Genomic DNA, 286911 nt, shown 5'->3' on the forward strand with positions numbered 1-286911 from the left:
CTGGAGCGTAAGAGCTGTAGCTAATTCCACTAACTGAAAGTTTCCCCAGAAAAACAAATGGATCAGAATACTGGAAGAGATGGTCTGGGATAGTGTTAACTTATTTAATGAAGGAGAAGGTCCAGATAGTATGCAACTGTAGTGAATAGTGTGGTGTGCATCCAGGTCTCCTGCAGGCCGAGGTACCAGCTGCCAGGAATCTTGCCCTCTCATGATGGGGCTGTCTTGTCTAAGGTTAGGACCCCTCCTTAGGGACAGCCCCAGCCAGTCAGCCAGGGAGTAGCCAAATCGGGGGGTGGGGTGGGGTTGGTGGTGGTGATGGTTTAGTCGCTCAGTCATGTCTGACTGTTTTTGCAACCCCATGAACTACAGCCCGCCAGGCTCCGTCCATAGGATTTCCTAGGCAAGAATACTGGAGTGGGTTCCATTCCCTTCTCCAGGGGATCTTCCCGACCCAGGGATTGAACCTGTCTCTCCTGCATTGCAGGCAGCCTCCTGCATTGCAGGTGGATTCTTTACCACTGAGCCACCAGGGAAGCCCCAAATCGAGGGTACAGGGCTCAACCCCCCACCTTGTCAGTTCAGGACAGCTCTGAAGGTGTCTTCTACTCCCTTGCATGTGGTGTTGCTGACAGCACTTTCAGTGAAGCTCCTGCACGCAGTCCTCCTCTGAGTCTGTTTCCTGGGGCACCTGTCTCAACACACAGTGCTCATCCTCAGCCACACCAGTTAATATCAAACCAAGATACCAAGAAGATTGTACCAACTTACATCCCTACCAGCAATGCCTGCGAGTTCTGTTTGTTCAGCATCCTTGCCAAATCCTGGTATTGTCTGGCTTTTTATTTATAGCCAGTTGGGTGGGTGTGAAATGGAATTTCATTGTGGTTTGAATTTGCATTTCCCTGATGACTAACGGTTGAGCACTTCTTCATGGGTTTACCGGCCATTTGGATTTTCACTGTTTGGGAACAGTCCCAGTTCCTTTGCCAGGTCTGGTTTCACAGACTCGTGCCTTTAATGCTACCTACGAAGGGAAGAAGTACAGGACTAAGCCCAAGAAGAACTTCTTACAAATAATTTTATTTATTTGTTTATTGTTGGCTGTGCTGGGTCTTCGGAGCTGCATGGCTTTTTCTCTAATTGCCATGAGCAGGGGCTACTCTCTACTTGTGGGGCAAGGGCTTCTCACTGCGGTGGCTTCTCTTGTTGCAGCGGAGCATGAGCTTTCAGCCGTGCGGGCTTCGGTAGTTGTGGCTCCCCGGCTCTAGAGCACAGACTCAGTCGTTGTGGCGCACGGGCTTTGCTGCTCCACAGCATGTGAGATCTTCCCGGATCAGGGATCAAACCCATGTCTCCTGCGTTGGCAGCCAGATTCTTTAGCACAGAGCCACTGGGGGAGCCCCAAGGAGAACTTAAATAGCTTTCATGAGGGCCAGCAGTCTTGATGAATCTTTCGTCCTCCTCTCACCTGACATCCGAGCAGTGTGAGAGTTGATGGACTGCTCCTTCCTCCCGTCATCTTCTGCTCTTGGCTTCCCCGACAGTGCACAGACCTAGTATTCTCTGCCTCTCCGGCTGCCCGCTCTCTGTCCCATCTGCAGGCTTGACCTCCTGCAAAGGCTCTACTGTGAACTGTTGGGGTTCCTCAGGGAGTAGCCCTTGGCCCTGTTTCCATCTTACTCTGACCTTCTCTGTCTCTTCCACATCCACTCTCCCCCTTTCACTCGGTTCTCTGCCTCCAGAAGCTGATTATATGGGCACCTTGAGTGGGCTTGCCTGTTCTTCACTTTCGGATTGGATTTTAGTTACTGCTGCATAACAAGATACCTCACAATTTAGAGGCTTAAGAATGCTACCATTTTATTGTCTCTCATGATTCCTTGGGTTGACTGGGCTCATCTGGGGTCACTTCTGCTCTATCTGATGTCATGCCGCGGTAGTCCACTGGGGACTCAACTGGAACATCCAAGATGGCACTCTCATGTCTCATGGTGCTTGGTGGGGATGGCTAGAAGTTTGGCCACAGCAAGACAGGGAAGCCTGAAGCTCTCTTTCCAAGCCATTTCAGGGCCTCTCCATCTCCTTGAGCCCTTTCTCTCCCGTGGTCTTTCCGGTACAAGGGAGTCAGACTTCTTACATGGTAGTTCAGGGCTTCTCAAACTGCAGAAGCTGAAACTGCCTGGGCCCCTTGAACTGTGAGCCCCGAGCTGGCGCTGCATCACTCTGGCGTCTCTGTTGGTTACAGCAGGTCCCTGGACCAGCCCAAATATGACATGGGAGGAGACTGCACAAAGGCATGCACACCGGGCACCATGATTCCTTCGGGACCACCTTTGGAGGCTAGCCTCTTTGGAGACAATCTCCCACCTCATCTCCAAGCTCCCCCTCTCGTGCAGAATGAATGTTTTCCCCCATTTCCCATGACCCCCAGACTCTCACACCCCATTTCAGCCTCAAGGGCAGGGTGGAAGTCTGGCTTCTCAACCAGTTGTTGATGAGGCACTTGGGCCAGGCTCCTCTTGATCTGAAGACCTGGGGACTAGAGAGAAGTCATCTGCCCCCACGTACCTGGCATATAAATGAGACAGAAACTGCAGCACCACAATATACACTCCATTCAGAAGGGGAGATAGCGCAGTCCCAGGTCCATCACAATTCTGAAATTCTGCTGGTTACAGTTCGTGCTCCAGAGCTGAGGAATGTGTGTTGACTGGGGCTCAGGTCTGCTCCCTGGAAATGGTTCTACTAGGCTCCACCCTCTGAGTCAGCCTTCTTTTCCTTAAGAAATGGTTCATGTTTGCCTGATTCTTGCCCTTAGGCACTTGGGAGTCACAAAGGCCACACTGTTTTATCATGTTTCTTTTTAAAATTTTAATCATTTTTTTTAACTCTTTGACCCCCTTCACCCATAAAATTACATAGAATGTGTGTCTATATATATATGTATACACACAGTATGTATTTTTATTTTACATATAGTTGGCCCTCCATATGCAGATTCAACCATCCGTGGGTCGAAAATATTTGGGAAGAAAATTCCAGGAAGTTTCAAAAAGCGAAACCTGAATTTGTTGCACTCCAGTGACATTTTTTTTCCCTGCAAAAAGCTTTCTTGTTTCCATTTGGCCCGTGGTTTGGGAGAGGGCGCCAGGGCGGTTAAAAAGCTGCCTAGTGGCTGCAGGCAGAAGCCCTGACACTAGGAGTTTGCCCGAGAGGCTCCTAGCTGTTCTGGAGGGTGATCCTTGCAGAGGTTAGGCAGGTGGTCGCCCTTCTTCTTAGTGAGTTTCACCTCCTCATCCAGGAAGAGGCTCTCCAGGAAGTCGCGGAGGTGGGGTCTGTGCAGACAGAACTCAGAACTTTTGCAGATCCCAAAGGGCCCAGTTCAGGTTCTTCTCTAGTACCCTAATGGCTTGCAGAGCATCCAGGTTTTATTGATACCTCACTCATCTCGGGACGGCTCCTGCGTGTCCTGGAAGTGTGGGCAGCAGCCATGTGCATCTGCAAAAGACACTCTGCAGCATTATGTTTCTCTTCCTCTAACTCGCCCAAGAAGTGGTCCACGCCCTCAGAAGCCATGCGGTCACTGGTGGAAATAGACGCCCAGAGAGACGTGGGTGTGGGAGGCCCGAAGATGCATGTTGACCAGGCGGTTGATAGTGGCCTCCACAACTGTGGAGTAATTCTGAGGAATGCTGGAGCTCCATTGATCTGCAATAAGGAGCTAAGATCAGAGCTTGGCGTTGGCTGGTCCTGGAGGCCGAGGATGGCTGAGAGATTGGTGCCAAAGGTTGTGGCTGGGAAAGAGGTTGGAGGGTGGTCTGAGGCTGGAAAAACAGGTGTCCCTGGTTCTGTTCTGTCCAATCAGTGTAGATGTCAGAGACAGATTCCAGAGACTGAGGTGCACGCCCCACCCCCACTAAAAACTATTTACTGTTGTATTTGCAACTATTTATATAGCATTTACATTTTATTAGGTATCATAAGCAATCCAGAGAGAATTTAAATTGTGTGGGAGGATGTGTGTAGGTTATATGCAAATACTAGGCCATTGAGACTTCCATGAGGTTAAGACTTCTCTCTCCAATTCAGGGGGTGAGGGTTCGATCCTTGATTGAGTAGCTAAGATCCCACATGTCTCAGGGCCAAAACCCCAAAACAAAAGACTGAAGCAATATTTACCAAACTCAATAAAGACTTCTAAAAAAAATGGTCCACATAAAAAAATAATCTAAAAAAAAACCCCAAACATTGAAAATACCTGACCATCGTATATAAGAGATTTACGTATCAGTGGATTTTGATATCCAGGGGGGGGTCCTAGAATGAATCCCCCATGGATCCTTAGGGACAACTGTATAAATATAATATCTCTGTTCCTCTCAGTCCAAATTAGTAAAATGAAAGCTTTTGAGCGTTTCCTGTGTAGTAAATGATCTACTCCGTTAGGCAAAAGCCACACCTTTCCCAAACATTTCTTCCCAAAACACAGACCCTTTGGTCCACGTGCAAGTTGCTAAGGGGCACACCTTCTGAGATTCCTAGAAGCATGTTGTTTGGCCAAGAGGCCCTATCTATGTACCCTGAAATGCATCTAAGTTCTTAAGAAAGGGTCTTGTGTCTGCATTTCTGATCTGATCATGACCTGAAGGCCACATCTCACAGGCAGCACCCTGGATTTGATCTTTGCCACCAGGTTCCTTCCCTCCCCCAGGTTGTTTCCCTTGAGAATTTTTTGGGGGCCGTAGAGGTTGGAAAATGAGAAACAGTCTCATTTTCCAACCTAACAAGTTTGAGATAAGAAGCATTTCCTTTGGATTCCAGAGGAATACAGAAAAGCTCTCTCTCGATCTCATCCTCTATCCATCCCTCAGCATCCATCCCTCAGCTGAAATGAACCAGTTGGTTCTTTCAGCATTTCACCTTGACATCTCCTCAGCCAGAGCAACGAGTCTGTGGACTATATTTTATGTTTTCCGTGTTATTACAGGGAATACTGAATTCTTCTGTCAATACATAAGTTGAGTCCCGTTTCCTCAGGCTCCCATAACAATTTCTTCAGTCTTGTAGATTCCACTACAGTCTCTTCAAGGCTGCCCATACTCTGCCCCCTGCCCTGTTCCTAAGCCAGTGTCCCACGTTTTCAGTGGTAGGAATGGGAATCCCACGTAGATAGCAATTCCTGTATTGACTATGGCTGAATAGCAATCCCTGCCAAGTTGAAAACAGCAGCAATTTATAATCTTGCAGTTCTGTGGATTGGCCAGCTCAGGTCTCCATGGTGTTGGCTGGGCCAGCCATCTTTTGCGGCTCCGTGGACTGTAGCCCACCAGGCTCCTCTGTCCATGGAATTTTCCAGGCAAGAATACTGGAGTGGGTTGCCATTTCCTACTCCAGGGGATCTTCCCGACCCAGGGATTGAACCTGTGTCTCTTTCATCTCCTGCATTGCAGATTCTTTACCCCTGAGCCACCAGAGAAGCTGAAAAAAGGTGCTACGTAGAACAACAACAAAAAAATAACTTTAGGCAGGAATAGTGGCTCTCAACCCCGGCTGTGTACTCAAATCACATGGGGAAACTTTTTTAACATATCAGTGGCCAGACCTACCCCCAGAGGTTCTGATGTAATTCATCTGGGTTAGTGAGTAGGCTCTTGTTTTTCTCATAACTCCCCAGGTGATTTGAAGGTGCATCTAGGGCTGAGAACAAGTCTGCAAAAGGAAATGCCTGTGTTTGAGGGGCTGGGAAGAGGGATACGGTGACCAGCCACCCCAGTTTGCCCAGAACTGGCCTAAGTTTTAGTCCTGAAAGTCCAGCATCCCAAGAAACTCCCTCAGTCCTGGGTAAACTGGGCCACCTGTCAGGGAAATGATATGCAAATATTGATTCGTGGTACTTACAGTTAGGATTTTCTTCAAAGTGCCAGGTTTGAAGCCAAAGTACTTTTGAATTTGGGGAATAAAGAGCAGAAAGCTGCCTACTGTGGCCAACAGAGTCTGAAATGCACAGGAGACCGAGGGCAGGGATGCGGTTAGTTAGGGCAGCATCTCTCAAACCTTGGTGTGCTTGAGACTCACTGCAGCGTCCTGTAAAATGCTACCTCTGACCAGCAGGTCTGAGGTGGGTCTGAAACTGTGTGTTTCTAACAGGCTCCCAGGTGATTCCGATGCTGCTGGTCAGGGACAATGTATGGAGGAGCGAGAGTCTAGAGAGATGTAACTTCTCTCTTTCTCTTTAATAGAAAACCACAATCACAGAAAAATAACCAAACTGATCACATGGATCACAGCCTTGTCTAAGTCAATGAAACTATGAGCCACGCTGTGTAAGACACCCAAGACGGACGGGTCACGGTGGAGAGTTCTGACAAAATGTGGTCCACTGGAGAAGGGAATGGCAAACCACTTCAGTATTCTTGCCTTGAGAACCCCATGAACAGTATGAAAAGGCAAAAAGATAGGACACTGAAAGATGAACTCCCCAGATCGGTAGGTACTACTACTGGATCAGTATGTATGCTACTGGAGAAGAGTGGAGAAATAACTCCAGAAAGAATGAAGAAATGGAGCCAAAGTGAAAACAATGCCCAGGTGTGGATGTGACTGCTGACAGAAGTAAAGCCAAGGAGATCAAACCAGTCCATCCTAAAGGAGATCAGTCCTGAATATTTATTGGAAGAACTGATACTGAAGCTGAGGCTCTAATACTTTGGCCACCTGATACAAAGAGCCAACTTGTTGGAAAAGACCCTGATGCTGGGAACGATTGAAGGCAGGAGGAGAAGGAGATGACAGGATGAGATGGTTGGATGGCATCACTGACGCGATGGACATGAATTTGAATAAGCTCCGGGAGTTGGTGATGGACAGGGAAGCCTGGCGTGCTGCAGTCCATGGGGTTGCAAAGAGTTGGACACGACTGAGTGGCTGAACTGAACTGATATATAATTTTACTTATTTTTGGCCGTGCTGGGTCTTTGCTGCTGGGCGGGCTTTTCTCTGGTTATGGTGAGCCAGGTCTACTCTCGAATTGAGGTATGCGGCTTCTCTGGCTGTGGCAGCTTCTCTTGTTGCGGAGCACAGACTCTAGGTGTGTGGGCTTCACTAGTTTTGTAGCAGGTGGGCTTCAGAGCACAGGCTCAGTAGTTGTGGTACACGGGCTCAAGTTGCTGCACGTGGGATCTTCTCTGATCAGGGATCGAACCCGTGCCTCCTGCATTGGCAGGCAGAATCTTTACCACTGAGGCACCAGAGAAGCTCTGTAACTTCTCTCTTACAACACACATAACCTTGAGGGACTTCTTTCTTCTTTCAGACCTTTTGATTTATCAGGTGTACATTGGGGATATTAATCCCCCCATCACAGGGTAACACCCAGGAATTTTCTCGCTAGAAGTGGACTGTTGTGAAGATTCAGTGTGCCTGGCATGTTGTGGGGGGCTGCCTGGATGTAAGCCATCTTTCCAACATCATCATCACCCAACTTTAGCCTCTCGTGCATGCAGGGCTCTGATTGGTTTCTTAACAGTTGGCAGAATCCTTCATGGGGAGCAGGCACTTCAAGGGCAGTTGCTGACGTGTTCAGAGGGATGCTGAGTGGAGGCAGATGACTGCAAGCCAGTGCCAGGGCATGAGGCCAGCTGCACCTGTGATCTAACCATCTGTGTACCCTGCGGAGAAAAACCTCATTTCATTTAGAGATGATGTTGGGAGTCAACATTTTTTATTTCAAGGCAAAAAAAAGAAAGAGAAATGCTACAGGGAGAAAATTTTTCTCTTAATCACTATTGTCAGAAAGTTCAGGTTGGAGGAAATGTTAAAGAAGGAAAGTATGAAACATAAATAGCCTCAGAAGCACTGTCTTTGGAATCAGAAATTCTGGTTCCATCACACACCATGCTGTATGACCTTGGGTAAATTTCTCCCGCTCTCTGAGCCTCGGTGACGCCTCTGTAAAATGAAGACGAGAATCCCTATCTAGTTAGCTGGTGCCACCTCCCTTCCAACATGGGTATCTGTGACTCATCCTGCCTCTCACTGCCAGCTGCTGGGAGTCAGGGCCCCTCTGGGGAGGCAGGACCATTGAAGCTGCAGGCTGGCCTCCTAGGGCCCAAGGGCTCTGCAGACCCTTCTTGTCATTGTTCAATTTGTTGTTCTTGTTGTTCAGTTGGTAAGTCATGTCCAGCTCTTTGCAACCCCATGGACTGCAGCACGACAGGCTGCCCTGTCCTTCACCATCTCTTGGAGTTTGCTCAAACTCATATCCATCGAGTCAGTGATGCCATCCAACCATCTCATCCATGGTCACCCCCTTCTCTTCCTGTCTTCAGTCTTCCCCAGCATCTGGGTCTCTTCCAATGAGTTGCCTCTTTGTAACAAGTGGCCAAAGTATTGGAGCTTCAGTTTCAGCATCAGTTTCATGAGCCAACATTAAACTTTAAGAGACTTGCAATAAAATCCTGGAGTTACAACTCTTTCAGAAAATGCTTTGGATCTTAAAACACTGCAGCCTGGACTTCCCTGGTGGTCCAGTGGTTAGGAATCGCCTGCCCAGGCAGGCAAGGGTTCAATCCCTAGTCTGGGAAGATCCCAAATTCCAAGGAGCAACTAAGCCCACATACTGGAACTACTGAAGCCCTCGTGCCCTAGAGCCTGTCCTCTGTAACATGAGAAGCCACCGCAGTGAGAAGCCCATGTACCGCAACTAGAAAAAGTGCGCAGCAACCAAGGCCCAGCACAGCCAAAAAAAACAACCTTCTGCAGCCCCTTCCTGCCACAATTTTGTACTCTCCTGATTGTCACAAGCCTTACCCCTTGGAGTACTGACAGCTGCTAACCCCTTACACTTGCTGGGCCCCTCACGCTTTGCTTTTGCATCTCTTTTCCTTTCCTCTGTGCTCTGAGGTGTCGGATACTGGCAGGCTCCTCTGGAGACCTTACAGTGAGCCAGACGCCGCCTCAAGCACTTTTAACACGTTCATCCTCCTGCTCGGCCTATGAGATAGATGCTATTATTAGCCTCCAATTCCATAAGTGAGGAAACACACAGAGATGCTAGGGGAGCTACCCAAGGTCACACAGCTGGGAAGTGGCAGTGCTAGGGGCCCTGGCTCCTGAGTGTGTGTGCTGTCAGCCTCGATACACGCTACCTCTGCCAGAGACACTGAGCCCTTGCTCCTCTTTATTTTTCTCAAACTATTGTTTGTTTTTCTGATGATAATAAAATGCATGCTCATAAAAAAACACAAACGGGAACATGTAAAGAAACAAGTAAAAAAAAATGTCTCAAACTTTCACTCCCGGCCCCTCCCTAGAAGTAGCATTTGAGGGTCACGTTAGCAGATGGTCACAAGTATGTGTTATACAAGATGGGATACTATCATCTGTATGTACTGAAAAGCTACAACGATGAGAAAATGATCTAGAACTCACACTGGGAGCCATTCAGCTGGGTTCAGATCTCCCAGCCTGTGTCCTCTGCCTGGGTGACCCTGGGCAGTTCACTGACATTTCAGTTTTCTGCAAAATGGGAACCTCATAGAACAGGCTTAAAAACTTCAGTGAGGTAACAGAGGAGAAATGCTTAGCATGGTTCCTGGCAGCCAGTGAGCACTCCCTAAAAATCTAGCTGTGATTATGATTCATGGCTGATAGGTGCTCTTTAGGTTGGAAGCCACAGGGGCACGGAAAATTCATTCTCTGTCCATGAGAGAAGCAAAGAGTGAAGGTTGCAGATGGTCTGACGGCTGAAGGGAGACACCCAGCATGAAAGCCGGGCCTGCCGTCATGACCTGGGGGCCCAGAAGCAGCTTAGAAAGTGAGGTGTGTGTTGCAGGGGAGGGGACAGGACATGGATTGGGTACTGGGGTGGGGCAGGGGCTGGAGGAGTCCCTGGGGTAAAGACCTAGGACCCCGCCCTTGATGCGGAGCCGTCTCCGGCCGAATGCACTGGGTCCCCCGGTCTGGATAATCACCAGGGCGCTGCAACTCGCCCAGCAGTCTCCTCCCTCCGAGTAAATAGGTGTTGCTATTCTAAGCCGGCCTGAGAGAAAAATACTTGCTTTGCTTTGGAAGGATTTTTTTTTTTTTTTAAAGCCATGAAAATAACAGGGCAGTAGGCTGACTATTTTAGGTTGGGGCCTTTGGCTGGCTTTCAAAGGCCCGGCCCAAATGAGATCTATTTAGAAACAGGTCGCGCTGCACACTCCGCACGCGTTGATCGTCCGGTAGAACAAGCCTGGATGGAGGCGTCTAAGAGACTATGGGGCGCGGACCCGGGCAGCAGCGTTGGAGGGAATTGCGGGCCACTGTTTATCCGGGGACTGTAAACGCGAGGCCGACCTCTGTCTCTCTGAACCTCTGAGCTCTCCCCACACCTGCTCCGCCCCGGCCGCCCCGCCGCCACCCCTACGAGTTCTCAGGGGGCGAGGCCGCAGGCGCCTGTTTCTCCACTTTAGGAATCCCGGGTCGGGGTGAGATTTGAATATGGGGAATGCTCCCCACCTTCTCTATAAATCAGCGGGGTAGGCGGAAGCGTCGGGGCCAAGGAGGAGCCTGCCATCCGGTTGGGGCCTGCCCTCTGGAACAGGGCTGAAATTTTCCACTCCCAGTGGGTCACAGGGTGCCTCTGGGGACTGAGAAAGACACTCCGGAGGTGACGGCCTGAGATGGAGTAGAAATAACCTGAGCCGACGAGACTGGAATCTTAACCCTGACCCTTACAAGCTTTGTGACCTTGGAGAGGTAACTTAACCTCTCTGATTCTTTGTTTTCTTTCTAGTGAAATGGAGATTCTAAAGCAAACCTAGGGCTTCCCTCATAGTTCAGTTGGTAAAGAATCCACTTGCAAAGCAGAAGACCCCGGTTCGATTCCTGGGTCAGGAAGATCCCCTGGAGAAGGGATAGGCTACCCACTCCAGTATTCTTGGGCTTCCCTTATGGCTCAGCTGGTGCTGAGTGACTTTCACTTTCAAAGCAAACCTTACAGAACTACAGGAAAGATTTAGCACATATAGAGTGGCCACCAAATCTGGAAACACAGAGGAGTTCTTAAGAATAAGTGGTTTTTTTGTTGATTATACATAAAAAATTTTCTTCCACTCAGAGTGATGGGAAGATAGGGACGTAAAAAAAAAAAAAAAATTTTTTTCTTCCAAATGTTAGGGTCACCCTGTGGTGGTAATAATTGCTAGCACTTATATGGTTCTTACCATGTGCCAGGCACTGTTCTAAATGTTTTACATATATAAACTCATTAAGTAAGTAAATGTTAGTCGCTGAGTCATGTCTGACTCTTTGCGACACCATGGACTGCAGCCCACCAGGATCCTCTGTCCATGAGATTTTTTCCAGGCAAGGATACTGGAGTCGGTTGCCATTTCCTTCTCCAGGGGATCTTCCCAACCCAGGGATCAAACCCAGGTCTCCTGCACTGCAGGCAGATTCTTTACCGACTGAGCTACAAGGGAAGCCCTATAAACTCATTAAGTCTTCATAACAACCTATGAAGTAGGTGCTACATTATCCCCATTTTATAGATGAGGAAACTGAGGCTCAAGATTAAACGACTTACCCAGGATTATACAGCTAGCAAATGGCAGAACCAAGAATCAAACTCAGATTGTTAACCATTACTTTAGTTAACCATTTGCTATAATCCCTTTTTCAAATACAACTGATGGCTTGACCCTCAGATAATGCTAACAGGTAAAAATATGACCGGGACAATTATGATGGTCACAGCCACCCAACACTGCAAAGAATCTTAAGAGGTAACCCAGCAACTGTGGTCTTAACCTTCTGCCTTTGTCAGTCAAGAATAGACTGAAAATGTTTGGGAGGTAATTGGCAAATTTTTTTTTTTTCCTTTGGTCCAAGCTGTTAGGTGAGAGGTGGTCTCTCAGTGTAGTTTCTCTTATTAGGGTGGTGGCTATATTTTTATATGTTTCATTTATTTGCATGTTCCCTCCTGTGAATTGTCTGTTCACATCTTTTGACTGTTTTTCTGCCTGGTCTTTTCTTGCTGATTTTTAGAGCTCTCTTTATTAAAAGAAACAAATCCTTTGTCTGTGAATTGAGTTGCAAATATTGTTTCCCAGTGTGCCATTTGACCTTTGATTTTGCTGAAAGTATTTATTATGGTGCTGAAAGTTGACTTTTACAGTGGTTCAGTGTATCAATTTTTTATAGCTTCTGGCATTTGTATATAATGCTTAGAAATGCCTTCCCTGCAAATTGGAGAAGGCAATGGCATCCCACTCCAGTACTCTTGCCTGGAGAATCCCATGGATGGAGGAGCCTGGTGGGCTGCAGTCCATGGGGTCGCTAGGAGTCAGAGATGACTGAGCAACTTCACTTTCACTTTTCCCTTTCATGCATTGGAGAAGGAAATGGCAACCCACTCCAGTGTTCTTGCCTGGAGAATCCCAGGGACGGCGGAGCCTGGTGGGCTGCTGTCTATGGGGTCGCACAGAGTCGGACATGACTGAAGCGACTTAGCAGCAGCAGCACTGAGAAAAATTTGTTTCCATGCTTATCTTTAGTATTCTTAGGGTTTCTCTTGTTAATATTTAAATCTTTCAGTCATTTGGGTTTATTTCAGTGTAATTTGCAAGCTAGAGATCAAACTTTCCCCCCTTTTTTTCTAGATGGTAGGAAAACAGCACTTTTCTTCTACATGCTTGGCATGTCCACATGTATCATTGGGACCATTTCTGCCCCATTCTCCTTGAGTCCAAATTTAATAGGAAAATTCGGCCTTAGTTTGGCATATTCATTTCCTGAGCTAACATAGCAAAGTACCACAAACTGGGGTTGGAGGGGGACAAGTGGCGTAAAGCAACAGAAATGTACTCTCAGTTCTGGAGGCCAGAAGTGTGAAATCAGAGTATCAGTGGGGCTATGCTCCCTCTGAGACTCTGGGTCACATCCTTCCTTGCCTTTCTCTTAGCTTCTGGTGGTGGTCTCAATCCTTGATTAGTAGCTGCATCACCCCAGCCTCTGCTCCTATTGTCACACGACCTTCTAGGAACAAACACTTGCAGGAAATGTATAAGAAGTTAATTTATTTATTGTAAAAAATAATTCACACATATTAATTTAAAAAATGCCAATTCTCCAGTAGTCAAAGGTCATGAACAAGCAAGCCAGGAAACAGGGAATGTAGATGTGGGGAAATACTCACTTGCTGATTAATGAAAAATATACAACTTAACACAGTGATATGATACTTTTCTAATACCCAAAAGGAAAAAAAAAACCAAAACTTAGACTGGCAAAGAGATGGTGAAACTGGCAATCTCAGGTACCACCAATTGCTGGAACCTTCTGGAAAACTAGTTGGCAATATAGATCGAGGGTCATTTAAATTTTCCTTCCAGTTGACCCAGTAATTCTACTTCTGGGGCTGTATTCTAGAGGAATCATCCTAAGTAGGGAAAAAGCTATTTGAAAAAGTAGAGGGACTTCCCTGGCAGTCCAGTGGTTAGGACTCCACACTTCCATTGCATGAGGCACAGATTCAGCCCCTGAAAGGGGAACTAAGATCCAGGAAACCAGAATCCACAAGCCATTTATAGGGGCCAAAAAAAAAAAAAGTAGAAAAAAGGGACATTTATTGGATCCATGCTAAATGCCAAGCTCTTTGCAAGCTTTTCTCATTTAATTCTCTCCAAATTCAGACTTAAATTGAAGAAAGTAGGGAAAACCACTAGACCATTCAGGTATGACCTAAATCAAATCCCTTATGATTATACAGTGGAAGTGACAAATAGATTTAAGGGACTAGACCTGATAGAGTGCCTAATGAACTATGGACAGAGGTTCGTGACATTGTACAGGAGACAGGGATCAAGACCATCCCCATGGAAAAGAAACACAAAAAAGCAAAATGGCTGTCTGAGGAGGCCTTACAAATAGCTGTGAAAAGAAGAGAAGCAAAAAGCAAAGGAGAAAAGGAAAGATATTCCCATCTGAATGCAGAGTTCCAAAGAATAGCAAGGAGAGATAAGAAAGTCTTACTCAGCGATCGATGCAAAGAAATAGAGGAAAACAACAGAATAGGAAAGACTAGAGATCTCTTCAAGAAAATTAGAGATACCAAGGGAACATTTCATGCAAAGATGGGCTCAATAAAGGACAGAAATGGTATGGACCTAACAGAAGCAGAAGATACTAAGAAGAGGTGGCAAGAATACACAGAAGAACTGTACAAAAAAGATTTTCACGACCCAGATAATCACGATGGTGTGATCACTCACCTAGAGCCAGACATCCTGGAATGTGAAGTCAAGTCGGCCTTAGAAAGCATCACTACGAACAAAGCTAGTGGAGGTGATGGAATTCCAGTTGAGCTATTTCAAATCCTGAAAGATGATGCTGTGAAAGTGCTGCACTCAATATGCCAGCAAATCTGGAAAACTCAGCAGTGGCCACAGGACTGGAAAAGGTCAGTTTTCGTTCCAATCCCTAAGAAAAGCAATGCCAAAGAATGCTCAAACTACCACACAATTGCATTCATCTCACACGCTAGTAAAGTAATGCTCAAAATTCTCCAAGCCAGGCTTCAGCAATACATGAACCGTGAACTTCCAGATGTTCAAGCTGGTTTTAGAAAAGGCAGAGGAACCAGAGATCAAATTGCCAACATCCGCTGAATCATCAAAAAAAGCAAGAGTGTTCCAGAAAAACATCTAATTCTGCTTTATTGACTATGCCAAAGCCTTTGACTGTGTGGATCACAATAAACTGTGGAAAATTCTGAAAGAGATGGGAATACCAGACCACCTGACCTGTCTCTTGAGAAACCTGTATGCAGGTCAGAAAGCAACAGTTAGAACTGGACATGGAACAACAGACTGGTTCCAAATAGGAAAAGGAGTACGTCAAGGCTGTATATTGTTACCCTGCTTATTTAACTTATATGCAGAGTACATTATGAGAAATGCTGGGCTGGAAGAAACACAAGCTGGAATCAAGATTGCCGGGAGAAATATCAATAACCTCAGATATGCAGATGACACCACCCTTATGGCAGAAAGTGAAGAAGAACTAAAGAGCCTCTTGATCAAAGTGAAAGAAGAGAGTGAAAAAGTTGGCTTAAAGCTCAACGTTCAGAAAACTAAGATCATGACATCTGGTCCCATCACTTCATGGGAAATAGATGGGGAAACAGTGGAAACAGTGTCAGACTTTATTTTTTTGGGCTCCAAAATCACTGCTGATGGTGATTGCAGCCATGAAGTTAAAATCGCTTACTCCTTGGAAGGAAGGTTATGACCAACCTAGATAGCATATTTAAAAGCAGAGACATTACTTTGCCAACAAAAGTCCGTCTAGTCAAGGCTGTGGTTTTTCCAGTGGTCATGTATGGATGTGAGAGTTGGACGGTGAAGAAAGCTGAGTGCCGAAGAATTGATGCTTTTGAACTGTGGTGTTGGAGAAGACTCTTGAGAGTCCCTTGGACTGCAAGGAGATCCAACCAGTCCATCCTAAAGGAGATCAGTCCTGGGTGTTCATTGGAAGGACTGATGTTGAAGCTGAAACTCCAGTATTTGGCCACCTCATGCGAAGAGTTGACTCATTGGAAAAGACCCTAATGCTGGGAAGAATTGGGGGCAGTAGGAGAAGGGGACGACAGAGGATGAGATGGCTGGATGGCATCACCGACTCGATGGACATGGGTTTGGGTAAACTCCGGGAGTTGATGATGGACAAGGAGGCCTGGCATGCTGCGATTCATGGGGTCGCAAAGAGTCGGACACGACTGAACGACTGAATTGAACTGAACTGAACTGATAAGTGGCGCTACTGATAAAGAACCCACCTGCCAATGCAGGAGACGTAAGAGACTTGGGTTTGATCCCTGGTTGGGAAGATCCCCTGGAGGAGGGCACAGCAACCCACTCCAGTGTCCTTGCCTGGAGAATCCCATGGAAGAGGAGCCTGGCGGCTACAGTCCATAGAATTCCAAAGAGTCAGACTGAAGCGACTTAGCACGCGGCACACACAACCTCCTGAGGTCAGCATTCTTAGCTCCATTTACTGACAAGGAAACCAAGGTTCTGTGAGGTTAGGCCTTGTCCAAGGTCACACAGCCTCTAAGTGACAGGGCTGGGCTTCTAGTTCTAAGGCCCCTGGGTCCCCAGCTCCCCATGGCTGCTTGGGAGGCAGAGTACCCCAGCCGCTCACCCATCAGCTACACATGGGAGATGGGGCCAGGGGTTGCGCTGAAGGGTCTCTTACGATTTCTCCGCGCTTTTATGAATCTATTTATTGCTGTAAGTAAACCTCAGGAAGGATAAATACAGAAGTGAGTAAGAATTGTGCAAAAAATATTAGACACCCTTCACTTCCCTCTTCAGCTTTGGAACTTTCAGCCAAGATTAATCTTTGTTTTGGATTTTCGTTTGGGTATATTGGTGCTTTCTGAATTAAGATGAGCTATTTGCTGTGTTTGAGTACCTATTTATTCCCTGGACAAATATATTGTGATGATTAAAAATGCAGGTTCTATATATGGGAGTTCCTTTTCTCTTTGTTTAAAATTATATCAAAGCAGGTTTTTTTCCCTTAAAAGTAGAGGTGGGTGGAGTTGGACTGCTTCAATTTCTCCCAGAGCTCACCTGCTATTAGCAGTGTGTTCTTGTCTAAGTTCCCTCGTGCGTGAAACAGAATGATACTGGTGCCCATCTCATTGAGTTGTTACAAGATTCAGTATGATTTACTACCCTATGCCTTATGGCATCATCATAGCGTTCAATCACTGTTAGTATTAATTCCCTTCTATGTCAACCAACTTGCTTAGGAGTTGTCTGCCTTCTGAAATTGTTTCTAAAGAAAAGCACTGACTTTCCTGATAGAGCAAATGTGGACAGGACACCAACATTACTAGAAAGAGTCCTAAGAGGAAGATACAACCAAAGTGGCCCAGAACCACGATGAGGAAATGAACCAAGAGAAAACAGCCTCTAGAATTTTAAGTGTGCAAACCATATTTGAGGCTGAGAAAAAGAGCTGTCTTCTCAGGCCTGATTTCTACGAATCTGGTGTCAGAAGCTCCTAGCTAAGGTTGCCCTCTTGTACCACCTCTAGGTCTTGCCCTTCTGGAGAGGTAGGTGAAGGGGTACAGATGATCACCTATTGAACAAATAGAGCCCCCCAGTTCCCACTTACTCAAAGTTATGAGGCCAAAGTCTACTTGGAAAAGGATGCAGATATTGCTACTAATGATTGGGTGTAGCGTCTGTATCGTTTGCTGGCAGCCTGAGCCACCATGTAGCAGCTCCAACTACCCTCAGGCCACCATGCTGGAAAGGCCAGGAAGTGCTCAGGCAGACAGTGCCCTCTCCCACCCCCCACCCACCCTTCCAGCCTTCCCCCTGGATGTACCAGAGGTAGGAGGAGTAAGGAAACCGACTTGGAAGTGGACCCTCCAGTCCCAGACCTCGTGGGACAAGCCATTCCTGCTTGGCTCTGTCTGCATTCCTCACCCACAGAATCTGTAGGCATAACAAAGTAGTTCATGTTTACACCGCTAAATTCACAATGGCTCCTTACACCACGATGGGCGACTGGAAAGATCGTCTGCCACAGAAGGTGCCATCTGGTGACCGGGCTTCAGGTTAAAACTGCGCAATGAGTGGTTCCTCGTTTTATTCCCATCAGTGTGCCTCTTCAACCTTGTCTGGGGAGAACTGGCAGTTTTTAAGACCCCTCCAGGGCCATATAACCCTGCTGGTCTCTCTCCAGGGTCATCTACTTAATTTCTGGGGCGCAGTGCAAGGTGAAACTGTGGGGCCTCTTGTTCGTGAAGCCGGGAAAGTTGTCATTAGAGGTACAAAGATGTAAAACTTTTTCTTTTCTCTGGACCCGTCATGGCGTTCTGTACCTGCTGTTTAATGTCAGGCTCCTTGAGGTGCAAGGATGCTGGTGGCCTGAGCGCAGACCCCAGTAGGGGCCCAGGGGTGCCTCCTGGCTTCTGGAGTCCCCCCCACCTCCCCCGGGGGGCTGGAGGACAAGGATGGCAAATAATCACTTGATTATTGTGGGGGAGACTGGGAGGCCGGGGAGGAGGGAAGTGCCAGAAAGGAAGGGGAGCAGGCAACCGAGAACCCCTGGGAGCTGGGAGACAGCACCACGTGTGAGCAGAGATGCCAAGCCCCTCGGGGCAGGCTCCATTGTCCCATTACATCCACAGACCAAAACACATTCAAAGATGAAATTATCAATAATTTTGAGGTTTAAAAAAAAAAGAATTTCAAGATAGAGACCACAGAGCATCGAACCCCAAGTGCTGGGCCTCCTGAGTGTCTGCCCTGTGTGACTGCCCTGATCTCACATCCACACTGCCCACCCTGCCCCTGATGAACACAAGATAAGATGCTTTAGTCAGGATGTCAGCCCCACCCCAGTCCCGTGAAAGCGAAGTCGCTCAGACGTGTCTGACTCTTTGTGACCCCTTGGACTGTAGCCCACCAGGCTCCTCTGACCATGGAATTCTCCAGGCAAGGATACTGGAGTGGGTTGCCATTCCCTTCTCCAGGGGATCTTCCCAACCCAGGGATCGAATCCAGGTCTCCTGCACTGTGGGCAGATTCTTTACCATTTGAGCCACCAAGGAAGCCCAGTCCTGTGAGATCCACATGCACAAGATAAGAAGACCTCTCAGACAGGTGTGTTGGCTTGTCTGCCTGGCCCAGAGTCACACAACTGACAGGAAGAAGAGATGGAAATTCAGTGTCTGGTTCCAGACTGTTGAAGCTGTCTGAACTCGGGTTGGAGAAGAATTTCCAGACACAGAGTATTGCAGAAAAGAGTGTGTTTATTAGGATCGAAGAGCAGAGATAACGTGGGCACTGCAAGGGCAGCAGGCCGACACCTCCTGACAGGCCAGGGAGAGTCCACAGTTTTTGTGTGTTAGTAGCCAATTTGTTATAGCCTCAAGGCAAAGAAAATTCCTGCTGCAAGGTGGCATTAGGTGATAGGTTAGGGAGCTATAGGGTAACTACCAGAGTGAGCATTTTTGCCTAATTTAGGGTCAGGAAGTCAGCTGGTGATGATCGGGGGTGGGGGGTGGGGTTGGCAATGGTGACAAAGGGGCTCAGCCAGCTTCAGAAGTGACTTTGGTTCTGGACTCTGCTTCTGCAGCCTTGGGGGCAGGACTCAACACAGACCTTGTGTGTCTTCCGCCAGCTGAAGCTGTGAGAGCCTGAGAGAAGGCAGCCCCGTGAGGTGTGAGCTGAAGCAGGAAATGCAGGAAAATGCCAAGGAAGGGCAGAACACTGAAGGCACGAGGTGGAGACGGAGCCCTGGAGCTGGGGTGGAGAGGAGAGAGGAGCATTTCCCTCCAGCAGGGAAAATAGCAGGAGCCGCTTGGGCGGGTGCTCTGGTTCCGCAGGCCTGAGAGGAGAACGGGCACTGTTGCTGAGATGGGAGGTGTCGGGCAGAGGCAGAATTAAACAGAAAGAGGGTGCCCTTTACCAAACGTCAGGAAAAGGCACTGAGGCCTGGGCTTGGCAAATTCCCCTAATGGGAGATCTCAGTGAGCAGGAGACTGACTGCGCTTAGTGGAGGATGGATGAGAAAAGGGCTTCCTAGGTGGCTCAGTGGTAGAGAATCCACCTGCCAGTTCAGGAGATGTGGGTTCGATCCCTGGGTCAGGAAGATGCCCTGGAGAAAGGAATGGCCACCCACTCCAGTATTCTTGCCTGGGAAATCCCATGGACAGAGGAGCCTGGTGGGCTACAGTCCATAGAGTTGCAAAGAGTTGGACTTGACAGAGTGACTGAGTATGTACACAAGCACAGGTGACAAAATTGAGCCTGAGTATCGACCAATTTTGGATAACTTTGACCCTAAAACGGAGGAAAGAATTAGGGTGGTAACTGAAAGTGCAAAAGAGACATTTGAAAATGTGTGGGTTTTTGTCTTTTCTTTTGCTTTTTCAAGACCTGGCAGACTTGTCCTTTTAGGGCAGAAAGTGGGAAGTCAGGAAGAACTGGGGAGGAGGGGATGAGGAGTAGTGCTCCCTGAGCACCCATCGTGTGCCTGGGCACCTCTTAAGTACCAGGGCCTGCACCTCCCCATTTCCTTTCTTCCCAATCACCCTTGAAGGCAAGTGTTTCTGCTCCTCCATCACCTGAGGGAGAGGCCAAGAATCCCGGCGGGGAGGGCAGGGCTAGGATTTGATCTCCTATTTGCCTGGTTGCACAACGCATGCTTACTCTTCTGTGCACAGAGAGCAGCACTGGGTTGACCCTGAGGGATGGGATGGGGAGGCAGGTGGGAGGGAGAGTCAGGATGGGGAACATATGTGCACCCATGGCTGATTTATGTGAATGTATGGCAAAACCCACCACAATATAGTAAAGTAATTAGCCTCCAATTAAAATAAACTAAAAAAAGGGGGGGGGGGAGTTGGGTTTACCAGGGAGAAATTATGCGTTTTTCTCATCAGCTGCTGAAATAGGAATATGCTGGAAAGGGGGTGGTGACCAGGGGCTCCTTGTGGAGCCCAGTCTTCAGCCCCAGGTATGGTCCAGGGCTGGGGGGAAGCAGGCAGAGGTGAGCCTCAGAGGTGGTGGGAGAGGCCCTGGGAAGCTGTGTGTTGGCCACCCCCATAAGGCAGGTGGACACTGCACCCCCCCCCCGCCCACCCAAAGAGGCTGTAGGTGAGGTTGTGTAGTCAGGGTATCTTTCATCTCCAGACCCTGTGGCCGAGGAGCTAGAGTAGAAATGGATGTGGTCCTGGGAAGTGTGGAGAAGCTGGTCGGGCATCCAGGGGCCCAGGCATCCCAGAGGGCACGGCCTGAGGCCTAGCCCTGGAGTCCTAGGTGATCAGTGTCCTGGTGAGGGTCACATTGAGTTTGTGGGTGGAGGGAGTGTGGACTGCAGAGGAGGTGGTGGGGCTGGCAGACACACTGTTGACCCGCTCCATAGCTTATTCCCCCATTCCCAATCTCCATTTCCAGTGTGGACTGTTCTATTTAACCTCCAGGCCTTCTCCCTTTCCAGTGTGGACCATTCTGGTTGACTTCCAGGCCTTCTTTTTTTTTTTTTAATTAAATTTTGGAGTGGGTAACAGGCTCACATGGTTCAACAACTTAAAATTATAAAAGGTATAAGAAAAAAGTAAGAAAAATAAATAAAAATAAGACACACAAAAGAAACCAAAATATAATTAAAAAGAAAAACCCTTTTATAATTTTAAAATAAAAATTATAAAAAGTTAGGCAGTGAAAACTATTTTTTCCACTCTGGTACTTCATCTACCAAGATCCTACCCTCCCCCTAGTCTGTGATCACCATTGGTAGCATTCTGTGTGTTTTTCACAGTTAATTTTAAGCCTTTACCAGCAGATGTTCTCCTTCCTTTTCACAAAAAGTGGCATATACAGTTCGAACTGTTTTGTCCCTTTGTTCCTTTTTTTTTCTTTCATTCAACAGTATTTCTTAGACATCTTTCCATATACACATCATATTCACACTTTTACAAGGCCATCTGTAGGATAAATTCCCAAAAGGAGATTTTCTGGGGCCAAAAAGTTTATGCATTCATAATTTTGATATTGCCAAATTGACTTCTCTTTTTAAAAAAAAATATTTATTTATGTATTTGGCTGTGTTGGGTCTTAGTTGCGACAGGTGAGATCTTTAGTTGCAGCATGAGCACTCTTAGTTGTGGCATATGGGATCTAGCCCCGACAGGGGATCGAACCCAGGCCCCTTGCATGGGGAACAGGTAGTCTTAGCCCCTGGACTACCAGGGAAGTCTCTCAAACTGACTTAGAGATTGTTACAGGTTATAAGCCCCAAGTAATTTCTGAGAGTGTATAGGCCTTAATAGTTACTGGTTTCCAAGATCACTGAACTAGGCTTTCCTGCATGTGACTCCACAGCGTGCACTGTGGACCCCCCAGGAGGCAGCCCTGCACCCCTCATTACAGGCTGCCCCAATTTGGCTTGAGGGAGGTTTGGCCCTCCAGGCCTCCGCTTCACCATTCTCTGCAGCACTCTGCCCCAGGGAGGTCGTCTCCCACCCCAGAGCTGCTTGCTGGTCCCCAGACACAAGTCACACCCCTACGCTTTTGCCCACACTGTTCCCACCTCCTGCCCTGCCCTGCCCGCCCACCCTTCTCAGCCTGGAAAATTCTGACTCTTCCTTTAAGCCTCTGCTGAAAGGTTGTCTCTGCCGAGGTTTCCCTGACCCTCCCAGGCAGGACCGAACATTCCCCTACCTCCCCAGGGTGCCCTCCCACAGAAAGAGACCAGCTCCTGCCATTAGAGAACGCTGGAACCAGGTGGTGGGGTAACTGTTTACATGGCTCTGTCTCTCCAGCACCCAGCCCAGGCTGGGCCCACACTTCAAAAGCATCTGGGACTAAAATTAAACTCACTGGAGAGGCAGGATGGCATGGAGAGGGCACGGGCCTGGGAGTCAGGCTGGCGTGACTCCATCCTCAGTCCTCTCCCCACCGTGCCAGCCCCAGCTCCCTGCTTCCCACCTTCTCTGAGCTCTGACCACACCGGTCTGCACACCTTTCCCACTCATGGCCCTCAAGCGCAGTTCCAACTGCCTGGAGCTCTTGTTTCTTCTCTGCCCAGCTAAACAAGCACCTCCTGAGAGAGGCCTTCCTTGGCTCCTGAGTCTAAAGACACCTAGCCCCTCATTCCTTTGTTCTCTGGTCATTCCTTTCATGTGTTTACCGCAATCCTGAGTCTCACGTTGATGTGCTGGTTTGTCTGTTTGCTGCTTGTCTCCCCCGCTGTGACCCCAAAGTCCTTGAGGGTAGAGACCATGGTTTGTTGGCTCCTGCGGACCCAGGGCTAACACGGGGCCTGGCACACAGTAGGCACAGCAGAAGTCTTTGGCGACTGGATGAGCAATGAACAGAGGAAATGGTCCAGACCCAGCTTCACCATGGCCCCTCTTTGTCCCTGTATTAATTACCCTTTCTGAGGAGCTCCTCATTTGAAGAGCAGGTTTCTCAAGCTGTGATGTGTTATTTTTTTTTAAGATTTTTTTTTTTTTGATGTGGACCACTTTTGAAGTCTTTATTGAATTTGTTACAATATTGTTTCTGTTTTATATTTTGGTTTTTTGGGTGCCACATGTGGGATCTTAGCTCTGGGACCAGGGATAGATCCCAATCTCTCTGCATTGGAAGGTGAAATCCTAACCACCAGACTGCCAGGGAAGTCCTTGTGATGTGTATTGAAGATTGTGAAAATGCCTAATTATGAGAGTTGCCATAAATGGTAGCTATTATTTGTGAAATCTTTCTTTCATCTGAAAAATGCACCCTTTTTGGCCAGGTTTAAAGATCTTATGTGGCTCAGATGGTAAAGAATCTGCCTGTGGTATGGGAGATCCAGGTTCAATCCCTGGGCCGGAAAGGACAAGATGGTTGGATGGCATCACCGACTCACTGGACATGAGTTTGAGCAAGCTCCGGGAGACAGTGAAGGACAGGGAAGTCTGGCATGCTGCAGTCCATGGGGTCACAGAGAGTTGGTCATGACCAAGAACAAGAACAGGCCATGTCCGGGCTTCCCAGGTGGCACTGGTGGTCAAGAACCTGCTTGCCAATGCAGGAGACATAAAACTCAGGTTGGATCCCTAGTATTGTGAAGATCTCCTGGAGAAGGGCATGGCAACTCACTCCAGTATTCCTACCTGGAGAATCCCATGGACAGAGGGGCCTGGAGGGCTACCATCCATATGGTTGCAAAGAGTCAGAAGCGACTGAGCGCAGCATATGGCATGACCATTTTTCCTTCAAGCCATTTCTGACTCATTCCTTTCCCCACTTCTGTTCCTCTTCTGAGACCTTTCCTAATTCTAGCTCTCCTGCCTTCTCCTACCATCAAACCAGAGGTCTCCAAAGTAGGTATGTGCAACCCAGTGGAGTGCAAGATGGTCCAGCAATTCCGCTCCTCGGTATATGCCCGAAAACAAGCCAACCAACCTGAAAACAGATACTCAGACAAGTACATGTACATGCATGCTCATAGCAGCACTTTGCACAACAGCCAAAAGATAGACCAAATATCCATTGATGGATGATGGATAAACAAATTGTGGTATATACCTAATATTTGTTGTTGTTCAGTCACTAGGTCGTGTCCAACTCTTTTCGACCCCATGGACTGCAGCCTTCCAGGTTCCTGTGTCCTCCACTGTTTCCTGGAGTTTGCTCAAATTCAGAAAAAGACCCTGATGCTGGGAAAGATTGAAGGCAGGAGGAGAAGGGGACGACAGAGGATGAGATGGTTGGATGCCATCACCAACTCAATGAACATGAGTTTGAGTAAACTCCAGGAGTTGGTGGTGGACAGGGAGGCCTGGCATGTTGCAGTCCACAGGGTTGCAAAGAGTCAGACACGACTGAACAACTGAACTGAACTGAGTCGGTGACACTTATATACTCAGCCATGAAAAGGAATGAAGTACTGCTGCATGCAACCAGGAGGGTGAACTTTGAAAATATTATGCTAAGTGAAAGAAGTCAGAACAAAAGGTCGCATGTTACATGATTCCATTTATATGAAATGTCCAGAATAGATAAATCCATAGTGATAAATCCATATACTGGTGATTGTCAGGGGCTGAGTGAGGACAGGACGGGGAGAAACTGCTTAAAGGGTGAAGTCTTTACTTTGCAGTGATGGAAATGTTTTGGAAGTAGAAGTGGTGGTCGTATAATAGAGAGAATGCACTAAGTGCCACTTTAAAGTGAACTTTAAGTTGTTCACTTTAAAATGGCTAATTTCATGTTATGTGTACTTCACCTCAATAAATTATTTTTATAATTTAAGCTGATACATCATATTTTCATTTTTATTTAGTCCAAGAAATTTTTTTTTTCTTCTCTCTTTTTTTTTTGACTTGGGCTCTTAGTTCCCTGACCAGGGTTCAAACCTGTGCCCCCTGCAGTGGAAGCATGGATTCAAGCCCCTCAATAAATTACTTTTGGAACAATGAAGTAGCCACTTTAGCTAGTCAGCTGAGAGGTTTGAATGAGGTACAGGTTCCTTCAACTTTCATGCTGGGCAAATACCAGCTAAGGGTGGTTGAAGAAAGGAATGGCCTAGGGGTCAGCAAGTGCGGCTTTGCTGCTGTGCCCTACTCAGTAATGATAGGATGATAAGAGATAACTATAATGATTACAGTTAACACTTCTACAATGTTTAATGTGAGCCTGGCACTGTTCCAAGTGCTTTACATACTAAACTCACTAAATCCTTACAACTCTGAGGTAGGTACTATCACTTTTTTGTTACAGATGAGACACTGAGTAACTGAGGTTTAAATGACTTGTCCAAGTCACAGATGAGGAAGTGGCAGAGTTCAAATTTGAACCTTGGTGGTCAGCCTCAACCCCCAGGCTCTGTGCTGTTTTCCGTGTTTTATCTCATTTAATTATGTGAGTCACCTATTATTGACTCAGCCTGGGACCTGGGACCCTTCACTGCAATCCTTATACCTCATCTGTCCTTTGATCAATTTCTATTGAATAAGGAGGCTAAGAACCCTCACAGTAAATGACATTGTGAAATTCGCTCAGTAGTGTCCGACTCTTTGCAACTCCATGGACTATACAGTCCATGGAATTCTCCAGCCCAGAATACTGGAGTGGATCCCCTTTCCCTTCTCCAGAGGATCTTCCCAACCCAGGGATTGAACCTAGGTCTCCTGCATTGCAGGCGGATTCTTTACCAGCTGAGCCACAGGGGAAGCCCAAGATTACTGGAGTGGGTGGCCTATCCCTTCTCCAGCAGATCTTCCCAACCCAGGAATCAAACCAGGGTCTCCTGCATTACAGGTGGATTCTTTACCAACTGAGCTATCAGGGAAGCCCAAACATCATTATTATAGGAAATGTCATTATTCCTAATTAAAAAAAAATCCCCTCATGGTCCTCCATATTCGACGCCTTCCAGTCTTTCCCCTGCATGGATCCCCTTTCCATACTTATGCATATTTGTATACTTTATATATTTGTTTTTACATATTATTTTATATTTATATATAGGTCCACATACTCTTTAAAAAAATAATTTTATTTATTTAGGCTCTTCTCTAGTTGCAGCAAGTGGAGGGGGTACTCTAGTTGAGATGTGCGGGCTTCTGTCGAGCACGGCTCTAGGGCTTGCAGGCTTCACCAGTTGTAGTACATGGGCCCGGTAGTTGTGGATCCTGGGTTCTAGAGCACAGGCTCAATAGTTAAGGCACATGAGCTTAGCTGCTCCTCGGTGTGTGGGATCTTCCCGGATCAGGAATGGAACCCCTGTCTCTTGCATGGGCAGGTGGATTCTTTTCCACTGAGCCACTGAGGAAGCCGGGTCCACGTAGTCTTGTCCTTATCTCTTCTTGCTCCATCTTCATTTCCCTTTATACTGTACATAGGACTAACTATATTTTCTTTGGCTTTCTCTCGCAAGACAGAGCCTTTGATTATTGCTGACTTCCCAATACGGAAAACAACGTGTGATGCTAACAGGCTTTCAATAAAAATTAAAAAAATGTACATGGTATTGGGTAGTATTGTGTGCCCGTGTTAGAATGGTCATTCTGTACATGTTCTACTTTTTAAAATGTAATGTCTTCGATGAAAAAAAATCAGTATAGAGAACTAGCTCATTCTTTTTAACAGATGGATATCCTGTACTGTGGAGACAGGACCCTTTATTTGAACAGTTTCCTTTTTAACTAAGTCACATTTTTTTTCCAGTGTCATCTCTAATGCAAACATCATGGCAATGAACATTTTAGCGAGTGCCTTTTTGTGCTTACGTGTACCTATTCCTCTAGAATTAGTGTCCAGAAGTGGACTTACTGGGGCGATGGGTATATGCATTAAAATATCCACTTGTTGTTATTGTTCAGTAGCTACATTGTGTCTCTTTTGCAACCCTATGGACTGTAGCCGCCAGGCTCCTCCGTCCATGGGATTTCCCAAGCAAGAATACTGGAATGGGTAGCCATTCCCTTCTTCAGCGGTCTTTCCGACTCAGGGATCCAACCTGGGTCTCCTGCACTGCAGGCAGATTCTTTCCCGTCTTTCCCATCTGAGTCACCAAGGAACTGAGACTCAAGAGTTTACGGACTTTCCCACATGATGGGTAAACGACAGAGTCGCGATGTGTCACCTGATGCGTCGGACTCCAGGGAGGACACGCCAAAGCTGGACACTGTTCTCTACACTGAGTTTTCGGGCTTATTTGGTTATCTCTGGGCCTTGAGATATCACCAGGCTGGTCTTCTTCTCCCTTTTAAGTCTCAGACCCCCTCGGGGCAGCGAAACTCTGACCCCCCTCGACTGCCACTCCGTTGGCCAGTCAGCACCCGCCCTAGAGCCTTCACGGCTCCGAAATGGCGACCAGCGCGGTCTCCAGGCCACGCCCACTAAAAGGCGGGGTCAGAGTTCAGGCCAGAGCGATGGACGCCCGAGCCAAGTTTGAAGTCGGCTCCTAGGCGGGCTCGCGCAGAAGCAGAGAGCTGGTGGCGGCGCAGGTCGGGAGGAGGAGTACCGAGTGCAGGGCTCGCCTGCCGGGGCCGCCCGAGAATCTCTAAATTGCGGGCGCTGGGGCCGCCATCTTAGATGGCGGGATTAAGACAAGAACGAGAGTGAGACGGGAAGGCTTTCCTGCCGCTCTTGGGCCCCGGAGAGGGCCAGGTGGCCGGGCTTTGGGGTGTGTGCCCTGAGGCCGCGGAGCGCGAGTGGGACAATGCGAGAGCTGCCCGGGGCCCCGTCCCCTGGGCTGGGGACGCGCCGAATGTGATCTCCTCCCGCTCCCTCACCCGCCGCGGGGAGGAGGAGCGGACCAGACGCCGGCGCCGGACGACTGGACGCGGAGGCGGCCGGGCTCCCTCAGGTAGGCTGCAGGGCCGGGCCCTGGGAGCGGGGCGGCGGGGCTGAGTAGGCCGGGTTCCTGGGCGGCCCGGCTAGGGCGTCGCTGACGGAGCGGCCCCACGGCGGTCAGGCGGAGGGCCAGGCCAGGCCAGGCCGCTGTCACCCCGGGTGGCACTGGGCGGGCGGGGGCCCCGGGGCTCGGTGTTATGGCCGGCGAACCGAGTGCCTACATTACCCACTCAAGATTTCCTTGTGTTTCGGGGAAACGTGCGGGCGCCACCCCAGTTCCTGGTGCACAGTCCTTGTATTTCGGCCACTGGAAAATCCGCCCAGAGACGCCTCGAATCCGTGTTGTCACTGAGGTGGAACACCGTCGTTTCTTTCTGGCCGCGGAGTGGGGGCCCAGGCTTGCATCTTCTCTCAAGTGACACCCTTTTCGGGAAGCTGAGAGCAGTCGGGGACAAGAGGAGAAAATAGGTCGGTGTCCCACCACAAAGGAAAGCATCGGGGCCTCCCCTTGGGTCTCAGGACTCTGCGGGTTACTGATGATAGGATTGGGATGCTTTTACTGACGGTCGGCCCCAGGATGCTTGGGAATAAAGATCCAGGGCTCCTTTGTGTGAAGTGAGAGCCGCCTGGACGCTTCAGCGCTGCAGCTGCAGAGGCTCTGCAGAGCTAGTCGATGCCCCGAGAGAGGCGTTTGGACATGAGAGGCGAGGCGGCTGTGTTCATTCATTGTTCTCTCTCAGGGGCCCAGGGTGTGCCCCTTTCTCTGGTGGGAGGAAGGTTAGGGTCTTCTCTGCCTCCTCTAGGTGTGACGGGGTTTTGAAAAGTCTTAAGGAGGGAGTGGATTCAGCCTGCGTTCATTATTTCTGCCTGCTTTGTCCTCTCGGGTCTGGGAGGTAGGCGGCCGCTCTGTTCGCTCCCAAATGTGAAAACAATACGCTGTGATTAGGATGGGTTTACCCAGGGTCGTGGTAGTTTGGAACAACTCGCTTTGCCTGGGGGAGTTGAGGGAGCTCGTAGACTGGTGGGGACTTTTGTGCTGAGGTTTGGACTCTTGAGCAAATGCTCTTCAGGTGGTGAGAGCGGAGCAGGCTAAGTTGAGGAAACAGCTGGTACAGAGGCCCCGAGATATGCAGGAGTTGGGATGAATTTGGGGAGCAGCAAGCCGTCTGGGGTGCAGGAAGGAAGTGGTGAGAGATGAGGGTCTGAAACAAAGGTTGCCTAGCTTGCGAAGGATCTTTGTTGAAGATAGTGAACTAGTTGGTTTAATTGGAGTTATTTTCGACGAGTGTTGCTAATTTTCTTGCTGATAATCGATTTTCCCCCTTGATGATGTTAAAGCTGTTAGTAATTGCACAGATTTACTTTGTTAAGCTCCGTCAAGAACATTTTGATAAATGCTTTATGTCAAATATTTTGCTCTTACACTGTGGTGAATGAACAGAATTCATATTTCTCGGGATTCTTGCGAAAGGTTCTTCTGAAGTACTTGCTCACAAAATGTTGACTTTATAAATGTAAGACAGTCTACTAATACCGCATTTTAAATGGTTGTTGACAAGATAAATTGTGCTCCCGAATCGCTTAGAAATTGGCAGATTATATGAAACATTTGAAAAATTGTAGAATGCGAGTATTTTTAGTTTAGTAAATGTTTTATATAGTAAAATGTTTGCATTGCTTCTGTGAATTCCAATTCTGTTTTAAAGTCTTTAGCTCTATGAACACAATTTTCCCCAAAGAGCTGTACTGTTGTGGTTAATGTTTGTCCTAAAGTGATTATTATGATATTAACAGACTTCATCTAGAAGTTCCTGAATCTTTCTTGGGTTGTGATGATTATATACCACTGAAGAACATTAAGATTAAAATTCTTTTGGCTTGTTTCACCCTTATCACTTGAAGGGCTGTGCTGTTTGAAATGCAACAGAAACATTTGACCCAGTTGAATTAAGGATACTTAGGAAAATTAACCTGTTAACTCTTTCTGTGTAAAAGCTTATTATCTTTTAGGTATGCGGTGTTTGTGATTATAAGTTGTAGTGAAATTGCTTATTTTTTTAAACTCTTAAAGATGTGTATGCCTTCAAAGGGGAAGGCTTGAGTGAAATACAGGAGAACATATTCTGTGGGTTTTGGTTTTGCAGGAGAAAACAGTGAGATGCAGATTAAGCTGGTCATTTATGATGAAAAGTATCTAAAAGATGAAATGGAGAATGGTTAAACATTAAGTATTATATTACAACTGCTCTGAGACTAGTTGCTTTTAGTTTAAAACATGCCATTTGTGAAATCCAAAGTAGAAGTTTGCTCTGAGGATTAAACAACAACTTCTTGGAAGTTAAATTTGACTTCTTGAGAAGCACTAGGTTACTTATTAAATGGAAAATATAATTAATAACTTCAAATTACTGTTTCAAGTAACCTGTTAGTAGTAGGTGCATGATTCTATCGCATTTTAATTCCAGATAAAGCTTTGTTAATAACCTGTTGCCTAAAAATAGAAAAATGTTACATGGGGAGTGCTTTTGTTTGCATGTTAACATAATAGCCCATACATAATAATCCTGGTCTTGGGAGGAGCTTGTTAGATGAACAGCATGCCTTAATGTTGACTTGCAGAAGAGAATTTTAACTATTGCCTTTGAAAGGCAGTGGACTATGTGACAGTGGGGGGTTTATGAAACCATAAAGTCAAGCTTTGACTTAAAAAGATCTTTTGTTTTTTAAATCATGTGTGTTGTGAAAGTCAGTTCTCCGAAAGAAATGACTGTAGTTGGAAAATTGTTCACCTTTACTAAATTAATTGGGAAATCAAGGAACACTTGGGTTCATTTAGGATGAGGTTGTTTAGGGTTTTGGTTGATGTGTGTGTGTTTATCTTTGTGTATGGATATCTAAGAACTCTTTATTTGCTAAACTGCCCAGATTGCAAATTTGATACTAGTTATTTGTGTTATAATTCAGTTAGTATTTTTGGTACAGGGCTTAACTCCCTTGCCTATAATCCTTAGGATAGTAATGGCTGTTTTTTTTCTTTCTTGCCTTAAAGTTGTGAGTAAAAATTCCTTAATTACATATCATAGTTTTCATCTTTAATTTTATAGTGGTTGAGTCATTGTGTTCCTCCTTTTCTGCCAGGATACTTGTGAAGCTCACAATGATTTTAGTAGTCAACTTCAGATCTGTTAGCCTTTCTTCTAAAATTACTCCTAGAATGTCAGTTTAACCAAGGAAAATGTCAAGTGGGTGGTGTTCCTTTGTTACTGGTTTTGGCCCAGGCTATCTCAAGTCTCTTTGGCAACTCACTCAAGAAGTGTGTTAATTGCTTCACATTCCAATCAGTGTAGATAGTTTTTCTTAAGGAACACTTGACACATAGTTTTATTTTTAGATCAGATTGTAAGGGATTTTACTGGGTGGGGATTAACAATCCTAAAACTGATTTGAAATTAAAACCTTTGTGATTTAGAAATTGTTTACATTTTTGGTTAATGAATGGGAAATCACAGGCAGTGAAAATGTTTTAGGGGAACCAGATATGTCTAATTGCTTCTGAGGATCCTGGTGGACTATATGGGTGACATCGTCTTTCTGCCTGTTGGGTTTCATGTACTGTCATCCAGTAGCAAGAGTAAATAATACATCTTTACTGTTTTAGTCAAGACTTATCTCCTGTTTATTTTCTTCCAACCTGCTGGGGAAGGGAAAAGTGGTCTGATTTCTTTGAAGCTACTTAATACTAGGCATCACATTTGGACAGAGTATGTACTTTCTTCATCCGTAAACATTTCTGATGGAAGAGTCTGGCTAGTAATGGTTACCTATGTTACTGTGTCTTTAAAATTACGAGTTTTCATTCTTAATCTGGGTTTTATGGAGACATACTTTTTTTGTCTTTCCAAATTTTTTAAAAAAAAATTATAGTGTAATTGCTTTACAATGTTATGTTACTTTCTGCTGTACAACAGTGGGAAACAGCTATACGTATACATATATCCCCTCCTTCTTAAGGCTCCCCCAACCCGCGCCCCACCTCTTTAGGTCATCACAGAGCACCCAGCTGAGCTCCCTGTGTTATACAGCAGCTTCCTTACAGCTATCTGTTCCACACTTGGTAGTGTACATATGTCAATGCTTATTCTCCGAATTCACCCCATCCCATACTTTTCCATGTTAGATGGCGTTTAACGTCTGTCCTTTACCTAGGTTTAGGGTAGATGAAATCCTGAGTTCTCCTTAGAAGAACATGACTTGTTCTCTGTGGCAGATCTCATTAGGAAGCTCAGTTTCTGGGAGAGGCATTTCCCTGGATCTAGATAGATTATTTTGAAAGCTCCCATTTGCATTTAAAAAAGTTTGTTTATAGTAGAAAAAACTGGAAAAACTTCAGATGTTCAAGAATAAGTAAACTGTGGTACAGCCACTTATGGGACACAGTGCTTTTCTTGAACTATGGCATATATGAAGCGTTTATGACAAAAGAAATGCCGTATCTGAATGATTGTAGTTCTGTTAAAAAAAAAAAAACATTTAGTACAATGGAATATTATTCAGGAGTGAAAAGGAATTAATCTGAGCAGCAAACTCCAGGAGATAGTAAAGAACAGGGAAGCCTGGCATGCTGCAGTCTGTGGGAGTATCAGAGTTGGACATGACTTAGCGACATAATAGAACAACAAAACTGATACATTCTCCAGTATGTATAAAGCTTGCAAACATCATGTTAAATAAAAGAAGTCAGTCAGAAAACCCTACATAATCTGTGATTCTTTTTTCATGAAGTGCCCAGAACAGGCAAATCTGCAGAGACAGAAAGTAGATTTGTGGTTGCCAGTGGCTGGAGGGAGAGGGGAATGGCAGTGAACAGTGATAGGGGTTTCTTTTTGAAGTATTGAAAATGTTCTAAAATTGATTGTGGAGGTAAATGCACAACTCTTATGAGTCTAATAAAAGCTATTGAGTTGTACACTTTAGATGGGTGACTTGTATGGGATGTAAATTATATCTCAAGCTTTAAACTCAAAAGCTACACATAGGAAGAAAGCACATGTAGATGTTACCAGTGGTTGTTAAACAGAAATTATTTATTACTACTTTATATTACTTTTCATCATCTCTGAATATATTGTTTTATAAATAAATAAAGTTAAATTCTATTCATGTTGTGGGCTCTTATATCCCTCCAGTCAATCAGTAACTCTCAGTTGTCACTGACGACTATATTTTTGAGCTTCTTTCAACTGTTTTCTACTTCCTCCAGGTTACTTCAGGATTTTATTACTGAATTTGTCTTAACTATAGTTAGAACCTCTAAAGTGAACTCCTTTTTCTTGTTTCTTCCAGTTGCATTTTTCACATTACTGCCAGATTCATTTTTTAAATGTGCATTGTTCAGTTGTGAAGTCGTGTCCGACTCTTAATGACCCCATAGACTGCAGCATGCCAGGCTTCCCTGTCCCTCACCAGAATCTTAAAAATTAGGTTTTATTAATCTTTTGTGTAGATTATACAGTCACATGCTCCAGAATTCAAAGGATACAGAAAGTGACGCTGTTGAGAGTAACTCTGCTTTCTCCTTTGTCTCCCATACCCAGCTTTCTTTCGTGGAGGGAAGTGTGTTATGAGGTTCTTAGGTATCTGCCTGTTTTGTGATGATATAAGAATATTCATGTGTAGATGTGCTGCCCTTACTTCCTTTGGCAGATTGTCCAAGAGTCTCCTTTGCTTTTCAGACTAAGCATACAGTTCTTGCTTTTATATCTTGGTAGTGTGGACTTCTCTTACTATCTTCGGTGGAATTCAGAAGTCTTTTTTTTTTTTTTTTTTTAAAGCACCTAAGTAAGTGCAGCTAGTGTGGTGGAGGGTGAATTAGGCAAGTTCCTGCCTCAGTGACCTTATCTACTGAGGAGAGATTCACACGATTTCCTCACTTTTATCGGTTCCTCTTTTAAGAGCCATTTTGAACACCATCTTCTAAATACCATTTCCTGATCTTTTTCTCATTATGTTTTCTTCCTTGAACCCTACCTTAAAACCCTTGTATTTATTTTTCTTACGGCCTTTATCATATAATCATTCGTGAGTTTATCATCCCATTAGATTATAAACTCAAGTTAATGCTTTCTACTCAGTGTGCGAGTCCTTCTTTGTTGACATTTCTGAAAAAATTGGAGAAATTGAGGGACCAGGTCTGTGCACTTTTGTGAAACTATTAAATCTAAATCACTACATTTAATGCTAGATTTTTGTAATAAGACCTTTTGTTTAAACTTACATGGTTTATGTACTTTTTTGGTACAGTACACTGTAGACTTTATATGTATTTATTGTGACATGTATTTTATTAAAATATTTGTTTACCTCTCATCTTTTCTCACAGAACTGTATCTTAATTACCTTTGAATACCCAGAGTTTAGCACAGTGTTTGGTGCCCTGATTTCAGTTCAATTTGTTGAGTGTAAGGTGCTAAATGATGTTTATTGAACTGAATTTTTTATATAGATGTCTTACATCTCTGGCTAGATTTAAGCTCCTTAGAGCTGAGGCATGTCTAATTTATAAGTCTCTAGTTCTTAAAACTTTGTCTTGATTATGTAGTAAACATTATTTGCATAAGTAGAGATTCTCAGGTTAATCACCTGTGGATTTAGTTCCTTCCTACTGCCCATCACACACTAATGCTTACAGTTAAAATGATATACTACTTACTAAACTCATACTCAGCACTTTGTAACTTAGGATTTCTGTGGGAGGCATTAACCTTGCTTAGCTTCCCCTTCTATTTGCATTATCAGTAGAGCGCTCTGGGTTCTCAGTGCCAGCTCCCTGAGGATGTTTGCCTGCTTTAGCAGCTCACTGACTCATTGGTTCAAGCTGCTCTTGCCACACTGGCTGTTTCCTTCTGCATTCATAGGCTTTCTACATGGAGGGTATAAATCATACTCTTCTACCTTCCTTGGTCTTAGTCTGGACTGGAATTGGAGAAATGTGAATGTGAGAATAACCATCATACATACTCCGTGCCTAGTATTTATCTAGCTGTCTGACAATTCAAAATGGGCCCCTTAGGCTTTTTTTGGGGGGAGTGGTGGTGGTAAACTATACATAACATAAAATTTACTATTTTAACCACATTTGAGTGTATTATTCAGTGGCATTAAGTGCATTCATAGTGTTGTGCAAACATGACCGCTATCTGTTTCTAGAAATTTTTCATCATACCAGATAGAACCCTGTAACAATATATTGATACAATAACTCCCAATTCCTCCTCACCTCCAGCCTCTGATAAACTCTGCTTTCTCTCTGTGAGTTTGCTAGTCCAAGTATCTCATATAAAGGGAATCACTGTTACTCAGTCCGTTGTGTCCCACTGTTTGCAACCCCCTGGACTGCAGCGCGCCAGGCTTCCCTGTCCTTCACCATCTCCCAGAGCTTGCTCAAACTCCTTTCCATTGAATCGGTGATGCCATCCAACCCTCTCATTCTCTGTCATCCCCTTCTCCTCCTGCCTTCAGTCTTTCCCAGCATCAGGGTCTTTTTCAATGAGTCAGCTCTTCGCATCAGCTGGCCAGAATATTGGAGCTTCAGCTTTAGCATCAGTCCTTCCAATGAATATTCAGGGTTGATCTCCTTGCAGCCCAAAGGACTCTCAAGAGTCTTCTCCAGCACCATAGTTCAAAAGCATCAATTCTTTGGCTCTCAGCCTTCTTTATGGTCTGACTCTCACATCCATACGTGACAACTGGAAAAACCATAGCTTTGATTTTTGGACCTTTGGGGAATCATACAGTATTTATAATTTTGTATCTGGCTTATTGCACTTACTGTGTTTTCAGGATTCATCCGTATTATACTGTGTGTCAGAATTTTATTCCTTTTCATGGTTGAATAATATTCTTCTCTGTGTGTGTGTGTATGCGTGTGCACACACACACATTTTATTTATCCTTTCAACAGTTGATGGGCTCTTAGGTTCCACATTTTGGCTTTTGTGAATAATGATGCTATGAACACTGATTTGTAAGTGTCTGTTTGTGTCTCTGCTTTCGTTTGTTTTTAGTATAAATACCCAGGAGTGGAATTGCTGGAACTGATGGTAATTCTGTTTAACTTTTGAGGAATTGCCAGATTATTTTCCACAGCAGCTGCATCATTTTATACTCCCATCAGCAATGCGTGAGAGTTCCAGTTTATCTGCATCCTTGCTAATACTTATTATATTCTGTTTTTTGATAATAACTGTCCTAATGGATGTGAAGTGGCTCTAGGCTTTTTTCTTAACTGCTAATTAGATTGACTGAGGAAACCAGAAGTTTAGGAAGTTGGCTGTATTTGCATCTATGGACTTTTCCTCCTTTATAAATGTATTTGTATATAATGTTCTTCAAAGAGATAAATTAATGACATAATTATGATTCCTTTTTTGAAAAAAAGTTTTCTATTAAGTTGGTACATGTAGTTGTTGCTGTTACCTTCCTTATCCCCTTTTAATCTAAAATATATTCAGTTAACTTGTAAATAATTATTTCAATTAATCTTGAGTGCTAAGATATACTAAGTGAAAAAAGTAGGATACTAAAATATGTACATTAAAATTTCATTTTTTATAAAGAAAAACATTTACATGCACCTATTAAAATGCTTCCCCTTCAATTTCAAATACTACAGTGAAATCATCCTTCATTGTCTACCTCTTCCTCCGCTCAGGCTAGAAGTGACCGTTCCATGCTCCACATTCTTATAGCTTTCTTAAGAAGTTACTCCTTTTTCCTCCATCACCACACACACACACACAAAGCTGTCAGTTCTTGTTGTTGTAGGCCTCTTTGTCATCCTGAAAGCTCTTTAGCACATAGTCTTTGGTAAATCATGATTTTTTGTTTTTTCTACTTTAAGAAGACAAGGACTATTTTTCTGAACTTTATATTCTTCAAAGCCATTGGCAGTTGAAATAGATGATTAGAAATTGTCAAATGATGTGCTCCTTACACTTTTCCACTCAGTTCTGTGCCAAGTTGCAGTATATAGAGAGGCATTCTGGTTTTTTGGATTCTATATATCAGTGCTTTCATGTGGTAGGTAGTGATTCAATATCCATGAGAAAGGTTTAGGATAAATAGTGTAATTACATCATTTCTCCATTAATATTTTATTCAGATATTTAAACATTAATTTTGTGCAAGGTCCTGTACTGGCATGTGTGCTAAGTCACTTCAGTCGTGTCTGACCCTTTACCACCCTATGGACTGTAGCCCACCAGGCTCCTCTATCCATGCGGATTCTCCAGGAAAGAGTACTGGAGTGGGTTGCCATGCCCTCCTCCAGGGGATCTTCCCAACCCAGGGATCGAACTTGCATCTCCTTTGACTCCTGCAGTGCAGGTGGATTCTTTACCGCTGAGCCACCAGGGAAGCCCTCCCATAGAGGATGATGGAGTATATAACAAGATGTAGGAAATACATACAGTTCTTTTCCTTAAGGCATTCAGACTTTGATGTGTAATTACATAGGTTCAGTTCAGTTCAGTGACTCAGTCGTGTCCGACTCTTTGCGACCCCATGAATTGCAGCACGCCAGGCCTCTCTGTCCATCACCAACGCCCGGAGTCTACCCAAACCCATGTCCATCAAGTTGGTGATGCCATCCAACCATCTCATCCTCTTGTCGTCCCCTTCTCCTCCTGCCCCCAATCCTGCCCAGCATTAGGGTCTTTTCCAATGAGTCAACTCTTCGCATGAGGTGGCCAAAGTATTGGAGTTTCAGCTTCCAACATCAGTCTTTCCAATGAACACCCAGGATTGATCTCCTTTAGGATGGATTGATTGGATCTCCTTGCAGTCCAAGGGACTCTCAAGAGTCTTCTCCAACACCACAGTTCAAAAGCATCAATTCTGCGGCGCTCAGCTTTCTTCACCGTCCAACTCGCACATCCATACATGACCACTGGAAAAACCATAGCCTTGACTAGATGGACTTTTGTTGGCAAAGTAATGTCTCTGCTTTTAAATATGCTATCTAGGTTGGCCATAACCTTCCTTCCAAGGAGTAAGCGTCTTTTAATTTCATGGCTGCAGTCACCATCAGCAGTGATTTTGGAGCCCAAAAATATAAAGCCTGACACTGTTTCCACTGTTTCCCCATCTATTTGCCATGAAGTGATGGGACCAGATGCCATGATCTTAGTTTTCTGAACGTTGAGCTTTAAGCCAACTTTTTCACTCTCATCTTTCACTTTCATCAAGAGGCTTTTTAGTTCTTCACTTTCTGCCATAAGGGCGGTGTCATCTGCATATCTGAGGTTATTGATATTTCTCCCGGCAATCTTGATTCCAGCTTGTGTTTCTTCCAGCCCAGCGTTTCTCATGATGTACTCTGCATATAAGTTAAATAAGCAGGGTGACAATATACAGCCTTGACGTACTCCTTTTCCTATTTGGAACCAGTCTGTTGTTCCATGTCCAGTTCTAACCGTTGCTTCCTGACCTGCATACAGGTTTCTTAAGAGTCAGCAAAAACAAGACCGGGAGCAGACTGGCTCAGATCATGAACTGCTTATTGCCAAATTCAGACTTAAATTGAAGAAAGTAGGGAAAACCACTAGTCCATTCAGGTATGACCTAGATCAAATCCCTTATGAGTATACAGTATAGGTGACAAATAGATTTAAGGGACTAGATCTGATAGAATGCCTGATGAACTATGGACAGAGGTTCGTGATATTGTACAGGAGACAGAGATCAAGACAATCCCCATGGAAAAGAAATGCAAGAAAGCAAAATGGCTGTCTGAGAAGGCCTTACAGATAGCTGGGAAGAGAAGAGAAGTGAAAGGCAAAGGAGAAAAGGAAAGATATTCCCATCTGAATGCAGAGTTCCAAAGAATAGCAAGGAGAGATAAGAAAGCCTTCCTCAGCGATCAGTGCAAAGAAATAGAGGAAAACAACAGATTGGGAAAGACTAGAGATCTCTTCAAGAAAATTAGAGATACCAAAGGAACATTTCATGCAAAGATAGGCTCGATAAAGGACAGAATTGGTATGGACCTAACAGAAGCAGAAGATATTAAGAAGAGGTGGCAAGAATACACAGAAGAACTGTACAAAAAAGATCTTCACGACCCAGATAATCACAATGGTGTGATCACTCACCTAGAGCCAGACATCCTGGAATGTGAAGTCAAGTGGGCCTTAGAAAGCGTCACTACGAACAAAGCTAGTGGAGGTGATGAAATTCCAGTTGAGCTATTTCAAATCCTCAAAAGTGATGCTGTGAAAGTGCTGCACTCAAGATGCCAGCAAATCTGGAAAACTCAGCAGTGGCCACAGGACTGGAAAAGGTCAGTTTTCGTTCCAATCCCAAAGAAAGGCAATGCCAAAGAATGCTCAAACTACCGCACAATTGCACTCATCTCATATGCTAGTAAAGTAATGCTCAAAATTCTCCAAGCCAGGCTTCAGCAATACGTGAACCGTGAACTTCCAGATGTTCAAGCTGGTTTTAGAAAAGGCAGAGGAACCAGAGATCAAATTGCCAACATCCGCTGGATCATCGAAAAAGCAAAAGTGTTCCAGAAAAACATCTAATTCTGCTTTATTGACTATGCCAAAGCCTTTGACTGTGTGGATCACAATAAACTGTGGAAAATTCTGAAAGAGATGGGAATATTACATAGGTTACATTTTCATATTTAGTTTTTTTTTACTCCTGTGGCAAAGTAGCTAGGTATAACTTTAGAGTTTTAATGAATTAATGGTCCAATTTACAGAGGAAACCTTTGAACATGGCCTTGGTTTAAGAAAAATATTCTTGAAAAGTTGATTTAAAGTATTTTCTGGGAAACAAGTGGTGCTCAGTTTTGCAGGTATACCTTATTGTAATTCTTACAAGTTCTCAAAACAAGCAAGATGCTTACCTTTGGTGGTATCGTTGAAGACCAGGGAATTTTTCTGTATGAAAGCCATTGACTCTACAAGGAATCATTGGAGAAATGACTGAATCAGATAGTTACTCCTTGAAATAGCTTTGGCAAGGTTGTAAACCTGGAGGAGTACTTATCTTGAGGATAAATCTCAATGTCTGCCTAAGTGAGAGATGCCAGTGTGCAGAATAGTGGATTCACTTATTTTATATTTCATGTCTTTATTTTATTAAATTTTTTTTCATGTCTTTATTTTTGAAGAAAGCTCATGCTATTTTTTAAATCACTTGTTGATTATGCAGGACTTGCCACTAAAATTTATGCCTTTTATGTGGAACAGAAATTATTGGTATGGTTAAGTCAGTGTTTCCAGGCATTAGCTTAGCAGGATGAGATGTCTGGATGGTTTTTATTTCCTCTCCTTCCCCTTCCACTCTGTAGCTGTTTTTTACTTCATTATTACCGGACCATCAGAGTGAGCATGCTTCAACCACATTTCATTTGTGCGTTGCGTATTTTTCTACTTGCGTTTAAGGATATACTTTGTAAATAGCTCCATTCATTTAAAAATGAACAGTTGCTGCTTAAATGAAGAAGCAATGATTTGGAGATGAAAAGTAAAATGAGTTAAAGAGTTTAGACAAAGTGACTTAAAATGAAAATAATGAAAAACTAAGAGTTAAAAATAAAATAGGCTCCATATGTCTTTCACTGTGGAACTGATGTTTTAATGTAATTGTTTGAACTAGCTGATGAACTTTTTAAAAATTAATTATCCTTTAAAAAGGTTAGGTTCTTTTCTAAACTTGGGCAGCCCAGCTTCCTAACTAAGAAGGGTAGAGTATCACATTTCTTCATGTGCGTTTATGCTGGCCAGTCATCTGATGAAGTTACCAGTTTGTGGTCAGAAATTGAGAAAGAAGGATGAGGAAACTCAAAATATTGACACACACACCACCTTGCAGTGCATCTGAGTTGCCCTTTTGGACTGGTTGGGAAACTGTAGCTAAGCCATTTCCAAACCAGACTTATTATTGTTTCCTAGCTTGGATGAGATGACATTTTATTTTTAAGTGTTTGAGTGTGTCTGTTTCAGCAGAAACTTTTTATGTGTGAGGGTGGGTTTTTTCCAGTGTTGTGTGACCAATTGAATGAGAAAAAGGAAAAAGAAAATAGAAAAACACTTACTCCTTAAAGGAAGCTTGGAGTAATCTTGAAAAATGGATCACCCAGTCCCTCAGATGGAACAAGGCTAGACTGAGCAAAGAAATGAGCTTAAAGGAGAAATGAAGAGTGAAACTGCATTGTAAGTATATTAAAATGAGTAGGGAATTTCCTGGCAGTCCAGTGGTTAGCGTTCTGCGCTCTCACTGAGGGGAACCTGGGTTCAAGTCGTGTCTTGTGGCAAAAAAAAACACAAAAGCCAAAAAACAAAAACAAAGAAGAAATGCGTATTCAACTATGTTTTTGTCCTGCCAAAAAAGTATTTTAATAGTGCAGGCAGTTTCAGCCATCACTCACTCCTCATGGTACTAAGCATATGTTCCTGGGAGCTTTTGATTGCAGTTGAAGAAAGTGAATCTATTCTTTGTCATTCTCAATTCTCCCAAGCCTTATAATTTGACCATCTCATAATTGAGTGTGATTTTTTTTTTTGTCTAAAGATACATTTTTTTAAAAAGACGTCCTAAAGATAATAGCTTACCTTTATCTTAACTACTGCATACCAGATTCTTTTAAGAGTTTACCTTAATTCGTTTAATCTTCCCGTAAGCCAGATGATGTAGGTACATTGTGATCCTTACTTTAAAGAGGAAGAAGCACCGAGAAAGAGGGAGTAAATACCCTGAATATAGGCCATCGACTTGAGAGATGAAAGGGATTTTCTAGGTTAGTTTTTGACTGCATCCTACACCCTCTCTGCACCTCAGAATGTAACCCGAAGATGTGATGCAAACTTAAGGTTTTTGTTAGGTTTCTGGAAATGCTGTTTTATAATTTTCTTTATGACTTAGAGTAGATTCATTTCCTTTTCACAGGCCTTGTATGATTAACCCCACCTTGTCCTTGTGTTACTTCTTCATCTAAATTGTAAGTTTATTGAGGGCCAGGATCAAGGCTACTCTAATTTGCCTCTCCAAGTACTTACTTTTCATAGGGCTCTCAGAGATCACCCCCCCCCCTTTTTTTTTTGACTGCGCCATGCAGGATCTTAGTTCCACACCAGGGATCAAACCCCCACCCTCTGCCGTGGAAGCGAGGAGTCTTAACCACTGGACCACCAGGGGAGTCCTGAGATACCTCTGTTGAAGAGTTGTCTTTTCTAAACCTTTTTGACTTGAGTAGAAATAATTAGTTCCATTACCTTTTTTCTATAAGATGATAATCACTGTGCTATGACTTTGTATGTGAAAACTTTTCTTTTAATCTTACGTATTTAATTTAGGGAATTAGCTTAAAATAGCACTTTAAGAAGTATTCTTTCCAAAATGTATTTCTCTTCACCACTAATCAATATTTCATAAACTTCTAGGAACACTTAATCACTTGCATATGTATAAAGCGATTGTGGGCTCACCTTGAAGCCCACAAAGTTTAGAGTGGTTGGGGGTACCCACCTAATTTTGCCAGTTCTAATGAGAATATTTAAGCTGTTTAGACTTTTATGTGATAGTAGTACTCTGAAAAGTGAGCTTAGTGTAGAGATTTCTAAAATGGTGTATTGGTTTTTGTAATTTTAGAAGTTCACTATACAGTTAAGTAATGAAAACTGAGTTGACACAAGGCTTTGGAGTAGTGTTAGTGTTGTGATCAAATGGCTGTTGGCATTACTGAAAGTGAATGGACTAAGTTTATTTCATTGCTACCATTTCCCCTACGTTGTGCTCTCAACCTATTTTCTAATTTTCCGATTTACCAGGAGGATATGGAGTTAGAATATTTTAATTAGTTAACTGAATAAAATTGACGTATACTTCACGTATACCCTCTGTAGTTAATAGAGCTTCTTTTAACTGTATTTTACTTTTTAGAATAGTGAACTAGGATATTTTACATTTCTTCTAAGGCTTGTCATAAGTTGTACATAGCATTAGGTTTACTTCTCTTTGATAGTAAATCTTGTCTAATTTCTCCTATCATGGAGAAATATAAAAATAAGCTTTTTGAGGAAATGATAAATCTAAGCCGAGAAGGAGGTATTTTCCAGAAAGTTATCTTGGTTGTTAATTGCAGGTAATTTAGGCATGTGTTGATGTGTAGATAATTTAGGAATGTGTTTACAGATTCCAAGATGTAGACTGATGGTAAAGCATCTAGAATTATTACTCCATGCAGGCTCTGCAGAAGATCTCTGGGAATATGGAGACCATTTGCAGAGATCAAATGAACTAGATAGCATATTAGCTGTGTTATTCCCCCAGCTGGGCTTCCCAGGTGGTTCAGTGATAAAGAATCTGCCTGCCAGTGCAGGAGACGTAAGACATGTGGGTTTGATCCCTGGGTCAGGAAGATTCCCTGGAGGAGAAAATGTCAACCTGCTCCAGTAGTCTTGCCTAGAAAATTCCATTGACAGAGGAGCCTGGTGGGCTACAGTCCAAAATGGTGTCAAAAAGAGTCAGATACGATTGAGCTCACAGCACACATTAACCCAAGTGATCAAGTGATGTGAGAACTAACCAGTTGATCTGTATTTTGGAAGCTAGGACTTAATTTTGGAATACAGTAACCGTAGTAGTGAAGAGTGTTAGGCTTTGAACTCAGAAAAACCCAGGCTGGAGGTTTATGGCTATCTAGAAGAATTCCTGACTGTTTCATCATGATAATAGGGAACATTTACTGTGTCAGGCCAACACTCTGTGCTTCACATACATTGTTTAATTTTCACATTTTGTAAAACATGCTGAGTAGAGGGGAGTTAGCTCCAAGTCCATCTTAAGTCTAGATGTCGTGAATAAAAGGCTGTTTAAAGCTGTGGGCGTCTTAGTGTGTTCAGGTCATTTATTCCAGCAATAGTCTTTTCAAGCCCTTGCTACCCATTTCTCCTCCTCATTTCTCTCCTTTTGAATCAAGGAGAAACTCACAGCAGCTACAAAATATTACAACAGAATTTTAACTCTAGGGCAGTGCTCAGGTTATTTTGATGTATAGGAGTTCTTTTGTATTGACTAATATTCAGAATTAGTGAGTCATGGTTTGTAGTTTAGCAGTCTTCTGATTACATGGAGATTTTATTTTATCTAACTTCTGTTTGTTACCAACTCTGGGGAGAAAAATTTTGGAGTGAAGATAGAAAAAGAATGACTTAAAAACAGTTTACGAGACCAGTGCTCTAATCCCTGAGCTACAGAGCCATTAAACACAATTTAGACTTCATTATGTTTGTTTTAAATCATTATTCATTTGCTGCAGATTATAAGAGTTAGCTTCCTAAGTAAAAGATTATATATATGTATTTTGAAATATTTATTTGGCCGTGCCAGGTCTTAGATGAGGCAGGCAGGTCTTTAGTTGTGGCGTTCGAACCCTTAGTTGTGGCATGTGAGTGCTAGTTCCCCGACCAGGAATTGAACCCTGGCCTCCCTGAATTGAGAGTGTGGGGTATTAGCCTCTGGACCACCCATGAAGTCCCAGGGTTATATTTTTGATACTCTTCTGTTCTGTATTATTTAATGGATAAGAAGAAAGAAAGGCTATGTGAGAAAAAACATTGGGAAAACAACTGCTCTAAGATAATGGATTTGAACTAAATCATTGTTTAGAAAGGAAGTAAAGATCTCTTAAATATGAAGGAAATTTAAATTGCTTATGTTATATAAAACAAATATTTTCCTTTTTTCCATATACCGCATTACCTATAAACAATATTTATTTCAAAGTAGTAATAGTACCAATGTTAAACAATTATTTTTGTTTCTTAATGTGTTAAAACAGACCTGTAATTTAGAGTCTGAGAACCTGAATTTTTTGTTTTGCTTCCCTTATTGTCACTAAACCTTTTGAACTTCATGTTTTCTTTGTCTACAGGAGAACTAGGACTAATACCTGGTTTTAGCCTGTTTAATTTTAATAGCACTGTGAGATAGTGGAGAGGAATAAACTGTAAAGTTATGTAAAATTTTAAGTTCTCTTGATTGAAGTAAACTTTCTGCAATGCATCTCAACCACAGAGTGCATTGCTGTGTTCTTAGAAACTCGATGTCAGGTAGTTCAAGAATGTCTTTAAAATCTAGTTTAACACCAAAGTGCTGGTTGCCTTAGGTATTTGTGCTCTACCACTTTAATATTTTTAAGTGAAATAAAAGAGTAGTATTTGAATAAAAGCTCAAAAGTGAGGTTTTAAGACAGATTTTATATACTGATTCGCTGAGGCATTTTTGAAGAAAAATGCCGTCCATCTGTTTCTGAGATATTTACGTGTGTGTGTGTTTCCCTACTCAGGAAGCAAGAGTAAAATTTATTTTTTTTTAAATTTTATTAATATTTATTGCTGCAGCTGTGCCGGGTCTTAGCTGCAACACGCAGGATCTTTAGTTGTGGCACACAACCGCTTAGTTGTGGCATGTGGGTTCTAGTTCCCTGACTAGGGGTTGAACCTGGGCCCCCTGTGTTGGGAGCTCGGGGTCTTAACCACAGGACCACCAGGGAAGTCCCGCAATAGTAAAATTTATTTGGCTGCTTGGTTTGGCTGAGGTTAGGGAGGGGTAAAACAAAGTCAACCTTAACCCCAAGTTGGCGCAGCTGCTTCTTGACTCTTTTAGGCTGAAGTCTTAGGACATTTTGGTTCTTGTACGCTGAACTCCTGAAGAGCTTCCTGGATTAATCGGATTGTTATAATTTGTTTTTACTTACCATGGTCCAAAGGTGTCTAACCCTTCAGGAGAGTAACTGACAAGACAATCGATGAGGAATGTTTGAGTGAGTGCTCGGCTGAGGTCTGTATCTCCAGATGTTGATAGGATAGTGTTTCTAGTCAAACATTTATCAGTCAAATTAGGCCCTGAGTTAGATGATTAAACATAGGACTCAAATCACTGAGAAGTGTACACTACGTACCGGCAGTTACATTTTCATAGTTGTACTCTTATCACATCTGACTTGTCCTGGGGCTGTTTGTTAGTACTTTGTACGTGCGCTGCTCCCTAATAACCTTGTACCTGAAACAGTCTTGCTTTCTAAACACTGTTTTTATAGCACATGGTAAAACTAAACAACAAAAAAACAAGACTCTCCCAGAGTAATTAATTTATTACTGTTTTATTAATCTGGTGCTATTTATTCATTTTTAGAAATGCTTCTGAATGAAGCAGTTCTTTGAAATTATTGCTAGAGCTGAGCCACAGGGTGAGAAGGCTGAAATGAATGTGTTGAGTTTAAAATGCCTGTATCACAACCTGTGTATTCTGAATTCTGAGTTTCAGAATAAAGTATCCCAGTGTCCTTTGTAATATCAGTTTCTTAACAGCTTGTTAGGAATTGACTAGGAAATAACTTGATTTCTCTAAAAAATTTTAAGCAAGTCAGTTTTCACAGACACAGTATGGCCCCTGTATTTACTCCCTTTTACTTTGTTTGCATACCCAAGTGTTCCTTCCTGCTCTAACCGGCTTCTTAGTCACGTGGTGGTTTGTGTAGTTTGGGGCGTGAGGATTGTGGGAAGAGTGCTCAAAACTCTGCAGACTGTGGAAATACAGCCTGCAGAGTTCTGTAAAGCCCTTTGCCGTAACCGAGAGAACGTTTGTGACTTCTCTACTAATGCCTGGGAGCTGAGTGGTAGGTACTGTGCTCTTATGGGCCATTTGATTTGTTACCTGAGTGCAGAAGTGCAGTATTTTGGTGAGGATTTGTACCTTGCTTTACCAGTGTTTAGACTTTCATAAAGATTATCTTATTTCTTGAAAGTGTAAGATGAAAATCACTGGCACCCTGCTACTGTTCCTTTTCTTCAGTTTTCCGCTTGACTGTCCTGGTGCATGTTGTTCATGGAAACTCCCAGGAATGGGGTCTTGATTGTGAAAAAAAAAAAAAAAAGAATTTGCTATAAAAGTTGAGTTCTTAAAAAAAAATGTTGAGCTTTTCTTAACGTTCCTATATTTGAACTATTTTAAAAAGAGCTTGAGAAATTTATCATTTTAATCATCTAATTAGCTGTGGCCTGTAAAACGTGCTGACATTCAGCAGTTCCTTTTTTTTATTCACTGAGATACTGGTTTCATCATTTTACTAAAATGGAGACTTATTTTTAGAGGTTACAACATACGGTATTAGGCCCATAGCGAATATAGAGAAAGTGATGACTAGTAACTGATTCTAGAATCATTTGTAAACCTGATGTGAAAATATATCAGTTTTCTCAAATTTTAGCTTTTGTATGTTCTGAAATTGCTGAAAACTGTAACAAAACTTTGATTTTCTCTTTAATTTTGCTGATTAGTTTCATGGTTCACAACTTACGTATATGAAGAATATTTTAGATCAGCATCCAAAAATTTAAACTGGAACTGCCATTGTTTGGTTATGCTTAAGAAAACATTCTTGTTTTGGGACATGTACCCCAAATATTTGTTAATTATTGTATTTCTGTTAGGCTGAACTACCCCTCCTCCTATCTGATATCCTACTCTTTCTACTCATTCTTTTGTATTCGACATGATCTTAGGCATGTTTAAAAACACATTTCTACATTTCTTTAGTAGGGACACTGTGGCTTAAAACCACTTTTTATTTTCAGCAGTGTAAATTTAGGACAAATGGCTGTGTGTGTAGGTGGAACATGTTTACAGTTTAGTGTGGCAGAGCAGGTGAACAAGAATGGTGCTTGGTTTTATTTTTAAAATAAAACAACTGTGAAGAAAAATGCCAAACAACACTAGTAAATCAAACTTTGGAAATAGCTCAAGCATGGTAGAATTCCATAATGGCTTCAACTGGCTATTACCAGCTAGCTTTTGTCTGTTTGGGATCTGTCCGATAGAGCTGTTACAACGATTAGCTGTCTGCCAGCCAACGGTTATACTGTGCCGATTCTAGAGTTGCAGAATTCCACAATTGTCAGTGTTCTAGTCCTGGAGTGTAGCCCCTCAGCATTGTGTGGTTCATAAATAACTGGACTGATGCTTTCTAGTAGAACTCAGCACTCACTGGACCTAGATGCCGCCTTTATTATTCATTCAGGAAGTGTCTTAATGGACAGTTGTATGTTAGACACTGTGAAAGGTGATGAGGTTTTTAGGGTAAACTGAACGTAGCTTCTTGGAACATACTGTCTAGGGTAGACAATCACTCGGTAGGCAGATATCTAATATAATTTCAAAGTATTATAAAAATGGTATAAAGGATGGTGAAAACAGTAAAGCTCAGTAAAGAGAGAAAAAGGATGGGGAGAGACAGGATACACTGAAACAGGGTGGTCAAGGAGGTCCCCTTTGAGGAGTGGAAGCGTGACTGACAAGCTTGCAGCAAGAGGGTCACCATGACGGAAATAAATGAGCTAAGAGAGAGGATAGGAGATAAGGTGTAGAACAGAGAGAGAGGCCAGGCCGTCATGGAAGGCCTTGTAGCTCATAGTTTTAAAGAATTTGGGTTTTATTTTGAGTGTAATAGGGAACCAGTCACACTCAAAATAAGGACTTTAGCGGAGCAATCGTGACCAGATTTGTGCCTTAAGGTAGTAGGTAGAGAATAGATTTGCAAGTTTTGAGAGTGGACATAGTGATATCTGGTGTGATCTAGGCTAGACATGATGGTGCTTTAGGTTGGAATGGTTGGGTTGGGTTAAAGTGGTGGAGTTTGGAGGGTCTGACAGTATGTGTTGGATGATTAAATGTGGTGGGTGAGGAAAATGCTAAAGGAATCAAGGGTCTTATCTAGTTTACTCTGTTGTGTGGGTAAACACTATTATTACCAATAATATCATGTAGTAATAGCTCTTTTGGATTAAGTCCCCACAGTGTACCAGTCAGTGAATTTTGCATTCTTTATAGTTTTTCATTTATTTCTCATAACCATTCCACCTCTTAAAATATATTCTTATTTTACAGATGAAGAAATTAAGGCGTAGATGTTTTTTGCCCAGGTCCACATAGCCAAGAAGGTTATTCATCAGCAAGTCTCTTTGACTTCAAAGTGCAAGCTCAGTTTATTTGGTCATTCAGCAAGTACTCTTCTAGGAATTTAGTATATAGAGGTTGTCAAAGCTCAGTCTTTATTCTCATGGAGTTTAATAATTTGGGTGTTAAAAATTTTACCATAAGAATCTATATAGTTTTCTGGACCAAGTGTGTAGGAGGACCTTGCTTAGCTGAATGTTGGATTTTTGGTACACTTAATCTTCTGGAATGTAGGTTTGACCTTGCATAAGCCTACACTGAAGCCTTTTTATTACTCAGTAGGTTAGGCCTCCTCTGGGCTTCCCTGGTGGCTCAGATGGTAAAGAATCTGCCTGCAGTGCAGGAGACCCAGGTTCAGTCCCTGGGTTGGAAACATCCCTGGAGAAGGGAACCCACTTCTGCATTCTTGCCTGGAGAATTCCATGGACAGAGGAGCCTGATGAGCTACAGTTCATGGGGTCACAAAGAGTCAGACACAACTGAGCAACTTTCCCTCTCTAGCCTAGTAGACTAGGTTCTTTCTTTTCCTGTTGTTCTTAATATACAGGCTTGATTCTCTTTCTCAAATCAGGTTGTCAAGAGCAAATGCTGAGGAGAAGGGAAGTCAGCAGAAGTAAATACTGTCAAGTCAGAAGTGGTTCTGGCAACCAGAGTGCCGGAAGCATGTGAGAAGTAGAAAGAAGACACAGAACTCTGTTGTCTGTTATATTGATTATTTCCATCAAACTACCACTAATATTAGATTAAATGACTACTCTTTAAACCTGTAAGTTTTTTGAAGTCACATTTCATCTTAAATCTTTGATTTTTGACTTTTACTTCATAATGGATACGTTATAAAAATATTTAAAACTGTGTGTGTGTTAGTTGCTCAGTTGTGTCCAACTCTTTGCCACCCCATGAACTGTAGCTTGCCAAGCTCCTCTGTCCGTGGAATTCTCCAGGCAAGAAATACTGGAATGGGTAGCCGTACCCTTCTCCAGGAGATCTTCCCAACCCAGGGACTGAACTCTGGTCTCCCGCATTGCAGGCAGATTCTTTAATGTCTGAACCACCAGGGAAGCCCATATTTAAAACTGTAATTACCTTATTAATCTCCCCAACTCAAATCTGAGTAAAATTATTGTTTAGGAAAATCTGCTGTATTTACATTCTATAGATAACCAGAGGTTACTCATTACAGTAACTTATGAATTGTTAAGAGAACGTTGCCATATAGTCTATTTGGAAGCTAGGGAAGGATATTCTGTATCAGAAAATTGTAATATTTGTTAGATTTTCATGGCAGTAGAATCATTACAAGGTGTTAGAGCTAGAAGGGTCAGTATATCAGTATAGGTCATCTCTTCCAACTCCTTTTCTTTGTTGGGGGGGGCGCAGAAGAGGCAAGTAACTTGAAGTTATGTGGATTAAATGAAATAGCATTTGAATACCTATATGCTTAGGACCTAGCTCGTAGTAGATGCTTAAAAGATGCTGTGTTTTTTTTTTTAAATCTGTCAAGTATGTTCCTTTTATATTTTCTCATATTTCACTTTCTGGAAATTTCGTTTTCCTGATCCTAGTGATAGATGTGTTCCAAAGAACCGATTGAACAAGAAAACATGTGGTATTTTGACCCCTGCCTGCTCAAGGATCTTCCCCTAAGATTTGCTGAAGAACAGAGCGACAAGGGCTTAAGAAGACCCATGTCGCTTGCCTGATTTGTCATGTGTGTGTGTGTTTACAAATAGTGGCAATATTTGAGAAGCTTGAAGTTAAAGGTATTGCCTGAGTTTTGATTCTACATTTAAGAGTATGCACAGTAGGTCAATTTAAGGATATATCTCTAAGCTCCTTCAACAAACCCTGAATCTTGGTGATTGTCACCTGAAAACTGGTGAAGTGGACACCTGTTGCTTATTTGTTACCCCCTTTCATTGTAACTGTACCCATATTTTTCTCTGAGGAACTGTCAGCCCTTATTCCCTATTATGTAGCCATTCGGTTTTAATGAGACTGACCTCATCTTTAACTCTAGTGGAGAGCCTGTTTCGCTTCAGTCAGTCTGTAAAGGCCAGCCATTTGGACATACTGATTTGTTCACAGTGACTTACTGGAGGCCAGTGAAATCTGAACTCATGTGTGGAGCTCCTTACTCTGAAGAGCTTCCCTGGGAAATGCTGTTTACCCGAAGGCATTACCAGAAAGTTCCAAAAAGCAGAACTTGAATTTGTTCCCTTGTCAACTTATATGCAGAGTACATCATGAGAAACGCTGGGCTGGAAGAAACACAAGCTGGAATCAAGATTTCCGGGAGGAATATCAATAGCCTCAGATATGTGGATGACACCACCCTTATGGCAGAAAGTGAAGAAGAACTAAAGAGCCTCTTGATGAAGGTGAAAGAGGAGAGTGAAAAAGTTGGCTTAAAGCTCAACGTTCAGAAAACTAAGATCATGGCATCTGGTCCCATCACTTCATGGGAAATAGATGGGGAAACAGTGGAAACAGTGTCAGACTTTATTTTTTTGGGCTCCAAAATCACTGCTGATGGTGATTGCAGCCATGAAGTTAAAATCGCTTACTCCTTGGAAGGAAGGTTATGGCGAACCTAGATAGCATATTTAAAAGCAGAGACATTACTTTGCCAACAAAAGTACGTCTAGTCAAGGCTATGGTTTTTCCAGTGGTCATATATGGATGTGCGAGTTGGACGGTGAAGAAAGCTGAGCGCCGCAGAATTGATGCTTTTGAACTGTGGTGTTGGAGAAGACTCTTGAGAGTCCCTTGGACTGCAAGGAGATCCAATCAATCCATCCTAAAAGAGATCAATCCTGGATGTTCATTGGAAGGTCTGATGTTGAAGCTGAAACTCCAATACTTTGGCCACCTCATGCGAAGAGTTGACTCATTGGAAACGACCCTAATGCTGGGTAGGATTGGGGGCGGGAGGAGAAGGGGACGACAGAGGATGAGATGGTTGGATGGCATCACCAACTCGATGGACATGGGTTTGGGTAGACTCCGGGAGTTGGTGATGAACAGAGAGGCCTGGCGTGCTGCAATTCATGGGGTCGCAAAGAGTCGGACACGACTGAGCGACTGAACTGAACTGAACAAGGCAACTATATACATATCATTTACATTGCCTTAGGTATTATAGGTAATCTTGTTGTTCAGTCACTTGTAAGTAATTTAGAGATGATTTAAAGTTTAGAAGGATCTGTGCAGTTTTTATGCAAATAGGACACCATTTAATATAAGGTACTTGAGTGTCCTTGGACTTTGTTATCTGCAGGGAATCTTGGAACAAATCCCTTGCGGATACCTAAGGGCGACAGTACCACATTTTATTTATTCATTCATCACTGGATGGGTATTTCTGCTGTTTCTGCCTTTTGGCTGGTAGGCATAATGCTCCTGTGAACTTTCTAATGTCCTAAAGTTCTAATGGACTTCCCAAGTGGCTGAGTGGTAAAGAATCCTCCTGCCAAGCAGGAGGCTCAGGTTTGATCTCTGGGTTGGGAGGATCCTTGGAGTAGGAAATGGCAACCCACTCCAGTGTTCTTGCCTGGAGAATCCCATGGAAAGAGGAACCTGGCAGGCTACAACTCATAGGGTTGCGAAGAGTCATACATAACTGAGTGACTTCATAACAGCAGCAACATCAAAGGTTCTAATAACCTGTGAGTCTGCCCCAAAGTCCTATAGCTCCAGTCTGCAGTAGATAGAGAAGCCTGATGATTTTTGTTGCTCCGAGTGGACTTTCGGAAAGTAAAAGAATAGATTATATTGGTTTTAGTTTGGAAATATTGCAAGTGACCAGAATGTTTTATTTTTATGGCCACACGGTTTTTAGAACCTTAGTTCCTTGACCAGGGATTGAAAGTAGTGAAAGTATGAAGTCCTAACCACTGGACCGCCAGGGAAGTCCCGGAGGAGTTTTTCTTTTCTTTAATTGGTTTGGCCAAAAAGTTCATCTGGGTTTTCCTGTAACATATTATGAGAAAACCCCAGTGAACTTTTTGGCCACCCCAATTTTGTGACATTTGGGGTTCACTGGGGTCCTGAGACTCCCAAGTTAGAGGTAGGTCTGATTTAGTCCTTTGCACCTGATTTTCAAGATGAAGCCATGAGGTCCAGGGAGGTGCGTGGGCTTTCCCAGAGCCTCCAGATTTATATCAGTGACTTTAATGGTGTTTTGACATGCTATCTTAAAAAAGGTAGGTTTAGGCAACTATAAACATTTTTTGTAAAAGCATTTATTGTGGTAAAATATAACAAATTTACCACCATGTACCATATACATGATATAAATTTCTACACAGTTCAGTGGCATTTAGTACCTTTACAGTGTGTTGCAACCATCACCACCATCCATCTTCAGAACTTTTCCATCATCCCATACTGAAACTCTGTACCCTTAACCTCCCCGCCTGACTCCCCACTCCTGTCCCTGCGAACTACCATCCTACTTCCTTTATGAATTTGACTACTCTCCGTATGCCATGTAAATGGAATCATACAATATTTGTCCCTTTATGACTGACTTAGTTCACTTAGCATAATGTCCTCAAGGTTCATCCATGCTGTAGCATGTGTCAAAATCCTCTTGCTTTTAAAGGCCGAATGATACTTCCTTGTATGTGTATAGCATATTTTGTTATCATTTCACTGGTCAGTGGACGCTTGGCTTGTGTCCACCTTTTGGCACTGTGAACATGGGTGTGCAAATATTTTGAGTTCTGCTTTCAGTTCTTTTGGGTCTGTATCTGATGTGGACTTGCTGGGTTGGATAGTAACTCTGAGTTTTGAGGCAGTCCCATGCTGTTTCTGTAGAGGCCATACACCATTTTACATTTCCCACCAGCAGCGCACAGGACTTTCACTTCCTCTGCATCCTTGCCAACACTTTGCTCCCTCCCTTCCTTTCTCCCTTTTCCTTTCTCTCTCTTTGATAATAGTCATGTAAAGTGCTGTCCCATTATGTTTTTGATTTTTCGTTTCCTTAAAGATTAGTAATGTTGATCACCTTTTCATGTTCTTGACTGTTTCTGGGTCTTTTTTGGAAAAATGTCTATGCAGATTCTTGGCCTGTCTTGACATTGGGTTGTCTTTTTACTATTGGATTCTAACAATTCGTTAGCTTGTATTCTATAGAATATTTATATTCTAGATGCAGATCCCTATGAGATACATGATTTGCAGATTCCCTCCCTTTTTTCAATTAATTAATTAATTTTTTAATTGAAGGTTAAATGCTTTACAGAATTGCGTTGGTTTCTGCCAAACTTAGGTTATCTTTTTATTTTCTTGATTGTATTCTTTGAAGCAAGAAGTTTTTAATTTTGATAAAGTCCAGTTTATTTGTTTTTCTTTTGTTGCTTGTGTCTGTAGTGTTATATCTTAAAAACCACTGCCAAATTCAAGGTCATCCAGATTTACTCTTTTGTTTTCCTTTAAGCGTCTTCATTGGTTTAATTTTTGCATATTCTCTGAAGTAGGGGTCCAACTCCATTCTTCTGCATGTGAATATCTGAATTGTTTGGTGCCCTTCTTAGTTCTGTTCTGTTGCTCTATATGACTCTCCTTATGCCAGTACCACACTGATTACTGTAGCTTTGGGTAGTAAGTTTTGAAATTGGTAAGTATGATTCCTCGAACTTTGTTCTTTTTCAAGATTATTTTGGCTATTCTGGGTCCCTTGAATTTTCATATGCATTTTAGAGTCAGCTTGGCAATACATACTAAGAAGCTGGCAAAGAAGCCTATTCTGTTAGAGACTGTGTTGAATCGGTAGGTCAGTTTGCAGAATATTGTTCTCTTAATAGCAAACTTGCTTTGACTGCTTTGACCATACATGGACCAACATTTTCATAGCTCTCGAGTTTCTATTTTCTCAGTTCAAAGGATCATTCTTTATAGTCTCTCAGTTTCAAATCAAGTTTCTGCTTGTTCCCTTGTTCCATTCAGTTGTAGTGGGGCCTCAGTGGGCGGGGTCATGAATATAAACAGATAAACTGCTTGGGGCTTATTCCTGTGGATGAAGGAAGGAAGTTCTCAAAAGAGGAATGTGGGATTGAGAGACAACACAGAGTTGTTCCCCACGCTTTTCACTGATGGAGGCAGTGTATGTAGGCCAGGTTGGAAAGGTTATGGAACACTTGGAAAGTTTAGAAGTCTTGAGGTGCGTCCATGGTTTTGAGGCAGGAGGAAGAATAGAGGCCAGCAAAGCAGGTGGAGGAGATACAGAAGAAACCCCTCCCTGTAAGTGCAGTATAATGAAAGTCTCTTAGGAGGAAGAGAGGATCATTAGGCTGAGAAACCCTCTAGATTTGATTACTAGGATTTTACTGATCAGACTTGCTTAAAAGCCTGATGGATAAGTAATGGCAGAGTACAAGGGCATTTATTTAAAGAATGTATTGCCTCTGCTAGACTAGTGTTTCACCAGTTTCAGTCATTGAAGTGCTATCTTGCTGACTTTTACCAGAGCAGAGAACCACCTATAGTAGTGCTTATTTAATATATTCTCTTAAAATAGCTCACCGTTTTTGTTTTTTTTTTGGCGGTGCCCTGAGGTTCATGGGATCTTAAGTTCCCCGACCAGGGATTGAACTTGTGCCTCATGTGGAGTCTTAACCACTGGACTGACTGCCTGGGTATTCCTAGAACTTTAACTTTAAAAATAGTAAAGTAGTTTGAGGCTGTAGAGTTACAGAGATAAGGGCTGGGTGCTAGCATCACCTGAAATTGCAGGAGCAAAGCATCAAGGATGGATGGTGATTACTTACTCCCTTGCGTTGACTTCTTTTGTGCAAAAATGGAGGGAACTATGTTATGTGCACTTTCAAAATACACAAAATGAATCCAGAAGAAGCTGCCAGGAGAATAAGGATCACATATAGTACTGTATGCCTTTGCTGCTATTTTAATATAATAAAAACAGTATTTATTTTTAGTTAGTGGCTTTTTTTTCTTTTAATGGAGATTAAGAAGTGTTAAAGAGGTATTAAAGATACCAAACTGGTAGTTCTTCTTTATCATAATCTTTATTTGATTGATTCAGTGTTATTTTATGTCACGTCCACAAATCCTGTAAAATCATCTTTGTAAACAATGAATAATGTATGGCCCATGCTTTGGGAAACCTTGTATTGCTAGACCGACTATTCTGTTCATGTTGATCAACCACCCAGCATATCTCAAGGTGCAGCCCAGCTCGCACTAGCTCCTGTGTAAGGAAGAGTATACTGAAAGGGATATGGGATCATGTCATACATTGTACTGATGTTTTCTTAGGTCAGTCTCCCAAGGTAGTAGAAATAAATACAGTCCATGGAATTCTCCAGCCCAGAATACTGGAGTGAGTGGCCTTTTCCTTCTCCAGAGGATCTTCCCAACCCAGGGATCGAACCCAGGTCCTCCTGCATTGCAGGCAGACTCTTTACCAGCTGAGCCACAAGAGAAGCCCTTTGTACAGCAAAGAAAACCACAAATAAAATGAAAATACAACCTACAGAATTAAGAGAAAGTATTTGCAAATAATGAGACCAACAAGGGCTTAATTTCTAAACTATACAAACATCTCATACAATTCAAGAATAAAAAACAACCCAATCAAAAAATGGGCATAAGAAACCTAAATAGACATTTCTCCAAAGAAGACAGACAGATGGCCTTCAGGCACATGAAAAGATGCTCAACATCGCTAATTTTTAGAAAAAGGCAAATCAGAACTACAATAAGATATCACTCCACATCAGAATGCTCATCGTTAAAAAGTCTAGAATTAACAAATGTTGGAGAGGGTATGGAGAAAAGGGAACCCACCTACAATGTTTGTGGGAATGTGAGTTGATGCAGCCAAAACAGTATGGAGGTTCCTCAAAAAACTAAAACTAGAGTTGCCATATGACCCAGCAGGACTTCCCAGGTGGCTCCATGGGTAAAAGAATCTGCCTGCTTTGCAGGAGACATAGGAGACTGGTTCAATCCCTGGAGCCTATTGGCAGGGCATGGCAACCCTCTCCAGTATTCTTGCCTGGAGAATCCCATGCCAGAGGAGCCTGGCAGCCTCTGGTCCATGGTGTCACAAAGAGTCAGACATGACTGAAGCGAATGCATGCATGCATGCACATGGCCCTGCAATCCCACTCCTGGGCAGATACGTGCACCCCTTTCTTCATAGCAGCACTGTTCACAAAAGCCAAGGCATGGAAATAACCTAAATGTCCATTGACAGATGAATAGACAATGAAGATGTGCACACAGACACACACACACTGGAATACTGTGCAGCAGTAAAAAAGAATAATGCCATTGGCGGCAACATGGATGGTGTTAGATATTATCATACTAAGAGAAGTAAGTTGGAAGAAGACTGCTACTATATGATGTCACCTATTTGTGGACTCTAAAATATGGCACAAATGAACTTACCTGCAAAACAGAAACAGACTCACAGACATAGAGAACAGACCTGTGGTTGCCAAGGGGAGAGGGGTTTGGGGGAGGGATGGAGTGGAGGTTTGGGCTTAGCAGATGCAAACTAATTATATATAGACTGGATAAACAGGGTCATATTATATAGCATAGGAACTATAGTATCTTGTGATAAACCGTAATGGAAATGAATATAAAAAAGAATATACATATGTATAACAATCACTGTTGTGCAGCAGAAATTAACTGAACATTGTAAATCAGCTATACTTCAGTTAAAAAAAATATGGAGAGTATAGGATCATGTAAAACTGATGCCTATGTAAAAATGTGGGCTGTTTCCTTCCATCTCTTCTCTCCCCACCTTCCCTCCCTTACCGCTTTCCCCCTCCCCTCTCTCTTCTCTGTCTCTGAAGCAAAGAAAAGGCCATCGTGCAGGTGAGTGTTGTTGGTGACAGTTCAGGGTGCTACAGAGGGTCACACAGTTATGGGTTCTTGTCCCTGATGCACAGGTGTGATTCAGAGATTTCCCTCCACTGGCCTCCTGGGGATTTTGTTTTGCTTCTTTCTTGTGTTAGATGCCCCTTTTCCTATATCTCACCTCTTTCTTGATTTATACTTAATCATGTAACAAATCCCTTGAGACATGGATCGTGAAGGGTAAAATATTTTTTGTAATAAATGTCAGAAGATACCTCTTTTCTACAGTAGTTTTGGTGATTATTCTAAATTGGAAGTAATTTCCCTTTAGAATTTAGAAGTCTTTTCTTCATTATTTTTCTATCTTCCAGCGTTGGTAAGTTTGAAACCATTCCGATTCCTGATCCCTTGTATTTTTTTTTCCTCTAGAAGTTTGTGGAATTTTCTGTTACCCCATTACTGTAAAATATAATGAGCATTTGATGGGCTCTGTTCTGATAATTTCAGTTAATCTGAAAGCTCAAGTCATGCAGGGGTGTATGTGTTTCCTCGTGTGTTTTGGTCTTTATCATCCATGTGAAAGTGTCTGGCAATCCTTGATAGTCTTATTTCTAAAAGGATTGGATTAAATACCTGATTGGAATCTTTGAATGCTTGTGTTAGGCTTGTTGTCTTTGAGCTTCATTGTAAGGTAGGGGAGCTAATGTCGTCGGTTTGTTTTTGAGCCTGGTTGCCCAGCTATGGAGAAGCTCTTTGGTCTCTGCTTTCAGGCATTCAGTTAGCGTGGTTTTCAGAATAGCACCCATGCTCTCAACTGGACCTGAAACCTCCCAGTGGTGTAGAGACCCTCCGTTTTACCTTTTCCGGGAATAAAGACCTGAGCCATGTTATTAGAAGAGTTTAAAAGACCTCTTTGGGAATTAGGCTGTTGAGTGCTGCTTTTCTTCCATGGAGTATAAAAAACACAAAATAATCTTACTCAACACCCAGCCTGCTGATGGAAAGCTGACCTAATGTGAAATTCTTAAGAAAGTACACCACTGGTGTTGCCTTTATCAGTCTGTATCTTTACCCTCTCTAAACTTTCAGAAGTCTTTGTCACTTCTAAGAAAATGAAACAGCACAACCCTCCTTTTCCGGGTTAAACCTACCCTACCCGCCACCCCCGCGGTAAAAAAGATCAGAGAAAATAGCCACCAGTTACTTCAGAAAATAAGCTTATCTTAAAGACAAAAATTCATCCCAGACCAATATTAAAATATTAAAATTGTGACAGTAGCAGCATTCATCCATAATTCTTACCTTTTGACCTAGTATCTCATACCTAGGTTATGAAGCAAAATACTTACTTACCTGATGGTATTCTTTTCAGGTTCTCTGTTGGGACAGGTAAGGCACAGCATTGTCTGTATCATATGTTCTGATTTCAGAGACTTTTAGCTCTGAAAAAAATATGTGACTTAAGAATAGGTTAAGGATGAATAACATGCAACACAATGGGGTATGATTAGACAAAGAATTATCAAATATTTAAAGTTGGAAGGAGAATAATGTAACAGTGTTTGGATTGAGACTGCAATTGTGCATATGTACACATATGGGTAAGGATTGAGGCCACAATTAGCCCCAAAGACAGCATTGCTAAGTAGTGAAAGCCCGTAGCTCAGCTCCCAGGACTGCCCACTTCACGGGATTTAGGAGAACCCCTTCCTTCAGCCTGGTTTGTCTGTGTACACAGCACACCGAGGCACAGGCTCATTTTCCGCCACTCTCCGTGCTGAGTGGCCTTGGTAAGGCAGAAGCTACGGCAATATCAGCGTCAGGCACAGCCGTTTACAAACATTGAACCATTTTCATGACAACTCAGTATTATTACCCCTTTTTACGGTTAATCCTTCAGCACAGACATCTTCTGAACTTCATAGTTGGATGTCTACTGTGTGTGTAGTTTATTTACAGTGTAGCAACTGGACTAGTCCTTTTAAGACCTTAGGTTGTGTGTCTTCTCTGCTCGAAACTTTTCAGTGGCTTCCCATTTCCCTCAGTAAAAGGCCGAGTCCTTCCAGTGGTGACCTAGGTTGACCGCATCACCCCCTCCCCCCAGCTGCACTCTCACTTCACTGAGCTCCATGATCTTCGCTATTCCTTGTGCAAGGGACACTCCCCTAGGGTTTTCACTGGCTGCTCCTTCTGCCTTCACTGTCCCCCCAGCTGCTTGCAGGTCAAACTTCTGACTTCCTCACTCAACTCGTCACCTCCTCAGTGAGACCAACTCTGACCTCATTATATAAATTGCAACTTGTCTCCCTTCCCCCAGCATTTATCACCTGCTATCATGTTATATAATTTACTTTGTTTTGTATGTGTCCTCTAGAAGATCCGCTTCTCTGGAGATCAGGGGTCTTTGTCTCTAATTCACTGAGTTAACTCAGGCATCTAGAGTAAAACAGTGTCTGGTACATAATAGTTGCTCCGTAATATGACTGAATGAGAAAATTGGTATGGGGGAGATTAAGTAATTTGGCAAAAGGCCACACAGCTATAAAAGGTGGAAGTTGATTCCGAACAGATATCCATGTACCGTGCTTCTAATATTAGGAGATGGTATCTAAAAATGTTTTGTTAGGATGAATAAGGTTGTGGGTAACTTTCCTCTTTTATGCCCCTCCCCAAATTTAATTATATCATATTTTAAATGAAAGTGTAATAAAAACAAATGATCAGAGTAGAAGGAAGGAGCCGGTAGCAGGGAGCTGGAGCGGGCAGCCGCGGGGGTGAGATTGGGCCCCTCATCTGAGCGACAGCCTGCGGCACAAACGCACTGATCTTATCTGCCTGAAGAAGAGAGTGATGGTGTGAGTGCCTTTGACCTTAGCTATTCTGTCAGTAACCTTGGGCTCTCTCTCTCTCTCTCTCTGTGTGACCTTGGACAGTTTTATTTACCTTTCTTGGTCTTAAGTTTCCTTGTCTCCAAAATCAGGATAGTAGGATCTCTCATAGAATTCTTGGGAGGCTTAAATGAGAGATTGTAGTTAAAGAACTGATACTTACATACAAATGTGAAAAATTCAGTATTACTCTGCGTGTTGTAGTCTGTACTCAGTATTGTACATACTGAAATGTCAAGAACTAAGTAGTCATTAGCTAATGTTATCATTCTTGCTGTATAGTTGGTACAGAATTTTAAGAAATTCATTTTTGGTGAATATATCTCATTTCTTAGTCAGTTTTGGCAGGTGTCAAAATAGAAAACAAACCAATATTGTTACTGTTCAGATAACTAGTCTTTGTTAAGTGTTTGTATTTTTCATGGATACTTGCTTGTGGTTATAATCTTATATTACATATTAAAAATAGCCCTTTCCCTTAATAATTTACATAAATCTAAATGTTTAATATGTTGTGGATTCTGCAACAACCATCACATTGATTGGAAGTCTTGGTTGAATAGCTTCTTTAAGTCACGGTTTTGCTAATAGTCAGTTCTGGGGAAATGAAGACAAAGAGGCGTGTGTGTACTCTGTCCTCAAGGAGCTTATAGTCAGATGGGGACGAAAACATGTAAGTAATTAGGGAAGGGCTACTGATAGCTTACATGTGAGTGATATCAGTATAAAAAAACAGGAGAGAGTGGTAAATTCTTTATGAATAGGAAGCAAAGAAAGGTTTTATGGGAAGAGTTTTACCTGAAGGACATCACAAAGAACCCAAAGCTCAGTAGAGGCACGTAGAATTTTTCTACATAGCGGCTGCCTTCAAAGACTTCCGGAAGCCTACTTTGTATGTTTTGAGGTTCTCGTGCGTGCCATCCAGAGACTTGATCTCTGGAACTCTCCAGAAGGAAAGGTTAAAAAAAAAATTACGAGACTCTGAGTGAGGATAATCGTTCTCATGTCCTCTTTGGAGAAGGATTTAAATTGGGAGTGGAATCTGCATTCAGTTCGGTGAAATAGATGTAACCCCACACTCTTATTTGGTATTTCCTTTAAAAGCAGAAAAGAATAGGAAACAAAGCCTTACAGCAACAACGATCATTATAAGAAGCGATAAATGTTGAAATATTACAACTTCAACATGGAGTAAACTAATTTAGTAAATGAAACTTCACAGGGACTTCCCTGGTGGTCCAGTGGTTAAGACATCACACTCAAAATGCAAGGGACCAGAGTTCGATTCCTGGTCAGGGAACTAAGATACCACATGCTGCAACTGGGGGGAAAAAAGATTTGGCATGCTGAAAACTAAGACTTGGCACAACCAAACAGATAAATATATATACATATATATTTAAGTGAGACTTCATTATGTGAGACCCATGGGTGTATAAGTTCCATGCCTTAAAAATGTCACAGTATTTAAAAGTTAGTGGGCCATGTAGCCTAATCAGTGTTAGAGAATGGGCTCAAGTTACTGTCAGTGAATCCACTACAGTAGATAATGTCACAGTAAATTTGAATGATAAATGTTCCTTGTTCAGTTGCTTAGTTGTGTCCGGCTCAAACTCTTGTCCATTGACTCAATGATGCTGTCCAAACCAACCATCTCATCCTCTGTCGCCCGCTTTTCCTCCTGCCTTCAGTCTTTCCCAGCATCATTGTCTTTTTCCAGTGAGTCAGCTCTTCACATCAAGTGGCCAAAGTATTGAAGCTTCAGCTTCAGCATCAGTCCTTCCAGCAAATATTCAGGGTTGATTTCCTTTAGGATGGATTGGTTGGATCTCCTTGCTGTCCAAGGAACTCTCAAGAGTCTTCTCCAGCACCATAGTTCGAAAGCATCAATTCTGTGGTACTTGGTCTTCTTTATGGTCCAACTCTCACATTCGTACATGACTACTGGAAAAACCATAGCTTTGATTCTGTGGGCCTTTGTCGGCAAAGTAATGTCTCTGCTTTTTAATATGCTGTCTAGGTTGGTCATAGCTTTTCTTCCAAGGAGCAAGCATCTTTTAATTTCATGGCTGCAGTCACCGTCCTCAGTGATTTTGGAGCCCAATAAAATAGTCTGTCATTGTTCCCATTTTTTCCCCATCTATTTGCCATGAAGTGATGGGACTGGATGCCATGATCTTGGTTTTTTTGAATGTTGAATTTTAAGCCAGCTTTTTCACTCTCCTCTTTCACCTTCATCAGGAGGCTCTTTAGTTTCTCTTTGCTGTCTGCTATAAGGGTGGTACCATCTGCATATCTGAGGTTATTGATATTTCTCTCAGCAGTGTTGATTCCAGCTTGTGCTTCAGCCAGCCTGGCATTTCCCATGATGTACTCTGCATTTAAGTTAAATAAGCAGGGTGACAATGTACAGCCTTGACGTTCTCCTTCCCAATTTGGAACCAGTCCGTTGTTCCATGTCTGGTTCTAACTGTTCCTTCTTGACCTGCATACAGATTTCTAAGGAGGCAGGTTGGGTGGTCTGGTATTCCCATCTCTTGAAGAATTTTCCACAGTTTGTTGTGATCCACACAGTCGGAGGCTTTAGCAAAGTCAATGAAACAGAAGTAGATGTTTTCCTGGAATTTCCTTGCTTTTTCTATGATCCAGCAGATGTTGGCAATTTGATCTCTGGTTCCTCTGCCTTTTCTAAATACAGTTTGTACATCTGGAAGTTTTTGGTTCATGTACTGTTGGAGCCTAGCTTGGAGGATTTTTAGCATTACCTTGCTAGCATGTGAAATGAGTGCAATTGTGCTGAAGTTTGAATATTCTTTGGCATTGCTCTTCTTTGGGATTAGGATGAAACTGACCTTTTCCAGTCCTGTGGCCACTGCTGAGTTTTCCAAATTTGCTGGCATATTGAGTGCAGCACTTTCACAGCATCATCTTTTAGGATTTGAAATAGCTCAGCTGGAATTACATCACCTCCACTAGGTTTGTTTGTAGTGATGCGTCCTAAGGCTCACTTGACTTCACACTCCAGGATGTCTGGCTCTAGTGATCACATCATCGTGGTTATCCAGGTCATTAAAACGTTTTTTTGTACAGTTTCTCTGTGTATTCTTGCCACCTCTTCTTAATATCTTCTGCTTCTGTTAGGTCCATACCGTTTCTGTCCTTTATTGTGCTCATCTTTGCATGAAATATTCCCCTGGTATCTCTTATTTTCTTGCAGAGATCTCTAGTCTTTCCCTTTCTATTGTTTTTCTCTATTTCTTTGCATTGTTCACTTTAGAAGGCTTTCTTATCTCTCCTTGCTATTCTGTGGAACTCTGCATTCAGATAGGTATAGCTATCCTTTTCTCCTTTGCCTTCCACCTCTCTTCTTTTCTCAGCTATTTATAAGGCCTCAGACAACCATTTTGCCTTCTTGCATTTCTTTTTCTTGGGGATGGTCTGATCACTGCCTCCTGTACAGTTTTACAAACCTCCACCCGTAGTTCTTCAGCACCTCTGTCAGATCTAATCCCTTGATTCTGTTTGTCACCTGCACTGTATAATCATAAGGGATTTGATTCGGGTCATCCCTGAATGACCTAGTGGATTTTCCCTACTTTCTTTAAGTCGGAATTTTGCAGTGGCATGTTCATGATCTGAGCCACGGTCAGCTCCTGGTCTTCTTTTTGCTGACTTTGCTCCATCTTACATTGCAAAGAATATAATCAATCTGATTTCAGTATTGACGATCTGGTGATGTCCATGTGTAGAGTCTTCTCTTGTGTTGTTGGAAGAAGGTGTTTGCTGTAATCAGTGTGCTCTCTTGGCAAAACTCTATTAGCCTTTGCCCTGCTTCATTTTGTACTCCAAGGCCAAATTTGCTGTTACTCCAGGTATCTCTTGTCTTCCTACTTTTGCATTCCAGTCCCCTATAATGAAAAGGACATCTTTATTTGGTGTTAGTTCTAGTAGATCTTGTAGGTCTTTGTAGAACCAACCGGTCAGCTTCAGCTTCTTCAGCATTAGTGGTTGGGGCATAGACTTGGATTACTGTCATATTGAATGGTTTGCCTTGGAAACGAACAGAGATTGTTCTGTCATTTATGAAAATGATAAATAAGCTCACAAAATAACTAATGGAACCTGAGAAAAGAATGAAAGCTTAGTATACTGAGTTTCTTTGAGTCTGCTTGGCAGTGAAATACATGAAAACTGGAAGAATCACATGAATTAGCAGAAATGACTATTTTAGTATATAACATAAGGTGGAATTAGCAGACTCATGGAGAAAGGTCATTGGTAAAACTAAGACAGACAATCTAAGACTACTTGGATCCTTAAAAAAATTGATCATTCACGTGCAAGAAGATATATTCTGTATGGATAAATGCACTTGAGAACTCAATGAATGCTCTGGTAGGGATTCTGAGCTTTATAATTACACCAGTAGTTTTCAGACTTAGTAGTGATCTATACTAAGGAATACTTTTTATGATGTGTGTGTGTACCTGAGTCAGAGATTTCTCAAAATAGTGCTTAACTCTGCTATGTGGATATACTTTGCTCTACCTTACTTGAGAAAGCTGATCATAACTCATGAAAATGATATTCTGAACTCTTATGGGTCACACTCCACAGTGTGGGAAAGTGCTGAGTTACAGTCTAGGAGAGAAAGAGACTTGAGTTTTGGAAGTCTTCCTTGAAGAAGCTGGCTATTAAGAAGGTACTTATTCTGTCCTTGTTTGAAGCGTACTGGATACTATTTTAATTATATAATAGTCCCCTCTTGCCTGTGAAGGATACTTTCTTAAGTGTCTGCCCCTTACTCCTCCATGGGTGTCTGAAACTAAAGATAGTTTGGAACTCTTGTACAATTTTATCCTATACATACATACGTATGATAAAGTTTAATTTATAAATTAGGCACAGTAAGAGAATATTCGAATCGCCAGCATCACCGCTCTTGCACTGTCTGCCATTGTTAAGTAAAATATCATGCACTGTCATGCCGCGACAGCCCACCTGGTCACCCAGAAGACTCCTGAAGGCCTGCAGAACAGGTAGAATATGTAGTGTGGGTGTGCTGGACAGAGGGGTGGCTGACATCTGGCAGGAGGGAGCGAATGGGTGTGAGATTTCATCACACTACTCAGAAATCAAAAAGCTTTGAAAGGTGTGCAGTTTAAAGCTTAGGAGTTATTCATTCTGGACTTTTCTATTTAGTATTTTCAGATGGGTAACTCAAACTGCAGAAAGCGAAGCTTTCTAAGATGGGGCATTACTTACTGTACAAACCAGAAGGTCCCAGAGAAGGCAGCTGAAATGGATCTCAAGATAGAACTTAGCAGATTATTCAGGGGTTTGGTCTTCCACTCTTCCTTGAGTCCCCTTGCTGCATAATTCAGGGCTATGTGCTTTCTAGCGTGATTCTTTTGTTTTCTCCTGAACTCCCTGGTGGCTCAGATGGTAAAGAATCTGCCTGAAATGCAGGAGACCTGAGTTCAGTCCTTGGATCGGGAAAATCCCCTAGAGAAGGAAATGGCTACCCAGTCCAGTATTCTTGCCTGGAGAATTCCATGGACAGAGGAGCCTGGAATGGAGGGCTGCAGTCCATGGGGTCAAAAGAGTTGAACATGATTTAGCGACTAAACCATTACCCACAAAACTCAGTACTATTAGAATTTATAAATTACTTTTTAACTTAGATATAGGATACATATCATTCTCTAACTTTCTAAAAGAATATTCATGCAGAGAATAAATGAGGTTGAATGATGATGACAAGTGAACTATGATAGTAAAAGCAAACATTTTGAAATAGAAAGATTCAGCTTTAAAAAGTTTAGACTACAAAACCTTCAAATTCCAGTGTGACAGATGAAACATGAAGTCAATAAAAGGCAAACTTTTTGGTGAACCTATGGAGGCTGTGAGTCTCAGAAATTATGCTAGAAGTAATAGATGTAGGGAAATTTTGATCAACTAATGATTGACAGATACAGAGTAAGTGACTCAGGAAAGCTATGATACCTACTAATTAATGAATTGTCCCCCCCCTTTTCCATAAAATGTCCACCCCTGTGGTGTCTTTCAGAGACTGAATTTGGGGGTAAGCCGATTTTGGCAAATCTTTAATGGAAGAGTCACAGAGGAAGCAAAGTAGAGTAGGATCTAGGTTTTTTGATTTCTGTGGTGCTCTGTAATGGGGATGACTGGAGGAGAAGGGGTATGAATGTAGAAGGAAGCAGCTTGAAACCAGTTGAGCCTAGCCTGTTCTAGAATGTTCTATTCTAGAATAGGCTAGAAGAATTCATGTTAAGTAAATTGTAGGCTTCCTAAATTTATAGCATTTTGCTATCATAGTAAGTGAGATTGTGAATATGCTGTGTCCTTTCCGGTAAAAGGTCGGTGTTCAGCTTGTCAAATACAAATTCTTAGGCTGTCTCACTATATATATAAACACATAAGTGTTTACAATTGGGTATTTTGTCATAATAAAGCTACTACTTTGTATTTGTGAAGAGAGTTATCTAAAGTTATTTTTCAGTCATGGGACAGAAAGGAGCTTTTAAAATTAGGTTCCATATAAACTTTTTGTTTCCGAAGTTATCTTCAAGTGGCTTACTGAACAATCCTCTTTTACACAATACACTTTTATGTAAGGTTTGAAAAGGTTGGATAAATACCAAGAAATACTTTGTGAACATTTTAAACTTTTTTTTTAAAATGTTTGATTTACTTTTGATATTACACAGCACATATAGTCCTTTGAAGTATTTTTTAAAAGATGATGTTGTTGGCCCCATCTAGAGAAGTGTGAAAGTGTTAGCCACTCAGTCCTGTCTGACTTTTTGCGACCCCATGAACTGTAGCCCACCAGGCTCCTCTGTCCATGGGATTTCCCACGCAGGAATACTGAAGTGGGTTACTATGCCCTCCTCCAGGGGATCTTCTCGACGACCCAGTTATTAAACCCGGGTCTCTTCCCTGGTGGCTCAGACGATGAAGAATCTGCCTGCAATGCAGGAGATCTGGGTTCGATCCCTGGATGGGAAAGTTCCCCTGGAGAAGGAAATAGCAACTCACTCCAGTATTCTTGCCTGAAGAATCCCATGGACAGAGGAGCTTGGTGGGCTACTATCCATGGGGTCGTACACGACTGAGCGACTAACACTTTCTCTGCATTGCAAGCAGATTCTTTGCCATTTGAACCACTAGGGAAGCCCTGGACCCATCTTATGGATGAATAATTTACAATTTTAGCAATAATGTCCAGTAATTTTTCTACTTAAATATGAAAATATGAAATACTCCATAATTAAAGTTTGAAAATTTTCTTACTAGTTTTCAGGAGTTCTTTGTATGTTAGGATTGATAATCCTCTTATATTCTTGTATTGTATGGCAGTATGTATGTCTTGTTTTAAATTATTTCTTCTGATATAATGAATTTCTCTGTTCGTAAGAGAATGTGTTTGTTTTGAAACTTTTCTTGGGAACTGTGAAAGACCTTTTACTATCAGAAGTAGATTTCTACTTTGGACTAATTTTATTATGTCTTTAGGAGGATATGTGTGGGTGTGTGTATATATATTTTAACTTAGAGCATTTGGTCAACAGATCAGAGGGAGAGATCACAATATTAGAAACTAGATTTATTTTTACATTATGCATACTTTTACATTTGGGAGTAATATCAGTGGGGTTTCTGAATGTCTCCGTTTAACATTGAAGTATGTTGGCTGCTATATGGTTTTTTAAAGAAGATTCTTTGTTCTTGTTTTTAGATGTGTATCCTTTCTTGTTAATTGATTATGGAATACTTTGGCTTACAGCTTCCTGTGAAACAGAGGTCAGCACTGGGGCAACTGGTAGGGCCCTTGGCTTTTCTGGGCTTGTCTGCTTATCTTAGCATGGCTTACAGTTAGGATTCATCATTTTCTGTGAGTGGCATGAAAAAGGCACTGCTTTAGCATGCTTCTTAGCCTGTAAGTGGTCTTGATATAGACATGGAAACTTCAAAGTTATGAATGATAAATAATCAAAAACTTGAGAATTAGAGGGGATTTGCTTTTGTCAGTTTTTATTAACAGTTATTGTAATGTGTTCCTACTAAGTACCAGCACTGTTATTTTCTAAGTGCCTACAGTAGGACACAGAATTTGTCATAAAATAACTATGATCTTGAATTTAGGCTGCAGTTAAGTCTTGTAAGTGGGTTCTTTAGCCAATAGATCATAATACAGAATGCAGTTGATTGCAGTTTGTCTTTTGCTGAATAATTGGTATTTTTTTTTTTTAAGATGTACTACCAGATGGAGATTTAATTCACATTTACTAGTTCTTGACACGTCTTTTCTTTTAAAATATGTTTTTCGCAGCATTATGCTGGTTCCTAACTGAATTCATTTAATAAATATTTGAGTGCTTTTGTGATCCAGGTACTGTATTACGGACTAAGAATACAGCAGTGAATAAGATTGGCAGGAGGTACTGGCAAGATTGGCATGGAGCAGAAAGGGAGTGGGAGGTACTGACCAAAATCTGTAAACAGTTAACATAAGTGGTAAGTGGCATGAAGAAAGTAAGACTGGGTTATTTGATTGTGATAGTGCGGTGGAGTCTTCTGGTTAGGGTGGAGAAGGTGTCTCTAAATGATGTTTTAAGTAAAGACCTTAATGATCTGAAAAGGACAGCTTGGTTGTTTCTGGAGGTTTTGGCTTTCCAGGTGAAGGGAACAGAAAGTTCGAAAGTACTGAGATGTGAAGCTGGGCATGGTAGTTTAGCTTTTATTCTGAGTCTTAAACAGGGGAGGGAAATGATGAGTTGCATTTTTCAGATTAATCTGGCTGCCCTGTATCTGTCGATTATATGAGCCACACCTTTTCAGGCTACTGAGATGCTCAGATAAGTCTTCCTCTTTAGTTGGGAAAAAAGGTCTAGGGAAAAGAAGCTGTAGATGCCCCTAAAAAGTGACCTCATGGTAATAGAATTAGGAATGTGTTGGAGCTTGGGTGGTGTCAGAAAGAAACGGGAGGCAGTGCGTCATGGTCCTGCCCCTCGAAGGCTGTAGGATCTTGTCCTGCCCTTCCCCCTTACACAAATAAAATAGGCTTCTAGTGTAGTAGTACAATATAAAAAGCAAAAAAGTAGATGTATATAAAGTAAAAATTTCCTAACCCTCCTGTTGAAATAGTTATTGGCACATTATTTATTACTCTAGATTTTCTCACCTTTAAAAAAATGATTTTAGATTTTTCTCCTTTCTAGATTAGTATGAAAGAGGTTCAGACTACATTTTTCATTTTGTCTTGGGTAGCTTTTTCTATCTCTGCACATACAGATCAACTTTATTTGTCACATGGGAATTAACATGATTTGTTTATTCTCTGTTGTTAAGTATTAGGTCTTTTCCCCAGTTTTTCAAGGAAATGAACAACACTGTAGTGAAGATGCTTATACATATATCTTTTTTTTTTTTCTGGCTGTGCCATGCGACATGTGAGATCTTAGTTCCCCAACCAGAGATCAAACCCATGCCCCCTGCATTGGCAGTGCAGAGTCTTAACCACAGGAGCATCAGGGAAGGCCTTGCCTTATACTTGTGTAGGATAAATTCCAAGAGCAATATTAAATTACCAAGTTAGTCTTTAAGAACATTTCAAATTTTTAATAGTTTTTTTTTTTTTAACCATATTCTCCTCCAAAAAGTTGTGCCAAGACTTTGTGAGAGTGATGCCAGATAGTGATCCTGTCTCTAAACTTCTTTAGTTTCCTCAGCTGTCAGCTCAGAATAGTTAGTATCTATCGTCCCCTCTGGATGCAGGCATGTGAGGCGAGAAAGAGCTTACTGCATAGTGGGTGTGCAGACAGAAGCTTCTGGTTCAGAGCAGGACATTTGGATTAAATGATCTTTAACTCTGGGCCATTTTAGCTCTGACTAAATGATTTCAAGTGTCAGTGTTATGTATGACAAGGTAAGGACTCTGGATGGAGTCAGATAGAGCTGCCCAGTTGTGAATCCCATCTCTGCCAGGTAGAATGAAATGGATGTCATTTCCACCTAGGGTATCCCCTAAGGATCAGGGTGGATAATATGAATGGGGTGTATGCAGCGTGTACTCATTCTCATGATAGATAGTAGGCATCTAGTAAATGGTTACTGCTGACAATGCTGATAATAAGATAAAACAACTTTGTGAAGGAGGAAGGGTTGAGAAGGATGGGTTCCCTGTCGACCTCACTGTTCTGTAAAGGTGGAAGCACCTCTCACTTCTGCTAAGATCGATTGCCTTCAGGGTGGTGTGGCTGTGGACCACCTGTCACTTTTGCATGGTTACTGACTGCCAGTCGGTGCCAGGGCATTGCACATCCTCACTGCAGAGTATCTCTGCCTTACTCTCATTGTGTGACTGTCTGTGGACTTCAACTGCGGTTTTCTTGTTGCCCTATTAAAACATTTGATTATTGTTAGGTTACTATCTCTGTTTGCATCTGTTTGTAAGCCTTGTTTCTGCACTAAAACTGAACTCCAACAAATGTTATGTTGGAAAGTTCATGTTCTTTCAATATAAACAGATATAGAATCTGGTTATTTTACCTATCAACCTGGATGTTCTTGGGCAAGTAGCATGGTTTTGCTCTGCCTCATTTGTTTAAAAATTAAAGCGTGGTTGGAGGAAGGTATTTAAAGTCTTTCTGGGTCCGTATTATAGATTAAACGAGATAATTTATATATAAAGTATCTAACACACATCTTACAAAAACTAGTTTCTTTTTCTTCTTCAAAGGCAGAAAATTATGGCTTACACTTTTTTTTTGTATTTCTCATAATACTAATGTGTTACTAATATTCAAGGGGAGTTGTTCGTGCTTAATATACAATAATAAAAGAAAAAGTGAAATTGAAAAAGCATTAGACTGGAAGTCAGGAGACCTGGGCTCATGGTCCAGGTTGGCTTTTACCTGGTTGTATAACCCTTGATGAGTCCTTTGGTCTCTAGTCCCCATCTTGTTCATTTTTGAGTTGTCTATGAAATATTCTATGGAAATATACTATAATAGAAGTTTTCTGAATAATGTATTTAAGCAGAATATGTCACCTACAAGAAAACCCACATACTACTGTTTTCACAGTTACTCTGTATATTGTATTGCTGAGGTAATTAATTTTACTCAAGAATTATAATTTTTTTTTTTACTAGGTTGCAGTGTTGTGTAAGCTGCATCAATGGAGCACATACAGGGGGCCTGGAAGACGCTCAGCAATGGTTTTGGATTCAAAGACACGGTGTTTGATGGCACCAGCTGCATCTCCCCTACGATAGTTCAGCAGTTTGGCTATCAGCGTCGGGCGTCAGATGATGGCAAACTTACGGACCCTTCTAAGACAAGCAACACTATCCGTGTGTTTTTGCCAAACAAGCAAAGAACAGTGGTACGTGAACATTCCTCTCCGAAATTGTAGCTGTCCATCACCTATAAAAACATTACAGATCATGTTGCCCATCCTATAGATAGCAAAAATCTTCACTGTCGCTTAGAGTCTTTATTTTTAAATTTTATTTTAGTGTTTTGTAGTTGCACCTTTTTTTTTTTTTTTTAAATTGAGGTATTGTTGATTTACACTGTTGTGTTAGTTCCAGGCATGCAGCAAAGTGATTCTGGCATGTATATATGCTTCAGATAACTTTCCACTATAGGTTATTACAAGATATTGAATAGTTCTCCATGTTACATAGTAAATCCTTGTTTCTAATCTATGTAATGTACCCTAGTTTGTTTCTGGTTTTCCACACTCCTGACTTACCCACCTTTCCCCGCTCCTTTGCTAATAAGCTTAGTTTCTGTGTCCGTGGTCTGTTTTGATTTTGTATGTAGATTCATCTATTATTTTTACATTACACATTTAAATGATAATTGCATAATATTTGTTTTTCTGACTGACTTCACTTAGTATGATAATCTTAAATGGCAGTAGTTCATTCTTCTTTATGGCTAATACATGGGTGGACACTGGGGTCGTTTCCATGTCTGGGGTATTGCAAATAGTGCTGTGAACACTGGAGTTCACATACCTTTTTGAATTAGAGTTTTTGTCTTTTTCTGGATATATGCCCAGGAGTGGGATTGGCGGATCATATAGTAACTCTGGTTTTTGTGTTTTTCATTCCCACCAACAGTGTAAGAGGGTTCTACTTAGAGTCTTTGTTAATTGACTTTCTAGTTGTAGATTTTATTGCTTTATATTCTCTTTACACCCCCTTGCTTTTTTCTAACTCGTGGCCTTCCTTCGACTTAGTCTTGCCTAGAAGGTCGTCTTTTCTGGCAATTCACCTAAACAAATAGTACATTTTAAAGAAAATATTTACTGGAATATAGTTGATTTACAATATTGTGTTTCAGGTATATTACATAGTGAATCATTTATACATACACATAGATCCTTTTTTTTTTTAATTTTCTTTTCCCATATAGGCCATTGTCAAGTATTGAGGAGAGTTCCCTGTGCTAGCAGTAGGTCCTTACTAGTTATCAGTTTTGTATATAGTAGCGTGTATATGTCTGTCCCAATCTCCCAGTTTATCTCTCCTCCTCTCTACCTTCTAGTGACCGTAGATTTGTTTTTTATATCTGTAACTTGCTGTTTTGTAGATAAGCTCATTTATACCCTGTTTTTAGATTACACGTGAAAGTGATACCATCATGTTCATGGTTTGTCTTTCTCTGTCTTCACTCAATATGACAATCTCTAGGGCCATCCATGTTGCTGCAGATGGCAGTGTTTCATTCTTTTTTATGGCTGAGTAATAGTCCATTGTGTATATATGTACCACATCTATATCCATTCCTCTGTTGGTGGACATTTAGATTTCTTCCATGCCCTGGTTATTGTAAGTAGTGCTGCAGTGAATATTGAGGTGTCTGTATATTATAATTTTCTCCAGATATGCCCAGGAGTGGGATTGCTGAATCATAATGGTAGCTCTGTTTTTAGTTTTTTAAGGAACTTCCATTCTCTTCTTCTCAGTGGCTGTATCAATTTATGTTCCCCCCAGCAGTGTAGGAGGGTTCCCTTTTCTCCACACCCTCTGTGGCATTTATTATTTGTATTAGATTTTTTTGATAATGGCCATTCTGACTGGTGTCAGGTGAATATAGTACATTCTTAATAGGGATATATTTCAAAGGGTTCTTTAAAAAATCCCCTTAGACGTTTCTGGCTAATTACAAACTTTGTTCAGTGTATTAAAGCAAACTGTTCTTTTAAATTTTTTTGATATTACAGTCAAGTATATAGAAGAAAATAAAATTACCTGGAAAAAAATTATTTTAGTACATTTCCTAGGTTCTGGGGCAAAGCTGGAGGTAGCCTAGAAACCAAGCTTTTTTCCAAGGCCCTGGACTAGCCAGTTATTCCTATGTAGCTTCTGACACAAAATCTCAACTTTTCTAAGAAATTACTGCTCAGAAAGCTTCCTCCTATTCTGGGGGTGGGGTGGGGGGTGGGGGGGACACCACTTGGTTGAGACCGAAAAGTGAAGCTGTGCTAGTTGTGCTTGGTGTGTGACTATCGTGCACCGACACGGTGCAAGACGACCTTCATTCAAAACGTCCAGGCGTCATCCTCTCCCCCACTCTGTTCTTTGTGTAAAATCGGTGCCTTGTGTTTATTCTGTGTACCTAGGTGAGGAAAAGTTCCAAGGTTGGGAAGTGCAGTCCAGAGTTTTCTTTCTAACAGTTCCCCTCTCTCCTCTTTACTAAAACTTCCTTTTGCTTTTGTGAAACCTAAAGAGCCTCCCAATTACAGTGTTGTACATTAAGGTACATTTTTAAACTGAAGGCAAAACTCAAAGGCATTTAAAGTTTGAGTAAATTTATTTTTGTTCCCTTTCCTGGAAATGAAACTTTAATGACTGGCAAAATAATCATCTCCTTATTTCAGTAGTAATCTTTTGTTTGCAAAGTGAGTTTTCTCATTAATTTTCTGACTTTAAGAAAGTGGGAAGTGTGACCATGACGGGGAGCTGAAGACCCTCCGGTGCTGCTTCTGGGCGTTTCTGCCCGTCTCCTCCACCCCCGTCTACCCGTTTGCCTGCAGACTAGGAACCGTAGTTTGGCGCAATAGTTTAAGCGTATAGGCCTTTAAGACAATGAGGCCCACATTTAAATCCCTGTATTGCCTTTTATAAGCTGTATCATGACAAGTTACATAATATTTTGAGCCTCTGTTCCTGACCTTTATGAAATGAGGCTGATGCTAGCTACAGTGACTAGTTTCACAAGGAAAATGGTAGTTCATGATAGTTGCTCAGTGTTTTCTACATCAGCGTATCCTTGATCGCCTTCAGTTGAGCACAGCTGGTGGCTGGGGACCACTGATTTGAAAAGCATGACACTTGTAGCAGCTTTTGAGAAGGATCTATCAGAGAAAGTTAGTTTCTTTTGTTTCTTTGACCAGAGGTGGACTGTGTGCCTCTGATAGAAACACTCACGCAGTAAGAGAGCCAGGACCTGTATCAAATGCTGTGTAGTAGTACTTTGAAAACTGAAAAGTGATATCTGTGATATTTAATCTTCCTTAGAAGCCAGAGCTCCAAGAGCGAGACAGTTCTTTAAATATCCTCTAATCCAACGGGGTTCCCAAACATGGCTGGTATCAGAGCACCCAGCTCAGGGCTGCCTTGAAGGAGGGAGGTGTCATGTGCTGGCCGGCACGGTCAGTCAGCTGTTTCTAGTCATCCCCAGGTTGCTTCACTGCTGGAGCCCAGAATGACTGGCACAGTCACTTAGTAGTGGGCTCCAGAGATGAGTCAGACCATAACTCATCACAGCGTGTATCCATGGGGAGTCCAGAGAGAAGAGGAGCAGAGAGGTTGTATATCTGATAAGTAATTTTTAGAATAATTAGTAGTGCTTGGTTTTTAAATTTTTCTTGTCATTTGTTTTGTAAACATGTGTCTCTCTGACTTACTGCTGCTGCTTTTTATTAGATGAGTGATTGGATCAGAGCTCAGGCTCTTTAATTACCATTGGAATCACCTCAGAAGCAGCTTAAGCTACAGATTCCTGAGCTTCATTCGGAATGAACTGAATCAGATTGAGTGTGTTAGAGGAGGCAGGCTGGGAAAATACATTTTCCCAGGCTCCTCGGATGACTCTTAATACCAGCCACGTTTGGGAACCCCGCTGGATTAGAGGATATTTAAAGAACTGTCTCGCTCTTGGAGCTCTGGCTTCTAATGAAGATTAAATATCACAGATATCACTTTTCAGTTTTCAAAGTACTGCTGCACAGCATTTGATACAGGTCCTGGCTCTCTTACTGCGTGAGTGTTTATTACTTTTCATTGTCCTCATTCTTGGTATCTTCACAGTTCAGATCAGTCTCGCTTCCTTTGCTGAGTTGTTTTGTTTCTGAAGAGCTGGAAGTTGGTGGGCTATTTCTATGGGTATCACTGCTTCAAGAAACCTTCAAAATAAATTTGTTGTGAAACATTGAAGAGGAACAGTTGAAAATATTCTAAACCTTTAAAATGAAAAATCACTTACCTCTCTCTGGGAAGGGGCTGGATTGGCCACTGTCAGCTGTCACATTTTCAGCAGAAGGACTCCACTGTGGGCAGTTTGCAAGCACTGCAGATCTCATTCTGCCCTCCCTGCTGCCCATTCTGAGTCTAGTTGCCTTACTTTTAATGAAGTTGATTGGTTTTAAAAATACTGTATAGGGCTCTTACTGAAATGCTTAAAATCTTAGTTGAAATGTATATATAGCTGCTGACTTTAGCACACTGGGTGCTCACACTTTCTGTTAGTCTCTGAAGTGCCTACCGAGCTCCTGAGGACTGGGTACATGGGGGTATGAAGGGGTCTATACTGCTGAGACTACCTGCATGGGTGTGCACACATATTTAAACCAGCAGTGCTGTTTGCCCTGACAACAGGGCAGAGACTTTATTTTTTCCACTTCCTGCTTGCCCCCCTGTACTGTGCAGTGTATGTAAGATGGCTTTTTGGTTAGGAAGATGAACCATTTTGTTGAAAATAAGTTGAAATACAAGTTTTTGATCCAAAGAACTCATGTTACAGATTGGATTGGTTAATTTTTGTTTCTGATGGATATTTATGTTTGCATGAATATTTCATTGAGTCAAACAAATTAGAGATGTAGAAAGGGAAAATTGATCATTTTCTCTCTCCCAACTACTGTCTTTTGGGGCTTCCCTGGTGGCTCAGTGGTAAAGAATCTGCTTGCCAATGCAGGAGATGTGGGTTTGATTTCTGGGATGGGAAGATCCTCTGGAGAAGGAAATGGCTACGCACTCCAGTATTCTTGCTTGGAAATCCCATGTAGGCTGGTGGGCTACGGTCCATAGGGTCAAAAAGAGTCAGACACAACTTAGCGACTACACAACAAGAAACCAGTTTCTCATAGGGGTAAGAGCTATTTTTTCACAGGTATATGACATATATAAACATATATAGATTCCCCACCCTTTAAATAATCTTCTTGTTGTTCAGTTGCTAAGTCATGTGTGACTCTTTGCAACTCCATGGACTGCAGTACACCAGGCTCTCCTGTGTTTCATTATATCCTGGAGCTTGCTCAATCTTATGTCCATTGAGTTGGTGATATTATCTAAACATTTCATCCTCTGTCACTGTGTTCTCCTTTTGCCTTCAATCTTTCCCAGCATCAGGGTCTTTTCTGATGAATTGGCTCTTTGCATCAGATGGCCAAAGTACTGGAGCTTCAGTCTTTCCACTGAATATGGGGAGTTGATTTCCTTTAGAATTGATTGGTTTGATCTCCTTGCAGCCAAGGGACCCTCAAGAGTCTTCTCCAGTACCGCAGTTCAAAAGCTTCAATTCTTCAGCGCTCAGCCTTCTTTATGGTCCAACTCTCACATCCATACATGACTACTGGAAAAACTTTGACTATTCGGACCTTTATCGGCAAAGTGATGTCTCAGCTTTGTAATGCACTGTCTAGATTTGTCATAGCTTTCCTTCCAAGAAGCAAGCGTCTTTTAATTTCATGGCTGCAGTCACTGTCTGCCCAAGGAAATAAAATCTGCCACTGTTTCCACTTTTCCCCCTTGTATTAGCAATGAAGTGATGAGACCAGATGCCATGATCTTTGTTTTTTGAATGTTGAGTTTCAAGCCAGCTTTTTCACTCCTCTTTTATCCTCATCAAGAGACTCTAGTTCCTCTTCACTTTCTGCCATTAGTGTGGTATCATCTACATATCTGAGGTTATTGCTATTTCTCCCGGCACTCTTGATTCCAGCTTGTGATTCATCCAGCCCAGCATTTCGCATGATATACTCTGCATATAAGTTAAATAAGCAGGGTGACAATATACAGCCTTGATGTATGCCTTTCCTAATTTGGAATCAGTCCATTGTTCTGTGTCCGGTTCTAACTGTTGCTTCTTGACCTGCATATAGTTTTTGCAGGAGACAGGTAAAGTGGTCTGGTGTTCCCATCTCTTTAAGAATTTTTCATAGTTCGTTGTGATCCACCCAAAGGCTTTCGCATAGCCAGTGAAGTGGAAGTAGGTGTTTTCCTGGAATTCCTGTGCTTTCTCTGTAATCCAGCGAATGTTGTCAGTTTGATCTCGGGTTCCTTTGCCTTCTCTGAACTCAGCTTGTACATCTGAAAGTTCTTGGTTCACGGATTGCTGAAGCCTAACTTGAAGGATTTTGAGCATAACTTTGCTAGCATGTGAAATGAGTGCAGTTGTGTGGTAGTTTGAACATTCTTTAACATTGCGTTTCTTTGGTATTGGAATGAAAACTGACCTTTTTCCAGATGAAAACTGACCTTTTCCAGTCCTGTAGCCACTGCTGAGTTTTCCAAATTTGGTGACATATTGAGTGCAGCACTTTAACAACATCATGTTTTGGATTTTATTTATTTACTTTAAAAATGTATTTATTTATTTTTTGGCCACACCATGTGGTGTGTGGGATCTTAGTTCCTAGTTCCCTGGCCAGGGATCCAACCTGTGGCCCTTGTGGTGGAAGTGGAGAGTCCTGAGGTGGAGAGTCCTAACCACTGGACCACCAGGGAAGTCCCCCTTTAAGGATTTTAAAGAGCCCAGCTGGAATTCCATCACTTCTACTAGCTTTGTTTGTAGTAATGCTTTCTAAGGCTCACTTCACTTTACATTCCAGGATATCTGGCTTTAGGTGAGTGACCAGACCATCACAATTATCTGGGTCATTAAGACTTTTTTTTTTTTTTAAAATAGTTCTGTGTATTCTTGTCACTTCTTCTTAATCTCGTCTGCTTCTGTCAGGTCCTTCCCCGTTCTGTCCTTTATCTTGCCAATCCTTTCGTGAAATGTTCCCTTGATATCTCCAGTTTTCTTGAAGAGGTTTCTAGTCTTTTCCGTTCAGTTGTTTTCCTCTGTTTCTTTGCATTGTTCGCTTAAGGCCTTTTTATCTCTCTTTGCTATTCTCTGAAACTGCATTCAGTTGGGTATATGTTTCCCTTTCTCTTCTTCATCTCTTCTTTTCTCAGCTATTTGTAATGCTCCTCAGAGAGCCACTTCGCCTTCTTGCATTTCTTTTTCTTTGGGATGGTTTTGGTCACTGCCTCGTGTACAGTGTTATGAACTTCTGTCCACAGTTCTTCAGGCACTCTATCAGATCTAATCTTTTGAATCTAATATTACTCTTTGTGTTATTCTGAAAAATATTTTCCCCCAATAAAGATGACCCCTTCTGACAGGTCATTAGAAGTAATGTAGTAACAGCAGAGCGTGACGCATGCTGATGTTCAGTGCTTTATCCCAGCGCTCGCCCTTGCTGGGCATTCTGGGGGTTTCCTCTGTGTGTGTATTTGCCATTATAGTTGACTCTTGAACAGCTCGAGGGTTATGGGTGCCCTCCCTGTGTGCAGGTGAGAATTCAAATATATTTACAGTCAGCCCCTGGGTATGTGGTTGCTATGTATTTCCTGTTGTGCAGCCTTTGGATCAAACGACCACAACTCATGTAGCACTGTAGTATTTATTACTGAAAAAAGTCCACATGTAAATGGACCTGTGCAGTTTAGAGCCGTGTTGTTCAAGGGTCAGCTGTCCGAGCAATGCTGTCTTACATTTTCTACATACACCTTTGCAGACCGATGCCTTTATTCTATGCTTGCTTTCCAAGGAGTATGCTGGCACAGCCCGTGTTTGTTCTAATGGTGGTCCTTCATTTGTAGGTCAATGTGCGGAATGGAATGAGCTTGCATGACTGCCTTATGAAAGCTCTCAAGGTGAGAGGCCTGCAACCAGAGTGCTGTGCAGTGTTCAGACTTCTCCACGAACACAAGGGGTAAGAACTTGAAAGTCAGCCAAATCTTCCTTCATACTAGTAAGGATCTCCTAGCTTCAGATAATAACTGTTTCTATTAAACAAAAAAATATGTACTTGCTTCCTATTGAATAGTGAATATTTGAATATCTTGTTTATAAAGAGCTTAGAAAAGTAAGATACCAAGAACTTGAACATTTTGCTTAAATATCACATTGGAAAATAAAGTACATGTTAGGTGTTGGATACTGTTTCCACAGAAGGAAGCAGTAATGTCAGATGGTATGTTCTTGAGGGCAAGGCTTTTGTGTTTGCTGTAAGGCAGTTAACCGAATGGGTACTCAGAAAGTGTTTGCCTTATTATTTATAGTTAAAGAATGTTGTCTGTAAGAGATAAACTTTTACAGTTCACTCATTTTTATTCAGTTTTGCTGAATCCCAGCAGTTTGACAGACACAGGGCTAAAAGATGCAGGAGAATTTGCTTCAGGGACTATCCATAGGACATCCTCTTTCTAATGGTGGTGGAAAGATAGAGACATCACCTCACAGTCTAGGAGTAATATTAATAAATACCCTGAAGCATCAGAGCTGTCTGTGACCATCCGTTACCTGTTATCATCCCCCCAGAAATCTGGGATGATACCTTAACTCGCCCTTCTTTGTTCGCTTGCATGTTTTATTTTTCAAGGGACTCCCTAGTTTGAGAGACGAGCCTAGGGAATGAGTCTGCTCAGAAGGGTGAGCATAAAGTCATCTGTTGATGGCGCTCCTTTCAGCATCGGAGGCTTTTTGCTGAAGTGCAGATCTTTGAAGCAGATGCCAGCTCTGTCTGGGTACAGTTGCAGGTTGGTCCCCAAGCTCGTGCATAGAGCTCCTTAGAGACGAGGGGCGCTGAGATGGGGGGCTCGAGCCCCTCTCATCCAGGCGCGTTTGTTTGGAGCCACCCTCAGTCTCCCTTGGGTGGAGAGCACCTGAGGACCGATCAGAAAACAGCACTGACCCTCACCTTCTCCACTAGGGCGGAACGGGACTTACAGTCATGTTGGGTTTCCCGTACCCTGCTCAGGGAATATTAAGGAATGGATTGTTTCCTGTTAGATAATCGGAGAATGGCTCTGTAGGCTTCTTGGAGGGAAAGGGAGAGGTTTGAATGGTGCTGTGTATGCGGTGTTCTCTCCCCGTCCGAGGGTCTTCTTCCTTCGGGAGATGGGCCTGGTGGACTGCACAGGACCCAGGAAAGGAGTTGGACATTCATTTTTACTTAAATGACCCTGCTTTTATTTGTCATGTAGGCACAGAAAGAAGAGTTTCAGAGTAAATACTAAGACACTTAAGTCTTTCCTCAGTTTATTATATTTATAGACTATAAACAGTTCTACAGAGTTGAGCCTATTAAAGATGTCCAATTTATTGCAGATTTCCTTTATTATGAGATTGTTTTATTGCATTGTTTAAAGAAAACTTTATTCTAAGAGTACCCGTTTGGAGTCTGACTGACCTAGATTCCAAATAGGCCCTTAAACTCTGTGTAGCTTTGAGCCAAGTTATGTTCTTAGAGCCCCAGTTCTCTTATTTTTAAGATGGAGGTAAGAATGCATGCTTTATGGATTTATTGTATGAATTAAATGTTAGTCTTGTATGGGACTTTTAAGTTTCATGTTTATGTAGCATGAGCTAAGTGGTATTATTTATTGGTATTCAACTCTTTTACCTAGTTTAAATATTTCCCTTTTGTGTTATGCTTTTTAAAATCCTCTTTAGTAAAAAAGCACGGTTAGATTGGAATACTGATGCTGCCTCGTTGATCGGAGAGGAACTTCAAGTGGATTTCCTGGATCATGTTCCCCTCACAACACACAACTTTGTAAGTGGCGAATCTCTTCTCTCTTTGTGGTATGTTGGGTGCTTTGGCTGGCACAATAGGAATTTCTCAGAGATAATAAGCATATAAGTTGTTGGATTGTTTAAAGCCAATGCATTGTTTACAGTAAAGCAGTTTAGGTTTCACTAGATCACAGATGTACTTCAGTTTCTGTGTATGAATTTTATTACAAATGTTGAAAGTATGATGCTCCATTGTAATAAAACCTCATGGGGGCCAAGGAGGAAATTATTTTGTCTTTTATCCAGCATAATTTACACACCTGTGTTCTTGTTCCAGGCTCGGAAAACCTTCCTGAAGCTTGCCTTCTGTGACATCTGTCAGAAGTTCTTGCTAAATGGATTTAGATGTCAGACTTGTGGCTACAAGTTTCACGAGCATTGTAGCACCAAAGTACCCACTATGTGTGTGGACTGGAGTAATATCAGACAGCTCTTGTAAGGCATTGTTCTTTTTTCAAAGAATATAAGGGGACAGGGAGGTATAAACCCCCTTGGAGGGTGCATATTGTACATTTGACTGACAGGTCTGGGTTTTAGACTTTCTAAGTGAATTATCATGATCTGGAAATGATCTACTTTAGAAATATGACAGTTCTGAAATTAGTAAGTTTTAGTGTGGCTTGTATATAACTTTCTAAAACGAGCTGGGAGGACTGTCAAATAGAGATTGATATACTGTGATTCTGTAAGACAAAAGAGCACGGGGACGTGAAGAGTCCCCAGGGTTTTTACTAGATTGCTAGTAGACACTACTCTGTATTGTATTAAATAATGCTGAAGAGACCTCTCCTCCTGAAGAGAAGGATTAGTAAGGATGGTTGGTGCTGTTTTCTTCACCTCAAACTAGGGAAAACATTAGTCTTGAAATGATTTTACAGTAAACCTTAAACACATATATCCCTCTGGAGACAAGCAAGTTACTCAAATATATTCCATATAGACAAACTATTTTTTTTAGTAAAGTTTAAAGAAATATTCCAGAGCACCTCTTAAAACCTGTGAACAGGGATAGGAAACGTCGGAGTTGCACCTTACCCCTTTTTGAGGGCGCTAGAAAAATTAGGGGCGTGTTATCATTAAGCCACCATGGGAGCATCTGTTTTGCTTTCATGGTAGTCCCATGTAGCTTTTGCAGAGAGAACTTCTCTCTTTTGCAGAGCAAACTTTGTAAGTAGCACAAACTTTGGAGTCCAGCAGACAGTGGTCAGAATCTCACTGTTTTCATTAACTAACTGTCATTACTTCTGAGCCTCGGCTCACTCGTCTGTGACGGGGGCATCCCCTGGCTGCAGCGTTCTTGTGAGTCTTATCTGAGATAACACGTGAGCTTTCCAGGCGCTGAGTGCTCATCCCATGGAGGGAAGATGCCCGATTGATGCGAATATCACTTTTTCTCTATGTATGACTTTTTCTGCTGAAGGTGATCTGTCCTTCATACTTCAGTCTTAACCATTTGTGCATTTCTGAGACAGAATGTTTCCAGAAGAGCTATATGATTTAGGTTACAAAGTGCCCTACTATATATAGATTTTTTTAAAAAAACATTATTTTGATGTAGCTGGACATTGGGCCAGTATTTCTTAGAAATGCACACTAGAGACTCTGTGTTCATTGGCAGGTCAAGGTTCATGTTCTGTAGTCGTTTAAGCCCAATCGCTTAGGTCGGTAGTCCACTGGTGGGCTCCCCAGGTGGCTCAGTGGTAAAGAATCCGTCTGCAATGCAGGAGACCCAGGTTTGATCCCTGGAGAAGGGGATGGCTACCCACTCCATTATTGCCTGGAGAACTCCATGGATAGAGGAGCCTGGCGGGCCACAGTCCGTAGGGCTGCCAAGAGTTGGATGTGACTTGAGTTACTTACACAGCTTACTCTGGATAGCCTAAAATGGTCCAGGCAAATGTGACTAGGAGAAGCTGAGTTTGGAAGGCCAAGCAGGCTGACTGTAAAATCACTACCACAAGTCTGTAAACCAGCCTTTCTCTGATTTCATTTAGATTGTTCCCAAATTCCACTGTTGGTGATGGCGGGGTCCCAGCGCTGCCTTCTTTGACGATGCGTCGGATGCGAGAGTCTGTTTCCCGGATACCTCCTGGGTACTTTGCACCTACTGCTTTTCTTATGGGAAGTTGTACTGGGGCAGATGGGATTGAAAGTGTGAACACAGAGGACAGGAGTTCCCTTGGGTTCCCTTCTGTTTCCATGTAAACTGTGTGCGGCTTCTGTGGAACTCAGCATTGGTGTTAGAGCAAAATGTAGATCTTTCTCTTTGTAGTCCTTTAGTTCTTAAGTTCAGGAGAGTGACTGAATACAGTTAATTCTGGTATCCTGGTGTGCTCCTTATATCTCATTTGTGTGTTTTTGTATTTCTTATTGGAATGTAATTGCTTTCCAATGTTGTGTCACTTTCTCCTCTTCAGTGAAGTAAACCAGCTGTATGTACACATGTATCCCCTCCCTCTCCCATCCCGTCCCTCTGGGTTATCATCTCACTGAGCTGAGCTCCCTGTTTTACACACGCGAGTGCATATATGTCAGTCCTGCTCTCCCAGTTCATCACGCCCTCCCCTTCGCCCACTGTGTCCACAAGCTTGTTCTCTACTTCTGTCTCTAGTGCTGCCCTGCAAATAGGCTCATTGGCGCCATGATTCAAGAGTCCACATATATGCGTCAGTATTTGACATTTGTTTTTCTCTTTCTGACTTACTCACTGTATGACAGACTCGAGATCCATCCACATCTCTACAAATGATCCTGTTTCTTTCCTTTTATGTCTGAGTAATATTCTCTTGTATATATGTACCAAATCTTCTTTATCCATTCATTACATTTTAAAGACTTTGAGATTTGCCTTTGTCAGTATGCAGTGAGCCTCAGGGAAAGGGTCCCAAAATGATATACAGTGATTTGATAAAAATAAAACCCTTGACTTTGAAATGCTTATTATGGCCTTGCATTGCTAAAAAAACCATGATGTTTAATAAACTGATATCTTGAAAAAAATTAATTAGATTTTTAATATAAATAATCCATTTTAATGTGCCTGTGAGTTTGCACATAATCTGTCTTTATTCTGTTTTTCCAACTTTAAAATCAGAGTTTTGTTGAGTTCACGTCTCACTCAGTTTTACACATGAATTTGGAACCTAAAATAATTCTACATCTTTGCCCAAAATATCTGACTTTAACTTATATGTAGTCATATAATATTTAATGGCCTTTGTAAAACTAACATGGAAATTATTCAAGGCAGCATATCTTAGAATAAGGAATTTGTATTGAAATGATACTTGGATGTATTAGTGTATGACTTTTATTTTTCTTGTCAATTTGGAAAGGATATCTGACTGAAAAACTGTACTTGCTTCTGAATATTTAGATAGAAGAAACCAGGCCTCTGAGGCCATTCATGTTGAATTGCCTGGAAAGGCAATTTTTCAAGGCCGTAGGACAGTTTCTCTTAGAAAAAGTCTTTCATCCCTTGAATTCACGCATGATGCTAACCTTGTCCGAACAAAACCCAGAGTAATCTTTTGAGCAATAATGACAGTGTTATGCTGAATGCATGTTCCCAGTTTGGCTGGCAGGAGAGTGGCACTGGGTAAAAGAAGCCAGTGATAAATGTCAGAGGTATGCAGATCTAGAAACCAAAATCATTGTAATTGATTTTGTGAGCTGTTTGTGGGGAGAGGATGCCCATGAGGAAAGCGCTCCCTGTGTGCAGGCACACTGGGCAGGTCTAAGATGGTTAGAAATCTTCCTTCAGGTTTTCTAATTTAGTCTCGAAATGAACCTGGGAAAGTTCCAGCTGGCTTAATCGTAGAGGGTAGTGTTGAGATGGTCTTAAATTTTGCAGTATTCTGTAGACGTGATTTATTGAAGTATCATTTCTTTTTACGTGAATTCTGAGCACATACATGATTTCCTTTTTAAAAATTTGCATGTAGAGGCACCTCAACAGAAGAAAAATTTTAAATGGTGCACATTTAGATTGACGAAAGAAAGGAATACTTTTGTTGAAGGTCATAGTGTAAGTAGGGTTTGCCCCGAGTATGTTAATGAAGTAAGTAGTTCAAAGATTTTTCTATTCCAGAGACTTGAGTGTCAACCATGGGCTTTCTTTCTCCTTGTTGCCTAGTTCCCAGCACAGATACTCCACACCCCACGCTTTCACATTCAACACCTCCAGCCCCTCCTCTGAAGGTTCCCTCTCCCAGAGGCAGAGGTCGACGTCCACACCTAACGTCCACATGGTCAGCACCACTCTGCCTGTGGACAACAGGATGATTGAGGTAAAAGGGCCCCTTGCGGGTGGTGGAGAGCATCCGTCAGTCGTTCGGGTGGGTTGACAGTTGTGTCAGAGAGTTTTGGGTTTCTAACCTGGTAAGGAATGTTGCAGCAGTTTCTCAGGCCCCTGGACTTTCTGAATTTCTTATTCAGTATATCCTCAGACTAGCTTAATAATCCTGTTGGTATACCATTCAAATGAAGACCTGAAATTTCCTGAAGAGATGTTAATATTTGAGCTCATTCTTTCCAGGTTAGCTATGAAGAGAATTTCAGTGAACTAGTGGATAAGTTACAGTAAAGAGTAGTGGTTTTTTGGAGAGGGAGTGGGGAAAAGAAAATATAGTGATAGAGGACTATGAACTCTCTGAAAGACTTTGTGATTTCATTTAGAAATAAAAGGGTGGAGTCCTAAGATTTTAATAAGCAGGTATTTAGGGATATATGCAGTGCCCAGAGCTAGTGTTTTCAAACTGCTTTTTCTTTGCTTTGCTTTATGGTATGTTCTATTTGTTTGGTTTGCTTTCTGGTTCATCTTTATTAACAACTGAATACACTTAAAATACTTCCTTTGTTCTTTATTCTTCTTATTTCTCATTGCTTTGGACTAGAATAACAGCCTGAATGCTTCTCCCAGGGCGTGGTCCAGACGATTTTGTGTGAGGGGAAGAGTAGGTATTCTTCTTCATGCCTTTGCTTTCTTGTAAACTAACAGGATTTCTTAGACTGTCAGACAGTAGACTATCAAAAATGAAACAATCACTGCATTTTATATTTCTCATCAGACTTGCTTTCATGTTTTCTTGTTTGGCAGTAGCATATTTAGGAGTTTAGAAAAAATCCTGTATGTGGTATTGTTGATAGGTGAAATCAGTTTCTCAGGTGGGATTTTGAGTCTAAGGGTATTAAAAATTGTTCATTAAAAATAATTTTCAACCAGAGACTAATGCTAGTTTATTGACTTCGTACTGAACACCATCACTATTCTATTTACATTTCATTTAGAAACAAAGTGTGTCAGTTTCGTTGGTATACCTGAAAATCCTTTGATAAGAGATTTTTTTTTTTTAAATCAGAGACAGCTGTGCTCTGTCTGCATCCTGAATTGGTCCTTGAAAAACCTCAGGGCCACCTGCGACCTCAGACACAGCTCACCGTACTCAGACCTCAAGTCATTTCTGACATACTTGTCCTTTGAACATGGGGTCTAAATTGGTCGTTTAGGGGCACTTTGGTTATCACACGATTATTGTGAGGTTGTGTGTATGCAGACTATGAATCTTAACTATTTTATTGTGATAAGCCTCAATAATAATACAGCAATATACCACTTTTCTTCTGATATATAATCTATTCTTGTATAAACACTCTATTATAGTTAGAGGGTACATTAAAAGTGAAAATTCTTGAATTGTAGAATAACTGGCACATCTGTTGTGCTTAATCCTGTCTGTACTTTAGAAGCAGAGCAAATTTTTGACTCCTGTGGTTTAAAAATTTGATTCAGCATTTTAAAAGTACACTTTCTTGCTTTGTATGAACCATCTTAGTTCTCTTTTAATGTTTAGATTTCAAGATGACAAGTCAATCCAGCTGTAGAAATTAGCACAGAAAAAACAGGGAAGAAAATCACTATGGCATTAAGAAAAAATCCTGATGCACAGGGTATATAATTCTGGTCAATAAAAATACATTGTGCCATGCTTTGACTGAAAACAATAGATTAGTTGAATAATAAAACTACAGCTGCTAAATATTCTACTGAAATTCAGGTTATTTTTGGACAAAGGATTGTCCATCTGGCAGTCATCTTGTCATTCTTAAAAGCATGCAGATTCCTAGATTTCCCACTTTTTCTCCCAGACATTTTTAGACCAGTCCTTCTGGTAGAGGGGCTTGGGAATCTGTGTTCTTACATACCTCTCCAGGTAATTCTGAAGACTGACCAGTTTTGGGAACCCTAGAACCAGGCTTTATTGGTAAACTCTGAAGATGTGGCTGCCAAAGTGGGGGGGCTTGGCCTGTGATTTCTCTCATCTCTTGTAAAGATACCACAGAGTGCAAGCATTCTGGTAGTAATTCTGTGAAAAAGTATCTTGTGGTTACACAAGGAAAACAGAGTAGGACTTCTGAGAAAAATATCCTTTTCGAGGATATGGGATGAAGTGGTTTTATATTGTTGTTATTTATATACTCCCAAGTGAGCATTTTATAAAATGAGGATTTAGGCCTCATGGGAGGCCCCTGTGATTTAAACTGTTCCAACTAAACGGTTTCTAATAAATTCTAAAGGTAACCTTTGACCTCTCACCTGAGTAGAATGTAACTCATTTCTTAGCTTACCCACAAGATCTGAGGAACATTTTGTGATGAATGAGCTCCTGGCTGAGGTCCTTGGATGGTTATTTTTAGTTCTGTTTCTGCCACCTGCTGGTTGTGTGACCCTTGCCAAGTCCCTTTGCCTGTTCACATGTTTTCTTATATGTAAAATGTAGGTTTCAGACTAGAGGATTTACGGTTCTTCCAGCTTTCCATGATTTTGGCCTGGATAAAGTACGTAGTCTTGGTGCTGACCCTTTGCAGATCTAACGTAAGGGTGAACTGGGCACTGAATCCCTTGCTAAAAAATATTATTATTTTTTTGAGCTTCAGTGGAGCAAGATCCCCAACCATTGGAAAACTCTCAGCTTGATAGTAACTTTGTTAGCCTTCCTTTAAAGAGTATCAGTCTGCTGTGTGCATTGCTTTCTTCAGAGAAAAAAGAATGTCCTGTCCATCCTGTATGAGAAACTAGCATCAGTCCTCCTAACATGTGATGATAATACTGGCCACAGACATTTGATGAATTGAATCAAAGAAAAGTTAATGGATGTAATTAGACCTTTTGTGATTTAGAGATTTTATAATCTCTTTTGCTCTTGTAAATCTTTATCTTCCCTCTCCCTCCCCCAGAGAACATCTTTTCTAGGGCAGAAATTGACCAGCTTTCCTTTTCTGTTTCAGGATGCAATTCGAAGTCACAGTGAATCAGGTACTTGTTTAAGTCATTTAGCAGATAGTAATGGGCTCTTTCTCTTTATGCTGTTGTATCTTCTGTTGGCTTATCCATGAGTGGATCCTATTTGTCTTGTCTATTAAGGCTCCCCTTCAGCCTTGTCCAGCAGCCCCAACAATCTGAGCCCGACAGGCTGGTCACAGCCCAAAACCCCTGTGCCGGCACAGAGAGAGCGGGCGCCGGGCTCCAGCACCCAGGAGAAGAACAAAATTGTGAGTGTGACTAGCACCCCCTGCATGTCCGGATTCAACAAGAAAAGCCTAGTCAGAAATGAGGATGCCTTTAATTTTAGGGGTGGGGAAGGCTAATTAAATGAATGTTGTTATACATGTCATTGCTGTTTTTGGCACGCTTGCACTGGAAAACTTGCTGGTTTGTTGCAAGGCAGGGCACAACTAAAATGGCATTTTCACAAATGACAAAAACTAGACTTATAGTTAATATGTATTTTTAAAAGATCTGGGAATGGATGGAGTTGGGTTGATCCTTTCTTTGACACTCTCATTAAACAGAGTTTTAAACGTTCATGGAATATATTAATGATCTGTGCTTGCTTTAGAGGCCTCGTGGACAGAGAGATTCGAGCTATTACTGGGAGATAGAAGCCAGTGAAGTGATGCTGTCCACTCGGATTGGGTCAGGTTCCTTCGGGACTGTTTATAAGGGCAAGTGGCATGGTAAGTTTGGTAACCACCCCCCCACCCCCCCTGCCCCGGCCCCAGCCCCCGTCAACTACCAGAGTGAAGTCCTGTTTTGGTCCAGAGAGGGCCAGGCGGGCTCACAGCAACACTGACCAAGAGTACCTGTTCTGTCTCAGTGACATTTCATACTGTTCTTTGTAAGACTCAACAATCTATAATTGGTACAAAAAAGTTTTCACGATAACTTGAAACTGGTGAACAAGAGTTGAGCACTATAGTCAAATGTCACAGTCTCTTCTTCCTTATAAATTGACTAGATAGTGTGAACCTGGGAGGGATATGCTTTGAAGCTCCTTAAATGTGTTTAAGAGTCTGTTATTAGGAAGGTCATGCATTCTAGCAAGTTAAAACTGGCAAGGCCCTTAGAGATTTGACATGCAGAAAACCGAGGTCTCAAGAAGGGGAACTGACACAGCCATAGTCAGATAGCCAGCACGGTAAAGCCTGGAGCCTCCTAAGGCCGACTTTCTTTGCTCTGCCCTAGAATTGGTTGTGGGAACCTCTGTCAGACAGGAATGCACAGTCTGTATTCTTGAATCTGTATGGAGTTGATGTTCCTATTTGAATGGAAACACTTTGTCACTTGGAAGAAACTTTCTATTTTAAGGTCTGTAGCCACAGCTTCTTTATTTTGGCAACACACTTAACATTTCTCTGTCAGGCTTTTAATGCCTCTGCCTTTAGGATGTCAGCAGAGAGAGTATTTTCTTGAAAATGCTACATGTTCCCCAAAAGACAGCTCTTCTAAATTCGGATTTTAATAAAACAAAAAAGCAAGCAAGGAGACCAACAAAAGCCCCACAAAACCACACAGAATCTAGAGTGCCTGCATTTCTACTTTGGATGCCACCGTGTTTATCTTTACACATAAATGGACAAAGGCTGAGAGAAGTCATGAGCATAAAATGCGTTGGAGCATTAAGATTCAACTTTAACAACTGATTAACACTTGGAGCGTTGCGAGTAGCTTATGTTCATTAACATACGGGTTTTCCCCTTCTAACTAATCATCTGACGAGTCTCTGGTTCTTTGTAAGAACTGGGAAAGGACTGAATATTTGTAAATTACATGAAGGGGGATTCCTTTCCTTTTGAAAATTGCATGTAATATACTACTGGCCTGCCTCCCAGGTCACTGAGAAATTATGCTATTGCTGAATATTTTGTAAATAGACGTCATAAATGTCTTGGTGATCCCTTAGAAAAGAAAAGCACAATTTTGTGAGATAGAGTGCTTATATCTGAGACAGCAAGCCTGTAAGTAATTGCAAGAAGTGGAGCAGAAAATAACTTCTTTTAATGCTTCCATTAGGAGCGTTTTATCCTTTTTATACATTTTAAAGCCTCCGCCAAAAGCCAGTACATGCAGTTTTAAGTGTTGCCCAAATTTAAACCTCCTCCGACTGAACGCTTTTATTGGGGGTTCATAATTTTTTAGAGCATTAGATTTGCCACAGTACTGCCTTTGAAAGTGTAGATTTTCTCTCAATTGTGAGCTTGTAGATTACTGTAAGGAGGCATATGGCTCTAGTGTCACATCTAATGCCTTTAAGATTCTCGTTTTTGAGTTAAGAGTCTCAAAAGTCAGAGGGGTGAGGAAGCGTGGGCTTTTAGGTCCGCCTCTCAGAAAGCAAGCTGTGGTCTGCAAATGAGACGAAGGGAGAGGGTCAAGGAACCATGATTTCTTGAGTGGATGTTTTATGTTCTGCTTGCTTCCTTTTTCTTCCCCCCCTAATGCTTTTCTGATTCCTATATATAATATAATGTTTTATTCAGTTCCTTAAAAATTACAGCTGTTTTGGTGATTTTTAAATGCTTTTTATTTTGCCCAGCTGCAGAACAAAAAAATAAAAACAGAAAAGGTCTTAAAGCAGCCAAGGTGAAGGCCTCAGATCTGTGAACGGAGCCCACTGACTTCACGTACAGAAGAGACCCTTTGGGCCTGAGAGCCGAGTCTCCTTTTGAGCGTGAATTTGGAGTCTCCTAATTGCAAAGATGCATTAAAAGTGATGAAGACAGCAGCTGAAGCTGTCAGACTGTTAGCAGCAGGGTCAGTCTCTCAGAGTGAGAAGAGGCAGCAGATCCCCAGACCCGAGGACACTCAGGGGTCGCGTGTGAGGTCTGCAGCTGGAGGAGCCATGTGTGGGGACCTCCAGCCCCGCCTCTAGCTGAGGCTCATCTTGACTGAGTCAGAACGAAGAGGAGGAATGGAGTTCAGTCTGTTTCTGTTCTGGAAGGCAGGGCTGTGTATAGTAAGTTTTAGACAATCCCAGATGATTAAAACAGGGAAGTTCATTGAAGTATTAAAAGGTAAAAATAAAAAGGAAAAAGAAAAACCCCACTTCAGATTTATCAGTGATGGCAGCTCTTTCTTCTTCAGTGGTGGATGAATCATACCAGCTTAGTGTCTAAAACCATGATAACCAGTAGCAATGTATCTTAGAGCTTGTACCACATTTGCCTCTGACATTACTGTGGAGGGAAAGGGAGACGTTCTGGTTGGATGACCAGCACCCGCGTCACGCACGCGCTCAGCAGTGGCACTGAGCCTGCTGCACGAAGTGCTCAGAGAGGGGCCTGGGCCTGGCGCGCTCGGCCCCGAGGACCATCTAAGTGCCTGGTGTTCCCTGTCAGAGGCTGTGCCCACTTCCAGCTCCAGAGCTTCAGACAGACAGCTTTTCAGTTCATGACTTGGCTTGCTGACCGGTGCCTCTTAGAATCCACTCATTTCTTCAGCCACTGTTTCCTGAGCATTCTTCTAATACCGAGCATTTCTCTAAGGGCTGGGACTGAAGCCCTAAGCAAAATGGATACAAATTCTTTCTCTTATGGAGTTAATATTCTTGTGGGGATAATGACCAAGGAAAGCCCAGTAGATGGTGTGTCCTGAGTGCTCAGAAGGGCCATGGAGGAAGGCAGGTAAGGGGTGGCAGGAGGGAAGCAGCAGCAGAGGTGGAGTGGGCTCTGAGGGGCTGGAGAGACTCTGGGTCTCACTGGGTGCAGCGGGCATCCCGGCCTGTGCACAGCCTTCAGGAGGCTTGGCCAGCCTTGGCCTGAAGACCAGTGATGGGAGCTTCTGAGTGACCTGAAAACTCGGCCTTGCTCTGGTGGGAGAACCGTTCTGTATGGGAGTTGAAATCAGTTTTATGGTCTTGTTTGTCCACTGTTCCCAGCAAACTGGATTCCTGTGATGGCCTCCTTGGGGGTGCACATACAAATGAGGGGCTGCCGTGACATAAGACTGTAGCCTTAACGTGTAATCTGTTGGCAGAACTGTTTGGCTCCCATCTTCCCGTCAGCGACGTGCACGACGCGGAAGTGTGGGTGACTTCCACAGCGCTGTCACACAGACCCGGGGAGTAGGGTTTGGACTTAGATGGGAGGATTTCAGGTGGCCGTGATGGTGGAACACAGAACAGATGAATGTTTAGCAGGAGTCAGTCTTGTTCCCCGTTCCAGAAAGTAGAGGCTAGAGGTGGAGGGTGCCCAGCTGAGTGCAGGTCAGGGTGCGTTGCTGGGGGTGGCTTTGGCTGCTGCTGACGGCTCTGAGGTTGCCTTGCTGATCAGTCCACAATGGGACTGCGTGTGCCCGGAGGAGAGCCGTGAGAGAGGGCAGGGCTTGCACGACTAGGCTCGGGTGCAAGGAAGCGGTTCCCCTTGAGGACAGCCAGCCTCGCCTGGGCCTTCCGCTCGCATCCTTCCCCAGCCTGTCCCTCTGCGCCCCCGGCCCTGCCTCTCTGTTGACGGCCGCGTTGAGCCAGCTCATCTTCACAAGAGTCTCGCCTCTGTACGTTCTTCCGCCCTCCTGTCATCTCTGCCTGCACTGAGCCTGGGCCTGTGCTGCAGATGACTCCCCCCCACCCCCCTCCTGTCCTGCAGGTGTCGCAGCGCACGCTAGGGTTTCCCAGACACAACTGGCATTTCTCTCCTCCCCCTTACCTCACTGTGTTCCTGGGGTTCCTCGTCTAGAACTGCCTCTTCCCCTTGGCTGACGTCCCATCTCCCTCCGAAGACCTCCATCCTCTCTGCCAACATACTTACTCCCCTCTTCTCCCACCGCCCTCACCCCCATGCTGTCTTGGCTCAGATGCTCCAGAATGGGTAGTTACCCAGAAGACTCTTGTCCCTCTGTCCATCATCAGGAGCTTGGGGTCGGGGCTGCACGGTTTAGCAGCTCTGTCTGCCCAGGGAGAAGGCAGCTCTGAACATAGAGTGCATCTCCGCTGTCCACAGGCAGCCTGGGCCCTCTGCAAATTCATGTGGCAGGAAATTGGTTAAGAACCAGCGTGGAAGCTGCTGTTAGGTGATTTTATTTTCAGATGATGCAGAGATCGCAGGGCAGCGATCTGTCCTGAGAACCATCTCTCTACCATTTGGTGCCCCCAAAAGTGAAATGAGAGCCCCAGCGGAGGTGCCAGGATGCTGCCGAGGGCACGGGCTCAGGGTGTGGAGGGACTCGGTCACGTCCAAGGTGCCGCTGAACTGGACACTCCTCCTTTGATCACTTGTCCTGAAAGCTGAGGTCCTCACAGGGCTTCAGGCAGTTTGTCATCATCACTATTATAAGGATGACATAACTCTTCTGAAAGTGGCTTCTACATCAGTCGTACCTATAAAGTAGAATTGTTACGTGGATATTTCTGAAGTTATGTGCAGAGTGATTGACAGCACTTTAGTTAGAAGTACAGCTGTCGGACTGGGGTTCTAACCCTGGCTCTGGCTGTTTTGGGCAATACTACCTTGGCCAACTGACAAAACCTCTGTGTGTTGCTTGTAAGGTGAGGACAACAGTGTTAACGTCATAGAGCAGCTGTGAGGATTGAAGGAGGTGACAACTTGTGAAAGCAGACATGTCAGGGTGTAGTGAGCAGTCAGGAGTCATTGTTAGGATTGGTTTCTAAAGGCAGAAGAGCTTCATTACAATACAGATCTTTGAGTCTGTGCAAGGGAGCATCTGGGCTGTCACTGGCCTGCTTCTGGGCGCCAGCCTCTGGCCCCGGAGACTCAGCATCTGCCAGGCGGTTCACATCCCGCTGCTGTTGTCCTGACGGGCCCAGGTTGTGACCGTCACCTCACCACCGGGGATGCCAGGCTTGACAGGGACCATTGAAACCAAGCTGGTTCAAGGCCTGTGGGGCGGAATTTTAAGGATAGTCGTATAACCTATTTTTTCCCAGCCACTTGAATAATTCAGAAATTGGCATAGTATTTGTTCTGTGTAGGTCTGTGATTTTTGAATAGGTGATTCACTACCTCTTTCTCAGACGTGTGTACATGAAAAATGAAATTAAGATCGCTCAGCTGCACTGACTATAAACTCCTTTGCAGGAGACGTTGCGGTAAAGATTCTGAAGGTTGTTGACCCCACCCCAGAGCAGTTCCAGGCCTTCAGGAACGAGGTGGCTGTCCTCCGGTGAGTGGAGAGCGGGCGGGGTGGGCGGCACGGTGGGACAGACGCTGCGGAGGAAGCGGGGCGGGCGTGCTCCGGTGGAGCTCCCTTTCTTCCAGCCCGTGTGCTCGTTAGGCCTTGAGCAGCACCGTCCCACCACCTCAGCCTCTGCACTCACCACCTCAGCAGCTCAGGTTGTTTCTGGGGTTTGGTTTGACATAGGGAGAAACAGGTTCTATTTTCACATGTATTTCCAAGAACTCTTTATAGCCAAATGGCCTTAATTTGGACTTCAAAACCATCAGCTTTTAAATCTTTGTGGAGTCACTATTTAGACTTGGAGGAGGAAGGCTGAGTGGATGGACTCCATAGAGGAGGGGTCCTTGTGACCTCTGTGGGGAGCTTGGTGAGTCTGTGCTGCTGGAAGGGGACGTCCGCTCTGCCAGCCCAGAGCAGAAGCTGTGGGGGAGCAGTCTGCCGTGCTTGCTTTGCAAGCCCAGGGATTGTAAGCACGGCGGCGTCCGGGGCACACAGGATGCGCTCAGAGGCAGGATGGCTGTCCTGCAGAAGCAGAAGCTCAGAGCCTTTTGTTCCTCCCCTCTCCAGCAAAACCCGGCACGTGAACATCCTGCTCTTCATGGGGTACATGACAAAGGACAACCTGGCAATAGTGACCCAGTGGTGCGAGGGCAGCAGCCTCTACAAACACCTGCACGTCCAGGAGACCAAGTTCCAGATGTTCCAGCTGATTGACATTGCCCGGCAGACGGCTCAGGGAATGGAGTGAGTGAATGCCTTGATGAGTAGGAGGTCTGGGGTCCGTGCACCAGCTTGTCCCTAAATCAAAACCAAGATCAGGGAAAGCCAAGTCTGAAGTGGTTTCTGTGATATTTTTTGCACAGCTGGAAGTGAACCTGGGGGGTGGACTGAAGGAACGAGAAAGCCAGGTTTCTTGCCTGAGCTGAGTCTACCTGCTTGGGGCTCAGATTCAGGTTCCAGCTGCTGCCCTCAGAGTTCAGCCAGACACCTCAAAACACAGAGCGAGCCGGCAGCTTCTGGGGGGCACCTTGCCTCTGAGGTGTAGCTGTCCAGTGTGGTTTATCCACCGGAGGGTTTATCAGATGTCACTTTTCCGATCATTTGTTTTTCCTCTGAAGTTCCCTGCACTAAAGTTGTGCTTGCAAGTGGTTTATAAAATCTCATGTTGTGCTTGTAAAATTCATACGGAATTTGCATGGTGTACGTTTTCAGAAATGACTAGTGACTCGTTTTTTAGAGATGAAATTCACCCCTTTAAAGTGTATGGTTCAGGTTTTCTTTTTTTGTTTAGTATATTCAGAGTTGGGCAGCCATTACCACTATCTAATTTTAGAACATTTTCGAGATTAATTAGAAGTCTTTAGTGTCTGGCTTCTTTCCCTGGGCATGTTTTTGAGAGCGTCATCTATGTTGCAGCGTGTTAGTACTGCAGTCCTTTCTGTGGCTGAAGAACAGCCTGTTATACAGATATGGTTTTACTTGTCCATCAGCTGATGGACATCTGGGTTGTCAGAATTACCTTTGGAATAAAACTGATGCTAAAAGACGACCCTCCCTGTTTGTGCTGTGGCCTCACTTTGAGGTCTGAGTCCTAACGGGGACCATGCTGAACCAGGGCAGGACTAGTACCCAAAAGTACTGGGGTGGCCAAAAAGTTCAGTTAGGCTTTTCTGTAAGGGGCAGCCAAATCACCAAACTAACATTTTGGCCCCATAACTCCTCCCCTAGGAGTCAGGCCTTCCAAGTGGTTTGCTTCTTTGATGTAATTTGAAGGAAGCTGCTTTTTACCAGTGTCTCTCAAACTGATAGATTTATTTTCCCTTCACAGCTATTTGCATGCAAAGAACATCATCCACAGAGACATGAAATCCAACAGTATCCTTTGGCGGTGGTTTCATCAGACTGCTCAGTTCTAAATTTAGAGGACTTTTCAAGTTTACCTCAGCAACAGTGACTTTGGAAAGAGTTCCACCAAAGTTGAGATCCTTGTTTTGGTTATGCTTGAAACAGGCCTAATTTAGAATGCTATTTAACTAAATTTAACTTGGGCCTTTTGTCTCTCATGTTTATTTCTGCTTCGTGGATTATATATCTGGTCAGAAAGTAGATGCAAGCCGGAAGTTGCAAGATTTTTAAAATTATTACTTGAAATTGTCTTTCTTGAATGTACAGAAATGGTTTCCTTAGAGACGACCGTTGGAATCAACCCTTTTCCAGACTTGAGTGTGCCTTTGCAGAAGGGGAGTGAATAAAGGCAGTTTTTGTGCTGTAGGAAGGAAGTAGACAAGTGCACACCTGCCTCCCTTCCCCAGCCTCTCAGAGGAGCGGGGTTTACAGCCCAGCTTTGCTTGCTGGCCAGTGCGAGGCACAGCAGTTGTGCTGGGTTGAAATTTGGGATGTGATCTACTTGGGGCATGTGTCTGAGGCAGGAAATACCTTTTAGTGGTGGGTTTTGGGGGCCAACACATCATACCACGAAAGCAGACACCAGATTCTAAGGAGGTATGAATTACTGGGCATCAGCAGATCGCACAAGTCGGCCTTAAACCACCTGACTACCCGGGGTGGAGGCAAGTTTGGTTCTGATTTTGAAGTCACCACGGTACCTGTTCTCATGAGAGATGTCTGGAGGCAGACAGCACTCAGGACTGAGGTGTTTCTGTTGGTCACGGGAGGGTGGGCCGCAGGCCGAAACGGGTGTCAGCAGTCCGCGGGCTGTGCTCGCAGTCTTAGGGTGTAAGGCCCCTGCAAGCTGTGGGGAACCCTGGCTGCTCATGTGCAGGGGCTGGCTGGGCCCCTCGGTCTGCTCCCCTGGGCTCCCCTCCGGAAGTGCCAGGTCCAGCACAGGGAAAGCTGGGCAGATGGGAGGCCGAGAGGCGGTGCCACTGAGAACTTGGGCCAGGTTTTCAGGAGTAACAGGATTGTCCTTCTAAACTAGTGTCCTTAACAAGCATCGAGATATATTTCTCCACGAAGGCCTGACGGTGAAAATTGGCGATTTTGGATTGGCAACAGTGAAGTCGCGCTGGAGTGGTTCTCAGCAGGTCGAACAGCCCACCGGCTCCATCCTGTGGATGGTGAGGCAGCTCCGTGCCCCTGGCGGGTGGGGGTCCCTGTGCGAACTCCCGGCCGAGCCCAGAGCACCTCCGTGCCATGTCCTGTGCCTTCAGCTCCTGGGCACACAGGCTTCCTGGAGGAGCTGGTGGCACAGCGCGGCGTGGAGTTGGGTGGCGACGGTGCTGGGTTCACGTCGGGTTCTGAGCTTATGGATCCTGAGTGTGGGAGCCCTTGGGGATAAGCTGCTGCGGGGCTTTCCCCTGGCACGTCCGATAGTGACAGAGGCACTTCGTTCCATAGGCCCCCGAGGTGATCCGGATGCAGGATAATAACCCGTTCAGCTTCCAGTCCGACGTCTACTCCTACGGCATCGTGCTGTACGAGCTCATGACGGGGGAGCTCCCTTACTCCCACATCAACAACCGAGACCAGGTGCGTGCCCAGCGCGCCCCCCACTGGCTCTGGGAAGCGCGGGCCGCCGTCTGAGCGGCAGGGTTAGGCGGTGCTCTGCTCACTGCCTGCTTGCTTCCTCAGATCATCTTCATGGTGGGCCGCGGGTACGCCTCCCCAGACCTCAGCAAGCTCTACAAGAACTGCCCCAAAGCCATGAAGAGGCTGGTAGCCGACTGCGTGAAGAAAGTGAAGGAAGAGAGGCCTCTCTTTCCCCAGGTAAGGCTGGCTCCAGGCGCTCGAGCGGGTTAGAGCAGGTCTAGTGACGTGGAGGCGGCCAGACGCGCGTCCTGCACATGCCGTGCGGGGGGTGGGAAGGGCCTGTGTCTTCAGCCCGAGGGAGAGTTGCCGCAGGGACCCCTGGCGCACCCCCAGAGACTGCCCTGGCGCCTCTTTCAGATCCTGTCTTCCATCGAGCTGCTCCAGCACTCTCTGCCTAAGATCAACCGGAGCGCCTCGGAGCCCTCCCTGCACCGGGCGGCCCACACCGAGGACATCAACGCCTGCACGCTGACCACGTCCCCTCGGCTGCCCGTCTTCTAGCGGCTCCGCGCCTGCACGTGGGCTGCCGGCAGGAAGGGCAGTCAGCAGGCCCCACCGTCTGTTCCCTTTCTGTGGGGACACAGCTGGTCTTCCGAGAAGCTGCTGCTAAGGACCTTCTACACCACTCAACAGGGCCTTAACTTCACGTTGCCTTTTCTGCCCCGGGAGGACGAAGCCATTCGCCAGCTGGTGTGTCCTGCTCCCCCGGTGGCCCCCAAGCTCATGAGCCGACCTCCTCCAGGCACACCCGTGGCTGCTGATGGCAACACACTGGGCCCAGCTGTCAGCTGCAGGAGTGTCTTTGGGGCAACAAACGCGCTCAGAGGGGAAATGAAGGTAGCAGGCAAACTAGCCGTGACGTGGGACGTGTGGATTCTCTAAGTCAGCTCCTAGGAGGGATGCTATCACAGAAGGACTTCTCTGCAGATACCTGGTGTGGCACCAAACAGGTAGTTTTGCACATAACGCACCAAACAGCCCAGGGCTGTCAAGAGCGCAGCAGCCTGGACGAGCCTGCTTTGGTACTAGGGACTTGACTCGGGGACACGTACTTTTCCTGACGGTCTCCAGTGCTGGGGGTTGGTTCCCACCAGAGGCGCTGGGCCTGTCCCCCCGGGGAGCAGTCTTCAGCGGCCGAGTCGTCTTCCAGGGGCGGCCCCCGTGGGGCGGGGCCTGGCCAGCCTTGTCTCTGCATCACATCATGTGTGCAAGGAAGCCAGGAACACAAGTTTCTTGATAATTTGGGTTTAATTCTGTTTTTATTGCGCCTGACAAAACAGTTATTCAATTATGTTATTTTAATAAAATAAATTAAATGTAGGTTTAATGGCTGTTTCCTCCTTTTAAAGTAATCCTGAGCTCACAGATCGAATTCGAATTCCATTTGTTCACCCTTCCGGAGCAGAACTCCAGAAGCAGGAAATGGGCCAGAGCCTCTGTTCACCCTCAACTGAAGCATTAACTATAGAAATTATGCAGAAAAGCACTCAGGTAAAGAGTAGACTTTCTTCTACCCATACTTTAATACATTTTATAAAATATTTGGTATCTACAGATGTCTATAAAAATAGATAATTCAGGCTTGGAGTGAGTTCTGGGATTCACAATTAGCTCTTAAAATCACAACTGATAAGCGATGTATTCGGTTTGGGTCAGAACTAGACACTGTTCTTAGCTGCTGTTAACCTTGTATGAAACTTCAACCTTGTATGAAACTTCAAATCAAAAGCCAGTTTACAGAGGAGAGAGGGCACAGAGACCCTTGGGTCACAAGCCAGGAGGTCAGAGCCAGGGGTGTGTGGGCAAGATTACCCTAAAACAAACGCTAAACGAGGGGCCGTATCTGCTCTGCCCCTTGGTACTTGAGGAGCCCCCCCCTTAGAGGAACATCCAGCCACAACACTCCTGCCCTGCCTGGGGGCACTGGAGAGCCCGAAGCCAAGCTGTGAGCCAAGTAAGTAAGGTGTGTGGCACCCACGTTGTTCTGTTAAAGCAAGGTACAAATCCATTGTTGACCACATGTTATTTCAGCACACTAGGGACACTCGCCACACAGGGTCCCTCTGCAGGGGGAAGACTCCTACCTGAAGCTGTGGGGGCAGCCGCACGCTGACTGTTCATGGAGCCCCCAGACAGGGCCAGGCTGGTCTCAGTCGCTCCGTGAGCACTCTGCCCGGCTGGTCCCCTGAGAAGCTTGAGGTGCAACTAAAATAGCAACTAGAGAAGCAGAATCCCATCTATGTGTTAGGTTATTTTATATCCTTCACTCTTCCCCTGGCTGTAATGAGTGGCTAAGACCTGGAGGAAGACAGCCCCACTCAAACTCGCACCCGCCGCCCCGGGCTGCCGCGGACGGAGCTTGGCACAGCTGGCGGCAGGAGGCTGGGCCGCAGAGCCCAAGAGGAGGCCGCGCGGCCACTCTTCAGGTCTCCGATGGCTCCACTCCGGACAGGTGCATGAAGAGGTCCCCGAGCTCCGTCATGTCCACGTCATCAGTGTTGGAGACGTGCCGGCTCTCCCGGTTTTCGATGAAATCCCAGAGCCGCACAGAGTTGAAGAACTGCAAAAACAGTCAGCAAACACGCCTGGTTATTGCGGAGTCGCTTCGATTTCGTTGGCTTCCCTGTGGCCAAAGCCTCGGAAGAGGCCAAGAGTGGCCCTGGCAATACCCGCAGGTGGGAAGTCCTCACCCGCACGGTGCCTTCGGAGCTGAGCTGTTTCCGAGGTTTCTCAGGCTCTGCCAGCCGCCCGTCAGGGTAAGCGTGACGGTAAAGGCATTTGCTTCCAAATGGACAGGTCCCTTTGCCTTGCTCGAAGTATTTACAAGCTTTTTTCCTGAAAAGCATTAGAGGATAATGTGAAAACCTGGGTGCAGATGAACCACTCCCCTGCCATCCCTGCCGGAGTGGGTCAGCCTCCCAGCAGAGCCGCTGGACGCCAATCTCCACGCTGGACGGTAGTGCACCAAGGAGCGCGACTGCACGCAGCCTCCTGTGCACACGGGGAAGCCCAGTGTTTCGAGCCTGCGGTGCCCCAGTGGCCTCCGAGCCAGCTGCCTGGGCTCCAAGATTCCGAAGCCGGGCAACTCGTCTCAGCCCCGAGTCCCAATAGTGGCTCCACCCGGACAAGCTTCCTGTCCCCCCGGCAGCAGTGATGTCAAGGTGACCACAGCCTTGGTCCCCACCCTCCAGAGCAGGGCTTCTTCACTCTGTGCCACAGACCCCTGCTCAGAACAGTGTTTGTCTACAAAACGCAGTCGGAAAGTTAAAACTTTCCCCCATCTTCCGTTTCTAGCTACAGATCTCTGTTAAAAATCCCTGCTCCTGAAACTCAAAACCAGGCAATTCACATTCCTTCCTGAAATGAAATCTGACTTATATGTGGTCCAAAGTTATCGCAAGCTGAAGAGGTGCCCAAGAAGCCGGAAGGTGTCTGGAGGAGGTGGAGAGATGAAGCCCGACCCCAGCAGACAGACGCAGAGGGTGAGGCAGGCCAAAGCCCAGCTCCCCACAGCCGCTCTCCCACAGGTCTGACCCACACAGGGGACGGGCCGTGGAGGCCGGCAGAGAGCCGTGGCCCCGTTCCCGAGCTTTTGAGCAGATCTTCAAATGACCGCCTAAGTGGGGGGTTCTTACCAGGGTCTGTGGGCCACTGGCTTTTTAAAACTTGTCAAGTTCTAGATATTGTCCACTAGTCCCCACCCCAAAATGATTTTTCCCCAACCTTATCAAGGATTGCTATCTACAGAGCACCCCCAGGCGCCCCTCCTCTTGGGTCCCATGCTGCCAAAGCATTTGGGGTGCCCCTCTGGGGCGGCACCTGGTGTGTGTGAGAAGGGCAGAACCTGGCAGAGGGAGGCCGGCAGAGACAGGACTGTGAGCAGTGTGTCCCTGTTGTCCTCTTCCTGAAGACCACGGTCAGGTGGAGGCCCTTCAGGACTTGGGTCTGTGTTGCTGTAAATCCCACATCTTCCCACATTTCTTTTAACGAGGGACTGCTCCCCAAACCTAACATCTGCACCCCTGTCATTCCACCTGCCCCCACAACCCCAACACACACAGGCTGTTCACGCATCGGGGCTCGAGGTCCCCTCCCCATCAGACGCTGCCAGGTGCCATGAGGAATACGTCACCAGAAAACCTGTATCATAACTGTCCTTTCGTAACTTCCCATGAAATTTCTTACCAGCTCTCCCACACTGGCATTTAGCTTGAAGGGGCTGGGCCCACAGCTCAGTAAAATTTGTGCAATGCACAGAAACACTGTCATCAACAGAAAGCAAGACCATGAAGCCCAACGGCTGGCTATACTGTGATTGTTTTCAGTCAACTGCAGCAGAGCTTTCTACGGCTGGACCCCTCTGCCCTGCTGCTCCTGCCCTCTGGTGGACACACAAGAACACTACAGGAGGTAAAAAAAGATAAAACAAGATCTCAAGCCTTTAGTAACTTGAACTAGTTTTGCTTTTAGTACTATTTTTTGCAGATAAACTAGAAATACAGATACGATTAAAAGACCTGATGGCACTAAAGAATGAACAAAAGCAGGGCTTTTCAAGAGATGACAGACACCTGGAAGAATGGAATGGTAAGAGGTTGAGTTACCTTTTGAAGAAATAATAGTGCTCAACCTAGAACAGGCCCCAGTCAAATACCTTGGCAAGGGAGCTAAAACTCCAGTGGAGAAACCACGTCTTTGTGGCTTGAAGAACATAAAGATAAAGTTGGTGGAAATCCACTACTGGAGGTGAGGAAAGATTTGTCATTGGGTCTTTGTCATTCCCCACCATACTGGGTGCTAACAATACAAAATGACAGAATAAGAGACACAGATGCATAGAACAGTCTTATGGACTCTGAGGGAGAAGGTGAGGGCGGGACGTTCTGGGAGAACAGCATTGAAACATGTTTATTATCACATGTGAAACAGAACACCATTCCAGGTTCAATGCATGAGACGAATGCTCAGGGCCGGGGCAATGGGATGGCCCAGAGGGATGGGATGGGGAGGGAGGTGGGAGGGGGGTTCAGGATGGGGAACACATGTAAACCCATGGCTGATTCATGTCAATGTATGGCAAAAACTATTACAATATTGTAAAGTAATTAGCCCCCAACTAAAATAAATAAATTTATTAAAAAAAAAAAAAAAGAATCAGTAAAAGGTAACCCAATCTTAAAGAGGAAAGATACCAGAGGCTAACTTCAAGATGACAAGGATTTCAAAGCAGTGACTATAAAGGTGTTCAAGATGAACAGAGAGGGGAAAAGATCAGGGGGACAAAAAAGAAAAAGAACCTAAAACTTGTGGGCAATATAAAAAAGTTTATCACCTGCAGAAGAAATATGTGATGAAACAATGGTCAAAATTTAGTCTATCAGTTCCTGACAATAGTACTTCTTACATGTGAGAATAAAACCCTCTAGCATTTTTTGTCTGTGTCACAATATTTGCCCTTAATTTGAAGATTGTCTGAGATTATTTTCTGTTTCATAGATTTTCCTAAATCAAATTATATGGTCATGGAGGATAAGATCTAACACACAATGGTGTAAGTTAATGGGAGCATGCTGATCTCCTGCGGTAATTCTCCCGAGGTTAGACACTGGAAGCTGTTTAGTGTGTGCTGAATAATATTCTAAAATTGATGCTAATGCAAACAAAACATACTTATGTGCTAAAAGCCAGTTAAAAAATTCTGGACTACCTATTACCTAGAGTTAACCTGCACCACGGTCTTCCATGGGTTTGAATATGATTAGCTGAATATCATCTGAATATGATAAGTTTATAAATCATCCAAATGCCTGGCTTCTATTACAAGTCTGCCTACCTCTTGACACTGCCAGTGTTCCTCTGAACTTCAGGAGGCTTATTTGCTAGCAGAGAAGCACCTTACTTGGTTAAGTAAGTAATATCCCACATATAAACGCCCTTAGAGCACTGTCCGCTATGTCATCAGTGTCCAGCAGATAGTTCTGTCTTCTCATCTTTAAAATGGAAGTTAACCACTTTGGGATAATAAAGGTTTACATTATCCATACTACCAAAAGTTGTCCATTTCCGTAAATTCCTTCACATGTTCTGGACATGTAAACACAATGGCCCCCTTATTTCTGTTGGAGAAAGTTAAATACTCACTCTTCATATTCTTTTGCTTTGCATTAGCAAATAAATATTTTTAATGTAAGATACTGTTTTGTCTTACACTTTAAAGACCTATTAGGTAGACTGGGCAACTCTGCTTAATTAGCTGATTAAAATAATGCTAGTAAGATCCTAAGGTATGTGTTGGTTGGTTGGTTTAGTTGCTAAGTCGCGTCTGACTCTTGCGACCCCAGGGACTGTAGCCTGCCAGGCTCCTCTGTCCAGAGATTCTCCAGCCAAGAATAGTGGAGTGGGTTGCCATTTCCTTCTCCAGGGGGTCTTCCTGACCCAGGCATCGAACCCAGGTCTTCTGCACTGCAGGCAGATTCACTACCAACTAAGCTACAAGGGAAGACCAATATTAACATACTGAGAAAGAAAAATGGAAAAGACAGGGTAAAGTTTTGAGCAGAAAACACTGTATAAAATACAATGACACTTCAAAGAAGCAAGTCTCATAGACTGCTGATGTAAAGATAGTTCAGCGATTAGCATAAAATTGGTAACGTGAATGTAACTAACTGATGTATTTCAATAAAGATGTCTCAAGAGACACCTCAAGTACATTAACTTTCCCACACAGGACTCCCATTAGGTCCTGGAGAAAAATATCCTAGGGACCTACAGCAAAACAGAACAAAGTCCTGAGTCACCTTTTCCTAACTCTTCAATACCTTCGGTCATTTAGGATGGGATTACAGTCTATAGACCCAGGAGGGCCATGCCTACAACTCCAGCAAGCCGAGTGAACCCAAAGCTCAGCGCACCCTGTGGGCTGTAAGGAGTTCTGAAATTCCTCCGCTCTGCAAGGGTCCTGGGGGTGATGTCCTTCCTCTTCCCAGAGCGACCCTTCCCTGCACTAATATACGCAGACCCCCAGAAAGACCTAGTGTGCCCCTCCAGTTTTGTGAAGGGGGAGGGGGAGGCAGGAACGAGACACGAGCCCTTGCGCTTTCCTCTGGCACAGAGGAACCCCGGAACACGCCTTTCTCCAGGGCTCTGGCCGCCCCGGCACCCAGGGAGAAAATGCAGGCGTGCTGCCGCCTTGTGGACGCTCCCTGCCACAGCACCTTGACATCCCGGCTCACGGGCCCTTCTAAGTCGCAAGGCCAGAGGAGCTGACAGTGACAGCTGCCACAGAGGAACGTCCGGGATAGGTCATCAAGAACAGTTCAAAACAGAACTGCCTGTCAAGAAGCAAATTCAAGACATTCATTTCACAAAAACAACTCCCCCCCGCCTTTCCAAGCACGTGACAGGATGCCACCTCGCTGATTATTAGACAAGGCTAAATAAACGTCACAACGAGGTGTCTATCACCTCATTGCTGACAGAGTGGCCGTCCTCAGATCTCTACAAACAGTACCCCAGCACAGAGGGCACTGAGCAAACGGAACCCTCCTGGGCTGTCTCTGGGAATGAATGTTTGTAAAAGGCCCCATCCACAAGGGGCCAGAGCTTTCTAAAAGAGCTACATGTACACATACCAGGTGATCCGGCAATGACAGACCTGCGCCTACAGGCGAGGGAACGCCATGATTCCAAACGAGCCAGGCACCCCACCTTCCAGTGCTCCATTCCTAGCAACAGACCAGAGCCGGAAGGCACAACACACGCATCAACAAGTGAGAGGGCTAGGAAGGCGGGGTACTTGTACAGAAGGCACTCTTGATTACTCAGCCACAAAGAAAGAATGAAATGATATCTTTTCCAACAACCTGGATAGCCTTGGACTTGGCATACAGAGTGAAGGACCTTAGACATAGAAGTTCTGAAAAGTATATACGCTATTAGTTATAGGTGGACTCTACAACACGAGACAACTGAACCCACGTCAAAAACAAAAACCAACTGCCAGGCCCACAGCACCGCCTGACAGCTGCCCAAGAACCAGCTGGTGCGGTTGAGCAGGGAGAGGCTGATCACCATGAACATCACCATCCGTGTGTAGAGCAGGTGGTCCAGAAAGACCTAGTGTTCAGCACACACAAGTCTAGACCCCACTCTGTAATAAACTAAGGCACAAAGAAAGTGAAACAAAAATATATATGTGCACACACACACATATGTGCATACATACATACATGTATATATATAAAATGAATCAAGTGGCTGGACACCCAGGAGAAACACCACACAGAAAATGAACCCTATTCCAACGGAAAACACAACCTGAAGGTAAAAGCCGACATTGCCCTGAGGTCTCTGGCCCCTGGGCTGTGTCCCATCCCCTGAAGCCTGAGCAGTCCTGGGTCCCAACGCTGGGAGCTGCGGGAGCTGCTCAGGATGAGACCGCACACGGCACCGCTGGGCCCTGCACGGCCTGGCCCCAGGAGGCTGGGGCCACATTCTGCAGAGCCGGGAGGGCCCGCCGACAGCTCAAGCAAGCCGGGCGGACCCAAGGGTGGTGCACCCTCTGGTCGGCAAGGGCTCCGAAAAGGTACCGCGTCTGCCAGGGTCCTGGTGCTGGACTCTGCCCGCTCTCCACGAGAAGCCCCTCCCAACCGGGACAGCACCCTCAGCCCAGCTGTTTTCCAGCGGTGGAGATCTGCCTGCTGGGGTGTGTGGCTAAGGGGGAGGTGGGAAGGAGTCGCAAGTCCTTGGCTGTGCCCTCTGGCACACGCCACTCTCACCTAGCACCTAGCAACTGGACTTGCGCTAGCCTCTCGCAGCCCTAGCAACCAGAACAGAAACTGCAGGAATGTTGCCTTCTTTGTGGTAAATGTCTGTGCCAACAACTTAAACTATGGTGCGTTCGGGCTCTTCCCTTTCCACAGATTTGGAGAATGTAAATACCCTGTCTTCGAGCTCAGTTCCTACGTTTTGTCTAAGTCTTAGTGACTGCATGCATTGTTGCCTGCCTGTCTGTGCATGGAATTTTGTACACAAGAAGATTTGAGTGGGTTTCCATTTCCTTCTCCAATGTATATTCCAGATCCCTACACTGAACTGGTGTTTGCTGCATTTGCAGGCGGGTTTTTTACCACTCAGCACTTTGGGCACGCATGCTCAGTTGCCTCAGCCGTGTCAGAATCTTTTCGATTGTAGGACTCCTGCCTGCCAGGCTCCTCTGTCCATGGGATTCTCCAGGCAAGAATACTGGAGTGGGTTGCCATGCCCTCCTCCAGGGGATCTTCCCCACCCAGGGATCGAACCTGCATCTCTTGTATCTCCTATGTTGGCAGAAGTTATTTTTACTAATAGTGCCACCTAGGAATCCCCGAGCCACCAGGCAAACCCCAAAAGACACCTTCCAGGAGTCAAGGAAACCCTGCCACTTGTGACAGCCTGGATCATCCTGGAGGGCATTGTGCTAAGTGAAGACAGGAAAGACCAACAGTGCGTGCAGGGCCTCACATCCATGTGGGGTTCTCAGGGGAAAAGTTAGAGAAACGGAGTAGAAACATGGTTGTCAGGAACACAGTGCTAAAAAACAGGGAAAGCTTCTAGGTAACTTTCACCTATAAGATGAATAAGTATTTAATGTAAAACATAGTGACTGATTGAGAACACTGTAGTGTATAATGGAAATTGCTATGACAGTAGACTCTACACGTGGACATCACCAGATGGTCAACACCAAAATCAGATTGATTATATTCTTTGCAGCCAAAGATGGAGAAGCTCTATACAGTCAGCAAAAACAAGACCAGGAGTTGGCTGTGGCTCAGATCATGAACTTATTACCAAATTCAAGCTTAAATTGAAGAAAGTAGGAAAAACCACTAGAACATTCAGGTATGACCTAAATCGAATCCCTTACGATTATACAGTGTAAATGACAAATAGAGTGCCTGAAGAACTATGGATGGAGGTTTGTGACACTGTACAGGAGGCAGTGATCAAGACCATCCCCAAAAAAGAAATGCCAAAAGGCAAAATGGTTGTCTGAGGAGGCCTTACAAATAGCTGAGAAAAGAAGAGAAGCTAAAGGCAAAGGAGAAAAGGAAAGATATTCCCATCTGAATGCAGAGTTCCAAAGAATAGCAAAGAGAGATAAGAAAGCCTTCCTCAGCGATCAATGCAAAGAAATAGAGGAAAACAATAGAATGGGAAAGACTAGAGGTCTCTTCAAGAAAACTAGAGATACCAAGGGAACATTTCATGCAAAGATGGGCTTGATAAAGGACAGAAATGGTATGGACCTAACAGAAGCAGAAGATATTAAGAAGAGGTGGCAAGAATACACAGAACTGTAGAAAAAAGGTCTTCATGACCCAGATAATCACGATGATGTGATCACTCACCTAGAGCCAGACATCCTGGAATGTGAAGTCAAGTGGGTCTTAGGAAGCATCACTACGAACAAAACTAGTAGAAGTGATGGAATTCCACTTGAGCTATTTCAAACCCTAAAAGATGATGCTGTGAAAGTGCTGCACTCAATATGCCAGCAAATTTGGAAAACTCAGCAGTGGCCACAGGACTGGAAAAGAAATTGGAAATTTCTTTTGAAATTTCAGTGAAATCGAAAATAAAAAATTGGAAATTTCATTTCCAATGAAATTCATTTCATTGGAATTTTCATTCCAATCCCAAAGAAAGGAAATGCCAAACAATGCTCAAACTACCGCACAATTGCACTCATCTCACACACTAGTAAGTTAATGCTCAACATTCTCCAAGCCAGGCTTCAGCAATACATGAACTGTGAACTACCAGATGTTCAAGCTGGTTTTAGAAAAGGCAGAGGAACCAGAGATCAAAGACAAAAGAATTCCAGAAAACCATCTACTTCTGCTTCATTGACTACCCTAAAGCTTTTTACTGTGGAGATCACTACAAACTGTGGAAAATTCTTAAAGAGATGGCAATACCAGACCACCTGACCTGCCTCTTGAGAAATCTGTATGCAGGTCAAAAAGGAACAGCTAGAACTAGACATGGAACAACAGACTGGTTCCACACTGGGAAGGGAGAACATCAAGGCTGTATATTGTCACCCTGCTTATTTAACTTACATGCAGAATACATCATGAAAAATGCCAGGCTGGATGAACCACAAGCTGGAACCCAGGTTGTCGGCAGAAATATCAATAATTCGATATTATGTAGATGATACCACCCTAATGGCAGAAAGTGAAGAGGAACTATAGAGTCTCTTGATGAGGGTAGAAAGAGGAGAGTGGAAAAACTGGCTTAAAACTCAACATCAAAAAACTAAGATCATGGCTTCCAGTCCCATTACCTCAGGGCAAACAGATGGGGAAAAAATGAAAATGGTGACAGACTTTATTTCCCTCTCTCCAAAATCACTCTGGGTTGTGACTGTAGTCATGAAATTAAAAGACACTTGGCTCCTTGAAAGAGAAACTATAACAAACCTAAACCTAGACAGTCTATTAAAAAGCAGAGACATCACCTTGCCAACAAAGGTCTGTATACTCAAAGCTGTGGTTTTTCCAGTAGTCATGGATGGATGTGGGAGTTGGACCATACAGAAGGCTTTGTGCCAAAGAACTGATGCTTTCTAACTGTGCTGGAGAAGATTCCCGAGAGTCCCCTGGACTGCAAGATCCTACTAGTCAATCCTAAAGGAAATCAGTCCTGAATGTTCATTGGAAGGACTGATGCTGAAGTTGAGCCTCCAATGCTTTGGCCACCTGATGTGAAGAACTGACCCACTGGAAAAGACCCTGATGCTGGGAAAGATTGAAGGCAGCAGAAGGAGATGACAGAGGGTGAGATGGTTGGATGGTATCAGCGACTCAATGGATGTGAACTGGAGGAAGCTTCAGACAGTGATAGTCAGGGAAGCCTGCCTGGCATGCTGTGGTACATGGTGTCGCAAAGAGCTGGAGACAACTTAGTGACTGAACAATAAACTGTAGCTGTCAATTATACCTCAGTCAAACTGAGTTTTTAAAATTGTCATCACCACCTTGTGTAGCCTTATGTATGTAAATATAATGCATATGTATTACATCTGTACTACAAAAATGCTAATGAGGAGGTAACTGCATTTTACGTATGGCAGCATGAGTATTAACTGCCTGAAAAATTAGGAATACATTGTAATCCCAAGGAAAAATAAACAGTTAAGAAAAAAGAGAAGCTAGAAGATGTCAGTTAAAATGGAATTCTAAAAAAAATATTCAAAATAGCTCTTAGTTGTCAATAGCAGGGGTGTCCTTCAGCAGAGGAAGAGATCAATGATTAAACAGGCAGAGAAGATTAAACAGGAAGAGATCAATGATTAAACAGGCAGCCCCTGCTCTGCGTGGCTTTGGTATGTATGCATTTCAGCTGTCACGTGTCACGGTCTGAATGTGTTAGTTCCCTGCAGTCCTCACATCCAGCGGGAGGGGATCAGCAGACAGGTGATGAAGTCATAAGGTGGGCACTCCTGTAAGGGGACCCCGTGAGCTCCTTCACCCTCCCAGCACGTGAAGACGCGGTGAGGGGGTGCATGCCCTCACTGATCTCGGACTTCCCGGCCTCCAGAACTGCAACAATAGAAACGCCTGTTGTTTTTAAGTCCCCCGGTCTGTGCTATTTTGTTACAGCATCCGAAACAGGCTGAGAAACCATGTATAGTGAGATGAATCGTGGGCACATCCTAGTCCCTGGTTCTGGGGACCATGACCTCCTCTGGAGAAACCATGTCTGCTGATGCAGCAAGGGATCTCGAGGGGCTCATCCTGGGTTAATGAGAGGGTCTTATAGAAGAGCCTCACAGGAGCCAGAAGGAGAGAACCAGGGGAGAAGACAGAGGTGGAGGTGGAGGGATGCTGCCACCCGAAGCCGGGAGAGGGGCCTGGGACCAGTGCTCCTTCGGAGCCCCCAGGAGAAGCCCTGCCTGCTCACACCTGGTTTCGGGCTTCCAGCCTGCAAACCGGGAGAGCGCCAACGTCTGTTGTTTCTAGCCACCCAGTCTGTGTAATGTTACAGTGTTACAGTGGCCGCAGGAAACAAATCCCCATGGTTTTGTTAACCATCACTGGTCCCCCCGCAACAGGGTTCAAATTCCATCCTCACAACACAGAGCTGAGTGACCGCATGAGGCACAACCGGCTCTTCGGTTCAGTCCAGACCACCACGCAAACCACCCGCGAGCGTGGTCATGACCGACCGTCCGTAACTCTCCAGTCTGGCAGTGACGAGTCACTCGGGCACCTGTCATTCAGTGGCGCTCTGCTGCCGCCTCGTTTCCAGAGCTAAATCCTCAGAAGATTTTACGAAAACTGGTAACTGAAAGAAGAAACTGGCCAACAAAGACAGACGTGCAGCCAAAAAAACGGGGAGTGGTGACACTGGTGGTGACACGTGACTTCTCAACCCTCCACCACACTCAGTGCACCAGCAAACTCATCCTGATTCTCCCGAACAGAGGCAGAATCCAGATCTGTTTCAGAAACCCCCACGCCTCCTGGCCCGGCCCCCACCCCTGCCATATCGCGCCTGGCTTGCTGTAACAGGCCAACCGGTCTCCCCATTTCCCCTTTGTCTTCTCTTTCAATATATTCACAGTGGTTCAGCCACAGTGATCCCTTCAAAATACACATCAGGTCACGTCACTCCTCTGGTCAAATCCTATGAAGGCTGCCCACCTCAGCCAGAATACAAGCGGGCTCCACCCGGCGCCCCCGCCCTCCCTTCTCACCCAGCTCCGCCCTGCTGCTCCCAGCACAGCAGACACGCTCCGGCTGCAGTCCTTCTCGGCAGTGACCGGCCCCTCCCTTGGATGGCCTTCTCAACCACGTGGACATGGTCACTGCCTCACCTCCTCGAGGTCTCTGCTTGCTTTGCTGAGGTTCTCTAGGCTCCAACACGGACACCGCAACCCCCTCATTTCCTGTCCCCATTCCTAGGCTTATTTCTCTCCTTAGTCCCACTGTCTAAGAAATACTTTCTTATTTACCTCATTTGCTTATTACTTCTTTCAGTGGAATGTGAACGGTGCACAGCCTGGGATGTTGGTGATTTGTTTAAAGCTGTATCCCCAGCAACTAGAAAAGGTCTGTCATACAGATCCTCATTGCCATTTGCTGAATGATCAGGCATGATAGGTCAACCTCAGCATTACAAGCAGGATTTCAGGGGCATACTGCTCAGCTTAAGAACCAAAAGGCAAGCCCACTTCATCCCGGCCGCGCTCATCTCTGCGCCCCCAGAGCCCAGCCCGCCGCCCGAGAGAGCAGACACTGAGTGGCCTCGAGGCCCCGCACGCCGCACGCCGGAACGAGAGCCAGGCCGGCACCAGACCACGCGCGAGCTCACGGCACTTACCCCATTCCCTGTTTGAAAGCTTCAATCAGCTCGTTCTTTTTGTTCTGATCCTCTACCCAGTACACACTTGGAATTACAAACTCTGATATCACGCGGCATTCTGGACAAGACCTGCAACAAGAAGCACGTTAGGAAGGGAGAGACTCAGTCATAGACCCTGTGCCCACTCCACCACTAAACCTCGTGCCCAAGTGTGTGACCAGCCCGGTGCCTCTCACCACTGAATTCTGAAAGGTACGAACACAATCCTCTAAGCCTAATTTACAGTTAAAACACGTTCTTATTAACAGTAAACAGACAACCTAATTTTAAAATGGGCAAAGGATTTGAGTAGGCATTTCTCCACAATGGCCAACAAGCACAGAAAACGATGTTTAGTATGATTAGCTTTCAGGGAAATGCAAATTAAAACCATACTAAGGTATCATTTCACACCTGCTAGGATGGCTAATATCAGAAATCAAGACAATTTCAAAATAAGTGTTGGCAAGAATGTGGAGAAACTGGAATCCTCCTACATTGCTGAAAGTGAAAAGTTGCTCAGTTGTGTCCGACTCTGTGACCCCAGGGACTATACAGTCCACGGAATTCTCCAGGCCAGAACACTGGACTGGGTGCCTTTCCCTTCTCCAGGGCATTGTCCCAACCCAGGGATCGAACCCAGGTCTCTCGCATTGCAAGCAGATTCTTTACCAGCTGAGCTATCAGGGAAGCCCCTGGGGATGTAGAATGGTTCACCCACTTTTTTTTTTTTTGACCGACTAAGAGCTTCGGGGTTTCTTTATTTGGCTGTGTTGGTCTTAGCTGCAGCGCATGGATTCTAGGGGCGCACAGGGTCGGGAGCCGTGGTGTGCTGACTCGGTTGCTCCAAGGCATATGGGATCTCAGCTCCCTGACGAGGAACTAAACCCACATCCCTTGCATTGCAAGGTGGGTTGTTCACCACTGGATCACCAGGGACATCCCTGGTTCAGCCACTTTGGATAGCAGTCTGGCAGATTCTCAAAATGTTAAACACCGAGTTTCCAGATGCTCAGCAACTGTGCTCCTAAGTGTACACCCAGAAGTACTGAAAACAGGCAGGCAGACAGATACACAAATATTCTCAAGCACACTAGCTGTAATAGCCAAAAGATGGAAACAACCCAGATGTTCATACTGATGAACACATAACCAAAATGTGGTCTAGGCATATAATGGAATATTACTCAGTCACTAAAGGGAACAGTATATTGATTCATGCTACAATATAGGTGAACTCTGCAAACATGCTGAGTTAAGAAGCCAGACATAAAGGCCTGCTTATTGTATGATTCCATTTCATGTGTCCAGAACAGGCAAATTCAGAGACACTGATTTACCGATTGAAATCAACCTCGAATATTTATTGGAAAGACTGATGCTGAAGCTGATGCTCCAATACTTTGGCCACCTGCTGGGATGAATGGACTCATTGGAAAAAACCCTGATGCTGGGAAAGATTGAAAGCAGGAGGAGGGGATGACAGAAGATGAGATGGTTGGATGGCATCACTGACTCAAAGGACATGAGTCCGATCAAGTTTTGGGAGATGGTGCAGGACAGGGAAGCCTGGCGTGCTGCAGTCCATGGAGTCGCAAAGAATCGGACACAGCTGAGCGACTGAACAACAACAAAGTAGTTGCCAGGGGCTGGAAGGAGTGAATAGGCAGTGACTCAAAGCAGAATTTTTGTCTTTTTAAGATGATAAAAATGTTCTAAAATTAGACTATACTGATAGCTGTACTACTCTGAATATAATAAAAATCCTCTGAACTGTACATTTTATCTCAATAAAGCTGTTCTCTCACCACACAAATATGTGACTTTAGGCAAGTCACCTGACCTCGCCATGCCTGAGTTTCCCTACACAAAACGGGGGTGATGATCACAGGATCACTGAGAGAATTATGACTTAATGTGTGTGAAGTTTCTCACAATACACAATATGTGTGACTTCTCACTGTGGGTGAGCTCTCCTCCCTCCCCGCTGAGGGATTTAAGACTCCTATGTTGTTATGAGTCAGTTATTTCTCAATAAAGATGGGGACAAAGCCCTGTGCTGGCTCACTGAGGACACTTCCAGTATCTGAGACTGTGAAACGTGTTACATGCACTACTTCATTCAGGCTTCAAATAACCCCTACTTAACTGTCCTGAGGGCGGACCACCAGTAACTGTGAGCACCCGAGTCCAGCAGGCCTTCTCACACAGGGGTGCCTGCTGAGGCTCTCCCTGACACCTCAGATGCCTGCAGGAACTGACACCCACATTTAAAAGGAGAAGGCATCTGGGCTCAGGGGGGCTCTGCAACTTACTCAGGCCCTGCAGCCTTGAGGACAAGGGAAGGCTTCAGAGCGGATGGAAGAAGGTCCCAGGTCAAACCTCCCCCCAGTGTCTACAGCTCAGACCCCGGCCGCGCTTACTTGATGATGGGGTTCTCAAACTGCTTGGCACACCGCCACTGCCGGATGCAGGACAGGCAGTACGTGTGGTTGCAGTTGGAGAGGATCCCGAACCTCCGCTCCGAGGCCGACGCCTTCTCCAGGATCACCTCCATGCAGATGCTGCACACTTTGTCCTGACTCGCCTGGAAGGCGAAGGCCTTCTCCATCTCATGTTCGAACGTTGACATGCAGACCTGAGTACAGCAAGGGAGGAGGGAAGCCTGAGGTCCGGGAGCGAGGAGAGGCGCGAGGGGAGCAGCTGGCGGCCACGCGGCCCAGCTTGGGCGGGAGGGATGGGGACCGAGGCTGCGGAGGCAGGCCCTGTGTCCGGGCCACAACGCGCTCTCGGGCCACCACTGGCGCAGCCTCCTGCCCGGCACACTGCTCCAGGGCCGCCTCCAACGGAAACCCGAAATCAGAGGCCCGAGAAGGTTACAGGGCCGATGTGGGGCCACAGAGGTCGCCAGGACTGGGACCCTCGTCTCCCAGCCCATCGGGCACTGCCTCTCCCCACACCAACACCAGACACGCTAAACAACTCTTAATCTAAACCACCGGGCTGACAGGCCAGGGTCAGAGGTCGGCGGCATCACTTCCTCCCAGGAGAAGCAGTTACCGGACGCACCCCTCCACTCAGGAAGCAGGTGAACGCGTCCCCGTGCGGCACCACGTATCGGGCACTAGAGTCAACGTGAAGGATACGCACACCAGGCCCTGCATCCTTGGGGAGGAGGACAGCTCCAATCGGGGTTCACCTCCACGCTCCCTGGAGACGGCAGAGGGTGCAGACCACCTCCACAGCCTGTGCTGAGCAGAGGCCTCCATAAAACACTGGAGCCTCCGGCCCTGCAAGGTCCCTTCCAGCACCGGGCGCCTCAAACTCTCCGGGGCTCGGCCTGGCTGGCCAGGCCCAGGATGCAGGTATCACTGGACAAAGCCGCTGACAGAGCTACCAAGGATTGCATCCCTCAGTGAGCGCCACGCTCCTTCAGACGCGTTCACGCAAAGCCGGGCACTGTACCTTCTCGTGAGCTTTCCTCTGCTCTGGGTCGAAGGGGTGCAGGACGCGTAACCTACAGATCTCGCACACCTCCCCGTGCAGGTAGACACACGTGTCCCCAAAGCGGCACTCCCCGGCAGCCGCGTAGGGGCACAGCTGCTGCCCGCCGCTGTAGGAGCTGCTGGCCTCCAAGTCGTCCAGGCCGCTCCTGATGGCGTCGAGGTAGGAATGCGGCCTCAGCTCCGGGCCGCTCTGCGCATCGCTGCAGCCTCCTGGACCACTCCCCACGCCCAGGCAGGTCTTGTCTTCAGCCATGCCGGAGAGATCTGAAGAGAAAATACACAGCGCACAGACCCGTGAACACCGGCCCAACCTTTCTGGGAAGCCATCAGTCAAAACCTGACAAATTAACCCTGACTTTGGGAATTTCACTCTTGGAAAAAAACAAAGGCCGGAGGGGAAAAATGTTCAGAGTGACATTACTTAGAACTGTAATAAAAACCAAAAAGCCATAATTGGCAACATAGGGAAGCAGACGGTGATATATTTATATAAAAGAATGTGAAAGTTGCTTTTTAAAAACAGCAAGTATGGAAATGGCAACACATGGACCAGTTACACTTAAAAAAAAAAAAGTCAAATGGAATCCAGAATGCTGTCAACAGAATTACAGAGACTTCCTTTTTACCAGTCACTTTACGGTGAGGAGACCAAAGATCCAGGGCAGATTTCTGGTCCTTCAGCCACCATCCCCCTCTCACACAGGAGCTGCCACTGCCCCATCACACGCTCCTAACCTCCTCAGAGGGGGGACATCTATGGGATGGACCTGTTGTTTGCTCAGTAGGGTATCTGCCTATCTTATGCTGAACAATTTCCAGAAGTAGAAACTCCTTCACCTGGTAAGAACCAGCCAATAAAAACAACAATTTGTAGTCTCCGACCCAGGCAGACCCTGCTCCAGGGCACAGACTACTCCCCACACCCTGAAAGGCTGCTCCATTTCTGAAATGCAACCGGCTCAGCGCGAGAACTAAGACTGTGAACTGACAGAGACAAACAGCGAAACACGCGCTTCCTCAAAATGCGGGGCTTGGTGATGAGCAGCCTGCGGCCTCTCAGAGCTGGGCCAGCACCCCATGGGGTGCCAGCACGTGGTGCCAACAGCGTCCCTTTCAGGCTCTGCCCGCAGACCCGGGCTCTGCCCCACCTCGGGCACGAGGCCAGACATGTGGCCCGAGCGCGCTGCAGCCAGAGGAGGCCGTCCTCGGGGCGGCTCTGGGTACGCGCTGAGGAGCCCCTGACAGGGAAGGCCTCTCTCAAAGGGAGACGGGGGGCTGTGCTCACTCACTCCGGTCTCTCAGCACCAATGTCCTCTTTTCACGTTTCCCAGGCTCGTGTAAGCTAGTTTTCATGACTGATGCGGTAAGTTCAGGAGGAGGGTGAGGGCTGTGGAAGCCCGGGGAGGGCAGCCCATGGGGCACGGTGCCCACGGCCCCACCAGCCGCAGCAGACGGCCTCGTGTGATCATACCTGAACAAAACACACGGCAGAGGCATCAGGACACCCCACACGTACACGCTTCCCGCCGCCCAGACCCGCAACAGCTCCCCTTCTGCTCCATCTGCAGACGTGGACAGGGAGACAATCTTTCCCAGTATTTTAACTGATCAAACTCTTACCAATTAGTAAGAACTGCCTGGACAGGGAGACAATCTTTCCCAGTATTTTAACTGATCAAACTCTTACCAGTTAGTGAGAACTGCCTGGACAGGGAGACAATCTTTCCCAGTATTTTAACTGATCAAACTCTTACCAATTAGTGAGAACTGCCTGGCAACAGAGCGGGCAGCACCCTGCTGTCTATTACTTCCACTAAGTGCCCTCGTGGACTGGAGTGGGACAGACGTGCTGCCCAGACCGCACAGAGCCTGACCTGCCAGGAGATGCTGGCTGTCTCCTGGCCTCCTGGGGGGGCCCACTGGCAGGAGCAGGGCAGGGCGGGCCAAGTGCCCGCGTCCAGGCAACACAGCGAGGGACAGAGGCCGCTCTGCGGTCCAGGAAGCAGACCGGCCGCTCACTGTGAGAGCGCAGGGACAGGCTTTGGAACGCGCTCCTGTCTAAAAGGTACAAAACTTGCCTACAGATGTCGGTTACAAATGAAGATTCTATGTGCACATAAATGTTTGCTACATGGGTACTCACAACAAGAAGCTGGAAGCCACTTAAGTCTCTAAAAGTAGCTAACATAGGAATAGTTAAATGATGGTACATCAACATTATGGAAAGTTATAAAATTACAGTTAGTACATAACAGTAGCAGCACTGGGAAGAGCTTGTGACGTGTTATTAAACAAAAAAGGGCAAGATGTAAAGTCTTGTGTATACTGTGAATGCAAATTTGTAATTACAGACTCATAAGAATGGGCCTGAAAGTGACTTTGGAAAGTTAAAATTGTTTTTAGGGCACTAAGTTTGAGGTTTCCGAATTATTTTTGTACACTCCTTTTGAAGTTCTCCCCTCATCAAGACCCAAGCTCCAAATGAAGGATTTAAAGCCCCGAGAGCAGTCAGCTCAGTGTAACAGCCGGCGCAGAAGCAGTCTCTTGCCTGCAACGAGTCCCATAGGCGCAGCAGCCCTTCTGGTAGTATTTGCAGATGGTGGATGGCTTGCTGTTTGCCAAGTCATGTGAGAACAGGCACTGGTTTCCTTCCCGACACACCCCGTGCATAAAATACCTGGTGACAAAGCAGAGGCACAGAGCTTTTAGAAGCACACTTTACCTTCTAAAATCACCATATTCCTGAACCAAGTACACAAACACACACTCTCCATATACTATGTGTTAAGTGGGCACTGCAGATACCCTGGGTGTCCTTGACTTGAAAACACAGTGATTTTAGACACACCACAGCTATTTCCACGGCAGCATTTCTAGAAGAAAAATGATCCCATGTATTTCTACCTTACAATACATCCTCTTGATTTAAGATACGTTACACGTGTGAAATGTGAGCCTAACTGAGAAAGCACACACTGAAGAACCCCTCTGTCCCCATGGAGTTAAAGGGTCTGCTTGTAGGGAAGTCCGAGATCGGGGCTCAAGCCCCAGCTGTGTCAGCTGTCAGCACGTCACAAAGCCACCTTTGGTGGACCCTGCTACCTTCACCTATAGAACGAAAATTATACTACCTACCCTACTAAACCGTGGTGAGGAGCAGACAAAACAGTGTAGCACCAAGAGATTGACAAATAAGAACGTTCCACTAACTTGTCCGATTCTGGCCCTGAAGGAACCACGGGCAGGCATTCTAGCTCTGTCCAGCCGGAGCAGAGAGACCTCACTGAATACCCGAGAGTGAATCAGAGCGGGAGGTGCTTCGGCATTAAGGGTAACCACGTTCTCAAATAAAGAGATTTTAGATCTGCCTAAATGATGTTTAGAAAAAGAGAGAAAAGCTTCAAAACAAGCTAAATGATAGCAAATAACTTACTGGCAGTTAAAACAAACTTTAACATTCTGTGAGGGAGGACAATAAAATCTAAATGCTCAAAAACACAACATTTGGCATTCAATCGAAAATTACTAGGTACACCAAAAAGCAGGAAAATGTGACCCATAACCAGGAGAACAATCAGTTAGTAACAGGAATGGCAGGTGATAAGACTCAGGAGACAAGGACTTTAATTACAGCTATTACAGGTTATGTTCAATATGCTGAAGGTTTTAAGGGAAACACAAAAATAACATGAGGAGAAACAGATAATACAACAAAGAACCAAATGGAACTTCTACAATATATGAACCAAATGAAAGCTATAATATATGAAATGACAATTACACCATGACAGCAAATTAGCACTACTTAAGAAAATCTCAGAAAACTTGAAGACAAAGAAACAAGAACTATCCAAACTGAAGTACAAGAAGAGAAAAGAGGTTTTTGCTTCCAGCTAGGAGGAGCATGGAACTTGCCCTTCCACTGTGAAAAACTAGGAAACAGAACAAAACATATCAAACAACTGCTTTCATACGTGGACAAAAGGCAACACCAGACTGGCCCTTGAAGGGAAGGCAAACAAAGGAGCCAAGCTGCCCTGAGGCACATTTGGGCCTTGGAGCAGTGAGGGCGAGCCCAAGAAGAGCCCCGCTGCCTTGCTGAGATGAAGACAAAAACTGCAGTTCAAGGAGGCAGAGAGAGGCTCTTTTAAAAGCCTATAAATAGAATCGCACGTGCACAGTGGCTGACTTTTGATAAAGGTGTCAAGGTAATTCAACAAATGATGTTGGACCCAGTATATACATGAAAAAAACAAAAAACATTATGTCTGCTGATGCTACCCAATGTGAGTGAAGTATACAACAAAATTGCCACATATCCTAGCCCAAAACACTTAAACGTGAATCCAACAAAACTGATTTACACATCAAAAAAGAATAAAACACCTAGGAATAAACCTATCTAAGGAGACAAAAGAACTGTACTCCAAAAACCGTAAGAAGACATAAACAGATGGAAAGATATACCATGCCTGTGCACTGGAAGAATCAATATTGTCAAAATGACTATACTACCCAAGGCAATCTACAGATTCAATGCAATCCCTATCAAATTTCCAATGGCGTTTTTCACAGAAATAGAACAAAAATCTCAAAATCTGTATGTAGACACAAAAGACCCCGAATAGCCAAAGCATCTTGCGAAAGAAAAACAGAGCTGGAGGAATCAGGTGCCCAGACTTCAGACTATACTGCAAAGCTACAGTCATCAAAACAGTATGGTATGGTACAAAAACAAATATACATCAATGGAACAGGACAGAACACCCAGAAATAAGCCCATGCACCTATGGTCAGCTGATCTATGACAAGGGAGGTAAGACTACACAATGTTGGAAAGACAGGCTCTTCAACAAACGGTGCTGGGGAAACTGCACAGCCACCTGCAAAAAATTGAGAATAGATCATTCTTTAACTCCATATACAATAATAAGCTCAAACAGGATTAAAGATCTAAATGAGAGACCGGATACTATAAAACTCCAAGAGGAAAACACAGGCAGAATAGTCTCTGCAATAAATCACAGCAACATCTTTTTCTGATCCATCTCCCAGAATAATTGAAATAAAAACAAAAATAAACAAATGGGACCAACTCAAACTCAAAAGCTTTGCCACAGCAAAGGAAACTATAAACAAAACAAAAAGACAACTCACAGATTAGGAGAAATATTTGCAAATGATGTGACAGATAAGGGATTAATCATGATCAAATTATATACAAACAGCTCATGATGCTTAAGAGTATCAGAACAATCAACTCACTCAAAAAATGGGAAGAACACCTAAACAGACATTTTCCCAAAGACATACAGACGGCCAATATCTGTATATTCAGTATATGTTCAATATCACTAATCATTCAAGAAATGCAAGTCAAAACTACAATGAGATATCACGTCACATCCGCCAGAATGGCTATCATAAAAAAAATCCACAAACAATAAATGCTGGAGAGGGTATGAAGAGAAGGGAACCCTCCTACCCTGTTGGTGGGAACGTAAACTGGTAGAGCCATTATAGAGAACAGTATAGAGGTTCCTTAAAACACTAAAAATAGAGCTACCATATGACCCTGCAATCCCACTCCTGGGCATATACAGACGGATAAAAACATGACCCAAAAGGATACGTGCCCCCAGTGCTCACTGCAGCACTGTTTACAACAGCCAAGACATGGAAGCAACCTGAATGTCCATCAACAGAGGAGCGGATAAAGGAGATGTGGTACATACAATACAAGGGAGTGTTACTCAGCCATGAAAAAAGAATGAAATAATACAATTTACAGCAACCATGGATGGACCTAGAGAGTAGCATACTGAGTGAAGTAAGTCAGACAGAGAAGGAGAAATATCATGTGACATCCCTTATATGTGAAATCTAAAAAGAAATTATACAAATGAACTTACAAAACAGAAACTCACAGACTTAGAAAATGAACTTATGGTTGCTGAGGGGAAGGAATAGTTATGGAGTTTGGGATGGCTATGTACACACTGCTGTATCTTAAATGGATAACCAACAAGGACTGTATAGCGCATGGAACTCTTCAATGCTATGTGACAGCATGGATAGGAGGGAGGTCTGGGGGAGAATGGATACATATATATGCATGACTGAGTCCCTTCCCTGTTCACCTGAAACTGTTACAACATTGTTAATCGGTTATACCAAAATACAAAATAAAAAGTTCAAGAAAACCCATAACTGCAGATCTTTTGAGTTTATAGATAATTTAGGATTGGGAACAACTAAAAGACTTCATGATGAAGCAACCAGATAAATACAAAAGAAGAGGCAGTATGTGGGTAAGGTCTCTTTACCAAGCAAATGCCATGGGAAAAGAGTAAGGGGAGAGGGCCTTGGTTTGGAAAACAGTTTGGCAGTTTCTTAAAACTTAAACATAAATTTACCACAGGACTCAGCAATTCCATTCCTAGGTGTCGACCCTGTCTACCCAAGAAAAATGAAAGCATGTTCAAACAAACACTTGGACAGGAATGTTCATAGCAACGTTATTCATAACAGTCAAAGAGTGAGAACTCTGACAATTCCATCAAGTGGTGAATGGATAAACAAACTGTAAAACATCCATACAGTGGGGTATTAATCTGGCAATAAAAACGAATAAATAATGATGCATGCTACAAGGATAAGTGCAAACACATTATAGTAAGTGAAATAAGAGGCACATCTATAGGGACAGAATGGTCCTTATACAGACTATTATACAGCTTATATAAGCTACATACAGACGTAGTCCCTATAAATGATATGAAAATTATACTTCAATAAAGCTATCAAAAGAAGAAAATTTAAAAAGGAGTAGATTGCACTAGATTAGTAGACAGAATATTAGGTATGCAATAACCAGTGCAATATTTGGTCCTGGATTATATTCTGGTTTGGACAAAGCAGCTCCAAAAATCATCTGTGGCCCCGGAGAAAGAAATGGCAACCCGCTTCAGTATTCTTGCCCGGGAGATCCCACAGACAGAGGAGCCTGGTGGGCTATAGTCCATGTGGTCGCAAAAAGCTCAGACATGACTTAGTGACTAAACAACAACAAGGTGGAATAAAACAGTGAATACACTGTTTAATAACGTTCTCGGTGAAAATGGAAAAAAAAAAAAATCTGTGGGACAAATGAGGAAATCTGAGTACAGACACGTACAGACTAGATATTAGATAATTTATTGACATGGAAAACTGAAGAGTATTAACTGAAAAAAGCGTATTACAAAACAGAATATACAGTAAAATGGTGCAGTCATCACTATGTAAAACAGTACAGTGATTCCTCAAAAAATTAAAAATAGAATTGCCATATGATTCAGCAATTCCACTCCTGGGTATATACACAGATGAACTGGAAACAAGAACTCGAGTATTTGTACATCCCACATGATTCACAACGGACAACAGGTGAAAACAATCCAAGTGTTCACTCATGGATGAATGGATAAAAACAATATGTGGTCTGCACATACAAGGAAGGAAAGCCTGACAGTTGCTACAACATGGAAGACCTTTGAGGATGTTATGCTAAGTGATGAAATCAGACACAAAAAGACAAGCACTATAGAATTCCACTTCTACGAGGTGCTTAGAACAGTCAAACTCACAGAGAGGAAGCAGAATGGCTGTTGCCAGGGGCTGGGGAGGCAGATGCAGGAGTTTTAAGTGTTTAAAGGGGATAGTTTCGGTTTGGGAATTGGAAGAGTTCTGGAGGTGGATGTTGAAGATGGGTGCACAAGAGTGTGAATGTACTTACTACTGAACTGCACAATGAAATATGGTTAAGACAGTAAATTTTTATTATGTACATTTTACCACAAATTTTAAAACAGCACATACAGTATGCTCTTACACGCAAACCTATTTGCATTTCAAAAATGCAGAAAGGTATTTCTACCATGAATATATACTGCTTCTGTAAGAGTAAATGATGGTTGTTTTAGTTTTTAAAAATTATAAAAAGTATTGAATACTGGGGAGAGTGTGTTTAAAAAAAACAAACATAAATGCTCAGTATAATACCTATCTCACCTAACCCCCAAAATTCAGCTCTTATTCAGTTCAGTCGCTCAGTTGTGTCTGATTCTTTTTGACCCCATGGACAGCAGCACGCCAGGCCTCCCTGTCCATCACCAACTCCCGGAGCTTGCTCAAACTCATGTCCATCGAGTTGGTGATGCCATCCAACCATCTCATCCTCTGTCATCCCCTTCTCCTCCTGCCTTCAATCTTCCCCAGCATCAGGGTCTTTTCCAACAAGTCAGTTCTTCCAAGCAGGTGGCCAAAATTTTGGAGTTTCAGCTTCAGCATCAGTCCTTCCAATGAATATTCAGGACTGATCTCCTTTAGGATGGACTGGTTGAATCTCCTTGCAGTCCAAGGGACTCTCATGAGTCTTCTCCAACACCACAGTTCAAAAGCATCAATTCTTCTGCACTCAGCTTTCTTTATAGTCCAACGCTCACATCCATACATGACTACTGGAAAAACCATAGCCTTGACTAGACAGACCTTTGTTGGCAAAGTAATGTCTCTGCTTTTTAATATGGTTGGTTACAGCTTTTCTTCCAAGCAGCAAGCGTCTTTTAATCTCACGGCTGCAGTCACTCACCTCTTTAATGAGTCAGCTCTTATTAAAGTTTAGTAAAAAAACACTGACGATTAAGCCGACACTTACAAGACGGACCTGTGCCTTACCACAGTGCATGCACAGGGCTGAGGAGACACAGGACCGAGGTGGGGAAGGGGCAGCCCAGGGGGCTGTGCCGAGCAGTGTGCAGAGTGCAGGGTTGCCCATGGGCGGGAGGAGTACGTGTCTCTTCTGAGAAGAGACAGAAAGGCAGAGAGGGGAGGCCTCCTGAGGGCGCAGCAGGCCTGCTGAGACAGACGGGAGGGTCACGGCCAGACTGTGGCAGCTGTACTGACCAGTGTGACCCCAGTAAGGGACAAGGGGCTGAAAGACACAACCCCTTCCCAGGCCTCTTCCAGAAGGGCTACGGAGCTGCAGGGGGGACACAGACTGGAGAGGCTGAAGAAGTCAGTGAGGATCTCATCAGGAAGGTGCTCTGTAAAGGGGCTTCATCTGTGAACCCATGTTTTAACTTACTTAAAAAACATACTTTGGAAAATTTCAAAACACACAAAGGCAGATGGAGTGGCAGGATAACTCCCAAGATGTTCCATACCAGCTCTCATCTTATCAGCTCTAGAGCACTCTGGTTTTACCCATTTCTCCCCTCTCCTGTAAGGCTGTGACAAAGTATCTTTTTGAAAGAGCAATACTTCTTGACTTTGTGGCAAAGAGGGCCTTCCCGCTCTCTGAACAATTTTTCAGAAATACAACAAGTAAGGAAAAATACAACAGATTCAACGAGCAGTACCATCAATAAGACTCTGTCTAGCACTTTCGCTTCTATGTCTCACTTAATCCTGACACTACTCTGAGGAGTATCAGCTCTATTATACCCATGACGCAGACAGGAAAGCTGAGGCTCAGAGAGATGTGAGACTTAGAGAAGATCAAATTGCTGGGCAGGGGACCCCAGCTCTGGTCTTCCCAGGGAGCTCGGACCTTTTCCTACCGAAACTGATTTTCCTGTCACTCTGCCTCTGTCCAAACCATGGCCCTTGTCTACAACACTGCACCCCATCTTTCACTGCACCGAACTGTGATAACCCACCCTCCTTCATGACCAGTATGAGTCCTGGCTGGACCAAGAAACCATCCCACCCCTCCAACCCAGCACTTGCTTTCCTGACAGCTTCACTGTGCGCTGCTTCCCATCATGGGGGCCCTGACCTGAGAGAACTGCTGCTCTTGAAAACGTGCCTGGGGCCATCTGGTTAACACCATACACAAAAATAAACTCAAGATGGATTAAAGACCTAAATGTAAGACTGGAAACCATAAAACTCCTAGAGGAAAACATAGGCTGAACACTCTTTGACATAAACCATAGCAATATTTTTTGGGATCTGTCTCCTAAAGCAAAGGAAACAAAAACAAAAACAAACAAACGGGACCTAATTAAACATTAAGTTTTTGCACAGCAAAAGAAAACAGCAACAAAATGGAAAGACAACCTACTGAATGGGGGAAAATATTTGTAAATGATTGGACTGATAAGAGGTAATTATCCAAAATATATACACAGCTCATATAACTCAACATCAAACAAGCATGATTTTAAAAAGATGGGCAGAAAACCTGAATAGACATTTTTTCCAAAGAGGACATGCAGATAGCCAAGAGGCATGTGAAAAGATGCTCAACATGACTACTCATCAGGGAAATCAAAACCACAAGATCACTTCACACCACTCAGAACAGGTATCATAAAAAAGGACACAAATAAGAAATGCTGGCGAGGATGTGGAGAAGAGGGAACGCTCCCACCCCGCAGGTAAGGATGTAAACTGGTGCAGCCACTGTGGAGAACAGTGTGGAGAGTTCCCAAATAACTAGAAATAGAACCAGCAATTCCACTCCTGGGTATATTTAAAAACAAAATTTTTTTTTAAATCCAAAACACTAATTTGAAAAGGTACATGCACCCCAATATTCATATCAGCACTATTTAAAGAGCAACACATGGCAGCAACGTAGATGTCCATCAACAAATGGATAAAGGTGTAATACACACGCACATCAGAATATTACTCAGCCATACAAAGGAACAAAACTATACCATTGGCAGAGAAGTGGCAGAGAAGTGGAGGACCCAGAGATAGTCATACAGAAAGAAGTCAAACAGGGAAAAATAAATTTCATATATTAATACATATATGTGGAATCTAGAAAAAAATGGTACAGCCGAACCTATTTACAAAGCAGAAATAGAGACAGATATGTAGAGAACAATCGTATGAACACCAAGAGGGGAGAGGGGTTAAATCAGGAGACTGGGACTGACATATCTGCACTGCTACATGTAAAGCAGATAACTAATGAGAACCTAAAACTGTTTTCAAGATGGCAGAGTAGAAGGACATGTGCTCATCTTCTCCTGAAAGAACTCCAAAACTGCAACATGCTGCTGAACAAGCATCGACAGGAGAATGTTGGATCCCAACAAAAAAAGATACCCACGTCCAAGGTCAAAGGCGAAGCCCCATTAAGATGGTAGAAGGGGCAAAATTGCGTTTAGAATCAAACCCCATACCCGCCAGAGATGCTCGGAGGGCTCAAACAAAACTGTGTGCGCACCAGGACCCAGAGGCCCCAAAGAGACTAGGCCATACCTACCTTTGAGTGTCTGAGTGTCTCCTGCGGAGGGACGGGTCAGCAGTGTCCTGCCGCGGGCACAGCCGCCTGCAGGAGACCTGGGTCACGCAGCATGTGGCATAAGCCCTCTTGGAGGAGATCACCATTATATTAGCCCCACCACAGAGCACCTGAGCAGACTAGAACCCCCAGGGAATGTGACTTTGGAGGCCAGTGGGACTTGATTACAGAACTTCCACAGGACTGAGGAAACAGACTCTCGGAGGGCACAAAGAAGACCATGTGTGCACCAGGAACCAGGAGAAAGAAGCAGTGTCCCCACAAGAGACTGAGCCAGACTTGCCTGTGAGTGTCCATGAGTGGAGGTGTGGGTTGACAGTTTGACCTTAGGTCAAATGACAGGGAGGGAACACAGCCCTGCCCGCCAACAGAAAATTGGATTAAAGAGTTACTGAGCATGGCCCCTTATTAAAAAGCAGAGACATCACCTTGCTGACATAGTCAAAGCGACAATTTTTCCAGTAGTCATGTATGGATGTGAGAGTTGGATTATAAAGAAAGCTGAGTGCAGAAGAATTGATGCTTTTGAACTGTGGTGTTGGAGAAGACTTTTGAGAGTCCCTTGGACTGCAAGGAGATCCAACCAGTCCATCCTAAAGGAAATCAGTCCTGAATATTCATTGGAAGGACTGATGCTGAAGCTGAAACTCCAATACGCTGGCCACCTGATGTGAAGACCTGACTCACTGGAAAAGACCCTGATGCTGGGAAAGATTGAAGGCAGAAGAAGGTGACAACAGAGGATGAGATGGTTGGATGGCATCACCGACTCAATGGACATGAGTTTGAGCAAGTTCTGGTAGTTGGTGATGGACAGGGAAGCCTGGTGTGCAGCAATCCATGGGGTCACAAAGTGTTGGACACGACTGAGCAACTGAACTGAGCTGAATGAGAACCTACTGTATAGCACTGGGTGGGGGGGTGGGGGGAGGAAATTACAATCTGTTTGTAGGACGTACATCAACTTAACCTTAAAAATGCATCCCAATTTACAGTGCCGACAACTACTGTTTGATTCCCACGTATATGAGGTACCGAGACTACCTAGTTAAATTCAGAGAGTCAGAAAGTAGTGATAAATTGGTAGATGCCAGGGGCCGGAGGGGAGGGGCGTGCGGAGTTAGTGTTTAATGAGGACAGAGTTTCAGTCTAGAAAAGTGAAAAACATTCAAGAAATAGATGATGGTGAGCCACATGGTGGCTCAGTGGTCAAGAATCCACCTGCAATTCAGGAGCCGTGGATACTTGGTTCTATTCTTGGGTTGGGAAGAGCCCCTGGAAGAGGAAATGGCCACCCACTCCAGTATTCTTGCCTGGAAAATCTCACGGACAGAGGAGCCTGGCGGGCTACAGACCCTAGGGCCACAAAATGTCAGACACAACTGAGCATGCATGCACACACGAAAGTTGCACAACATGAAGGTACTTAGTGCCACTAAAATGTACAGTTAAATACGGTTAAATCAGTATGTTTTACATTATCTGAATTTTACCACCACCACCACCAAAAAAGGCGAGGAAGAGTGCCAGAGAACACCTCAGCCCCACAGAGGACTGGGGAGGCTGCTCAGCTGGACGCCACAGTTCTGAAGCCCCTCCACCCCGCCCTGCTCTGCACACACACTTCCACGCCTCTCCACCTGTCCCTCTCCCCACCGGCAGACTGCTGACCAGGCCCCCTGGACAGCTTCTCTTCTCCCGGAAGTGTGAAAGGGGTACTCTGCTTTGTATCTCAGTGCCTGCTGAGTCTGGGCAGCATGTGCTTAGTCGCTCAGCTGTCGCTCACAAAAGAGCAGAGTCGTTACCACCGAGTCACCTGGAAAGCCCCTGGGTAGCGTGTGTCGCTTCTAACACCCCACCAGAATCGAGTTTCTGAGCCTACAAAGATGACTGGACCTGTGACGCAAGCGACTACACTGAGGCGGTGTCCTGCAGGGTCTTTTCTAGGTGGTCAGCTAGGCTCTTCTCAGGCGACATCCCCTGGGGGTCTGCCACCAGCTCAGAGATTTGTGTAGTAACTTGCTACAAGGCTGCGGTAGTTTTATGTAAAAAAAAGAAAAAAGGCTCAGAACTTGGCAAACTAAGGGTATTCTTGTTAGAAATATTAAAAAGAAAAAGAAAGGGCCTAAATAAACCTTGGTATTCACAATACTGGCTTTCAAAGTGTGCAGATGCATTGTGAATGCAGCAGGCCTGAGCCCGCTCAGAAGGCAGGCCCCGGGGAATCGGCTGGTAGACGGCCCCCACACCGATAGAGACGGGCTCTGAGTGACGAGACGCTCGCTGCGCCTCTCCTGTGTAGGATCTGGCTGGTGCTGCGCATCTGCTTTCCTGGGAGTCTGGTTTGGGGACATGCTGGGCAGAGGGAGAAGGGCCTGGGCACGGAGTCTCTGATGGGCTTCCCTGGGCACAGGGTGCTGCGTTTCCGCTGCGGGAGGAAAAGGGTGCTGTGACCCTTTACAGGAGGAAGTGAGGGCAGGAAGCCTGCACTCCGTTCCCCAGATGCCCCTGGAGTCTGTCTCCCTTAGGGTCCAGCTATGACTCCTCACCACTCACTGCGATCAACCTCAGTCTTGAGTACAAGGATACCTTGAGTTCCATGGGTCATTCTAGCCAATCACCAGCTGTAGCGGTGATTCTGGATCCCCGACATGAAAGTGTATCACACTGCTCAACAGTTTGGTAACTCTTCTGGAGAAACGCTACTCAACATCGTGACGTAATTCCAGGACTTCCCTGGTGGCCCAGCAGTTAGGAATCCGCCCTGTAGTACCGGGGACACAGATCTGACCCCTGGTCGGGGCACCGAGCTCCCACATGCTGCGGAGCAACTAAAGCCGGTGTGCCACAGCGACTGAGCCCACACGCTCCAGCTGAAGAGCCCGCGTGCCACCACCGAGACCCGACTCGGCCGAACAAATAAAGAGAAAGGGAACAAACGCTGTGACGGAGTCCAGCCATCCTCAGGTACGGTCATTTCTGAAGGGGTTAAAAAAAAATGTCAGTGACAAGTCCGGTTATCAGAATTAGTAAACTCCTAAAGAGTGGCCACCTCATGCGAAGGGTTGACTCATTGGAAAAGACCCTGACGCTGGGTAGGATTGGGGGCGGGAGGAGAAGGGGACGACAGAGGATGAGATGGTTGGATGGCATCACCGACTCGATGGACATGGGTTTGGGTGGACTCCGGGAGTTGGTGATGGACAGGGAGGCCTGGCGTGCTGCAATTCATGGGGTCGCAAAGAGTCAGACACGACTGAGCGACTGAACTGAAAGAGTGGAAGAGAACAGGTTCCAGTTGGCTACAAAAATAGTTCCACACAAGTGAGATCTAACAATGCTTCATTAATGGTTTCTTTCAGAGAAACTAGACAAAATTTCCTCAAAGAACCAGGGCAAGACTGCTAGATACCATCTACTAACCAGGCAAGAAGAGGAAAGATACTCAGTGGGGGACCTGCAGATGTCTTTTATATTGAGTAATTCTACCACCACCTCCTGCAAGTCCTATTTAGATAACACACCTTTCAAACTTCACTCATTATATTCCCCACCAAAAATTCAAAATATTTAACCACCACCCCAGCTCCCAGTTTTCTCACTTAGAAGCTGGTGACTCCATGCAAGGCAGTTCACCTCTGTGACTAAACTGAAATTTAGTTTCAAATATAACTTCTAAGCCCCCATCATCGCCTCAAGCAAGGCAAGTGTGAAACAAATGTTATAAGAAGTGGAGCCGGTCCAGTCCTATTTCTGTAGTGTATGTCACCATTTCCACTGCCCGATGACAAACCCAAAACTTCTCTGGGGCCATCTCGCCAGTCCTTCCAGGGCATCTTTGTCAGCTGCTCACAGCGATTCCTCACCATCTGGGTTATACTAAGCTTAACCCCGGCCTGTTACATATGGTATGTATCCTGTAATGAGTTTCGAACTGCTCACCCTTCTGGATGGCTAAACCATCCCTCACACGTCTTCCTAGAGAGAATGAGACACGAGCTGGAGAGGACTGTGGGCTGTTGGTATATGAGGGGGGATGTGCACAGCTGAGACTCAGACTAGGGAGGTTCTTTCTAGGGGACACTCCAAAGTCATCTGTAATCCTGGGTGACCCTAAAGACTGCTTCAGATGGTGTGGCTGTTATCTGCTGCAGAGGGTATCAGGTTCACTACTAGCGACAGAACCGCCAGCAGCTGTGGCTGAAGGCTGAGCCAAACAGAATCAACCTGGTTTCGGACAGGTCTTTCCATAGTGCCCGCCTCCAGCAGCATTTTTACAATCGCTTCCAAGTACACGGGTAACTTGCATTCTCAGTGTCACCTTCCTTCACCTTTTCCCATGTATTTTCACAGGCTTAAATTTTACGGCTATACTACCTGTGACAACAGATCTATCAAAGGGGAAAGCAGATTTGGACTCCCCTGGTGGTTCGGTGGCTGAGACTCTGAGTTCCCAATGCAGGGGGCCCAGGTTTGATCCCTGGTCAGGGAACCAGATCCTGCATGCCACAGTGAAGAGTTCGAACGCCGCAACTAAAGCGCCTGTGTGCTGCAACTGAGACCCACTGCAGCCAAATAAATAAAAAACAAAAACTTTATAAAAAGGGGAAGGAACGCAGCTAATAGGAGGCATGGCGATAGGCTTGAAATAACTGATTAGTGGTAGGGATGAAATCAAGAACAATGTAGTGGTTAAAGGAAGACTGTGAAGTTAGCTTCCCATATGACCTTGAGTAAATAATTTAAATCTCCAAGCCTTTCCCATCTGTAATATGATTGTAATTCATAGTACTTCATAGACTGCACGTCAGTGCTTAGCCTAAAACAGCCTCAATGGTCTTGGGGTTATTTGTTATTATCTAATCTCTTAACCAAACTACTGGTTGGGCATTGTTGTTCAGGTGCCCAGTCATGTCTGACTCTGCAACCCCGTGGACTGCGGCACGCCAGGCCTCCCTGTCCCTTGCCATCTCTCAGAGTCTCCCCAAGTTCATGTCTGTTGCATCAATGATGCCATCTGGCCATCTCATCCTCTGACGCCCTCTTCTCCTTCTGCCCTCGATCTTTTCCAGCACCGGGGGCTTTTCCAAGCTGGGTGGGCATGGCCATCCCCATTTTACAGATGAGGAGACAGCAGCCCAGGTGAAGCCAGAATCAGAATCCAGAGCTGCCCAAGTCTGCAGCTCAAGCGCGTCCTATCACTCATGGGCCACAAGGTACCCGTATTTTGTTGGTGCCTTTCAGTGAGTCACAAGCTCCGGGCCCGACTCTCTGGAAACCCCAATTATGGGTCTTCTACTAGTGAGTATAAAACAAAGGGACCGCTATCACATGAGGAGCAGGACAAACAAACTGGTTACCAAGCAATAATAAAAGCCTGCACCAGGCCTTTGAAAGCAGATTGGAAAACCTAGGGAGATGGTTTGGAAAAAAGAATCAGCAAAAAATTGAGATTCTGGACAGAGTGGAATGTTGAGGAGTCAGGGGAGCTGACTGACAGCAGAGAGGTGTGAGTGGCCATTCTTGCATTCCAGGCAATAAACATGGAATGTCTTTGTCCTTAAGTCTGGGAATCCTATCATTTAGCTCGTATTATAACGGAAGCAAAACAAACACTTTGTCCTGCTGACATGCAACATAAGCATGTATGTATCACATCTCACAGCCAGGAAAACCAAAAACAGTTTGCATCTTGACATAAACCAAAAACAGCAGACCACCCAGTTTTAGATCTGGTCTCCCAAACAAATCAAACCTTGAATATTTCATGTAAGTTGCCAATGTCTGGAGATAAGATCTCAGTGTACAAGGTACTGAAGTGAGAAAAGCTTTTCCATCACTAGTGCACTGTTAACCTGGTACTCTTGGTAATACTGCCATTTTTCCCATGTAAATATGTCCTCTGTTTCTCCTTTGGCAAGGCAGACCTTGTGGTGCCAGACTCTTTCACATCCTTTTGTAAGTAACTTTTATGGTTTTTTTTTAAGATTTTTTTTTTTAATGTGGACCATTTTAAAGTCTTTACTTAATTTATTACAATATTGCTTCTGTTGCTTATGTTCTGTTTTTCTGGCCCTGAGGAATGTGAGATGTTAGCTCCCTAACCAGGGATGGAACTGGAACCCCCTACACTGGAAGGCAAAGTCTTAAGCGCTGGACCGCTAGGCACAGTCCCACTGTATAGTTTTTGACGAGTTTTCCTTTTTGTATGAGCAAATTAAAAGCTTTGAAAATTCCCGTAGTAAATAAACTTTAATTTAGCATCTCCCAAACTTATTTGGGGGCCAGAGCATCTACAAGAGCACAAACTCTGATGCCACATATGTGCCACCTGGAAGCTGAATAACTTGGAAGTCACTTCACTGCTGAGGCTTGGTTGGTGAGCCACGGAATGGTGCGTCTTGCTGGATGACAACCAACGTAAGGAACCTCAAAGAGCACCCAGCGCACCGCCTACAAACATCACTTCGTACAGAACTGATTCCTTCTCAACCTTCCAACCCACTCTCGTTTCTCTGCACCAACTTCTTGCAGGACACTCCTATCTGGGAAAACCAGAACCAAAGCTTTTAGGTGAAGCCATCTCCTAGGATAGAAAGAACCACCCCAAGGTGATCTTGATTTACATTTCTGTTCCTCCAGGTGGATGTGAGTTCGGGGCAAGCTTCAAGTCGGAGCACAGCTTCTCCTCATCTGTCAAATGAGACACCACGCAGACGGGAGATTCCATTACACAGCAGCGCGTACACACGCACCTTAGGCGGACGCGGCTTAGGTGCGGTAACCAGCATTTGGTGTCCAGACCACAGTGACTAAAGATACGGTCCGACAGGGGAAGTTTACAGAAGCACACATAAACATACGCACAGGTCCTCACAAAAGACCTTCTATTACAAACAAACCTAGTGAAATTCTTTTCTATCCACACAAACTGCCAATTTCTGACAATGGCACCTAGGCCTTGTATAAACTGGTTGAACGGTTAATAGAGGCTAAGACTAACAGGAAACTTTTTACATCACACTTTCTCAACTATTCATAGTAAGGAAGAGAAGTAGCACCATAGATGATACTTAAACTCTTCATTATATATAATCGAACCATACGACTGTGGGGCTGGGTACCGCCGCCCATCAATGGGTCCCACACAGATTCAACTCAGACCAACTATTAAAACTTGTACTTTCTAGGTTCAGTAAAAGCAGGACCCCCAAACCTTCAAGCCACATACCTGCCGAGGAATGCGGGGGTTACACACCGAGCTACTTCTATTTAACGGGCGCAGTGGAGCCATCCGGTTTTGAATTTTCTACAACTACCCGTCCACCCGTTACTGTTGCATTTCTCCACAGAAATGGGTCTCTCGGTAAGGGGAGACTCTCACTTACCCTCCGTCGGCCTGAGTTTCCTGCGCTACAAAACAGGAATAAAGTCTGCCTAGTAGTGTTACTGTGAAGGCTGCTGAGGAGAACACAAGCCTTGGGGATACACGGGAAAAGAAATAAACTTACAGCAAACGCTATTTCCCACACAGCAGCTTCTAACTCGCTAACTCGGCCTGGGAGTTCTCCAGACGCTCAGGCACCGAAGGCCGCTTCCGCGGGCCCTCACCGAGGATGAGAGCCTACACCTGGGCGGTATCGCCGTTTGTAAACGACCTCCTCGGCCCCCCGACCGCACAGCACCCTCGGCGGCTTCGACCCAGGCCCCACGGGCCCGCCCCTCGGCCGGCATGGCCCAGCCAGCGCGTCCTCCTTCCAGCCGCGCGGCGGCCGGCGCGCGGGCAACGGGCGACGCAGCGCCCGCGGGGCCCCGCCACGCACCGCCGGGTCCCGGGCACCGGCCCCACCGGGGGAGGCCAGAGCCCGAACTTCGGGAGAGCCGCTTCCCACGGCCCCGCTCCGGCTCGTTTCCCTGGCGCGGCGGGGAGGCGCGCGTGGGGAGGGGCCCCGCGGCGCCGCGCGCTTACCTGCAAGTGACCTGCTTGGTGCTCATGGCGGTCGGGTCGGAGGGCCGTGGTCCGGCCGCCGCCTCTCACTCTCCCAGCCGCCGCCGCCGCCGCCGCCGCCGCCGTCTCGGCCTCGGCCCCGCCCATCCCGCGGGGCCGCGTCACCCGGCGCACACCGGCGTCTCCGTGCCGCACGCAGGTGGCGCCGGCAGGAAACCTCGCCGCCGTCACAATTGGTTCCGCGTGAGGCGGGGCCAACCGCCAATCGCTGCATTCCTAGTCCCGCCTCCCGAGGCCTCCCGGGCGGGCGTAGCTAGCCTCCCAGGCCCGCGGGTTTTATGCCGGGGGGGGGGGGGGGGGCGGGGCCCGGGGGGGCCCCACTGTATCTGGGTGCTCAGTCATGTCTGACTGTTTGCAACCCCCATGGACTGTAGCCCGCCAGGCTCCTCTGTCCATGGAATTTTCCAGGCAAGAATACTGGAGTGGGTTGCCATTTCTTTCTTGAGAGGATCTTCCCGACACAGGGTTTGAACCCTTGGCTCCTGCATTGGCAGACGGATTCCTTACCACTAGCGCCACCTGGGCAGTCAAGCTTCGCTAGTGAATTCTATTGAACATTCAAAGAAGAATTGACACCAATCCTTTACAGAGTCTTACAAAAAATAGAAGAGGATGGAATACCTCCCATTCTATGAGGCCAGTATTACACCTTGCTACAAAAAGCAAACACATCACAAGAAAACTACAGACCAATATACTTTATAAACAGAAATATAAAACTCTCCACAAAATACTAGCAAATGGAATGCAGCAATGTAGAAAAAGGATTATACACCATGACCACGTGAAAAGTATCCCTGGAGTGCAAGACTGGTCGAACATACGTAAATCAATGTAATTCACGGTGTAAAAAGAAAAAAATAATATGCTCGTTTTAGTAGATGTGGAAAAAACATTTGAAAACCTACTGCCTTTACTTTGGCATTGCCCTTCTTTGGGATTGGAATGAAAACTGACCTTTTCCAGTCCTGTGGCCACTGCTGAGTTTTCCAAATTTGCTGACATATTGAGTGGAGCATTTTCACAGCATCATCTTTTAGGATTTGAAATAGCTCAACTGGAATTCCATCACCTCCACTAGCTTTGTTCGTAGTGATGCTTCCTAAGGCCCACTTGACTTCACACTCCAGGATGTCTGGCTCTAGGTGGAGTGATCACACCATCGTGATTATCTGGGTTGTGAAGATCTTTTTGGTACAGTTCTTCCGTGTATGCTTGCCACCTCTCCTTAACATCTTCTGCTTCTGTTAGGTCCATACCATTTCTGTCCTTTATTGTGCCCATCTTTGCATGAAATGTTCCTTTGGTATCTCTGATTTTCTTAAAGAGATCTCTAGTCTTTCCCATTCTGTTGTTTTCCTCTATTTCTTTGCATTGATCACTGAGGAAGGCTTTCTTATCCCTCCTAGCTATTCTTTGGAACTCTGCATTCAAATGGCTATATCTTTCCTTTTCTCCTTTGCTTTTCACTTCTCTTCTTTTCAAGCTATTTGTAAGGCGTCCTCAGACAGCCATTTTGCTTTTTTGCATTTCTTTTTCTTGGAGATGGTCTTGATACCTGTCTCCTGTACAATGTCACGAACCTCTGTCCATAGTTCATCAGGCACTCTGTCAGATCTAGTCCTTTAAATATATTTCTCACTTCCACTGTATAATCTTAAGGGATTTGATTTAGGTCATACCTCAATGGTCTAGTAGTTTTTCCCTACTTTCTTCAAGTTAAGTCTGAATTTGGCAATAAGGAGTTCATGGTCTGAGCCACAGTCTGCTCCCGGTCTTGTTTTTGCTGACTGTAGAGAGCTTTTCCATCTTTGGCTGCAAAGAATATAATCAATCTGATTTCAGTGTTGACCATCTGCTGATGTCCATGTGTAGAGTCTTCTCTTGTGTTGTAGGAAGAAGGTGTTTGCTATGACCAGTGTGTTCTCTTGGCAAAACTCTATTAGCCTTTGCCCTGCTTCATTCTGTACTCCAGGGCCAAATTTGCCTGTTAATCTAGGTGTTTCTTGACTTCCTACTTTTGCATTCCAGTCCCCTATAATGAAAAGGACATCTTTTTTGGGTGTTAGTTCTAGAAGGTCTTGTAGGTCTTCATAGAACCGTTCAATTTCAGCCTCTTCAGCATTACTGGTAGGGGCATAGACTTGGATTACTGTGATACTGAATGGTTTGCCTTGGAAACGAACAGAGATCATTCTGTCGTTTTTGAGATTGCATCCAAGTACTGCATTTCGGACTCTTTTGTTGGCTCTGATGGCTACTCCATTTTTTCTAAGGGATTCCTGCCCACAGTAGTAGATATAATAGTCATCTGAATTAAATTCACTCATTCCAGTCCATTTTAATTCACTGATTCCAAAAATGTCAACATTCAGCCTTGCCATCTCCTGTTTGACCACTTCCAATTTGCCTTGATCCATGGACCTAACATTCCAGGTTCCTATGCAATATTGCTCTTTATAGCGTCGGACCTTGCTTCTATCCCCAGTCACATCCACAACTGGGTGTTGTTTTTGCTTTGACTCCTTCCCTTCATTCTTTCTGGAGTTATTTCTCCACTGATCTCCGGAAGCATATTGGGCACCTACCGACCTGGGGAGTTCATCTTTCAGTGTCCTATATTTCTGCCTTTTCATACTGTTCATGTGGTTCTCAAGGCCAGAATACTGAAGTGGTTTGCCATTCCCTTCTCTAGTGGACCACGTTTTGTCAGACCTCTCCACCATGACCCTTCCATCTTGGGTGGCCCCACACGGCATGGCTTAGTTTCACTGAGTTAGACAAGGCTGTGGTCCGTGTGATCAGATTGGCTAGTTTCCTGTGATTGTGGTTTCAGTCTGTCTGCCCTTTGATGCCCTCTCTCAGCACCTACAGTCTTACTTGGGTATCTCTTACCTTGGACATGGGGTATCTCCTCTGAGCCGCTGCTCCTGTGCCACACAGCCGCCGCTTCAGCAATACGTGAACCGTGAACTTCCAGATGTTCAAGCTGCTTTTAGAAAAGGCAGAGGAACCAGAGATCAAATTGCCAACATCTGCTGGATCATCAAAAAAGCAAGAGCGTTCCAGAAAAACATCTATTTCTGCTTTATTGACTATGCCAAAGCCTTTGAATGTGTGGATCACAATAAACTGTGGAAAATTCTGAAAGAGATGGGAATACCAGACCACCTGACCTGTCTCTTGAGAAACCTGTTTTGCAGGTCAGGAAGCAACAGTTACAACTGGACGTGGAACAACAGACTGGTTCCAAATAGGAAAAGGAGTACGTCAAGGCTGTATATTGTCACCCTGCTTATTTAACTTATATGCAGAGTACATTATGAGAAACGCTGGGCTGGAAGAAACACAAGCTGGAATCAAGATTGCCGGGAGAAATATCAATGACCTCAGATATGCAGATGACACCACCCTTATGGCAGAAAGTGAAGAGGAACTAAGGAGCCTCTTGATGAAGGTAAAAGAGGAGAGTGAAAAAGTTGGCTTAAGGCTCAAAGTTCAGAAAACTAAGATCATGGCATCTGGTCCCATCACTTCATGGCAAATAGATGGGGAAACAGTGGAAACAGTGGCTGACTTTATTTTTTGGGGCTCCAAAATCACTGCTGATGGTGATTGCAGCCATGAAATTAAAAGACGCTTACTCCTTGGAAGGAAGGTTATGACCAACATAGATAGCATATTAAAAAGCAGAGACATTACTTTGCCAACAAAGGTCCGTCTAGTCAAGGCTATGGTTTTTCCAGTGGTCATGTATGGATGTGAGAGTTGGATGGTGAAGAAAGCTGAGCACCGCAGAATTGATGCTTTTGAACTGTGGTGTTGGAGAAGACTCTTGAGAGTCCCTTGGACTGCAAGGAGATCCAACCAGTCCATCCTAAATGAGATCAGTCCTGGGTGTTCATTGGAAGGATGGATGTTGAAGCTGAAACTCCAATACTTTGGCCACCTCATGCGAAGAGTTGACTCATTGGAAAAGACCCTAATGCTGGGTAGGATTGGGGGCAGGAGGAGAAGGGGACGACAGAGGATGAGATGGTTGGATGGCATCACTGACTCGATGGACATGGGTTTGGGTAAACTCCGGGAGTTGGTGATGGACAGGGAGGCCTGGCATGCTGCAGTTCATGGGGTCGCAAAGGGTCGGACACGACTGAGCAACTGAACTGAACTGAACTGAAAATTGCTAGTGGGAATGGAAAATGACACAGCCACTTTGAAAAAAAGTTTGGCAGTTCCTCAAAATGTTAAATACAGTTAATATGTGACCCAGAAATTCCACTCTTGGGTACATAATCAAGATAACTGATAACATATGCTACACAAAAACTTGTACAGTAATATGAAACTTGTTTATAGTAGCATTATTCATATAACCCCAAAGTGGAAACAAACAACCCAAATGTCCATCAACCGATGAAAGGTTATGTAAAATGTGGTACATCTGTACAATTCAATATTATTCAGCCATAAAAAGGGATGAACAACCGATACATGCTACAACATGGATGAACTTTGAAAACATTATGCTAAGTGAAAGAAGCTAGATACAAAAGACCACATATCAAATGATTCCATTTATATGAAATGTCCAGAATAGACAAATGCCTAGAGAAAGCAGATTGTGGTTGCCAGGGGCTGGTGGGAACAGAGAATGGGGAGTGACTGCTAATAGGTACAAGCTTTTTTTGAGGGAGGTGCTAAAAAATGTTCTAAACTTAGATCAGGTAAAAACCACGGAATTGTACACTTGAAATGGGTGCATTTTACATGTAAATTTTATCTGAATTTTTTAAACGAAAGTAGTATTGAAGACAGACAAAGCGATCCAACATACAGAAAATAGAACCTCATGAAGAAGAAAACCAAAACAAAGGAAACAGAACAAATCATCAAATTATAATTTATGAAAACTTTCCTGAAATAAGATACAAAACTACATAGTCAAAGGATACAGCACAAAATACAACAGAAAAGAAGCAGACTCACAGATACAGAGAACAAACCAGTGGGGAGAGGGAAGTGGCGGGGGGCAATACAAGGGTAGGAGATTAAGAGCAACAAACTATTAGGTATAAAATAAGCTTTAAGAAGGACCTCCCTGGTGGCATGGTGGGTTCCACCTGCCAATGCAGGAGACATGGGTTTGATCCCTGGTCCAGGAAGATTGCACCAGCTGCAGAGCAACTAAGCCTGCGTGCCAAAACTACTGAGTCCATGCTTTAGAGCCTGCCAGTTGCAACTAACCGAAGCCCACATGCCTAGAGCTTATGCTTTGCAACAAGAGAAGCCACCACATTCAAAGCCTATGCAACAGAGTAGCCCCTGCTCACTGCAACTAGAGAAAGCCTTTGCAAAGCAATGAAGACCCAGCACAGCCAAAAATAAAATAATTTTTTAAAAAATAAAAAAGCTACAAGAATATACTGTACAACATGGGAATATAGCCAATACTTTATAATATAACAACTATAAGTGGATTATAGCTTTTAAAAAGTAGTTTCATAAATTAAAAAAAAAAATGCAAAGAACATACCACAAGCCTGAACTGTGCTCAGTCACACCCGACTCTTTGCAACCCCATGGACTGTAGCCCGCCAGGCTCCTCTGTCTATGGGATTCTCCAGGCAAGAATACTGGAGTAGGTCGCCATTTCCTCCTCCAACACAAGCCTGAATAAGTCAATCCAAAAAGATAACATCATGACATATTATAGTAAATCTATTGATCTTTAAAAGAAAAAAAATATCCTTTGGGCATAATGGCAGAAAAGCACACATGACTTATATGAGAAAGAAAATAAGTTACTTTGTCATCAGACTTTTGACAGCAGTGCTTTATACCAGGAGAAAATGGAATAAGATATTAAAGAAAATGTGAGCCAAGGATTTTATATCCAGCAAAACCAACCTTCAAGTATAAAGAACAGGGATGAATTATCCAAGAACTCACAATATTCCTCCTATGAGCTCTTCCTATGGAATCTTGTCTAGAATGAACTTCAGACAATCTTATAATTACTAAAGAGTAACGGAAAGATGAACAGTGCACATGAAGAGAAGTTTGTGCATAAGACTAAGCCTCAGCGAGGGTCAGAAGGGAGACATGATTGTATACAACGGCAGATGCTCTGACAGTGACGATATAGGACTAACCACGTAAGTACATGAGAGAAAGATGGGGAGAATATTGCAAAAATAAAAATAAACCCTCTAATCGTGAAGAGAGGTGGTAGTATCTACTACTGTTACTCTTGAGATTGTGTCAAGTGGGATTTTCAGTGTGGAGGAAAAGAGATACAAATGCAATACACAAGAGGCTGAGTAAAAACACTAGTCCTGAGCTTGAATTGGAAATAGTGTTTAATCTTTGTTTTGCATGTGAGTGTGTACAAGTTTTACCCTGCTCTGTTTACTGAAAAGATCAACAAATGATTAAGGAAAAATAAAAAAGAATGCTAGTGTATTAAAAAATGTTTAAGGCATAGTTCCCCCGTTTCTTTTTATGGGGCTAAGAATACCTCTTTATATTGGTGTCATGAAGATGAGACTATTCTCAGTGAACAACAGTGGTGGTTTATATTAATAATGAACAATCTCAGATCCTTGTCACCTGAGCTAGGTGTCTAGGTATAACCTGTCTGCCTTCACTGTAATAGGAGAAGGTTGGTTGGAATGATTTCTAAGGCCTTATTTCTGTGAGTCTGATGATCATTCCATATTACTACACTGAATGTGCTTTTCTGCATTTCAGCATGCTGTAATTTATCTGAATGCAACGAGGAAGTGCTTTTCTGAAGCGCTTTTACCTGCCACGACACCTTCTCTGGGGGTCTTCCCTCTTCTCTGAAACCACAGTCATCGGCAGGGGGCTTTCTAAGTGAAGTGTGTCACAACCAAACTTTGGGATCCTCTGCAGGTATCTGATATGCTGAGCTGGACTTGTACATCTGATACCGTGAAGAAGTTTCCAAGATGAGAGAAAAATATGAATTTCAAAACAGTATACAGTAAACAGATAATTAACAAGAACCTGCTGTATAGTGCAGGGAATTCTACTCAATACTCTGTAATGGCCTCTATGGGGAAGAAGAATCTAAAAAAAAAAAGAGTGGACATATGTATTAGTATATGTATAACTGAATCATTTTGCTGTGATTAAACTGAAACTAAGACAACATTATTAATCAACTATACTCTAATAAAAATAAAAAAAATCAGTATACAGTTATAACAACATTGGGGTTTGAAAAAAAGTACATGGAAATATTTTCTCATTTTACATTTTAGTTTTCTCCTGGGACTATAATACAGTGGGTGCAAAAATGTTATGAGAAACACTGGACATTACCTTGTTTTCCATGTTTTTGTGCAGCTGCTTAAAACTGTTTTAAAACTGAAGAGGAAAAAACTGCATAGAGTAAAACGTCTAGTTTGATGAATTTTTAGGAACTGAGTACTATCAGGTAATCAACACCTTCCCTGGTGGCTCATACAGTAAAGAATCTGCCTGCAAGGGGGGAGACCTGGGTTCGATCCCTGGGTCAGGAAGATCCCCTGCAGGAGGGCGTGGCAGCCCACTCCAGTGTTCTTACCTGGAGAAACTTGTGGACAGAGGAGCCTGGTGGGCCACAGTCCATGGGGGGGTCGCAGAGAGTCGGACACGACTGAGCGACTAACACACAGTCAACACCTAGACAGCAAATCAGCACAACCCCAGACCCAGCTTCATGCCCTCTCCTAGGCTATATTCACCACCTTGGGTAACCACTACCCCTATTCCTGTGCTGTCAGTTTTTTAATGAGTAAGATTTCTTCTACAATATAAAATATAACAAGAAAAACAATCTCAAAGCAAGTGAAAGTCGCTCAGTCGTGTCTGACTCTTTGCAACCCCATGGACTATACAGTCTATGAAATTCTTAAGGCCAGAATACTGGAGTGGGTAGCTGTTCCCTTTTCCGGGGGATCTTCCCAACCCAGGAATTGAACTGGCATCTGCTGCATTGCAGGCGGATTCTTTACCAGCGGAGCTACCAGGGAAGCCCTAATAGTTAAGAGACTTGTTCAGTTGCTAAGTCATGTCAGATTCTTTTGCGATCCCTTAGACTGTAGCCCACCAGGCTCCTCTGTCCATGGGATTTCCCAGGCAAAAATACTGGAGTGGGTTGCCATTTCTTTCTCCAAGGGATCTTCTCGACCCAGGGACTGAGCCCTCATCTCCTCCATTGCAGGAAGATTCTTTACTGCTGAGCCACTGGGGAATCCTTGAAAGTAAGGATCCCATCTATTTATTCACGACGCAAATGAGCGAATAACCTATTCTAGAAAACCAAAAGTAAAAGTGGATCTCTAACTCCAAGAAGCTCACAGACGTTAAGTGGCAGCTCTAGTGGAAACAAATATTGTTGTTCAGTGGCTCAGTCGTATCGGACTCTTTGCGGACCCCACGAACTTCAGCATACCAGGCTTCCCTGTCCTTCACTATTTCCTGGAGTTTGCTCAAACTCATGTCCATTGAGAAACAAACACAGCGCTGCAAACACAAGGGAATGCTGGGGGAGGCTGAGGAAGGTTTCACAGAAGAGTAGGCCTTGGAGGATAAAGAGGAGCTGGATGTCGACTGTGGGGAAACGTACAATGGCTAGAGAGACACGCTGTGAGCACAAATTACACTAGCTCTTTAAAACACTCGGGAGGCCTGGTTACAGGTTAACTCTAGCTGGCTTGGCCTGAAGCCGCCCGCAGAATGACATCACAGCTCTCAGGTTACTCGGAGGCAGGACATTCACTGGCTGAGCTAATGAGAAGGAAGTCCGGGGAGCTCGCCCCCACTCGTCTGGGACAGGGAAGCCATGCAGTGCCCAGAGGCCAGGAAGCCTATCATCAAGTTCAACCACTGTCGGAAGTACGTCTACAGCTTCGGGGTGCCGAGGTGCTGCCCCCTCTGCGGGCAGGATGTGGGCTCTAGGAGGCTGCAGGAAGCGCCCGTCAGCATCTCTGAGCCATTTACCAATGGCCATCGAGAAAAGTGCTCCTTCCTGCTCAGGCCGACTCAAGGGACGTTTCTCAGGTACGCTGTTCGACGTGTTGCCCTGGATTCTGCCAGGTTTCCCGTCGCTGTTTTGGTCACTTCAACTTTCTTTTTCTAACATGTACTCTACAGTGTGAGATCTGGTGGATCACCTATTCAGTGTTTTGGAGTTAAGTGCCAAGACATAGGCCTCTGTGTTTCGTAAGAGTAGAAGGGTGCATATGTTCCTGGGGGCTTCCCTAGTGGCTCAGTAGTAAAGAATTCACCTGTTGATGCGGAGGCCAACCAAACATGGGTTTGATCCCTGGGTGGGGAAGATCCCCTGGAGAAGGAAATGTCAACCCACTCCAGTATTCTTGCCTGGGAAATCCCATGGACAGAGGAGCCTGGTGGGCTACAGTCCATGGGGATGCAGAGTTGGACACGACTGAGCAACTCAACAACAACAACATACTTTTCTGGGGTAAGTGCAATAATATACAAAGGTCAAAGCTGCTTATACAATTTTAAGAGAGAAGAATCAATAGACTGGAGTTTTTGTTGTTGTTGTTGTTGTTGTTGTTGTTTTTACTCATAGATTTCATACTAAGAGATTCACTGGGAAAATGACCCAGCAGCTAATCTCATCAAAACAATACGTTTACTTCCAGTTAGTTTGTAACATTTGTGACAAGCAGGTACCCAGCACAGAGCCTGAAGAATGGCCACTTACAGACCATTTTCCAGGGAGTTGCATGAAACTGAGACAAGCTGGGCTGCTTCAACTGGAGATGCCACCTGGCTTTCAGAAACATTTCAGAAATTGGAAGAAAGGATGGTGGCTTCTCCGAGTCCTGAGTAGACAGATGGAACTGAAACTGGCGCTGCTACAAGCCAGGGTTCAAGAGGACACGGGTGCTGAGTGAGCTCTGGGAAGTGTGTCCTGCACACCATCACCATCCAATGCCCAGACGTTCCTGCCTCCTGAAACACGCCCCCGCCCGAATCCCTCATGCTGGTTTGGGACTAGAAAATGGGACTTGAGTGCTTCTTTGCTCACCAGCACCCTTAATCAACCCCCTCCCTGTTTCCATGGGGATGAAATGAACTGACATGTGTAGGAGGCACGGGTCAACATTAGAGGCAAAACAGACTGCACCCTGACCCTTCCTCGGGGAGGCTGTGGGATGCAGAGGGGAGCGTGCAGGCTTTGATGCCAAGAAGCCCCTGGTTTCTGCTCTGCTTCAGACGAGCTCTGGAACCCTCATCTGTTAAATGAGGACCCATCGACCTTGCAGAGTTGTGTGGGTCAGCAATAAGGCCTGTAAAGCGGGCCCAGGTGTGGCAGGCGTGGTGTTGACCCAAACTGCTCCTTCCTATCCTATTCTTTCATATTCAGCTCGGAAGGTGACTGGTAAAACCTTCCTTTCCACCTTAACCAGAATCATGAAGCTCAAACAGTGAGCAGCTGCAGCCCTGCTCTCCAGAAATGACACAGCCCAGGACAGGCTTTCAGGCTGGCCCCTGGAAAGCACTCATTTCTTCTATGATGTGTTAGTGACACGGACAGGCCTGGCCTCCCTTGGCAGTGGCAGAAAGGAGGTGGTGGTGGTGAAACCGGTCGTCTACTGAGGCATCTTCCTATCCCCTCAGGCACTCAGGCCAGGAACTGCAGAACCCAAGTAGTAGCCCCCTGCCCAACAGACCCTTGAATACCAAGTTCCAGATTATTTCCTTCCCTCTCTTCCTATTTCTAACTCTCAGAACCGACTCCCACAACCCACCTTGAGACAACTTCATCTACTTCAGAAAAGAGAACCAGCAGGGACTCGAGGAATTGCTGAGGCTCTGATCTAACTAGATGAGGCTCCCCCAGGGTGGCCACATATGGTTGGGCAGGTTGTGGACTGCACAAAGGCACCCGGCCACTTGTGCACTGAAACTCGGCCGGAGTTCCACCCACCCTGGGCAGAACTGCATGTGCAAGAAGAAGGGTCACCTTTTCTTAATTTGTACAAAAGTGTCATATGGCATAGGGATGGTCTGGCCCTGCCCCTCTCACATGGTTCACTAACACTTTCCAGTCTATTAAAAACTTATTAAACTAAAAATGTCCTCTCTGGAAGCAAGTGAACTCTGTGAGGCAGGGACCTCATCTTATTTTCCGCTGTGTCCCTGGCTCTTCACTACACACGACAGGCCTGCAGTTGACATGTTACATGACTGAAGCGGCTGAAGCAAAGGGAGGAGGGCGGGAGTGGGAGTGGAGGCCTGGGATTCAGGCAGGAAACAGGGAGGCTGCACACACAGGGAGTGCGCGTCCAGGGCCAGTGCCGTGATCAGCCGCTCAAGACTTTCTGTCTTTCCCAGCTTCATTCTCAACCTCTGAACTCGCAGGATTGCAGAGAACTCGCAGGGGCTGCATCAGGACAACTCTGGGTGTTTGGGGGGGGGAGGTGCTCTGAAGAAGATGGAGCAGTCATCCGTGTCCTTGCGTGCATGCTAAGTCGCTTCAGTCGTGTCCGACTCTGGGCGATCCCATGGACTGTAGCCCACCAGGCTCCCGTTCACTGGATTTTCCAGGCAACAGTACTAGAGTGGGTTGCCATTTCCTTCTCCAGGGGATCTTCCCCACCCAGAGATCGAACCCATGTCTCTTCTGTCTAACAGAAGGCAGGCGGGTTCTGTACCACTAGCGCCACCTCTGTGTCCTTGGGCCATTTTAAAGCCCAAGACTTCTTGCTTGAACCAGACATCCAGACCTGTGGTCTGGCGAAAGAGCTGTCATTTAAAAGTGACCTGGTTCATGTGACACCTCCACGTGGTGGCACTCAGTAGGCATTTTACTATAACCACCAGCTTGCTAGGAAGCTTATGCTATTTCAATGTTAAAGGTGGGAAACTCTCAAGGTGGGTGAGTGATGATCTGGGATCATACATGGAGCTTAAATCACCTGGAGTTGTACATCTAATGACAGGGTGGGGTGAAGAATCATTTCAGGAAAAGCGAGTGTGGCCACAGGCTTCAAGGAACGGGCTGTGTTAGTTTCAGAGGTAGACGCTCACTGAGCTGCACTCACAACCCTCTCACCCATGTGGTGAGAACTGGTTCCCCCCAACACACGAGGAGGAGAGAACAAGGAGCTTCCTCGACAGCTGCCCGCCAGGTGGGGCCCTCCGCTGCGGAGCCGGGCATCAGGCTGGCTTCTTGCTCCAGCAGGGCTGGCCCTCCAGCACACACACCTTCAGGACTGGGGGCCAAGAAAATCCGGAGGGAGCATGGGGCAGTGGCTCCTACCGCACACGGACTCCTGGTGTTTCCACTTAGCTGGCCGCTGGTGCTGAGTTCTGGTACCAGCCAAGAGGGGAGGCCCATCGCTCTCCGCCCACTTTAAATACCAACTTGAGCTGCCAAATGTGTGCACGTGAGACGACCGGAACTCACTTGTTTCTTTCAGGGAGTATGACGGGAGGTCTGATCTTCACGTGGGAATAACCAACACGGGTGGTAAGTGAGTTTTCACAGCTTCAAAAGTTCCCACGATACCTGGTTAGGAGAGAGCAGTGTCTCTAGAGCAAAAGTATTGCGACAGTATCACCACCAACCCTCAGCATTGGAACGCTCTCAAAGGAGTGTCTCCAAACATGCCAACCATCACCAACCTGTGAGCGTTCTGTTAGATTTTTAAGACAAGAAACAGACATCCAGAGATGCAGCTGTCCAAGCCCTCCTCTTGCGTTAGGAGCAGACCCTCTGCTCCCAAACCATACTCAGCCCACTGCCTCTGGGTGCTCCCACTTCAGGGGCCAGGCAGGGACCCCAGGGAGAAACTGGTGGGGAGGGGACCCAGCACCTGAACACGTGCGGGGCTTGCAAAGGTCTGCTTTACAAGTCAGAGGAAGCTGACACTGAACAGACACGCAGGACTGGGTTTTGAACGCGGTGACTGGTGTGAGCGCGCCAAGGTGCACCAGTCTGTGTCAGGAGAAGTCTGCTGTTCACTTAAGAAGCCAGACAGACCCCTTGGTAAATAGACAGCTTCCACAAGAATCTTTGGAGATGACCGTCCCAGGCTCTCTTCTTGTCTCGTTTCTCTTGGGTGACCTTGGGTGCTGAGAGCAGGGGAGGCAGATGGTCCCCGGAGGAGGGGCGTGTCAACAACCTGGGTTTCTGTTGGGTGCGGTCACCCCTGATGGTACCGGGGGGGGGGGGGTGTTTCCCCTGACACCTCTGCGTGACTGTGGTTTTGGCCGCAGGAGTCGTGTATAACTACACGGTGCACGGTGTCCAGCGAGACGAGGTGGGCTGGGAGCAGAGTGTGGGTGTCCCGCTCCTGCGGCCGGGCCTGTTTGGACTGCTGGACCAGTGGGACAAGTACCTGGAGGACTTCTCTGCCACGGGGGCCTGGCTGCCTCACAGGTAGGACAGGGCCCTCACTCACCGCCAGGTGTGATCCCAGCTCCTCGAGGACGCTGAGCTGCCCTGACTTTCATGTTGAGCCTGTACCCAGGCAGGTGAGTCTGTAACAGAATGGAGCAAGGGTTGAATTACTGGGGTTTTCTGCAGAGGTGAGCCAGCACACCTTTACACATTAGAACCACAGCACCCTACGAGCTTTTAAAAGGACCAGAACTTAGTTCTCGAGTTACTTTATTTATTTGACTAGGTATTTTTAGATACTAATTTTTAATAGGCTTCCTCAGTGACTCAGTGGTACAGAATCCATCTGTCAATGCAGGAGATGCAGGAGATGCGGGTTCAATCCCTGGTTCGGGAAGATCCCCTGGAGGAGGAAATGGCAACCCATTCCAGTATTCTTGCCTGGAAAATTCCATGAACAGAGGAGCTTGGCGGGCTACAGTCCACAGGGGTTGCAAAGAATCAGACACGATTGAGCAACTGAACACACGCAAGACATTTAATAATACATACAGCAAAACCCATAGTCTTATGTTCCCTTAAAAAAAATTTAAATGATGTTCAAAATGTAAACCTATCTAAAGCTCCCCGCCTTTTAAGTTTCAGCTGTTTTGAAATTAACTTCTCGATTCCATGCCCCCTTATCACTGTAGAAGAGGTATACAGTAACACTTGTAGACTTAAATTGTTCTGACGCTTTCCTTGAAATAAGTTTAGACACTGTTGTTTAGTTGCTAAGTCATGTCCGACTCTTTGCAACCCTACAAACTGTAGCCCGCCAGGCTCTTCTATCCATGGGATTTCCTAGGCAAGAATACTGGAGTGGGTTTTGCCATTTCCTTCTCCAGGGGATCTTCATAACCCAGGGATCGAATCAGTGTTTGCTGCATTGGGAGGCAAATTCTTTACTGCTGAGCCACCTGGGAAGCCCTTAAACACGGTGGGATATCATAAGACATGGAATTCCACTTCTAGAACATAGGACTTCAGGGAAATTAAGTTCTCCCAATTGGCACTTAGTTGTAACCTAAGTCACCACTCTGAACATTTCAGTGAGTCCTTTCTGTACTGCAAGTAGAAATGGCTCCCGATGCCAAGTGTCCCTGAGAACTGCACTTCTGGATGCTTTGCCATCAAGGGGGCTGGCTCACGTGGAGGCCCAGCTTGCAGAGGGATTAAGATGACAGAAGGCCTTGGGCAGCTCAGGGCTAACCCTTGTCTTCTCAACACCCTCGCCCTTGTAAGGTATGAAGAGGACCACCACAACTGCTACAGCTACGCCCTCGCGTTCATTAACTGCGTCCTGGCCGCAGAGGGTGAGGAGCGGCTGGACCGAGACGAGTTCACGGAGAAGTTCGTGGTCCCGAGGACAAGGAAGGCTTCCAAGTACATCACCCTCTACCGCGCGATAGAAGAGCGAGGCTTCTATGTCACCGACCTCCCTAGTCCCCAGACGAGCCCACGCCTGGGAAGCGGCTCGTGCTGAGCGTGCGCGGTGCCTGAAGGCAGATGGGACAGGACGGGGCATCTGGGGGTTCCTGCCTGTAACAGATGCTAGCTTTCTACATGCCTTAAACCGTGGTTAATAAAAAAAAGTTACAGCTTTCCTTTATGTCTGTTTCTGCCTACTGCAGTGAAAGAATTTACGAAATTAATAAAAATGGCCCTGGGTTTTCAAAGTTGTAGGTGCTACTACTAAGATGCCTTCCCTAGTAGTTCAGGGTCCATGTTAAAGCATGAAGCGGCAGCAAGTATCTTTTATCCACAGAGCGGTGAAAACTCTTCCTATAAAGTAACTGGCGCTGAACAAAGTCACCTTTCAATGTGAATCCAGAAAGTGGGGATTTATAGGATGGTGCCTCAGACCTTTACAGTTTTATTTAGTAATGAGTGCCTTCACCTCGTTGTTTTTATAGAAAAAGCACACGGCAACAGTCCATAGGGTTGCAGAGTCGGACGCGACTGAGGTGACTTAACACACACAACCTTTTAACAATTGACAGTAGGGGGAAAAAAAAAGAAACAAAAAGGGTCTCAGAATCTGAGCTGGGAATCGGGCAGTCTCCTGAACCAGACTTTGCGTGTCTATGCACACAAACGGGACTGGAAATTTCTCAGTCAGTCTGTTTTCCTCTCATCTCCTGGCCTGATGTGAGGAGCTGGGGGTGCTGGGGTTACCACCACAGCAACACACCTCCTCTGCCCATTGAAAGTGCAGAATTCAGAAAGGACACAATGGAAGTCTGTCTTCTTTCTCTAACACCTTCAGAAGGAGGAAGGGGACAGCTGGGATGGGTAATCATAATGATTCTTATACAAGCACATTAGAATTTTTATACCCAAATGATCAGACTTTAGCCAGTGAGCAAAACATCTCAGAGTTCGTCTTTGGAGAACGCTTCCAGAACTTTGTTTCTGACCAAACCTGATATACTATCCACCTAATCTTATTGCCCAGTGTGGGCACCAAATGATGTCTGATTTCCAAAATCCAAACCCATCTTCAAAGTACCAATAATTACTTAGTAGTAAACATATTTGGGGTTTCCCTGATAGCTCAGTTGGAAAAGAATCCGCCTGCAGTGCGGGAGACCTGGGTTCGATCCCTGGATTGGGACAATCCCCTGGAGAAGGGAAAGGCTACCCACTCCAGTATTCTGACCTGGAGAATTCCATGGATTGCATAGTCCATGGGGTTGCAAAGAGTCGGACACGACTGAGCGGCTTTCACTTTCAAACATATTAAAGTGCTGCACTGAATATGCCAGCAAATTTGGAAAAGTCAGCAGTGGCCACAGGACTGGAAAAGGTCAGTTTTCATTCCAATACCAAAGAAGGGCAATGCCAAAGAATGTTCCTACTACCATACAAAGTCACATGCTAGCAAAGTAATGCTCAAAATCCTTCAAGTTAGGCTTCAGGTATGTGAACTGAGAACTTTAAGATATACAAGCTGGATTTAGAAAAGGCAGAGGAACCAGAAGTCAAATTATCAACATTCACTGGATCATGGAGAAAGCAAGGAAATTAAAAAAAAATCTACTTTTGCTTCATTGACTACATTGAAGTCTTTGACTGTGTGGATCACAACAAACTGTGGAAAATGCTTAAACAGATGGGAATACTTTACCTGCTTCCTGAGAAACCTGTAAGCAGGTCAAGAAGCAATGGTTAGAACCGGACATGGAACAATGGACTGGTCCAAAATTGGGAAAGAAATATGTCAAGGCTGTCTATTGTCACCCTGCTTATTTAACTTATATGCAGAGTACATCATGTGAAATGCTGGGCTGGATGAATCACAAGCTGGAATCAAGATTGCCAGGAGAAATAACAACAACCTCAGATATGCAGATGATACCACTCTAATGGCAGAAAGTGAAGAGGAACTTAAGAAACCTCTTGATGAAGGTAAAAGAGGAGAGTGAAAAAGCTGACTTGAAATTCAATATTTAAAAACCTAGGATCACAACATCCGGTCCCATCACTTCATGGCAAATAGAAGGGGAAAAAGTGGAAACAGTGGCAGATTTTATTTTCTTGGGCTCTAAAACCACTGTGGACAGTGATTGCAGCCATGAAATTCAAAGATGCTTGCTCTCTGGAAGGAAAGCTATAACAAACATAGACAGCATATTAAAAAGTAGAGACATTACTTTGCTGACAAAGGTCTGTTTAGTCAAAGCTATGGTTTTTCCAGCAGTCATGTACAGATGTGAAAGTTGGACCATAAAGAAGGCTGAGCACCAGAGAACTGATGTTTTCAAACTGTGGTGCTGGAGAAGACCCTTGAGAGTCCCTTGGACTGCAAGGAGATCAAACCAGTCAATCTTAATGGAAATCAATCCTGAATATTCATTGGAAGGACAGATGCTGAAGCTCCAATACTTTGGCCACTTGATGCAAAGTCCTGACTCACTGGAAAATACCCTGATGCTGGGAAAGGCTGAAGGCAAAAAGAGAGGGGGCAGCAGAGGATGAGATGATTAGATAGCATCACCAACCCAATGGACACAAATTTGGGCAAACTCTAGGAGACAAGTGGAGGACAGAGGAGCCTGGTGTGCTGCAGTCCAAGGGGTCACAAAGAGTTGGACAAGACTTAGCGAATGAACAACAAAGATATTTAGATTCTTAAAGTTTGTTTCTAGAGAGGTACTGGTCACTGCTCCAGCCCTAGCAACTTCAATGGGAAAACATGCAGGCAGACCAACGTTTGTAAAGTTTTCAGGACTGTTCTTTAAGAAACACAAACTTGCTACCTAGAGAATGAGACCACTGTAAACAACTGGCCTGCTATTCTGTGTGTTCAAGGAATCATAAAGACCTCAGCAGGTGAAGATGAGAGGAACACTGAGTTTCTCTTCACGCTGTCTCAGGATTCTGCTTCCAGGCCTAGTTCTTTACTCGGTTATCACTATTAGTAATCGTTAACAGCTGCATTTGATCAGTGTTCATGTATAACTCCACACCAGAGCACGCACTTCCTACTTTTCCCTTTCAATCCCTAAGACCACCCTGTGAGACTGGTATTTACATCACGCCAGTTTTACAGATGAGAAGGGAAACTGACTTCCCCCAAGGCACTTGGTGGCAAAAGCAGGGTTCAGACCAGGTTTGATAGCACAGCCCGTGCAGTCACCTCCAGCTACCAGAAAGTGACCGGCGGTACGCAGGGCGACCCAGGAAACTGGGTCAGTGATTTGCCATCGTGAGGGAAGATAAAGGAGAAGATGATTCTGCTTTCATCGGCGTTCAAATATGAACAGAAGAAACATATTGTGAAACAAATAAGAATTGCTAAATATTAGAAACCCTAATTTCATGCTCCTTTTTCTTAGTGCTGCGTGACCTTGATTTTCAAACAAAGCTTTCAAGATCCCCACTCCCTGTTTTCAGGGCTGCTCGGCACCCCGGAGGTGACTTTGGCAGCAATCAACCTCATATTTTTTCTTTCACTCGAAAGTGAAAGTCGCTCAGTCGTGTCTGACTCTTTGCGACCCCATGGATTATACAGTCCATGGAATTCCCCAGGCCAGAATACTGGAGTGGGTAGCTGGTTCCCTTCTCCAGGGGATCTTCCCAACTCAGGGGCTGAACCCAGGTCTCCCGCATTGGAGGCAGATTCTTTAGCAGCTGAGGCACACAGGCTACACACTCCCTGCTCACAGAATCGAAGTGTCCAGGTTTTACCCCAGTAAAAGAAATGAAGCATCAGAGCAGCGTGGCTCAGCGTTGTAGAACCATGGACTGAGAATCCACCGTCTGTTTGATCTTACTGGCCAAACGCTAACTGCAGGAGAGTCAGTGCTGGCACCAACTCCGCCCCCAAATGAGTGCCAGAGGTCCCCCAGGGTCCCCCGAGTGCACTTCTCGGCAGCACAGCGGTTAGTGCGGCCCCGGGCACATGTCTGCCCCCTCAGCGCTCCTGGGATGATGACAGCCAGGTTCCTGTTCCCAGCAATGCCAGACTGTGCCTGAGAGTTGCCGATTCTCAGGACTAAATGCACCTACACGAAGGTATTTTTCCAAAGCCTCCACAACGTGCTGGATTACTCTTACAGCCAGGAAAATCCAAAAAATATTATAAATGAAGGTGGGGGATGGAGAGGAGAGACATTTAATTTCTTTTTAGCCTAAGTACTTTTCCCACAGGAGAAAACTAAAACCCACATATAAGTAAAGAGCAATTTTTTTTTTAAAGAGAAAATGAAAATGCTTTAACAAAAAAGGTAAAAATAAATGAAGATTGAAAAAAAATGTTTATCAATAAGTAACAATGAACTTTCAGATCTGTATACTAGGCTCAGAAACACTGGGAAACCTAACCAGGTTGAGCCTGGTCAACCTGCCTAAAATGGTGTCCTACTCACAGTGGTTTAACGTTATATATTAAACCAATATGAGTGGGAGGTGAGCATTACATATAAATAGCTTTTTTTCTTTTTTTTTTTTTAAGAGAACTGACTCTCTTTATGAGGGAAGTCTAGGACAGGGAAGGCAAAGATGCCATCATTTCCCCTCACAGTCTGGGGCTGAGATGAGAAAAGGTCAGCCTCTAGAACTGCAGCTAAGAGGATCAACCTGTGGTAATCATCATCAACAAGTATCAATAACAGCCATCACGGATGGGGTACACTGTGGCTCTAAGGATGCGGTGACTCCCCCGTCCCCTAAATGAACCCTCACACCTGCAAAGTGCTGAAGGGTGTTACGGGCCAGGTTCTGAGCTAAAGAACCTTGTACGGATCAACCCACCACATTCTCCAGCAACCTGCTGGGGTCAGTAACGTCATTGTCGTTTTTGGCCATGGTGTACGGCTTTTGCAGGATCTTAGTTCCCTGACCAGGGACTGAACCTGGGCCCACGGTAGTGAAAGCACCCAGTCCTAACTACCGAACTGCCAGGGAATTCCTAGTAACACTGTATCATTATTTTTACTTTCTTTTATTGAGGTGAGATTCACATCATGTTAATGATATTTAACTTTATTTTTATGTAAAATACAAAGATATAAAAACTCTGAACAATTTAATGGCATTTACTACATTCACAATGTCATACAACCAGCAGCTCTACCTGGTTCTAGAACATTTCATCTCCCCAAAAGGAGAGTCCGTACCCACTAACCAGTTCTTCTCCCATTCCCGCCTCGCTGTAGACTCTGGTGACCACACCAATCTGAGTTCTGTATGGATTTATCTACTTGCATAAATGACCGCAATCACCCAGTATGTGACCTTTTGTATTGGCTGCTCTCACTTGGCGTAATGTTTGAGGTCCATCTGTGTTGGAGCGTGAGTCAGTATTCATTCCTTTTTGTGGCTGAACAGTCTGTTCCACTGCGTGTGTACACTGGTAGCATTAATCCCACTTAACAGATGAGGAAACCAAAGTTAGGGTCACACAGTCAGTAAGTGGTCGAGTTGGATGCAAACCAGTCAGCATGATGCCGCTGAGCCCGTGCTGGCACAGAGGGAGAGTTACAGTGATGGGGAGCGAGGATCTGGTGACAGACGTTGGTTTTTCAGCTAGCCTGGAAGGCCTGTGAGATTTAAGAACCATGTAAGTCTGATGCTTTGAAGGCAGGGTGGTCAGGCTGCAGCAGCAAACCCCAGAAACTGCCGAAGATGGCTGTATCACAGAGCCAATTTCCTATTTGATGAATCTGAGCTTTTTTTTTTTTTGAAAACAAATATCACAGTATATATATGCTCAGTTGCTCAGTCGTGTCCAACTCTTTGTGATCCCATAGACTGTAGCCTGCCAGGCTCCTCTCTGGGATTCTCCAGGCAAGAATATTGGAGTGGGTTGCCATTTCCTACTCCAAACAAATGCCATCTTGTACATTTATTTCAGAAGGTAAGAAAGAGATGTTAGGTCTAATGTTTCCACAGGTAAGCTGAACCAGCTTTCAGCTGGAGACTTCAAGGGTGACGTAAACCGAAACCTCGGCTGGTGTATCTATTTCAGAGCTGTATCTAACCTTGGCTGGTGTATCATCCTGTTGACGCTCAGAGGGCACAGCCTGCTATCTGGTGTTCAAACCACACACGATGGGGCAGAATCTTTCCCTCAAGGCTTGCAGGCACCCTTCTGGAGCTTTCAGTGACAAGTCATAACTGTGGTCTTCACGCTTTCCTACACCTTTTCTGGAGCCTTTATTCTAAAGAGTCACCACAATCTTCGAGGCTATTAGCTAATGACACAGTATCTGGAGAGCTGAGAGGGCGATGGTCCTTTGGTGAAGGATTCATGGCAGAGTGTCTACCATTAAGGCATTCGATGCCCTGATTAGGCTTGGAAAAAAATGGCCTCACAAAGGATGAATCGAATAGGAAAGAGATGACTCTGGAAATTTTTTTGCTGACTTGTCAAGGTTTCGGGAAAGTGATGATTCAAAGCCAAGTTTTGTCTCAGGGAGCCTGGAGTAAGCAAAGTGGATGATAAAAATGCTGACCAACTCGTCCTGTTACTAATGAAGAGCAAAGAGTGCTTTCAAACTAGGCGTTACTGGTCTGAAGTGGGGAGGGGGTGAACAGAGCTCTATCATCCAGATGCCAAATCTGTGAGATGCAGACTTAACCACCTGGCTGCGAGAGCAGGATCAGGAGAAGAGAAGCAGCGTGTGGAACACACAGCCTCAAGCAAAACTTCGGTCGTCAGGAGCTCCCACTCCAAGGTGAGCAGAATGCAAACAGGCCTGCTTTGGTTTTCCCATCTCACGGCTTCCAAAGATGGTTCTTAACTGTCTGCTTCTTGGGAAGGCAGTGCCAAGGAGAGGCCTGCCCGCCAGGGATGTGGATCCGGGCGCTGAATCTCAGACACTGCTCACCAGCCCTGCCCACTCAGTCCAACCCACTCCCAGCCTTCAGGTAACACTCTTCACTGTCATCCACACAATTCTGTTTTCCTTTGCTTTTTTTAAACAAAGTAATTTTACTTACTTCATCTAGAATGTGTTACGAAATATTAATTGCACTCACCAAACACCTCGATTCATTTTTCTCACCACATATTTTTATTTCATAACAAGTTCGGTGAAGCAATACACAACTCTTATCTAGCCCTGTACCATACAGCCGTGTGCTCTACACAACATGCCCGCCGATGAGGTCACTGAGAAATAATGAGGTAACTTGTTTTAAAATGCTTCTTATGACACAGCAATCCTTGGGAGATAGTACATGGAATTTTCCGTGTTGGAGTAACTGGCTGAAGTTCCTGGAGAGCTGAGACCTGTGGACAGAGGGCCCTCCTCCAGGACAGACTGGACGTGGGTAACAAGAGGCAGGTGTACAGGGGTGGGCCGCCTGCTAGGAAACCATCATTTCAGGTAAAATCAGAGAGTAACAGAAGTTCCCTGCTGCTGGGAGAGTCCGCCTCCCTGAACCCCTGAGGCTGGGGGTCGGTGAGAGAGCAATCCAAGGACAGAACCTGTGGTCCTCACACAGGGCTGACTTCCTCTGGGAATTTTAACTTTTAAAACACTAACACTTTCTGGTACCAGAAGCGCCATGCCCTTTACAAACTTTTACATTAAGGGGCGATTACCATGAAAGGACTTTTTACCTCGCCCTGAATTTGGCTTATGCAGGAGGCTCAGTGGTATCTGCCAGTGAGATTAGAAACCCGAGGCTGGATTGTTAAAGTTCGTCCTGGTCGCTCCTCTCCCGTGAAGAGACCCAACGGCTGAGAATCACCTCCTGGAACCAATCAAAACACAAAGGCGGCTGAATTCTGGAAGCAGAAATACACAAACATGCTAGACACGTGCCATCACAGGGATGTTTCACAGCCGCCTGTCTGTATAAGGACAGGACCTACTCCTGTTCCTTGCAACTAAACATGGGGAGAAACGTGAATGCGGCAAACCCAGCGTGGAAACAGCATCTATGGGCATCACCCCAGGATTCTAAGAGCTCCCCTGGCCGCAGCTGTGGTTGTCTAGCAGCACGTTTCAGGAACAGGGAGCACTGGCATGAACCTGATGTCTAACACAGAACCGGGCCCGTGAGGGCTCCGGTGTGTCTGGGTCAGCAAGGAGAAGGGACTCCAGGGTCTGGAGTGGTATTTACTGAAAAGCTAACCCAGTGGACACAGTGAGGACAGACAGGGGGATGAGGCCCTGGAGACAGACTCCGCAGGCCTACAGCGGGGTGAGGGGCGGGAACAAGGAGGAAGGACAGAAGTAGTAACCGAGACTGGGCGACTGGAGGATGGACTGGCAGTCCCAGCAGAGAAACACCCTCCAGAAAGATGGGGGAGCCTCAGCTCGGCCCAGGCCCCGGAGCCAGACTGGAAGTTCAGGGAGGCAGCGAGCTGTCAGCGACCCTTGTCTCTGGGACTGAGCACCAGGAGAGGCCGGGCTGGCCCCAGGCCGGCAGTGCAGGTGGTTCTGGCCGAGTGGTGGGGACAGAAAGCACAAGGCATCGAGGCCGCGGGATTGAGGGGGAGCGAGGCTGGGTTCAGCAGGGAAGGGTCTGGGAAGGCGGAGGGGAGACGCTGATCCTATCCAGTCTGGGGGCCACACTTTCCAGAGGACAGACACAATGGGATGGGCAGAGCCTTCAGGACGATGTGAACTTGGCTCTGAGTTCACTTACTTGAACTTTAATTTGTTTCATACATTCGGGTGACTCCATGTCCTTGTCAGTCATGGTGGAGGGTTTAATCAAATAGCACAGCAAAAGTTCCTAAGGAGACATGGAAAAACAAACTCCATATCGCATGAAACAGAAATACAAACCCGAGTGAGTGTGCAAGAAACGAGGACCTCCTCCACACCCCCTGCAACTCACAAGCATGTCCGCCTCCCCTCGGGAGTGGAACCGGGCACTCTAGACCGAAGATCTGCCATCTGGTCGTCGCTGACATGGCAGGCGAATGCAAACACAGCTCATACAATGACTACAGACACAGCATTTAAAGTACTCAATACTGGAGTCAGTACAGACCCCCTAATTCTACAGGACAAAGCTACTTTCACAGGCTAAAGCCTCAGCAGCTTAGCCTGAACCTAGGCAGCTGCCGTGGGCTCCCGCTGGTCCTTTCACCAGGGCTGCCCACGCCTCCAGCAGCAGGACAGGGAACTCGGAACTACTAACAGAGGATACTCTGAACGTTCACTGCTTGTAGTCCTGGTACAAGGTGAACTGTCCCTCTCATCCTGCCAGGAGTGGGATGGAGGCAAACACAGCCGGGAGCTCACATGGCCCTGGGTTTGAATCCCGGTTCTGCACATGAGCTGCATGATCTCGGGTTTATCACCGGATCTCCCTAACACTGATTCCTCGCCCTTCGGATAACAACAGGGTGGTGAGAGAAGACATAAGGTGTTCAGTTAGTTAGTTCAGTCACTCAGTTGTGTCCGACGCTTTGTGACCCCATGGACTGCAGCAGGCCAGGCCTCCCTGTCCATCACCAACTCCCGGAGTTTACCCAAACTCATGTCCATCGAGTTGCTGATGCCATCCAACCATCTCATCCTCTGTCGTCCCCTTCTCCTCTCACCCTCAATATTTCCCAGCATCAGGGTCTTTTCAAATGAGTCAGCTCTTCCAAGCAGGTGGCCAAAGTATTGGAGCTTCCCTTCAACATCATTCCTTCCAATGAATACTCAGGACTGATCTCCTTTAGGATGGACTGGTTGGATCTTCTTGCAGTCCAAGGGACTCTCAAGAGTTTTCTGCAACACCAGAGTTCAAAAGCATCAATTCTTCAGGGCTCAGCTTTCTTTATAGTCCAACTCTCACATCCATACATGACTACTGGAAAAACCATAGCTTTGACTAGACAGACCTTTGTTGGCAAAGTAGTGTTTCTGCTTTTTAATACACTGTCTAGGTTGGTCATAACTTTCCTTCCAAGGAGTAAGCATCTTTTAATTTCATGGCTGCAGTCATCATCTACAGTGATTTTGGAGCCTAGAAAAATAAAGTCTGCCACTGTTTCCCCATCTATTTGCCATGAAGTGATGGGACCGGATGCCATGATCTTAACTTTCTGATTGTTGAGCTTTAAGTCAACTTTTTCACTCTCCTCTTTCCCTTTCATCAAGAGGCTCTTCAGTTCCTCTTCACTTTCTGCCATAAGGGTAGTATCATCAGCATATCTGAGGTTGTTGATATTTCTCCCGGCAATCTTGATTCCAGCTTGTGTTTCTTCCAGCCTAGCGTTTCTCATTTTGTACTCTGTATATAAGTTAAATAAGCAGGGTGACCATATACAGCCTTGACATACTTCTTTTCCTATTTGGAACCAGTCTGTTATTCCATGTCCAGTTCTAACTGTTGTCTCCTGACCTGCATACAGATTTCTCAAGAGGCAGGTCAGGTGGTCTGGTATTCCCATCTCTTTCAGAATTTCCCAGTTTATTGTGATCCACACAGTCAAAGGCTTTGGCATAGTCAATAAAGCAGAAATAGACATTTTTCTGGAACGCTCTTGCTTTTTCGATGATCCAACAGATGTTGGCAATATGATCTCTGGTTCCTCTGCCTTTTCTAAAACCAGCTTGAACATCTGGAAGTTCACGGTTCACGTATTGCTGAAGCCTGGCTTGGAGAATTTTGAACATTAACTTGCTAGTGTGTGAGATGAGTGCAATTGGGTGGTAGTTTGAGCATTCTTTGGCATTGCTTTTCTTTGGGACTGGAATGAAAACTGACCTTTTCCAGTCCCGTGGCCACGGCTGAGTTTTCCAAATTTGCTGGCATATCGAGTGCAGCACTTTCACAGCATCATCTTCTAGGATTTGAAATAGCTCAACTGGAATTCCATCACCTCCCTTAACTTTGTTCATAGTGATGCTTCCTAAGGCCCACTTGACTTCACATTCCAGGATGTCTGGCTCTAGGTGAGTGATCACACCATCGTGATTATCTGGGTCGTGAAGATTTATTTGGTACAGTCCTTCTGTGTATTCTTGCCACCTCTTCTATCTTCTGCTTCTGTTAGGTCCATACCATTTCTGTCGTTTATTGTGCCCATCTTTGCATGAAATGTTCCCTTGGTATCTCCAGTTTTCTTGAAGAGATCGCTAGTCTTTCCCATGCTATTGTTTTCCTCTATTTCTTTGCATTGATCACTGAGGAAGGCTTTCTTATCTCTCCTTGCTATTCTTTGGATCTCTGCATTCAAGTGGGTATATCTTTCCTTTTCTCCTTTGCTTTTCACTTCTCTTCTTTTCAAGCTATTTGTAAGGCCTCCTCAGACAGCCATTTTGCTTTTTTGCATTTCCTTTTCTTGGGGATGGTCTTGATACCTGTCTCCTGTCCAGTGTCACGAACCTCCGTCCATAGTTCATCAGGCACTCTGTCAGATCTAGTCCTTTAAATCTATTTCTCATTTCCACTGTACAATCGTAAGGGATTTGATTTAGGTCACACCTGAATGGTCTAATGGTTTTCCCTACTTTCTTCAATTTAAGTCTGAATTTGGCAAGAAGGAGTTCATGATCTGAGCCACAGTCTGCTCCCGGTCTTGTTTTTGCTGACTGTAGAGAGCTTTTCCATCTTTGGCTGCAAAGAATATAATCAATCTGATTTCAGTGTTGGCCATCTGGTGATGTCCATGTGTAGAGTCCTCTCTTGTGTTGTTGGAAGAGGTGTTTGCTATGACAGTGCGTTCTCTTGGCAAAACTCTATTAGCCTTTGCCCTGCTTCATTCTGTACTCCAGGGCCAAATTTTCCTGTTACTCCAGGTGTTTCCTGACGTCCTACTTTTGCATTCCAGTCCCCTATAATGAAAAGGACATCTTTTTTGGGTGTTAGTTCTAGAAGGTCTTGTAGGTCTTCATAGAACCGTTCAATTTCAGCCTCTTCAGCATTACTGGTAGGGGCATAGACTTGGATTACTGTGATACTGAATGGTTTGCCTTGGAAACGAACAGAGATCATTCTGTCGTTTTTGAGATTGCATCCAAGTACTGCATTTCGGACTCTTTCGTTGGCTCTGATGGCTACTCCATTTTTTCTAAGGGATTCCTGCCCACAGTAGTAGATATAATAGTCATCTGAATTAAATTCACCCATTCCAGCCTATTTTAATTCACTGATTCCTAAAATGTCAACATTCAGTCTTGCCATCTCCTGTTTGACCACTTCCAATTTGCCTTGATTCGTGGACCTAACATTCCAGGTTCCTATGCAATATTGCTCTTTACAGCGTCGGACCTTGCTTCTATCCCCAGTCACATCCACAACTGGGTGTTGTTTTTGCTTTGGCTCCATCTCTGCACTCTTTCTGGATTTATTTCCCCACTGACCTCCAGTAGCATATTGGGCACCTACCGACCTGGGGAGTTCATCTTTCAGTGTCCTATATTTATGCCTTTTCATACTGTTCATGAGGTTCTCAAGGCAAGAATACTGAAGTGGTTTGCCATTCCCTTCTCCAGTGGACCACATTTTGTCAGAACTCTCCACCATGACCTGTCTATCTTGGGTGGCCCTACATGGCAGGGCTCACAGTTTCATTGAGTTAGACAAGGCTGTGGTCCATGTGATTACATTGGTTAGTTTTATGTGATTGTGGTTTTCAGTCTGCCTGCCCTCTGATGGAGAAGGATAAGAGGCTTATGGAAGCTCCCTGATGGGAGAGACTGATTGAGGGGGAAACTGGGTCTTGTTCTGATGGGCAGGGCCATCGGAGGTGTTCAGTGATAAGTATCAATCCCCTTTTTTTCTCTGAGACCTGCTACCTGTGAAAACAAACGTGTCAATGTTTTCTGAGTCATCTGTTAATGTGTGCAGGCAGATTCTGAGCACGTGCTGGTGGGTCCTGCCCCCAGGAAGGAAGGCAAGGCTCACTGACTCCCATGCCCACAGGGAACCTCGGGGCTCAGTCCCTGGAGCTATGCACCCGCTGGTGGGGGGAGGGGGGGACATGAGAGGAGGGCCAGCGTCAGAGCTCCGCTGGCACAGATGCTCTGCGGTGCCCACAGATGACTTTCATGCTTCTGAAACATTCAATATGAAGATCCAACCATTTAAGTGACATGCGAACCCGAAAGCTGATGCTGTGTTACCTTGGAGACACTGACTGAAACTCTGCTCAAGGCAGCCAGGGACCTCCAGCTGAGAGGTCTGCGAGGAGCACCCTGGAAACGGTCGTCCACCAGCTCCACGATGACGGAGTAACTAGAAAACACAGGAGGGGCATTCCAGAATGAAAAGCATGATGTCAATCCATTTAAAAAGAATGCTGTCCTACCAAGGACAACGCAGAAGACAGAACATACATCATCTGATCCTGAATTCCCCTAAACTACGCCTGGGAAAAATATTTTAATGAAAAGCTCATACTTCACGTTACAAACAGTCAGCCTGATTTCAGCATGATCATGACCTATTTGTTTTATAGCATAAGGACATTAATGTACAAGGCACAGACATATAGTATCGATTCCTATTAGACCAGGAGGAATCGTGTGCCTCTGAAAATTAAACTGGAGCTCAGAAATTTCCTCCTGTCCCTTTAAGCCATTACCATATTTAAAAATCACTCCATTAAGTCAGGAGCTTGGGATGAACACACACTCACTGCTCTGTATAAGACAGATAATGAACAAGGACCTACTGTATAGCACAAGGAAATTTACTCAATATTCTGTGATAACCTACATGAAAAAAGAATCTAAAAAGTAAAGAATATATGTGTATGCATATCAATTGCTTTGCTGTACACCTGAAACCAACACAACATTGTAAATCAACTAGACTCCAACTGGAAAAAAAAAAAAATCACTCCAAACCTTGCATGATAAAACGGAGGGCCTTTTCGATACAGCACTGCAAAGGAAAAAGAAAATGTATAATCACTTGAAATCAAACTCTAATTTTATTACTTACTGAAGTGCTTTCTATCCTCAAAGGGATACAGACACCCAGTGCTCGGCCTGTGTGTCAGGTGCAGGAGGCCCTCTGGTCTGCTTTTAAAACCCAAACTGTTTTTTCCCCAGAACAGAATGCAATTAGCAAAGCAAATCTGTTGTCGAGACCCTGATGCCCTTGTCCTACCCGCACCCCACAAATGAACCCCAAATTCAAGCAGGGCAAGGCACGGCCATCTGCCCACCAAACCCGTCTGCTGCTTCTCCAGGCATGTGAGACCCGTCTCAGCCTCCCAAGCACCCGGCTGGGCATGACTGGGCGTCATGGGCCCTTCTGGGCTGGCCCTGAAGCCCTCGCAGACACCAAGCCTACGCCTGTCCCCTTCTGAAGCCGCATGAAGCCCGTGGGGCCACATGAAGAAGCCAGGCTCCCGCAGCCCCTTTGGGAGTTGGTCCAACCACCATCCGGATACCGGCTTTGGATTTCACAGAAACAGAATTAACTTCAAGCGTTCGCTAAGCCCCTGAAACTTGGGGCAACCAGAGCTGCAGGCGTTACCTTAACTAACACAGTTATATCTGTGAGCTCTTGGGAAAACCAAGGCAGAAAAGCTTTATTTCCTTGAGGAACTGGTAGAACTTTTCCTTCTGGGCCACACTGATCCTGTTGTTAATCACGTTTCCCTCTGGGTCCGGTACCATGAGGTCAGAATGGGTGAAAGACCCTACTGATGACACAGTGACCCTTTGCCTCTATTTCCCACGGTTGTGTTTCCTCATCATGAGTAGGATTCCTATTTAAATTGTATGTAAATTACTTGGCAAGTCCACTCAAATTCACTGGGTAAGGGTCCAAACTGAAGTAACTACCTAAATACCCATTTCTCAACTTCCGGGCTGTGGTGCAGCAGCAGGAGAGCTCCTACTAGGATAGGGCTGAATTTGGGCTCCGCGTCACTCAGATCTCTGCCACGCCCAGTTGTGGGGCTCTAAACATGTCATTAACTCCCCTGAGCCTCGGTACCCCGAGCCATAAAATGAAGACATGAAGGAAAATTAAGATCTCCTCCAGTTCTCAAATGCCATTAACTCTGATCAGTTACACATCCTTCACAGATGAGATGCAACTGGAACATGACACAGCTTGAAAGAAACTCTGATCCCCCACTTCGGGCCCTTCAGATGCCTGCCTACGATGGAGGTGCATCTCAGGTTAGAAGCATGAACACAGCATCAGTCAGACCCCCGTTCGAGGCTCAGCAGTGCCGAGAGCACACAATGACACCCGTGTTCAATCTCCTTACGAGAATCGGGGAAAATGATGTAGGTGGAGGTGCTCGAAAAGTTACCTGTGATAATAGTCATTGCCATAGTAACAGTGTATCCAGAGCAAAAAAAAGGAAAGAGTTTTACAGAAATGCCTCCAAGTATAAAGACGACAACTTCAGAAGTTTAAGGGATACTGACTATTTAAAAATAAAGTCTGAAGGAACATAGAGAAGAGAGGACGTGACGTGTGGAATGAATGGTGGAGTGCAATAATTGGTGAAAATGGTGATGAATGCAATAATTAATTCGGGAAACCACTGCAACTACCAGGGTACCAAATACTCAGTTTCACTCTACAAACACTTGTAAACTACCAAAGGGAAAATGCAGACGTCTGACAACAACCAACTTAGCAAACGAACGGCTTCACCAGCAGCAGGACAGCCTGACATCACCCACTCCTGGACGTGGCCCCGAAGGACACACATCACCCGGGGCCGGCTGAAAACTGGTGAGCCTGAGCCTAACCACGAGGAAGTGATCAGACCTACCCAGACTGTGGGACATCCTACAGGACGTCGCAAGAGTTGATGTCGTGGAAAACAAACAGGTGGAGGGGCTCTTAGAGGAAGAGAGACTGAAGAGACGGCAGTGCTGGTTGAGTGGCGGCCCCCCAAGACACATCTGCATCCCAATCCCGTGAACGTGATCGTGTTGGGGAGAAGGAACTTTGCGGAGACTGATGCGACACAGCCACGGCCGAGGAACGCCTGGCGCCCCCGGAACCTGGGCGAGGGGAGGGGCAGAGGCAGCGCGGCCCCGTCCGCGCCGCGGTTTGAGGCTCCCGGCCTCCGGACCTTCTGCGGCTTTATGCACCCCAGTTTGTGGTCATTTCTCATGATCTCCCTAGGGAGCTGGAAGACGAATAAATGCTCCGTGTGATAAATGAACCTTGAGTGGAGCCTGTCAAAAAAACAAATCAGAACCCCAACAGCCACAAAAGACACTGTGGGGACAAGCAGGAAACTGAAAAGACGGACTGAGTACTTAGATGATGCTAATGAGTAACTCCAGTTTCTCTTAGGTATTATATGGTGTTATAATTACGGAGGAGTATCTTCTCAGGAGCTGTGTCCAAAACCACTTATGAATTAATAGGGATTAGATGTACAAATGTGGACAACGTTAACAAAAACATAGTCAGTGGGAAAAACAAGCTTAGGAACAGACTGGAGATGAGATGGGGTGAAGGCGCTCCTCCCTGCTGGGTGAGGGGCATGGGGCCCTGAGGCCTCTCCCTGGGGCAGAGCCAGCCGCCAGCTCTCCACGACAGATGACAGTTCTCTGGGCTCTGGACATCCTGTCTCTGCTGGCTTCCGACGGCTCCCATTTTTCCGTCCAATTTGCAATGTCTAATTTGCAGGGAGCTGTGAAATCACGTGACCAAACAGTCAATGTGAATCCAAAACTGAAATGGGTGGGAAGGAGGCTCAGGAGTAACTAGAACTCTGGGTTAAGGCCACCAGCAACTGCATGCCTAGGACAAAAATATAAATCCTGGACTTGATTTTTGGCTTTCTGGCTGGCAACATTACTTAGCTATGGTGGGAAGCACAAGGAGCTGAGACCTAAAGAGCCCAAATCTCTGTACTTACCGACTGTGGTTAAAACTCAACATTAAAAAAACTAAGATCATGGCCTGCGGTCCCATCACTTCATGGCAAATAGAAAGGGAAAAAGTGGAACCAGTGATAGATTTTATTTTCTTGGGCTCCAAAATCACTGTAGATGGTGACTACAGCCACGAAATTAAAAGATGCCTGCTCCTTGGAAGAAAAGCTATGACAAACCTAGACAGCATATTAAAAAGCAGAGACATCACTTTGCTGACAAAGGTCTGTCTAGTCAAAGCTATGGTTTTTCCAGTAGTCATGTATGGATGTGAGAGTCAGACCTTAAAAAAGGCTGAGCATTAAAGAATTGATGCTTTTGAACCATAGTTCTGGAGAACCAAGACTCTTGTCCTTTGGTCTGCAAGGAGATCAAACCAGTCAACCCTAAAAGAAATCAACCCTGAATATTCATTGAAAGGACTGATTCACTGAAATACTTTGGCCACCCGATCTGAAGAGCCAACTCATTAGAAAAGACCCTGATGCTGGGAAAAATTGAAGGCAGGAGAAGGGGGCAACAGAGAATGAGACAGTTGGATAGCATCACTGACTCAATGGGCATGAATTTGGGAAACCTGTGGGCGATAGTGAAGGACAGGGAAGCCGGGTGTGCTGCAGTCTGTGGGGTTGCAAAGAGTTGGACACGACTGAGCGACTGAACAACACCAACCAGCTGTGGGACCCTTGGTAACTGCCCTGACCCTCTGAAACCTCAGTTTCCTCGGCTGTAGGAGTTGAGCGCCACAAGCCTCACACAGAGCGTGAAGATGAAATAAGATGGGAGAAAAAAAGCAACAGGTAAGCTGACGGTGGCCACAGCAGCCGGCAGCCAAGGGGGCTTTGGGGGTGGGGGTGTGTGTAAGGATGGGGTCCCGAGTGGTTCCTGGCCTGGTTGTCTGCCGTGGACATTCACAGTCACGCGGCTGGGCAGCTGCGCCTGACCCAAGATCACGTTGCCCGTTCCATGTGCTGCTGCTGGAGTGAAACTGGGCTGACAGGACTTAGTCCAGGGCAGAGTCTCCCTGATCAGACGTGAGTCTCACAACGGCCCTCTGATGTGAGTCACTGCCTCTGGGAGCAGGAGCAACTGTGAAGGGAGCGTGTCCTGGTGTCACCTGTGCTGGCAGCTCTAGCGCCTGTGCGGTCGCACTGCCAGCCTTCCAAATGAAAATGGCAGTGTCAGATGCAGGCAGCACCCTAAGGCGGGTGCCAAGGCCGGGGAGCCGCGCCCCTCACCGCAGGCCAGCACAGCTCCTGAACTTGGGCCTGAAGACGCCCTTCACAGCGCTGCTGGGCCAGGACCTGGGCTCACGGTAACCACACAAGCACCTCCAAATGCATAAAACGCCCCCCAGCAGGGCAAAGGCCTTGAGGAGCTGGGAACCAGCAGTGGATGGATTTCCTTCCTTTTAAAAAGTCTGTCCGTCTGCCCACCCTTTCATCCATCCTTACAAGGCAGTTTATTTTTAAATGAGGAAAGATCTCTCTACTCACCCTCCACAAATACATGCGATAAGGTTTGCTTACACCGCACTCAACAGAGGTCCCGCCCCGCTGCAACCTTCTGTTTTTACTTTTTATAAAGATGTTGCTTTATAAACATATTATCCATGTTACATGATGAGTGACCGGAAGCTCAGAGAGGCGCAGTAACCTTCCTGAGGTCACACAGGCAGCAAGACACTGAGCCGGCCTCAAGCCCCAAAGGGCTCTCCCCGTCACCCCGCCACCTCTGAGCACGTCACTGTGGCCTTGTCGACTGGAAAATCCCGCTCGCGTTTCACCCATTCACTGAGAGCACTGGCTGAGGCCTGCCGAGCGTGCAGCCTGGGCGGCTGCTCTTCCCCAGGGATGAGGAGGGCAGGCGGGAGCAGGTGCCAGCCAGGCCTCAGGCTCACCTCATTTAAGTGCCATGACATGTGGGTGACTGTTACCTGGAGACTCAGAAAGCTAAGCTCGAGGTCACCCTGATTATTCACGTGGTAACCCAGCATTAGGACATCTGTACCTGAAACTCAGGCCTGGAAGAAACAACAGCAGCCTTTATCTTAGACGGGTGGGCACTCCTTAAGCTTTATATATATTGCTGACCCACTTTGAGAATTTAATGAAAGCAGAAGGGGGTGGCAGAGGTTGGGATGGTTAGACAACATCACTGACTCAAGGGACATGAATCTGAGCAAATTCTAGGGTAGCAAAGGACAGGGGAACCTGGCAAGCTGCAGTCCGTGGGATTGCAGAGTCGGACGTGACTTAAGAGACTGAACAACAACAACAACCCATTCTTGACGCAGAAAAATGTACCCATTTACAAACATGCAATTTTGAATAAAATTCGGGGGGGGCCTGGTGCCCCTTGAAGATCATCTTACGATTCTAGGTTAAGCACACCTGATTTTAAAGCACTTAAGGATATAAAAGACTGAACTGGCTTTCTTTGTGTATTAACAAGGAAAGGCTCAAGAATACATGGAATAGTATATGATCGAGCCCATAAGACCTTGGGGGCCATGATGTCATCGGAGTCCTCTCAAACACCTTGACATCTTTGTTTGCACCTCACACGCAATTCTCAAGAGCTCCTAGGAAGCACCCACTGGGTGGATGTGGTGAAGTTTCAGGGGCTTATCAGTAGAAGCAGTGCTGGAGGGCAGTGGCCCCCAAACATATTGGCACCAGGGGCTGGTTTCGTGGAGGACAGTTTTTCCAAGGACTGGTGGGGCTTGGGGGTGACTCAGGTGCATTACATCTTTCTACTATTTTACATTGGCTCCACCTCAGATCATCAGGCATTCAGATCCTGGAGGTTGGGGACCTCTGCGGTAGGGGATCCCAAGGACCTTCGCCCACTTGCCCAGGCCTAGTGATGCAACCACCCCCCGGCAAGAGTGTACCTCGAGGCTCTCCTGGGCTCCGGAATTGTCCATCTGCACAGTATCTCCTCCCTGCCCCCAGTTGACTTACTATGTCCAAAACACAAATCCAAGAATCTAGGCGTGACCCTGAATTCCTCTCCTCCCCCAGACCCTACATCCATTCCATCTGCAAGGCTTGTCAGGTCAACTTCCCTGACTCCTCTCTCTGCTTCCACTTTTTGCTCCCCTTGTCCCACCCCAACCCCACCATCTATTAGTAAAGCAGACAAAGGTCCTATTGGATCGAATCATTAAATATGTCCTTTGCTTGAGATGCCCTCAGACTTCCAATAGGCAGAATAACATCCTAAGTCCGTGCCAGGGCCCACGTGATCTCCCCCAGCCTGACTCTCCCCGGGGCCCCCTGAGCTCTGGACGTGCTGAGACCTGCCAGGCCTTTACTCCTCTGCAAAGGGTTACTCCTCTGGGCCCCGGGGGTTCTTCCCCACACTCTCAGGTGACCTGTTCCCTCACTGGGGTCACACTTGAGCTGTTGGTGTTTGGGGCACATCTTTTCAGAGTCTTCTCCTAACCACCTACCTTCCTTTTACTCTGTCTCTTTATTCCATTTTATTTTTCTTAGTGCCCTGAAATTACAGTGTGTATTTGTACGTCTGCTTGTTTGTCCCCCTCCCAGCATGTGAGGAGCTCCACCCAGACAGCTTCGCCTGTTGTGTTCACCTTTGTGTTCCTGGCACCTAAGATGATCTGGCTCACACGAGACCATCAGCAATATTCTGGTGAATGGGGTGCTCGCCAGGTCCCAGCTCCTTCCTTTAAGTAAAGAGCTGTGCTGTATGCGAGTTTCCAAGAGCCTGGGTTCCAGCTTTCAGAGTGTAGCACTCTGACACTCGCCCTGGAAACTTTCACGGGCAGGTGACCCTTGCTTTCACAACTGCAGTCTCCTTATCAGAAAAATGATGACCGAGAGCATCAATCTCATAGAACTGCTGTTAGGATTAAATGAGGTCATGAATGTCAAACACCTGGCACTCAGTGATGGCTCAACAAATGATTGCTGTCACTATCATCACAGGTACACCATGATTATTAATGGTAACTGCACATAATTTGCCAAATGAAATTCTCCCAGAAGACAAGGGACTGCCCTTCATCACATGATCACAAACTAATGAGAGGTGGTGGTGAGGGGTTGTGGACTCTCTTCTAAGATCTCAGAGCAGACAAGAGGAAAAACAGCCTCAGAGGAAAAACAGCCTCCACACTCATCCAAACATGCTTATCTAAGCCAGGAGGAGGACAGCATCTCAGGAAAAAACAGCAACAGCACACACAACCAATTCGATGTTCACCCCAGGATCTGACCCGGACTCTAAGCCTGGTTCCCGTACCTGCGAGGCCTAGAAATCACTTACGCAAATCTGTTCCGTACTTAAGTCCGGGCTTGGGCACCCAGCCCTTGCTGCGGAAGTGATGGTATGCCATGTAGGTCGTCCTGAACGTGGGCTGAACTGTGGTGAAAGCGTTCCAGAGCTTCATGATCGTTAAAGGCTCCTATGGTTGGTGGGGAAGACCAGGCATTACTATGTGTGTACCCACTGGTCACCTGGTTAGTGAATCAACATCTGAACCAAACGTGAGCTGAAGATGATGCCCACGATGAAGGGTTTTAGCTGGAAGATACAGACCCAAGATGTCCAGTGTGGCGGCCACCAGCCACTCACTCGCCTGCAATATGCTGCCAGCATAAAACACACACTGAAATTCAAAGACTTCATATGCAAAAGAGGATGCAAACTTCGTATGCAAAAGAGAAGCAGTTTTAAATATATTGGGTTAAGACTATCTCAGTAGTTTTAAATATGTTCAGTTAAATAAACTATGTAAATCAATTTCAGCTGACTAAAAATAATAAAAACTTTTTCAATTGTGGCTACTAGAAAATTAAAAATTATGCATGAGACTCTCATGTGAGGCTCCCATCATATTTCTACTGGACAGCACAGCCACAGAGGACCTGGGCGAGGCCCCCCGAGACAGCCACTCTGGAGACAGGGAGCAGCCAAGTGAGGGCAGTGGACAGGGTGGTGGGGGAGGACAGCCCAGGCAGAGGAATGGGGGTGGGCCGGGGGTCCACCAAAGCCGAGGGCGCATGTTCTAGCATGTACAGACCCTGATGGGTAGCTACCGTACAGTGGGCCACGTTCAGAGATGCAAAAAGTTAATTCTGTAAAAGCCTTAAAAGAAAAGATACTCCATTTAGTCTGAAACTAGGTAATTAATCCCATAGCACAAATTAATAATCCAACTGCTTGTTTCGAAGGTCGGACTTAAAGACACCATGGCTGAGATAACATTCTCATGTGTCAACTCAAAAACACCACATGAAATACCAGGAAAGTTTGGAAAGCTTTCTGTTTCATTTCAGCCTTGAGTAAAAGGAGCTGTTCTTTTGTTGGTTTACGGTTCAGTCACTCAGTAAGACTTGCTCAGTTTGTCTCGGCCTAAGATTTTAACACCATAAACATGAGCTAGAGTTGGGACTTTTTCTTCTTTAAAAAAACAAACAACAAAAAACAAAAAACCCAAAACGGTTGTTCCTACAGTGGAAACTCCATATGTGTGTGGTCTTCAAATCCATCCCCCCACAAAACAAGCAAGAATCTGGTAGAGAAGGCTGGACTCCGATTTGGACAGCCGTGTTTCAGAGGCTGAGGATGCTACAGGGCAGCTGGCACATCCTGACGAGTGTTGGCGAGGGCCCAGGGGAGGACGCAGGGCGGGCTGAGAAGGGCCGCCATCTGAGAAAAGGAGTCACCTGCCAGCCACACACCCATTCCCAAACCACTGGAATACTCATGAAAAAGATTTATGGAATTAGAATCTGCTGAATGAGAAGACATGTGCTCCCAAGGACAGAATAAAATATACATTCTCCCAACTTCCCTGGTGGCTCAGGTGGTAAAGCGTCTGCCTACAATGCGGGAGACCTGGGTTCAATCCCTGGGTTGGGAAGATCCCCTGGAGAAGGAAATGGCAACCCACTCCAGTATTCTTGCCTGGAAAATCTCATGGATGGAGGAGCCTGGTAGGCTTACAGTCCATGGGGTCGCAAAGAGTTGGACACGACTGAGCAACTTCGCTTCACTCACTCCTCCCGTCTGATGTTCTGCTTACCTTTTTCACCTTGATTTTAACTTCATTTGAGTTTTTTAAAGAGGTATTGTATTCACAAGGTCCAAAATTCAAAAAGTACAAACGTGTGCGGTGAACTCTCACCTCCCAATGCCCTCAGCTCCTTCACCGGGAACGGGATTAATGATCTTCCAAGGGCAGCAGGCTACAGCATAAAATTGTGGGCTTCGGAGCTGCCCTGGCATCAGTTCAAATGCTAATCCTAACCAGACCAGCTGCGTGACCCTGTGTGAGTGGCTTGTTTCCCGAGCTTCAGTTACCTCATCTGTAAAACTCTTCACATGCAGAGGTAAGGCCCAGAAGTACTGTGTGTAAGATACCTGACTCACAACCTTCACTGAAGCAGGTGCTAAAACACAGGTGGTTTTCATTTCTGCTGTTAATTTTCAGTACCAATCTTACAGATTTCCTGATCATCAGATAAAGACACTGCTCTTCTCCTAGGATCTGGGAATGAAATTTAGTCTCAAAGGGTCAAAGTTGGCTTTTTTGCCTGAACAGTCCTACCTAATTCAGGATCCAAAGACTAAACTTAGAGAAAAAAAATTCAATTCCAATTTTATCCAGTGCAAGTAGATATACCTGGAGTAAAGCAATATGAAAAGTATTACAATGTGCTTTTGACATCAGGGAATTTTAAGTGAATTGTGTGAATAAAACCTTACCTTTTCATAGTAAATACTCAGACATCCCAGAGCATAGACCAGGAAGAAGGCCTAAAAACAGGACAAAGGGAAAATGCACATCAGAAACTGTTCCATGTTCTCGACAAACTATTTCACAGATTGATTTCTTTTTGCCTTAAATATCAATGAATGTCCTTTGCACCATCCAACTGATCATGTACTTTTAAACATAAATGGTTCATTCAAATTTCAAGGGTTAAAATAGGAATGTCACACAATAGTTTAAAATCAGTGGGAAAAAAACACAGAAAACACTTTTATGAAATTTTCCATGTATTTTCTCTTTTAAAAAACCACACAGTTAAACTGAAAAACAACATAAAGAGCAATAACAGTAGAAACTTTTGCTCACTGGATTTTCCTCTGTAAAATAACCGGAAAAAAAAATTGTACAAGAAAAATGAAGAAATTTGTGGAAAGTGAGCAACGCAGACTTGGGCTGACTCATAATCAAATGAGTTTCTTGGTCACTTGCTGTAAAGTGATTTCCTAACAAGTAAACCCCATCTTTCCATTAACTTCATCATATGGCACCATGCCTTCCTCACATGGAGATACGAGGGGGAAATGGCAAAGTCAGGCTCAGCTGGGTAAGATCACTCTGACATGGAAACAAAAGTAACCTTCTGACAAAAACAAAAGGATGCCTATCACTAACACGGGGAAACAGGCCCTGCTATTTGCTCTGTCTGTAGAAGGGGCTAGGATCTGAGTTTACGCCTGAAAGGCTCAGGTGAGGCTGGTCTGCAGTAGACAATGACTAAAACGGTGGCTCTACATGCTCCTTTCTTTTTAAACTTGAGGATGGTAGATGGGCCTTATGATCAAACGACAGGCACCCTGTCGAGGGCCCTCTGGTGCAGGTGGCAGCAGGCTGCTGTCCCTGGTGCTGACGGCTGATCAAACGACAGGTACCCTGGAAGCCCCCCCAAGCCCTCAGGCTGCTGTCCTTGGTGCTGACTGCTGCTGTCCTCCCTGCCCAGTGTTTAGGACGCAAGACCACAGCTGTGAAGGTGCAGGGCTTTCAAGGAGCGACAAGGTTCTGCTAAGGAAACACCTTCCCGACCCTCAGAAATCACCCCAATCCACCCCATCGCCACCCTCTCCTGGCCACCTGATGACATTTCTCTTTACAGCAGTGGTCCTCGAGGTGTGTGGCCAGTCGGGAGATCCTAGGGTCCCCAACACCCTTGAAGGGGGCCACAAGGTCAAAATCATTTCCTGAGATTAAGGCTCATTCTCCCCAGAGGCTCTGACACATGCGATACCACAAGAGGCTGAACGCAGCAGCGGATGTGAGAATCCAGGGTGCTTCTCTTCAGCCAGACCTTACAGTCTTTGCAAAAACAAAAAAAACCACGCTATTCTTCTCACTCAATTTGTTTTGCTTTGAAAGAACATAGTTATTTTTCATAAAAATATTATTTCAGTGGGTTTATTATCATGTAAAATGAGTTAATAAACACGTACTTAAATTTTCATTTAAATATATAATTTGGTAAACATCAACAGATATATAATCCACGTAAGATGCTCCTCGGGGTCCCTCGACAGTTTTTAAGAGAAAAGTGGTTTGATAACTACTTTAGTTCCACCCAGATCCAAATCGAGAGCGCTCTGAAGACCAGTGGGTCTATGGCCATACCACCCTGAATGCGCCAGATCTTGTCTGAATACCAGCGGTCTCCTCCTGCCTGCACTTCTGCAAAGGCCCCCGCACTCTGGCCCTACAGCCTCTTCTCCAGGGCAGCCCGAGCCACGTTCTCAACATGGGAAGACCCCTGGCTCCCAGATGTCCGGCTGCACACCTGCCTTCACTGCCTCCAGCCCTGTGACTCTTCCCAGCAGGTTGCTTCGCTTCTCTTCAGACGCACAGAGCTCGTTCCTGCCTTGGCCTTTGTAATCATTGCTCCCACAACTGGAATCAAAGGTCACTCCTCAGATAGGTCTTCCCTGACCACCCTGTTTAACTAATCCCCATCCCGATCGACTTATTATATAGATGGGGAGGATCTTGCTCCAGTGGGGTTAGCTCACTTTAGAATTAAGTCATCAGTGTTGAAGGGGCTTGTATAACTTGATCAAGTTACAAGCCATGCTGTGCAGGGCCACCCAAGATGGGCGGGTCATTATGTAGAGTTCTGACAAAATGCAGTCCACTGGAGAAAGGAATGGCAAACCTCTTGGGTATTCTCGCCGTGAGAACCCCATGAACATGAACAGTATGGAAAAGCAAAAAGATTTAACACTGGAAGATGAGCCCCCCAGGTCGGAAGGCATCTAATATGCTACTGGGGAAGAGCAGAGGGCAATTACTAAGAGCTCCAGAAGGACCAAAGAGGCTGAGCCAAAGTGGAAATGTCACTTAGCTGTGGATGTGTTTGGTGGTGAAAGTAAAGTCCAATGCTGTAAAGAACAATTTGCACAGGAATCTGGAAGGTTAGGCCTGTGAATCAAGGTAAATTAGACCTGGTCAAGCAGGAGATTGTAAGAGTGAACATCAACATCTTAGGAATCAGTGAACTAAAATGGACAGAACAGGCAAATTTAATTCAGATGACCATTCTATCTACTACTGTGGGCAAGAATCCCCTAGAAAAAATGGAACAGCTCTTAGTCAACCAGAGAGTCTGAAATGCAGTACTTGGGTGCAACCTCAAAAACAACAGAATGATCTCGGTTCATTTCCAAAGCAAACCATTCATCATTACAGTATATATCAAGTCTATGCCCTACCACTAATGCCGAAGAAGCTGCAGTTGAGTGGTTCTATGAAGACCTACAAGACCTTCTAGAACTAACACCAAAAAAGATGTACTTTTCTTCGTGGGGAATTGGAATGCAAAAGCAGGAGATACCTGGAATAATAGGCAAGTTTGGCCTTGGAGTACAACATGAAGCAGAGCAAAGGCTAAAAGAACTTTGCCAAGAGAACACACTGGTCATAGCAAACATCCTCTTCCAACAACACAAGAGACGACTCTACACATGGACATCACCAGATGGTCAATACCAAAATCAAACTGATTATATTCTTCGCAGCCAAAGATGGAGAAACTCTATACAGTAGTGAAAACAAGACCGGAAGCCAACTGTGGCTCAGATCAGCAGCTCCTCATCCCAAAATTCAGGCTTAAATTGAAGAAAGTAGGGAAAACCACTAGGCCATTCAGGTATGACCTAAATCAAGTCCCTTATGATTATATAGTGGAGGTGATGAATAGATTCAAGGGATTAGATCTTGTAGACAGAGAGCCTGAAGAACTATGGACAGAGGTTCGCAACATTGTACAGGAGGCAGTGACTAAAACCATCCCAAAGAAAAAGAAATGCAAGAAGGTGAAGTGGTTGTCTGAGGAGGCTGTACAAATAGCTGAGGAAAGAAGAGAAGCAAAAAGCAAAGGAGAAAGGGAAAGATATTCCCAAGTGAACGTAGAGTTCCAAAGAATAGCAAGGAGAGATAAAAGGCCCTCTTTAATGAACAATGCAAAGTAGAGGAAAACAACAGAATCGGAAAGACTAGAGATCTCTTCAAGAAAATTGGAGATACCAAGGGAACATTTCATGCAAAGATCGGTATGATAAAGGAGAGAAATGATATGGATTTAACAGAGGCAGAAGAGATTGAGAAGTGATGGCAAGAATACACAGAAGACTATACAAAAAAGGTCTTAATAACCTGGATAACAACGACGGTGTGGTCACTCACCTAGAGCCAGATATCCTGGAGTGTGAAAGTCAAGTGGGCTTTAGGAAGCATCACTATGAACAAAGCTAGTGGAGGTGATGGAATTCCAGCTATTTCAAATCCTAAAAGATGATGCTGTGAAAGTGCTACACTCCATATGCCAGCAAATTTGGAAAACTCAGCAGTGGCCATAGAAATAGAAAAAAGTCAGTTTTCATTCCAATCTCAAAGGAGGGCACTGTCAAAGGATGTTCAAACTACTGGATAATTGTGCTCATTTCATGTGCTAATAAGGTTATGCTCAAAATCCTTCAAGCCAGGCTTCAGCAGTATGTGAACCCAAAACTTCCACATGTACAAGCTGGGTTTAGAAAAGGCAGAAGAACCAGGGATGAAATTGCCAACATCCACTGAATCACAGAGAAAGGAAGGGAATTCTAGGAAAACATCTGCTTCATGGACTGTGTAAAAGCCTTTGACTGTGTAGATCACAGCAAACTGTGGAAAATTGTTAAAGAGATGGTAATACCAGACCACCTTATCTGCCTCCCAAGAAACCTGTATGCAGGTCAAGAAGCAATGGTTAGAAACGGACATGGAACAACGGACTGATTCCAAATTGGGAAAGAAGTACGTCAAGGCTGTCTACTGTCACCCTGCTTATTTAACTTATATGCAGAGTACATCATGAGAAATGCTGGACTGTGTGAATCACAAGCTGGAATCAAGATAACTGGGAGAAATATCAATAACCTCAGATATGCAGATGATACCACTCTAATGGTGGAAAGTGAAGAGGAACCAAAGAGCCTCTTGATCAGAGTGAAAGAGGAGAGTGAAAAAGGTGGCTTAAAACAACAACATTCAAGAAACTAATAAGATTATGCCCTCTGGACCCATCACTTCATGCAAACAGAAGGGGAAAAAGTGGAAAGAGTGACAGATTTCATTTTCTTGAGCTCCAAAATCACTGTGAATGGAGACTGCAGCCATGAAATCAAAGACGCTTGCTCTTTGGAAGGGAAGCTATGACAAATCCAGATAGGGTATTAAAAAGCGAAGACATCACTTTGCCAACAAAGGTCTGTATAGTCAAAGCAATGCTCTTTCTAGTAGTCATGTTGGACCATAAAGGTTGAGCTCAAAGAATTGATACTTTCCAATTGTGGTGCTAGAGAAGACCCTTGAGAGTCCCTTGGACTGCAGGGAGATCAAACCAATAAATCCTAAAGGAAATCAACCCTGAATAGTCTTTGGAAGGACTGATGCTGAAGCTCTAACACTCTGGCCACCTGATGTGAAGAGCCGACTCATTGGAAAAGACCCCGATGTTGGGAAAGATTGAAGGCAGGAGGAGAAGGGGGCAGCAGAGGATGAGATAGTTAAGGCAGCATAAGAGACTCGATGGATATAAATTTGAGCAAACTCCAGGAGATAGTAAAGGACAGGGAAGCCTGGCAGGTTACAGTCCATGGGTCGCAAAGAACTGGACACAACTAGGCGGGTGAAAAACAAGTCCAGGGAGGTCAACTTCATTCCTTGAAATGTCACAGTAAGTCTTTACTTTGGCAGTACTAATAATGACGGATAATGGGTTTCCCCGGTAGCTCAGTAGGTAAAGAATCCACCTGCAGTGCAGGAGACCCAGGTTCAATCCCCGGGTCAGGAAGATCTCCTAGAGAAGGAAATGGCAACCCACTCCAGTATTCTTGCCTGGAGAATTCCAGGGAGAGAGGAGCCTGACGGGTTACAGTCCACTGGGTTGCAAGAGTTGGACACAAATTAGCAACTAAACCAACCAATATGATGAGTGGATGAGCCTAATGATGATTTTAACACTGTATCACTAGATCTGGTCAGGGCCTAAAGCATTAAAATGAAAAACAGCTCTCCAAGACAGATGTCTACATCAGCTCGGTGCTACCATTCTCAGAACCTAAGAGCCGCTTTGAATCACCACAGCAGGGCTGCCCATGTTCCTCATGGACATTTATGGAAACACAGAAAATGGCATGGGTGGTGCTGATAAACAGGGGTGATGCATCCAAGGAAATCGGCCAAAACAGAGCTGGGAAGCGGGGCTGAGAGCAGCCTGGAGACTTTTGCCAACACGTCTCTGGAATTTCTCAGGGACCAAGGAGCTTGGAGGAATGAGAAGCCCCTCGTCTCCTGTTACTCCAGCATTTCTTCAGCAGGTGTTTGGGAAGCGGGAGCAAGACAGTCAGTGAGAAGCATCAGTGGGTCACCGGGCTGGAGCAGAGGTGGAGCCCCCGGTTCCTGACATGCATCTCGTCCCTTCAGGCTCCACAAGATTCTGGGCCAATCCCAGACTTCATACACGTCCATTGATAAATTATTACCAAGCACCTTGCAGATGTCAGGCACTGGGTACAAGGGAATGGTACAGGTGCTGCCCACTGCCCACGCTGCACCCATCACGCCGGACTGCAATCCTATCTGTCTGAGGACCTGAGCCACATTCTGTTTATCTCTGCACTGTTAATACTCAGTCCAGGGCCTGGACACGGTGAATAATCTTGCTTGACACGAATTGCAAAGGAATGGGTTCCAACGGCCGTAATGAGCTTGTACAAGTGACAGTAATGATGGCGAAGACAGCAACAGTGGGCACCACACTCCCTGAGCACCTACGACACAACACACGCTTCGCTGAGGCCATCACACGCACAATTTAACTCCAGAACACCTTATGGACGAGGTGTTACACGACCCTTATCTCACAGTGCAGACACCCGAGGTTCAGAGAGGTCAAGCAATTAGAGACTGGTGTCCCCAGCACTACCCAACAGAGTCACCACGTGTGCCTGCTGAGCATCTGAAACGCAGCAGGCGCGACCGAGGAAAGGGTTTTTCATTTTGTTCAATTTTAATTAGTTTATCTAGTCACATGCGGCTGGTGACCACTGTATTTGACAGCGGACGTGGCTGTCTCGTGTGTAGAATGAGCAGATGAAGTGAATAAATCCCAACATCCTTTCCTGCCTGTGAGCTCTGCTGTGTCCCGCTGGCCTCACTGCGGAGGGAGGCATGGGCCAGGGGGAGGCACCATCGCTTCTCTGTGTCCAGACAGGCAGGGGTGCCCCCGGAAGGAGGGCACAGCCACAGGCATGAGACGGAGGAGGGGGCGCTGTCTTCCGGGTGCAGTACAGACAGAAGCAAAAAAGGAGGCACTCGAGGCTATGTGAACACCGGACAGAGGAACCCCAGAGGGAAAACAGGAAGCAGGTTTAGAAACCGGCCTATATCCACTTTTGAGGCTTCCATCAAGGGGACACGTTAGTAATTCTGCAGGAGGAAACACCTAGAATCCATTCACACAATCAGCTGTCACTACATGACCCGCAGCATGCATCACAGTTTACAAAAAGCTGGTGAAGCTCCAGGAATATGCTAAAAAACCAGTGCACGGCAGCTTCCCTGATGGCTCAGTGGTAAAGAATCTGCCTGCCAATGCGGGAGACATGGGTTCAATGCCCAGTCCAGGAAGATCCCACATGCCTTGGAGCAACTAAGCCTGTGTGGCCTAGCTACTGAGCCCACGCTCTGGAGCCTGAATGCTCTAGAGCCCACGCTCTACAACAAAAGGAGCTGCTGCAAAGAGAAGCCTGTGCACCACAACCAGAGAAGCATCCCTGCTCACTCGGCTAGAGCAAAGCCCGTGCAGCAGCAGAGACCCAGCAGAGCCAAATAAACAAATATACAATTATATATGTGTGTGTGTGTGTGTGTATGTATGTACACACATATATATGCGCTTCCATGGTGGCTCAGACAGTAAAGGATCCGCGTGAAATGCAGAAGACCTGGGTTCGATCCCCGGGTTGAGAAAGAGGGCGTGGCAACCCACTCCAGTATTCTTGCCTGGAGAATCCCATGGACAGAGGAGCCCGGCAGGCTGCAGTTCATGCGGTTGCAGAGTTGGACACGACTGAGTGACCAAGCACAGCACACACGTATATATAAAACCACTGCACACTTTAAATGAGAGAATAGTATGTATGTGCTCGATGTCTCAATAAACTTGTAATTTTTCTATGTTTAGTCGCTTAGTTGTGTCTGACACTTTGTGCCCCCAGGCTCCTCTGTCCATGGGGATTCTCCAGGCAAGAATACTGGAGTGGGTTGCCATGCCCTCCTCCAGGGGATCTTCCCAACCCAGTTCTCCCACTTTGCAGGTGGATTCTTTACCATCTGGGGCACCATTTTTCTACAGAAGCTGGTAAAAAAAGAGTAAAATGGTATTTGGACAATATGAAACCCTGATGTAAAAAGAAGTGTTCAGACAACCCGCTGAAACCTCTGTGGGATGATACCGGGCAGGACCCACAAATGGACCTCCTACAAGGGATAAAGTGAAGGCCGAGGAGAGAGATGCAGGCAGGCTGATTGTGGGCGCCGTCTGTGGTTGTCTTGGTACCAAACTGCAGGCAGAACTGCACTGAGGTGGACTTGTCTACACCGTGTTGCCCAGGCCCAAGGCCCACGGCTGAGAAACAACATGCTGGAAACATTACCTCTTCTAGGCTGAGCTGCAGATACTCGAAGATCCTAAACGGATTTCTTCTGCATACCAGTCTCTTCTGCGGCAACACCTGAAGAGGAAAATAAGATACATACGGAACAAATGTAAGCCCGGCATGTTATATGGAGGGGGCTGCATTTTAAAATGAACATATTTCTTCTAAGTTTTCCAGATTCACATTTGCTGGATTCTGTTAAAAATGAAATTTCCTATTATTTATGTAGAAAAAGAAGTTTTTGTTTTCCTTTTATAGCTGACCCTTGAACAACATGGGGGTTTGGGGTGCCAACCTTCCAGGCAGCTGAAAATCTGCATGTAACTCATGGTTGGCCCTCCAGGTCCTCGCTTCCTGCGTACCTGTGGATCCAGCCAACCTCGGATCGTGGAGTGCAGCACTTACTACTGAAAGAAACACTCTTCTAAGGGGACCCATGTTCCCATCCATGTTGTTCCAAGGTCAGTGTTGACATTTTGACTTGTTCCTTTTTGTCCTCCACGGAGGATCGTTTTATGGGTCAATTTTGTGTGTTCTTTTTTTCTCGCCTGACTGCACACCTCAGAAGCATATGCCTAGGTTCTTAATGAGACTCCATTCTAAAGGCAAGATAACATTTCTTCACGTGGGTGTTTCATGTACTATCTAATTATGAGACTGTTTCTCACTTCTAGCTTCCACAGATAATTCTGGGGCAACTGTCCAATACGTCCCTTAATGAAGTGGCTCCAGCGCGCCCCACCTCCTCCTGTGACGGCTCCCACACACCTGAGCCCATGCCCACGGCTACCCTCAAAACCTGCTGATCACCTCTGCGTTCTTCTCCCCGATAGGGGAGAGAATGTTATTGGATGTGCTTTATGTCATATACGTAAAGTCAGGGTATTCACAGACCCCGAGGTTTTAGCTGAAACAGTCCTCATGACTGCTGAGCCGGCAGGGCTGCTGGGGCTTGCAGAGGGTCTGCAGGCTGTGTCCTGCACTGGCTCTCCCAGGCCCTGGGTGCTGAACACCAGCCCACTGCCAGCTCCCAGTGAGGGCCATCCCCACTGGCCAGCATCTCTGGGCCAGGAACAGATGGCTCTGCAGGAAGTGATCTCTTCTCTTTTACTTACGTCCCCCGCTGGGGCCTCTTTGCTCTGGCTCCAGGCACAGACGGCTTCCTCCACCAGCACGTGCTCAGGCCCCCTCTCTCCAGCCGGGGCCAGATCGGCTCGCCGGCTGCTGTTCCCAGGCTGACCGCCAGATGGCGGCAGGAGAGCGTCCTGTCTGCCACAGTGGCCGTAGGGCAGAGGAGCGGGGACCTCGGCCACGTGTTCACCTGAGTCGCTCTCTGGGGTTCGGGGCTCAGGCCCGGGGCCCTCCTGCGGGCCGTCTGATCGCTCGCTGGAACCCTCCAGATCACACGACTTGCCCTCGACACCATTCACGGCAGAGAGTTTCTCTCTGGAAACCACCTCGGAGTTGGGCTCATCACCCAGCGGGACCTCTTCCATCCTTTCCAGACGAGGATGCTCAAGGGGCTTCGTGTAACCCTCGAGGATGCTGCGCACCGTGCTCTCGCCCCGGCCTTGTCTTCGCAGGAGCTCTGCGGCCCACTCCACGCTAAGCTGATACCTGCGAAGGGGGATGTCTGTTAGCAAGGACATGTCAATGTCGGTATTAAAGAGAGAGCAGACAATAAAAAAAGAAAAAAGAAAAAAAAGACAGCAGAACGAGTGAAAACGATGGGAAGGCAGTATGCCAAAAAGTCTGTAGTTCTTCTTAATGATGGATTATAGGTAAATTATTTCTTTACACTTCTCTGCACTTTCTAACTGCTCTGTGATAACTATTGTGTTATTTATTTTTATTAGAGTTCCATTTAATTTGCTTAATTTGAACAAAAAAATGACCCCAGCTTAACAAAGTGTGAAAATTTATGTGATTTAAACCTGGTGGACTAAGGACTTCCCTGGTGGTCCAGTGGCCAAGACTCCATGTTCCCAGTGCAAGGGACCCAGGTTCGATCCCTGGTCAGGGAACTAAATCCCACGTGCTGCAAAGGTCCTGTATGCACCAACAAAGATCGGAGATCCAGTGTGCCACAACCAAGACCCAGCACAGCCAAGTAAATAAATAGAAATTAAAAAAAAAAACTGGTGGACAAAATGATCTAGGTAAATATAAAGATAAAAATGGTCATCCTTTGTCAGGGTTTGTTTTGTATTATTTTCCATTTTGGATATCATTAAGTTTTCAGACATATATCCCAGTCACAGAAAAAGGTCTTTGTTTAGTGTTGAAAAACAAAATGAGAATTTTAATGAACATTTTTCACAGGACCTACTAATGTCTGCACCACAAATGGAAAGGAACAATTACAGTTACATACACCCCAGCATCTTAAAAAAAAAAGACCCCTCCTCCACAATTTCAAAATGTATTTTAATGAGATAATACACTCTACGTTTCTTAAACTTGAAGGCAAGCCCTGAACACTTTCCAAGTTACAAACAGCCACAGGTTCTGTCTAGTGAAGCAGGGCCAACACCTGACAAGGCTGCTGGGGTGGGTCACGTGGTACAAGATGGCACATGTGTGCAGAATCTGATGAGCGAGGGTGAAAAGAGTGTGAGACTCAAGCTCTGTTCACCTCCATCTACAGCGATCAGTCTGGAAAGCATTTGGAGAAGCCACATGGCTCGTGGGAAGACAGCTGTCACTTTTCTCTTCACCTTGAGCATCCTGCCTGGGTGCAGATGACGGGATGCATCATGGTTTGTAAACTGCTAATGACACATGGTGAAGCAAGGGAGCTAGCTGGCTTCTGCTGTTTTTAAAGATAGCTGTGGCTGCCTCACCCTGACTTGTTAGAAGCATCTCCAAGCTGTCCACACCCTGTTTATCCTGCAGGGGGATGAGCATGCCGTCCTGTGTACACCAGGCACTGTATCGCAGATGTGAAGACTAAGACCCAGCGAGGCTGCTCTACATCTATGAGACGGGTGCAGGGGTAATCACATGTGCAGGACCAGAGTCCTGGCATCTCGTGTTCAGCCCTGCCTCGGCCCATCACTACTGAGTGGCAAAGCCAATGACATACCTGCTCCATGCCTCAGTTTCCCCCCATAAGACAGAGGCAACAGTGCCGTGACCTCATAAGGATCACGTCAAGTGAGGCTGTTTCTAATCGGGGTGAAATGCAGCTGCCCAGAGAACAGCAGGGTATCTCTTCTCCTGCACGAAAGGCACAGCCACTCTTGTGGGCAGTCGGAAGCCTTTTCACACGAGCGATCTAAAAGCATCTGTGTTCTTCACGCCACCTGTAACGCTGCCTAAAGCCTCTGTGGGTCTATGAATCCCTGTGTCTGAACAAAAATGTGTATTTGTGTTGTGTGTCTTTTCCTGGGGAAGGGATCCACGACTTTTCAACAGATTGCCTGAGTTAAAACATGTGGAAGAACCACTGCAGTAAAGATTCAACGGTTCCCCTTTGGGCAGATGTGGAACTGAGAGACAAAGAGAAAGCGAGAGAGCAAAAGAGAGACAGCGCACACACACAGGCCCCTGTTCCACTCTTCAGCAGAGTGGTCGAGGCAGACGTGGCTCCCAGCCCTCACTGTGAGCTCGAGGTTCTCGCGCCAGCTATGTGCCCGCCCCTCCCAGGCTCAGGGACACCGGTGCCTGCCCCAGGCAGCTGTGAGCACGGATTAAAGGGGACCAGACACGTGAAGGGCTCGGTGCACAGGCAGTGCTGGAGGAGTATTTGTTAGCTTGTGACTGTGGGGTCTTGGGGGCAGACCTGAAAAGTAAAAACATCTTGACTCAAGACACAGTACATTTCACAATACAAAGGATGCTTTAACAGATGAAAACGCAGGCCTCGGCAGGCCGCTCCCTGGGAGTGGGAGCGGGAGCGGGCTCCTCCCTGTGACTCTGAGCGAAACCAGTCGGCATCCATCTGACTCCTTTCTCTGCGGTCCTGCCACTGCCGGCATCACACCCAAGTCCCTGCCTCTAACGACCTCACGTTGGCTCGTGGACAGCAGCTGCTGAAGCGCGTGTAGGAAAGCCTCCGAGGCAGACTGGTGATCGACCCAGGGCAGAGGGACACAGAAGAGAAGGTGTCCTCCCGCTGGAGGGCGATGCCTTTAGAAAGTCCTGCTGTGATCAACTCCAAACACTGCCAGAGAAGCAGCAGGAAGAGAAGAGGAAGAGCAGGAAGTGTAAGGGCAGAGTGGCAGCTCTGATCAGAAGCCAGACTGAGGCTGGTGACCCCTCAGACCCATCCTGGGGCCACTTGAACACGCCTCAGCTTCACAGGCACCCCTGCCCTCGGCCACATGTCTTCTGTCCGCCAAGAACACCCTGCACCACCTCTTACTGATTAAGGCTGATTTATTATTGGAAATTCTTGGCAAAACGGTTTTCAGTCAGTCTGCTTAGGTCTACTGGAGAAGGCAATGGCACGCCACTCCAGTACTCTTGCCTGGAAAATCCCATGAACGGAGGAGCCTGGCGGGCTGCAGTCCATGGGGTCACTGAGTCGGACACGACTGAGCGACTCCACTTTCACTTTTCACTTTCATGCCCTGGAGAAGGAAATGGCAACCCACTCCAGTACTCTTGCCTGGAGAATCCCAGGGACGGGGGAGCCTGGTGGGCTTCCGTCTATGGGGTCGCACAGAGTCGGACACGACTGACGCGACTTAGCAGCAGCAGCAGCAGCTTAGGTCTAAGTGCTGACCCTGAGCAAGTTAACTAACCTCTTCCTGTTCTGTGTCCTCACCTTACAAGACAGACAACAACAGGACTGACCTCCTGAGGGCGATGAGCGGACAAAAGCAGCTAACCCATAAAGCTGCTAGGAGCGCAGCGCCTGTCGCGTGGGAGAGGCTCCAGAAACGCTGGCACGTACAAGTTCACAGTCACCCCCCGCCCCCAGGCTCCGGAGCTGCTCTGCCTGGTTCAAGCTCAAGTCCTCTTGGGCAGCTCTCGGGAGGCTCCCCATGCAGGGGACGCAAACAACTACACCCACCTCAAAGGTTTCCCAAAAAGATGAACTGGGATGATACGGGTAGGTGGCCTGGACCAGGAATGGCGCTACTATGACGACGGTAACGATGCCGACAGTGAGGGCAACAGCCCGTCACGATACTCATCACGGAAGAGTCAACTGCCTCCTCCTCCTCCTCTCCTGAGAGAGTCTACAGTGACTAGACTACACAGCCCCGAGGAGAGGACCCAGAGCTCTCCTCCGCTCCTATCTCCAGCGCCTGCCCAGTGCCTGACCCACGTAATTTTGCCCACGGCCAACGTCCACCAAGACTTACTTCTTTGATGTGATTACTGGCAGGTCTAGCTTCGTATCTGCAACAACAAGGAAGTTTCTGTTAGTTTACAGACTGCCAGCCTAGAAAAGACAGAGAATTCCGAGGTCTGCAAAAATCTCACACCCAGAAGGTTGATTAATCCTGTCCAAGCAGCCGCAGCGAACACATGCTGTATAAACCACCGCTCTCTGCTGCCCACAGCCCCTGGAGGTGCTGCGGACCCGTCAGGGCTCAGACATAACCTCGGAACCCTTCTCAACACTCCAGCTAAGCGGCCGCGGCACGGAGGGGGAAACTATCACCTCTGGATGCTCAGGCCCCCGACTTATTTATTTTCACTTCCCAGACCAGGGATCGAACCGGTGTCCCCCGCGTTGCAGGGCAGATTCTTAACCACTGGACCACCAGGGAAGCCCCAGGCCCTCGATTTCTCAGTGAGAGCACTGAGGCCCTAAAGGTGCACACTTCATTCTGCTGGGCATCTGGCTTTCTGCCTAAAGCACTGACGAGGTCACCTCGAGGTGTAGGTTTTTGTCCTTGACCTCTCTGACCCTGCCTTTGGCGAAGTCACCTCTGTTTCCTGACTCGGCCTCCCTGCCCAGTGCTCTAAACGCCTGGAGTTGTCGATGTTTGGCTTTAAAATCCTGGCAAAGCGAGTTCACCGACTCTTGTCTCCTTAGGAATGACAGTTTTCCTGGTGTCATGACCTTCCTCTTCTGGTAGTTTAACAAGCAACAATTTAACCAGTGTTACTGACACCCTTCCACCTACCAAGCACAGGAAATACAGATGCAATAAAGCAAATCCCCTCTCCTCAAGATATTCACACTCTAGCTGGGGAGACAGACCAGCTGAACGAATGATTCTAACTCCAGCTGATACATGGCAAGGAAAGCATGTGTTGTAAAGGGACTGGCTTACTTGAACTGGAAGGGTTAGGAAAAAACACAAAGGAGAAGGAATAATTGAGTTGGGCTCTGCAGAATGAGTACGAGTTCGCCAGGTAGATCAGGGGAAAATGCAGAGGGATCCGTGAAGAGGCTGGGAGACGGCAAATGCACAGCAGGTTCACACAACAGCCGGCAGCCCACAGCGGATGTGGTGTCAACAGGTACAACGGGGTAGAACGGGACAAAGGGTGGAAGGTGAGGCTGAAGCCAAAATGCTGAAGAACATCCTATAATGGACACTTGAGGAGATCTGCTTCCTGAGGGCAGCCTGCACCCTTAATCTCTGCTTCCTTGGCCTAAATGCATTTCCTTCACATTTTGATCACTACTGAAAACTTAGTTACACTACACAGATCAGGAAAGGCTTCTCAACAGTTAAGACCATCTCACTATTTGAAACTTTTTATTTTTTTTTGCCCAAGTATTAGTAACTGCTGAGGCTGGGTGATGAGGACAAAGTCATGATGCTTATTTGCTCTACTTTTTTCCCTCCCTTTTTAAAAATTAAAACTCTATGAAAAAACTTAAAGTGTATAAAAGTAGAGAGAATAGTATAATATATTTCCATGTTCCCATCACGCAGCTTTAAGTCATGGCCAGTTCAGGCTTCCCAGGTGGCTCAGTGGTAAAGAATCTGCCTGCCAATTCAGGAGAAGTGGATTTAATCTCTGGGTGGGGAAGATCCCTGGAGGAGGAAACAGAAACCCACTCTAGTATTCTTGCCTGGAGCATTCCATGGATAAGAGGAGCCTGGTGTGCTACAGACCATGGGGTCGCAAAGAGTTGGACACAACTGAGCGACCGAACAATAAGTCATGCTCCCTACGTCTTCTGGCCTGGCCCCCAGATTATTCGAGACACACACCTCCCATCATTCCATCTTTGCTGCATGTGTGCTCCGGTGCTAAGCTGTATCTGACTCTCTGCGGCGCCCTGGACTGTGGCCTTCCAGGGCTCCTCTCTCCACGGAATTCTCCAGGCAAGACTACTGGAGCGGGTTGCCATTTCCTTCTCCAGGGGATCTTCCCGAGCGTTCACAATAACTGGAGAGCATGCCCGAGCTGGCCCGCGGAGGATGATATACATGGTGCCCTCCACCCCTCGTAGCAGTTGAGACCATCCTGGACCAGCTGACAGCCATCCAGTCTAGCTGGATCTATCACTGCATTTGTCGCTGCGGCCAGCAGATCCATGACTAACCAGACATGAGCCCATCCAGCCAAGAACAGCAGACCTACCCAGAACAGCTGGAGACTCAAATGAGCAATGTGGCTGCTGTTGAAGACCACTGAATTTTGGGGTGGTTTGTTCCACAACATTGTGGCAAGAAATACAACGTCTATCCCATTAGGACTGAATTACTGTGTGTGTTTTTGGCCATGCCACGTGGCATGTGGGATCTCTTTTAGTAATTTACTTATTTTTGGCTGTGCAGGATCTTCGTTGCTGCATGGGCCTTTCTCCTGTTGCGGAGCATGGGCTCTAGGTCTCTTGGGCTTCAGCAGTTAAGGCACACCGGCTCAGCACTTGTGGGGCATGGGCTTAGTTATTCCGTGGCTGATGGGATCTTCCCGGACCAGGGATTGAACCCATGTCTCCTGCATTTGCAGGCGGATTCTTCACCACTGAGCAACCAGGGGAGCCCCAATTATGCTTTAAAGTCACTCAAAATAGCTTCCCCTGTGGCTACACCATCAACGTGATATACAGATTCTTCATTTTCTCGAATTTTTTAAAAATAAAACTACTTTTTAAAATTTAACTTTCGTTTGTAGTCATGTAATACATTTATGAGTTTCCAAAGTCAAATCTAGTCTCTCTTCTCTCTCTGTTCTATCCCTCCCTCACAGGCATTTAAAAAAAAATTACAGTTTATCCTTCTTCACATTTCAAAACATATTTGTAATCTCCTCCCCTTAGATGACCCATGGCACACTGTCCTTTACTTTGCTTTCTCTGCTTAGAAATAACAGCCTAGTGAGCACCTATTCCTATCTCAGCTCCACAGCACATCCTTGTAAGAATGGTCTATACTTTATATTCGGCTGGTACCCGCATGGCTACTTGGGTTATTTCTAGCCCTTTTAACATTAGAAACAGTGTTGCAATGAACAGCCCTGGGCTCTTTCTTTTCATATTTTTGCTAGCTTATCTTTAACATAAATTCTCAGGAGTGGAATTGCTGAGTTAAAAGCAAACACATCTATTGGACAACTGGGTATCTTCGGGCAAAACAATGACGCTGGACCCATATCTTACATCAAAGTAAAATTAAATCAAAACAGATGAAAGACCCAAACTTGAGAGCTGAAACTATCAATCTCTTAGAAGAAACCCTGGGGAAAATCTGCATGAGCTTGGATTTGGTAATGGTTCCCTAAACATGACAGCAAAAGCACATGCAAGAAAATAAAAAGGATAAATAAGACTTCATTAAAATGATAAACTTTTATTACCATGTCACGCCCATTAAAATGGCTATTATTCAAAAAAACAAAATAACGAGTGGTGGTGAGGATGTGGAAAAACTGGAAAACCTTATGCACTGCTGGTGGGAATGTAAAATGACGCAGGTGTGATGGAAAACAGTTTGTGATTCCTCAAAAAATTAAAATAGAAGAATCGTTTGATCCAGTGAGTCCACTCCTAGGTATATACACAAGAGAAATGAAAACATACGTACTATGGAAACCCGTACATGAATGCTCAGACCAGCACTACTCATGACAGTAGAAACACCCCAAATATCCATTTATGGATAAACAAACAAAAAACACAAAATATATCCATACCATGGAACAGCACTCAGAATGAAGTTCTGATACATGCTACAACACGGACAAACCTTGAAAAAATTATCCCATGTGGAGGACACAAGAGTTTTTTCCCCTTACAAGAAATATTTAGAATGGGTGAAATCAAGGGCACAGAAAGCATGTGAAGGTTACCAGCGGTTCGGGGGGGAGGGGAGGATGGGGAGGGGGAGTAATGCATATGTGATTTTTTGAGACAGCCAATTCCTCTCCATAAAGGCCGTACTACCTGCAGCCCCCGCAGGATCACAGGAGAGTATTTCTCAGGGCTCACCAACGGGGCAGGCTGCGAGACTTTCGGATCTCTGTCATTCTGATTGCTGAAATGGTATCTCAGTGCAGTTTTAATTTCTATTTTTTTCTTGCAATATAATGTTTTTAAAAATCTTTTCTAACTATGTTTTAACCTGCTGGTATTGGTTACATACTTACCATGAGACTCCCCTTAGAAAAATATACCAAGATGTAAGATTTATAAAATAAAGAGAAATAGCTATTGAGAACTACACATATTAGTACATTTTACAAATACATCAATGCCATGGTTACTGCTGCAAATTTCAAACCTAAAAACAAAATTCGCCTCGCATACGGGTGAGCAGACACCTTAATGACTAGAACCTTCCACATGCCTAGGACACTGCTAGGCAATGCTTAATGACAGAAAAGTCTGAATAACACTTCTGTTAATTTCAGAAATTAGATGAAACACATTTTCACTAATTGTTAAGAGCCCTTTCACCATGATTAGAATTACTTTAGCTGATATTTTTAGCAGTAAGATTGCCAGTGGCATGTTACTTCTCCTTTGGAATTTTACAGTCTAATCTGGTGTGAAAGCTAAAAATGAAGAAAAAGATAATTTGCCAAAAGAATGCAATGTTGTACAAGTCTTACCTTTCCATTTAGCAACCAGCTTAGGATCTGAGATTGTGAAGTTTGGTCGGCTTCTGGACAGGATGCCTTTTCCAAAATAACCCTTCCAGGAAGAGAAGAAAGAGAGTTAGCTCATGTTGAGTTATTCATTTTTTAGCTGAAGGAGAATTATTTGAGTTAACAAGAGAGTCATCGCATTGTTCACAGCCTGATATCTTCCCTTTGATTACATTAATGATTACTATGAAGATGGATCATAGCATTTTTTCTCCCTCCGATTGTGTGAAGGGAGCTGGGACGTTCCCTGTGCACCTCCTTTGTCTCAGGAGCAACGCTTTTAGTCCGGCCCGGGGAGCTGAAGGCGAAGGGGAGACAGAGATGGGGTGTCCTCCGCACACGTGGGCCAGGAGCCACGTCCACCAGACACAGTTCACCAGTTCACCCCAGTCCACTAGCTCTCGGATTCCCATGCACCCAGAACTGATACTACTCCTCTCCTTCCTGCTGCCTCCAAAAACTGGCTCTCTCTCCACCATTTCTTAAAACCAGAAAATATTTAAACCCACAGACAACTGAGAGAATAAAACGAACACCTTACACCCTCCACCCAGATTGAACAGTCAGAACAAATCACCGGTACAGCGCTTCACAAAGCCCCTGCTAAGTGTTATGTGTTACGACCGTCGGGGAGACTGCCCTTGGCCTGGACCTCTGACCCACCAGGGTCAATGCCATCCACGTATCCCACTCTGGGAGGCTGGCTGCGACATGGATTTCATAGAAAACGACTAGAGAAGCCACACTTACAGAGGCAGGAAGTGGAGCAGGAGCGCCTGGGCTGGGGGTGGGGGCAGGGATGAAGTACACTGGGCACCAGGGAACCCCCTGTGGCCGTGGGGAGGCCGCACAACTCTCTGAGTTTGTTACAGTCGTCGTGGTGTACACTTGAAAGGGAGAATTTTATGGCTTTATACCTCTATAAAGCCGTCTTAAAAGTGCCTCCAGAGTTGAACTAGCTATGGGGCAGAAGATAAGGAAGCTTCCCATCTCATCCCACACCCATCAGTGATGGCAAAAGCCGAAACTGGAACGCGCCCTCATCAGAGAGGTCCTCAACCAGGAGGGCGGGCAGGTAAGGAGCCGGAGGACAAGCGGAGGCCTCATCTGGGTTGTCCTGCAGCACAACAGTCTGCCGCTCCACGGTCACCCCCGGGGATGGAAGGGGGTGAGGGTCACACTGTACTTCTTACCCGTGACATTTCTGTAAACTGCTTGAAATTCTTTTGTTTTTTTTAAAACAATGAACACATGTTAATTTTACAATCAAGAAGCAAGAAAAGTCAATGCACTGACCCAAGTTCACTGCTACAATGTGGGTTCGTGGGTGGGGGTTATGGTCCTCTGCGCACCTGATTCGGCTCCCACGCTGGACCGGACCTCAAGGAGCATGTGTGGGTCACTGGTGGTCTGCTTCTGGGGGTAGGCGGGGGAGCACGGCTGGCTGGGGGCTGTCAGGGAGCCGCCCACACCTACCTTTCCGTAGAGCTGCTCCATGTCTTCCAGGCCCCTCACGATCACGTGGCTGTCTATCATCTCAGCCCGGAAGACTCTGAAGTCCTTCTCAGGACCATGGTCCTGACTGCACGGGATGGGCAGCGGAGACTCATAGCTCTCGTGCACCCTTCTCTTCCTCTTTGGGGGACGGAACACCGCCTCCGCCATCGTCCGAAGTGACTGTTCCTTCAGGAGTGTGAGAGACAGAAAGAAGCCAGTCAGTCAGTTACCACGCCGATCAGACACGCGAGTGCCTGTACACTCAGGATCAGAAAAACCTCGTGGCCTGTGGGAAAAACCAAATATTCAAAAGAGAGAAAACCCAGACGGTTCTGTTGGAGCAGCACAAACCCCACTCCCCAAGGGGACCCCAATGAATTCCCACAACAATGCCCCAGGAGTTGTGGCATGATTTCTGATCACAGCTTGCGACTCTGAGCCTAGAGACAGGTCGAGAGGCACAACGTTACTCAAAGGCCTCCTGCCAGCGGGCACAAGAGGGCTTCTGTCCTTGAGGATTCCTTCCGCCCTCTCACTCGGCCAATAGACATTTACTGAGCACCCACCAGAGGCTCCTAATCACCAGGGCTGCTGGGGACACAGAGAGAAAACCAAAAGGATCCCGTCCTCAAAGAAGCACAGGTAGTGAGCGCTTCGTATTCCAAAAAAGGATCATCTCCCAGTTTTTCAGGTAAATTAATAATAACGACAATGACTTTAAATGGTCATCATTTAAGGCACCAAGCGTGAGCTGCTAAGAGCAGGAAGCGTCAGGCCAGAGTGTGGGGACTGGAATCGGCTCCCTGCTGCCCAGCCACGTGATGGGCGAAACTTACTTTGTCTCTTCATGCTTTGGTTTTCTCCTCCTCAAAATAAGGATAAAAACAGACTCCATCTTATAGTGAAGACCCAGAAGGTGCCTAGAACAGCCTCCAGCATGTGGCACCGAGCACTCTGCGTGTCCACTATGGTTATTATTACGGGCTGAGCGCTACCAACACCGCTGATGGATGAGAAAGCAGGGCCAGATTAGAGAAATGTCGTCAGAGGCCCGGAGGGGAAGGGCTCTGCTCCTCCCTCCAGGTCCTGCTGGGAGCAGCGGCGGCAGCCGTCCCTTTTGTTGGAAGGCTCACTGATTATCCAGGTTAGGGGCTGAGGGTTATGGGGAATCCTGGAATTACTTGACACCCAGCACTACTAGAGTCCCTTGAACAGCAAGGAGCTCAAACCAGTCCATCCTAAAGGAAATCAACCCTGAATACTCACTGGAAGGACTGATGCTGAAGCTCCAATATTTTGGCCACCTGATGCAAGGAGCCGACTCACGAGAATAGATGCTGAGGTTGGGAGAGACTGAAGGCAAGAGGAGAAGGGGGCGACAGAGGAAGAAATGATTAGACAGCGTCACCATGACTCAATGGACCTGAATTTGAGCAAACTTTCAGAGACGGTGAAGGATAAGGGAGCCTGGTGTGCTGTGGTTCAGGCAGCTGCAAAGAGTCAGACACGACTGAGCGACTAAACAGCAGCAGCACCCTGAGGGAGGAAAGGGAGGTGAAGTCGGTATCTCTCCCTTCCTCAACCCGAGGAGGCAAAACAAGGACAAGACACACACAGGCTGCAGTTCAATAACGGCTGGAGGAAGGAAGTCAAATCGGGCACGCTGTTGTGATAAAGACAGAGGGCCACAGCAGATGTATCAGCTCAGGAAAACCCAACCATGTGTAAGGGGGGGAACGTGGGGAGTGCAGGAGACAGGGCCTGGCGCTCCACGCGCTGGAACGAGATGGGGACCAGGACCTGCTCCGTGCCCAGTCCCAGCTCTGGACCGGACTGAGGCTGCCAGCACATGTGGCGCGTGAAGACCCAAGGATGCTGTACCACCCACGTGCTTAGCCTCTTGAGCTCCAAACGCTCACAGGGGAAAAAGCACTACTGACTGCTTAGCTGCGCCCTGCACTCAGTACCAGCATCTGTTGGACACAGGATGCACTCAAGCCGGAAACAGCCAGTGAAGGCGGTGAAAGCACAGGCAGGAAGCTGAGGGGCTCCCGGGGTTTAGGCCCATTAAAAAAGAAACCCAGGGACTTCCCTGGTGGTCCAGAGGCTTAAGACCCTGTGCTCCCAGTGCTGGGGCCCAGGGTTCGATCCCTGGTCAGGGAGCTAGACCCCACACGCCACAACTAGAAGAGTTCGCAGGGCACAATTAAGAACCCACTGCCAACATTAAGACAAGGCACAGCCAAATATTTAAAAATAAATATTAAAGAAGAGTGTGCGTGCTGCTACAGACTCAGCGGCAATGTGTGTGCTCAGACTTTTGATTTTTGCTAATGAGACAGCCATCTCATCCTATGTCATCACTCGATGGACATGAGTTTGGGTAAACTCCGGGAGCTGGTGATGGACAGGGAGGCCTGGCATGCTGCGACTCATGGGGTGGCAAAGAGTTGGACACGACTGAGTGACTGAACTGCACCGAACTGAATGAGACAGCACAGAAATAATATCCAGTGTAGTTGTAATTTACTCTTTTAAAAATATTTCGATTTTTTTCTGTATGGTTTTTCATTTCTCATATGGTTGAGATCATGCTGTGGATACGAGGGGAAACACACATGCCGCTCCTTTCATGAGCCCACGGGCCAGATGGGGAAACAGACACACAAACAAATTATTCCTGGCAGGACAACGAGCCCCAAGTGCAGCAAAGACAAGACAGCGAGCCCCACCCCCCCCGCAGAACCACTCCTCCCAGAGATGCACCGACTCTTCCACTCTTTCTCCCACAGGCTAGGAGCCGGCACACTGCAACTAAAAAAAAAATCCCAAGTGCCACAACTAAGACCCAGCGCAGCCAAATAAGTAAATGTTAGGGAAAAGAAAGAAATCAAAAGCGTTGTCCAATGTGTAAGGATTCCTTTAGCCACCCTCCAAAAGATGTGAAGGAATTAAATGACGACAAAGAAAATGAGACAACCAATTACGATAGTAACTATAAAAAGAATCAGCAAGTTGAAACCTTCTTAAGATTGCTATAAAGTATTCCAAACAGCAAAATGCTAAGATAATTTCTAAATGAGTCCCTCAATAGATGTAAATATTGAGCATGACTGCATACATTTCATATACAAATATGTGTGTGTATATATTCACACATCTTGCCATATAGTGTTCAGAACAAAACTATGTATACCACATGTTAATGGGCAATTAAGAGATTCCCTCTCAAGGGCATTTTAAGTAGACTTTCACTTGCCAATCTGTCACTCAATCCAAGCAACTACAGTGGACCCCGAATAACATGGGGTTTACCTGCATGGGTACACGAACACGCAGACTTTTTTCAATAGTAAATGCTACAGTGATACACCATCCATGGTTGGTTGAGTCCACAGATGCAGAACCTTAGATGTAAAGGAACCCGGGATATGGAGGCGGACTGAAAGTTACCCTCGGAGTTTTGACTGTAACAGAGCGTCAGCACCCTGACTTCTATGTTATTCAAGTGTCAAGGGCATTTAGCATGCAACTGAAGAAATGGCAACTTATTCTAAAACTTAAAATAATGTTGTGTTGACTTTTTTGAGGCAGGACACTAGTTTCTAGTTAGGATTTCCAGGAATAATTCGTGGACTTTTATAAGCAGTTCACTTTTATAACTTAACGGCTGGTTAGTATTTGACTTGTACATATTACATTAAAAGATTTTTTTAAAACAGAAAATGTTTAATGACTAACTTCAAGGACTTCCTATTAAATTCTCTCAAACCAGTGAAAGAGAAAAGTTCTGTTTTAATTTGCCTAGTTTGTTTAGGATTCTCCTTTTTTGACTGCTGTTATATTCTTTAAGAAAGGCTAGAATGAGCTCTGACATTTGATGGCAAGAATTCTGTACTTTAACCCAAGTTGGCATCATAGAAGCTCCTCTCACAAGACTCCCTGCTTTTCCCAAGACCTCAAAACTCGGAGGTCTGGTGTCACCTCTGTGCATGTGACCACATGGACATCAAGGAGGATGTGCCTTTTAGCAGGCCTTCCATATGTGCAGAGCTACCATTATGATCACGTGATTTTAACAACCCATGTATGGTCCCTGAACTCAATTTCATCTTCAAATTGATTAGGACTAGAAAACTGTGTGGAAGCCACTCACATGTTAAACAACTAAGACCCGGTGCAGCCAAATATGTAAATAAATAATAAAAACATTTTAAAAAACATGCTGCATCCATATAGGCTTCCCTGGTTGGTAAACAATCTGCCTGCCAATGCAGGAGACTCGGGTTCGATCCCTCGGTCGGGAAGATCCCTTGGAGAAGGAAATGGCAACCCACTTTAGTATTTTTGCCTGGGAAATCCATGGATAGAGGAGCTTGGTGAGCTACAGTCCATGGGGTCGCAAAAGAGTCAGACAGGACTTTGCGACTAAAGAACAACAACATATCCATGTATTGCAATATTACCAGCAATTAACAGGAATGAAGGTTAAGAGGGAATTCTCTGACTTCTCAGCAGACTTTAGACTGTGCCTTCACTGCTAAGGTTCAATCCCTGGCTGAGGAACTAAGTTCCTACAAGCCATAACGCATGGCCAAAAAAAAAAAAAAGTTTAAAAGATTAAGAAAATTGACCTGGGGTCGTATGTAACAGTGGCTCTCAAGCTTGGCTGCTCTTAGAATCACCTGGGGAAATTTTGAAACTCCCAATGTCCAGGCCTAACCTACAATTACATCAGAAGGTCAGAGATGGGATCCAGGTGATTTCAATATGTAGTCCAGTTTCCAACCACTAGAGACAGGATGGCCTATTCAAACTCAATGCCAACAGCCATCCCACTTCGTAGAGAGGAGGAAAGGGACTCGGGGGTGGGGGGAGGAGTGCTATGCACCTGTAAGAAGTTGTTTCTTTTGCTTTTCCAAACCTGGCCATACTGACTCCAGGCACCCAGTGTTAAGTACACAGTACATTTAGTTTTCTATCAAAAGCAGGGTTGGTTCCTAATTCTTCCCTTGAGCACACAAGCTAACACCTTTTAGGTGTTCAATAAATGTTTATTCCAAACAAAACAAAGAAAGACAAAAAGGGAGGGGGGAGGTAACATTATTTAATTTTCCAACCCCCTGGGCCCACTTTGCCAAAGCAGCTGGTTAAAGCCTCCCACTCAGCAGAACTCACATTCTCCCAATTAAAAAAAAAACAATAACAACAACAAAAAACGCTTAAGGCTCCAAGTGGGTACCTTGTGGGCTCGAGAAGGCAAGGATGAAAAGGAAAAGACAAACAATCCTGCCTCTGGGGAGCTTTCAGGTTAGAACCCGAGACTAAGACACACAAACAAGTTAAACCTTTGAAGACTGACTGGTAATTGTGCGAGAGAGCCTGGTACTGAGCCTACCATGTGATGTGCGAGCCAGGAGAAAAGCCGCAGCTGCAACTAATGAGCAAAAAAAAAAATGTCAAGGGCTCAACAGACTCCCCCAACTCCGTGTCATAACCTGTCCCTTTGCTGGTTTCCTAGAGCGGCGCCCAGCAACCCTACTAGCCACTAAGGAAGGCTCCTCTCGGGCATGGTCTGTTATCAGATGCACCTCGCCTTACTCTGCCCCCGGCACTGGCGTCAATGTGTCCAGAAAAGGCACAGAAAAGAGAGGGTTGCAGGTACACGGGGAAGGGGAAAGGGGGTTAATATCCCGGCAGAACTAGGATTCTGGGCCCAGCGTCCCGGCCCAGTTCCGCATGGCTCTGCGCCCCGAGGAACGTCCCAGGGCCGCTTCTACTCTCGCCCCGGAGAGCTTTCGGAAAAGGCGACGTCTCCTCCCGCGGACGAGCCCCCTCGAGGGCCGCGGCCACCGCACTGGGAGCCTCGAGTCGCCACCCGCTCCCGGAGCCCAGGGTACCTTACCTTCCTCCGCCCCCCGGCGCGCGCGGCGTTACCCTGGCAACACTGGCAAAGGGGGGCGGACACCGCTGCCGTCAAGCAGCGCAGCCGCAAAACAAGGCGACTGCGCAGCCGCGGAACCTGCGGGAGGGCCCGCCAGGTCTTTGCGCAGCGCGCTTGCGCGGGGCTTGCAGGCGGGTCTCAGTGGGGTGTGCCCCCGGTGTGAGTCGCGGGCGGCGCGTCCTCTTTCCTGCGCTTCCCGCGATTGTACCGATAGCCCCTCTGCACAGGTGCTGTTCTCGTTTAATCCCCACAGCAGTCCCATAAGATCCATTTCACAGATGAGATCTGTTATTTAGCCAGTGTCACGTAGCTGGGAGGTATTGGAATGACAGTGATAGGACGAGACACGAAGACAGGTCTTAAGGAGTTGTGGTCCTCGCCCCTGGGGAGACCGGATGCTTGAAGCGACTGCACTCGACATGACCCAAGCCCTGAGGAAGCGGGTAGGCTGAGCTCAGCCCGCAGACCTCGGCCTTTTCAATGCTCCTGTGTAAGTGAAGCATGCAGGGAACCTGTAAGGAATTGCCCTCTCACAGTGGGCTCTGACCAGAAGCCACGGTGGGCACTGGCCGCCCCATTTAGCGTCCAGGACAACAGGCCTGGAGTCAGACCTGCCTTAGCATCCTCACCTCCCCCCTCACCAACTGTGAGATCTTTAGTGAGTGACAAGAGCCTCTTGATGAAAGAGGAGAGTGGAAAAGTGGCTTAAAGCTCAACATTCAGAATACTGAGATCATGGCATCCAGTCATGGGATCACTTCATGGCAAATAGACGGGGAAACAGTGGAAAGAGTGACAGACTTTATTTTTGGGGGGCTCCAAAATCACTGCAGATGGTGACTGCATCCATGAAATTAAAAGACACTTACTCCTTGGAAGAAAAGTTATGACCAACCTAGACAGCACGTTAAAAAGCAGAGACATTACTTTGCCAACAAAGGTCCATCTAGTCAAGGCTATGGTTTTTCCAGTAGTCATGTATGGATGTGAGAGTTGGACTATAAAGAAAGCTAAGTGCCAAAGAATTGATGCTTTTGAACTGTGGTGTTGGAAAAGACTCTCGAGAGTCCCTTGGACCGCAAGGAGATTCAACCAGTCCATCCTAAAGGAAATCAATCCTGAATATTCATTGGAAGGACTGATGCTGAAGCTGAAACTCCAATACTTTGGCCACCTGATACGAGGAACTGACTCATTTGAAAAGACCCTGATGCTGGGAAAGATTGGAGAAGCGGGCAACAGAGGATAAGATGGTTGGATGGCATCGCCAACTCAATGGACATGAGTTTGAGTAAACTCCGGGAGCTGGTGATGGACAGGGAGGCCTGGCATGCTGCAGTCCATGGGGTCACAAAGAGTTGGACACGACTGAGCGACTAAACTGAACTGAACTTTCTGAACCACAGTTTTCTCTGTTGAAAAATGGGTCGTCAGGATCATCAGGGATGAGCAAAACAAAGGTGCCTTGGGAATTATAAAAGCTTCTCCTACCTGGTTATTTTAAAGGAGGCCTGGTAGGGAATGCAATATATACCTTCCTAAAATGAATCCCAGGGTCCCCAGCACACATACCACACATGCTGGGCAGTGGGGAAGGCAGGTGGCAGGAAAGGGTGGCAGATAATGCCAGAGAGATTAATGAGGCTGAGTGTGACGGGCTCTGAAACCCAGACCTACCCCAACCTTCTCTTGTCTCCAGGCCTTCATGAACACTGTGGCCTCCACCTGGAACATCCTTCTCCCAGGTCTGCAGCAGTGACTCCTGGTCGCCCTGTAGGTCTCAGCTCAGACCTCTCTTCTTCAGGACACTTCCTCTTGCCTCCCTAGGCTGCCTTGGGTGACATTCCTCTGTGTTTTGGGATAGTCTGGTGCCCCCTGAAAAAAAGTAGTGGAAGTGTCACTCAGTCGTGTCCGACTCTTTGTGACTCCATGGATTGTGGCCCACCAGGCTCCTCCATTCATGGACTTCTCCAGGCAAGAATACTGGAGTGGGTTGTCATTCCCTTCTCAAAGGGATCTTCCTGACAAAGGGATTGAACCCAGGTCTCCCACACTGTAGGCAGATTCTTTACCGACTGAGCCACCAGGGAAGACTTGGTGACCCCTGTGATGTCCCTAATTCCTGTTCCTCCTTAACTGGACTGTGAACTCCTGGCAGAAAGAGCCCCAGACGTGGCACTTAGTGGGTACTGTGCCTGCAGGGGCCTTGACTGCTCAGCTGAGGAGTTCAGACTTTAGAGAAATTGAGATCAGAGTAGCTTCCTGGTTAGAACGTTGCAAAAAAGGGAGAACTTCAGCAAGATTTGCAGAATGGTGGTGCCGGGATGGACTGGGTTGGGAAGAGACAGCTGGAGGAGGGCTGTAATATTGCACCAGAACAAGGCGATGGAGGAAATACTGGAGTTGGAAGGAGAGAATTTTTGAAATGAAAGAGAACGGAGAGGTTGTCCAGTTCAACTTCCTTATTTATCTGGTAAGGAAAAAGGCTCAGAGTCGCCAGAGGTAACAGAGCAAGTCTGAGGGGAAGCTGAGACTAGAGCCAGGTCTGGGCAACCTCTGTGGGTGCTCTGCACTCAAGGGCTTTGGATCCCACGATGGGATCTCAGGGGCCATGATCTGGAGTCCTGTCCCCACAGAGGGTCCTGAGTGAAAGCTAATGAACGAGATAGTCTTCCCTCAAGATTTTCTTCTTGGTGGTTTGTTTGTCCCTTCTCCCCTGCCCCCACATGCCACGTAGGATCTCAGTTCCCTGAGCAGGGACTGAACCCGGGCCATGGCAGTGAAAGCCCAGAATCCTAACCACTAGGCCACCAGGGAATTCCCAACAGTGTGTATTTTAGACCTTTTGTTATGGTCCTTTTCAAACATACACAAAAGGAGAGAGAATACCTAATACCGCATCACTTCCAGCATCTTCAACCTTTGGTATCTTGATTCTTTTATACTGTCTATAAACACACTTCTCTCCCACTGCTAGGGTGTTTTAAAGCATCATATAATTTCACACTTTTTATTTTGATATGTGACTCTAACATGTAAGAATTTAAATTTTATTACATACATATATATAGTTGCTTCTTGTTATTCACAGTAGTTCTGTAAAATCACCATGAACACTGAATTAGAGAATACTGAATCACTGCTTCTAGGGGAAACATAGGTAGGTTCCCGCCAGCCTCCTGTCACAACATTTTCATCAACCCAATTGATATGCAACCTTGTTTTATCTGTGCTTCTGCTTAAAAACATTTTGCTTAATGTCTACAGTAGATTTATCAGCATTAAACTCATGGCCCACATCTGTATAACTCACAAGTGAACCAAGCGCATCTTATATGTATATCTTCTCCTAAGACACAGCACAGCCTTCTTGGCTTAGGACCACTGGGCTGGGCTTAGGAACACTGGGCAGCACCTCAGCACTCTGCTTGGGGGTCCATTTGAAAATCACCAACACAAAGCACAAAAATATGAAAAGCATGGCACTAAAGAGATGGCAAAAAGCACACCTGTTTATGACATGAGAGCTGAAACAAGACAGAGTATCAGCTGCTGACGTCAGCTAAGAACATGCTTACTGGGAGACTCAAATTTTTCTCCTCTCTACGCATGTGCGTGTCTGTAAGTGACCTAGTACTATGAATATTGGTTTCAACATTACAACTAAATTTTAGCCAGCAGGTGAATTTGCAAATGCAGAATGTGCCAATAATGGGGACTGACTGTATAAATATATATTCCCAATTTCATTAGCACATCTAACAAAATGAACAATAATCCTTAACATCTGTGAAATGTAACACAGAAGCTACATGTACTATTTGGGATATATGTATACTAGAATAAATAAAAATCATTTATCTGAAATTCAGAATCAGTTGGGTGCCTTGTATTTCATCTGACCACCCTAGTAATTTATCAGGCCTTTACATGTGCTAGCCACTCAGCATCTGATCTTGACTCTCACCACAGTTCTGTGAGAGAGGTGTTCTCACTGGTATTTCACAGGTGAGGTTCCCTCCCCGCCCAGGTTTTCAGAGCTAGGATGTAAGGGAGGTCAGGTGACGCACCACGGGTCTTGCATTTATTTTTATCCATCATGTTTGATACAGGAGGGCAGTGCATTGACAAAAGCACAGCTTGACACGTACGTGTATGTGTGTTTGTGTGCATGTTCAGGGATGTCTTGACTCTTTTTCAAGTCCGTGGACTGAAGCCCGCCAGGCTCCTCTGTCCATGGGATTCTCCAGGCAACAATCCTAGAGTGGGTTGCCATTTTCTTCTCCAAGCATCTTCCTGACACAGGAATCACACTCATGTCTCTTATGACTCCTGAACTGAGGCAGGTTCTGTACCACTGTGCCACCTGGGGCATGGAAATACAGAAATGCTCCACAGGGAGTGTTGGGGGGAGATCAGGGAAGACTCAGATGGGCTGAAGAATCCGGGAGGCTTCCAGGAAGAGGTGGCCTTTGAGCTGATCCTGGAGAAGGGTGAGCGTGGAGGAGGAGGGAGACGGCAGACAGTCGGGGGCACAGGGCAGGCCCATGTGCCAGGAGGTGTGGGCCTGAACTTTCTGGAGCAGGAAAGGAGCTGGGCCTGGCAGGGCAGGAGGTCGAAGCTGCCGATAAGGTCCGATAGGCTGGGCGGGACCCGATCTCGCAGGCGCTTGAATTCCAGGCTGGGCGTTTGGACTTTACCCCACAGACAATGGGGAGCCACCGGCGTCTGTGAGCCGGGCAGGGCGGCCCCAGCTCTCGCCCCATTGTTTTTCTCAGAAGGGTTGAAAGCCCTGCAGTATTTCCGCGCAGGCCACTAGATGGCAATATTTTAGCAAATTTCAACTACTCAGCCTCCAGTTTTCAGCGAGGAAAACCAACACAGCAGCGATCCAGCAAAAGGTTCTATGCGTTTACCCGCAGCATCTGCAACAGAAAACACCAGGGCTGGAAAGGAAAATCAATCGAGGGACTGCAGTCCAGCTTCCCCCGGCCGGCAGGATGAAACCTCAGATCATTTCTCTGCTGTGAAGGAGAAAAGGTTCAGGATGTGCAGGACTGGGCGTTCCATTTTAACAAGCACCCTGCAGACATTCTCCAGCAATTTAGTCTCACAGCAGCCCTTGGGAGGAGGTGCTGCCATCCCATTTCACATCTGAGGCCACTGAGATGCTGAGGGACACATTTGCTCAGTTATTTACGGAGCTGACACCAGGCTAGGCAGGGAGATAGAGCTGGCAGCGTGTTTAAGGGGTGCGGGCTGTGAGAGCCCCCAAGGCTGCGCTTTGCTGGGCCCAGGGTCCCTGGGGCAAAGTGCCCGTGTTACCTTTAGATCCTACGTTGGCTGCTAGAAAAACCCGCAGCGTGGATGGTGGGAGCTGCTGGATTCCTACCATTTGCCTGATTCCAGCTGCTTTTGAGAGACCGTCTCATATGATTCTCTGACAGCCACTCAGTGAATTAGGGGTTATCACACAATGGTTTTACAGGTAAGAAAACAGACTCAGAGAGCTGAAATGACTTGCCCAAGGTCACACTGGGGTTCACCACAGGAGGAGGAACTTGATCCCACATAAGCCTACTCCTCCCTGTGTTTTCGACGTCTGGGTAAATTTCCTAGAAAAAACTGGGTCACATACGAAGATTTTTTTTTTTTTAATCAAAGCATGATGGTTTGTAATTAAAAAAGGAAACTACCTAAATGTCCATCCCTAGAAGAATGGACATACAGAACATGGTACAGAGGATTTATAAAGTGGAAAAGTAGTCTCAGCCATAAGTTAGCTCTTCTGAGCTCATTAGCATGGACAGATTTCACAAACATGTTTGCTGACAAAGGCAAGATGCAGAATGATATGAATCCTATGATACCTTTCCATTAAGTCAAAACACAGCCCAAACAGTATCAAGGCCTCACCTCAGTGTATGCATAGGTATGCTAAACTATTTTAAAACAACAGGAAGGTTATGCACCAAATTCATTAGTTATCTGTGGGCCTTGGGCAATACATAAGGGATTTTTAGCTTTACATTTTATTTTTTAAAGAAAAATAAAACTACAGAAGCAAACATAGGGGTAGAAATATAGGTGATTGTTAATTTGGTATATTGATTTCTGTTTTAATTTTTGCACAGAAAAGATGCTTCAGGTAGCTGGATACATATAAAGACAGGAAATGACAAAACCTAAATAATTTTCCTGTTTAGGATCAGCAGTTTGAAGATGGTGGTTGCCCGTACTCTGAGAGGGCAGGAGAGGACCCTGGGGCAAGGTGATCAGAGGAAGGGGTGGACAAATTTGGCCAGAAATGCACAGGCCTGGCTCTGGTGTTACAGGGTTGTGGCTGGCAGGGTCCAGGACACCAGCAATTGCAGAGTAACAGCTCATCCTGGCAACACCCAAGTGGTCCCAGCATCCTGTGACTGCCATGCCTGCCAGGGAACAGTGGGCAGCCAGTGAGGCCGTGGGGACTCCAGAAAGTGGGCAGAGGGGACCAGGACAGGATGCAGGGGCCCCTGGAAGATACAGCTCCTGTGTGGCTAGACATGGCTACACCCTCTGGCTTCTCTCCCTCTGTCCCTTCCCTTTGGTCATTTTCTCTGGACTCATGATCACATGGACCACTTAATGTGTGGCCTGGAGGGGTCACACCCCCACTTGCAACAGCAGGTGCCGCAAACAGAAACTGAAGGCAGTTTTCACTCTGCCCGTCTCCCGGGGCTGTGGTGCCCAGTGTGGCAGGTCTTTAGTACTCTGCAAACTATCGATCACTACACAGAAACAGTCTTCTCACTTTTCCTCATTCTTTACATTTGTCCTATCATACAAAATAAAAAAAAGATCCATGTCAGTTCAGTTCAGTCGCTCAGTTGTGTCCGACTCTTTGCAACCCCATGGACTGCAGAATGCCAGGCTTCCCTGTCCATCACAGCTTGCTCAAAGTCATGTCCATCCAGTGGGTGATACCATCCAATCATCTCACCCTCTATCGTCCCCTTCTCCTCCTGACTTCAATCTTTGCCAGCATCAGGGTCTTTTCCAATGAGTCACTTCTTCACCTCAGGTGGCCAAAGTATTGGAGCTTCAGCTTCAGCATCAGCCCTTCCAATGAATATTCAGGACTGATTTCCTTTAGGACTGACTGGTTTGGTTTTAGTCTCATTTTCCTTGTATTGGCTCATTTTCCCACTCACTTATTCCTCCCAACAGCTCCGTTAGTGAATACTTTTATTATTCCCATTTTGAAGATAAGAAGACTGAGTCGGAGAAGTTATGTAACTGACCCAAGGTAATCCAGCTAAGAAGTGGCAGAGGTAGGAATCAGACCCAGCTCTGGCTGACTTTGGGCTTGCCAGGTGGCGCTGGTGGTAAAGAACCTGCCTGCCAGTGCAGCAGACGTTAAGACGCTGGTTTGATCCCTGGATCAGAAAGATCCCCTGGAGGAGGAGCGCATGGCAACCCACCCCAGTATTCTTGCCTGGAGAATCCCACGGGCAGAGGAGTCTGGGGGGCTATGGTCCATAGGGTCAAAGAGAGTTGGACACGACTGAAGTGACTTAGCACACACACGCTGCCTAACTGGACGGCCGCTGTGCTGTATTGATAAGATATGCTTGATGGTCTCATATCCTAAAAAGGAGAATTTGGGGTTTTGTTCTGCTTTTTTTCTCTTCCTCATAGAAATTTTCTTTGTTCCAAGTTGCTCTTGTGTGTGAACCCCCACACCTGGCCCCCTCTCTGAGCTCAGGGTTGTCATTTCCTGGGTGGTTGAAGAATTCATTGGTCTGCTCATAGGAGAGGCAGGAGGAGAAGCCCGAGGTGGCCCAAACCTGGCCTTCCTCTCTCCTGGGCACGTCCGCCTCAGAAGTCAAAAGGCCTGGATTCCAGGCAAGCCAGAAATAATGCCCCAGTCATCAGATTTGAAACCAAAATTCAGCAAAGACATGTATTTGCTGCCAGAAAGCAAATAGCTTTTTCTTTTCTCATTTTTTTTCACCCAAACAAAACATCCTCTTATGAAATATGTCCAATTTGCAATATTTACTTTCCCTTTATTTAATAACAGGAAAGGGTTTGCTGGACTTTTGTTGATTTTTGCATTTCTTATTAAAATTCTTAAGGGGGTTTTGGGGGAACTTAATCAGCAGAAAAAGGAGAAGGAAAAAAAATCGCATCTGCATTCCACAGGCCTTATTAATGGAGGAAACTTGCTGTTTGTTTAAGAGCATTTTCTGATGGGAGAAGGCAAATGGTCACGTGTTCCAGAGCCTCTGACTCCTATTCTTGACCGTGCCTCCTTCTCAGCTGCCTCCACAGCTCTGAACGCCTTGTCCTAAGCTCTCTGCCCGAGAAGACAGGGCTGCTCTGCAGCTTTCAACCTGAGAAGATGCCCCCCTGCCAGGCCAGGAGGGAAGCTAATGTTCACTGAAGATCTGAGTGCAGTTCTCTGCACCCACAATCTCACTTCACCTCAAGTCAGCCCGCCTGGCAACCCTGGCTAGGCATTCAAGAAAACGGAGGCTGAGAAGGATGAGGCCCCATGTCCAAGCTCCCTTTTCTTATAGCTTACATTCCTTGGGATGAAACAGAAGGGAGTCCCAGTAGTCATGGAGTCCTGCCTCCAACCGAGTCCTCACAGCACCTCTCTGGGATAGCTAGACAATGTCTCATCTTGAAGGATCAGAGAGGTAACGGGCCTTGCTAAAGGTCCCATAGCGCAAGGGTTGTGGAGCTAGGGTTTGAGCTGTGCTCTGCCTGACTCTCACATCCACCTTTATTTCGCTTCACCACACCTACTCTCTGGGGCCAAGAGCAGCATCGTGTTTCTTGTAACGCAATACCTCACTCTCCTGAGGTTCAAATTCTACCCCACCAAGAGGTCTCGGTCCTGCCTCTTCCTTGGTTCTAGAATCAGACTGCAAGTAACTGTAAGGGCTTTGTTTTGATATTTTCATTCTACCAGACATATTTATGCAACATGATTTTTATTATATACACTATATAATCATTGTAACACGTTTACTTCTAGAATAGTACCTTATGTGGGGTCTTTTTTCTTTTTTCAATAATTTTGTTTATTTTTTTATTTTTGGCTGTGCTGGGTCTTCATTGCTGTGTCAGCCCCTTTTCCAATTGCGGTGAGTGGGGGCCATCCCCTAGCTGCAGTGGGCGGGCTTCTCTTGTGAAGCCTGGGCTCCAGGGTGAGGGCGGGCTTCAGTAGTTGCAGTACGTGGGCTTGTAAGCTGCAGTTTCCGGACTCTAGAGCACACTCTCGATAGTGGTGGCCCATGAGCCTAGTGGCTCCACAGCGTGGGGGATCTTCCCAGATCAGGGATCGAACCCTCATCTCCTGCACTGACAGGTGGACTTCTTACCACTGGCCACCAGGGAAGCCCACTAGGTTAAGTCTTAATAAAAGACCTTGAGGACAGCTGGGTCTCCGCATTCTCCTTCTCCAGAGAAGCGAACTGAGGAGGAATTTGCCCCAGGTCCTGGAGGCCAGAGTCAGGTCCCAGGCTCCTTGTCCTCTCGGCTTGGTGCTTCCCCAGGAGCATGTGTGCAAGCAACAGCCACCTTCTTGTTCATCCAGCCCCCGCTCTGTGTGGCCCCGAGGGGGAGGTTAGGACATTCACAGAAACCACACATCGTATATGACATCAAAGTTCTCAGGGTCCAGCCGGAGCCGGTGCTTGGAAAAGTTACTCTTGAAAACGTGGCAAACGCTACAACGAAGGGTTTCGGGGCAGGGGGCAGGGCTCAGGAAAGGCTTCACAGAGGAGTAGATGCTTGAGCTGGGACTTAAGGAATGAGGACTGACCGGCCAAGTCAGGAAGGAACCACAGGCTGAAGGCCCCGCCTGAACAAAGGCCCAGAGGTCTGAACACACAAGGGAATATTCAGGAGTGATCCAGCAGTCTGCTGGGGAAGAGAAGCGGGCCTGGAAGGGAGAGTCAGGAGCAGGCTGTGAAAGGCCTGGAGCGCTATACAGAGGGACGCAGGAAAGGTTGAAGGAGGGGAATGACTCGGTCAGATTGGGGTTCCAAAGACCTCCCTAGATGCCAGAGGGCAGAAGAGGATACAGAGGCTCTGAGAGGCCCCAGGAAGAAGGCAGCTCCATGTTCCAGGCCAGAGATCCCCAGGCCTCCCCACCTAAGTCCTCCTCCTCTTCCCACCCTTGAATGAAATCCTCCTGTCCTCGCTGCTCCAGGCGCCCCCCCTCACCCCCGAACCACATGCCTGCCTGAAGCCCGTCTCACTGGTTCCTGCAGTTCTGACTTCTCGGGCGGCTGTTCTGCACTGTCAAGGTCCTCTCTGCCCAATGGACCTTAACCTGGAGGTCAGAGCCCTCCAGGAGAGTCCGAGAAAAGCCTCGAAAAAATTGCACAAGGACAGAACTGTTCTAAACACGGAACCTGTGTGTGGAGTCTCACAGAGACCCTGAAGCTGCTTTCACTTACAGGAGGGGGCGACTCCAAGACAACACCCTAAAAATGATCAGCTACACTTTGTGAATCCCCAAGGCATGTAGAGGCAGTCCAAGGAGGCAGAGGAATTAGGAATGAAGACCAACCGCCTTGAGAGTTCAAGCATGGACCCAGGAGGGCTCCCAGGCCAGGGGGAGTGGGAGATGAATGTAGCAATGTTTCTAAAGAGAGACCGTTGTTCGTCTGAAGAACGGCTGGGCAGCCAGAGAAGTGCAGGACAGAAAACGGAGGATGCTGTCCTGGCCAAGGATCATTCGGGGGCATCCCGGCGGTAGGTCCAGCTTGCTCCGATGTCCTGAAACCCTGGAATGGCATAACCGGCCCCTCCCTTCACTCATTCTGTGCTCACCAAGCCTCGTTCTGATTAGAATTTGGCCTCCCCATGCAGGGCGCCCACAGGGAGCTGGGGTGTTGGCTGGGGGACACGTGTATCCGGTCCCTTTGGCAGTTGTGTTTCTCGTTGCAAATTAGTAAATTGGGAACAGACAATTCACAGAAGAAGCAATACAAATGACTAAGAAGCACATGAAAAAAAAAGTTCATCCTCACCAGCATTCAAAGAAATGCAAATTCAAACCAAAACCGAGATTGTTTTCTAGCTATTAAAGTAGAAAGGATTTCTTTAAGTTAATACATACTGCTGGGAAAGGGGTGATATAAGAGGCACCCAAAGCGCTGCTGATGGGCGTGTCATGCTACCTGCTGGGCTGGGCGAGTCCTGCCTTACTCCTGCAGCAGACAATGGTGCAATCCTGGTGTGGAAGGAGTGCCTGGGGGCCCTCTGGGTGAATCTGTTCACCAAATGTTTAGGGAGCACCTAGTATGTGCTGGGCTTCCCTGGTGGCTCAGTTGGTAAGGAATCCACCTGCAATGCGGGAGATCCAGGTTCAATCCCTGGGTGGGGAAGATCCCCTGGAGGAGGAAATGGCAACCCACTCCCGTCTTCTTGCCTGGAGAATCTCATGGACAGAGGAGCCTGGTGGGCCACAGTAGGGGTTGCAAAAGGTCAGACACGACTGAGCGACTGACACTGGTATGCGCCAGGCTGGCAAGACACCAGTGAGGGAGGGGCCGCACAGAGATCTCACCCCCAACACCTAAGGGTCCCAGACCAAGAGGGAGGCTGGAGGCCAGTTCCTAGTGGGCTGGAGGGGAAGGAGACGGAGGGGAAGACGGACCAGCTAACCTCCAGCTCCCCCCGCCCCACGGTTTCAATTCTCCCCTTGTTCCAGGTCCACCTCAGGCTCCTCTAGGTGGATCCCTGGGCATTTTCTAGAGTCGAAGTCTGCCCGCTTGTCCCCTCTCCAAAATGTAACTGTGTCGGGCAGGGCCCAGGCAGTATCCCAGGCATTTCAGATATGCTGTCGGGCTGCGAACCACTGAGAAAATGGAGAATGAGAAACTCATACAAGTCACAGTGAAGCACCCTGGCGTTGGGACCCCTGGACCTGGGTCTTGGGCTGGTCACACACTGCCTGGGTCACCTAAGGCAGGACATGTCCCCTCCTTGGGCTGTGGTTCTCTTCTCTGTCAGAGAGCAGGTATGTTGGGTTGGGATCACACAAGAGCGCCCGCCAGGTCGGATGATCTTCACGGTCACAGTCACGGTGCCTGGTCGGCCAGATATCATGACTCGCTGCCCTCTGGAGGGGACCAGGGACACGGGGCTCCCAAGGCTTCTGAAAACCGTACTGGAGAAAGACGTGTGACTGAAACAGCTCTGACCATCCACGTGAACTTTTTCTGTGAACTTGGAGACCATCCACATGGTTTTACTTGTGCTGTTGTTGTGTTAGTGGCTCAGTCATGTCTGCCTCTTTGCGACCCCATGAACTGTAGCCCGCCAGGCTCCTCTGTCCGTGGGATTTCCCAGGCAAGAATACTGGAGTGGGTTGCCGTTCCCTTTTCCAGGGGATCTTCCCAACTCAGGGATCGAACCTGGGTCTCCTGCAGGCGGATTCTTTACCATCTGAGACACCAGGGAAGCCCATAGCTTCATTTGAGGGGCAGGAATTCTTGTTCCAGTTGACTGTGCAGTTTGGGATATAACAACATGACTCCAGCCCCAGAGTCCTGATTTGGGAAGGGACGGAGCTGGTTTTCCACGCCGAGATCTACTGGCCCCACTTCTGTGAGGACAACCAAGAGCACCAGCCCTCAGATCCAGCTTTGCCGATTCCACCTCTTATGAGCTGTGTGACCTGGGGTGAGCAACTCCACCTCTCTGAGCCTCAAGGTTTCCTCTCTACTGTGGAGATAACACAGGTCCCTGCCCCAGCTGGCTTTGAGGGAGAATGAATGGGGTTGAGGGCTTCCCAGGGGGCACTAGGGGAAAAGAACCTGCCCGCCAATGCAGGAGACATAAGAGAGACGCACGTTCGATCCCTGGGTTGGGAAGATCCCCTGGAGAAGGGAACAGCAACCCACTCCAGTATTATTGCCTGGGAAATCCCACGGACAGAGGAGCCTGACGGGCTATAATCCACGGGGTCGCAAAGAGCTGGACATGACTCTGAAGTGACCGAGCACACACGCACACGTATGGGGTTGATGCTGATGCAGCTCTGAGCCTGGGATCCGGGCCGCGTGAGTGCCTGTGTGGATGGCGGCCACACAGGTCTCTCCCCCGCTAGGGGACCAGCCCTACCCAGAGCGGTATGGTTCCCTCGTGGTGCTCTCCTCATGCGGAGGAGGCCTGGGGTCTAACTGCTGATGCAACCTGTCTTATCAGGGGCCAGACTGACACATCTCCCTTGATTCCATGGTTCACCATCACGTTTGGCTGCTGTTCAGGGAATTGAACTGAGCCTCCTTCCTTCCCCAGAGAAGACGAGGAAGGTCTACAGAGGAGTGATGCCAGCAGTGATGCCGGATGCCACATGCTGCCTGCTTAGCTCGCTGGGTGGGGAAGGTGTCTCCAAGGGGGTGGGTCTCACCTGGGCAGAGGCTGGGGCCTTCCACTGACTGCCTTCCTGGGGGGTGAACTTTGACGGAGGTGGTGAGGGAGCATGACGTGGCCATGGACACCCCAGGGCACAGCAGCCAGCAGGGGTGAGCCTTGGCCGGAGGCCCAGGGCCAGGGGCAGCGGGGGGAGGGGGCGGGGCCGGGCAAGTGAGCTTCACACTGTTACGGGCAGAATGACTCATCTGTGCCAACCGGCTGGTGAGACATAGAGAAACTCGGGGACAGGAAGATCGGTGGGATAACGCGTTCAAAAAGTTCTTTGAAAAGGGTGAGTTGATCTAAGAGCGAGGGCTCTGGCTTCAGACAGAGAGGGATTCCCAGCCTGCTTCTGGAACCCTCCTGTGACCTTGAGCTTAACCTTGTGGGGCCTCAGTTTGCTCATCTGAAAGGAGGTGCCAGGGGGCAGGATAACGGGACAGGTACGCAGGGGTCCAGCCCGGGACCACCCCTGGCAGCCGTGGGGCCCTCGGCCTGGAGGGATGTCGGCCTTCGCTGAGTCTCTGTATCCAGTTTGGTCCCATCCTTCGGCCTTGCCTGATTCCCCTGGGTGTGCAGGCCCTCCCGCTGCTCCATACTCTCATGACCTTTTATCTCAGCCTTTCCCACAGCCCTTATCAGCCTAGGCCTGGCGTGCACTGCTGTTTAGTGAGTGTGCCTTATCGCCCCCAGGGGGCCTGGGTCTTACTCATGTCTGTACCCACCTGGCCCAGCACACAGCCTCCAGCCTCTCCAGAGAGGCTTCGCCAGATGCTTGAGGACTGGTAAGGAGGCAGAAATGGCAGCTGAGTGGTAGCCGTCTGTGTCCTAACACCCGAAAAGAGTATGCACTTTGCAGTAATGAAAAGAGGAGGAAGGAATTGGTAAATGTGTTTTCAAAAATTCTACAGACTTCTTTTGATGGGTACGCTTGAATTCATCTTCACAGTGAATATGGTTTCCTGTGTCTTTGGTTTTTAGGCTGTGATATAAAGAAAATGAATGAGAACTTCCCGCAGGATCCACAGGATGAAAGGCCCCCCTGGAATGTCTGAAAGCTGGCCTGCATGGAGAAAGCACTATCGCCTGCCATCAGCAGAGGCCAAAACAGATAAAAAGAAAAAGCACCCCACTCTCAAAGTCTGGAGAATTCTGGGGCCTGCACCTGCGTGACCTTGTGTTGTGACCCCCCCCCCAAGCTGGCAGGAGGCGGGTGGCCCTTGAGGTCCTCAGAGCTGCCCTTGTGAGGACAGCAATGTGCAGAGCATCAGGCAGGTAGTGGGCGCTTAGAGATGCCCACTACACTTCCCTTCACTGCTTGGCAAGGATACACCAACTTATCTTTTGCACTTCTTCCATGAGGTTCAAAGTGACTTGTACATAGTACAATGGGCTGAATCTACGTCTATGAGCGAGCCCAGCCCAACGCCGTTTAAATGGATAAACCTCGATTTTGAGTCTCCACTAAATAGGAAGTGGGATGAGAGACGCTGCTGGGGCGGAGGGCATGGGGATCAGCCAAGAATTGAGCCGGGCAGGATCTTGGGGAGCTAAACGCCTGGCCGCTGGGGTTTTCTTCAATAAGAAGGTTCCAGAACTACTTTGAACAGAGCTGGACCATTACTGCGCGCTCAGTTACTCAGTCGAGCCTGACTCTTTGCGACCCCATGGACTGTAGCCCGCCAGGCTCCTCTGTCTGTGGGATTTCCCAGGCAAGAATGCTGGAGTGGGTTGCCATTTGATGTCTCCAAAAACAACCAACTAGGAAATAAAATCACTCATCTGCCAAATATTCACTGAGCCGAGAAGACTCTTCCTTCTTTCCTTCCCTCCCTCTCTGCCTGCCCTCCTCTCTTCCCTCCCTCCTCTCTTCCCTCCCATCTTCTCTATCAGTGCGGTAATTTTCTGCCTAGTAATTTTCTAAACCTAACTCTCCAGGTCAGAAATGCCTGTGGTGTTTCTGTTCTTTCTTCTCGCCTGTCACAGGGTAAGAACCCTGCTGCTCTGAGCTCCTGATTTGCAGCCAGTGTAACCGGCCTGAGGGTCATGGGGTGAACAGCCCAGCTCCGTCTGGCCGGCCCTCCGGCAAGCCCTGTGTCCTTTGCCCTCTGCCTTCTCCTGGTTACAGGTGTGGTAGGAGCAGGTGACACCCTGGCCCTTCTGGCTCAGCCAGCTGTTGGGTCTGAGCGCCCAGCCGACTGGGGTCCCCTCTACACTCTACACATACGGCTGATCGCCTCGGGCAAGGTACACAACAGCCAGTAGGTACCCAGGGGTCCTTGTGGGATGTCCTCTTTATAGAGTCATGGTGGGAGTAAGGTGACAAGCTTACAGATTAAAGTTAATGCCAGCGCCGGCACGGTAAGGCTCGCTGTCATGCCAAAGAGGGTGCACTGGCACGTCAGAGCCATCTCACACTGACTGTGGGGCCCGGCCGGAGGTCTGCTCTCTGCTGATTCTTAAACTCGGCGGCCATAACTTGCTAGCCTGGGGGCATCAAACGATCAGACACCCGTGGAAGGACGGGGTGCAGCAGGCTTCAGAGGCGCTCAGGCTGGGTCAGGGCTATGTCCCCGAAACCCTAAGCACCCACCCAGGGGTCCTGCAGGCTGGGTGCCAGGGGTGGACACGTCAAGCCGCACAGGCTGAGTTAAAGTCAATCCTGAGTGCCTAACGAGGGCACTGGAGAGCACATGCCCAGCCTACAGTAGGCAGAGAGATCATCTACCGGCTGTAAACACTGCCAGTCCCACCAGATTCCGCGGCCCGGCCGGATCTGCAGCCTGGGGCTCCGCACTGGGTGCCTGCGTGCGTGGGGCTGGAGTCACGGTCCTCATCACAGTGTGCGCCTGTACTACTGAGACAGACTTCACACCCCCCGCAAGCCACGCTTTCAAAGTGCATGACGGGGGGACTTCTCTGGCTCTCCAGTGGTTAAGACTGCCTTCTGATGCAGAAGGCATGGGATCAATCCCTAGTCGAGGAACTACAGTCCCATGTGCCACGGGGGCCGGGGGGGGCGGTGGTGTGCGGCCAAAATTTTCTTTGCTATACAATAGGTCTTTGTTGGTTATCCATTTTAAACACAGCAGTGTGTTCATGACCTTCCCGAAGTCCCTAACTATCCCTTCCCCCTGGCAACCGTAACTGTTTTGTTTTTTTTTTTTAAAGTCAAAGACTACAATGGTTTGTTGAATACATTCCCAGAGTGGTGCAACCAACGATGACCACAATAAATTGTAGAACATTTTCAGCACCCTCCAAAGAAACTTCTTACCCTATTAGTTGAATCATTCCTCATTCTCTCCTCCCTCCTGGTAACCAAGCATTTACTTCCTGTCTTTATTGATTTGCCTATTTTGGACTTTTGGAATCCCACAAAATATGTGGTCTTTTGTCACTCCCTTCTTTGACTTGGCACAATGTTTTCAAGGTTCATCCATGGAACAGAACATCTATCAGGACTTCATCCTTTTTTTCTGGTCAAATAATATTCCATTGTATGGACAGACCACATTTTGTTGATCTGTTCATCTGCTGATGAACCTCTGGGTTGTTTCCACCTCTTGGCGCACTGTGAATAACACTGCTCTGAACATTCATGTACGTGCCTTTGTATACAGAAATGTTTTCATATCACTTTTGAAAGTACCCAGGGGTGGATGGCTGGGTCATATGTGCTGTGCTTAGTCGCTCAGTCATGTCCAGCTCTTTGTGACCCCATGGACTGTAGCCCACCAGGTACCTCTGTCCGAGGAGATTATCCAGGCCAAGAATACTGGAGTAGGGTTGCCATGCCCTCCTCCAGGAGATCTTCCCAACCTAGAGATTGAACTCAGGTCTTCTGAGTTGCAGGTGGATTCTTCATCATCTGAACCATCAGGGAAGCCCAATAATACTGGAGTCGGTAGCCCATCCCTCCTCCAGAGAATCTTCCTGACCCAGGAATTGAACTGGGGTCTCCGGCATTCCAGGTGAATTCTTTACCAGCTGAGCCACCAGGGAAGCCTGAGTAGCTCTAGCGTCTGAGCTACCAGGGTCATATGGTAAAGTGTTATGTTTAACTTTGGCTCAGACGGTAAAGAATCAGCCTGCAATATGAGACCTGGGTTCAATCCCTGGGTTGAGAAGATCCCCTAGAGAAGAGAATGGCTACCCACTCCAGTATTCTTGCCTGGAGAATTTCATGGGCAGAGGAGACTGGAGGGCTACCGTCCACGGAGAGGCAAAGAGTTGGACATGGCTGAGGGACTGACACATACTGTACATACACAAACAGTCACGTTTTTCCTACCCCTGTGTTCCCACTGGAAGTATATGGATGATCTATCCACCTGTTCCACATTCCCACCCACACTTGCCACGGTTGGTCTTCTTAGTTTCAGTCATTCTGACGGAGGAAGAGGGGCAGCGGTCGTTTTACCTTGAATTTCCCCCTCCTCCCTCTGAATCACATGGTCAGCTGCCCGGCCCCGAGACTCAGGATGAGGAAGAAGCAGGGCAGCCGTCGAGGGGTCTGGACTCGGTGTCAGGGCCTGGGTGACGGCCTTAGCTTCAGCTTCAAAGGCTGTCTCCACCGACCCCTTGGGGGGTAAACAGGGGCAAGGAGGTGCTGGGGGTGGGAAATCAGGCAAAGGGAAGAGTGTTTGGGTGGGGGGGGGTGTGGGAGCCGGACAGAACGAAGTGGACAGCTGACTCAGCTCTCGGTTTCCAGGTTGGCGGCCTTTGTTTTTTCAGCACGTTGGAATCTCCTGGCCACTAGTCTTTTATTTCCTTTTAATTAGCCTTCCCCACTGACAGAGACGGGTCAAGATTTCTAGGAAGTGCTCTAGACGACGCTGCCTGACAGACACCCATCTCAAGGAGTTCACTCCTTAGGGCTGAAACACATCCTCTATCTCGCCCTCGGAGCTGACTTGGGGGCTGGCAAAACAGCTGGGCTTTGGGGCTCTGACTTCTCATTGACACTTGCCCTCCAACACACAAGAAGCGGAATATTTACAAAATATCCCTGTGACCTACAAAACGTCTCCCTGGGAAGAATTAAATAGTTACACATTAAAACCTCTTAAAAATGCAGATACACATTAGTTGCCTTTAGTGCAGACCCATCTGGCATCTGTTTGGTAGAAAAACAAGCTTCTAAAGCTTGAAGGCAAAGCTGTGTCTCTTGAAGGACACTTGGTTTGTACATGTGGGCGTCTTCAGACATGTCTTACAGAGCAATAATCCACACTGTCACTTGGAGAAGGAAATTTCCTTCTGCGGATCCAATCAGACTGAGGAAATTTTAAAAGTCTGGAGCAAATAAACTCAGAAGTCAATTCCTAACTGACTAAGCTTGTTATTTCCACACACGAGACAACTATAAAGAAGTAAATGATAAGACAGCATGATAGCTGTTATGACAGAGAGAAGGACGGGGCACCGTGGAAGCACAGAAGAGAAAGCAATTGTTCGCAGGAGGTTCAGGGCTGTCAGACAGAAAAGGGGACACTGAAGCTGGGTTTTGAAGGATGAATAGGAGTTTGTTGGAAGCTAAGAAAAGGAAAAATCTATGAGTTAGAAAAGCATACATAAGGCACCGAAATGTGAAACCACATCCAGGGCTCAGCCGAGACTGCAACAACCCAAACACTCCAGGTGCCACTTCCTTGGTACCCGAACTCCTCATGACCTAGTGTCCTGGCTGACAACTCTTTCTCCCTCAACAGCTATGTCACACCCTGGGAGGCAGGCAGGTCAGGGCTGGTTAGACTCTTGCTTTTCCAGAGGAGGAAACCGAGATACAGAGAGGGGGCAGGGGCTTGGCCACGCTCCCAGGATTAAGAAAGGGAGGAGGCAGGACTCAAATGAAGGTCTTCAGATTCCCAAGTCACTTTTCCAAGGTACTTCTCACAAAGGGTCAGGAAAACAAATTCTGTGCCATGTGTTAAACCCATCTTTTCTTACTTGAGGTCCCAAGGCAGACCCACTTTGCAGGTGAGGAGACTGAGTCTCCAAACATGTAGACGACATACAGCCAGAGGCCTCGGTCTGCCTGAGGCCTTGCACATGCACCAAACTACCTTCTCAAATCTGAGAACACACTAGACTAACACCTCTTTCTACCCTGGCAATGGTCGAGCCTGCTGTGCCGAGTAAAGGCTGATGAAGACACAGGCCTCTGGAGATGGTAATATTTTCTGCATTGACATGGCAAATCACTTGCAAAATCTCATGCTATTGAGAAGGGTTTTTGCAACACAGCTCCTTGTGACAAGGCAAAGAGGCTGTAATGCTTTGGGACTTGCGCTTCTTTCGAAAAATCATTTTTTTTTTTCTCTCTCTTTTTGACAAATAACTCAGATCCTGGGCCAGCGTTGGAGCAGCCAGGGGAAGCTGCTCTTCCCCCTGGCGGCACCCACTTCCTCTCGGGGCCCAGGAGAGAGCGGCCTGCCTGCTATCTCCCCGGCAGCCGTTCTCTGAGCAGGCCCCAGGTACCTGGGGTTTGTTTTATGGATGGGTCTGAGTCAATATGATACTGTTTCCTGTGAGAACTTTATTTCCCTGCATTGTTTGCAGAGTCTGCGTGTGTGTGTCTGAGCACGTACTCCTGATGGCCGCAGAAGTCTGCGCGGCTGTGCCCCCTGGATGGCGGGCTACCTCTGGGGGTGGGGGCCAGGGGCCCAGACACGGTTGTCCCCGCCGCCTCTGGTGCCCGGGAGAGGTGGGCTGACTCACAGGCTCGGGTCTTGCCTCCTGCCTGTGCCCTGCTGACTGGTCCCTTGCTGAAAGCCACTTCAATCGGGCATCTCCAGCGGCAGGGGGCGGCCTTACCATGGGCCCAGCCTGGACCGGCCTGCACCTGCCCTGGGTTCTCTAGGACTGTCTGTGATGCTCCTGAGCAGTTTCACTAGGGCTGGAGGTGACCCTCCTTGAGCTTTTAACTCCCTGATCTGCAGATGGGGAAACGCAGAGAAGTCACAGGACCTGTCTGAGCTGAAGGGACCAGCAGGGAGGCACATGGTACTACAGGGAGCTTGCTGGTCCTGAGTTCAAATCCTGCCTCTGGGACTTGTCCCTCTCAGCAGCTCGGACTGCCAGATGGGGTTAATACTCACCCCGCAGACCGGCGGCGAGCATTAAATCAGAAAACAGATGCACAGCAGGTGCCACAGAAGGCGTCTGGAAGGTGTTCATCCTTTCCCCCATTTTATCTGAAATATAAGCCAGAACCGGAACTGCAGCAAGTGCGAGCCGGCCAATGGCTCAGGTGGAGGCCTGAGGACCGCAGAGGCGTCCGCGTACCTGGCCTGGCACGGTCCTCCTCGGACCATTTCATCAAACCCCGTGGACTCCCTAGGTTTCCAGAACAGGGAGGAAACGGCCTGAGTGCTGAGAGATGGCTATCAAGATCAGTCAGAAGCTAGGCCAAGAGTTTTAAAGAAGAAGAACCTATAAGTTGCCCTGGTTCTCCTTAACTCCCTAGCCCACCGACCACTCCCTTCTCTGCCCATTGACCCCCACCCGGTGCTCAAGGATGGCTCCGCATTCACGGTACTGAGTTCCCATTGCCTTGGTGATCTCTGTTAATTCTTCCAACTTGCGTCTCCATCTTTTGCAATCAGGGAAACTTTCCAGTGGATATCAGTTGTTTTGATCTGCCCAGGACGTATCCTGCTTTCTTCTAGAAGCAGAACCCAGCCTGGGGGACTTCCTTGGTGGTCCAGTGGCTAAGACTCTGCACTCCCAATGCAGGAGACCTGGGTTCGATCCCTGGTCAGGGAACTGGATCCCACATGCCCCAACCAAAGATTCTGCATGCGGCCCCAACGAAAACACAATCCTGCATACTGCAACTAAGACCCAGTGCAGCCAAAAAAAAAAAAAAGAACCCAGTTAGGGTTTTGAGCCCTTCCTCCCTTCACTAAAGGCAGTCTGTCAATAGAAGTGCCCAAGCAGCACTTCTGACCCCATTTAGCCAATCACATGCCCTTCTCCTGGGGTCTGAATCTTGACAGGGAGGAATATGAGGACTGGAAATGGTTACAGCGGCCTCGTCCCATTCAGGCTGCCTAAAGACACAAGCTGGGTCAGCTGTGTAGACCCAGGGTTGCTTTTGACCCATCTTTCTCTTTCTCGTGCTTTCTCAGTAAATTTCCTACGCCATAATGTTACAATCCTAGGGACTTCCCTGTGGTCCAGCGCCTAAGACCCTGCGCTCCCGATGCAGGGGACCTGGGTTCGATCCCTGGTCAGGGAACTAGATCCCATGTGGCACAACTAAGAGATTGCATGCCGCAACGAAATATCCTGCATGCCATAACTAAGACCCGGTGTAGCCAAATAATTTTTTTTTTGGAAAGAAAAATACGTTAAAAAAAATAAAGTTACATCCTAAGTAATACACGGTGCATGTATATACACAGACGTCTTACCTCCTCAGCTTGTCCCACGAGCAGGGACTGAGCCACTTATCCATTCACTGTTAAAATGTATTCAACGAACCATTACCAGGTATCTACTCTGTGCATCAATGTTGGGATTGGTTCAGACATGAAAACACAGTGCCCGCCTCCAGCACCCCAAGTTGAGTGAACACTGTGAGAACGTACAAGGTGTCCCTCCCATTATGGGCACCTCTCATCTCCGGATGCCCAGGAGAGCCTGCTGTGGTCCACGTGCTGTGCGGGGCTGGGTTGGATCACATCCTTGTCCTCCCAGAGGACCAGAGCCGGCTGCACAGAGTGAACTAAAGTGACCTCAGAATCCCCCAAGGTCAGAGTCTGAAGGCCATCCAGAGTCCACTCGGCCCGAGGATTTTCAAACAATCCAGTGGGGTCCTGGGGGTTGAATGTCACTATTTCATGAAACAATATAATTCTTTACAGCTTGATTGAGGGATAATTTACCTGCCATAAAATTCACCCACTGTAAGTGTCCAAGTTAAGGCTTTTCAGAAAAGACATCACCACAATCCACTTGGAGAATGTTTCCCTCACCCTACCAAGTTCCCTCCTGCCTGTCTGCAGACCATACCTGCTTGAAGCATTCTAGTATTACTATTATTATTTTAAAGCTAAAGTAACAGTTGAGAACCAGTGATCTGTTGGCGCAGTGGTAAAGAATCTGCCTGCCAGTGCGGGAGATGTGGGTTCAATCCCTGCGTCGGGAAGATCCCCAGGAGGAGGGCGTGGCGACCCGCTCCATTATTCTCGCCTGGAGAATCCCATGGACAGAGTAGTCTGGCAGGCTGCAGTCCATGGGGTCAGAAAGAGTCGGACACGACTGAGCACGCTTACACGCACATGCGTGAACTGTTCTAACCCACTGATTCTCTAGGCAGGGAAAGTGAGGCTGAGATAGGAGGCAGGGCCTGCTGGCGACCCAGGCACTGCTGAGATTCAACCCAGAACAGCCCGATCTCAAAGCCCAGGTTCTTGGCCCTCGTGGGGAGCAGCATGGAGCAGCCGGGAAGAGGGCCAGAATCACGCAGGGAGAGTTTGCATCCTGGCCCTACCATTTACCAGCTGTGTGAGCACGGCCAGGACCCTTCGCCCTGTGGAAGCCGGCGTGTTCCTCCCCAGGTGAGGGGGGAGAACGGTACCCACTGTGAGGGTCGGGGTGGGCACCTCGTGCATATGGCCTCCTTCTTGGCACCGCGGGCAGGGTGCGGGGTGAATGCTCAGGGGAAGTTGGCTAATCACCATCGTTTCACCATATCTCGTCGCCCGATTTGCCCTCAGACATTTGGAAGTGAAAAAGACACTGATTAAACAAAACCAGGCCGGGGACCAGATGGAAATGCGTGTACAGAGGCCGCTTTCTAAGAACATGGTGCAACTCGGCACCCTGGGGCATCGTCGCCCCGTTTGCAGATGGAGCAACTGCCGGGGTGGGGGTGGGGGTGGGGGTTGCTCAAGCTGCCTGGACCTGGCGGCGGCGTTGGTGGTGGCGGGGAGCAGCTGCCCCTACCTCACCTTCCTCTCCAGGCTCAGCGTTTCCCAACAGGCCCGACAGAGACAGACACATTTCGTCAGTGACCAGGGAGTCTGGCTCCTGCCCCGACCCCCGCCCAGATGAATCAGATGTGTGATGCTGGGGGACCTCAGGAAGGACAGGGCCCTGCCCCCTGCTCTGCCCCAGTCAGCACTGCTCAGCCATCACCCAGGAAGGGAGAAGACTTACCTACAGCCCCCATGCTCTGTGAGTATTATCTTCATCAGCCCAAGAAGGAAGCTATTAATACCAAGCGCCTTAACAGTGGAGGAAATCTGAAATTTCAGAAAAGGAGGGGGGTGTCTGTCCTGGTAGTGAGCTCCAAGAAACAAAACAAAACAAAAGAAAACACGAGGTCCCGAGGTCCCGTGAGAGGTGGGATTAGGTCCCACCTAATCCCATCAGCAGGTAATGCTACTACTCTGGTGAAGCAGAGTCATTGGTTTTTGTTTTTTTTCTTTTTGTAGTATGGACACACTGTAAAGAGTCCTGCCTTTGAAGCTAAGTGGATGCGATGTTGGGGCAAGTTGCTTAGCCTGAGACTTCATTTTGGGGAAAGCACTGTCTGGGTTGTGAGGTTACCATGGCGATTACACCTTCCCAGGTGGCGCAGTGGTAAAGAACCCTCCTGCCAATGTGGGAGATACAAAAGGATGTGGGTTGGATCCCTATGTCACGAAGATCCCCTGGAGAAGGGCATGGCAACCCACTCCAGTATTCTTGCTGGGAGAATCCCAAGGACAGAGGAGCCTGGTGGGATGCAGTCCATGGGGTTGCAAAGAGTCAGACATGACTGAGCGACTGTGTGTACAGACACACACAGAGAGATTAGAGTTCCTGTTTGTAAAAAGCATCTGGTGCGATGACTGGGTATTTACTGAGTGCAGGGTACGGAGGATTCTCAGCTAAGACACACCTCCAAGCCTAGGAAGGTGCAGTCTCTGTGATGGGTGGATAAAATCCTGTGGGAATCTAAGTTATAATTTGATGAGGATTAGAATAAAAGTGCTGGGGGAGAACTAAGGAGAGACCCAGGGAGGGTTTGGGTTGCTGAACGGACCAGGAACAGCTGGAGAAGGCTCTGTGGCCCTGTGTGGTTGGGTTGGGAGGTGAGGCTGGAGAGGCCAGCTGAAGTCAGACTATGGGGACCTTCTATGGTGGTTAAAACTTGTAATCTTATCCTGTAGGTCACAGGGAGACATTGAAGGTGTGTGAGCAAGGGAACGCTACTAGAGGGGCCTTGATCTGCTGGCAGCTTCGCTGGAGTCGACTGGGAAATGGGTCTCCTCCAGGCCCCTTCCCTGATCTCCATGACTGAATGAAAGTGTAAAAGCCAATGGAGAACCTGAGATGTGCTGGGTACCTGCTGGATTTAAAATGAGGCGTAGGCCTTTAACAAGGTGATGCCTCAGTTATCAGAGAGCAGATGATACTTTGGGGAGCGGGGAGCATGGCTGAAACCTGACACTCATGAAAGGTACAGCTCCCAGCAAGGAAAGAAGCAGAAGAACCACAGGACAGTCAGGGAACAGTGAAGTCCACCTGTTGCTCAATTAGTGACTGAACAACAAGTTCTACAGTAGCTTCTCTGTTGGGTTCATCATGATGACACCGAAAGTGAAGTGAAACTGAAAGTTGCTCAGTCATGTCCAACTCTTTGCGACCCCACGGACTATACAGTCCATGGAATTCTCCAGGCCACAATACTGGAGTGGGTAGCCTTTACTTTTTCCAGGGGATCTTCCCAACCCAGGGATCAAACCCAGGTCTCCGGCATTGCAGGCGGATTCTTTACCAGCTGAGCCACAAGGGAAGCCCAAGAATACTAGAGTGGATAGCTTATCCCTTCTCTAGCGGATCTTCCTGACCCAGGACTTGAACCAGGGTCTCCTGCATTGCAGGCGATTCTTTACCATCTGAGCTTTCAGATGACACTGGCAGTGAGAAAGTCACCAGCAGTCTGGGTGCTGGGTTGGCGAGGGCAGGGACCACTCATCTTACCGTTACCATGAGTCAATACAGGGGCTTCCCAGGTATTGCTAGTGGGGAAGAATCTGCCAGTCAATGCAGAAGATGCAAGAGAAGCAGGTTCGAACCCTGGGTTGGGAAGATCCCCTGGAGAAGGGAATGACAACCCACTCCAGTATTCTTGCCTGGAAAATCTCATGAACAGAGGAGCCTGGTGGGCTACAGTCCATGGGGCTGCAAAGAGTCGGACGTTACTGAGCGACTGGAGCATACTTGAATGAGCACATAAAAAGAAAGGTGACGGAGGACTTCTCTGGGGGTTCAGTGGCTAAGACTCCACGTTCCCAGTGCAGGGGATGTGGTCTCCATCCCTGGTCAGAGCACTAGATCCTGCATGCCTTTACCTAGGAGCCCACATGCTGCAACTAAGATTCGGTACAGCCAAATACACTTTTAAAAGAAGAAAGACAAGTGATAGGAGTGGTTCCTTCCTCTGAGTTCTCCGTCTTGACTGCCTGCCGCAGCCTGAATTAGGCTACGGCTAAAGCAAGTGGCTCAGACGGTAAAGAACCCGCCTGCAATGCAGGAGACCTGGGTTCAGTCCGTGGGTCAGGAAGATCCCCTGGAGAAGGGAACGGGAACCCACTCTAGTATTCTGGGCTGGAGAATCCCACAGACAGAGGAGCCTAGTGGGCTACAGTCCATGGGGTCGCAGAGTCGGACACGACTGAGCGGCTAACAAACTAGGTCAATTGGGTGAAGCCACAGGAGGGGCTAGGGCACTCAGGAGGCCTCTCTGTTGCCACTGGGGTTGGCCACTGCCCACAGAGCATCCATCTTTACCTCCTCCAGATGCTCCAGGACCTCCCCTCTCTGTCCTGCCTGCTCTTGAGCCACCCTGCCCAGCTGTTGTCACCACTAACCAGGACGCTGGCTGCCAGCGCCCTGGGGGCCGTCCAAGCTTCTCTGGGTCTCCCCCACCTCTCCACGGCAGCCCACAGACACCAGGAGTGCCCTTAAGCTCAGGCTGACACTTGGTCAGGCCCCATAGACGTAGCCTAGAAGCAGCCTCCATGCTGCATCAACGGAGATTAGGTCTTCTGTCCAACTTCGTACCTCTTGGTCAAGAGTGGCTCCTGCTTAGCCCCTGGCTGTTTCCTCCTGGGTTCCACCAAGGGCCTGTGGTGCTTGAAGGCCAGCCAAACCCAGCATGCACAGCAGTGGCCTGAATTGCCTCGTCCAGGGGCCCTAAGATCTGGGATCCCGCAGCCTTAGGAGCTCAAGAGAGGGCGAGGCCACCCAGGGCTGGAGTGGCCAGGAAACAGGAGGAGAAGGAGAAAAGCCTGAATAGGAGAGAAAACATGAAGAAGAGAGGGAATGGAAAGAGGTTACAAAAGAGAGGTTATGTGTCTGTTTACTGTGGGTATTAGTTTCAGGCGGGACGACGTGTCAGCGTATTAACTCCTGACTTGTTCTTGTTCCTGCAAGAGACGTAGGAAGAAAGAGAGATCTCATCTCCGTCCCTCCCACGTCAGCTTCTCCCAGAGAAGAATTTACTGGCCTTTTCTCCCCTAAAGCCTGTAGTCCCAGAGGTGATGCTGCTGCATGGTTCTGGATAAAGGGGGAGGTGGGGATGAAGGGGCCGTAGCCACGGACCTGGGTGGTGGCCTGGAGGTGGCTGAGCCGCTGATGCGCCTACGGCATGGAGGCCGTGAAGGAGGGGTAGGTGCTGGAGCTGTGACCGTGACCGGGGGACCTGGGTTGGGGACCCTTTGCACCCTGTCTTTTTGTGGGGATGGAGCTGCCTGCCTCTGGCAGACTAGTAAGTCCTGCAGACGATCAGAGGCTCTGCTTCAACTTCCCACAACCTCCCACCCTGAAAACATCTTCATCTGATTTAGAAAGAAAACAAGATTGGCTCTTCTGCTCAAGTGCTGTGCTACGGCCGTGCCTGTATCACCGACAGCAGAGAAACATCATCGGAGAGGAAACCCCCACCAGATGTCGGCAGTGCTGGCTATTTGCTCCTGTCCTGTGTCATCCGCAGTGTGCACCTCGTCTCTCACCAACAGGGATTATTTTTCTCCCAACATTTTTTGAAGATGATGAAGCAGTTTCCGAACAGCATTTTGGTTAAAAAAAAAAAGTCAAGGTACACATGTCATTTGGGCTTCTCGGGTGGCTCAGCAGTAAAGAATCTGCCGGCTAACGCAGGAGACTTGTAGGAGATGCAGGTTCGATCCCTGGGTGGGGAAGATCCCCTGGAATAGGAAATGGCAACCCACTCCAATACTCTTGGCTGGAAAATCCCATACACAGAGGACCTGGTGGGCTGCAATCGGACACGACTTAGCGACTAAACAACAACACATGTGTCACTTAGACTGGGAGTTTGGGAGTTGTTAATGGCTCTCCATGTCCTGCTGTGATTGATTCTTAACTGCTCAGTCTTCATTGTGAAATGAATATTTGAAATAAATAGAAAATTTCATTCTCTGCTAAGTACATTTTTTTTTTCCTAAAATAAAATGAATTGCATGGCAAAGAAAAAGAAATGAAAGATATTGCCCCCAAAGCCCAGAAGCAGGACACAGGGGTGGGGATACTCTGAGCCCAGGTCTGGGGCTGAGGTGGACGGTCCCCATGGGAAGCTGTGTGAAGCAAGGAGGCTGGGCTGGGCAGGGAGGGATGGGATTCCAGAGGCTGTGTGTCCAGCTGCCTTCGTCCGTCCCAGCAGGAGCATTTGCATCAAACTGGAGGAGGACCCTTATCTGCCCCTGCAAAATCCACAGCCCTGAGGCCTAAGCAGACCCCCTCCTGGACGTCATGCTTCACGGCCCGAGCCTGGATGCTGATCATTCATCAGCAGGCATTTCTCGGGTCCCCGGGATGCAGAGACAAACATGATAGGTTTGCTGGGAAAAGCTGGACTGGTTCCACCTCTTGCATGGTGTGCGGCCTTTGGCAAGTTACTCCACCTCTCTGGGCTTCCATGCGTTTCTCTGTAAGAATGACAAGAATGCCACAGGCCAGCAGGGTGGAATGGGATCACAGCCTACTGGAAGCCCCCAGCTGGAGATGGGTGCATAACAGATGATCAGCAGGGGCCAGGCTCCTAGGTCCTCCCTGGCTACCTGTAACTTCAGAGCTGGAGGGGAGAGATGGATGGACAAAAGGATATCTGCACAACAGCAGCAATAATGACAGCAACAATGACAACACTGATAGCATTGATTTGTTGTTGAGCCATTCAGTCGTGTCCAACTCTTTGCGACCCCAGAGACTGCAGCATGCCAGGCTTCCATGTCCTCCACCATCTCCCGGAGTTTGCTCAAACTCACATCCATTGAGTTGGTGATGCCATCCAACCATCTCATCCTCTGTCGCCCCCTTCTCCTTCTGCCCACAATCTTTCCCAGCATCAGGATCTTTTACAAAGAGTCAGCTCTTTGCATCAGGTGGCCAGAGTAGTGGAGCTTCAGCTTCAGCATCAGTCCTTCCAATGACAGAATTTATTACCCATTTAGTTTGTGTCAATCCCTGTGCTAAGAGCATGAACAGCATTTCATTCTCGTAATTACCCTGAGAAGGCAGGGTTGCCATTCCTGTTTTCAGAAAAGGATGCTGACGATCAAAGACATGGAATCACTTGTCCAGGGCTGCACAGCTAGAAAGGCAGAGGTGGACTGGACTCCAGGTCTGTCTTGCTCTTTGCCAAGAAACTGTATTTGTCTCCAACCTGATAAATGCCAACACAGAGGTCTGTCCAGGGCCTTAGAGGAATGCAGAACTGAGAATGTGGTGAAGAGGGCCAGTGGAATCAAGGGAGGCTCCTCAGAGGCGGTGACATTTACAGGGGGCCTCGCACCATGGGTTGGAGTGCACCAGACTCCGTGCTCCGCAGATGCGAAAGTTAGTTAGATGGTGACTGCCTACTAAGTGGTTTCCAAGCTCTTGTGGAACTCAAGATGCAGGGCATGGAGTTCCCACTCTCTCATTGGCCTTTGAGCACAGATTCTTAGCTGGTTCTGGGCGGGAAGAAACTGAGACTCACCCAAGCCAAGAGGCTTGCCCGGAGCCACAAAACTTGCAAGTGGCAGGACTTGAATGCCTGTCAGACACCTAACGCCCCATGTTTAACCCCTGGGCGAAACTGTAAATCTGGAAACTGCTGCATGAAGGATCCTGTTGTAAGCACAAAGAAAGGGTCTCCCCTCTGACCACCCAACCTCAACACAGAGAGCCTGTCCTTAGAACCGAGGGGGCAGCCTGGGGTGGGCGCCTGAGAGTCACGTAGCCCTGAGCTCCAATTCTGACTCAGGCCCTAAAGAATTGTGACTGCGGATATCATTTCCCTCCTCAGCCTCACTTTCCTCATCTTGTAAGAGAGATAAAGATGCCTCCCCCAACCCAGGAATGCTGTCAAAATGTGAAATAATTCAGTGCCTTGGCCGGTGGCTGCCACCCTACTGGATACCCAGTAACAGCTTGTTGTGTTCGTATCTAAGGAACCCAGCCCTGTTTATCGGCAAACCCTTGACCCAATCCCTTGCACAACTCTGGTGCTGATCATCTGAGCCTTTGCACCAGAGCTCAGGTCCCCCGAGTCCCCAGTGGCCTTATTCTGAGATGCTGAGCCCTGTGCGTGTGGCAATAACCGTCTCACATGGCGGCCGCCCTTCTTGCAATGGGGACCGTAAAGGCAGCCAAGAGCCCCGCGGTGTCACCACCTCATGCTCCATCCCACAGTGGCCGGCTCCACCGGGGATTGCTAAACACGGCCGCGTGTCCTGGCACCATCCAGGGAGCTCGCGCCAGGGCTGGAGGGGCTAGAGATAAACACGGTCCCCAGAGCCCACTGTTGCTGGGGGCACGGATGTCCGACTCTGCCATCTTCCGTTTGTCTACATTCTACCCTGCAAGGCCTTCAGGGTCAGAGAGACCAGCGTTGAAGTTTAGGCCCTACCGTTACTCAGCTGTGACTCCAGACAGTCCATTTCTCTTCTGTAAAATGAGGTTTATCATTCCTGCGGTTCAGGGTTTCTGTAAAGACTAAATGGCACAACGAGGGTGAAGGTTCCAGCACAGGCCTGGCTCAAAGAGGGTGCCTAGTGTGTGTTAGTTCCCCAGGGGCCTGAGATAACCCCCTTTTCTTTCTGGACGTGATCACACATCAGACGTGAGACCTGATGGTCTCTCAGGGCCTGTCCAGCCCTCAGCCTCTAGGCTTGTCTCAAACTGGAGCAACTATCCTGGGTGGTGTCAGCCTTTGGTCAAGAAACAGGGGACAGGACCAGCTCAGTGTCACCCAGCCAGCTGGCTGAGGCCCAGGGCCTCCTGTGCCTAGCTTCCAAGGAACTTGCCCTTGAGGTGAGAACAGGGGCTCAGCCGGTTCTCTGCCTGCCACGAAGGTGTCTGGACCACCTCTGGGGCCATGGTGAGCTCCGTGAGTCTATTCATCTGTGGTTCTCTTGAGCACTAGCTTGTACTGGCCTCTCCTGATTCACTCTCTAGCTTACATTTCCAAGAATAATACAAGCCCTTGGGGGTAGGGGCTGTGTCAAGCCCCGCCCGAGGCTGGGACACGGCCGGCACTCGCCAGACACTAATTGGGCAGCTGGACCTGCCAGGCTCTGTGCAAACACTGGGGTGGCAGCCAGCCTCCAAGGTGACCCCCCTGTGACCCAAGGTTCCTGGTATCCATACACCGGGTACTCCTCTCCCACCGTGAAGAGGGCTGGCCTGTGTGACCAGCAGGATCTCGTGGAAATGACGGAACACAACTTCCAAGGCTAGGTGAGAAAAGGCATTGTGGGTTCACCTTGCTCTTTGGGATCCCGCACCCTGGGGGAAGCCAGCTGCCATGCTGTGAGGACACCCAAGCAGGGAGGTCTACAGGGTGACGAGCCGAGGCCTCCCGCCGATTGCCATGTGAGCGCGCCATCTTGGAAGCAGACCCCACAGCCACAGTCAAGGACCTTCCAAGGATGCAGTCCCAGCTGACACTTGGATGCAACCTCTGAGATACTCCCAAGTCAAAACCTCCCAGCTGAGCCGCCTCGAAATCTGACCCACAGATACTGCGTGAGATGATTAAACGATTATCACTGTTTCAGGCCACCAGATGTTTGAGGGTAGCTTGTTATGCAGCAGTAGATAACTGATACACCCAAAATGATATATCAGCACAATCAACCACTCACTCCCTCTTCTGAGGGACTCCTGACTCACTCACAGCCCCTGGTACCTAAAACATAAGTGTTCCATTCTCCTTGGCAGTCTTCCCAGTTGTGGTTTACCAACCGTCTCTTTCAGGAGCGTCTGGGAAGTGCACCTACAGCGCGGGTTTGGGGCCCTACACCAGACTCGTCGGGCAGAGGCATGGGCACCTGGTGCCCACGTCACATCCCAGGCCCACTTGTGATCAGCCGCAGAAGTCAGGTGGTCTCGTGCAGGATCAGACTTGCCTTCAGCTGTCAGGGTCCCACGCCTGGTACGTGCAGCACCCCTTTTCCCATTCTGCCCCAGGATCTTCTCCCCGGTTGTGGGAGCCTTCGAGGCTCACATGCAGACATGCTTGGGACAATTCCTAGCATCGGTGCGCTCAACCAGTGGAGGGTGGGGACTGTCCTTCCGGGGAACAGTCCTGGGAGTATTTACCTACTGAGAGGCCAGCAACGTTGCCACCAGACATGTATACTGACTTCTCCTCCTTTCCCGTCGGGTTCTCCTCACTCTGTCACCACTGCTTCCTGCAACCGCCTCTCCCAGATATTGCCTGCACCCTTGGGTGAACCCCATGCTAAGACACACTGAATCAGAGTCTGGAAACACCCCGGAAAACTGCACTTATGCACATTCCCTGGGTGGCTTTCAAGCACTCTTAACAGGGAGAACGCTGCCTGCAGTGGAGTTTCCCAGCATGAGGACCAAGGGCCCTGCTTCCAAGAGCTGCTGGGCTGTCAATGTGCTGGGTACCTTCCACCCACCTCCCTAGATCCCCACCCTGTCTTTCTCCCTGCCGCTGGAGGCTGACCTGCATGGTTTGCATGAATAGACATCCTCACTGAGTGGTTTTTGGCCAGCCCCAGTCAATGAGACGCACACCTGAGACAGAAGGAGAGAGTGGGGTTGGGGCTTACTCGCCTGGCTCCTAGTGCCCTGTAAGAGGGCCACCTCCCTGCACCAACACCACTGTCCTCCCAGGCTCTCTTCTCCCCACAACTGACTCTCCCTCCAGGTTCTAGTGACTGCTGCCTGACCCTGGGTCTCACCCTGGATCTCTGCACTGCCCCTTGGGGTCTCTCTGCTCACCCCTTTGGAAATAACCCTTTTATTAAGCTGTCTTCAAACTACCCAACCTGAGCGTGCCTGCTGTTTCCTGGTGGGACACTGACCCAATTCTGTGTATGCTCCTTGCCTTGTGGTGGATGGAAGATACCACGTTTTCCTCACATGACTGCAGCTATTGCTCCTCCAGAACCCACTTCCTTTTCCTTTAGCAATATCCCCCGGTGTTTGATTGGAGCTGTTCTCATTTTCTCCAAGTGCTGGAGGGGGCCCCAGCCCCTGCTTTGGGGCTGGGCAGGAGACACATTGGCTTTCTGCATCCTCGCAGAGGCAGGGATTGGGCAGGTGGTTCATCATGTGACTGTGGCGGACCAATCAGGTTGAGGTTCTAGAGGTTGACAGGTGTCACCTGAAAAGACTGTTTCTGGTCTGGTGGCTGCCTGACTGCTCTAGGCTTCTTTGTGGTGTCAGAGCTTCAACTGGGGCTGAGGTGAAGTGCGAGAAATTGGCTCCCTCCTTTCTCTGTCGAATTAAAAATGTGCCCTTGGGCAAATCACTTAACAATTCTACGTTTCACTTGTGAAGTGTGAAAGTGTTAGTCACTCAGTTGTGTCTGACTCTTTGCGATGCCATGGACTGTAGCCCACCAGGCTCCTCTGTCCATGGAATTCTCCAGGCAAGAATACTGGAGTGGGTTGCCATTCTCTCGTCCAGGGGACCTTCCCCACCCAGGGACAGAACCCATGTCCCCTGCATTGCAGGCGGATTCTTTACCTTCTGAGCCATCAGGGAAGCCCACCTATTCTTTAAAGGGGCACAGGAGGACTTCCCTGGTGGTCCAGTGATGAAGACTTGGTGCTTTCACCGCAGAGGGCTGGAGTTTTATCCCTAGTCAAGGAACTAAGATCCCCAAGCAGCATGAAGTGGCCAAAACAAACAAACAAAAAGCCGGTGGGCATAGGAATTTTTCAAGAGCCTCATTAGATTCTTGTAAGACTAAACCAGAAAACCCATGAAAAGAACTGGGAACAGAGGATTTATCAACGAAGCTCTTTAACCTCTACCTAGAGGTCTCTTCCTTCCTAGGATCCAGACGCAGGTCTGTGGAGCTAAGCAGGGGAGAGAGTTCAGTGACCATCCGCTGCTGGGCTCAGAGCCGCACCTCCCCCGACTGCACTCCGTTACTCAATCAGGCTCCTGACCCCACTTCACAGTCTTCTCTGCTGCTCAGGGAACTGACTCTCGGTGGCTCCAATCCACGGGCTCACCTGACCGGCCCAGGAATGTCTGAATCACCCCTCCCCCGCACCCACATAAATTATCACCCAAATCTGACTTTCCCATATTTCCAGTAGATGGGGATCTCTGAGAAGAGTGGGAGCCAGCCTACGAGCGGGGGGTGGGGGGGGGGAGCTTTCTGGGCTGGCTTGGGCTGGCTGGAGACGGGAGCCTGACGCCGTCCCGCTTGCTTCCTCCTGTTCTCTGCTGTCCTCCAAAGCCTCGTGTCCCTCTGCACAAGCCCACCTGGTCACAGCGAGGCGTGGACCAGCAATGAGGCAGGACAGGGAGGAGGGAGGGGCCTGAAACCCACCCCCATGACAGCCTCACTTCCTGAGGCTTAAGCACTGCCCTGTTCAGGTTCTCTTTTAAAAATGCAAACGTTGGAAAAACAAGAGGTCTTTTAGGGCTTTCCTGGCGGCTCAGACAGTGGAGGATCTGCCTGCAATGCTGGAGATCTGGGATTTGATCCCTGGGTCAGGAAGATCCTATAGAGAAGGGAATGGCAACCCACTTTGGTATTCTTGCTTGGGAAATCCCATGGACAGAAGAGCCTGGCGGCCCCCAGTCCCTGGGGTCGCAAAGGGTTGGACATGACTCAGCGACTAACACACTTACACACACTAGGAGCTGAATTCGGTTTCATTTCCCTCTGCTCTATCTTATGAGCTGAGTCCCAACCCCAGTGGACTCCTCAGCGTTTCTGGGGCCAGCCCATGCTTGACTCTGCCTTCACCCATACCTTTCCTGAGCGGGAGCACCCTTTCATGCTTTCTCCTACTGCACTTTTAAGACCCAGCTTAAAAGAGTCTGCCTCTCCCACACCCAGGCTGAGTTAGGGGCTCTCCTCCGTGTTCCCACAGCAGCCTGGACCACACTCCATCACTGCCCGCGTCACTCTGACTGGTAACTGTGGCTTGACTAGTCTGCCTTCCTCATGCGACAGCGTGTCTCTTGGAGTCTGGGTGCAGGGCTGGACCGCCCCAGTGTCCCGAGCACCCAGAGTCTGGTATTCAGCAGGTGCTCGGGGTGTTCTCACGGACTGTCTGGAGAGATGCGTGAGTGTCTCCACTCTGGCCACTGTTACTGCTACCTGGGTGTCTTAGTCTGGGCTCCTCAGCAAACAGGGAGACCCTGGCAGGGCTCAGGGTGGACGTGGGTTATCAGGAGGGGAAGAGAACAGCTCAGCTGGGGAGGAGGTGGGACATAAATAGAAGTCAGCCCCCCCAAATCTGGGTTTTCAAGCTGTTTGCCATGGTGGAGGATGGGATCTTAATCCCACTGGGGGAACTCTGGGAGTCAGTATAGACTGTGTCCTACTGGAGGGGTGAGGGAGCTGGGTATTTGCCCCTGACGCCCATCGCCCAGTCCATCCTAAAGGAAATCAACCTTGAATATTCATTGGAAGGACTGATGCTGAAGCTGAAGCTCCAATACTTTGGCCACCTGATGCGAAGAGCCGACTCATTGGAAAAAATCCTGATGCTGGGAAAGATTGAGGGCAGGAGGAGAAGGGGACGATGGAGGATGAGATGGTTGGATGGCATCACTGACTCAATGGACATGAGTCTGAGCAAACTCTGGGAGATGGTGAAGGACAGGGAAGCCTGACATACTATAGTTCATGGGGCTGCAAAGAGTTGGACACGACTGAGTGACTGAACAACAACCGCTGTTTGTCCTGGGCTGCTCCCAGGAGCATGAAGATCCCAGTAAAGCTCATCAGATGAAGCTGGTGGCTGGGTGCAGGCAAGAGGTGAGGATGAGGGAGGTGAGGATGAAGGAGGGGTGGGATGGGGCTCGCAGGCTTCTCTGCTGCAGCAGCCCTCCAGATGGTACTCCTGGCCCCCTTCCCATCCTGACTATGCTCTCCCTGCGGGCAGCGACTGGTCATTCATCTCTGCTGCCAGCCACAGGGCCAAGCTCAGAGCAGATGCTCTCTGAGCCCTGAGTGAACGAATGAGTGGGTGAGTGAATGATGGACGGATGGCAGGAGTGGTCATCAGGTTAGCAACTTCCTCCCTCTCCAGCAGGAGAAATTTGGGGTCTGGAGATCCCTGGAGCGGAGAGAGAAGGTAGGTGGGTATGCGTGTGTGTGTCAGGTGGGGTGCTGGGCAGAAGGACTGGCCGGCCAGCTGGCGGTGAAGAAAGGCCTGGTTCATGGACTTCTCAGGCTGGGGAGGTTCCGGGGCCTCGCCGCTGTGGGAGTGGCTTCCGCCCCAGCCTGTGGGGTTGCGTGACTCCCGGAATGCTGGACCCAGGGCGTGGAGGCGAGCAAACGCCATCAGGCGTATCAGTGATCTCCCGGCGCAGATATGGAAGTTTGAGGAGGCCCAGCCGGCTCTGCCCGACTGTAAAGAGACGTGATTGAGGCGGGTCACGGGGAGGTGGTGGTGATTAAGGGGGGCTGAGTCCCTTGGACTTCCTGCCCAGCAGGTAGGGGTGACCTGGGGAGTGAGATGGGACATTAGTCATAATGTAAACCTCCTCTGAGCTCATAAACCTGGGCAGAGGCTGGGCTCCTATGGCTCCAGGGACCAAAGCTGATTCCCTGGGGTGGAACCGTAGCTCCTGGGCTTTATCTTCCTCACCTGAGAACCAAGCGTCTGGCTGGAGTCTCGAGAGCCTGGGGCCCAGCTCAGGGAGGCACCTGGGGACACGGCTCTAAAAAGAGTAACAGTAGCTCGGTGGGCCCCAAGATTTCCAGTTTACAGTGTCTGTAAAGCACTTCTTCCTCCCATTACCTCACTGGAGCCTCCAAACAGCTTCGCGCCATCGTATAAACGGGCAATCACCTCCATTTTATTGATGTGAAAACTGAGGCCCCTCCAGGTTTCAGGCCTGGAAAAAGTGGGGTGGGAAGAGTACCCAGGAAATCAAATCAGGGGCTGAATTTCAACCACAGAAACTCTAGTTTGGGGCTCCAGCTGAGGTCCAGGGACACAGGCTGGGGTGAGGCTGGAGGGGGCATATCCTGGGCTGGGAACCCCAGGCAGAAGAATCTGACAGCAAAAGGACTCTGGCCCTGGGCCCCGCCATCTGTCTGGGCCACTGCTCCCTGATAATAAAACTCTCTCTAGAAGGAGACCTAGGAGCTCAGGGGAGGTTTCTGTGGAGTCGTGGGAAAGAACTGAGCTCGCCGAAGGAGCCAGAGATGCGCACCTATTAACTGGTGTGTCTGTGCAGACGCCCTGCGGGACACCCGTAGGGTCCATGTGTGCTTGCAGCCTCTACCCCTGTTCCTGGTGGGGAGAAGGAAACGCAAAGAATACTGTTCATCTGACCGTCACTGTTAGGAGAAATGGGATGACCTGTGGCTGTGCCTGCTGGAAACTCTGAAGAACTGGCCACTGAATGAAATCCTATCTCTCAAACAGCCCACAGCACATAGAAAGTGAAAGCGTGAGTCACTCAGTCCTGTCCGACCCTTCCCGACCCCGTGGACTGTAGCCCGCCCGGCTCCTCTGTCCATGGGATTCTCCAGGCAAGGATACTGGAGTGGGTTGCCGTTTCCTTCTCCAGGAGATCTTCCCAACCCAGGGATTGAACCCGGGTCTCCCTCAGACACTTCAGTGACTAAGCCATCAGGAAAGCCCACATAGAAGGGACTCAATAAATATTACCGAACCAACAGATAAAGAGAAAATAGAGAAAGTCAAACCTCCTGTTGACCTTGAAGGGAAAACAGGGCTTAGGGAGTCAAACAGACTTGGACTATTGGTTGGCCTCCTTTCCTGTCACTGTCCTGAGACTGCCCTCACTCTCCTCCATCGCACCTGTGTGGCTTTCCCAGCCCACCTCCCCACACTCAGCAGACACCCACCCATCTATCTGACGGCTAATGAGCCCTCCCCGCCCGATGACAGGCAGGTTCCCACCTGCAGTGTTTTGAAAACAGGACTTGCGTTCCTTACCTAAGACAAGCCCTCATCTCAATAAAGAGCATCCCTTCCCTGAACTGTGTCCCCCAAGTCAAACCTTGAGAACCACCCTCTATTGCCCCCCCAGGAAGTCGAGCCTGGACTGCTTCCCGGATATGAACTCTCCTTCTGTCCTTGTGGCTAATCCCCAGCCCTGCTTCAGGCCACCATTCCCTCTTGTCGCATGAGTGTCACAGCCTCTGGAGGTGTCCCCACCTTCCCATCACGCCCCATCTCCTCGCTGGCTGACAGAGGGGTCGCTGGAGTGAATATATCATCAGCCAGCTCTCTGCTTGAGATCTCCACGGCTCTGTGTTGCCCCTGGGGTGGAGTCCAAACCTCTTCATCTGTAAGCACAGGCCCCGATGTAATTAGATTCCAGCCATTTCTCCTTCCCCACTTCTGTTCCAGCCACACCAAAACACTCACCCTTCCCAACATGCCATGTGTCTGTCTTTGCACTGGACAACCCTCCCCTGCCTGCCAGTGAAAGAAAAGGGAAGTCACTCAGTCGTGTCCAACTCTTTGTGACCCCATAGACTGTAGCACACCAGTCTCCTCGGTCCATTGGATTCTCCAGGCATGAATACCAGAGTAGGTTGCCATTTGCTTCTCCGAGGGATCTTCCTGACCCAGGGATCAAAACTGGGTCTCCTGCATTGTAGGCAGATGCTTTACCATCTGAGCTACCAGGGAAGCCTGCCAGGACAACCCTCACAAATCCTCTCAGTCTATCTCAAGAGGCACCTCCTCTGTGAAGCCTTCTGTACCCCAACCCTGTGCAGAGTTTAGCCTCTCTTGCAGTTCCATGGCAACAGAAACCACAGAGCTCAGATCATCCAGGAGCTTTAGGACAACCTCTTCTGATGTCGGATCAGAAGTGCAACTTTTGGCCGGGAGAGTGGCTGTTCCGACCAGCCGTGGCGGCGGGGCCCTCCAGCCTAGTCCACGTGCTGTCAGTGCAAATGCTGCCTCGTGTCATCACACGCTTCCTCCCATGAGCTTTATAAGGTAGGTGAGAGCTTGTCCAGTTATAAAAGAGGAACCCAAGACCTACAAAGGTTATACGACTTGCCCAAGGTCACAGAGCCAAGAGAAGGCAGGGCAGGGGCTCTGACACCCATCTGCCTGCCTCCTAGCCCTTCTGCTTATGGCCACAGGCCAAGTGGGACCTGCACGGCTCGATTCTATGCCCGTCTCCTCCTTGAGAACACGAGCCTCCTCAGGCTTTTCTGAGTGTCCCCAGAGCCGGGGGCAGAGAATCCAGTGGACGTGTGCCGACGCTGAGCTCAAATCTTTTCCCTCTCTGCCCTCTTGGGTGGACTACTGGTGACCTTCCCCCCTTTTGAGACTCTCTCCTGGGCTTCATTTGGCCAGATTTCCCTTGTGTCAGCTACGCAGGGAGCAAGGTCATGGGACTCCGAGTATGATTATTAGCTGTGTGACATTGGGCAAAGAACCTCTTTCCCTAAAGGACTTCTCTGTGGTACATAGCCTTATTTTAAGGGCACCTGAAGCCAGAGAAAAAGTGTAGCACCAGTCCCTCGAGGGTACTTTTTTCCCTTGAACTTCTGGGGTAGGTAGAAATAAATTAAGTAACTTTTAAGTGATTTTAAACAATTTAGTGAGGTAGATGAACCTAGAGCCTGTTATACAGAGTGACGTAAGTCAGAAAGAGAAAAACAAACGCTGTGTAAGTGAAAGACGCTCAGTTGTGTCCGACTCTTTGCGACCCCATGGACTATACAGTCCATGGAATTCTCCAGGCCAGAATACTGGAGTGGGTAGCCTCTCCCTTCTCCAGGGGATCTTCCCAACCCAGGGATCGAACCCAAGTCGATCACTGCAGGTGGATTCTTTACCAACTGAGCTATCAGGGAAGCCCCATAAATATTGCATATTAACATATATATATGTATATATGGAATCTAGAAAAATGGTACCGATGAGCCCATTTGCAGGGCAGGAATCGAGATGCAGACGTAGAGAACGGACTTTTGGACAGAGCAGCGGAAGGAGAGGGTAGGATTGAGAGAGTAGCACTGAAACATACATATTACCATGTGTAAAACAGACAGCTTATGGGAGTTGCTGTATAATACAGAGAGGTCAGCTGGGTGCTCTGTGACAACCTAGATGTGTGAGATGGGGTGGGGGTGGGAGGGAAGTTCAAGAGGGAGGGGACACATGTATACTTATGACTGATTCACCTTGTTGTATGGGAGAAACCAACACACCATTGTAAAGCAATAATCCTCCAGTTAAAACTAAATTATATATATATTTTATGGTGGCTCAGTCGGTAAAGAATCCACCTGCAATGCAGGAGACCTGAGTTCGATCCCTGGCTTGGGAAGATCCCCTGGAGGAGGGCATGGCAGCCCACTCCATTATTCTTGCCCAGAGAATCCCCATGGATGGAGGAACCTGGCGGGCTGCAGTCCACGGGGTCACAAAGATTCGGTCACGACTGAGCGACTAAGCACAGCACGTGACATATATATATTTGGTGGAGCAAACTATAAAGCTTACATTAAGTTTAAGGATAAAACATGCATGGGCTGCTTGAGGCTACCCTCCTCAGGTCACCAGGGGACGTGATGGAAACCGGTGAGAAGCACCCCATGAGATGAGGCTGGTCCCCCTGGTGAGGAGATGCTGAATGCATCAGCCCTCCTGTCTTCTTGCCCTGGTCCCCTCGGTCTGCCCCTACGGCTGGCTGAATAAGGGAAAGAACTAGCGCCTAGCTGGACACACCAGAGTCTGAATCCTAGAGTGGATAGTTAAGTGTTCTGTGACTTCAGATCTAAGGGTCTCTGCTTGCTTCTCAAGTATCGTGGGTTTATCAACACCTCCTACCAGTCAGTGCTGGATTCCGCCTGCCCTGCGGAGTCACCCCCACCCTTCTCCACCCTGGCTGCGGTGCAGAGGCCGAATCGAGGGATCCAGCGTTCTATCTACTGGCTCTTTTGTTCACTGACTTCCGGTAGGATGTGGCCCGTGGGAGACTGAGGTGGGAGGATGGGAGGAGAATGGGGGGGGCGGTTACCTGCCTGCAGCTGCTCTCGCCACCTGGGGGACACAGGGATGGGATCGCTCAGCTCCCTGGCCCTCCCCTCCTGCAGGGAGCCCCCCTGCAGCCGCCTCTCTTGGGCAGCTAGTAACGACCCCTGTCCCCCCACCTCAGGGTGTCTGCCCTGGCTAGCCCTGGGGTGTCTCACCAGCCTTCACTGGTTTCCTTGACTCCCCCAACTTTGTAAGCAGTCCCAAATTATAATAAATTGTCCCCAACTGTGCCTTTAGGGACTTCCCTATAGCTCAGATGATAAAGCATCTGCCTGAGATGAAGGAGACCGGGGTTCGATCCCCGGGTCAGGAACATCCCAGGAGAAGGGAAGGGCACCCCACTCTGGTATTCTTGCCTGGAGAATCCCATGGGCAGAGGAGGCTGGCAGGCTACAGCCCATGGGGTCCCAAAGAGTCGGACACGACTGAGCGACTCACACACGCACACACAATGGTGCCTTTTGAGTGAAGCCTGTGTCTCTGCTGTGGGGCCCCAGCTCACCAACTACTTCGCTGGATTTTTGGAAGGGGTGAATGTCTGCACAGCGGTTTATAAGGAAAGCCTGTATGGGCGTTGGAGAGCAGTAATGAGCATCATTAGGGGACCCTGCGGGGAGGGCAGAGGCAGGCCTGGCGGCCGCTCGGTCACCAACAGCGGTGGTGCCCGAAGCCCTGGGAGGCCTGGCCGGGAAGCCAGGGCTTTTTCGGGGCCCGGTTCCCGCAACAGCGGCGGCGATCGCAGCGGGGCTCCCCGGGGCTCCTGGCCGGGGCTCAGCTGGCACGCGGAGCGGCCAGGGAGCCCCAGCGCGCGCGGGGCGGCCAGCCGCTGACTCAGCACAACGCCCCACTCCCCGCAGCGCCGGGTGGGAACCGGCGCCTCCGCGGCCCGGCCCTCGGCCCTCTTCAGCGCCCCCTCCGCGTGAGCGGCCCCAGCCCCGAGGAGCGCTGGCTGCCGCCCGGGCCGCAGGGAACGCGGGCTCCGATGGTCGGCCGGCCGACTGGCCGGGCCGCCGCCCCTCCTCCCTCAAGTCCTGGGGCCGCAGAGGCCGAAACGGGGACAGAGCGAGCCTCTGACTGTGCAGACGGGGAAACTGAGGCTCAGGGAAAGAGCCTTCCCAAGGGCCTGGGCCGATCACTGTCAGAACCCTAACAGGCTGCAGGCAGGGTTCCCCTGCTGGTTGAGAAGAAACCATCTGGTCACCAGCGGGCCCCAGCGGGGATGAGAATGCAGTAAGCTCTGTGAGGCTGGAAGTTCTTATCTTTAGAAGATTCTAACTGCTTAGGAGTTAATACAGTGTAAGCTTCAAGCGCCCACACTTGCATCAGTTCAGTCGCTCAGTCGTGTTCGACTCTCTGCGACCCCATGGACTGCAGCACACCAGGCCTCCCTGTCCATCACCAACTCCCAGAGCTTACTCAAACTCATGTCCATTGAGTCGGTGATGCCACCCAACCATCTCATCCTCTGTCATCCCCTTCTCCTCTGGCCTTCAATCTTTCCCAGCATTAGTATGGTACCTTTCAAAACAAATCTTAACTTTCAAAACTAAAAAAAAAAAGGTGGGGGGGTGGGTGGAGATTTCTCTGGTGGTCCAGTGGGGCACGGGTTTGATACCTGATCAGAGAACTAAGATCCCCCAGGCTGTGGGGGAGGCCAAAATTTAAAAAAAAAAAGCGGTGGTGGGGGGCTTCCCTGGTGGTCCTGTGGTTAAGAATGTGCTGGCCAATGCAGGGGACAAGGGTTCAATCCCTTGTCCAGGAAGATCCGACATGCCTTGGAGCAACAACCAAGCCCGTGTGCCTCAACTACTGAAGCCTGCGTGCCCTAGAGCCCATGCTCCATAGCAAGAGAAGCTTCTGCAATGAGAGGCCAGGGCACCACAACGAGAGTAGCCCACACCCACCACTAGACAAAGCCCGAGCACAGCAACAAAGACCCAGCGCAGCCAAAAATAAATAAAATTAAAAAAAGATTCGAATCGCTCAGGAACTCTAGGTGTGTCCCCCATACGTGACCACATCTAATCCTCACAACAACCTATAGGGATTGGGATCTTCACAAGTTAGATGTTGATGCTGAGGCCCAGAAACAGGAAGCAACCTACCTGAGGTTGCACAGCTTGTAAATGGCAGAGCCGACATTCAAACGTTTAGTCTTTGATGCTGTTAAGCTTGTGCTCTGTCAACCAGGCGATACGGCCTTTGGTTTTCCTAAAGACAGCTTTGTTGTTCAGCTGCTACGTCGTGTCTGTTTGTGACCCCATGGACTGCAGCACTCCAGGCTTCCCTGTCCGTCACTATCTCCTGGAGTTTGCTCAAATTCATGTCTGTTGAATTGGTGATGCTATCTAACCATTTCACCCTCTGTCTCCTCCTTCTCCTTTTGCCTTCAATCTTTCCCAGCATCAGGATCTTTCCCAATGAGTCAGTTCTTTGCATCAGGTGGCCTAAGTATTGGAGCTTCAGCTTCAGCATCAGTTCTTCCAATAAATATTCAGAGTTGATTTCCTTTAGGAACAATTGGTTTGATCTCCCTGCTGTCCAAGGGACTCTCTAAGAGTCTTCTCCAACATCACAATTCAAAAGTATCAATTCTTTAGCACTCAGTCTTCTTTAAGTCCAACTCTCACATCTGTACATGACCACTGGAAAAACCACAGTTTTGACTCTGTGGACCTCTGTCAGCAGAGTGATGTTTCAGTTTTTTAATATGCTGTCTAGGTTTGTCACAGCTTTTCTTCTAAGGAGCAAGTGACTTTTAATTTCGTGGCTGCAGTCACCGTACGCAGTGATTTTGGAGCCCAAGAAAATGCTGTCCTATAAATGAAGCCTAGATGGGGTGGGCCTCAGAAAGCTGAAGGGCTAGCCTCAGCTCTGAACCTCCCTATCTTTTCTGTAGCCTTGGGCTAACTCCTTCACCTTGCTTTCTTATCTGTGAATAACGGTGCTTGCCCCGCTTCCTTCCTGTGATACTCTATAAGGCATGCACCTAGGTACTATCATTCCCATTTTACAGATGGGGCAACTGAGACCCACTCATTCCTTTATTCATGATGAATGAATTAGATGTAATTTTCTGAGGGGCTTCTAGAGGTCAGGTACTATGTCCCCAGAGAGGAAAGTCACTTGCCCAAGGCTACACACCTAGAATGTGGGAGAGCTGAGCCTCAAACTGACGGTGGAGACTCTAGACGCTCTTCCTGGCCTCCAAGTTGTGTACAAGTAGCCAGAGGATCACCGACTTGATGGACATGCGTCTGAGCTCCGGGAGCTGGTGATGGACAGGGAAGCCTGGTGTGTTGTAGTCCATGGGGTCGCACAGTCGGACATGACTGAGCGGCTGAACTGAACTGAGCCAGAGGATCACAGTTTTCCAGCTTCAGCAGAAAGTCACTCAGATCCTCCTTAAGCCCAATCCACGGCACTACACAGATCCCAGGAAGGACCCTCTTCCTGGGAACTTTTGGCCTGGAACATATTTACAAAACCCCAGAGGGGATGGAAATATCCTGGCCCACTCCCTACAGACCTAAATTAGCAATTTTCTTATACTTTATAACCCCTCTGGAAATGCAAACTATGTAATATTAGTCTAAAATTAGGAGCGTAAGTCACAAGAGAAAAGTCCCACTACTTCTGCAGAAAATGTTTTCCTAAGCCTCATCCTGGCATTTGTTCTAAATCCAAACATAGTGGTTGTGTTTCAAATAATTATTTTCTCCTAGTACTTATGGATTGGAGGGAGGATGCTTCTGAGAGAACCCATTTTTATGGTATTGTCAAATGCAGAAATCCGATCTCTTTACCTGGCTTTAGGACATCCAGGTAGGGCTTGGATACTTGAACAGGAAGAGCCTGTCCTGTGGACCCAGGATACTTTCTCAAATGAAGGGCACTTTAATAATAACAAGGGCAATAGTGTTACTGGTAGCCAATGCAGATCGACTGGTTAAGATGTGCCAAGAAACCATGTGAACTGTCTTACAACCACTATTACGTTTAATCCTCACGATAACCCTGTAAGATAGGTATTATGATCCCATTTTACATATGAGGTAATTAAGGCCTAAAGAGGTTGAGATTGGCCAAAAGCCGTGTGGTTATAGAGCCAGTAAGCAGTGGAGTTAGAGTTTTAATCCAAGTCAGCCTGACACTAAAGTCCACACAAGGGAGAGTGGCCTAGTGGTTAGGATTTGGAGCTTTTGCTGCAGGGGCCTGGATTCAATCTCTGCTGGAGAACCACCCTGCATGCTGCAAGGCGCAGCCAAAACACAAAACATAAAAAAAAAAAATGAGGGTATCGTCTCCCCTAAGAGCTGCGCTTTCCATGTGCCAGACACAGTCCTAAGTGACTTACACAATACTTATACAGTACTTAAACGATAATCTCTCGATCGGCACAGCAAGCCCTCGCAGGACTTGGTTGCCTCCCTGCCCTTTGCTCACCAGTGCAGATACTCACACTAGCTTCATGTTTGTCCTTTTGAGCTTCTGTGGTTAAACTATGTAATTCAACTCCTTTGAGTAAATTAATCCTAGCCTCCTAGGACCCTGGGCATGTTTCTTAATTTCTTTGACCCTTAGAGTTTTCATCTGTCAACTGAGTTGGTTGGTTCCTTCATCTCTATAATTTTCCAGAATTCCAGGACAAACGCAGAGCCCATGTGGATATGGGTGTAGGATGTGCTCGTGGGGTAGAAACGACCCTCATCAAGGTGCAGGAAACTTGTGGTGAGGCGGAGGTGAGGTCGGGCTCCTGAGAACAGTGACAGGGAGGGTGGCAGGGTCCTTGGGCCGAATGGTTGTAACCGGACCCCAGGGAATGTGGTGAGTCAGGACCTCCAGCTATGTGTGACCCCAGGGGCAGAGCTGAGTCTATGAGGTGGAAAATCCCTGGGGGTGGGGGGCGGATCTGGAAGGGAGAGAGAGCTTCCTGACCCTTCAGGTAGCTGTTCAGGGCTGGACCACCACTGGGAGCACGTAGATGGGATCTGACTTCTAGAGAGATTTTTCCCCAAATGCAAATTTGGTCACATCCCTCTACTGCCTGACAACATCCCCCAGATCCCTACTGCCTACAGATGTAGTCCTCAGCACGGGGCATGAGGCTGTCCCAGTCTGACATCGACTCGGCCACTCTCATCTCACGCCCAATGCTAGGGTGGGGGTCCCTGATGTCTCGTTTTCTGAACACATTGCGTATGGTCACACTTCCGTGCTCCTCGGAGGGTCCCTGTGGACCCCGTCTCCCACCTCTAGGCAGTTCATCGCTTGGGCTGAGTTGCGATGATGCATCTGACCTCAGTGCCATACTGTGGTCCCCTCCAGGGCGGGGCCCCGTCATAGGCACCTCCACGTGGACGGGGGGACCCACCATGTACAAGCAAAGAGTGAAGGCCAGGGATGTATAGAGACTAAGAGTGAGAATCATGAGAATGGAGGCAACCAGGGGCTGGGGGCCAAGGACCAGGATGGGGTGAGGGAAGAGCGGGGCTGGCCCACCTAGTGAGACAGGCATCTCAGGCCCTTTGTCTTGTAAGCCCCAACTGTTCCAGCAAGTTTGCTGGAAGAGGAAGGAGAAAGCAACGGGCAGGCGGCGAAAAGGAACTCTGGTTCCTTCTCTCAGGACTCAGAGCTGAAGTTCCCTTTCTTAAGGTGGCTCCACCCCCACCCCAGGTGCCCACGTGGTGGATGTGATACTATCTGTGGTTCTAGAGGGCTGAGCTCAGAAGCGGTCTCTCCTCAAGGCTCAGGGATCCTACATTTCTAGGGGCTCACTTCTGTAACCTGACTCTTTCCGAAGGAATATGTACCCGGGGATGGGGGGTTGGGGAGGGTGCAATTCCCAACCCCTGTCACCCTGCCCTGCTTTTATCAGCACCACACCGCAGGGCATATCCAGCAAGTTCGGGCCTGCTCACAAGAAGGATTCGCCTGGTAGCCTTGAGGGAGCCACGGAAAACGCATTGGAATCCAGGAGCAACTCAGAAAACCTATGCAGCAGTCTGCTCCTCCAGCCCGGCTGTGCTCAGCGGAGCCGAGCACCCCGTTTCTGCCCCCAAGTTGACAACGGAGCATCTGCAGGGTGGCACATGCTTCCCAGCTTGAGTTCTTACTGAAGACCCCAGTCCTCTTGCTCCTCACCCACGCCTTAAAAAAAAGCAGCTCTTGGATCACTCCTGTTTCTGGTCGTTGTCTAGAGAAGCAGGGTGTGTGCAGCCACGGTTTCTGCCCTGGGTGCCCTACCGCTCCTGCGCTCCACGGCACAGATGGCGGTGGGTGGGGAGGGGGGGAGACGGGAGGATGGGAGAGGAGCCAGGTGCTGGGGCAGGGCCCTGGTGGGAGCCTCGAATGCTTTTCCTTTCTTGCTCTTTTGGCTCTTGACCACAGTTAACTTTTCTTCCTATTTTTGTTAACACAAATCCCTAAGTGTGTTCGTGTCCGGAGAAAGTGCTATGAATAACTGATGATACATTTGTTGATGATGAACTTGTGAATCATCCTGGGGGAAAAAGGAGTCCAGAGAGCGGAGCGGGAGCTCTGGAGCCTGCCGATGACGTGCCGTAAAATATTTAGCAAATGATGGTCCAAACCACAGGGAAAAAGTCAGAGAGATGGGAATTTGAAAGCTGCCAGGATTTAAAAGCTGTTTAATGCTAACCATCAGTGCCAAAGAGCTGAGAGTGGCTCCCTTCCTCCCTACATTGGCCCCGAGGACGCGGAGAGGGTTTTGGACCAGCAGTGGCAGCGCTGAAAGGCTCTTTGTTCAAGCCCTCCTGTAAACAAGGGATCTCCTCGGAGGTGGAATCCTCACCTTGTCTACTGCCCACATACTCTCTTTTTCTCCACAAGGAACAGTAGGGAAGCCACTGGCTGCTTGGCATCAAAGAAGGAAAAAAATAACCCCCTATGATGGATTGAATTTGTCACTTTCCCAGGTTCTGATGTCACTTACACAATGAGCTTAGTCCAGGGTCCCTGGATGATGTGGTCGTGTCTTTGGTTCTAAAGGTTTGAGCTCTGAAGCTGTCTCTCCTAAAGGGTTAGGGACCTTGCATGTTTAGGACTGGGGTCAGGACTCACGTCCCTAACCTAACTCTTTGGAGATCTGTTTATTTTGGGGTAAAGGATGAAAAGATTTGAACTGAAAGCTTCAAGTGTAAAGTTATGTTCTCCTCACTATCAACACCAGGAGGAAGCATAAATTAAGGGAGAAGCGGCTAGGGGATGATTCAGGTCAGCAGAAACAATTATCTTGGAGAAGAGAGACTTCAGCATAGACTGCTGATAAAGCGTTCTACAAAGTCATCATGTGTGTTCATGGCTAAGCAACGTTAACGAACTTGGTGGCTTCAATCAACTAGTCTGTTCCCTGTGCCAAGAAGGTCTCTGCTTTTAGGGAACATGTCATCTATTTTGCTGGGGAGGCATGTATTACCTAAACAGATAGTTAGCCTTTGAGGTCACAAGTCAGAGCTCCCTGGGCAAGGTGGTCCCAAGGAAGCCAGCAGGAAAATGGAGCAAAACTGCTCTACATACTTCGGAAACAGAACATGGCCCTTTTCCCTCATTCGTGTTTTGTTTTGGTTTTGCTTCCTTTTGTTGTTGTTATTCCTATAATTTTGCTTTCCTAGAATGTCTTCTCTTCCACTCTCTACCTACTCCCGAGTCCAACACATCTTTGAGGCCCACTTGAATGAGTTTATAGTCACTCATGACTTTTCCAATCTTCATTACTTTGAACTCCTATAGTACTTGGCATCTGAACCATTCATTTGGCACACACTGTGTAGTTTAATCTGCTTTTAAGAAGGATTCAGCTCTTCTCAATTCAGTGGTAAGTTCTCTTTGGCAGGTACCACGTCTTATAACACTTCTGTGTTACCACAGCGTCTAGCCGTTAATACTTGCCACTGGGGTATTTGCATACGCCCTGATATCCCGTTAGAGGGTTGCTGCTGGTGAGTGAAAATCTTGGTTGGGATTAAGGAAGAAGACTGAATTCCTGGCAGGCCTAAGGATACACCTCACATGAGTACATCCAGGTTAAGAAACACATGCTCTGAACGGTTTTTGGTCCTGGACTTCCATTCTTAGTGGTAATTTTTAAAGCAGACAGAAGGTTCAGAGAAGTTGTAAATTGAGTAAAAAATGATTTGACTTAGAATGAAAACTGATCAGCAATTCCATCCACATTGTTTCACGTATTTAAGAAAGAAAGGAAAATGAAAAATAAAGATGGAAAAGGACGGAAGGAAGGGAAGGCAAATGAAAGGGAAAAAAATCCTGGAGAATGGGGTGGGGAACACAACAGACTCAGTCTTCAAATACGACCAGTAATTTCACGATGTGGTAATTTTTAATATTAAAAGTAAGTTGTAAATGTATCTTTATAAACAATATGCATAAAATAGATCTATTATTCTAAAACCTTTTCTTTTTTCAAATGCTTTTTCACAGTAATTTTTTTAGGTGTCAGATTTTTCCCTCAAAATAATAGTGCAACTGGGAGAAGGAAAATGTCGTCAGTGAACTCGGACTTCTCTGCTAATACAAGTCCTTGTAGATTTCCTGTAGGAGCGGGTGGAGACTCATGTCCGTCTCTGTTTTCTTTATTACTTGCAACAGCTGCACGTGTTCTGTCACAATCTGTCTGAGGTCTGTCATTTTCTGGAGCAGCTTGGCAAAGAGCTGGGAGGACTCGGGGTGGTTCAGCTTGAGCTGCAGCTCCAAGGCTTGCAGCAAGTTGTCTTGTATGTCCTCAATGGGCTTCACATTCAGCAAACCTGGGCGGTCTGGGAGAGCAGAAATGGAAGACAGAACAGGAGGTTGAGTTATAAAATTCTCTGGTCCCACATCTGAGGCATATTCAGCCAATGACTCATATTTTGTTGGTTTTCCTTTGGTTCTAAAATAGCATGTTGGAGAGAAGGTAAGCAGATAGCAGGCAAGAACTGCACACAAGGAGAATGGAATGAAAGCCAAGACTATCAGAGTTCTTTTCCAGGGCCATTCTCTGCCTGGCCAAGACTAAAGCTGTGTGACCAGTTGACAGAACACGGTGGCAAGGCAATCATCTCCCCAGACTGGGGACTTTTCTGCTGGCATGTTTCTGCTCATTCAGAAATCTCATTTTCAACTTCTGTTTCTTCCTGATGAGTCTATGTTTTATCACCTCTACTTACTTTCTTATCACAAGTTTAAACACACTTTGAAAACAAACTTGTGTCTTCTTTTTGCTCAATATACCACATGCATTTTCAAAGAGACAGTATTTTCAAATACTGTTACACTTTGGAAGGACAGACCAAATTTTAACATAGGCTTCTTCTGACTAGAGAGGTTGCAGGTAATTTTCACTTTCTTCTTTATATTTTCCTTATTTGAACTTTTAAATGGTGAGTTTAAATTACTTTTAAGTTCTTAATGTTTTTGCTTCATGTAGATCTTTTTAGATTTATCCTTGAATACTTTCTAGTATTCTTTGCTTTCTTGAATTCTATACTTCTTTTTCATCACATTTTCTAATGTATCCCTGCTGATGTTTAGAAAACAATGATTGCTTTTGTTATATTGAATCTATTCCAATTTCACTCTTGTGGATTCAAATAGTTTTTATCATGGATTTCTAGAAAACTTTGGACAGTTACATCTGCAAATAGTCATAGTTTAAATTTATCTCTTCTTCTCCAGTGTTTGTAGTTCTCATTTCTTTTCTTGCCATACTGCACTGGATAATACCTCTAAAATGGTATTAAATAATAGTAGTGTTGGGAGGCATTCTTATTTTATTCCTAACATTGAGGGAAATACTTCTAATGGCTTATCACAAGTATGATGTTTACTAGATTATGGCAAGTAGGTTTTTCTCCTGGCTCCCCCAGAGTTTTAAAGTGTTTTAATCAGGAATTTTGTTGCATTTCATCAAATGTTAAGTTTTTCTACCTACAGTGATGAGCATATGCTTTTCTGTTAATCTAGTGTAGTGGATTACATTCATAGATTTTTCTTATACTCTTACAACCATTTGCTAATATTTTATTTTAGGGCTTTGAAATTTGTGAGATTGGTCCAGAGTCTTCTTTTCTGTGTGCCATCCCTTGCTTATTGGTAATAAATGTTAACTAGCCTATAGACTAGCCTCAGTCTATAGACTGAGTTGAGATATTTCCTTCTATTTCTATGTAGTGATTATCTATTCCTTGACGGTTTCTTGGAATTCATTTGCAGAACCATCTGAGGCTGGTGGTAAATCTGTGACTATCTTTAACTTTCCTCCTATAGCTTTTACTTTATTCAGGCTTTCTACTACTTATAAAGGAAAATTTTGGTAATTTACATCAGAATAAAGTTGTACATAATGTTCTCTTAGGATCTGAATCTCTTTTATTTATATCTCCTTTAATTGAATGCTTTTTGTGTATCTTCTCATTTAAAATTTTTATTTGCCAAAGACTTATCTATTTTTCTGCTTTTTAAAAAAGCACAACTTTTGGTTTTACTGATCAACTCTGTTTTTGAAAACTGCCTTTTGTTTTCAATTTAGCTAGTTCATTCTTTTAACTTTCTTTAGGTTTATTTTTTCCTACTTTTTCTCATTTCTTGGGTTGAATAGTTAATTCATTTAGTTTCAGTATTGTTTTCTGATAGATGAGTTTAAAGCTCTAAAATTTCCTCTGAGTGAAAGCCTAGGCTTTGGTAAATCATCCTCTCACAATTCTTTTCTAAATAGTCTGTTTTACTATTTTGATTTCACTTTTAATCTAAGAGTTATTTAGAGATGGGCTTCCCTGGTGGCTAAGCTGGTAAAGAATCTGCCTGCAATGCGGAAGACCTGGGTTCGATCCCTGGGTTGGGAAGATCCCCTGGAAGAGGGAATGGCTACCCACTCCAGGATTCTGGCCAGGAGAATCCCATGAACTGTATAGTCCATGGGGTCACAAAGAGTTGGACACGACTGAGCGACTCTCCCTTTCCTTAAAGACATGTTTTTAGATTTCCAAGTGGAAAGGCTGAGTGTTTGTTTTTTCTAATTTCTGAGTTTGGTGCATTGTGGTGAGAATATAAGATTCTCTCACTGAGACTCAGCAGAGGGGTGCAGAGACTATGTATGGCATTTAAGATACTCACTTGATATTTTATATTGATTCAAATTTTAGCTCTTGAAGGCCACTCACCTTCTTTTTCTTTTTAACCCTTCTCCCCTTCCCGGTAAACTAAAGCACTGTATGAGAGTTTTTACTTCCCTTTTAATGTCCCTCATCATCTTGCCTCCATTTATCATTGTTCCTTTGCTTCAGCCAGAGTAAGCTCTTTCTATACCGAGTCCTTCAAGTATCCTATGTTCTGTCATAACTCTGTGCTTAAGCAGTTCTGTTCCTCCTGCTGGGAGCAGTCTCACATTCCCTCCGATCATCCTACTGACTTAAACTTACTCTTCAAAACCTTGCCTGTGTCCTTATGTCCTGAAGCCTTCCTGGAGATCATCCCTTCCTCTCCCCTGTTCTTCCAATCCCCTTTCTCTGGACCATGTAGTGCCTACAAACCCCTCAATTGCTACTATACTAGGAGATTACATTTACTGAGTGGCTATCATTTCCCGAAAATTGTACAAAGGGGTTTGTATACAACACATCATTTAATCTCCACATAACTCCATGAGGTCAATGCTTTAAGGGGGGAAAACGGAGATTTAATTAGAGAAAGGAGAGAAATCTTGCCCAAGAACTGCCACTTGCTAGTAAACAGCAGAGCTGAAATTTGAATCTGATTCCAAACACCATACTCTTTAACTTTTAGTACGTTGTATTATAGGTACAGATTTTTTTGTTTATCTCACCTACTTGGCCATGAATGATCAGAAGGCAGAGACTATGTCTTGATCATCTCTGAGGCTCCAGTGGAAACACAGGAAGCACTCAGTTGACTGAGTTAATGAGTGAGAAGGCTGTTCTGGCTAAGAGTCTTGGATTGAAAACTACAATTCTTCTGGTTGGTGAACAAGCCTAAAGTAAGTATCAATACACAAGGAAGAAGTCTCTCGGAAACAGGGTTTTCCTGTATCTAATAAACTCAAGTAACCTTTATCCATTGAGGTGAGACACAGGAGAGCAATGTGAGAATGGTCTCAGGTGGGAGTTTCAGAACTCTAGACATGCTCTTAAGTGATTTTTTTTTTTTGCTTTTTAAAATTACAGACAGAAAGTTACCTGTAGTTTGTTTTTTTCCCCTTAACTTCTCTAACATATCCCATTGACTGGAGTTATTTTTTTTTAATTTCAGCACTTAATTTTGGAGCCATCAGCAAGAATCTCTGATTCTGAGAGTGAAACAGATGATTCAGTCCTGGCCTCGAGACTCACGCCCCTGGAGGAGTCATCCTTTCTCACAGTTGCTATGCAACAACGAAACCCCCTGACACTTCAAGGAAGAGCAGATCCTGGATCGGTGCCTTTGGTTCAATGGCTGCCAATCCTCCCCCTGAACAGATGTGCCAGATTTCGAAGGCCTGGACAGCACACGCTTGTGCCCAGCAAGTGGCAACACTCTGTGTGGAAGTGTCGGTGTGGCTCCTCCATGGGCTGGGACCCCATACTCGATGCAGAACCCTCTGCTCACGGGCACCCTGACTCCTTAGCACCTCTCCCCTTCCTCCAGAGCAGCATCCGTGGGGTCAAAACTTCTGCAAAGGAGATGATGTTAATCTACTGGTTTCATTTATCATGACAGTTCAAACAAGCTAAAGCCTCAAACGCAGCTGGCAGGGCTTGCTGGGAACACTTGGCTGTTGCGCAGCGCAGTGGAACTGCTGCCTCTAGGAGGGGAGAAGGATCTGGTTTGGATTTTCAAGCCTCTCCCTGGCAATTTTTTTTTTTTTTTTTTATGATGTGACGGATGAAGTTTGGCTGAAATTTTGTGGCCACTGATTTATGTTTTCTCTAGTGGTGAGTTAGATCATTTACTGATGTGTCCCACTGTCGCCCTTACTGGGGCTCGGTCAAGGCAAAGACCGAGTGCACGAGGGTGGGAAAAGTGGGTGTACTCTGCTTCTAGCAACTCGCACTAACCAGCTCTGCGACCCTGGGCAGGCTGATGAAGTTCGCTGTGCCACGATTTTCTCCTCTGTAAACGAAAAGGAATAGACTAGAGAGAGGATCTCTAAGACCCTAGTTCAAAATTCTAAGCTTTGTTCTTATTTGTAATTCCCTTTACAAGATTCACATAACAAAACTGGGGGAATAAACTCAAAATCCAAGTAGAAAAGCACGTTAACAGGCTCACACATTAAACTTAGAGCACTTGGCTCATTTGAAATGCTAAAAAAGCTTTCTTTGGTCTTCAGCACTCCCTAGGGTCAAGAGCAAAAGGGATGTGTCAGGCTTGCCCTCACCCCCTACTCCCCAGTCGGCTCCAAGGCCTTCTCTGCTCCCTTTGCTGTCTTTTTGCTTCCATTTTCCTTCTACTCACACTTGAATCCCTACTGAGCTAAGCTGGGCACCACAGAAGTGCCACAGAAATCTGTCTACAGACCCAGCTGTCCTGGATCCCTTTCTCTTCCCTCTCCCTTCCCCTCAGCTCAGGGCCTGCTAAAGTATCATTCTTAGAAACCTTCTGAGGTCCTCTCCCTTCACTTGGCTGAAGGTTCGAGTTGGGGTCTGGAAGAGGATCACGGTCAAGGGATCCCCCTTCGCTAGCCCTAGATTGCCTAGAAAGCCCTTTAGGCAAAGTGCATGCTGACTCAGACTCCAGGACCCAACCTTCAAGGAAGCTGGAGTCAATTACTGGTTCCTTACGCCCCAGGCTGCAAAGAGTTGAGAAAGAAAGCTTTCCGGTCCCCATCACACAGCGCTGGGATTGATTACAGAGCACTGTTGATTGCGGGCAAATCTACAAAGCTCCCATCTTATCCAGATCTGGTTCTGTTAAGAGCTTATCTGAAGCAGATTCAAATTCTCTGCCCACCTGGGCCAGGCGTCTCCCTACCCCACATTTTCTCAGATGTCTTAGTTAGGGAACCAGGTGGCCATGGCGGTGTCTCCTGAAGAAGGTGCAGAGAAACCAAGGTGGATGGCTTTGTTTCTAGTGGCTGCTGTTATGACACTCCCAGTTCTTTCCTATTGGCTTTCTGATGGAGACAAATCTGAAAAGGAGTGTATCCAGTACGTTTAGGAAAAAGAAGTCTTGATAGCTGGGGAGTGGTAAATTGATCCCAAGTCAATGAAAGAACTGAGCTCAGGTGAAACTGAAAGGAGGTGCGGCTCCTTAGGGAGCTCACACTTGGCATTTCACTTCCTCTTCCTCTCCAATTTCCTTTATTCCACTGCTCCCTAAGTACACAGGTGTGTTAAAAAAGAGCAGTGGATGCTGTATTTAAAATGGATAACCAACAAGTACCTACCGTATATATAGCACACAGAGCTCTGCTCAATGTCAGGTGGCAGCCTGGATGGGAGGGGAGCTTGGGGGAGAAGGGATACATGTACAGGTATGGCTGAGTTCCTTTGCTGTACACCTGAAACTATCACAACATTGTTAATAGGCTATACCCCAATACAAAATAAAAAGTTTTTTTTTTTTCTTTTTTAAAGAGCAGTGGATTTGGAAACTGGAGACTTGACCCCGTCTGTCCTCCACTTGGCTCCATGTGACTGGGGACAAATCATCTTATCTTTCTGGGTTTGCCTTAATCTTTAAGACAACAGTGGTGTTTCTTTCCTTAAGGTCATGGTGAGAAGGAGTCAGGCAAAGGAGCTTTATAACATGTACTGGTCTCTGTGTTGGTTCAGGTAGAGGCAGTTTCCATAGGGATAGTGTCTGGAGTGTAAGCAGGGGTGGGGTGGCATCTATGCAGCTGGGAAATGGGAGGTTTCTGATCTGTTACTGGTAGAGCAAAAATTCAGGAGCATGAGATAAGGGTTCCTGATACAGCCACACGTTGGGAGTTTGGGTCAAGTTCTCATTCTTATAGTTGAATGTGTGTAAGCAAGACTGTTTAAGAACAATTATGAAACAAAGAAGCCCCGGTGCCCACATTCACTTCTTCTTGGGCTTTTGTGGTCCTTTCCTGATCTAACCATCAGAATCATGGGGACCACTAGGCAAACCTCTGCATTCATCCAGGTCTGTCTCTGGCAAACTTTGCTATGGCCTGTAGCAACTCCCTCTTACCATCCTATCTTTAAGAGAGGAAAAAAAAAAAAAACCTAAGAATTTTCACATGTGTTCTTTTTGTATTTAAATTTGAACTGGGGCTTGATTGAGGGCAGTGATTCTTGACTTTGCCTCTACACTGAAATTATATGGGGAAATTAAAAACACGCAAACGAATACCTGGCTCCCCTCTTTAGAGACTCTGACTGACTTGGCCCGGGGTGTGACTGTCGTTCCTAAAAACTTCCAGGTGACGGGAAGCCAAGAGCAAACACCACTGATTCCAGAAGCATCTGGAATCTCAACCTCAAAGCTTACTTGCTGGGTAACCCTGGGCAAGTTCCTAAACCTCTCTGTACCTTGGTTTCCTCATTTAAAAGATGGAGACCTGACAGTAATCCAGCGCACAGTGTGGACAAGAGGACAAAGTGAGTCCCAAGATGAAAAGTGCTTGGAGCAGCATCTGACACGTGGAAAGTTAGCTATTTCCAGTTGTTTTGTGTAATGGTACAGTCCAACACGCCTCTTTTCTTCTTACCTTTCTGCTCCTCTCATTTCTCTGCTGCTCTGGGTCTTCTCTGTATCTCTCCTATTCTTTCTTCCTTAACTGTTCCCTTCCTCACCCTGCCTTCTAGATGCTTTTCTTTTTCCACTCCTGGGACTGCACCTTGCTGGGGATGCAGTGGCAGGAATCCTAGCAAGGCCAGCCTACGATGGTCAGAAGTGTGAACAGTGGATGATGTGGGGAGAAATGTGGTCGATCACTGCTATCGGGGAAAGGGAACAGCAGAGCAGACACAGGTCATCTGGGGCAAGTGCGTCAGCCGTGGAGGCACATGTTGCTGGTCGAGTCTTTCCCTCTGAAGGGGTTCACGGTCTAACACATCCTTGTTAGACAACAGTTCAATAAACGCTTTCTCTGTGTCCAAATGACAACCACCAAGGCCGGAGCAATGACACATGCGAGTTGGCTAGGGTGGAGGGTGGGAGGACCACCACCGTGAAACCACGCCCAGGTCCTGCTTTCTTTCATCTGCCCTTGAAGTAGCAATCCCACACCAAGCCCCCTCATCTCAAAATGCTCAACTGCTGCCTCCAAAAGCCACCTCCCTGACTACAGCACAGAACACAAAGGCATCTGGTAACAAGGTGGGAGGGGCTTTCCCCTCTGTTGTGTTCACAGCTCTTTCATCTCTTGAGGGCACCTGCAGTGAAGGGAGTGTGGGTCCTGTTTTATTTCCAGATCTTTCAGAATGGAAATGGGACTGGAGACGTCAATCCTGCCCTTGGGAAGTCCTGTCTTTTTCTAACTCCTTTCACGGGGTGTTCAGGTCCCCTTGTTCTGGACATTCAAGGTCACTCAAGTGAAACTCAGCCTTCGGGTTTGCTCCCCTTCTCTGGGTCTGGACCAGGGAAGCTACTGACTCCCTTCAAGCCCAGGGATGCAGGTCAATTTCTGTCCCTTCTGTGTCCCACCCCAGCTCCAACCAGGAAGCGGGGGCAGAGGAACCAGGCTGGAGTGGAAAGATAGAGAATAGTTTTCTTCTCCTCCATCAAGCCTGACACACTCATGCTCCAAATCCAGTGGCTCTTCCTTGCTTCCTCAACCTCTAGAAGTGCTCAGAGCAAACCAAAGGGAGTCAACAAAATAGAAGGTGGCCAAGAATTAGCTCTCTGCACCTCTCCCCTCCTCCCCCACATTGTCCTTGCCAACATCTTTGAGAAGAACCCGTGATCTCAAAACAGGTGTGACCTCCAACTGCTAAGTATGACCTCTCAACACATAATGTCCCCCCAGAGTTTACAGCATTCCACCACCCCTCCCCATACACACACCACACATACTCCTGCTTGGTCCGTACCCCCTTCAGGGCCAGCAGGGCCCTGAGTTCTCCCCTCCCCCATTCTCCCCAGTATCTTTCTCCCTGGGGGTTTTGTTCTCAATCCACAGCTAATCCCCTTAAAGTGATAGCTGATAAAGAGATTAGCTGATACCTCCCTAGGAGCATTTATATGGTACTACGGGATTTTAAGAAGGACTATTAGGGAAATTTCAAGTGATCCGACTGGCAGGATCTCATGGAGCTACTTTAAATTATATCACACAAGGGAAGAGGGAAAAGGAGCATTTATGTGTGCCAACCATGTCCCAGGCACCATGCCAGAGGCTTCACATAATGTTATTTACTTAGGGAACTGATAAGGAATTTGAGGCTGCGGCAGGTAAATGTGTGCAATCACACATTTAGTAAGTGGTAGAGTGAGGGGGTTTGGGGAGTCCACAGCCTCCCACCGCCCCTCCTGCCCCTCCTGGTCCACAGATGGGGAGGGATGGCGGGGCGGGGGGTGGCAGGTGGGACCCCGGGCAGATGCTCTCCCCTTGCCACCTGTGCTGGCCTCTGGAGCCGGTACTGGTTTCACTCTTCCTCACTTGAAGAGGATCTGTCTGAGTGTCGTGGCGAGCTGTGCCAGTCTGGAAGGCTGCCTGGGGTCACCCAGAGTTTAAACACACATTGTGAGAACCCCAAATGATAAAGTGCTCCCCAAAGTGGCCCGGTGACTGGCTGACTGAGCCTCTTCCAAGATGTCGGTGTGGGGACAGGAATGACTCAGCAGTTTGGCTTTCAAGCCCATGTCTGTCTCTGAGGTCAAGTGCCACGACGAATGATCCCAGCCTATGGGGCCTGGGGTTGGGAGGGGATTTTATTTCTGAAGTAGTCACAGATAAAGATGCTTCAGTGTTCTACTACAAATGACAGAAGCCTCTGTGTGTGTGTGTGAGAGAGTGTGTGTGTGTCTGTGTGTGTCTGTGTGTGTGTGTGTGTGTGGTTTAAGTTCCTCAGATGATTCTAGTGTGTTCTTCTCCCTGCCCACCCCAACCCCGAGGTCTCTGGTTTTTAGAATTTGGGTGCCAATTGAGAACTTATATAAATATACCTCTCTCTGTCGAAACCAAGCCCTCTATGGGACATTTCTAGATAACCCACACTGAGTCATCATTCAAAGCCATCTCGGCCACCTGACAGGGTCTGCCTGCTGGTCACGGCAGCACAGTGGGGGAGACCAGAACACCAGGAGAAGGGAGCGGTGTCACACACCTTGTGGACACAGTGCAGCTTCCCAGTCTATATTTTTCCAATTAATAAATGACAGCAATTACTCTCTGACACAACCATGGCCCAGATGGGGACTATGAATCATGTAATCAACACTCTTCCACTGTCCAGCTCAAGGTTCAGTCACATGAGAAATCAGATGTCTGTGTTTTTTCTCAGTATTACAGAGAACAGTTAGAAAAAAACAACTTTTACCCTTAGGTACCAGCCTAAGTCTTGTATGGATAAAGTAGATGAATATTTAACTGTCACAGCAGAATGGAAGAAATCTGCCCTACCATTCTTCACAGTATCATAATATCTCAGTTTTAAACTATTTTTGGTTTTGTCTCCTCCCAGTTAACTAGTAAGGATGATGCCAGCAGACAAAGAAGATGTGGGGACCATTGGATTGTGGAGAATCAGGGTCCCCCCCACCCCGAGCTGGGGTTTCCTCAAGAACAGCACAAGCTCACTCTGGCACCTGCCCTCTGTCTTATATTCCAGAGGAGAGGGGGGCTGTTCATTCTAACTTGCAGAAACAACGGTTCTGCAGTTAAAATGAAAGGATTATACATGAGCTGTCAATATCCACAAGGTTCTGGAGGGCAGTTAGGGATGGGGAGGAGAGCCGACACTCACAAGCCCAGAGGCCCTCCCACCCTGGACCTGTGGGTCCACGGTCCTCTGGAGAGGGGTGCTCGCTATGCAAGGAATGGGAAGAGTGGACATTTGGATGGTCAGGAAGATGTTAAGTTACTGGAGGGTATTTTAACAGTTTTACATTTCTCTCACAAACTTCCCCGCAACCACTTCTCTCTATCAGAACCTGCTGTAAGATGCTATCTGATCATGCTGAGACATATTTACTTGGGTACTTCAAGTTTATCGTCAGTTTTTGCAGGGAGCTCTGCGAACGGGGGGCCGTGCTACCTGAAGAAACGGAAGAACCAGCACTGGTCTTGGGGTTAACACGGGGGTCCACTCCTTCCCAGGGCAGTCCTCAAACTCGGGGTATAATTTTGTGAGGCTGCTGCTAAGTCGCTTCAGTCGTGTCCGACTCTGTGCGACCCCAGAGACGGCAGCCCACCAGGCTCCGCCGTCCCTGGGATTCTCCAGGCAAGAATACTGGAGTGGGTTGCCATTTCCTTCTCCAGTGCATGAGGCAGTTGGGAACAAATGGTGTCTCAAGAAGGGCTCTGGATAGTAGGAAGTGATGTTTGAACTGTACCTGGAAATTCTTGATTGAAATACTTGAAGGTAATAGGGAAATGGTGATTTTAGATAACTGCCAAAGAACTCTAAGACCAAGGTAAGTAACTGGGATGGTTCCACATCTCAACACACACAAGGCAGTGGCAGTTAAGGGTATCTGTTTTAAGGTCAGGTTGGGTCTGACCTTGACTTCCCTGATTAGGAGCTCTGTGACACAGGGGCAAACTGCTTAATCTAAAGCAATTCTAAACTTCTGTTTTCTCCATCTGTAAAATGGGGATAAGTGAGAGATTTTCTAGAATTGCAGGGAAGATTAAAGATTCAGGATGTAGGTAAAGTGCTTACCATCTATTCCAGCTCGAAGTAGTCAATAAATGGCAGCTCTTTTTATTAGTAATATTTGATCACTGTTCACTCAAAAAGCACTTATTACGTACTTATTCTGGGCCGGGTTCTGTGCTCTGATTCTAATTCCAACAAACTAAAACGTATATATTGTATCTATGGGATGTCCCTGGCGGTCCAGAGGTTAAGACTCTGCCCTTTCAATGTAGGGGGGCATGGTTTCGATCCCTGGTTGGGGAATTAAGATCCTGCACACCCCGAGGTGCAGCCACAAATAGATAGTAATTATTTAAAAAGTATATATCTATACACATGTAAGTCATGACCAAGGATATAAACAGAGCTCTAGTGTACTGACCTGAGTGGTCTAGGTGTTTTCCATTGTCACAGAATATCAACTCTTCCTTCACCTACAGATGTATAGCTGTGAACAGTTCCCCCTGGTAGCCTATGCTCTCTGCCCACTCTACAGGAGAAAATCACACACTCGCTCCAAGAGCAGCTGTCCAAAACTGCTTCATGGAGAAAGAACATGACCGGAATGGCTGGAAACAGGAGCAGCCACTATACAGGAGGTTTGCATAACCCAGCCAGACCCAAGAGGGTAAATGAGGAGGCCGGGTGACTTGCCATCTGTGGCTCCTGCACCAATATTTATAGTTTCTCTGTCATTAGGATGGTGATGACAATCTGCCTCGAGAAATATATTGTAAAATCCAGTGAATTTCCTCCCCCATATCGTGGAAGTTTGGGAAGAACTGTGATGGATTCCAAACTGTTTTGAATTAACAGAAAGAGCTTTTTCCTGTTGCCGAGTTCCAGCTGGAACCCTCCTATGCTTTTTCTCCACCAAACAGCAAACGCCCGAGGGGGGTGAAGTGTCCAGTGGAGTGTCCTGGGGCTTGTCAGCTTTACTGAGCTTTCCACTTGGCCTTGGCTGCTGGTAGGTTTTGGGGAGTTTGCTGGTGTGGCTGGCATGATGCTGTGGCGCCAGCTGCAAACATACCCTTGCTGGAGGCAGTTTTATTACTCTTGACGCCACCCATCCAGGCGGTGAGACGAGAGGGAGCAAGGGCTTCTTGCTCCTTCTCTTCCCTTATCATGACTCCCGAGGAAGCCCTGCTTCTGGACTCTGGGCCCAGGGCTCCAGAACAGCGATGGGAACACAGGTTGGGGCCACCAACCCAATGAGGGAGTTGACCACATCTACCAGTCAAGTGGCGGAGGGGACCCGGGGAGGTGACAGTCAGGATACCTGGGTTTCTCTTCTAGTTTCACTGCTCACGAGTTGTCAGATCTTAGACACAACCCTTTCATCTCTGACTCTCTCTTCTCTCTCTGTGGTATAAGAATAAAGACACGGGAGAACTGTCAGGACCTAGCGGGAGAAAGTAAGGAACAAAGTGCTGTCCTTTGGTTCGGGGAATGTGGTTCTTTTTAGTCTTGTTCTTCTTGCTTGAAGCTCGAAGGAGAAGGAGGGAGAGAGGAGGAAATTCTGAGAAGAACTAGGTCACCTCTCTCAGCAAGCTTGGTCTGAGAGCTAAATACAGAGTAGAGATGCTGAACACCAGGCCAGTCTAAGGGCCAAATCTAAAGGCATCAGCAGTTTTCAGGGTTGAAGCTGAGTGACCGTGATCTTTACTACTGCAACTCCAGTTTCCCCAGCGAATACTTAGCTGGGTCAAAATCAGGTACTTTCATCCAAAAACCCCCCATTGGGTCCTCTGGGGAATCCCCCACCCTTAACCGCCCCAATTCCTCACCACTCCACTCTTACATAATGCCCATCTCCCCATCTTCCCTTCAGTCTAGGGTCATAACCTTGACCGGGACGAAGCTCTTCTGTGAGTGACTCTAAGGCCAGCTTAGAAGGAGGTCACCAGGTTCCCTGCCCATAACGCTCCTCTCTCAAGTCACTGAAGCCATCTGCAGACTTCAGAACAAACTGTAGAGGGGAAGATAACCCCTCTTGTTAAGAACAGGTAGGATCAGAAATTTGTCAAAGCCTCTTTGCTTGCATGAACATTTTCCCTTGGAAAACCCAGGATGGGAATTGAGAAATTATATGTTGTACGAGAAATTACATGGTGTACTCCAACAAACCACAGTCTGGGGTGGTGATTCCACCATCTACAGATGACCAGGAAGCTCATCTCATTGGGATCCAGTCTTTGGATCCAGAATGACCAGAGCAGTTCTTTCTCTGGCCTCTACCCAACCAGATTCTCTGACTAAAGGAGGGAATCAAGCTCCTGGGTGTTAAGCAAACATGGGGTCCGGTTTGTCCATTCTTACCTAGTGCCCAGAGGCTGGCTTCATCGACAAAATCAAACTTTGCTCAGGGAAGAGAAGGATTTCCCTTTTGTGATATGGGAACTTGCCAATGGGCCAATGGTAAGTTTTTCTTTTTTTTCTTTTTTTAAAGGAAGTCTCAAATGATTCACAGGGTTTTCTTCTCATTATAACTACAGATATATGATTTTAAGATTCTATGACTGGCAGCTACTTTCAGATTTCTTTTCATTGTTGTGAGGATCCAATAAACTCTGGAAACTGGCTACTGTGAACATAGTCTGGGAAACGCTTAAAGGAACTCGTCTATACAGCACCGACATTTAAATGATACCATTTTTAATTTTCATAACTGAAAGCCAAAGTCTGAAAAAAAAAGAAAGCCAAAGTCTGCAGTATCTATTAAATTAAATCAAGTTATTCTCAGAGCTATTTTTGACCAATTCATACACATTTTAAAGGCTTAACTGAATAAATGATTTTTAAAATAATCTAGTTTGTGTGTCATGGGCAGTGTATGGCATTTTTCTAGATGAAATCATACTGTCATTTCACGTGCCCATAAAACAACATTGCTCAGGTTCAAAAAGCCCTGAATTACCGTGATTATTTCTTGCCTAAACCTTTCCTGGATAGAAACCAAGCATGTTGGAATGGCTTATTTCAAATGCCTCCCTTAATATCTGTGGTAGGAATGAATATAAACTGGCACAAACTTTATGGAAAAACAATCTGGCAATAATGAAACAAAAGATTTAAACATGTTCACGGCCATCTATCTACTCAGCAATTCTACTTCTGGTAATTTACAGAGTGAGAAAATAATCTGAAATGTTAACATAAATTTACACATAAGAATAATCACTGCAGTAGAATTTAGAACACGTTTTCCATAATTTTTTATAACGTAAATCAGTTATAATTTGCTCTTATAATATAAAGCAACCTATACATAAGTAGGGAGATAATTTAGCATGTAATGGTAAATTTTTATAAAATGCAATATGTTACCGTCATTAAAAATGATAGCATATATTAGAGAAATGCAAATCAAAACCACAAGGAGGTACTACCTTACAGTCAGAAGGGCCATCATTAAAAATCTACAAGTAACCAATACTGAAGAGGGTGCAGAGAAAAGGGAACCCTCCTACACTGCTGGTGAGAATGTAATTTGGTGCAGCCACTATGGAAAACAGTGTGGGTTCCTCAAAAAACTAAAAATAGAGTTGCCACATGATTCAGCAATCCCACTCCTGGGCATATATCCAGATAAAACTCTAATTCAAAAAGATGCGTGCGCCCCTGTGTTCACAGCAGCCAAGACACAGAGACAACCTGGACGTCCAATGGACAGATGAGGGTAGAGAAGATGCAGTTCATATTTACCATGGAATTACTAGTCACAAAAAAGAGTGAGACAGTGCCATCTGCGGCAACACTGCTACAACCAGAGATTATCATACTAAGTGAAGGAAATCAGAAGGACGAATACCATATGATGTCACTTACGTGTGAAATCTAAAATATGACACAAATGAAACTATCTGTGAAACAGAGAGAGACTCACAGACATAGATAATAGACTTTGGGTTGCCAAGAAAGACAGGAGATGGGGGAGGGATGGAGTGGGAGGCTGGAGTTGGCAGATGTAAGCTATTACCTAAAGAATGGACAGACAGCAGGTCCTACTGCATAGCACAGGGAACCGTGTTCAATATCCTGTGGCAAATCATGATGCAAAAGAATAAAAAAGGAATAAATATATACACACACATGCAGCTGAATCATTTCGCTGTACAGCAGAAATGAACACAACATTGTAAGTCAACTATACTTCAATTTAAAAAAATTTTAAACGGCAGCATACATATATGCTAGCACAGGCACAGAAACGTTTTGGTAGGAGAAACAGACCTTTGTTAATCCTATTTTATTTTGAGGATACGGAGCTTTACTCTTCACTTACACCTTTCTATACTCTTTGAGTTAGAAAATGACCATGTATTACTTTTATTTTTAAAATCAAGAAAAATATTAAGAGTGTTAATGACATGAGAAATGATTAGCTGAAAAAAGGAATATAAACATGGTACAAGCTCAGTTGTAATCATATCTGACTCTCTGCGACCCCATGGACTGTGCCCGCCAGGCTGCTCTGTCCACAGGATTCTCCAGGCAAGAATCCTGGAGTGGGTTGCCATTTCCTACCCCAGGGGATCTTCCCCACCCAGGGATTGAACCTGCTTCTGCATTGCAGGCAGATGCTTTACCACTGAGCTATTGGAGAAGCCCATAAACATGGTATATATAGTATAATTAGGAAAAATCTTAGAAATAGATCAGTTCAGTTCAGTCACTCAGTCGTGTCCGACTCTTTGCAACCCCATGAATTGCAGCACGCCAGGCCTCTCTGTCCATCACCAACTCCCGGAGTCTACTCAAACCCATGTCCATCGAGTCAGTGATGCCATCCAACCATCTCATCTTCTGTCGTCCCCTTCTCCTCCTGCCCCCAATCCTACCCAGCATTAGGGTCTTTTCCAATGAGTCAACTCTTCACATGAGGTGGCCAAAGTATTGGAGTTTCAGCTACTGGTTAATAATTAAATTTCTATATTTCAATAAAAATAAAATGGGCCTTAAAATACTAGCTAAACAATACCAACTTGTTTTCTAACCTGGTTGTTCAAAAATTGAATCTTTTTCTCCCAATGGACCTAACATAAACTAGAATCTCATTCTTTATTGAATTAATCACTGATTCCAGAGATTCAAGGGTCAACTGAAGAAGTAGGTATTAAAACACGTCGGATAGCATAGTTTCGCTATTATTAAACATAACACAACAAAGGGCTTGTGGCATCAGAGTTAACTTGCACTGTGTTGTTTTCTATTTGCACCCTGGTCATGTAAAGTGGGCTACCAGTGTAGACCATGGAGTCAGCCAGATGACCTCGGTTCATCATCCTGGCTCCATCTTTGCTGTCTGGGAGATTCTGGCCAAGTGACTGAACCTTTCAGTGCTTCGGTTTCCTCATTTGCAAAACAGTATTTACCTCAATGGAGTTGTGAGAATTAAAAGAATGTGTGTGAAGTGGTGAGAACACTTCCTGTACACAGTAAGTACTTGTTGCTTACTATTCTCATTACTGATACACCATGCATCTGATTTCAGAACCGCTCTGCTCTTGAGTAGCTGGAAAACTGAAGACTACAGAGTGGACCTTGCTCTTTGCAACGTGCTGTCTAGTCACACACAACTTTCATCTACAGGACCACTGTCCCCCTATACATCAGTTTTCACGCACAGAGGGTATTCTGCACCCACAAAAAACTTCGCCCTAAGTCCATCTCAGTAATGAAAACTGGTTGTCTGAAGACAATTTTTATATAGGGAGATGACACTAAAACTTTCTTCTATTCAAACTGGAAAGCTATGAGGTGCCAATGAAAGTAGCATTTAGTGTAAAACCTGGCTTCTGCAGTTGGTTAATTAGATCATGCCCTTGCAAGGCCAAAAGTACAATGAATGCCTAAATAACTCAATTTACTTCTCTGCTGGGTGTTCTCTGGTTCAGACTGCATTCTCGATCACAGCCAACCACCTCACCAAGGTACTGTCAGGGGAGTCTCCCAAAAGGGAGAGGAGGCAGAGGTCAGTAGATGTGTGCTCTTTGATCCCTGAACCTGAGAAAGCGATTCAAAGTAACACCTCGCTGATGGGGCTGGACCATAATCTGACCATACACACACACAGTGGTGCTTTCTCTATGCAAGTGAGCATCGTCTCACAAAGTTATACGTGTCATTACTTAAATGAAGAACAGACTGGCCTTCTGGAAAGGAACAGAAAAAGACAAGGAAAAAGAAAATAAAGAGGAAAAAAAGAAGGAGAAGAGGGCATTTGTCTTCCATGTTTGGATTTGACCAGAAAAAAATATTTTTCAGAATAAAGGAAAAGCACCTGAATTACCCACAGCCGTCAGAGAGGAAATCAATGATATTCTTTCTCAGTATGTCTCATGGGTAGCAACACTCCCAGGGCATTATCCCATTGGCACTTTCTGTGTGGAAAGTGCGGTAAGTGCAGAGAGAAAAAGCACAAAGACTAACGCGAAGGCAAGTCGAGATTCATTCAGCCATCCCACCCCCACGCCACCCTCCTGCACGGAAAACCGCAAGCAGCAGCTTACCTCCACTGAGAATAATGACAGCTATAAATATTGCTAAGTCGCTGTCATCTAATTCCAGTGCGTTGAACTTCACAGCAAACTCGAACTTGGGCTCCATAAAGTCACCAAAGGGCTTTCGCAGGCTCTTTAGAAACTCCCTTGTCATGAATCCTTGGCCCTCGGATATGAGGACCCCATCCTTATTCATCAAGGAGGCCAGCATCGTGTAAATGATCTCGTGTACGCCGTATTTTAGGAGAGTTACTTGGTCGTTCAAGTCAAGGTTCACAAAGCCAGGGATATTCTTGGCGTACTCTGTGATTTCCTGCACGGCTTCCACGGAGCGAAACTGACACCCCTGGAAGATGCGGATGGCCACCTCTTTGCTGGGCTCCTGCAGGGGACTGATGTGTTTGAACTTGATTTTATCTTCTCCCATCATTAAGGAGTTCATGTCATAGATAACAAATGGCTGCAAAGAAAAATGGGAGAAAGTGGCTGAGTTGGAAATTTCTCATTCACGGTCAACACCATTCCAGTTTCTTCACAAACACTTGCTTTGCTAACGAAAATCTTTCAAGTTGAAAACACTGAACAATGAGAAAATACTCATGTCTTGATTAATCCTCCAAGTTGTCTTCTGGAACCAAACATATTTTACCAACACTGGTGATAGATACCACAACCGGTGACTCGCTAGTAGCTCCAATTCCTGTTGTTTGGAGGGTCTTTGTTGTTGATTTAAAAAATGATGCAAAAATCTACTGTTTTATTCTGGCTTTCAATGGGATACATTTTTAACCTTCTTTCAATACAAAAATTATTTCAGCAACTCAGGGTTGAATAGACCCACTTGGACATAAAGTAATCTTGCAGTTTTAGATTAAATCCTCTCAGAGCTTAAATGAAACATAATGTATATATAAACTATACTTAGCTATAGAAAAATCAGTCTGAAAGCAGACTAAAAACACTTGAGTCAAGGAAATGTCTGTTTCTTTCTTTCCTCTTTTTTTTTTTTAATGCTCTGGAAGCAATCTGTTTCAGAAAGAACAGCTGCATAAGGCCTGTGGGCAAACACTACAAAAGTGGCAAATTAAAAAAGGGTTGGAACTTATTTTTCAAAGTATCTGTCCTTAAGGGTCAAGAATCAATAAAACTCGTTTATCAGTTATTCAGGTTTGCAATAGGCTGCTTTCAAAAGCCCGTTGGGTTTGTCCATGAGATAATCTTTCTCTTTCATTTCCTTGTATAGATTTAACCAGAGGTTTGTGGTCCTTGTGAAATTCTCAAGGCTACTCTGAATAAGTGACCACAATTATACATATACACACACATGTATATACCTACTGAACTCTGTAATGAGCTACCCCTCAATTCTAGTCATGTGTTTTACTCAGAAGCAAGGAATAAGAGTTGAGGGTATCTGGCTTCCAGCTTTGGTTCTGTGGTTAACTCTGTGACTTTAGAAAAGTCATTTATTTTTCCTAGCCCTCGAATTTCTCATCTGAGGGAAGTGGATTGCATAGATTTCCAACACTTCTCTTGAGGATATGCTAGTTGCATTTCTTGGAAGTAGTGTCTGTGGGGGGTGTGTGTGTGTATCTTGTGGGTGTGTACGTACACATACATGTCCACTGAATATGAAGTCTCTGATGTACTAACAATAAAGCTTCTTTTGAGAAGCTTTATTGAGAGATATTGAGAATTCTCTCCTCTTTGGCAAGAGGAAGCAGACACAATGAGAGCCAGCAGTAGCCAGCTTCAAGACCCACTGGTTCAGACAGTCTAACTATTAATCTCTATAGTAGTCTAGGATTGTTATCAAACTTTTTTTGGGGGAGGGGCATGCCACATGTCTTGCAGGATTTTAGTTCCCTGACCAGGGACTGAACCTGGGCCCAAGCAGTGAAAGCACTAACCACTGGCCCACCAGGGAATTCCCTTCACCAAACTATTAAGTCTATGCTGCACTGAAGGAAATAACACTAATTCTAAGGGGTTTTAGATGTTGAGTCGATTCCCAAATTTGCCTCTTATTTCAACAACATTCACTGGAGTTATTCCAGAAATTGTTACTTTTTTTAAACCAAAAAAATTCACTTCAATTGTATTGTTTAGCAAATACAAAACTGCAAAGTAGGACAGATGAGAGTAACCCAAGAGTAAGCTCGCCTGGTGACTCTTAAGTCTTCAAGTAAGCCAGGAATGAATAGTGCATACGGCTTCGAGGCATTTTGCTTTGTTCTCTACTTCAGACCTGTATTGTTAACGGGAGGAAAAAAATAGAAAAGGACAGAGTAGATGGACAGTCTCTTCAGTTAACATGTGTTGAGCTTTTCCAGAATGCCAGATTCTGATGCTGACAAACACTAGCTTTTCAGAACCTAGGAGAAGGTAGTTTCTGATCTCAAAGAGTTTTGTGGCCTGTTATAATTTATGCTACCAAGAACCTGGCTTTCTTTACTGCTATGAGGAATCTGAGGGTACCTGAAGAGTCCACCTGCACCTGTACAAACCCAAGTAACAAGGATACAAAGTCATCACCTCTTCACGTATGGAAAGACAGTACCTCCATCTGCCCAGCTTTTGGATGACCTCAGTCCCTCAGCTTCTTGGCACAGAATGGATGCATAACATTCTCCCACCTCCATGTAAGCAATTTCTCTGGAACTATGCCCTGATAAATCATCCTGTGACTCTTCCCCCTTGACTTCCCTTGTCCCCTCATATAAAGCCCCAGGTTCCTGTTTTTGAAACTCTGTGATAGTTGCACAGAAGGCACAAAATCCTGCTAATTTTCTCTCCCAATTTAACAACAATGTGACTTGGTAACCCCTTGGCAATCGACGTTGGTCAGGATTTCCTGGCAGTAAACACTCAAGGACAGAGAAAGGAATCAGCAGCCCCCACCGTCATGCCAAACCATTCCAGTTTTTTACTTTTTTAAAAAAAGATCCCTTCAGCATTTTCAAAACGTTGAGTTGGCAGAGGAGTCTGGGTATGGACATGCAAATGAATCCCAGGTGGGTTTCTTTTGTTTTTCCTCTTCATAGCTGATGTTGCTGTTTTTTTTTTTGCACTTTTGAAGTCTGCATAGATCCTTTCAGCTCCTGTGTGGATCTATCAAGCTGCAGGAGTGATCCAGATGTGATCTGCCCGGAGATCTGCCTTTCTTTGCCACCCATTCACCAATTATTAGACTGCAAACAGTTAACCCGCACGTTTTTAAAAATTAATGAATTAATGTTTTTGACTGCACTGGGTCTTAGTTGCAGCATGCAGGATCTCGTTCCCTGCCCAGGGATTGAACCCAGGCCCCATGCATTGAGAGTGCACAGTCTTAGCCACTGGACTACCAGGGAAGTCCCAACCCATACACTTTACGTTGGGATTCCTCATACAGAAACAGCAGAAGATAGTGGCCCACACAGTTTACAGATGGCTGAACTCTGAAAACCACGAGGGGAATTCGGCCTGTGGAGTTTATCTCGAATCAATGACTTAATAGTATACTTCTGGTAAAATGTTCCACATAAAATGTACTTCACTTGCACACTTCTGTCTTCTCTACAAGGCCTTACATGCTCTATTAGCTTGCAGGGTATCACCGCATGATCTGCCATTGTCAGAGGAACCATATCCTCTTCAGATTTGGTTTTAATGGTTTTACACTTCTAATCTGGGGCTAACAATGTATTTATCTTCAGACACTATATCAAATGGCTAGATAAGCATCTCTGCTTAACAGGAAAGAATGCTTACCTACAATCTAGGGCGTTATCAGGGTGAGATCCAGGCTTTGTGGGGCCTGAAATGTACATGACCGTTGAGTACATTTACAACAACTGTTGGGTTCAGTAATACAAATTATAAGAACAAATAGCTCAGGCCCTTCCCTGAGCACTGGAAGGGGCTCTATGCAAGGGAAGAGGCCCTGAAGCTTCATTAGCTTCATGGTGAATCAGCCTCTGGCTGTTATAAATGCTTGCACTTCTACAGACCACAAAAAGGTCAGAATGGAATGAAGAAAATTGCACTTGAACACAATGTTTCTCCAGGGAAACAAAATGATTTCAGTCAGAGGAAGCTAGTTTTCTTTGGAGAGATATATCAAATGTAATCTATGTTGATATATTTTGATTTTCAAAAATGGCTCCACATATCAAAACTGGGATGGGGTTAAGGGTACTGTTTTTATAGTTAATTAAAATTAGTTCTAGAACTATTGCATACCTCCTATGTATAACACAAAGATCACAGGAAAAGCTGGCTTATTAATGAAGACAAAGTAGAGCAATAAAAGTTTACTTTTTTGAATGGAGAGATAGAATAATACTGTTTCTCAGCAGTCCAACATCAGCATTTTAATACATGAGTTGTTTCAGTGACTATACATGAATGCTTTAAATTTACAGCTCCTTTTGAATAATAAAATGGCAACCAAGGGAAGACAAATGAAAAAATCAACTGAGAAAGCAGGGATTATTCTGGTGATGGGCTTCCCAGGTGGCTCAGTGGTAAAGAATCCGCCTGCCAATGCAGAAGATGCAGGTTCGATCCCTGGGTCGGGAAGATCCCCTGGAGAAGGAAATGGCAACTCACTTCGGTATCCTTGTCTGGGAAATGCCAAGGATAGAGGAGCCTGGCAGGCTACAGTCTTCGCGGTGGCAAAGAGTTGGACATGACTTAGTGACTAAATAACAACAGCAACAACTCTGATGATATCTCCAAGTTGGGAAACTGAAATTAGTGAAGTAGACAACTCTACACTCTCACAATCACTTGGTAACTACATCAGAGTTAAAACTGGCCTGGAAAAATGGTGATCTTAGTTTAGATCCTGGTGGTCTTAGGTTTCTTGACAGATTAGGGCAAAGCCTCAAGGAAGAAAAGTGAATTCTTAGGGCCTTGTCTTCTTCATCTTCTCCTTCCTTTTTATACTTTTGACCTTTATCCTCCCAGGCACACATGGTTCTCCTCAATTATTAGCTCCAGTGGATGAATGTTAATCCAGATTGCATTGGTTGGGTTTCCTCAATTTCTTTCTGGTTTCTCCTCTGTCATTCCTATTTCCCTCTTGTGGAGAGCCATCGGCTGTAGAGAACTAACAGGTAGGTCTTCAGGAATAATCTGCAGCAACATTCTCTGACTAGGTATGAATAAACTGAAGCTAAGAGACTTTCTAAAGTCAAACAGCTATTTATAGCAAACCCTGAACCAGATCCCCTCACTCATGACTAATTCTTTTCTCTTTCTGCTACTTGCTACATGACTTCCCCACTTGTGCTTTTTTACATAAAATGACAATTCTAGGAGGAACTGGGGCTTCTAAACTCATCTATGCTGGGGTCTTGGCACAGGGCCTTTGAACTCTTTCTTCCTAGAGATGCCATTTAAGTGCTAAAGACTGAGGGCAAGAGGAGGGGGCGACAGAGGCTGAGATGGTTGGATGACATCACCGACTCAATGGACGTGAGTCTAAGCAAACTCTGGGAGATAGTGAAGGACAGGGAAGCCTGGCATGCTGCGGTCCATGGGGTCACAGAGAGCTGGACACGACTCAGCAACTGAACAACGTGGGATTGAAGTTAAGTTTGAAAGTCTCTTCACTGTATCTTGTTTCCCTGCATGGTTTAGAGATTGCAGACAAAAACTTAATAGGAAGAAGTGTTCACACTTCAATGACCCAGCACATACCCTCATCTCCTAAAGAAACATCTATGGCTGGCCAAAATGTTACTCAGCTGGCAAACAAGCATACTGACCAACTAGGTCTAATTATTAAAGATGAAAAAAAAATTAAAAATGCTTTTCTTCTTGACTATATAGAACATTATCTTCCAAATTTATTGTCTAAAAGAAGGCCATTTGTTCAGATCTATTATATCTTTAGTGATTCCTGACAGCACTGGAAATAAAGAAATTTATTTTTAAAATGTGAATCCATAGATTAATGATTCCAGGAGCCAAATTTCTTCAATAGCAATCAAAACAAATCAGTACTACCATTCTGCTCCTTATTTATACTGCAGTTCCCAAGGCTCTTTTTCTCTGAGGGTCTGTCTGTCTGGTATCTTCCTTCTCAGGGGAGCAAATTACAGCTCACTCAGGGAAAGGAGGAGAGAGACCACACTTTGTTTAGCTGGTAAGCATAGGATTTAAAAGGACAGATATCTTTCCAATAGTTTGAGTTACTATATTTGACGGCCCTTGTAAATTTTAGGATGCAAACATTTAAATGGGTACAGAACTGTTTTCACAAAAGCTTATATTTCCATACTGGTTTTACTATTCCTTGGTTTCACATTTCACACACTGTTTAGAAGAACCATTTTTATGATGGCACCAGTTTGCTCCTGCAATTATAAAAACAGTGACTCCACATATATGCATTATAAGCAGTGCGATGCTTTGGGACCCAAAGTCCAATACAGTATAAATAACAAGCTTTATTCCTTATTTGCAGACAGAGTGCAGCCAGGAGGGCCTCACCATCCCTCAGATATGGAGTGAAAAGCTGGCAGACACACCAAGGGTTTTTCTATTTATTGTTTTATGACAAACCATGGCACTGAAAATGGTTTTCTGAAAACCACTCTCTGTTTATTTTCATCAACAAACATGGGATCATGTGACAATGATACACCCACTGTGATCATCACAGCAGGGTAATAGTCAAACACTGGGAACTTCCAAAGTCCATTCAGTTCTCAGGTTGCCTTCAGGAGACACAGCACCCTAGTTCTAGCATATTCGTGGTTTTAAGAGTTCTGTAGATTCTCTCAAAGGGGTCTGGGCAGGAATTAGCCATTGACAGGGAAACAGACCATGGGGAGAGTCAGTTACATTTGTATTTGAGGGTGGCTCAAAGGTCCAGTGCTCCTAAAGTTTCTTCTCTGATGTCCCACATCCTGTGATTCCAATTCCCCATCTTCCCCTAAACCCAGAGCCTAAAGTTCCCAAATATTATTCTTTGAGGAAGGACAGTGAAAGTGGGACCATCAGATTCTAAAGATATGAGGTCTAAGTTTCAAAGATAGGAGGGGAGCCCCTGGTGGCCCACTGGTTAAGAATCCATCTTGCAAAGCTGGTGACACGAGTTCTATCCCTGGTCAAGGGACTAAGATCCCACATGCCACGGGGTAACTAAGCCCACGCGCCACAGAGTCTGTGCGCTGCAAGGAAAGATCTCTTGTGCTGCAACTAAGACCTGATGCAGCCAAATAAATAAGCACTTCTTTAAAAAGGAGCATTTAATTGATCTGTTCATTTACCTGTTCTGCATGGTGCCAATGGCACCAGGGAATAAGAGACAGAGGAGAGTTGAGTGGGGAAGGGAGAAGCCCTGGTTGACCTGGAGGCAAATGCTAGAGCTGGGCCTGAAAGACTAGCAGGCGCTTCACCAATGAGACAGAACAGGCAATGGTTAATTGGAGCAGGAAGATAAATTTAAAGAATAGCCTCTTCAGTAAAGCCATTTCCTTTTCCAAAGGTTCTGGGTAACTGGTTATCCACTATGCAAAGCAGCCTTCCCCCGGCTTGGCGGAACCAACTCTAATGACAGCAGTTCCAGCGGGGTGTAGAGTGAGCCCCAAATCGCTCTACTGCACCAGCCGTGGCCCCTCTTCCACATCCCCCCATCCTCTCAAGAGTCCACACTTCTACAAAACTTTTCCTATCAATGCAAATCTTCACTTTCAAAAGTCCTGGCCAAGAAGAGATAACGTAACAGCCCTGAGATAGATGCTATCAAATGAATAACATGACCACGTAAGATAAAGAACAAATCTCTAGTCTCACTGGAAATCACATTCTGATTTTATTTTTTTCCCCTTCCCATATTCCTCTCTGCACTATTTCTTTCCACTAGTGCTTAATTTGATTTTGCAAGATAAGGGGAAAAGAGAGAGCCAAACAATTCTATTTCAGCTTTGTGTAATCAGAGGGTGGATTATTCTAATTTGGCCCAGTCTCTCTTTCCTTCCCAGATCCTAACAACAGGCAATTCTGCTTCCATCCAGATTTTTAATGATGTCCAGGTTGGTGAGCAAATCTTGGGCTAAAGGCCTTCTGATGAAAGTCCAGAATTTCAAAGGACATAGGCAGCAGCTTTTAATTCAATTAAGCAAACACATTTTGAGTAACTATTATAGACAAAGCACAGTCTTAGTTACTATAGGGGGAAACCAGTAATTAAGCATTTTATGGCCCTTTCCCTTAAAATAGCTTAATATATATTTACCCCATAAAAGTTTAGGGCTTTCCCCCCCTCAACCCCCGTAAAATCCCTTGGAGAAGGGAGTGGAAACCCACTCCAGTATTCTTGCCTGGAGAATCCTATGGACAGAAGAGCCTGGCAGGCTATAGTCCACGGGGTCACAAAGAGTCAGACACAACTGAGATACTAACATTAATACCTCAGAAAGAGCCTTGGTTCCCTGATGGCTCAGATGGTAAAGAATCTGCCTACCAAGGCAGGAAACCCGGTTCAATCCCTGGGTTGGGAAGACCCCCTGGAGAAGGGAATGGCAACCCACTCTAGTACTCCTGCCTGGAGAATTTCATGCACAGAGGAGTCTGTCGGGCTACAGTCCATGGAGTCGTAAAGAGTCAGACACGACTGAGCAACTAACACACAAAGAGCCTACAATTACCTTCATTTTAACTCAAAGATTTAGAGCCAAAGACTCAATTGCCGTGAGCTTTTAAAGTGATTTATGGTGAATCAGGCTCTGGACCTCTCAGTTAACACACGGAACAGGATGCTGGCCACTGGGAGTGTAAATTTAAAATCTTGACTACTGGAGAAAAAAAAATTTTTTTTTAATGCTTTCCTCTTATCTTTCAGGTACTATTAAATTAATAGGACTTCTGGTGTGGATTGTAGGTCTGGATGGGGAGATAAAGAGAAGGTGAGCAAGTAGTTCCTGGAGACTGAACGGCCGGAGGCAAACTGTGGAGTAAACGGTGTGCTCTGGGCTCTCCCTGGTCCCCAAGCCTCTCCCAGCTCAGGGTCTCCTGCCTGGCTCCCTGTCACACATGAGGCCTCAGAGAATGGGCGCAGCTGCCGAACCTCTATGTAGCCAGGCTGCTCTGACTTTCCTGTTTCTCTAACCTTTAAAGGAACACAGTTTACCTTTCATAGTAAAATCAGCTGGGCTGGGGCTATCCACGTTTGTTTTGCTGTGCCCTCATTTTCTCATTTAAAGAACACACAGGCTCCGCTTTTTGTTGTTTACGCGCTAAGTCGTTTCTGACACTTTTGAGACACCGTGGACTGTAGCCCGTCAGGCTCCTCTGTCCACGGGATTCTCCAGGCAAGGATACTAGAGTGGTTTGCTGTTTCCTCCTCCAGGGGATCTTCCCGACCCGCAGATTGAACCCAGGTCTCCTGCATTGGCAGGTGGATTCTTAATCACTGAGCCACTAAGGAAGCCCTAGACTCAGCTTTATCATGATCTACAACCTGTTGCCTGCCCTGTGGAAGAGAGGAGCTCCTCACTAGAATTCAGGAAGAACAAAACAACACAAGAAAAATTTCCTGACTGTGAAGGTATTGGGGCACCAGAACAAGGTGGGAAATTCCTGCTGTTCTAAACATTCATAAAAATAAACCATCACTTAGAATGTTTTCCCAAGATGAAAATTCTTGGGGATTTCACCACACAGTGTCTCTGTCAACCGGGCCATTGTTGGCCAATGGGCAGGACTGGCTTCTGGGAGGAGAACAAAAGAGGATAATCATAGCAGCTACAAGGTAGTATGGATCTTGAACATAATGAATGTGCAAGATTTTTTAAAAACCTGTAAACAGCTGGATATAGGTATAATACTGTTAGGGTACCAGCGATCTCTCTGGCAGTCAGGAAACCCACTGCCTTTCTTGATAGTTGGCTTTTTATGCGGTCAACTGCATAAAAGGTTTTCTTTTTCTATTAGCTGATTCTACTCTTATGGTATAGCTAAAAGAAAAAAAAAATAACATCTTGAGATAGTCATCAAAATACAGGAATAGGTGATAAAACTTTCCCCTAAATAGAATTAAGTGGGGAAGAGTTACATATTTCCGTTTATCTGTTCAGTAATTGCACACCTCTCCTGCAGGTGTTCATCTGAAAATAAATGACAACATGAAAAGGCTTTCAAGGGTTGGGACAGTGTCTTCAGAATGTCCTGTGGCTCTTACTACCCTGGAACCTGTTACAGATATTGTACTCAAAACCAGACCCTGCCTGTGAAAACTGTGGTCCAGAGATGGGATCCAGGTCACAGTTAAAGGTGATGGCAGGCCTGGGGCCAGAGTTCAGGCACAGTTATAGTTTGTTTCAACATAATTCCAATGCGCTTTCTCAGCTTGTTATCAGGGAAGAATTCTACTTCTTGGAAAACAGACTCAACCACCATTATCACCCACTCTGGGTTTCCTAAACAGGTCATCAATGCACCTGCTGATGTTTGAGAATCCTCTGTAGTAGCCCAGGCTGCTCAGAGCTTCTGAGAAGATAAAACTCATATACATAATACAAGGACAGAGCTCCCAGCTCCCTGGGAATAATAATCAAGACAGCACTACAAGGAAAGAAAGGTGGTGTGATATCCGAAATATATTTTTATGTCCTACAGAGAACTTCTAAGAGGTACCTGAGTAGTTCTGCACAATACAATCATGGGATCGACCACCTTTTCCAAACCTAGGTCAGGCCCTTCCCAGAGAAAAACAGGGCTGCTTGAAGGCATACACATGTGGCCAGTGATTTTCATGCCAAGAAAAGAAAACATATGGATCCTGAAAGAGCACGGTGGCATGAGGGAACCCTGAGTTCATTTGTTCAAGTTAAGATGACCTGCCGCAGAGTCGGACATGGCTTAGCAACTAAACCACCACCAAGATGACCTGTACCTTTCTACACTATTTTCAAAAATTTTATTAGGAGAGCTTGAAGGAGTTTTTCCCTATTCAAAATAATGTTTATTTACTGTATCTGAAAACACTCTCTTTCCTCTATTTTAGACTCAGCCTGCAGTAGATACCAGCCAACCACAGAACAGTACTGTGTGCGTGTGTGCACACGTGTGCAACATGTTTGCTTAGTTGCTGAGTCATGTCCAACTCTTTGCAACCCTATGGACTGTAGCCCACCAGGCTCCTCTGTCCATGGGATTCTCCAGGCAAGAATATTGGAGTGGGTTGCCATCCCCTTCTCCAGGGGATCTTCCGGACCCAGGGATTGAACTGGGTTCTCCTGCATTGCAGGCGGATTCTTTACCACGTGTGTGCATAACATGGTAAGTCATTTACTCAAAGGGAAAACGACAACAAACCCAGCCACCCCAAACGAAGACAGTAGAAGAGAACTAACTGATTTGTCTGTCGTCTTTCCCGTCAAGATGGCCCTCGCCTTTGCTTTGGTCAGCGGGAAGGACTTTATGTATGAGTCATACAAATGCTTTGCCAGGGCCCGGAGGTCAGCAGACTCTGGGTTCAGTTGGTCGATATCGCTGGAGATCTCTGCCAACAGCTTCTCCTTCTCGGCCTGGGGCATGCGCCCAAACCTGATGGCTACAGAAGAAGAGAAAGGGCAGGATGAATTAGTGCATTCATTCCTGTACATACATATATATATTCCTGTGTGTATATATATACATATATATATATATATATATACATATATATATATATATATATATCTCACAACTTCTTTATCCTTTCATCCATCAGTGTATACTCAGGTAGTTTCCATGTCTTAGCTATTATAAATCATGCTGCAACGAACATGGGAGGGGTGGCAAGTGAATTAGGTTGAGTCTTATTAAAAATATTTTTGTCCTTCAACATCTAAGCGGTGAATTTGCAGTCATATCAGGCTTTTGACAATGAGTAAGGCTTCGTCTCATGGTCAGTTTTTCCACTTTTAACATGTTTATTTTGCAACAGCTGTAGCCTGTAAACGAGACTTGTATGAAAAATAACACCATTGCTTTTCATAAGACTGTTGCCAATAAGTTATGTTTTTCCACCTCTCTTTCTTGAGGGAAAAAAATATGCACATTTGGAGGTTTTGCAGGACTTGGTAATCATTTTATTTTCTAGCTCCTCTACAGTAAAACAAGGGGCAGTCTTATCACCACGATTAAGTAATTTTTAAGTTGGGGGTAACGTTTTTCAAACTATTCGGAGAGGACATTTAAACATTTGTCCAGGTTTCTCTCCAAAGTCAAGATGAGCAAGATACTACGGCGTCATCTTCTGATTCTGAAGTCTTACGTGACATCGTTTAATTCATTCACTGAACACCTGTTTGATGGAAGATAACCGGCTCAACAAACTGGACTAGGGGACACAAGGATGAAAAGGATGTGTATGGTAGATCCAACATATAAAAGAGAGCCTAAATGTGCATGGATTATTCTCTCCCTTCTCCTGTACTGCTTTCTACCAGCCCCTTCCTTTTCATCTAAGCAGGGTTTAAGGTTCTGACCTTAGTACGATCCCTCTCATGCTCCTTCCTCCACCACTGGACTTACTGAAAGAGCTATCATCCCTCACTGTCTTACTCTTTACCTCCCAACCCACTGCAATCGCTTCTTGGCCTTTTGGCTAGGATCAAGTGTAGTATGGGGGCTTCCCTGGTGGCTCAGTGGTAAAGAATTCGCCTGCCAATGCAGGAGAAGCAAGAGAAGCAGGTTCAGTTCCTAGGTCAGGAAGATCTCCTGGAGGACGAAATGGCAACCCACGCCAGTATTCTTGCCTGGAGAATCCCATGGATGGAGGAGTCTGGCAGGCTACAGTTCACTGGGTCACAAAGAGTAGGACACGACTGAGCAACTGAGCGCACAGCACCACTGCAATCTAGCTTTTCCTCATTAAAATTCACCAAAACTTTACTCTTACAAAGGCCCCTACAGCTCCTCTAACGGTCATGTCTAGGGGCCTGTTCTAAGTGCTCGTTCTGCTTGAGCTCCCCAGCTTCCTCCCAGCCCTTCACACTGCTGACCTTCTCCACCCTCTAATTTCAAAAGTTTCTCATGCTGGTCTCTGCCTTTCTGGCTCCCCATACCTTTCTGTCTGCTATTTTCCAGACCTCTGTGACAGCCCCTCTTCCTTCATTTACATTCTGTTATTCCTAGTTCAAGTTTTCTCTCTAATGCAGAAAATGTGGTAAAGACTCCTGCCCTCTCTTCCCTGAGATTTGTATCCTTATTTTTCACTTCTTCCTGTGTCCCTTCGCCTGTGGATGCTGGATGTTCTATAGGCACAAGTTAGTGGCTCAGTCGTGTTTCTTTGCCACTCCAAGGACTGTAACTCACCAGGCTCCTCTGTCCACAGGGTTTCCCAGGCAAGAATACTGGAGAGGGGTGCCATTCCCTTCTCCAGGGGATCTTGCCAACTCAAGGATCAAACCTGGGTCTCCTGCAGGCAGATTCTTTACCATCTGAGCCATGATTTAACGTAACAGAAAATCAAACTTTTCATTTCGCCTTCAAATTGTCTCCTCTTCCTGTTTTCCTTTCTTGATTAACTCACTCTGTCACCCAAACTAAGCACCTCGAATAATCTCTGACAACCTCTCTCCCCTCAGACATGTGATTCATTGGTCATGGCTGTGATGTTTCTTTCAATGCTGCCACTTCTCGCCATGCCCGATGTTTGAGTTCACAATATTGCACTGGCCTCCTGATGGATTTCCTGGACTTTTCCCTCTAACTTTTCCTTTTTTTTTTTTTTTTACTGTTTTCAGTAGTTTGGTTTTTGGCGATACCGGTCTGTTTGCCCCCTTGCTTTCTGAGAATGTGGTGCTTACAGGAGAGGTTAAGAAGCACATAGAAGAGAAAGAATGGGGAATTAGAAACTGGATGGAAGAGAAGGTGCTTGAGTTGGGCCTTCAACACCAGGTAGGATTTTGACAGGGAAGGAAGGGTACAGGAAGCAGAGCCCCAGAGGTGTTCTAGCACAGGGTAATTTGCAGCAACAGCTAAGAATACAGCGTATCTGAAATGTAAGTGGAAAGAGCAGCAGTGGGAGAGGGAGGTAGAGGCTGGACTGTGGGCAGTAATGAACCCCTTGAAGGTGTGAGTACCACAGCCTCTGCCTTAGGACTTTTCACTCTGTTATATCTTCTGAAAGTTATTTGAATTTGGGGAGATTTCCCCCATACCACAGAGAAGACTAAAGAAATAAAAAGTAACATGTTGCAGTTTAAAGTCATTTGCCATTTGGGTTTTTCTTTTTTTGCAATATACACTGGTGCTTCTCTTTGCAAGAAAGATGAGAACTACCTTAAAACGGGGAGAGCCACAGAAATTTGTGAAACCACTTTTCTAGAATTCAACAAGCTGCTAAGAAGTTATTTTGAAAGTTGTCAGCTTTTTTTTTAAATAAAAGAAAAAAGGCATCATTTATATACTACAACATCCTAATCAGTAAAGCGAGTGAAAGTGTATTAGTCACTCAGTTGTGTCCGACTCTGTGAACCCCACGGACTGCAGCCCACCAGACAGAGCCATTCTCTTCTTCAGGGGATCTTCCCGACACAGGGACTGACCTGGGTCTCCCGCATTATAGGCAGATTCTTTACCGTCTAAGCCAAAGATGCTTAACTCCGTAAAGCTAAGGTTTCACTAACTTTTCATATTTGTGAAAAATGAAACTTCTGTCTAAAGTGGATGGAATAGGGAAAACCTAGCTGTTTTCTTTTCTGTGCAGCCCATTCCCATAAAAAAAACCCTGAAAAGGGATTTTCTTAGTCATGTTTGCAATCCTGTAAATGCTAAAGTATGTATCTTTGATACCATGATATTTAATTTCTTTTCTTTTTCACCTTTGCAAGAATTAACCAAACACTCTCTACAAGACTGCTCCTCTCTCTAAACAGAGTAAGCTAATGGTCATAAGAAGGCAAAAGACGACCTAATTATCATGCTTATGATAGCTTTCTTTGATCTTTCTGGAAAGAGAAAATTATACCATCAATACTATAAAAGTTGCACTTTAAATTATTTGCCTATAAACAATAAGCAATAGGAGATATATTTTACATGAATGTGTGTAAGCAACAGAAAATATATTGTACCTAAATACGAAAAGTGATAATTTTTAAAGGACAAATAGTAAATATAATTGAAAGCAAAACTGGCATCTTTTCCTACGTGGTATTTATAACAATGACCTCAAAGTCAAATATTTCTTCATAAAGATAAAATAAATTTACTGCAACATGATCACATCGCCTAAAATGTAATCCTTCAACTGAAAATGTACTCTTGCTTTATGAAGTCTGAAATAAAAAGGAAATTGATAGAATTAAACCAGAAAATTATCCTGCAATTAATGACTGAAGTTGTACAGACAGCAGATGTAATCAGTTGTTAGGAAAATTGGACCAAATTTCTATCCTGTCTAATATAGTTGGTAGAACTGTTCAAAATACATTCTTGCCTTTAGAGGAAATGACCCCATATTAACGATACAAATATAATTTTGTAAACTATTTTTAAAGGGTAGAAGACTTATTCAATTTGTGATTCCCAAATATCTTGATTGTTGCTGTTAAAAAAAAATCTGCATGATGAAACAAAAATTTAATTTTCACAGATGCTTTGGAGTCCTCATAGATGACAGCTGACTTCAAATATATCTTCCTACCAGATCAGTTTTGAGAGAGGAAAAGGTAAAAGAAAGAAAAAATAGGGCATACGGTGACATGAGACTTCAGATTTATTTTGATTACTTTGACATTTTATCAATATATCTCTAAGCCCATAATAACTTTTGAAAGAACTGATGAATACTTGACAAATATAATACTACCAAGTTACATCAAAAATTTGTTTTGTGAACCAGTCAACCAATGAGAGCTAAATGGCGATTAAGAGCTATTTCTTCAAACAGGGCTATCTCCCATGATTGTACTGAGTTAGTTCTACAGTTCATGAAAACATGGGTATTCAACAGTCCTGCCCTTAAGCTGACACTCCTAATTATAAGCTTCACTTAAGATACAGGTTCAAAAAAGTAGAATGTTTTACTCTCCTATTGAAGTTTTGTGGAACTTGAAAAAATACTTGCTTAATCCACAAATTGTATGCTGTACAAATTCAAGGATAGGGTTCTGCTCATTTCAGCATAGTAAAGAGAAAAAAAAGGACATATATCTATGTCTGATATACCACTAAAGTTCCACATCCATAAACCAGAATATTCTCACATTTAAAGTAGAAACTAATGTTTATAAAATAGATATCTAGTAATAATCTGCTGTATAGCACAGGGAACTTTGCTCAATACTCTGAATGCCCTGTACGGGAAAAGAATCTTAAAAAAAAAAAGAAAAAATGGATATATGCATATGTATAACTGAGTCACCTTGCTGTACACCTGAAACTAATCCAACTTTGTAAATCAACTATGCTCCTATAAAATAAATAGAAAAATAAAATAGAAACTATTTACACATATAATTCTATTTTTAATACTATTAAAGCAACACAAAAATTAATCACAATTCTCACATTACATGTGTTTCAGAATACTACAGTAACTTTCATTACCGCCCAGACTTCCCAGTCTTTTCTCCCATCGTGGCAAATGCCCAACTACAAGAGAGAAGGATTCACACTTAAAGCTGAACAACTCTGACCTAACTGAGAAACGTTTTATTGGCATGCAATATTCTGAAATCTGGCAATCTGTGGGAAAACTGTACACGTTTTCAGCCACGGCCCTCGGGTCTATGGGTCTAGCAGCCACAATGAGAAGTATCAAGTGCGGGGCACAAAGTGCTCACTTACCATTATGAGACATCCCCACAGCAAGGCACTTCTGAAACCGACAGTACTGACATTTATTTCTACTTTTCTTGTGGATCCGACAGTTAAGATCACACCTATCATAAATAAGTTTCAATCTGATTGTCCTCCGGAAGAAACCCTACAAAGGAATATGGGGGGGGAGAAAAGAAGCAAGTGTTAAGTGTTTGTGACAATGGCTTAAAGCCACTATGGCCTGAGTATTAGAGACTGCAGGCTCTTGACACATTCCGTCAGCGGTGACTTCAGACAAATCACTCAACTTCTCTCAGTTTTCTCTGCTATAGACTACAGAACCAGAGGATCTCCAGTGTCCCTTTTTTAGCTCTTAGTGACCACAACCCACTGATGTCATTCAGTGCATCTTGGCCCCACATCTGGATTTCAGCAAGCTCTAAGAAGTGCTCTGGATTTAATGTAATGCAAATAAAACACCATGTAATCAGTTCAGTCTCTCTGTAAATCATTCCAGCAGCATGCCCTAACCTTATAATTGTGCTAAGCAGTTTGGCAAACTTAGAGTCATTTCATTCTAAAACATGAGCAAGGCCAATAAAAATCCACATGTGGGTAATTTTTTTGGAATTCTCTATGTTGCATAATTTCCTACAAAATTGGTTTCATTTATTTATGCATTTGAAAGAGTGTTCTATAATCACTATAGCCTACAAACAGAGATAACAGAAAATAACAGGAGAAGTAATATATAAGTTCTCAGAAACTTGACCACTATCTCAAAATAGCAAACATGTCAATTTGAGGCTGAATTCTGCTATGTTTATTTTTGAAAGACCTGAAAAAATTCTAAGAAGAAATGTTTTCTAACTCCCTTTTGTTGTTGTTGAGACTATTCCTACTCATTTCTATTGCATTCATTTTCATGAAACTCACTTTTTAATTCTTTCAAATTTATCTGGCCCTGTTTGAATACAAAAAGCACTGAATTAGGATTGATTTTGCCACTGACATGCATTTTGACTTTCTCCAGATTTCTACCTTGAACTCTAGATAAGTATGTTCAGCTGTTTACTTGACAACTTCACTTGGAAATCTAACATTATCTCTAACCCAGTACAACCACCACTGAAGTCCTGGTCATACCCTACGAGCTTACCTCACTGCAACTTTCTCCATCTTAGCTGTCACAACTTCAGCCCTGAAGGCACTCTCAACTTCCTTCTCTCACGTGGAAAGCTCATGCTCGAAACATACAATCGCCTGTTTCCCTCACTGCCTTCAAGCTGGGTTAACATCTCAATGTCTTAATGAGGCTTATCTACCTTATTCAATACTGTGACCTGTCCCTGTCCCCACCTCTCATCGGAAATTCTTCCTCTCCTTTATTCTGCTCTTACCCACCATCTCCCTGCTCCATTAGCAATTATGACTTCCTAATGTACCATGTAATTTAGTTATTTACGCTTATTTTCTGCCCCTCCTTCACTGCCCAACTATAATTCTGAGCACCCTGGGGACAGGGATGGCCTCTTGTGTCCCTGGATGTAACCCAAACACTAACAATAGTGCCCCATTAAAATATTTTGTTGAATAAATATGTGTCATTTAACTTCCTTTCTGGGCCATCTCTGATATTTTGTGATTCTAAACTATGACTGAGATATTACAAGGTCATTGGCACACTTTTTTCCTTACAGTTTTTGAAGCTATCTTATTAACTGTAATAATTACAAACATGTAGGAAATACATGTAACTGTGAAACAGAATGGGCTCCCCTGCTGGCTCAGATGGTAAAGAATCCACCTGCAATGCCAGAGACTTGGGTTCTATCCCTGGGTTGGGAAGATCCCCTGGAGAAGGGAATGGCTACCCACTCCAGTGCTCTGGCCTGGAGAATCCCATGGACAGAGGAGCCTGGCGGGCAACAGTCCATGGGGTCACAAAGAGTCAGACATGACTGAGTGACTTTCACTATAAAACATAAGATAATTATCACACATGAGCCCATTACTCAACTCAAGATTTAAAATCATAACCAGCCATGTGCATACACTTATGTGTTCTTCCTTTATCCAACTGCTGCTCCTGTGGCCGCGTGACAATATAATCATAACCCTAATTTTGAGCTTATCATTTCCCTGACCTTTAAAAAAACATGGCTTTATCATACAGCCTATAAACTAAATAATACATTGCTTAGGTGCTTGATTGAGGGCTTTATTAAGTAGTATCATACTACATATAGATTTTGCAAACAGATCTTCCTCTCTATGGCTTACTATCCTTGAAGAATACTATTTCAGTCTTTTTTTTTAAACTTGTAAACCTTTTCATTTTGCTCTCATTCTTGAGTCACAGGGAACTCAGTTTTTCCTCTTAACAATCTGGATTCCATTGTCTCTGTGCTTTGATTGTTTCTGTTGAGATGTCTGTTGTCAACTGACTTTGGTTGCACTTAATTCTCTTTGTTTTTTATACTCTGCAGTTTTATTGCAGTGTGTCTAGCCATGGATTTCTTTAATTTATCTTCTTGGACATTTTCTCCATCATGGTTTCACTTGATCATTGGTTCTTGTACTCCAATTAGGTGTTAGACTTTCTTTTCAAGCCTTCAATATTTCTGAATTTCTCTTCTATATTTTTTATCTTCTTGCCATTAATGTTGATCACAAAGGTAAACATCAGAACAGCCAAATAAGATGACAAAAAAAACTTTTGCAATGGAAAAAGTAAGGGAAAGCAAACATTTCTCACCAAAGTTCATC

The 286911-nt window shown here is 46.1% G+C and overlaps 5 protein-coding genes, 1 long non-coding RNA gene and 1 other non-coding gene across 38 annotated transcripts in view; 3 read left to right on the forward strand and 4 right to left on the reverse strand.

Moving 5' to 3' along the window:
• The first annotated feature begins 27552 nt into the window (after window positions 1-27552).
• RAF1 (Raf-1 proto-oncogene, serine/threonine kinase) lies at window positions 27553-100138 on the forward strand. 10 transcript variants are annotated; one of them, XM_081526356.1, is made up of 20 exons: window positions 59759-61298; window positions 65243-65327; window positions 65528-65664; window positions 68439-68474; window positions 71808-72040; window positions 79824-79936; window positions 81679-81781; window positions 82079-82236; window positions 83796-83894; window positions 85937-86090; window positions 89089-89116; window positions 89225-89352; window positions 89700-89817; window positions 95170-95254; window positions 95837-96013; window positions 97098-97144; window positions 98228-98346; window positions 98627-98758; window positions 98861-98995; window positions 99176-100138. In XM_081526356.1, exons 5-20 carry the CDS (start codon window positions 71834-71836, stop codon window positions 99317-99319), a joined length of 1947 nt encoding a protein of 648 aa, XP_081382482.1. In that variant the 5' UTR covers window positions 59759-61298; window positions 65243-65327; window positions 65528-65664; window positions 68439-68474; window positions 71808-71833; the 3' UTR covers window positions 99320-100138. The 10 variants fall into 10 exon arrangements, with proteins under 10 accessions (XP_081382483.1, XP_081382481.1, XP_081382478.1 ...); XM_081526357.1 differs by lacking the exons at window positions 59759-61298; window positions 65243-65327; window positions 65528-65664 and adding an exon at window positions 27553-27876 and having other exon boundaries at window positions 68391-68474; XM_081526355.1 differs by lacking the exons at window positions 59759-61298; window positions 65243-65327; window positions 65528-65664 and adding an exon at window positions 27553-27876 and having other exon boundaries at window positions 68391-68455.
• On the reverse strand, window positions 94136-158625 carry MKRN2 (makorin ring finger protein 2). Of its 8 annotated transcripts, XM_081526376.1 has the most exons (13): window positions 158540-158625; window positions 149426-149567; window positions 148492-148593; window positions 142843-142983; window positions 141571-141706; window positions 138930-139023; window positions 119270-119398; window positions 118011-118192; window positions 116681-116985; window positions 115639-115853; window positions 113195-113305; window positions 101509-101653; window positions 100048-101378 (listed from the first exon to the last, which is right to left on the reverse strand). In XM_081526376.1, exons 7-13 carry the CDS (start codon window positions 119389-119391, stop codon window positions 101241-101243), a joined length of 1218 nt encoding a protein of 405 aa, XP_081382502.1. In that variant the 5' UTR covers window positions 119392-119398; window positions 138930-139023; window positions 141571-141706; window positions 142843-142983; window positions 148492-148593; window positions 149426-149567; window positions 158540-158625; the 3' UTR covers window positions 100048-101240. The 8 variants fall into 8 exon arrangements, 4 of the variants coding, with proteins under 4 accessions (XP_081382502.1, XP_081382503.1, XP_081382500.1 ...); XM_081526377.1 differs by lacking the exon at window positions 158540-158625 and having other exon boundaries at window positions 138930-139026; window positions 149489-149567; XR_014064371.1 differs by lacking the exons at window positions 148492-148593; window positions 149426-149567; window positions 158540-158625 and adding an exon at window positions 94136-94451 and having other exon boundaries at window positions 100903-101378; window positions 138930-139026; window positions 142843-142922.
• Window positions 136318-151073, forward strand: MKRN2OS (MKRN2 opposite strand). 2 transcript variants are annotated; one of them, XM_081526382.1, is made up of 6 exons: window positions 136318-139491; window positions 143409-143499; window positions 144268-145106; window positions 148505-148554; window positions 149304-149466; window positions 150712-151073. In XM_081526382.1, the coding sequence occupies exons 3-6, from the start codon at window positions 144889-144891 to the stop codon at window positions 150950-150952; spliced, it is 672 nt and encodes a 223-aa protein (XP_081382508.1). In that variant the 5' UTR covers window positions 136318-139491; window positions 143409-143499; window positions 144268-144888; the 3' UTR covers window positions 150953-151073. The 2 variants fall into 2 exon arrangements, with proteins under 2 accessions (XP_081382508.1, XP_081382509.1); XM_081526383.1 differs by lacking the exons at window positions 136318-139491; window positions 143409-143499; window positions 148505-148554 and having other exon boundaries at window positions 144796-145103; window positions 149320-149466.
• Window positions 142901-200183, reverse strand: TSEN2 (tRNA splicing endonuclease subunit 2). 8 transcript variants are annotated; one of them, XR_014064362.1, is made up of 16 exons: window positions 197550-200183; window positions 195501-195587; window positions 194214-194420; window positions 192702-192783; window positions 188042-188078; window positions 183842-184343; window positions 182724-182801; window positions 174480-174530; window positions 172035-172173; window positions 164724-164760; window positions 163998-164109; window positions 159574-159663; window positions 158540-158673; window positions 149489-149567; window positions 148492-148593; window positions 142901-142983 (listed from the first exon to the last, which is right to left on the reverse strand). XR_014064362.1 is itself a non-coding variant. In XM_081526362.1 (14 exons), exons 2-14 carry the CDS (start codon window positions 197553-197555, stop codon window positions 158614-158616), a joined length of 1488 nt encoding a protein of 495 aa, XP_081382488.1. In that variant the 5' UTR covers window positions 197556-197701; window positions 199633-200183; the 3' UTR covers window positions 157966-158613. The 8 variants fall into 8 exon arrangements, 3 of the variants coding, with proteins under 3 accessions (XP_081382488.1, XP_081382490.1, XP_081382491.1); XR_014064366.1 differs by lacking the exon at window positions 142901-142983 and having other exon boundaries at window positions 148022-149567; window positions 200140-200174; XR_014064364.1 differs by lacking the exons at window positions 142901-142983; window positions 148492-148593; window positions 149489-149567 and adding an exon at window positions 155940-157392 and having other exon boundaries at window positions 200140-200183.
• Window positions 200184-201855: 1672 nt separating this feature from the next.
• Window positions 201856-286911, reverse strand: part of PPARG (peroxisome proliferator activated receptor gamma) — a 172007-nt gene continuing 86951 nt past the window's right edge. For 2 of the 8 annotated variants that reach the window (XM_081526367.1, XM_081526368.1), the window contains exons 5-8: window positions 284170-284308; window positions 278742-278941; window positions 267400-267850; window positions 249447-249901 (exon numbers count right to left, since the gene is read on the reverse strand). In XM_081526367.1, coding sequence (XP_081382493.1) covers window positions 249654-249901; window positions 267400-267850; window positions 278742-278941; window positions 284170-284308 — 1038 coding nt within the window. In that variant the 3' untranslated portion in view covers window positions 249447-249653. Of the gene's footprint in view, window positions 202054-204237; window positions 205104-223773; window positions 223860-249446; window positions 249902-251704; window positions 254229-258295; window positions 262250-267399; window positions 267851-278741; window positions 278942-284169; window positions 284309-286911 lie in introns of those variants that run through there. The other 6 variants (XR_014064367.1, XM_081526370.1, XM_081526372.1 and 3 more) reach the window with 6 other exon arrangements.
• On the forward strand, window positions 236666-247282 carry LOC145520279 (uncharacterized). Its single transcript, XR_014064372.1, has 7 exons — window positions 236666-236793; window positions 237201-237522; window positions 238129-238389; window positions 238845-239051; window positions 240873-241026; window positions 245745-245848; window positions 246985-247282. It is a non-coding gene; the product is annotated as an uncharacterized LOC145520279 (long non-coding RNA).
• On the reverse strand, window positions 270671-270743 carry TRNAE-CUC (transfer RNA glutamic acid (anticodon CUC)). Its single transcript has one exon. It is a non-coding gene; the product is annotated as a tRNA-Glu (tRNA).

This window comes from Giraffa tippelskirchi, chromosome 9 (genome assembly GCF_054371585.1).
Source record: "Giraffa tippelskirchi isolate mGirTip1 chromosome 9, T2T-mGirTip1v1.2.pri, whole genome shotgun sequence".
Lineage (NCBI taxonomy): Eukaryota > Metazoa > Chordata > Mammalia > Artiodactyla > Giraffidae > Giraffa > Giraffa tippelskirchi.

Excerpts from the sequence above, each read along its gene's own strand:
- RAF1 (XM_081526351.1), top strand. The coding sequence starts at position 71,834 with ATGGAGCACATACAGGGGGCCTGGAAGACGCTCAGCAATGGTTTTGGA. Across the intron at positions 82,237-83,795 it reads AGTAATATCAGACAGCTCTT|ATTGTTCCCAAATTCCACTG; the intron begins GTAAGGCATTGT and ends GATTTCATTTAG. Across the intron at positions 89,117-89,224 it reads TCGAAGTCACAGTGAATCAG|GCTCCCCTTCAGCCTTGTCC; the intron begins GTACTTGTTTAA and ends TTGTCTATTAAG.
- MKRN2 (XM_081526374.1), bottom strand. The coding sequence starts at position 136,021 with ATGAGCACCAAGCAGGTCACTTGCAG. Across the intron at positions 116,986-118,010 it reads ATTGGTGCTGAGAGACCGGA|ATCTCTCCGGCATGGCTGAA; the intron begins GTGAGTGAGCAC and ends TTTTCTCTTCAG. Across the intron at positions 101,379-101,508 it reads GCTCCGAAGGCACCGTGCGG|TTCTTCAACTCTGTGCGGCT; the intron begins GTGAGGACTTCC and ends CTGTTTTTGCAG.
- MKRN2OS (XM_081526382.1), top strand. The coding sequence starts at position 144,889 with ATGCAGTGCCCAGAGGCCAGGAAGCCTATCATCAAGTTCAACCACTGT. Across the intron at positions 145,107-148,504 it reads ACTCAAGGGACGTTTCTCAG|GGAGTATGACGGGAGGTCTG; the intron begins GTACGCTGTTCG and ends TGTTTCTTTCAG. Across the intron at positions 149,467-150,711 it reads GGGGCCTGGCTGCCTCACAG|GTATGAAGAGGACCACCACA; the intron begins GTAGGACAGGGC and ends CGCCCTTGTAAG.
- TSEN2 (XM_081526362.1), bottom strand. Across the intron at positions 164,761-172,034 it reads TAAGTACGGAACAGATTTGC|TGCTGTATCGAAAAGGCCCT; the intron begins GTAAGTGATTTC and ends TTTCCTTTGCAG. Across the intron at positions 159,664-163,997 it reads TTTCAGTCAGTGTCTCCAAG|GAACTTTTGCTGTGCTATTT; the intron begins GTAACACAGCAT and ends ATGTCTCCTTAG.